The following is a 210,569-nucleotide window of genomic DNA, read 5'->3' on the forward strand; positions in this document are numbered from 1 at the left end:
CCAGTGTTCTTGGATTTATGAGCAATCTCTCCAGCCCCATGCCTGGCTTCTTGAAACTTTTTTTTTTGAGACAGGGTTTCTCTGTGTAGTTTTGGAGCCTGTCCTGGAACTCACTGGCTTCGAACTCACAGAGATCCACCTGCCTCTACCTCCCCAGTGCTGGGATTAAAAACATGAGCCAACACCATCCAGCTTTTTTTTAATTATTTACTTTTATTTTATGTGTGTTGATGTTTTGCCTATGTGCATATCTTATGAGAATGCCAGATTCCTCAAGCTATAGTTAGATAGTCGTGAGCTGCCATGTGGGTGCTGGGAATTAAACCTCTGAAAGAGCAACCAATGCTCTTAACCACTGAGCCATCGTCTCTCCAGCCCCATTTTCAAACCTATGTTTTAAGATCCTATTTATGTTTATTTCATGTGTTTGCTTGAATGCATGTCTATGCACCATGTGTGTACAATGCCATCAGAAGATGGTGTTGGATTTTCTGGGGCTGGGCTTGCAGATAGTTATGAGCCACCATGTGAGTGCTGGGAATTGAACCTGGGTCCTCTGGAAGAACAGTCTGTGCTCTTCACCACTGAGCAATCTTACTAGCCATTTCTTCAAAATGTTTGCACCAAACTGTCTAAGGACAGCTCTCTGACCTCATGCTATGGTCCCACGTGTTTGATGGTGGATGTGTGGATTTCACTTGTGCCTGTCTTTGCCGTGACAGCCTGAGTGTCTGTTCCTTGCAAGCACCAGCTTTTGAAGGGCACTTTGACATCATTAAAGGAAAATAAAAGTGAGTTTTTGCTGATCCCATATAGAGTATTACCTAATGAATCACTTAGCCTTACTTTCTCACTTTAAAAATGTTAAATAATACACAACAATTTATTAAAATATTTTAGAAGGGAGCAAAGTGTGTGTCAGGTGGGAGTAATCCCTAGGGCTCTCCTTACTGTTACCCAGAGAAGCTGGTTGCCAAATTCTTACACTCATGCATGCATATGCATGCATGCATGTATGCTTGTGTGTGCGTGTATATGTGAGTGTGTGTGTATGTGTGTATGTGTTTGTATGTGTGTATGTGAGTGTGTGCATGTTAGTGTGTGTATGTGTGTATGTGTTTGTATGTGTGTATGTAAGTGTGTGCATGTTAGTGTGTGTAGTGTGTATATGTATATGTGAGTGTGTGTATGTATGTGCCTATGTGTGTATGTGAGTGTCATCAGGTTTGTGACAAGTATCTTTACCTGATGAGTCATCTTGCTGGCCCATTACTAATTTCTTTCTTTCTTCTTTCTTTCCTTTCTTTCTTTTTTTATTAAATTCTATTTTCATTTTACATTCCAACTCTAGTTCCCCTCCCTCCCCTTACCATACCTCCTCATCTTACCCCATCCCACCCCCCATTCACTCCTCAGAGGAAATAAAGCCACCCTTGGGGAGTCACCAAAGTCTGGGATACCAAGTTGAGACAGGACCAAACCCCTTCCCTGAATCGGGCTGGGCAAGGTATCCCACTATTTGTAATGAGCTCCAGAAAGTCGGTTCATGCACCCCAGTATAAGTCCTGGTCTCACTGTCGGTCCCCACCACTCCAAACAGATCAAGTCACACAGCCACCACCCACATTCAGAGGGCCTCGTTCGGTTCCATGTAGGTTCCCCAGGTGTCAGTCATAGTCCGTGAGCTCCCACTAGCTCGGGTCCACTGTCCTGTGGTTTTCCCCATCATGACCTTGACACCCCCCTCCTTGTTCATGTGATCCCTCCTCCCTCTCTTCAGCTGAACTCCAGGAGCTCAGCCCAGTGCTTGGCTGTGGGTCACTGCATCTGCCTCCACCAGTTCCTGAATTTGCTACTAATTTCTTATATTTGATGTCTCCTTGTTCACTCCACCAACACTACTATAACAAAACAGAAAATAAATTACTCTATAAATAATATACCTATGCATCCACTGAATAATATGTAACACTTGCTGAATGGGGGAGTTCGTGGCAAAGCCCTTCTCCAGCTTTATCATTAATAGTCTTTGAGGCAGGCAGAAAGACAAGTGCTATTAGGTTCACTGATTTAATATATGGATATGAAGAAGTCTAAATCACACCCTCAGTTCTCAGGGAAACTTATTTAACAAATAGTTATAGGACACTGCCTATTGTTTTTGCTTTAAGATAATTAAAGAGATGCTCCATTAAGTCAATGTAGGAAGTTTTGTTTGTTTCTTGGTTGATTGGTTTGGTTTTTTTGTTTGTTTGTTTCTAAGTGAATGCTACATAGAAACACCATCACTGGGGAAGAGAGATGGTTCTTTAAGTACTTACCATTCAAGCACAAGGCTCTGAGTTCAGATCCCTAGAATCCATATAAACAGTCAGACAAGGCAGCAGATGATTGTAATCCTGTTGCTGGGAAACAGAGACAGGTGCATCCCTGGAAGTAGGCCTGCTAGCCAGGCTAGCCTATTGGTGAGCACTGGATTCCATGCAAGACCTTGTCTCAAAAAGTACAATGGAGAATGAAAGAGGAAGGCACTTCCTATCAAGCTTTAGCTCACACACACACACACACACACACACACACACACACACACACACACACACACACACGCATGCTCCCCAAAGTGCATACATAGAAAAGCCATGACACCACACATACACATCATTATTCCAGAGGAGTTGGAAGATAAGTTTTTTCCTGAAATGAAGGCTAGTGTGGGCTGTGGTAACCCATGCCCATAATTACAGCAGCTCAGGAGGATTATGGGTTCTGGCCAAGTCTGAGCTACAAAGCAGGCCTCTCTCAAACAAACACAATTTAAAGACTTAATCACAGTTGATTTTAGTCTTTTGTTTTGCTGTCAGAGTCCAGCCACAAGTTCAACTACAAACACTAATTTTTTTTTTTTTTGGACTGGCAGGTCCATCCTCATCTTGGCTGTGACCACCATTTATTTCACTGGAGTGTTTTTGGTTTTGTCACACTGAGGATGGAACCCGGGAGCATGTACATGCTAGGCAAGTCATTATAGCGATTTTTGTTTAATTATAAGCTGCTTTTCCTATGGCATAAGTATGCGGCAAAGAAAAATACAACTTTAAGAATAATATTTTGTTGTTAGGCAGTTTCAAATGTGTTCATGGTGCGTTCTAATTACTCTCCCCTACTATTTTTACCCCCTCCCATCTCACCAATCCCCCCTCCCCTCCCCTACCAGTTACTTTCCCAAGCTCATGAATTTTGGTTCTGTTTTGTCTACCAAGGGCCAGCTGTGGACATTGAAAGTGTCCATTGGAGTCTAGTGAGGCCACCAGCGGACACAAGCTAACAGCTCCCCATCTCTTCCCCTGTCAGTAGTGAACAGTTCAACAGTGAGGGGGGGAGCCCTTCCATCCTGGCCTGCCTGCTGAAAGGCCCATGCCATGGCAGAAGCAGTCCAAGCATCCGCTGCTGCTGAGTTCACCGTGGCAATGGCTGTGTCCTGCCCAGCAAGGTACAGCTAACACTGGGGCTCCTGACCCGACTGACAGCCAGCCAGCAGAGGCAGAACTACGACCTAAGATGTCCATGTCCTCTGTCCCATGTGAGTCAAGGGCTGAGCTTTTCTCCTTAACCCTGGAACATGTTATATCTAAGTTTTAAATACATGGCCATTTCACAGATGTCCCTGCTGAGTTTCGGGGAACGGACCTGGTGTTGTGACTCTCCAAGGCCACACAGCCTCACCTCACTTCTGGTTTTCAGAGGCGGTTTCTTCACCCCTGAGGAGCCACGGTGCAGTGAATGGGCTCTGCCATCAACACAACAGAAGCACGGCAAAGAATAGGCTGTCAAAACACAGAACACCATTTTCCTCCAAGTGGACAGCAAATGTATCTACCCTGAGTAGAAACATGGAAATAAAAAATTTGAAAAGATGAAACCCTTTGATGAGCAGAGAGATGAGTCATGTTCCAACAAAGGGTTAGTGTGAGTCCTTTTTGTTTGTTTGGAAAACTCATTTTCTTTCAGGTACGCAGGAGAATTTAAAATTTTTCTCTACTGCAAAAACACACCTAATTTATTTTGTGACGGACTATGACATTGTTTCTTATTCATCTTTTATAAGTAAAGGAAAACTACTGGGAAATGTTTTCTTTTCAATTTTAGGGAAAATAGTGTGCCGTGGGGTGGCTAATGTCGCTGACTTTCATGGGCGCCCTCTGCTGGCACCTACTGGAGATGTTTTTATTTCGTTTTATTTTATTTTTTTAAACTTCTATCGTAGGCTTCAGTATTTTTTTCACGGGATAAGATTTAGAGCATTGGGTAGAAAGAGGACATCTATGACAAAAAGTCTCATAAACCAAACATAATAACACATACCACATACCTACAACTACAGCACTTAGTAGGCGCATGAGTTAGGACGGGACACCAAGTGAAACCGTGTCTTAAACAACAAGAGTCGGGGAGAAGAGGCACATGGGTCAGTTGGCTGAGCACTTGCCTAGCAGGCAGGAAGCTGCAGTACAGCAGAAGCCTGGAGAGGTAATCCCAGCACTTGGGAGGTCGAGGCAGGGGGACCAGAAGTTCAGGGTGATCTACACAATGAGCCTGAGACCACATATTTTTAAAATTTTTGGTTTTGGTCTTCAAGACAGAGTTCCTTTATGTAGCCTTTGACTATCATGGAACTCATTCTGTAGACGAGGCTGGCCTTGAACTCACTGAGATCTGCCCTCCTCTGCCTCTGGGATTAAAGGCGTGTGCCATCACCACCCAAGTTTACTTATCAAACCTTTTTTGTTTGTTTTTTTTCAAGCCAGGCTTTCTCTGTATCTTTGGGGCCTGTCCTGGCACTTGCTCTGTAGAGCAGGCTGGCCAAAACCTCACAGAGATCCACCCACCTCCAGTGTGTGCCACTACTGCCCTGCTAAAATTTTTAAATAATTAACTTTTAAATGGGAGGGAGCAGCAACATGCATCTTGATGCCAAACTTGTTGACCTCAGTTCTATACCTGTGACCCACATTTTGTTTTGAGACAAGGTGTCATCTCACCATGTTAGTCCTGGTTAGTCTGGAACTTGTTGTGTAGACCAGGTTTGGCCTTGAATTCACGGAGATCCACCTGTCTCTTCCTCCTGAGTGCCGGGATTGAAAACGTGTGCCATCATCCATCACCAAAACCTTTCTTTTTTCAAAAGAAAATGTTACAAATTCAGATCTGGGTAAGAGGGGAAGTTGTAACAGTCGAAGCAGGACTGTGTAAAACAAGTGAAGCAGGGATATTAAATGGAGCAGCGCAACACCGTGGAGACAGGCTGACCCCGTAGGAGGTGAGCGCACGAATCTGAGCCTTGTGTGGTGGAAGACCTATCGCAAAGCCTGAGCTTACATCCCTCATGCTCATTAAGTCTTTTCAAGGAACACCGTCAGCGCATTCCCAGACCACAAGATTCATGCTCTGAGGGGCTGGGGAGCAGCTCCGAAGACTGGTACTCAACTAGGATGCCCGAGGCCCTCAGACTGACCCAGTACTGTGAAGAGGAAAAGGCTGGGTTGTTTTCAACACACAAATGTCAGCATTTGTATGTTCTATAAAATAGTTTGGTTCTGTAGGTAAGTCTCTTCTTCTTTTTCTGAAACAGGTCCTGGCTTTGCACTTGCTGTGTGGTCAAGGATGACCTTCTTCATCTGACCTCACATCACCTTAACTGCGTTTGATACTAGCGTGCTACTTCTAAGAGAAACACAGAGACTAGTAATACAATGCTTGCAGGGTGGACTTTCCTTGGGGAGGATTTATTTATGGCAAACATTTGTTTTGGAAAGTCTGTTGTGTTAAATTGGGTGTGACGACACACAACTGTAATCCCAGCACTTGGGAGGTGGATGGAGGAAGGACCAAGAAATTCAAGGTCATCCTCTGCTACACAACAAGACTGAGGCCAGCCTGGACTCATGAGACCTCTTTCAAACAGCAAAGTCTGCTATGCGTTCCGAGCATCTATGAAATAGAAACGACAGGCAAGGCCCCCGCTCACACAGAACCTACGCAGGGAAAACCGAACGCGAGCGTGCAAATGAGCAGCTTGACTTCAGACAGACAGCGAGAGAGAAAACAATAGGAAACGCAAGCCTGAAACGAAAAGGCCCGAGCTGAAGGTAGGGATGAGAGGGAACTTGGTTGAGGAGAAGGAAAAGCTTCACCCGAAGTGTTCACAGTGAGCCCCCCACTTAAAACACCCAAATAGGCCGCGGATGGCACCAGCCCTCTCTCACTGTCCAATGAGACAAAATTATGTGTTGAGCGACATGACTGAATGTGCCATGGACATTTACTAAAAATTACATTTTCAATCTTTGGAACTAGGTAGTCTGATATTAAAAGCAATAACTTAGATGTGAAGATTCAGGCATTATACTGGCCTGCCCCTGTCACCTGGCAGAATGCACTCAGGCAGTACCCTGGTTAGCTCAGGTGCAAAGGGCCCCTCTAAAAGAAAGACCTCCTCCCACCTCCTGCTCTCTTTCCCTGGAGCAGACTTTTCCTGTGTCCCTCTTCTCTTCTGCCCCCTCTCTCTGTCTCTGTGTCTCTTTACCTCTTTTTTCTTTCCTTTTCCTTCCCTCCCTATCTAATAAAACTTCTCACTTAAGCTCTGTCTGCCTGGCATGTTTGTCCCTCTGCCTCGTCGCCCGAGGTTCCAGGCGTATTATTCATAACGTTAGATGACTAAATAGTGGCTCCATCAGAAAACCTAAGGTACTGCTAAGGAGGCGGGGAGCGGTCATAAAAAAGAATGAAAACAGTATTAGGGGCCGGCAAGATGTCTCAGTGGGTAAAGGGTATCTGTCGCCGAGCCTGATGACCCAAGTTTGGGGACAGAGAGAACTGATTTCCAAAGGTCATCCTCTGATCTTCACATATGCTTCATGGCATAATGGAGACCGGAAACACACAAAATGAGTAAGATCTTAAGACGTAAAAAAGAAATAAAATTTAAAACAATAAATCAGAAGGTTTGAGAGACAGTTCAGTGGTAGAGATTCACAAAACATGTACAGGCCCAGCAATTAAAAACAAAACAAAAAACCTCACTTGTTTTTAAAAGTTTAAGATTGTATTTAACATTTACAAAGGAGGACTGGAGAGATCGCTCAGCGGTTAAGAACACTGGCTGTTCTTTCAGAGGTCCTGAGTTCAATTCTCAGAACCACATGGTGGCTCACAACCATCTATAACGAGAGCTGGTGTCCTCTTCTGGTACGTAGGGATACATGCAGGCAGAACATTGTATACATAATAAATAAGTAAGTAAAAAGTCCCAAAGGAAATTGTTTAGAACTACTGATGGATCTTAATTTTGTTGGTGTTGTGATTCTGATTCCTTTTGAGATAGGGCCTAATGTGCCTCAGGCTGGCTTCAAACTCCCTATGTATAGTTAAAGATGCTATTGAATTTCTGGTCATCCTGCCTGGATCTCCAAGTGCTGCAAACACAGGCAGATCCCACCGTGCTAGCTTCATGGCTCTATGTGGAGTGGAGCTTTGTGTGCAGTCAGACCTGCCGGCACTCTCTCAGCTCCCCAGTATCCACAGTCCCCCTCTGCTGTCTCCAAAAAGCACACCACACCAGAGGTTTTATAGGAGAGGATGAAATAGCCATTAATTAACCAGAAAGCCCAATTTGCACACTTGCCTGGACCTCTGTGTGTGTGCCAGGGTCTTCCTGCCTTACCCCTGTACAGGCATGTGTTAAGTGGAATGTGACCATATGACACCAATATGAACAATTTAGTCAGGAGAAAAGCTTTCCAAATTCCTGTATTTGTTGTTGTTTGAATAAGAATGGTCCCCATAGGCTCAGGGATTTTGTCACCAGAGAATGGCACTATTTGAAAGGATTAGAAGGATTAAGAGGTGTGACCTTGTTGGAGGAAATGTGTCACTGGGAGTGGGTCTGGAGGTTTTAAAAGCCCATGCCAAACCCAGAGTCTCTCTCTGTCTGTGGATCAAAATATACCTCTCAGCCTCTGTTCCCGTACCTGCCTACATGAAGCCATGCTTCCCATCATGACAATAATGAACTAAACTTCTGAAACTGTAAGCAAGCACCCAGTTAAAAACTTTGTTTTACAATAGTTACCTTGGTTACGGTGTCTCCTCACAACAATAGAATGGTGTCTATCACAGAAGTTGGTACCAGAAGTGGGGTATTGCTGTGACAGCCCTGACCATGCTGTTTGTTCTAGGAATAGGGACTCCTGAAGTTGGACTGAATGCATTTTCATATTAGGATACGGCTACAAGCCTATGGGGACCAAGGAGTGGAATGTGGTACTTCCTGGCATGATGATAATGCACTAAGCTCTGACACTGTAAGCACGTCCCCAGTTAAATACTTTGTCTTGTAACAGTTGCCCTGGTCATGGTGTCTCTTTACAGCAACAGAATAGTGACTAAGTCAATATTGATATGAACTAAGCTAATATTCAAGTCTGAAATGGGATAACAGAGTCGGCTTGAGAACTTGTTTTCATTACTAAGACTTCTCTGGCTGAGATGGTTCAAGCCCACACTCATCTTTTCTAATGTCAGCACTTAGGATAGACATGCGGCAGGCTTCACTTGGACAATGGAAAATACAGTGCATCAGAACAGGAAATTAGTGGCATCAAGGATGTCACAGAACCACCTGTCTGTGACACAAAGACAGCTGGAGTCGATCTAGGGGGACAGAACTTGGGGGTTGGACCTGGATACAAAGAAAGGGGTCAGTGAATCCAGTTGGAACCAGAAGTGTAGGCAGAACAAGAGACAGAGGTGTGCTTCCAGATGTACCCGGTTTATTCCCAAACAAGATGCCAAACAAACTTTCCCAGTACTATACTGGATTTTCATTCCATAAAATACAATTGTTCCTAAAACTCTTCATAAAATCAGTCTTCCCCTGTGCAGTGGGAAATCGGCACAAAGTCAAAGGTTAAAATGTCTTACACAAAACATTCCATTCACAATCATTATGTAAGTCTTCGAGTCCTCACAAATGACTGTGAAAACACAAGATGAATCTTCATGACACTTTGCAGCATCTCATTATTGTCCTTCATTTGTTAATGCTCTGATTTCAAAGATTCTAGTATTCCAAAGTGCAACCTTTTCATCAAACAGGGAAAGGAAAGCAAACTACCTTATACTGAAAAGACTATGGGGCACAGCATCCCTGTAAGAATAAAACCCCAAGTATTCTGTCAGATACAGTGTGTGGCCCCTTTGTCCCCTTCATTCCCCCTTCATCCTCGAGAGCTCTTCAGGCATCTGTGGACAACATTGTGTGATTTCTACCGACTTTGGCTCATAGTTTGGGAAGAAAGTACCATTTTAAGGAACTTTGTGAATATATTAACTTTCCTTTTTCTTAGAGGTAAAGTTGAAATATATTTCATGCCTTTAAATGTCGTAGAAGAAAACAGTAATGAGGTTCCAGATGTAGCTCAGGATCAAGCACTTGCCAAGCATGTAAGGCCCTGGGTTCCATTCCCAGCACCTTGACAAGATGGTTGGCATTCAAATAAGAACTAAAATTTCAGGTTTTAAAAATGCCCGGTGATTTCCACCCCCCCCATTACCTCAGTTGAAGATGGGCATCAATTTCTATCCTAAATATGAGCAATGGTAACCCTGTGGAGGGAGGCACTGATGTTGTGTGGCCAATTTTTAAAAATCTATTTACAAGCAAAATCAGTGCTTAGAGATGGCTATGTTGGTGTATTCAGAATTATGACCTATCAAAAATCACCATAGAAAAGACTGATGTTAGAAGCGATCTCAATTCTGCTCTCAAATTTTAGACAAGAGGGAGACCAGAGACAGTGACTGAGCAAATCAGCAAGGTCATCTATAAGACTATTTTCATACGCAACAGCACACACAAACACACACACTGCTACATTTGTTTTACATATAAAGATGCTAGTAGCTTTAACAATAAATGGAAGCCAGAGTGAAACTTTCCACTTGTTCTCGTTGCTGGAAAAAGGAAGCACCCATGCTTCAAAGAGTGGAAAAGCTCTGCTCTCCTTTCATGGCTTACTGTGTCATGACTCATTTGAATGCCCTCTGGACAGTCCCTAACTGTAGCATGGATCGTGGGCAGAAGCTGGGTGACAGGAAGGAGGGCAGGGTGTTCAACTCAAATCTGGAATCCCTTCCTATGCCCAAGATGCCCACACTGGCAGTGAAGACCATTTATGAAGGTAAGACTGGGCAGTAGGAACGTCTAGACCTACACGGAGAAACTCGGGGGAGTGGGCAGTGCTGGTGTCTACCCTTCACACACAGGGATTCCCATGAGGACTCTCCTGGCCATCATGGGCAGAGGTGAGTATATGTATCTTTAAATTACAGGTTGGGTATCCCTCGCCTGAAAAGCTTGGGGAAAGAGTGTTTCAGAGTTTGAATTTTCCTAGACTTTGGGATATTTGCATATATATAACAAAATCTTTTGAGAATGGGACCCAAGTCTAATTAAGACATACATTTGTGCTTTTTATACACCTTATTTACATAGCCTGAGGGTAACTTCACACAACAGGTTTAATAATTTTATGCATAAAATAAACTTCTATGGTCTGGAATTTTCTACTTGTGCCATCTGGGTTTTGGGATAGTTCAGATTTTGGATTAGAATGATCAGCCAGCATTATCTGGATGTCTGTACTAGTAAAAATGTTTCTAGTTACTGTAATTTACATATGCATATAAATATCAAAGTATTTGATTCTTACTGCTATAATTTATCTAGCTATTCACAAAATTACACATGGATATAACTCTATGGTAGTTTTCCTTTTAAAATGCCTTTTATCTTAAATTTTTTATAATAGATATCTTTCAGAAAAAACATGTTTAGCTATATATTAACATTAAATAACTTAAAAAATCAACAATACACTATACCAAAATTCTCTAATTTTCAGCTACATACAAGTGAAAAAGTTGGGTTTTCAAGAATGGACTAGCCCTTCTTCCAAAAATGGACTAGCCCTTTTAAAGGTACTTCTCATAATTTTAAGGTCTTATTAAGCAGGGTTTATTTCCTCACTATTACAAATATATACATACCACTCTTAGTAATTTATGCCAGGAGTGTGCCTAAGTAACAATAGGCTGTTTTGTTTGTCTATCTTGACTTATTTCATAATAAGTAACTTACTCTACAATTAAATAAATCCAAAAGATTTTCTCAGGGAAATATTCAGTACATGCAGCCTCTTGTTTTCTCAGAATAAGATTAGAAAGTAACTTCCCAGTAGCCCTTAGCCCCCACTGAATGTACAGCATCCTGCTCATAAATTAACACTCTGGGAGAAGAAAAGCTTTTGAAAAGAAGTATGGCCTGCTAGAAACCCTGTCAAAATTCCCACAGGAAACACAACCATTGTCTGAGGCAGAGGACGCACAGACCCCAGTGCTGGCCTCAGAGTGTCCCCTGGACCCTGCTCTGCACCCCACTTCAACCTGAGGAACTGAAGAAAAGCTCTCATTCTTTTTAGTTCCTCGGAAGTTATTACCTCACCCATAGCCAGAAAAAGTTCTTGTGGAAAGGACACAATAGAGGCCGGACCTGGGCTATTTCTAGCTCCTCAAATTGTGACCATTCGTACCACGTGAGCTACAATAAAAAATAGAGAAAATGGCCCAGAATCTCTTAAACTTGTCAGTGAGTCACTTTTAAAATGTAGATTATTATAAGGTCTGCAGGATGCACATTCCAGTACTCGTGAGAAACTAGGAAAAGTGCCAATGATTGAAAAGCAAACAGAGGAGGCCAAGAGCTTCGCGCTTCCAAGGCGTTTTACTCCATCACAGGTTTTGATCCAGCCATTTGATGTAACTATTCCTAGTCCGGATTCCCACAGAGAAGTTGGTCGGCCAGCTTGTGAAAATCATACAACCATGGAAGCCATCCTCAAAGTGGTCCAAGGTCACGTTCACACCTGCACTCTCCAGGCGCTTGGCGTACAGGATCCCGTCATCCCGCAGGACATCATGCTCACAGGTGAGGATGTAGGTCTTTGGGAGGTCCTGAAGCACTTCCTCGTCTGCGATGAGCGGGGAGGAAGCTGCATCCAGCAGTTGAGGGATCTCCTGGGTGATCCTGGCATCACCCGTGGTCTGCATGACAGGCTTGTAGCTCTTTTTGATGGATGGGGGCAACAGGGATGTCCAGTTGAGACGGGCCCTGAGAGCTGCGGCCTTCTCCACATCAAGGGAAGTGTGATTGTTCACAATCATGGCCTGCACGAAGTCATAGTTGCCTTGGAAGTAATCTACCCAGTACTTCACCATGACGTGGCGTGGCAGGATGGGAGTGTTCGCGTTCTGCTGATAAGAGGGCGTGTTGAAATCCAAAGCTTGGAGAACTGGGTAGATTAAAGCCTGCAGTTTGAGCTTATTTTTCAGGCTGGCAATGTAAGTAAACTAGAATAGAAGAAACGTATTATGTCATTTGCATGGATCTTTTTATAGAAAGCAGCTTACAGAATGTTTTAAATAAATGATCGGGGTGTTTTAGAACCAAAGAAAGCATTCCTTATCACCACGCCCTTCTAAGCTGCTGGGCAATTCCTAAGGAATGTCTGCTGTTTGTGACTCACGGTTTTGAGTGCATTCACTGTCACGTGACCCCTGAGGCCTCTAAACCCCCAATGACACTCCGCTTGTTTCTCTCTATCTTTTAATACTTACCTCATTACATATTATGTGTGAATAAATTGTGGGTCTTATTTAACTTTTTAATCCCTGTAAGACGACAAATGGCAATGGCTTCTGGAGTAGGAAAAAAAATCTCAAATCTTCCTCTTTTAGAGGATAGAGAGTGAATACAGACAGGGTGGTGGGACTCCGTGACAAGCTGTCAGTCTCTTCCCTGGGACAGTGAGTTCATACAGGCAAGCAATGAGCGCATGCCCAGAGTGAGCCTGAAGTGGAAGGGATATAACTTCCCTTGCCAGCAAGCTCAGCTCACCTGTGCTTCTCCACAGGGTGACCACATTGCCCCTTTTTGTAATTCCAGCATTTAAAAGTCTGCAGGCAGATGCCACGTGTCTCAAAAGAAAATGGACGGCATCAGGGTAACTGAGCAACCCTCATTTTGCTTAGAGCCCCATCTCCTAGTAAGATGTGTGTAAGCACTGTGTGTATGCGTCTCACAAAGTCCTGCAACACTCCTGCAGTTAGAGGACATTGTCTTCACACAGAACAAAGGGACCCAGGCATGGGCTTGTAGCTCTCCAAGGTGGAGCCGGAATCCTGTCTGTGTTTGAGGCCTATGAGTCAGGCATGGTGGTATGAACCCCCAACCCCAGCACTCCAGATGGCTAAGGCAACAGGAGCACAAGTTCTAGGCCAGTCTGGGCTGCATAGCAAGACACTGTCTCAAAAACATGAGTAATATAAATTGGGAGTGGTGCTACAGGCCTGTGATCTTAACATTTGGGGGGTCGTGGAGGCAAGAGAAAATACATAGAAAATTGGACACTCACTGGGCTACATAATATCCTATTCCCAAAAACAAAAACACAAAATAATAATAAAACTTTGGAAAACAGCTTAGTATTTTAATTTCTCTTAAAACTCTTAGAAAACAACTATAGCAACAGAAATTTAAGCCAAAATTTCCCATTTTGCAAGTCAGACAGTACCAGGTAGGTAGGGCTATTGGACACTCCTCAGTGCCCACTGCTCCCAGGGCAATCAACCAAATGAGGGTGCTAGCCACAGGGTGAGCAGCTTGGTTGTACATGTGAGGAAAGCGAGAGTTGCAGAGCATGCCCCTCCCCCAACCTTGCAAGCTCAAGCACCCTGCGGCAGCGCTGTTACCTGCTGTCCAAGGGCAGCTGCCAAATTCCCACCAGCGCTGTCTCCAGAGACAGCGACTCTGCCAGGGTCTACTTTGTACTTGTCTAAGACTTCTGGCTGCAGGAAGTATCTTGTGGCACGGATGACATCGTAAATTTGCTCGGGAAAGTGGACCTGTGGAACTAGCCTGTATCTGCCGAGACAAAAGTGGTGTCATTTTAGGATGGCATCACATTTTAAAGGCCACTCAACATTTATGGAGAAAAATTAGCATTTTTACAAACCAGAAATAGGTAAGAAATTAAATGTAGAACATAAAAATAAATCATTTATTTTCTCGTTAAATAGGCAGAGTTAGTAACTTGGTACTAACAAAAGTGCTTAAAAGACGTTCAAGCTGGCTCTCCTGGTTAGGTTCAGCTGTTAACGTAGCTCGGCCCAGAGTTATCTGAGGGAGTCTCAGTTGGGGGACGGCCTCCATCAGATCGGCCTGTGAGCACATGTGCGGGGCATTTCATGCTTGGTGATGCATGTGAGCAGCCCAGCACACGGTGGGTGCCGCCACTCTGGGCAGTTGTTCTGAAAGCAGGTTGAGTACCATTCAGAGGGAGTGAGACAGCCTTGTGATCTGGGACTTCTGCTTCATTTCCTCCCCAGATCTGCACCCTGACTCCCCTGGACAGGGACTGGAGCCAGGATGTGTAAGCCAAATAAGCCCCCTATCGTGTTGCTTTGGGTCATGTTTCATAACAGCAACAGAAAAGCAAACTAGGACACCAACCATGATGGGTGGACACCCATAATCCCAGGGGAGGCTGATGCAGGAGGACTCGGAGTTTGATTGGGGGAGATCGTCTCTGTGACCACAAAAGGTCAGCAGAGTGTCAAACTATGTGAGGCAAGAAAGAAGTCTCATTCAACACAACTCAAAAGCTGTTGTTGGTTCAAACGCCAAGAGTCTGACACCAGACAGGTTATTTTAGGCATAGTTAAATAAAGCAAATTTGGGAAAAAGTTTCCTGGTGATAATTAACTCAATACCATGAGCACAATAAAACTTAAGGGGTGGCTACCTCGAAACTTTATAACTCCGTAAACTACATGTGACCTCTTCCATAAAGATGGGTTCTATAGATGGAGTGCATATGACATCTTAAGATCTGATGTGGTCTCATTCATGCAGATAGAACAGAGGTCACCAAGCTATAAACTACATCCATTCTCAGACTTCTGGGAGGAAATCAGGTTATATATCTCTGTCTTTGAAGCAACAACCCTGTGTGTTTAACATTTCTGGATCCCCTACTACTCTGGGAGCACAGAACCAATCTGTGGCCCATACAGGTTGAGGCCAGCTAGGGTCACATAGCAAGAGCCTATCTCAAAAACAAGCAAAACAAAACAAAAATAGTTTTCAGACATCGAACTTATCACCTGATGTAATGTGTAGGTTCTCCTTAAGACACAATGGCTCCATAATGAATTTTGGGGGTTTATTTCTGAAAGTCTACGTACCATTCATGTCAGCTCTGGTTAAAAGCTAACTAAACACCATTAACCAATTCACTAGTCTCACGTTGACCACAAAATTCTTTAAATACAGCTGCCTCTGCTGAAAAGGTCTGTGCCAGCCCACCATTAAGCCCAAGGGATGCATGTACTTGCTAGAACACTGGTAAAACGTCATTTTTAACTGGAGGAGGAAAGCTCGGTTAGCACAGAGCCTTGTCCAGACACTCTGGGGCATTTCTGAGACTCTTCCCAGGGCACACTTTGCAATGGCTGTGTTCTTCGTAATCATAATTCTGTAAAACGTTCCAGAACTCTGATCATGACACGGCCACGCTCAAGACCATTACGGTATGTAGCTACAGTTCACAGTCTTCACACCTTCTCATTCTCTGCCCCCTCCTATGCTTGATTTTACCGAATCTCTGAGCTTTAAATGGGAAGTCTGACTGTAATTCCACTTGCTTCGGAGCCTGAGTGGGCCATTCAGACATTACTTGGGCTGGACACATTGTAATCTCAGGAGGTTGAGGTAGAATCCCAAATTCAAAAGTCCTGCTGGATTACATAGCCAGTTCAAGTAGAGCCTAGGAAACTCAGTGAGACCTTGTCATAAAACAAAAAACAGAAAAAAAAAGGCCTGGGAAATACAGCTCAGTATAGCATGCTCTACTCCTCCATTGACATGAGTGGGGTTACACCGCTCTTTCCACTAGGTGGCGACATCTCTCAAGATTGTATTTATCCCTGCTCTTCATGCTATTTCTGATCTGAAAAAAAAAAACAAGCACCAAAACCCAAAAACAAAACAACAGCAAAAAACCCAGATGCATCTCAGGAGTCAAGACACGAAAATAATGTGCTGTTTTATTTTTCATTCTATCACTACCTTAGTTACAGTTTCTATCTGTTGCTGTGCCGAGACACCATGATCAAAAAGCATGCCGGGGAGGAAAGGGTTTCTTCAGGCAGGAGCTGATGCAGAGACTGTGGAGGGGCGCTGCTTTCTGGCTTGCTAGGCCTGCTTTCTTATAGAACCAAGGACCACCAGCCCAGGGACAGCACCACTCACAAAGGGTTGGGCCCTCCCCCATGATCACTAATTAAGAAAAGGGTTTATAGCTGGATCTTATGGGGACATTTTCTCAACTAAGGGTTCCTCCTTTCAGTAGACTCTAGTTTGTGGTCAAGTTGACATCAGAGCAGTCAGCATGGCCACTATATCACAGTAAACAGCATTCCTAGTTGCACAGGCGGTCAGCACATGTTTGCAAACAGATGGTCAGCGCACGTTTGCACACAAACAGTCAGGCATATTTGCACATAGGCGATCAGCACCCGTTTGCAATAGGATCCGCACACACATTAAGCTGAAATTAACCAGACCAGAAGTAGTCAATACACACACCATCACACTGAAATTAACCAGACCAGAAGTCTGGGATTAACAGTCAATACACACACAATCACACTGAAATTAATCACCAGAATTCTGTATTAACAGTCAATACACACACCATCACACTGAAATTAACCAGACCAGAATTCTGGGATTAACAGTCAATACACACACCATCACACTGAAATTAACCAGACCAGAATTCTGGGATTAACAGTCAATACACACACCATCACACTGAAATTAACCAGACCAGAATTCTGGGATTAACAGTCAATACACACACCATCACACTGAAATTAACCAGACCAGAAGTCTGGGATTAACAGTCAATACACACACCATCACACTGAAATTAACCAGACCAGAAGTCTGGGATTAACAGTCAATACACACACCATCACACTGAAATTAACCAGACCAGAAGTCCAGACATCTAGCCATTCTGAATTCACATTTGATTTACACTGTTAGTTTTAAATACACTTTAATACACTTACCTGCAACCAAAATAAAACAATTAATGACAGAACTAGAAAAATAATTTGCCTTTATATGCTCTTTAATAACTCATATCCATTCCCTGCACCCAGTCCTTCCTGGGCCCCTTATATTTGGCCTTTCTTGATCTCTTTTCCACATGCTCTACTCTACCCACATTGTACGTTTGTTTACAAATTTACGTATGTTATTGGCTAGTTTCATGTAACCCAGGCAGACTGGTATCAAATTTGTTTAGACTGTCAGGGAACTCCTAACTCTACTGAGATTATGGGGGTACACACACTCGTATGTGTGTGTGTGTTACTGGGTATGTTGTTTATGTATGTGTGGGTTGGGTTTACCTAAAGAAGATGTGGGGTATGCTGCAGAGGTAGAACTTAAAGATGGCTTTAAAACCCATGCCCACCCCATCCTAAAATACGTCTGTTCTCTTCCAATGCCACCACACTGAGGCTTCACCTTACCTCATTTGAGCAGGAAACCCTCAAGCGAGGCTTTTGGTATCTCAGAACATTTGCCATGGTTTTGGTGGATTAGCGATTATTTCCAATACAAGATTACTACACATTAACAATATTCTTTTCCTTGTCAGGAATGGTGGCACACACCTGTGATCTTAGCACTCAGGCTATGGAGGCAGCAAGACCAGGCATTCAAGGTCAATACCTACTAACACGAGCTGCAGGTCATGAACACAAAACCTTAACCAAAGGAAAGCATATGATCTTCCACACCAGATGTAGTAATCTGCACACACATGTAACTCCCGCACTGTGGTTATCTGCACATATATGTAACTCCAGCACTGGGGCTAAATGCACATGTGTAACTCCCGCACTGTGGTTATCTGCACATGTATGTAACTCCAGCACTGTGATACTCTGCACACATATGTAAATCCAACTTTAAGGAGACTGTAGAGAGGAAATGCCAAAAGTCCAAGGCTAGCCAGAGAAAGTACAAGCCAGCCAGAGCTATATATGCAGGACAGTGCCTCAAAACACAAAAGCAAACACAAGGCAAAGCATGATAAATACATGATGCACAGACACTTTCCTTTTAAATTCTGCCTGCACTTCACTTAATGCTGTTTTTCAGGAACACTGAGCTGTGAGCCCTGCCCCAAATATTCCAATTCCACCACTGTGGGCGGAGACCCTGGACCTATCTTAGAAGAAAAATCCCCAGGAAATCCCAGTGCTGCACGAGGTCCCCATCAGAACGCCAGCACATGCTCCCCTCCTCAGGCTGCTTCCTGTTTCCATAGCAGGACACTGGCCCCCTCTCTGTCCCCAGGATCCTTGCCCCATCATTTCCTCATCAAAAGTCCCCTTCTTTTCATTTTAAATGACATTTCTTTCAATACCTTTCTGAGTCTCTCCCTTTCTTGGAGCCAAGGTCTCTGACATAAACTGTAACTCAGACACCTCAAATGTCTCTAGAAGGGGAGGAGAGTTCATTAGGATGCCAAGCAGTTCAAATGAGCACTGGCCCTGTGAGCTAATGCTTTGTTTGTTTCGCTGGGCAATGTCTCAGCCCGGACTAGCCTCAAACTATGCAGCTGCGGATGACCTTGAACCTCTGATCCTCCTGCCTGAGTGCCAGCATTACAGACATGGTTTAAGTGGTGCTGGCATGGAAACTGCATTGCAGCACTCAGGCTAATTTATTCCAGGGACCAGGGAAAGGAGGCACTGCAGAGACTGATAATCTGCACTATCAAGGTTGGAACAAACGCGGTCCCTCAAAAATAGCATAACCTGGAAGCCATGCCCACTGCTGTCTGCAGGAGGACAATGTTTGCCTCAGGTCAGGCCAGGTAGGTGAAGAGAGGCCTCACAGCCTTCCCAGCTACTCCCCACCCCTTCTCCCCTCTCCCAAGAAAAATTCAACAAATTCTTCCTGGAAAGCTTAAAACGCTTACCACCTCCCAAGTTTGGAAACCCTCTATCTTCACAAGGGGGAAATCCAAAATAAGTTAATAATTACATCCAGCTCATGCACTCTATTGGATAGAGACAATGCCAGAGGAACCATCTATGTACTCCTTTGACAAAGCTCTTTTTTATTAGTACACACAGCGAGGTATGGGGTGGAGCTTGGTTGATAGAGTGTTTGCCTACTATGTAGGGAGCCCTGGGCTCCGTCCCCACCACATAAACCCAGACATGGTGGCACATGCCTATAAAACCAGCAACTCTAGAGGTCAGGGCAGGGGCATCAAAGTACAAGATCATCCTTAACTGCATCGGAAGTTCAAAACCAACTTTGCCTAGATAAGAGTCTGCTTCAAAAAAAGGCGGGTGGAGGAAATGATCAGACAGCAGGAGGGCTGGGAAGACTAGGGATCATCAGCTGTTTAGCCTCTCCTTGAAGTGTGGTTCGTGTATGGTCGTTGGTGACAGGTCTCCCTTGCTGTTTCTGCTTTCACTTTGCCTCTTGGAAACACAAACACAAACTCCACCCTGACCACCAATCCTTCAGCAAGGGAGGGTGGAGATCAGAGCCAAGGTTTGGCTGACTGGATCAGACTAACATTCGATAAAGCGGGTGTTGAGTCGCCTATCTGTAACCCCAGCACTTTGGTGGGTGTGAGGTCAGCGTGGTCTGTGTGGTGAGCTACAGGCCAACCTTGGCTACAGAATGAGACCTGTCTCAGAGAAGTGGGGGAGGGCAGATAGCTCAGTGGGGAAAGAACTTGCTGTGAACGCACAAGGAGGGCCTGACTTTGGACCCACGTGTCAGGCCAAGCATGGCGGTGCTTCTAATCCTAGTGCAGGAAGGGCAGAGACTGGTAGGTTGCCTAGCCCAGTGACAGACCTGCTCTCAGGAGGAAAAGCGGGCAGCTCCTGAGGAAGAGCACTGAGGTTGGCCTCTGACCTTTATATGCATGTGCCCATGCGCCCACAGACACACAAACACACACATGCAGGGGGTTCAAAAGATTAGGTAGATATTGGGAGGCCCCACCAAAACCTTAGAGATGGAGCGCCTGAGCCCAGAAGTGAAGTCTTTTCAAAGCACGTGAACCTCCCAAAGCGCTGGTCCCAGCTTAAGATGTCACAGGGCTCACAGTGGCTCGGTGGTAGAACATTTGCGTAGCACTCATCAGGTCCTAAGTCTGGTCCCCAAGACTGGGGAGAAGGACATGTCTTCGTGAGACATATCTGTAAAGGCTGAGAGACTCCCTTTCCAGGTGCTTATCTCAACTGTCTCTCCCCGACCCTCAACCAAGATACTCAACCACTGGTACAGAAGGAGCATGGGCAATCCGGGAAACCACAGGCTTCTGGCGTCTTGTCTTGTGGTTCCAGAGACTAAAGAGGGATCCATGTGCTCAGTGAGAAGGAAGCAATGGGGCCAGGCTTCACCAGTTCAAGGGGAGTTTTCAATCACAGGTTGACTACGGATGCAACACAGAGCTGTGTGTGTACACGGGTGTCTCTTGGTACAAGTATGTGTGTGCACATGTATGTAGTGGCCAGAGGTCAATCTTGACAGGCATTCCTCAAGATGCCACCACTTTGCTTTTGAGACAGTCTCTCACTGGCCTGGAACTGACCAATTAGACGAGGCTGGCAGGTTGGTGAGCCCTGGGGATCCATTTTCCCAACCTCCCTCGTATGAGGATTACAAATTTGTACCACCAACAACACACGTGGCTTTTTTCATGCTTAAGTGAGCTCTGAGAGTGAACCTTAGGCCTCCATTCTTGCACACTAAACACTTTACCAAGTGAGCTCTCTCTCGCTCTGAACCACTCCCTCCCATCTAAAATTCTAAAAGACCTCACGTGCAAGAGCAAGGCCTGGGCATCTTTCCCCTTTGGGTTTTGAATTGAGAAGCGATCAGAAACAACATACATTAACTGAGCACGTTTGAAAAGGGTGATTTGTTACTTAGCGTCAGCAAAGAAAAATCAGATGATCCGTTTTCTCAAAGCAGCCATAGGGTCTTCTCTGTAGAATTAGACTTGGTGACGCTGTTAGGGCTAACGAGTAGGCATGTATTGAGCTGAGTCTCCCATTGGTGCTGTTGTTTTCTTTGGGTCTTCTGTGTGTGGAGGAAGCACTTGGAGCACTCTATCTTTTCATGGCTTCAACGAGGAAGAGAACAAAGAAAGACATACTCACCAGTGAAGTGGCCATGTGCTTTCCAGGTCATGTATCCCTAAAGCGAATTAAGACCATGGTCACCGTGAGGTGTCCCATTAAAGCACTATGCCCAACATTTTATGGACAATAAAAACAAGGGCCTGAAGTCTCCAGTGCTTATACCCTGGTGACCATCAAAATCCGAGCACATCAGCATCTTGTGTGACACATCTGCAACAGGAACCTACAACTTTGCAAAGCCTCGAGTTCTCACCTGATGTCTGGTGGAATGGGGTATGGCTTAAGGCAATTTTGTAAAATGGAGCATAAATGTAGAAAAATTACTTTATTAAAAGCAAAAACATCGAAAAAGGGTGATATTTAAAAAAAAAAAAAGGGGTGAGAACACTCCTCCACTGCTGGTGGGAGTGCCAACTCCTACAGCCACTTTGGAAATCAGTATGGAGATTCCTCAGAAAAATGGGAATCAGTTTACAACAAGACCCAGCAATTCCACTCTTAGGCATATATCCAAAAGATGCCCATTCATACAACAAGGATGTCTGTTCCACTATGTTCATAGCAGCATTATTTGTAATAGCCAGAACCGGAAGCAACTTAGATGTCCCTCAACTGAAGAGAGGATAGAGAAAATGTGGTACATTTACACAATGGAGTACTATTCAGCAGAAAAAAACAATGGAATCCTGAAATTTGCAAGCAAATGGATGGCACTAGAAGAAACCATCCTGAGTGAGGTAACCCAGTCACAAAAACACAAACATGGTATGTACTCACTCTCATATATGGATATTAGACATAGATCTGTGGAGTGCCAGCCTACAATCCCAACTGCCAGAGAGTCTGGGAAACAGAACCTTCATCCAGTGACGGATGCAGAGGCAGACATCCACAGCTAAACACTGAGCTGAACTCCTTGAACCCAATGACAGAGAGGGAGGACTGATGAGCAAAAGGGTCAAGACTGGGCTGGTTTAACCCACAGAAACAGCTGACCTGAACAAGTGGGAGCTCTTAGACCCCAGACTGATGGCTGGGAGGCCAGCATGGGACTGATCCAGACCCCCCCTGAATGTGGGTGTCAGTGCTGAGGCCTAGGCAATCTATGGGACCTTGGGTAGTAGATCAGTATTTATCCCTGGCATACAAATGGACTTTGGGTGCCCATCCCACAATGAGGGATGTTCTCTCAGCCTGAACTATTGGGGGAGGGCCTAGGCCCTGCCCTGAACAAAATGACAGACCTGGAGATCCCCCATGCAGGGCCTCACCCTCTCTGGGGAATGGAGTAGGGATTAGGTGAGGGAGGGGCTGGGGGAGCTGGGGGGGGGGATGAGGGGAGGGAAACGGAGCTGGGATTGATATGTGAAGCAAGCTTGTTTCCAATTTAAATAAAAAAATCTTTAAAGAAGGGTGGTATGATAAATCCCTTGTAGAATTTAAAATCATCCAACATCCTATGTGCATTAACAACCAATAGCAAGCAAACTATGCTTTATTATTGTGATGGCTAACTTTGGCTGAGATGGCCACCGTTGGCCTACCCAAACCACGGCCTACAAGCCACTCTAATCAATTCTTTTTACATTTATACGTACATACATACATACACACACACATACATACATACATACATACATACATACACACATGCATAATCCCGACTGACAAAATTCTGTCATACTGCTTCTTTGAAAGAAAGGTATGAACCTCTCTTGTCCCTTATATCTTTCAGTCTTCATACTATGTTTCACTAAACAAATCACAGGTTAAGAGGCAGTGTGCTGGAAATACCCTCCTTTATAAATGTAAAACAAGATGGCCCTAGGTTGTATGAATAAGAATATGACCATGTAAATTAGATAGAAGACACTTTTCCATTTACCAGATACATACTGTACAACTGATAACTGCAAAGTGCCAGGGAGGACACTAAGAAGTAGGTCCAGGCTTTACCTGCTTTTTAAAACTAAAGGCCTTTATGCAGGTTGGCCATCAGGCATGTCTCCTGACCCCTGCCGACCAGCACAGGCAGCACATGTGTAGGAATTCCAACTTTGGAGCTTATATCACACGAGGTGATTCCTGGCTGCCCAGGCCATTGACTCCCAGCTTCCAGAGACATAATCTTCACTAAATCACAGTGCACAAGAAGCAAAACCATGATGCCACCCCACTCCCACCCCAGGGGACCGACGGCTGAAGATAAGGAGCAGCTACCGAGCACAGCCTCTCTGCCGAGGAAGGGGGGCGGCTTGGGAGAACTCAGCATCCACCCCGTTCCGGGAGATCCACAGGATCCTCTGCCCTCCCGCTTGTTTTCCTTGACGGGACCAGCATCCTTAACTTGCACTTTCTCTCCAAAAGCCCTCTCCTCCTGTCCCTCTAGACTTCCACAACCATGGCACTCTGTCTAGCTAAGTCCTATTTTTCCTTCAGGGGCTCTGTTCTGACGTCACTTTTTAAAGTTTGTTTGTTTTGTTCTTTTTTCTTTTTCTTGAAGAAATGGTCTTACATAGCCTAGGTTGACATGAGACTCACTGTGTAGACAAGAATGAATTTCTGATCCTTCTACTTTCAACATTCCCGTGATAGGGTCACAGGCGTACACCACCCTGGGGTGCTGGGGCTCAAACCCTGGGCTTCATGCATGCCAGGCAAGCAGCTGAGCCCAGATACCACTTTCTTTCTTTCTTTTTCTGTATTGTTTCGGAGGCTGTCCTGGAACTCACTCTGTAGACCAGGCTGGCCTCAAACTCACAGAGATCTGCCTGCCTCTGCCTCCCGAGTGCTGGGATTAAAGGTGTGCGCCACCACCGCCCAGCTCAGATACCACTTTCATAAAGATACCTTGAGCACTGCTTCTCATCACTCATCACACTTAAATTATTGGGTCGAGGTTTCTTTTTTAGACTGTGAGGGCGGGCATTAATTCTTAACTTGCTATAGCACCAGGACTTAACACTGCAATTGGTCCAGGAAAGATGTTACACCAATATTCATGGACTAGGAGGAAAAGGAAGGGAGTGAGCCAGTAAGAACAACTAAGCTATCTTCGGGTAAAGCACAAGAGTCACGTGATGCTGGCCACCCTTCAGCTACAGCACAGGACAGAGGGATTTCTGTGGCAGGCCTGGGCCCTAACCACCTCTCACCATTTCTGTCCACAGAAAGTGTGCTTGGATTCCAGGTGTGCACTGACTCGTTTGTAAGTCGACTTTTCGTCCTGTGACGACGGCACTACTCATGCAGACTTACTTGCTCACTGCTTCAGGAGGAGGTGTCCAGCTGTTTGACACTGTGACATGATGCTGTCATGTATAAACACATTGGACTACATTCAAACTATCCTGGGCCACATGTAACCCTTGGGGCCCAGGTTGGGGCAGGCCTACTAGACCATCAGAGGCGCTTTTATCTCAGTTGTCTAAACTGGTCCCTGGACAGGTCTGTGTGGTCCCTATCCCAAGTCAGCATGGATCTACCTAGTGTTCACACTGTAGCCTTACGTAAGGCGCTGGGAGCCAGGTGAAGGGCTCTTGTTTTCTGTTCCCAGAAGGGTTCCTAACCCATTTTCCTTATGAGTTTCAGGGAGTTGCCTGCAGGTGCCCCTGCACTGCCCCCCCATCTCACCCCTCCCCCTCCCCTTCCCCCTACCCTGGGTGGCTGAACATCTGGATGCCTTTCATGTAGAGTCAGCACAGTGGGAAAGTAAGAAGGAAACCGCGTCTGGGGTTTAGCTTTCTAAAAATCTTGACTACATCTTATCTACCCTTCCGCATTCTATGATAAGCCTAGAACAAAAGCAACACCTGTGTCACTGGGGTCAAGAGGCTCCCAGGTAGACAAGGGGGTGTAGGAAGAGCTCAGGGTGTGCTGCCCATTGTTGATACTGAAGTCCCGAGGTCAAGGAAAGAAGTTCCCCAAGTGAACACAGTCCTCGAGGTGCCGAGTGAAGCAAGCCCGACTTCCTTCCTTCTCTAGGCCTTTGAGTAACTTCAGGGAGTCGAAACTACTGAAGGCCCCTCGAGCTTCTTCAAACCACACGCTAGGGTCTTGCTCTGATGGCCGGGCTCCTTCGGTGGTTTTTTATCCCCTGGCCAGTGGCTGGGGCCTGCAGACAGATTTTTGGATGATCCCTGCACTGTTGAACTTCACCAAGAGCCCTCACGGATCTGGGAGGCCTGGCTGCAGGTTCAGAAACCCCAGAGGTGTACAGAGCAACTGCAGCTAACTCTGAGCTGGCAGCCTCCTCAGCCCCACAGTGTGGTCCTGAGCTTCTGTTCACAGGGTGGGGCTGCCTGGTGCCTCAGGAGAGCAGCTCTGCACACAGACGACATCGGGAAGGATTCCCTAAGACCTCAGGTCCACAGTGGGCGAGAGGTGAGCCATGAATGGGAAGACGGCAGAGGGAAGGGAGCGATGGATGAGCCTGGGTCACAGAAGCAGATGGTGCCTTCACTGTCTGGTCATGTGGCAGCAGCAGCTTCCTCCCCACCTGGCTTGGGAGTCAGGAAGGCATGGAGTCCTCTACAGCTTCTAATCTGGAGTTAGTTCCCCACACTGTCCAGGTGCCTACTCAGCTGTCTGACCTCATGAAATGACTCAGTTTTCCTCTTCTGTAAAGAAAATAGTAAAATGCATACTGTGTGCGTGTGCATGTGTGTGTGTGTGTGTGTGTGTGTGTGTGTGTGTGTGTGTGTGTGTGTGTGTGACACGTGCGCTGGTTCAGGCTCTTGTGAATGTGTGTGGAGACCAGAGGTTAACACGGCTGTTTCCTCTATTGCTCTCTTTTTTAAAGACAAGGCCTCTCGGTGAACTTGGAGCTCAGCCATCCAGCTAGACTGGTCTACTAGGAAGCCTCCAGGATCCTCCTGTCTCCTCAGCGCTGGAATCTTAGCATGCACTATCACACCAAGGATTTGTGTTGTTATTTTTGTGGGTGCTGCGGATATGAAGACAAATCTTCATGCTTGCACAGAAAACACTTTATCTACTGAGCCAGCTTCCCTAGCCTTGTTTTTTTTGAGACAAAGAGCCTTACTCTACAGCCCAGACTGGCCTAGAAATGATTACACAGCCCAGACTGGCCTTGAATTCATAGCATCTCTCCTGCCTCTAGCCAAATGCTCCAATTACACAATAAACAACCATGCCATATTTCCTTGGGTGATTTATAGGAGAATTTAGAAATTTAGACTCTTCATACAGCCAATAACTGAATTTTCTGTTTATGTTGGGATGCTTTTGAGTACAAATGATTCAGCAGTGAAATCCCCAATATCCCCACACACATTAATTCCTATTGCAAACATGTAATAGGTCAAATGTATGGCCTGTCAAACATGGAAGATGACTTCAGAGATCTAATAAAGCAGAGAAAAGTGGTTGGAGCTTTCCATGGGAAAACTGGCAAGAAAGGGGGAAACCTGAAGGAAGATTAAATAAGGAGACACAAGGGACTGAAAGCATTGTGACAATGCTGGCATTAGACAGATAAGAGATGCGTCGTTACCACAGCAACAGCTGTCAAATTATTCAGCTATTTTCTAGTTGCTCAAGAAAACAGCTTATAAAAGAGTCAGCAGGCCAGGTGGCAATGGTGCACACACCTTTAATCCCAGCACTCAGGAGGCAGAGGCAGGTGGATCCCTGTGAGTTCAAGGCTAGCCTGGTCTACAGAGCTACACAAAGAAACCCTGTCTCAAGCTTAGAGAGAGAGAGAGAGAGAGAGAGAGAGAGAGAGAGAGAGAGAGAGAGAGAGAGAGAGAGAGAATGAGAGGGGGGAGAGAGAGAGGAAGAGAGAGAGAGAGGGAGAGAAAGAGAGAGAGAGAGAATGAGGGGGGAGAGAGAGAGAGAGAGAGGGAGAGAAAGAGAGAGAGAGGGAGAGAAAGAGAGAGAGAGGGAGAGAAAGAGAGAGAGAGAAAGAGAGAGAGAGAGAGAATGAGAGAGGGGGGAGAGAGAGCGAGAGATCACCAGCAGAGACTATTCTACCACAAGGTTTATTACTAGTTCCATGACTAAGATTTGTTGAGCAGAGCGCTAGCTTCAAGGGTTAAAGAAACCTACTTAAAAAAAATAGTGCTGGTTGTGAACAATAGTCTCTTTAAAATCCCAACTGTTTTTAGTTTTTAAAAGTTACTACCAAACTTACAGATTGAGAGTTCTTGCTAATTTCTTTTCCAAAACTTTGTAAAACTACCTAAAAAGATGACTAGGAATACAGCTCAGTAGGAAAGCACATGCCAATCGAATATGAAGTGCTGGGTGGAGTCCCTAGCACTGCAGAGACAAAAAAGCAAATGAATTAATAGTTAAAACAAAGTAATTCAATGTGAAATTCAACCCAGTTCAAAAAATATTAAGAAGATAGACAAGGTGACACTCATCTGAAATCCCAAAGTTTGACACAATATGTTATTTTTACTACAAGGTTAGTAGATGGTTAATTAGAATTTCTTCTTCTTAACTGTTATGACTGTTGGAGGGTGAGTGCTTTTCAGCAGTGAAGAGTGCTTGCTGCCCCTCAAAAGACCATATTTTGTTCCCAGCATACATACTGGGTAACCCACAAATCTGTAACTCCAACTCCAAGGGATCAGACGTCCTCTTCTGGCCTAGGTGGGCACCAGCACTCATGTGCACATACCCACACACAGACATGGACACACACGTAAATAAAGAATAGAAATCTTGCTAAGAATTGTGACTATTGGTAACTACTCACTCGATGGAAACGATGACGGCGTTCAGCTCCTCGGCCATTGATGTGCACAGCTCGTCATAGTAGCTGATCTCTGAGAGAAAGGAAGGATCACTACAAAAGTGGTTGTTCAGGTTGTCCACAACGACACGTTTCTGAGTACAGACTGTTTTTAAACTAAGATAAAGATAGCACCAAACACTGAAAACTGCATGTCAGCCAGGGGGCACCTGCTTCTAATCTCAGCACCTGAGAGGCAGAGGCAAGAGGGTCAGGAGTTCAAGGCTAGCATGGAGCTTACCCAGGGATACATGAGACTGTGTCAAACACCCAGAGGAGGAGAAAGGGAAGGGAAAGGAAGGCGGGAGGAAGGAGATGGGAAGGGACAGAGGGAGGACATGGGGGAAGATTCGAGAGTGAGGGAAGAAATGAAAGGTAAGCAAACAGAGACACATTCAAATGCAAAAATCAAATCTAGTTTCTGATAAAATGTAATTACTATAACTAACAGGAAATCAGTATTAGGCTAGTTTTGAATATGTTTTTAACTTACTAAACATTTATTTCAAAATAGGTTATATGAAATATACCAAATTAATTCTGATTTTGAAGCTCTTCAAACATACCCTTTCAAAGCAAATCACAGCAAATTGGCAGTTTCCTTCTCCAAATTATAAGACTTTGCACTTTTAACACCCTCATTTGCTGTGATTCAGGCAACTGGCAATGTGAAGAATATGGAAATTTCTTTAAGCCAACACAAAAGAAATACAATTTTAGGTGGTTTTCGCATTTCCTAGAAAGGGGACTCAAATGCCCATAAGAACAAAAGTCATTTTAATAGGTAAGAATGGATTCCTTCTAATTGTTCTTTCAGTATATTAAATCTCAGCAGACAGGGACACAGCTCAATTGGTAGAGCACTTGCCTCGCACCCATGAAGCTTTGGTTTGATCCTAACCCCACATAAGCTGGGGGGGAGGCACATACCTGTAATCCCTGCATTTAGAGGTGAGAGTCATTCTCAGCCACATAGGGGAGCTAGCCTAGAGTACATGAGACCCTGTCTCAAAACAAACAAGTAAACAACAAAAAAGACTTACTGTCTCAGCAGAGTGCCTAATATTCCTTTCTGTATGGGTTCGCAAGGCAGCCCTAGAGCCAGCAGGCTAAGGAGTGCGTGCCCGCCTGTACACACTCTCCAGCCTAGCTCCCCCTTGGGTACACCAGCCAAAGTCAAGGAGCAGTGGCCAGACTGACTCTCATGACCACACTCTTCTGCCACCCATGCTCCCTGTCTTGGACAATTGGCATCGCCCCTGACAAGTGTCCAGTGCCATAGACTCAGATGCCCTTTCTAACACAGATGCCCTATCTTACTCATTTTTGGATCTCTTCTCTAGCACACATAAGAGTGACTGTAACAGTTAACACTGGCTGTTAATTTTATGGGATATAGAATCACCTCTGGGCATGTCTGTGACAAGTTTCTAGACTTTTTAATGGGGCAAGGAAGGCACATCTTGACTGTGGGTGGCACTATTCCCTTAGCCCGGCTCCTGGACTGAAAAAAACAACTAACACTTCATGCAGTGACAGTTCACCTTATGTTCCTGCCCAGGACCTTCCTGCCACAATGGCCTCCCCCCTCCCTCCCTCCCCCTCCCTCCCTCCCTCTCCCTCCCCCTCTCCCTCTCTCCCTTCCTCCCCCTCTCCCTCCCTCCCTTCCAAATTGCTTCTTGTTCGGTACTTTTTCAAAGCAGTAAAAAGCAACTGATACAGTGATCCATGGTGCAGTCTGTCCACGGTGTATCTGCACTAAAAATCGCAACACATTTACATATACAGTGAGCATGTGCTGAAACTGGGAACAAAACAATGAGTAACAGAATAAATGATGGGTGTGGAGCAAAACGAAATGGAGTTGTGGAAGAAAGTTGTACAGTCTTTTTATTTTCTGCATTAAACATTTATACAGCACTATAATAAAGAATAGACCAAGTTTGAGTTGCTTTTCTTTCTGTTCTGTTAGAATCACATTTTCACGTGTGTGTGTCTGTGTGGGATACACATGTGCCATGATGCACACATAGAGGTCAGAGGACAACTTCCGGGAGTCACTTCTCTCCCTTCACTAGGTGGGTCCCACGGGTGGACTCAGTCACCAGGCTTAGTGCCAGCACCTGTGATGTCTGCTGGGCCAACCTGTCACTGCTTTTCAGTATAGAGAACATCCAAAGCTCTGGCCTGAGGACTAGGAAGGAGGTCACCAGAGGCATGGCGCTTGAGATTGGCTCCTTCCTGTCTTCTTCCAACCCACTCTGCTCACAAGAGATGTCCAAATCCACAGGAAATAGCCCTGACTTGAGAATGCTGCTTTCTTTTAATGGCTGCATACTTGTGGTATTTTAATCTTTGGTTTCATAACCTGATGCTGATGAATTACGGTGTATTATAAAGCAACACCTGCCCTATTTCATAAAAGGAAGCCTTCAAAATAAAAGTTGCCCAGAGTTACAGACAATTACCTCCTATTCTGACCCAATGGAAGTTTACCTTATTTTGATACAGAAAGCTAGTTATCAACGGATCACAGTATGTCTAGGATTTAGATCACAGAACTTTTATGTATTTTAGAGACAGGGTCCCTAGCCTAGGCTGGCCTCCGACTTACTACTATGTAACTGAAGAAGACTTTGAACACCAGATTCCCCTGTCTCCAACCCTTTAGTACTGAGATTACAATTTTGGTGACAGCACCTCTGGTTTATGTAGTGCTGAGGATCGAACCACGAGCTTCTGGGACGCAAACCCAAGTTTGTGCATGCTAGACAACACGCTGCCACCTAAACTATGTTCCTATCTCAGAAAATACTTACAAAGCAATCTGCCAGCACTAAAAAGGAAATCAATGATGGGGCTGCAGCTCAGTGGTAGAGCCATCAACTCACAGCATGATGCATGACTTTCAATAGCTAGTACTGCAAATATGAAGGATGGGAGGGAGGGAGGGAGGGAGGGAGGGAGGGAGGGAGGGAGGGAGGGAGGGAGGGAGGGAGGGAGGAAGGCTGGGAGGGAGGCAAGGAGGAAGGCTGGGAGGGAGGGAGGGAGGGAGGGAGGGAGGGAGGGAGGAAGGCTGGGAGGGAGGAAGGCTGGGAGGGAGGGAGGGGAGAAGAAAGATGGGAGAAGGGAAGGACCAACAAGCCAAACCTCTCTATACCACAATCATATAAATGAAAAGAGGCTCTGCTGATGTGTCCACAGTGACAGGAGAAACCAGGATGGTCCAGGAGAAGCAGTCCCATTTTTAAAAGGTAATCACACTTCCTCCCAGAGCCAAGCACCCTGACCCACCTGAAGGTGACAGGGACTTACTTGCACTTGCCAAGGCCCAGCCTCCTCCGTGGATATAGACCACGCTGCGTCGCAGTTGCTCATCGGGTTTTGGAGAGCCTTCAAACACTCGGACTTCCACCCCATCAAAGTCAGTGTCTGTCACCTTCACCTTCGGAGAAGAGCTTGCGCTTTTCTTGCCAAAAGAAACGATGATGAAATTCAGCGCTATCAGGTGGTGGCTCAACCCCAGGGTGTGTATCAGGTTACTCTGCAGGGTTGTGGGGGAAGAAAAAGGAACCGGTGTTAACTGTTGGTACCAGAGTGACCCCAACAAAACCATGCTCACCAACCCTACCTTTGGGGTTGGATTTTTTGTTGTTGTTATTGTTTTTTCTTTGTTGTTTTTTTGTTTTGTTTTGTTTTGTTTTGTTTTTGGTTTTTACGAGACAGGGTTTCTCTGTATTGTTTTGGAGGCTATCGGTCCAGCCCGGCCTTGAACTCACAGAGATCCTCCTGCCTCTGCCTCCCGAGTGCTGGGATTAAAGGCGTGTGCCACCACCGCCCGGCTGTTGTTATTGTTTTGATAGTTAAAAGTGAGGAGCAAGACGGAGCTAGAAGGAGAGGAAGAAACCATCTCACTATGCGGCCCTGGAGGCCCTGAAACTTGCTCTGTAGACCAGGGTGGCCTTGAACACACAGAGATCTGTGGGCCTTTGCCAACTGAGTGCTGAGATTAAAGGCAAGCATGCACAAACAATCTGGCTTCTTTTACATCTTGATTTACTCCATATTCTAGGCTGACTACTTGTGGACAGTTAAGTTCTTACAAACAACTGCTCCTGGACTGGAGAGGTCACTGGACACTTAGAACATGATAACAAACTGCATTCCCCTTTGGGTCTTAGAGCTAACCGCATTTTCTCCCCCTCTCCCACACCCTCCTGTCTTAAGAGTAGTATTTACACAGAACCTATACATATGCTCCCAGAGTTTAATGTTCATTTTAGCTGTGCTGGGTATCAAACCCAGGGTCTTGAGAATGCCAGACACCTGTTCTACCACCAAGTCACAGCCACAGCCCTAGCCCTGACAATACGTTTTCAGTCCCCTTTAAAACTCTTCTTTGAACCCAAAGTGCTGCCCAATCTATCAAATTGGGCGTCTGGGCGTCACCACCATAAACAATATGTGATGGAGAGGTGGGAAGGATAGAAAAACAAAAACAGAGTAGTGCATGCGCCAGTCAGAGAGGCAGAACTGGGGGCGTGATGTGGGTGACAGGTGAGAGAGAGGGCTGGTAGACATGCTGTCATTGCCCAGCATGGTTGTCCAGATGGTTGCAACAGCCTGGGGTTTATGCGGATGCAGCCCAAACCTCAGAATCTGCCGCCTGGCTATGGGATCCCCCTGGTCTGGGCAACGACAGAGGCCCAGGATGAGGAAAGGTTCACTGCCTGGAGTGGACCTCCTCGAAGGACCACGGTAGTGTGAGATACCACTGGAGGCCATGTTGGTGTCTGTGGTCCATGCTGCTGCCCCAGACTGTGTAGAAGCCTGAGATCCACGTGGACATATGCAGTCTGTGCTGCTGACTGATGACGTGGTGATGTCCTCAGTCTTTACTGCCTTGGGGGGACAGTGACCAGCATGTGTAGCCACCTGAGGTCATGCTGAGGCCCATGACGCACACAGCTCCTGAGGGTCATGAGTGGGCTGGTGACCCATATATAGCTAAGGGCCATGTGCCACATATGTCAGGTTAAAGTCCGTGGGAGAGCTGCTCCCTTTCCAGCCACAGGATGGCTTTCCTCAGCTGATGGTTTCCGGACAGATGCAGCAGAGAAAGACTTCTTCCCTGGGGACACGGTGGCCACTAGGATTCTGACCATGCTCTAATGAGTGTTTGGACAACACAAAACAGACTTGCTTTTTCCTTTTTCTTGTTTTGTGTGTGGGGATGGGGGGAGGTCATGGAAGACTGGGAGGTGAGCATGATCAGGGAGCATGACATGAGATTTCCAAATAATCCATTAAAAAAAACAACTCTTTTCTGGAGACAGGGTCTCACTAAATTGTCCAGGCTAGCCTTGAACTCATTGTGTATGTAGTCCACTCTGGAGGAGCTGGAATTCCAGACCTGCACCACCAGGCCCAACTGCTGCTTTCTAAATGACTGTAATAGGGTTATTTTCTAAAACCAGTCTAACTTTCCAAATAAACACACTGCAGTCTCAAGAAAATGCCAACAATACTTTAGTGTAAATGAAAGAGTTCAAAGTTTTATGTTACATTAAGCATTTTTAAAGTGTTCTAAAGCTTCTACATTTAGATGTGTCTGGTCTTTTTAAAAGTGGGAGAAGCCACGAACACCTGAGAAAGGAGGAACGGCATAACCAGGAAAGGTTAGAGAGTATGCAAGCTGGACACAGGGCAAGTCCCTTAGGACGTAAAAGGGTTGGTGCAAATAAGAAGCAGCCCACACTACACAGTGTTCCTGGCTAGCCTGGGCTATACAGTAAAACCTTGTCTCAAAAACAAACAAACAAAACGACATCTGTGTTGAGGCCTCATAGAAAGTACAGTTAGAGAAGAATCCTCATCACCCAACAGCAAAGACCTTTTGGAGTTTATTCTTCTCTCTCTACTCTTACAAGATCCTCAGCAAAGGGGACTGGGGAGATGGCTCATGGACCAAGAGTACAGCTACACAATCATGAACATCAGAGTTCAGACCCCAGAACTCACGGAATAAGCCTGGCATCCTGTAAATTCCCATAGCCCTCACTCTGAGGGATCAGACGCCCTCTTCTGCAATGCACCTTCCCCGTACTCACCCCCCCCATACGCACTTACACAGAAACACAAATAAATAAATACTATTTTATTTATTTATTTATTTATTTATTTATTTATTTATTTATTTATTTATTGGTTTTTCGAGACAGGGTTTTTCTCTGTGGCTTTGGAGGCTGTCCTGGAACTAGCTCTCATAGACCAGACTGGTCTCGAACTCACAAAGATCCCCCTGGCTCTGCCTCCCGAGTGCTGGGATTAAAGGTGTGCCCCACCAACGCCTGGCTATAAATACTATTTTTAAAAAAAGGTTTTTCAGCAAAGGGCACAGCTGGCCAGGACTGTGCTTTATTGTAGACTATGAAACCAGGATCTGACTCCAGCAACAAGTAAGTCACCACTGCAGGCGGGCCACACTCACCCCTGAACCACCGACCCCAGGGAGGTGTCTTTACAGATGAGATGGTTCACGTGACAAGTTAGCTTCCTCTGGAGCGTGTGCTGAGTCACAATCACTTGACTCAGTTTACTCAGTCAGCCCAGTGTTGAAAAGCACTGCATTAGAAGCTCACCAGCCAGTTTTCGTGAGAAATAAGCCAGGAGGTGACTGAGCTAACAACAAACAGCATTTGGGGAATCTCCACTTGCCAGAAGCAACAGGAAAATGAATATTGATAAGATAATTCAAATTCTACATATGATCTGACATAACTGTCCAACTTACTGCAGACTTAATGTAATTATTAATAGCTATCATGTTAAATAAATGGAAGGCCAGCAGGATGGCTCTGTGGGTAATGGCACTCGCCTCGAGCATGACACTCTGAGTGTGATCCCTGTGCCCACATGAAAAGGGGAACTGACTCCTGAAAGTTGCCCTTCGACCTACTCATGGTTGTCATGGCATACGTGCACACAAGTGCTTAATTAAATAAATCTAAATACATAAATGAGGAAACAAGTATAGGAGCACGGAGGGGTGTGTGTGTGTGTGTGTGTGTGTGCACTCACAATCCTAAATTTTAATTCTTTGGCAAATTAGAAAATGGCATTAGAAAAAAAAAAGAAAATGGCATTAGGCATTAGTGAAAACCCGTCTGGCTGGGTACACTGATCAGGGCATCACTGTACTCATGGAGATTAGAGCAGGCACAACAAGCTGTTCCAACACGTGTCTCAGTTTACCCAGGCCGTTCCAGAAGCAGTTGTGCTTCTTACTTGGCATTCAGTACATTAGCTGAGTTTCTGAAAGACGGACAGTGTGCTTTGTTTACAGCAGCGGCTGGGCGTGGGGAGTGGGGTGGCACTGAGAACAGACTGTTTGTGAAGGAAGGAAGGCAAGAGGGGAGGAAGTGGGTGGCAGAGAAAGAACCCAGAAAGCTCCTGAAGGACGGGTGATGTTAGAGACGAAAACAAAGCAGCTACCCTACCGCCGGGTGGGAGAGTGTAAGCCTTTAGTCCCCGCACCTGTGGGCAGAGGGGGCTCCTGAAGGGCTCAGTGTCACGCTCAGCTACACAGTGAGGTCAAGACCAGCCTGCGATATGGGAGTTCCTGTCTCAGCGAACTAAATCAGCTATCCTGTGGTCAGTGGAAACAGGGCCTGGGGATGCAGCTCAGTTAGGGTAGTGCTTACCCGTCATGTACAAAGCCCTGGGTTCAGTCCTCAGCACTACATAAGCCAGGTGTGGGGATGCATATCTGTAATCCAGTAGAAGTCACGGAGGCAGGAGGCTTGGCAGCTCAAGGTCATCCTTGGCTAAGTAATAGGTTTGAGGCTAGCCTTGTGCTATACAAGATCCTGACTCAAAATGTGTCTACTTCCCTGGGTCTGACGGCCAAAGAACGAACTACAGAATACAGTAAGACACTGTATTCTGCTTGTTACTATATAAATTTTGGTGGGGTATGGTTTTTTGTTTTGTTTTGTTTTTTCAAGATGGGGTTTCTCTGTGTAACAGCTCTCGCTGTCCTGGAACTCACTCTGTAGACCAGACTCACAGAGATCCGCCTGACTCTGCCTCCCAAGTGCTGGGATTAAAGGCATGCGCCACCACCGCCCTGCCCTTGTTTTTGGTTTTTAATTGGACCAATCTCTGGTGACTAATTCAATGCAGAAATCATGGGCAATTCTATGGGTATGGAGAGCTTTGAGGGGAAGGAAGAGGCAGTCTTCTGAAGTTAAGAGGAAGCCAGATGGTGGTGGCTCATGACTTTTAACCACAGCATTTGGGAGGCATAGGCAGACAGATCTCTGTAAGTTTGAGTTCCAGAATAGCCAAGGCTACACAGAGAAACCCTGACTCAAAACAAAGCAAAACAATACAAAAAGCAGTAGAGGATGCTCGATGAGACAGTACATTCCTGTATTCCTTGTACTCAGGCTGAGGCAGGAGGACCACCAAGAGTATGAGGCTACACTGGGTTAAACAATGAAGGTGGGGCCAGTCATTCGGAGATTGAGACCAGAGGATTACAATGGCTTTTAATCTAGCCTGAGCTACACAGTAAATTCCAGGCCAGCCTGAGCTACAGAGAAAGAACTAGCTTTAGAAAAATTAAAGCACCTTGTCTCAAACCCCTAACCTAAAAGAAAGAAAACCAAAACAAGAAAAGCCACAAAGCTCAACAGAGTCAAATCAACACTGGTTAGTCAGTAGCTAAGCAGTCAGAGCATACGAGAGGTCCACGTGGTACAGAACTCCACCAGGAGCTTCAAATACAGCCTAACACAGAGGGGCAAATGTACTTAAAAACTAACATTTTAACTCCATTGCAGAGTTCTCATGTGCAATCTTTATAGATGATAACATCGTGCCATGACACCCCTGGGCCCAGAAAAAGGGATCACAGCTCAGAGCGGACAGGCTTGTTTCTGCTAGGGTATCCAGCCTGAACTGAGCTGAGTCAAAGATGAAATAGGAGCAACTAGGAAAAGTGCTGAAGCCAGGTTCAAAAGGTTTGGGCAGGAGGCTTAACCAAAATCCTATCAGTAGAAAAGGCAAAGCAGCAGAGAGGAGGAAAAGGACACATGGGGGGGAGGGGATACATCCCACAATCTGGTGCTCAGCCCTAAAGGACCGTCTATACCACGCTGCTCATTCCCACCCTAAAGGACCGCCTATACCACGCTGCTCATTCCCACCCTGCACACCCCCAAACCCCAAGCAAGGCTTAAAGAGCATCACAGAAGAGAGGGCAGAAAGCATGTAAGCGGGGCTAAGGACAGGGAGGAAGGCTAGGGAAATGTTGTGTTCAGGACATGGCATGGCCACTGTACCCACAAGTTCCCTGTAGCTATGATTAGCAGCACACCATCAGCCATCATCCCAACAGGCAGAACTAACTAGACTCAGCAAGTTAAAAATAAATAAATAAAAAGGACACGAGTGGGAAGCGGGATGTGTTAGAAGTGCCTTAATGGAGTGGGAAGAGAGTTTGGGGTGGGTATGATCAAAATATATTATGTACATAGATGAAACTGTTAGTAACAAATGAATACATATTTTTACATATAGTCAATCTGAAAGAGGCAAGGACAGCATACAAAGGCCAACAGTGTCAACTCCAGTGCCACTGTGCCTGGGTCAAATCCCAGATCCCCTTTTGTCAGTCAATTACTAACTCCTCTGGGCCACACCATCCTATCTATAAAATGAGAATAGTAGCAACTATGTCAGAAGATTAGTGGTGGTGACCATGTGTAATCCCAGAACTTGGGAAGTGAGACTGGAGATCAATCCAAGGTCACCCCAGCAATCCAAGGTCATCTTTCGTTACAGTTTGAGGCCAGTCTGGGCTTCATGAGACTCTGTCTCTAAAACAAAATAAAATGCAAAACAATAGGATTGACAGCCGTGTTCTGAAACTGCTGGCTAAAAGTTATAAACAAATTACCAGAGAGTTTACATATGTGTACTGGCTAGTTTTTATGTCGACTTGATACAGACTAGAGTCATTTTAGAAGAGAGAATCTCAGTTGAGAAATTGCCCCCCACCAGATAGGCCTATGGTTCATCTTCTTGATTGATGACTCATGTGGGAGGTCCCAGATCACTCTGGGTGGTGCTATCATGAGCGGTGGTCCTGGGTGCTGTAAGAAAGTGGGTTGACCAAGCCAAGAGGAGCAAGTCAGTAAGCAGCCTCCTTCACAGCCTCTGCAAAAGCTCCTGCTGTGAGCTCCTGCCCTGATGGGATGGGCTACCAGCTGTAAGCTGAAACAAATCTTTTCCTCCCAAGTTGTTTGGTCATGGTGTTTCTTCACAGCAACAGAAAGCTTAGTGAGACCATTTGGGTCCCAGGGAGAGGAGCTTGGGAGAACCTGCTGTCTGATGCTCCAGCCACATGAGTTTCTCAGTAACCTGCAACATGAGCCCGCTGCTCTCAAGACTCCACTGCAGCTCCTGGTCTGATTGTCTGGGTTCTACATCAATGGTTCTTCAGTTTCTCTAGGGTGGTCATTTCTTTCCCTCTAGCATCTTTAAATTCCCCCTCTCCACATTCTGCTCTTCTGTACCAAGTACAGCAAAATACATCCTTGAATGAAGAACGGTTTTTCTACGTCAAAATCTGGTTCTATTTTTTTTTAAAGATTTATTTATCACATACACAGTGTTCTGCCTACATGCCAGAGGAGGGCACCAGATTGAACTGTAGATGGTTGTGAGCCACCATGTGGTTGCTGGGAATTGAACTCAGGACCCCTGGAAGAGTAGTCAGTGCTCTTAACCTCTAAGCCACGTCTCCAGCCCCCTATTTTTTTTTTAACACATTAAGTTTCAGTAGAGTTTTACTAAGGTTTTTATTAGGGGTGGGTTTGTTTTGAGGCAGTCTTCTGTCTAAGCATACTTTCAAGTGCAGATTTAGGGAGAGAGTGAGTTGACACAGGGTTTCTCTGTGTAGCCCTGGATGTCCTGGAACATGCTATGTAAAGAACAGGCTGCTCTTGAACTTACAGTGATCTCCCTGCCTCTGCCTCGAAAGATCTGGGATTAAAGACATGTACTACCATGGTCAGCTTGAAGTACAGATTAATTTTAGATTTTGCTAGCACTCAACTTCCATGACTCTACTGTAAGCTAGAGAGAGGGGAGAAAAGTAGAGTAGGAGTGTTTCTGGTTGTGGGCAGGGGTCCCACATTTCACCCCCTTGCACACTATCCTTGCCCAGCAAGGACAGAAAGAAAAATGTGAAGGCACCAAAGTCCTCTGAAAGACCCAACTCTGGTGAAAGGATGGGGAGCCATCCCCACCCCACCCCATCTGCCTGCCGCTGCCCTCAGGACAGCTGCAAGACCTCCTTGCTGGACCTGTGCCATCTAGAGTTTCAACCCAGAAAATGACACTTTCTTCTCCTTTCTGTCATCTCCCTCACCACAGCAGCTGCTGAGACTGCCAGCTTGTGGCCCTCATGTTGCCTCTCTCCTGTCCATCACTAATTCTCACCTATGTCCATTTTTGGCTCTTTTATATGCAATACTAAGAACCTGCAAAAGGGATTCTATGTTCATGGTGACACAAACATTCAGGATGCTGAGTGAGGCAGCTGGGTCAAACATGAGATAGATAGATAGATAGATAGACAGACAGACAGATTGCTGCCTGTTAGCAATCCTTTCTCTGGTTCCTTTATCGGTCGGGTAAAGCAATTCAAGATGAGATGGTTGCAATCCAAAGCCCACAGCCAAAACTTACTGAAGCAAGTCCTCACATGCTATTTTTTTATAGTGCGTAACAGGGCCAGATCCCCTTTCTTTCTTGAATTGGATGGACAAAATGCACTTTGTTGGTTTGGTCACTTTAAGTACAGCCAGAACCAGATGGGGGGTGAGCAGACTTCTGAAATACCCATGGAGAAAAAAAGCCTGTGCCCAGAGTAGGAGTAAACCCCGCCAAAAGAGGAATTCTTTCGGACAAGAACTGGGAATTAGGCCATCTTGGATTAAATGGAAAGTATTCAGAGATCAGCATGATCCAGTCCAGGGCCACTTTCCCCAGTTATCTACCTATTCAAGAATTAACTATCTCCTGACTTCCCTTGGATGGATGGATAGGTGGGTGGGTGGGTGGATAAATACATGGATGGATGGATGGATGGATGGATGGATGCATGGATGCATGGATGCATGGATGGATGGGTATATGGATGGATGGATGGATGGATGGATGGATGGATGGATGGATGGACGGATGCATGCATGGATGGGTGGATGGATGGGTGGATGGATGGATGGATGGACGGATGCATGCATGGATGAGTGGATGGATGGATGGACGGATGCATGCATGGATGGGTGGATGGATGGATGGACGGATGCATGCATGGATGGGTGGGTGGATGGATGGACGGATGCATGCATGGATGGGTGGGTGAATAAATAGATGGATGGATGGGAGGGTGGATGGATGGATGCATGGATAGATGATGGGTAGATGGATGGATGCATACATACATGCATGGATGATGGATGAATGGACAGCTGCATGGATGGACAGACGAATGGATGCACGCATGGATGGGCGGGTGGATACATGTATGCATGGATGGATGATGGGTGGGTAGATGGACAGGTGGATGAGCTACAATGGGTTGGCTTCAAAGAGGGCAGTCTGAAAGTACACTGCATTCTTTGAGATAAAGGCAGAACTTGGCTGGGCCTGGTGAATTCAAGACTATAACTCCAGTCTGTAGGAATCAAGGGCAAAAGGATCACCAGTTTCAGACCAGCATGGACTACAGAGATAGAAGGAAAGAGGCAGGGACAGGGGAACTAGGACAAAGGAGGATTAAGATTGGACTGCCCCAGTGGAAATCACATTCTCCAAGGGCTGAGGGTCACCTCCCACCTGCCTGCTATAAACTACTTGTGTGAACTCTCTGGAGACCACCCCTTCATTTGCTTTCTAGGTTCCATTTCTTTTTTCTTGTTTTAGGATCACGACTCGCACCATTTTTTCCTGTGATCTTGTCTGTCACAAGCTTTCTCGAGCTGCACAGAATGACTTGGGTTATTCTATGCTTATGTTCTGCTTTGCTTTCTCTCTCTTTTGACCACTGCCCTCGTCCCTGTGAAGTTGGCTGTCCACATTAAAAGTCCTATTTCTTTAGCTTCTCCTTACAATGCACCCTACGACATTCTGAGTTCCAGCACTGCATCTCCCAACTAACTTTATCAATGGCTATTCAGTTAAGCTCCACCAACCCACTCCTCAGTTCCCCCCTTTAACTTCTCCAGGCTGTGGTCTATTGTGCCACAAATCCCCATTTATTTACTTATCACTTGGGGGTCTTTTGAGACAGGGTCTCATGTAGCTCAGGCTGACCTCAAATTTACTATGTAGCCAAAGATAGCCTTGAACTTCTGATTCTCCTGCCTTTACCTCCCAAGTGCTAGGATTACAGGCATGTATACCACGCCTGGTTTTTAAACTGCCAGGGTTCCCATGGCCTCCTATATGCTATGTAAGATGGCTACCAACTGAGCCACATACCAAACCTTTGTTTTTTGAGACAAGGTCTAGCTATATAGACTAAACTGGCCTCAAACTCTGGATCTTTCTGTCTCAACCCTCCAAGTAGTGGGACTAAGGTGTGGCCAACATAAGTAACTCCTGCCTTTGTGTGTATGTATGTATCTTATAGATTGGTTCTTCATTCCCAGACCAAAGGGTGTTTTGGTTTGGTTTTTTTCAAGACAGAGTTTCTCTGTGTAGCCATGGCTGTCCTGGAACCCACTCCATAGACCAGGCTGTCCTGGAACTCAGAGATCCACCTGCCTCTGCCTCCCAATGCTAAGATTAAAGGTGTGTATAGCCAAACCCGTCTCAGAGTTACCTTAAATACTAGTGTCTCCAAAGCTCCTATTATTATTATTATTATTATTATTATTATTATTATTATTATTATTATTATTTTGTTGTGGTACTAGGGGTTGATCCCAGGGTTTTTCAAACACTAGGTAAGTGTTCTAGTACGGAGTAACCCCTTGAGAGACCCCCCCCTTTTAACTATTCTGTGTTGAAGCTAAGTCTCATTGTTTCCTAGAGTAGTCTTGAACTTTAAACTTTTATTTTAAATTATGTGTATACAGCAGCATGTATATGTGTTTATGGTATGTGCACATGTGAACACAGCTGCCCTGGGATTCCAGGAAAGAATAGTAGATCTTCAAGAACTGGAATTATAGGCAGTGGTAAGCTGCCTGGCTTCAATGCTGGGGACAGAACCCAGGTCCTCTGTAAGAAGAGCAAGTACTCTTAACCACTAAGTCATCTTTCTAACTCTGAACGTTTTAGTTTTAAACTCTGTGCTGAAGAGTTTTATGTCAACTTGACACAAACTAATGTCATTTGAGAGGAGGGAACCACAATTAAGAAAATGAGTCTAGGGCTAGAGAGATGGCTCATGGTTAGGAGCACTTAACTGCTCTTCCAGAGGTTCTGAGTTCAATTTCCAGCAACCACTCGGTGGCTCACAACCATCTGTAATGGGATCAGATTCCAACTTCTGGCGTGCATGAAGACAGAACACTCATATACATAAAATACATGAATAAATACATGTTTAAAAGAAAATGCCTCCACCAGATAAGGTTGTAGACAAGCCTATGGGCATTTTTCTTAGGATTTGATGAGGGAGGGCCCAGTCCATTGTGGGTGGAGTCACCCCTGGGCTTGTGGTCCTGGGTCTTTAAGAAAACAGGATGAGGGACTGGAGAGATAGCTCAGCAGTTGAGAGCACTGGCTGCTGTTTCAGAGGACCTAGTTTCAATTCCTAGCACCCACATGGCAGCTCATAATTGCCTGTAATTGCCATTTCAGTGGATCGAACACCTTCACGCATACATACATGCGGGCAAAACATGAATGTACATGAAATAAAGAAAATTAATGAAGGAAGAACAAAAGAAAAAAAACAGGAAAGTAAGTTGAGTGAGCCATGAGGAGCAAGCCAGTAAGCAGCCCCCCTCCATGGCCTCTGCATCAGCTCCTGCCTCCAGGTCCCTGACCAGCCTGAGTTCCTGTCCTCACTGGTTTCGATGATGAATTCTTATATGGGACTGTGAGCAAAATGAGCCCTTTCGTGCCCAGCTTGCTTTGGTCATGGTGTTCCACGACAGCAATAATAACCCGAAGGTCAGAGGGCAACTTTCAAGAGTCATCCTCCCCTTCCATGGGTTCCAGGAGCTGAGTTCAGGTCATCAGGCTTGCATAGAAAGTCTTTTGAACCTGCTAAGCCATCTTGCTAGCCCCAACTTGAGCTTTCAATCCTCCAGCCTCAGTCTCCTGAGTAGCTGGATTTACAAGTCCGCACTTGACACAACTCAAAGTCCAATATTTTATTTTACTCAACCTCACAATTCCTGCTCTCCTAGCAAGACAATGACCCATAACGGCACAGTGCCCGGCACACACAAAAGTCTCACCTGCTGCTCACTTAATTGAGTTGTGGTGACTCTATTCAAACACTGACTACTCCGGCACTGCCTCCAGCCCTTTATCTGTCTTTTTCAAACTCCAGATCCACACTTCCAACCATCTCCAGGATGTAGCCTGTGAGTTCCTCAAAATTACCATGGACAGGGCAGAGAATGTAGAGTGTCGTGCGTCCTAATGGTTACTCTTCACTGCCAGCCTGACTAGGTTTCCGATTACCTAGAGACCACCTCTGATGTACTGCTGAGGTGATTCCAGAGAGGCACAACAGAAGAAGAAGACCCACTCTGTATGGGCAGCAACTCCCATGGGCTGAGTTCCCAAACAGAACATAGCGAGCTGAGCTCCAGTGCTCACGTGGCTGTGCTTCCTGACTCCAGATCCAACGGGAGCAGATACCTCATGTTCTTGCCATTGTGCCCTCCCCCCAGATGACTGCATCCTCAAACCACAGAGAACAACAACTAAGCCATGGGCCAAAACAAATCCTCAGTTACATCGCTTTTCTTCAGGTATTTTTTTTGGAAGTACTGAGATAAGTAGCTAGCAAAGGTTTAATCCCAAGCACCACAAGCATTTAACACTGGTCAGGTGGTTACTGCAGCCGTTCTCAACCTGCGGTTGAATGACCTTTTCACAGGAGTCGCCCGAGAACACCAGAAAACACATGCTAACATTGCAATTCATAACAGTAGCAAAGTTACAGCTACGAAGCAGCAACAACACAATTTTATGTTTGGGGCTCACCACAGCATGAGGACCTTATTAAAGGACTGAAGCACTAGGAAGATTGAGAACCACTGTGTTAGTGGCTCACACCTTTAATCCTATCACTTGGAAGGCAGAGGCAGGGGGATCACCATAAATTCAAGACCAGACTGGTCTACACGGCAAGTTCCAGGGCAGCCAGGGCTGCATAATGAGTCCCCTGTGTCAAACAAGCAAGCAAATAAATAAATAAATGAGATTTGCTTGGTCTACTCTTCCCTTTGCCCTCTACAGCAGTAACTCACTACATTCATACATCTGGCTTCTAATCAGACACACCTTGATTTCTTTGCTTGGCTCCTTCCTTGTTTCTCCTGATTTCCAAGCAACCATCAATCCATCTCTATTCTCCTTGCCAACATGCTCTAAATGTAGCTCTCATAGGGCTCCCATTGTCATGATGGAATTATGCTGAGCCCTGGCGAGGAGATATTCCACAGAGAAACCCACGTGCTGGCTGTTCAGCTATCAGACTACTGAAACAGGGACCCTAAAACCAGGGCCCCAGAGAACGCCCTGATGTCAGAGGACAACCAGAGGAAGAGCTTGCCCAGCAGGAAATGGTCTCACACTGTTCCAACAGCTTGTCTCACGGTTAAATTGCCACACATTATTTCCAGTCTTATCTTTTCTCTAAAACGGTAACATTGCTGGTGCGATCAGGTTGTGTGCCCTGCCTACAGTCACTCTCTACCGTACAGGACAGTGGTCTGTCAGTCTGTCTTGCCCTGAGACTATGTTTACAAGCAGCATTTGAGTCTGTGTTGAGGAGAAAGGATGACTGTGCACCTTGGTGGGCATATGAACGGCACCATCTGTTTGGCATTCCCATGTGGTAGCGACTGATAAAGGACCTCTGCCTGGGAGAGGAGCGCAGATTCTCAAATGTATAAGGATGGACAGAGGGTACAGGATCGCATGGGCATATCTAAATCATGTGAGGTACCCCAGGCCTGAGGACTTCCCAGACGTTAGCTTGAGCTAAAGGGGAACACACAACAGCAATGGAGATGGCTTGCACCATTGACCAGGCAGTGTGCATATTAATGAGTCAACAAGCAGAGAGAGAACACCTGACTATCCTAGGGACTTCCACTCAGGCTCTACCCCTGATGTGGCCTACTAAGAATGTCTGTCGTCTGTCCCTGTCTGTCCCTCTGTCTGGGTCTGCTCTCCATCCATTACCACATATGTTCATCTGGATCTGGTCCTACCCTTTGCTTTTACAACGCAAATTTACAGCTCAAATCTTGACCCTGACGACTCACTATCTTACAAGTGCTCTGCACACCCTCAAACACTTTTTACATTCCTATCAGCTCCTCCACTTTGCCTCTGTTAGGCCTTTTCTGCCAAGACTGCTTTAACCCTCCGTAGCCATAGCGTGACCTAACTATACACATAAGTATATCACATATATAGATATAGACAACTTCTGTTTTCTGTATCTATATTACTGTACTTCGTGACGTGGGTTTGCCTCATGCAGCTGTCAGGGAAAGCAGGGCTACTGCAATTGCTGCTAAGGAAACCACCATACCTTGTGAGTTTATTGTTATTCAATACATTCTGACACTGATGCACTCCTGCTTCCGGCCTGGAATGCTCACTGCCTTGGGGACAGTGGAGAGAAACTAGAAATCTTTCCCCCAACCTGACCAAACTATAAATATACCTTCTGTTTACCAATTTCGGTTTCCTTTTAAACTAGTCAGTTTAAACTAGTCATGGACCTGTGCCCTGGTGACAGCATACGAACCTCAAGCAGCCTAGGTGAAGACACCCAGCACTCCAGAGCTTGCCTACTAACCTGAACTGTAGACAATGCTCTCCCTGGTAACCTGTTACCCACCGCTGTCAGGGGTCCTACCCTGAATGCTGACATCATCCTGGCTGCTAAGGATCCTGTTGAACTTCCTGCTTCCTGGGGCAGGGTTATGGATGTCTTCTAAGCATTCCAGTTTGGTCTGAGCAACAATCTCGTTTCTCTCACCCCACCCTTTGTATTCATGCATAACTTGTGTCACTTATTTTTTACCTGCCATTTTATTTCACAGTGACCTTTGGAAACAAGCAGGCTCCGCACCTAGAGACACAAAAGCAGCTGATAATTTTACGGGGACTTTATAAGTCAGTTGACAATAGTCAACAACCTGAGCCTGGCTGTAGTGTGGATGCTTTGATGATGGGACTTAGCACCCACTACAAATGGCCTGCTCGGACTCCATCTGGTTTCAACCCATCCCTCTATCTTTCCTTGCTCTGTTCTTTTGTCCAGTATAACTTTGTCAAATAAAGTCTTTTCTTCCAACACCGAGAGCATGCTGGACCCAGAGTTCTGTACGGGGCACAGGTGCATAGACTCCACAGAAAAACAACAGAGAACATTACTAAGCCACCCTGGGGTAAAGTGCTTCCCTAACAAAACTGGGTTTGACTCACAGCTACGGCAATGCATACAAAGCTGGTAGTGCCTGGCTGTCATCTGGGCATTTGGAAGGCAGAGGCAGAGGAACAGAAATTCAAGTTATCTCAACTACATAGCAAGTTCAAGGCCAGCCTGAGACACATGAGACTTTGTATCCAAAAATAAACAAACAAAGCCACCCTGCAATACCATGGCTTTATAAAAACAAGGCTCTCATGAGGCCACTCTTTTGTAGAGCCGTTCAATTGCTTCAGATTGTTAACCTGCATATTCAAGAATTCCATTACAGGCTTCAAAGCAAACCTGAGAACCTTAACTCCCCAAGAGACTCTAGGCCAAAGAAACAGGGATCCAACACACCCAAACTCTTCCCTCTAAATGCTGTCTGTTGTCTCCCTCCCAGAACACCTCTAGGGCTACAGCTTTATCTCAGGGAGAGCAACTAACCTTTTCAGGTCCTTATTTGTGATTTTTTTTTCATTGTTGTCTTTTCACTATCACCAGAAATTGATAGTTTCATATGACTAAGGTGCCAGTTAAATTCCAAAGCCTTCTAGAAGATCATCCAATGGCACACGTCATATGTGCCGTCACTGTCTGCTCGTCATCACTGCTCTGACTACGGAGACAGCTTAAGCAAAAGTGGCCACCCGTGATAGCTGGGGAACCAAATTTGTTCTCAAAAACAACAAACATATTTAAAAGTAGATCTCCATCATAAGCCATCCAGAACACTCAGCCTGTCATAGCCACTCGCAATGGAACTGGGATTGCAGAGGATATTTAAACATCTTGGAAAGGATACAGGACTCTCCCAGGTTCAGCAGTGATGGAAGAACAGCTCCAGCCTAGACTGGTCCAGCATCACCCCAGCTCCAGCCCTTATCCCTCCCTGTAACTGTATCAGCCCTGGGAATGTCTTGATCTCCCTTGCCTTCCAAGCACAGAGATGTGAAAATCAGAATAAAAAGACAAGAGTCCTGGCTGGGGATGTACTTAATGGAGGCTCAGTACCACCAAAACAAATAAACAAACAAACAAAAATTAAGCTCTTTTCTATTCATACTGTAAACATCTTGGCAGGAATGTTCTAAGGACACGCTTGTACCACTACTGAGCTATCAAACTATCAAACTGTTCAACAGTCCCCAAGGAAATGGAATTTCCTCAAGAATGTTACCATGGAAGAAGGAACCGGCTGAAACCTGACACCAGCCAGAGGAGGAACCTGTCTCAGGAAGAGATCTCACAGCCTGAGTTGTCGGATGCCTGGCAGGAGAGGGACTGCACTGTGACCACCCTGCAGAACTGTACAGACCTCTGGACCTCTTGCAAAGCTGAAAACTCCTGTCGAGCCCCTGAAGATGGACACGGAAGTCACTGGACCTCTTTATTTATCCCTCTTCCCAGTACAGCTCCACTCATTAAATCTCCTCTTTTTTTTTCACTACGGCCTCTTTGTTTAAATTGTCAACTGTGGGCAGAGGCTGAGTCAAGGATTCGAGGGTGGTCAGGGCCAGTCTCAGACCTTAACAACTCTGCTACCCACCCCAGTGCTGGGGTGATCAAGAGCACAGTAGGACAAGGCGGGGTCTGAGGCCTACTTCCTTTCCTGGGGCTAGGACTCCAGCTCAGTAGTAGCAGATAGTGGAACAGAGCCTAGTGGGGATGGGGGGTGGGGCGCACGACTAGGGGGACAACACAGATGGACAGACATGGGACACCATAGGTTCAATCCCTTGTCAATAGTCAATGTGATCAACACTTTTCATGTGGTTGTTAGCAAGTTCTACAAGTTCTTCACACATTCTGAATATAAGCCCCTTTCCAACCACAATGGAAGTCTTTCCTTCAGTTTTGTGGGCTTATATTCATTCTTTGTTTTTCTTTTAAGATTTACTTATGTATTATGTATACATCGCTCTGCTTGCATGCTTGCCTGCAGGCCGGAAGAGAGCACCAGATCTCATTATGCGATGATTGTGAGTCATTATGTGGTTGCTGGGAATTGAACTCAGGACCTCTAGAACAGCAGCCAGTGCTCTTACCTACTGAGCCATCTCTCCAGCCCCCACCTTTTTTTTTTAATACATGGTCTCTCACTTAACCTAGAGCTTACTGATTCTGCTAGGCTGGCAGCCCAATGAGCTCCACACTGCAATTATAGGAACATGCTGCCTGCCTAGCTCGTTAAACAACAAAACCAAAAACCAAATGTGGGTCTGGCAATCTAAACTCTAGTTCTCGTGCTTGCTTGACTGACAGTTAAACCACGAGCCCTCATTTTCACTTTCTGTACATCAACTATTTTTAAATATTCACTGAGGGTTTTTCTTGCCCTCCCCCCCCAAACACAAATTTTAAAAATGTTTTCTACTGCCTTGGGAACTGACCGTAAACAGAAGACCTCCCCACTGCTAAAGCGCCTCTCCAACGGCCAGGACAAGTAGCTTTGTTTTCAAACAGCCAGGACAAGTAGCTTTGTTTCATTGTTCCAAACAGCAGCTGACTCAACTCAGCTCCTTCTGGAAGACAGCAATCCAGGCTTGCCTGCTCGTGCCCTGTGCCTGGCTTCACACACAAGCTACACAGAGCACTGCATGAGCTGCATCCCCTTCTGCAGGGTGTAAAGCTCGGGAAGCAGAAAATTAGATGAGGCCTTTGACAAACGATTTTGTTTTTACGCCTAAGGCTCTCTATATTTAAAAACTAACTAGCAAACTGTAGATATGTAAGGCATGAGATTTTTACAGATATTTACCAACATCTGAGAGTCAGAGGGTGAAGACTGCCCGTTCATGTATATCCACAACGATTGTAATCAACTATTGCATTCTATATAAAATATTTTAAAAACCGCATTATAGGGGGCTGGAGAGATGGCTCAGTGGTTAAGAGCACTGACTGTTCTTCCAGAGGTCCTGAGTTCAATTCCTGGCAACCACATGGTGGCTCACAACCACCTTGAATGAGATCTGGTACCTGTAGTCAAAAGGCTGTATACACAATAAATAAATAAAATATTTTAAAAACCGCATTATATAGCCTTCTGTATAGCTTTAAGCCACTTGAACTTTCACTTTCTTGGTTCTCTGAAAGTCCTATGGAGAGGAAAGGTGAGTAGACCACTTATTCGATGCTCATTTGAGGCTAAGATGTTAATTGCCTTGCCCAGACCTTACAGCACAGATTACAGCATGGGTATCTGACTCTACAGTTCACCTGATTCTGACTCATCACTGAATATTATCGCTCATCACTGGAAGGCAGCCACTACCCAAACCTCTTCCATTACACATGCTGTGCAACATTAGAATGTGCAAAATTTTAAATCAGATGGAGACGGGAAATGGGTTGTGAAATGTCCCCCAAACTCTGTCCCCAGGGCAGCAAATTCTTTCTGCCAGCAGCTCTGCTCAGTAGTGCATGGGACCAGGGTGTCACCAACAAGGGAGCCTGATAAAATCAGCATCAGAACAAAAGCGGCTAGTTCAGATTCAAACAACTCAGCCACAACCTGGCTAGAAGCCTCTGGAGGCAGGCTGAGCTCAGGTGCAGAGGTGCCGGTCCCCACGGTACTGACAAAGTAGCTGTCCTGCTTTGCTTCCTGTTGCTGTGATGAAACGCTAACCAAAACCTACTTGTGAGGAAAGGATTTGTTTTGGCTCACAGGCTGTACAGCCCGTCACTGAGGGAAGCCCGGGCGGAGGCTCAGTGGGGAGCCTAGAGGCAGGAACTGAAGCAGAGGCCGCGGAGGAGTGCTGCCTAGATCAAGTTTCTTTCTTCTACCTCCCGGGCCACAGTGGGCTGGGCCCTCCCACACCAATCACTCATCAAGGAAAGGCCACAGATTCAGTCACAATCCCTCTTCCCTGAGAGGTTTGTCTCAGGCTGAAGAAAGCTAGCCAGCAAGTCATGACAGAAAAGCTGGAAAGTGTGGAGAAAACAAAAGGGGATGTGCTGAGGAGAAAGGAGCCAATTCCAACCGCCCCAGGCCTGTGGCTCCATGGGGGGCCACAGGAAGGCAGTCCTGGAGAAGAGAGGCTGGCAGTCTTTCCCTCGGGTCTTGGTGAGACAGGGTAGCCAGAGAAGAAACCCATCTGCACCGAGTGACTCAAAAGGCAGCGCTGGGGGGCTTGAGAGAGAGCCTACGGTTTAAAGCAGAGTGACCCTGGGGGCCTGAGAGTAGGGAGCAATTACAGATTAGTGATTTACAGTTCCAAGGTGAGAAAGCAAGCCTGGAAGCAGCGCTGGCCAGGTGACAAGTACAGGTTACAGGAAGTTCAGCTCAGGCAGGAAAGCACACATGCTTTTCCCTAACCTTTAACCCTATTGGTGGTATGGCCAACAGCAGACCTCAACTGAGAATAACCCAGGCCTGAGGTCAACAGGACGGCTGACTGGCCTTGGGAGCTAGCTATCCGAAGAGCTATGGAACTCTGAAGGCCAGTGGTCATTTGGCATCCACAGCTGTGTCCCTGAACAGGGGTGGTTAGTACTGAGGAGGGCTTGAAAGTACAGAGACAAGGACCTCTGCCTGCACAGACCTCAGGCAGCTCCCCACACTCCCAGTGTTACATCCCAGCTAGAACACCTCAGGGGATGGTGTCTGAGGAGGTGGAGGGGACCTGCCCAGCCCACGCTCTAAGTGTGGCCAGCAGAGGCCCTGGCTATGTGAAGGGAAGAGGGCAGAGTGAACACAGCTTTGACACAGGTCCCACCCAGCACAAGCCACAGGAGCCTACAGAGGTGACTGAGTCCCACCCTGCACAATACGGAGAAGACGCCCTGCTCTACAAACACCGCTGGGAAACAGGATATACACAAGTAATGGAACTACAGCTGAGTCATTCACTGTGTACAAAAATCCAGCCACACTGCACCGCAGCCCTCAATGTAAGATCTAAACTCTGAGGGCACCAGAGGAAAGGTAGGAAAGATATCCTAAGACATCGGCGCAGGCAAGGGTTTTTTGAAAACAACTAATTCTAGGGATTGACAAGTGTGTGAAATTACAAAGTTTCTGCACAGCAAAGGAAACAATCATCAGAGAACACAGCACACAAAACAGGGAGGAAAAGTGCCCACTATCCATCAGGCCAGGGACTACTATTTATAATACATCAAGAGCTTCGAAGAGGGTTGAAGAGTTGGCCTAGAATGTAAGAGCACTTGCCATGCAAGCCCGATGGCCCGACTTCAATCCAAGGGCCCATGCAAGGGTTGGTGGGGAATCTGACTCCACGACTTTGGCACAGCCATGGCATGTGTGTATTATACACTCTAACAAGTAAACTAAGTTTTTAAAAACTGCAAAACTAAACATTCAAACCCAAATCACCCATAATTAGGCTAATTAGCCAAAAAGGCAGCTTTCTTCTTTTCTTTTAATAGTTTTTCCAGTCCCTTCCTTTTCTTCCTGGTTGTTAAAATAAGCCACATTTTTGTCCTTGATGATGATGATGATGTTTTATTTTTTGAAATTGTAGTAGTGTTTTTTTTTCATAATAGCCAGTTTTCAAAGAAATAGCCATGCACAAAAACCAACAAGTAATAACAGAAAAGCTAGAAAGTGTGGAAATGCACGTTAAAACTGTGTCACAAGCCAGTCTGGTCTACAACAGCCAGTTTCAGGACAGCCTCCAAAGTCACAGAGAAACCCTGTCTCGCAAAACCAAACAAACAAAAAACCCATGAAATCGTGGGCGGAGGATAAAGCTCAGAGCTAGAGAATGTGTCTAGCTCAGGCAAGTTCCTGAGTTCAATCCTCAGCTGTGTGCGCATGCTCTGGTCTCTGTGTGAGGCTGGGCATTAGCAGAAAGGATGAGATCTCAAGGAAAACAGACTGTAATAGAATATTCGTGACATGAGAGCAGAAGAGGGAACAATTTGGGGACAGCAGGATCAGCAACAGGCAGCATGGCGGAGGAAGAAGAACAATTGTGGCATTTATGTATGAAAATGCCGTAATGAAACCTATTACTTTGTATGCTAAGTTTTAAAAATACAATAAAAAGCTGGGCATGGTGGTGCACAAATTTAATCCCTGGACTCACAAGGCAGAAGCAGGGGGAATCTCTGTGAGCTCAGGGCTAGCGTGGTCTACACAGTCAGTTCAAGAGCAGCCAGGGCTACAGAGAAAGCAAATTAATAAGTTAATTAATTTAATTTTTTAAAAAAGTTAGATGTGGTAGCCTGAACTTTGGAATCTCAGCACCCAGGAGGAAAACTAGTCATGATTTCAAGGCCAGCCTGGATTAAATATAACAAAACTTTGTTAAGTTATTAAGGATGTATGTTATTGGTAGAATGCTTACCTAGCATGTTAAAAAGGCTATGGGTTCATTCCCCATATGGCATAAATCAAGGTCTGAAAGATGAAAGAAAGGGGTAACAAGAAAAAAAAAAAAGAGGAAAAGAGACAGCCTATTGGCCAGGTAGCAGTGGCACTTACCTTTAATCCCAGCATTTGGGAGGCAGAGGCAGGCGGATCTTTGTGAGTTTGAAGCCAGCCTAATATACAGAGTGAGTGAGTTCCAGGACAGCTAGGGCTGTTACACAGAGAAACCCTGCCTTGAAAAAATAACAAGACTATCACAGGTATTCTCATAAGCAGACTCTAGATATATACACACCTATGAATAAATAAATGGAAAGGAACTGTTTAAAAGAAATGACACTGACCTATATAGAAATCCCAGGCTGCCTATGCTGTCTCCCTCAGCACCTACCTGAATCCACTAAATACTAGGAGGAAGGCTATTTATAACATGGTGTTATAATGACGATGCCCAAAACTGTGCTAAGGGTCACAGCCAATGCCTAACATTATTTCCTCTGGCCCTTCTCCTTGAGGTTGGCAAACAGTTGAAGATTATGTGATAACCCATAAGTGCCCTCCCTGGACATACAGACACAGTGGAAACTGACAGTCACCCAACCAGAAAACCAAAGCGTTCAGTTGGAACTTCCAGCTCGCTCCCACATGGTCTGAGAAGCCACATCTGTCTCTCCAAACCCCGGATTTCAGAGAATCTCCAACAAAGAATAGGGGGCAAAAAACCCAGTTCCACATTCCTGGCACGCGGCTGTTGCAGCTGCCCCCCCCAAGGTTACCAGCTGCCCACGTCCTCACATAAAGCATTCAGGTTTTGACCATACTTGGTCACAGACCCAGCTTGTGGTGGACACATCATCACCCCTCACCTACAAGTTATATAACCTCCCTGCTTTAGTTTGGGCCCATGACTTCTCTGGCCTCCATCTCTGGGACTAGGAGGGAATTTACCTGGAAGTCGCTTTGCTCAAAGAAACCTATTCTTTTACTTTTTCAGTTCAGCTTGACCTGCCTTACTGCGTGGGCAGAGAAACCTATTATCAGGCTACAGAAGACCTGTTACAAAGCAACTTCCAGAGCATGGAACGTCTCCACCCCTGCCAAAGAGGTGCAAGTTCATGTGTGATCCTGCATGGCTACCCGTGTTAATTACTTTCCTGTTGTGATAAAATTCCATGACCAAGACAACTTACAGGAGAAAGTGTTAGTTTGGGCTTATAGAGGAGAAGAGCTCCATCACATCGGGGAAGCATGGCAGAAGGCGGCAGGTATGGAAGCTAAAGTGGGAGGCTGCGAGCTCACGTATTCATGCAGGAAGCTGAGAGAGCAAACCGGAAGCGGGGTAAGGCTTCACGCTCTTAAAGCCAGTACCCAACGGTCAGCATGATCACCCCTGAAATCTCCCACACAGGGCCACCAACTGGAGACCAAGTAGCAGCGCGACCACTGGGGGCCATTTCTCATTTAAGACTCCACACTACCACTTACTAAAGTATAATTTTACAGCTCTGTGCAGAGACTTTGGTTCACTCCTTGAATACAAAGACGTGGGAGCAAAGGTTAGGGAGGTAACTCAGTCGGCAGTGTACTTGTAGAGCATGCGCAAAGCCCTGGGTTCTACCCCCAGCAATCCTACCCCTCGAGAAGTAGGAGTCAAGAATCAATTTGGATGTGGGTTAGGCCAAAGTTCTACAACAAGCTGTGATACAACTGAAGGTTTAACTTTGTTCACGAACAAGGCGAGATTTTATGAGGTTAATATTCACAGACTCACGAAATGAGTTGGAACGGACACAGCTTAGCAGCATCCTGAGAACTAGCACCCATGACCGCGTGAGCCTTAGGGCGGCACCCCTGGAGAAGGCGCCAGACAAGCCTGGCCCCTGCTTCTCACAGCACCACAAGGACAGGGAAGCTGCAGACCTGAAACAGCCCCTTTGCACTCTTAGCTGCTTATCACCTGCATGAGTCTGAGCAAGAACAGTTGTTTCCAAAGCTTTTGTTCTTGTTTGGTGGGTCAGTTGTTTTTTCCAGCACTGGGGACTGAACCCACGAACTAAACAAACTGTCACTAAGCTATATTCCCTAGATCTCTTTTTGCACTTTTTGTTTTGAGACAGGGTCTCACAAAGTTGCCCAGGCTTTCTGCAGCTCTTTCTGTAGCTCGGGCAGACCTTGAACTTGAAATCTTCTTGCCCCAGCCTTGTGAGTATCTGGGTTTGCAGGCTTGTACCACCAGGCCTACCTGAAGATGACAGTTAAATAAATGGATACGTGGTGTTACCGTTTACGTTTCTTTTCCCTGTCACCTCCAGGTTCACATTTTCTGAAGCAGTGGACAGTTTACCCCCTCCACTTCCTACGTAGGTTCTTCGTGGTAAGGAAACAGATATGCAGGGCAGAAGTAAACAGCCTGGCCAGCTGACCTGCAGGAAGCTGCCTCCAGAGAGAAAAAGGATGTATCCTCCTGTTAGTGCTGTTACCACTGTCCTCTTTGGTCACAGCTTCTGTGCACAGGTCTCATATTCTCTTGTTCATTTAGGAAATTGACAAGTCTTTTACTTTTTTAAAGCAAGGTATGTAAGGTGAGGAGCCCATAGACATGTCCCATTCCCTCTGAGATCCTTCTAGCCAGGCAGAGGAAGACAGATTTAGTTGGGGGAAACAAATTACTTAAAGGCAACTGAGCAAATCTGGGGATCAGGGCTCACACCTGTGATTCAAGCACTTGGGAGGCAGAAACCGAATGATGGCCGTAAGTTCAAAGCCAGTCAAGCTATGGAGTGAGATGCTCTCGGACCACTATCACAGAAGGATGGGGAGATGCAAAATCAACAAAGGTAGTCTTTTTGTTTGTTTGGTTGGTTTTTTGTTTTTTCGAGACAGTGTTTCTCCATATTGCCTCGGAGTCTATCCTGGAACTCGCTCTGTAGACTAGGCTGACTTCGAACTCACAGAGATCCGCCTGCCTCTGCCTCCCGAGTGCTGCAAAGGTAGTTATTGATGGTGGTGTCAATAAACTAGGTAAGAGGGAAGGGAACAGGGTAGAGGGCAAGAGAGCATGGCAGGATGAGGGATTAGACTAGTAGTTCAGATATGAGAGCCAGCGCTCTATCCACAGCCTCGTCCTTTTGATAAACACACAGAAGCTTTTGTCCCAAGTAAGACACAGGTTACTAGCAATTTTAGTGTTTATTGATACTCTAGGGGCACAACAGGACAGATGTGTTTGATTCTTGTTTTGTTTTATTGGGTTTTTTTTTGTTTGTTTGTTTGTCTGTTTTGAGACAGGGATTCTCTTTGTATCCCTGGCTGTCCTGGAAATAGCTCTGTAGACCAGGCTGGCCTCAAATTTAGACACAGATCTGTTTGCCTCTGCCTCGTGAGTGCTGGGATTAAAGGCATGCATGACCACAGCCAGGCTTTGTATGATGTTTTTGTTGAAAATAAAAATCAACTAAAACTAAACAATAGAAAAGCACATTGTTTTCTATCACATGAAACTTACATGCCATTTTACAGGTATGCAACTGCTTTTTGTTGTTTGTTTTAAAGGCCAACTATCTAACCTGGAGTCTCACACACTAGGCAAGAGCTCTACCATTTTGATTATTTGGAATATTACTTATTTGTGTGTGTGTGTGTGTGTGTGTGTGTGTGTGTGTACATGTGCATGGAGGAGAGGGTGTTAGGTATCTTCCTCTCTTGTTCTCTCTCCAGTCCTTTGAGTTTCTCCCTGAACTTGGGGCTTGCATTTTTCTCAGCCAGGCTAGAAGCCAGAAAAAGCCCAGGAAGAGATACTCTTCTCTCTGCCTCCCTCGGAGCAGAGTGTTCTCATCCTCAAGAAATAATAAATGAACCGGCACGCCTTTGATTCCACTTGGGAGGCAGAGGCAGGTAAATCTCAGTGAGTTCGAGGCCAGCAAGGTCTACAAAGCAAATACCAGGATAGGCTTCAAAGCTACACGGAGAAACCCTATCTCAAAAAAACAAAACAAAAAAAGATAAATGTCTGACGGGTAACTAAAGTATTGTAAGTATATACTATATACCCCACACATTACCTGTCAGTCAATAAATTGGTTTAGAGGGGCTAGAGAGATGGCTCAGTGATTATGAGCATTAACTGCTCTTGCAGAAGACCTGGGTTTGGTTCCCAGCACCTACATGGTAGCTCACAAGCATCTCTATCTCCAGTTTCAGGGGATCCAATGTCCTCTTCTGGCCTCCTTGAGCACATGGTATAAATGTATTTACTTTTCAAATTGTTCTTGAGACAAGGTCTCACTATGAAGCCCTGACTGGTCTGGAACTCTATATATAGACCAAGCTGGCTCAAACTCAAAGATGTTCCTGTCTCTGTTTCCCAAATACTGAGATTAAAGGTGGGAACCACCACACTCAGTTCTAAAACAATTTCAAAGGGACTCTAGATTGTAAAGAACACTTTCACACAGACTAACCGTCTAATAGCGGTTCCCATAGTTATCTAGCTCTTTGCAACGGTAGCACACTATGAAGGCAAATGAAAAGGCTATCAGCCTCAGACTGTCCCTGGAGCCAGACTTTCTGTCTTTAACAAAGCAAAACCACTTCAATATGAACAGTAAAAGGAAACTTAAGGTTACCCAATCAGAAACCACCAAGTAACCTCTAACCAAGAACTTTCCACTGACTCACCCTGTAAAGCAGAGAGAGTCCTCGCAGCTGCATGGTCTTCCCTCTCTGTAGCCTTCCTGGGTTGTTAGTTCATAACTGCCCTGTACCTCCTTCCATTTGATGGTCCTTAGTTTTGTTAAGTCACACCCTGCAATTTTTCTTTTAATTTTGATAACTCTTTGGCTTAATAATAAAAAGATGTGTGGTTTTTAATCAACTGTCTTCAGAATAATCTCTTGTTGTGCAGGGAGGACAGATCTTCCCATTCATATGGTTTTATTAGTGGCTTCCTTCCCTAACTGTAGAAGCATCTCATTTGCTTGTAACCTGAGAGCAGCTTGGCATTAGACGTGTACCTTATCCCACATGAGCAGGCTATTCAACATGAATGTAACCATGTATCTTTGTGAATGGGAGCTGGCATGTTGAATGCATCTTACAGGAAAATGGTGGAAAAATATTTTTTTTCTCCCTGCTCCCAGACAGGGTTTGTCTGTGTAGCCCTGGCTATCCTAAAACTTTAACTAACAGAGATCTGCCTGCCTCTGCCTCCTGGCTGGATTAATCTCAGTAAGTATTAGTATTGTGGGTTATTTTGTGAAAATCCTAATGTTCAAGATCTTTTTCAAAAACAAGTCCTTATTAAACCAGGAAGGAAAAAACAAACAAACAAAATAAACTGTGTACCTCTGGATGACCTGAAACTGGCTACGTAGCCCAGGCTATCCTTGAATCTTCCTGCCTCAGCCTCCAGAGCAGTGGGATGACACCAGACCGGACTTTGTAGAGCTCTGAGCCTCCAGCTGCTCTTCACTCAAACTGTTCAATTTATTTTTGTTTCAAGTTTCCGTTTTTTAACAATATTAATATCCTCCAAGACAGAATACAAGACGGTTGTTCATGTATTTAAAACTTTCCTGAAATGGTTTCATATGGCCCAGCCTGGCCTCCAGCTCATTGCATAGTGAGACTTCTGATTCTAAACGACCTATACCTCTCTAGTGCTAGGATTAGAGCATCAGGCTCCAAAGCCACAGTGTGCTCATCCATGGGTAATGCACTCACAAGGTATGAAAGAGTTTTAGGGTTGGGGTGGTAGAAGAAGTAGGGGGAAGGGTTGGAAAATCTGGACTAGAGGCTTCTGGATACAAGAGGAAGGACTATGGAGGCCAGCGGACATTGCTCACTGCTAAGCAGCCACATGCCTGTAGACAAGTCTGTGAACTTTGCACACACACACACAGCACAGGGCCAGGGACTGAACCGTGGACCCCATACAAGCCAAGCACGTGTCTGCCACCGCGTCCCACCCCTCTTTCATCTCTTGTAGAATGAGGGCATTTCTACTTTACGAAGTGGTCATATTTATAATTCACTACATAGAGCTGTTACTATGCGGACAGATAGGATCCGAATAGTATCCACACCCTAAAAACAGTACACATACAAGACGTATCAAAACAGACTGTAGACACTAAAAAGAGTCAGTAAGATGGCTTAGCAGGTAAAGGCACCTGCTGCTAAGCCTGACACCTGTGTTCCATCTCTGAGGCTGGTGCGGAAGGAGGGAACTGACTCCCACAAGTTGACCTTTAACCTCCATATGTGTGCTCAAACAGACCCATGCCCACAGGCTCACGCACGCAAAATAAATAAAAAGAAAAGAAAAAAAATTTTAATGTAAGCATTCAAAGAAAAAAACTCAAGCAGCCTGTGGTGGAACCAGCCAGAAGCTGAGGCAGAGAAGGTCAAGTTCAGGACCACTTGGGGGTATGTAGTGAGACCCTGTCTCCTTACACAGGAAAGGAAGGAGAGAGAGGAACTCAGGGCATCAACCCACAGGATGGTCACCAGCTATTGTTGGAGAAATAAGCAGAGGCACTCCCTTGTAAAGATGGAAGCCTGCCAGCCATCTTTGAAGAAGATAGCCCAGGATTGCAGCTCGTTATTTAGTTCAAAACCTGTAGTTGATTTATTCCAAAGTCAAAAACTAGCATAAATCTTTAACAAATTATGAGGAAGTTGGAAACCAAGAAAACAGCAAGACTTGAAGAGAGAGAGGGAGGGAGGGAGGGAGAGGGAAGGAGGGAGAGAGGGAGGGAGGAGGGGTAGAGGGAGGGAGAGAGGGGGGGGAAGAGGGAGGGAAAGAAAGAGGGGAGGGAACAAGGGAGGGAGGGAGGGGAGGGGCCTGCAAAGGAGACAAAAGGCCACTTTTAACTAAATTCAGAGTCAGACGCTCATGAACACTAGGGTCAGACCCTTGACTCCGTCAGGGCAACAGACTGAAGGGAACCAGAACCTGCAACTCTCTCAGCTTCTGTGTCAAGATGACTGTCAACACTAAAGACAGTCAGAAGGGAAGTATGTCTGGTAGATGATAAGGTTGGGGACCTGGGGTAGATGACTTTAAACTGATCTCAGAAGATGCGGGGGCTATTGGGTAAAGCAGAGGGTAAGAGGACAGAGGCATGGGACAAGGGGAAAGGTGTCAGGTACACAAATGTACAATACAGTTCACAGCAGGAACTCTAACAAAAGGGACGGGAAGCTGGGGGTAGGGGACTGGTGGAGGTTAAGACTGGAGCATAAGGGACATTTACAGCTGGGCCAAATGTCTAAAAGTCAAATACATGTAATGCAAGCATCTATCTAGGTGCCTCTAGGAATGATTGTGTGTAAAATGTTGTCCTTGGGGTCAACAAGAGGGTTCAGTTGGTAAAGATGCTTGCCAAGCCTGACAACCTGGGCCCGATCCCTGGGACCTACATGATGTAAGGGGAGAACCAGTTCCTACAGATTCCCTTCCTACCCCAACTTACATAAACTCAGTGGCACACACACAAAATAATAAATGCATGGTACCATTTTGTGCGTTTTAACTTGGGTCCTGGGACCTGGGGAGGGAGCTCATTGATGGCTCGTTTAGCATGCAAGAAGTACTAGGTTCAACACCCAGCACTGCCAAAAGCCAGGATGATGATGATGATGTTTGCAATCCTAGCAAGGCTGGAGGGAGTAGGATGAGCAGGAGTTCAAAGCCAAGGCCATCCTTAGCTAGTTGGCCAGTTCTAGGCATCCTCAGAGAACTTAGAAGGACAAAAAAAAGACGCAAAGACTGCCATAGTAGTGAAGTATATCCAGCACCCCAGCAGGGAGCCAGGCAGGAGCCAGGACCCCTCACTGCAGCTGAGGACCCCGTTCTCAGCTGACACAAAAAATAACAATGCCAACCAGTTAGCTGTTTTGTTTTGTTTAGATGAGGCAGTAAGTGAAATCTTACACAAATCTGAGTCCTACACAAAGTATATAAAAACTCATGTCTGTTTGCCTGGTTGGCTGTTTCTGATTTTCTGAGGCAAGATCTCTGGACATAGCCCAGGCTAGCCTCAGACTATGTAGCACAGACTAGCTCAAGCTCTCAATCCTCCTGCCTAGGCTTCATGAGTGTTGGGATGATAGGCGTGGGCCACAAGCACAGCGGAAGTCCTGGGCCTGTGTATGTATTCCAGGAATACCCTGGACAAGATTCCCCAGTTTCACCCCAACTCCATACACAACTGCCCATCTGCAGTGACCCTGAAATCCACACGTGCAGCCAGGCACATTTCAGTGAGCCTGCATACTCAGCTTTGTATCAATAGCTATCTGGACTGACCCCCAGCAATGCTCCCCAGGGTCCCAAACCCTACCTTCACCCGACAGCAGACCCTGAAAGTCAGTCACTGCCACCATCCGTGCAGCCATGAGAGCCTGTCCCAGGGCTCACCATAGCTCCTTATCTTCATCTACAGTGGCAGCCCTAGTCAGTTGCCCTCAAACCACCCCTAACCCATTTCTTCATGCTTTCTGCTAGATAACACCCCTTACCTTGGATTCTGCTTGAAATTTCAGTTTCTACACTATCAGTGGGGATACTCTTCTAGGACCTAGGGGCATAGCTCGGTTATGCAGTCCTTACCTAGTATGTATGAGACCCTGAAAACCAGTGAACCAGAAACAAACACATTTCTGAGCACTGGAGGTATACCTTACTTGGGAAAGTGCTTGCCTAGCATGGTGGAGCCCTGGGTGACAGCGCCTCATCAACAGGACAGGCTGGTACAAACATATACTCTCAGCATTTGGGGGAGAAGCAGGAGGATCGGAAGTTTGGGGTCATCAGTGGCTACATGGAGTTCTTGGTCAGCCTGGGCTATGAGAGTCTTTTTTAAAAATGCTGAGGATTAAACAGTCTAAAACACAGACTTGACCACGTGACTTCCTGCCTTCTTTCTAGACCACAGACAAACACTCCCTGCCCAGCTCATGCTTCCCTCTGACCCCACTCTTGTCTTAAACTTTGAAGGCTCTAGCTGATCTAAGACACGTCTAGGTTCCCGACTCTATCACCAGCTCCCCTCGGGCCCCTCATCCATTCACTGTTGCTCTGGCTAAAACGCCCTTTCACCCCTTTCTTGTGAGTGTCAGACTTCCCCTTTCTCAGCTGGTCCCTGGGCAAAGTTCGCATGATGGTTAAATTCCTGCACTAGGAGGGAGGCAGCCCTACCTCCTCATCTGTCATCCTGAGCGTGTTACTTGTCTTTGTTTTGGTGTGCTATGAGAGTGACCCAATGAATCCCGTGCAAAGCACAGAGCACAGGATCTGAGAGAGCGGGGGCTTACTGTGTTTACAGACGGTAAGTGCACTGTCAACACTCGGCCTTGCTAACCGGTGATATGCCAAGGGAAAGGGAACAAGCCCAGCACCCAGGGCCACTTTCTGTTGTTTGGTCTCGTATAGCCTTGACCCTGCTCCTCCTGCCTCCACCTCTCCGGTGCTAGGATGACAGGTGTACACCACCCTGCTCTGACTGCAGGTCTGTGTCTGAGGTCCTTTACAATGACATTGCGGGAGCCAATAAAAGCCCCATCTATAACTCGTGTTCTATCAATGAGTCCTGTGATGATCCCTGTTACTATCAGATCATCTATTACATCTTATTTTACTGGCAACTCATTTGTTGTGTAGCTATATCATGTTAATTTAAAGCAGGAAGGACGCTTCTAAGAACCCTGAAGGAAAGAAAATTCACAGGGCCCAGGAAGCTCATGAACGTTACAAAATTCACACACTCCCACCCCCAAGGGAATGCAAGTAAACAATTGCTGGGGACAGGTGACTTTCTCTGGTGGAGCTACAGGGCACTATCACCCATGCTGGGGTGGGCTTTTCCATGATACAGCTGCCTTTGAATTACCCACGCCTGTGTGGCATACTCATACACCCATTGGCTCACTAAGCAAGCCTCGGGTGGAATGCTTTCTTTAGATTGCCATTGATGCCTGTCTCAGGGTTCCATTCCTGTGAGGAGACACCATGCCATGGCAACTCTTATAAAGGAAAACATTTAATGGGGGCTGGCTTACAGTCTAAGAGGTTTAGTCCGTTACTGTCATGGCGGGAAGCAAGGCAGCACACAGGCAGACTCGGTGCTGGAGAGGAGCTGAGAGTTCTATATCTGGATCAGCAGGCAGCAGGAAGAGAGAGACATGGGTCTGGCTTGGGCTTCTGAAACCCCAAAGCCCACCCCCAGTGACACACTTCCTCCAACAAGGTCATATCTACTTCAACAAGGCCACACCTCCCAACAGTGCCCATGGGGGCTGTTTTCATTCAAAATACCGCAGAGCCTTATCCTAGACATTTGTTTGCACCTCACCAAGGAAAGCCACACAATGAGATCAGTTACCCGGCTGCCATTCATTCTGCCATTCCTAGCACTGGTGTTCAGTTAATATTTATTAAGGGTTGCGGAGGATGGCTCAGTGGTTTAAGCCCTTGCTGTGCAAGCAAGATGACCCGAGCTTAGATTCCCAGAACTCAAGTAAATGTTGAGGGAGGGTGGTGGTTCACCAGTGATTCCAGCCTTGGGAGGCAGGGGCAGGGAGAAGCCCTGGAAGAAGCTGGCTAGAGTGAGCAGCCTTAGCAGAGCTCTGGGTTTGATCTAGAGAGCCAGCCTCAAAGAATAAGGTGGAAGATTTGATTGCAGAATATTCTGGGCTCAAGGACAATGAGATAGCCAGTGAACTAAGACACCTGCTGTCAAGCCTGATGACCGGAATTCGATCCTCAGATCCCACACAGTGGATGGAGAGAACTGAGTCCTGAGAGTTGTCCTGTGACCTTCACATGTGTGCCATGACATGTTCATGCCTATGCATGTCACATATACATACATGAAAACTAAAAAATAAAAATACCTTTTAAAATCCCTAAGATCCCTAACATAAACCTCTAGTCTCTTCAAGTAGGCACACACCTGCACATGTGTGCCCAAACACACATGAATACATATACACACATGCACTCACCTCAGACATACACCAAAAAGAAAGAACATTTCTTTATTGACTAGGCCTAAGAGAGTGTGGCTCAATGATGGAGGACACAGTTAGCATGCATGATGTTCTGGGTTCAGTCCCTAGCACTCACATGTACATGTACATGTACATGTACACACACACACACACACACACACACACACCCTATTTATACACAAAATACATATATATATATATATATATATATATGGATGAAGTCCAGGTGGTAGGATTTTAACTTTGTTCTAGAAACACTAAAAAATATATTGCTACTATTTCATAATATGACATACCTTAGATTGTCCTGGGAGTGCTGCCAGGATTGTCACTTGGCAACCCAATGACATTTTTGTTTTTGTGATGCTGGAGAACGAACCAAGAACCTCATGCATTGTAGGCAAGTACTCTGCCACTAAACTACATTGCCAGGTCCCGAGTCTTGCTCTCTGTTTTTGAGGCAGGGTCTTACTATGTAGCCCAGGCTGATCCTGGAACTCTTAATCCTCCTGCCTCAGATTCCCAAAGTTGGGCATATAGATATGTGTCACCCCAAACCAGGCTTTTTCTTCTTTCTTTATAAGCATAAAATGGAGGAATGAATAAGCAAATATTTCAACATAGTCTCACTGGAGGTGCAACTCATTTCAGTTACTCATTTATTTATTATTGTGAAGTGCGCTTGGACCCAAGGCCATGTATTTGTTAGCTACACATTCTACCCCCATCTCTCCCTGACCACCCCTCACTTTGTATTTATTTTAAGGTGTCTTACTAAGTTGTCCAGGCTAGCCTTAAACTAACTTGTCATTCTCCAGTGTCAGGATTGCCTTTCTAGTAACTGGGATTATACAAGTACACCACCATGCCCAGCTAAAACCAGACCCTCCCTGCTTCCCTCTCTCTCTCTCTCTCTCTCTCTCTCTCTCTCTCTCTCTCTCTCTCTCTCTCTCTCTCTCTCTCTCTCTCTCTCCCTTCCTCCCCCTCTCTCTCTTCACCTCCTCTGGTATGAGACAAATAAAATCCAATCTTCCTCAAGCTAGGAAAGCACTCTACTGTTCAGCTACACCCAGCCTCATGCTCACTATTTTGAGAGGCAATGCATTAAAAGAACATTTTAGAATGAATAATTAACCACACCTCCACACTTTACAGAAATGTAGGTCAAGCCCGGGCTGCCTGGAAGACATGGGATGGGGTGTCTCACAGAAGAGCATGTGAGAAGGACTTCTCTCTGCTCGGGGCTGGGTTTGCAGAAGTAATAAAAAAAAATTAAGATGAGTCTATTAATTAGCCATTGCCTTACACATCTGGTAACTGAATCGATTTGACCTTCATATTTCCTGTCTGCAGATCATAACTCCGCCTGCTCAGCTGTCAGAACTAGTCCCTGAAGTCCTTCCGCGGCCCTGTGTTTGTAGGAAATCCAACTGAATCAGCTACGCATCACTATGGTTACTGAACCCACTACTTCCATGAAGTGGTGTTCTTTATCACAAGCCGGAAGGAAGGTGGCATACAAAACGTGTTTGCTACAAAGCATGGCGGCCTTTAAGTACAGTCCTGTGCTCCAGAGGCTGGCAGGGAGTTATCATGAGTTCAAAACAAGCCTACACTAAGGACATGGTAAGTTTCAGGGAGGCTGAGGCCACAGTGGGAGACAATGCTTCAAAAAGGGAAATCATTGAAATTAATTTGCTAATATTTTACAGTTAAAGCACGAGTGTCCATCTCTTCTTCCAGACTACACACGCAACACGAGTGGCTACCTCGGGCTCCCATCCCATCCCACAGATGAACTGTGAACAGCTGCTTGGACTCCCATCCTTCCCTGCCCCCATCGACTGTACCCCCCTGAAACTACAAGCCAAAATAAACACTTCCTATACTCAGTCAAAATTTACCTGAGATCAGCATAATTTCCAGTTCAAAACTTATGACAAAGGTCAGTACACCGGAGCTCTGCAGTTTCCACCCAGGCTGCAATTTCAGCCACAGCCACATGGGAGCATAGCATGGCTCGTAGAGAGCTCAGGTGAGGTCACATCACAGCTCTAAACGTGAGCAGACATCTAACAGCTTTGCCCAACTAGTCCAAAAGCTCGGTCATCCATATGAAAAAGGAAGACACTGCCTGGTGGTGTGGTGCCATGCTCAAAAAACGGGGAAATTGGCAGAAACACCATTTTTGTAACCTTCCTTTTACATCTTATCAGAAGATTCATAGCTGACACACTGTGGGTTTCTCTCACTGAACCTGGAACTCGCTGACTCAGCTAGAGTGGATGGCCAGAAAGTCCCAGGGATCCTCCTTTCTGCCTGTACAGTTCTAGGAATACAGGCATGTGATGATGTGAACACAGGTATATGATGATGCAAGTGCAGGCATGTGAGGGTGGGAATACAGGCATGTGAGGATGGGAACACAGGTATGTGATGATGCAAGTACAGGCATGTGAAGATGGGAATACAGGCATGTGATGATGGGACTATGATTGGAATACAGGCATGTGATGATGTGAACACAAGTATGTGATGATGTGAACACAGGCATGTGATGATGGGAATACAGGCATGTGATGATGGGAATACAGGCATGTGAGGATGGGAACACAGGCATGAGATGATGGGAATACAGGCATGAGCTGGGAATCTGGGCACATGTACTATGCACAGGTTTTGCTTGCATACTGAGGATTTGAACTCAGGTCCTCATATGTACACAGAGAGCATTTTGCTCTGTTGACTGAGCCATCTCCCCAGCACCCACCAAACATTATTTTACAATATAAACAAACATTCTAGCTGCATGGTACTCAGAAGTAGGAGTAGACTACAATTCCATTTCTCGTTGTTAGGGATCAGACTCCAGGTCTCACAAATGCTAGGCAAGCAGTCAACCACTGAGCTATACCTCACCCCACTCTTCCACTGTTCCTGAATTTTCATTAATTAAATGACTGCAGGGAGTTAGGACAAACTGGAGGACTAGTGTGTGCAAGATAAGCATTCTACCACTGTGCTCTACCTTCAACCCTCGCCTTTAACACAGAACCTCCCTTCTATGAGTAGCCTTAATTATCCTGGACCTCACTCTGTAGACCAGGCTGGCCTCGAACTCAGAAATCTGCCATCCTCTACCTCCTAAATGCTGGAATTAAAGGCCTGCAATACCACTGCCTTTCGTGTATTTGGACCAGTAGAAGGTTCTTAATCCTGTAAAATATCTGCATCTCTAGTTACAGTGTTGCCACTATCCACCATGGCAAAACAAATTCTACCCAAAGGGACTGGTGGCCAGGAATAAACATGTGCCAAAGGTTTCTGCTGGGCACTGCCAAACTGCCAGAGGAAGTGTCCTGTGTGTTCTCCCCAGCAGAGCTCACCTCTGAAAGTCCAACACAGCACCCACCTTTCCACCCAAACAACCTTCTCCTTTTCTTTTCTTTTCTTTTCCTTTTTTTTTTTTAACATGCATCCCAGGCTGGCCAAAGACATGCTTTGAAGATAAGGATATCTGTGCCTCTTGAATTCTGGGATCACAGGCTCGTTGAGCCACATCTGGTTTACGTGCTGCTAAGGATTGAACCCAAGACCTCATTCACGCTTGGTCAACTGTCTACCAACTGAACTACAACCCCAGCCCACTTACACACACTACATTTGAAAGAGGCTCTTACACATGGCCCCATTCTTGTCCTCTGGCGTCCAGCTGCACCTTCTTCAACCCCTGCTTCTCAGTCTTCCCAATTCTGTAACCCTTTCATACAGTTCCTCGTGTTATGGTGACCCTAACCATGAAATATTTCATTGCTACTTCATAACTGTAACCTTGCTACTGTTATGAATCATAATATAAATATCTGATAAGCAGGGTTTCTGATATGTGATCCCTGTGAGGGTCACACTGTAGCTTTAGACTCTTGAAGATCACCCAGCTAACTATGTGATAACATAATCATACATGCTGGATTTCCTGGATAGGTTAAACAAAATATATATCATCCACAATATATCCAAATAATATCCAAAATAAATATTATCCATAACAGTTTTGCATCTTATTTATATAATAGTACAATTTGAGAGGATTTCTTTCTTCCTTTCTTCCTTCCTTCCTTCCTTCCTTTCTATCTATCTTTCTTTCTTTTGAGACAGGGTTTCTCTGTAGCTTTGGAGTCTATCCTAGAATTCGCTCTATAGACTAGGCTGGCCTCGAACTCACAGAGATCCACCTGTCTCTGCCTCCTGAGTGCTGGGATTAAAGGCATGTGCCGCCACCACCCAACTTTTTCTTCTATATTGTGCCCTGTGTCCGATCATTGTAATTGTATTTATTGAACTTTCCTTACTTGGGGTCCTGGAAGCTGCTCAGATCTCTCCCTTTCTTTTGTTTTTTGTTGTTTGTGCTTCTTGCAGTAGGGGATAGCTTTGAACCCCTAGCAGCTCCCCAGCGTAAGGACTGCCTAGGTCATCCCCCATACCACATTTACTCAGAATTCTGAGTGGTTTTAGCAGTTATTTTCCTTGTGGTTGTAGAAACCGGGGTTTCATTCCTGCCAGGCAGGCACTGTGTATGTGTTTGAGGCCAGCCTGGTCTACAGAGCGAGTTCCAGGACAGGTTCCAAAGCTATAGAGAAATCCTGTGGAAAAACAAAACAAAACAAGGAAAATTGGAAGAAAAGTGAGGGAAATGGTTCAGGCTGATGACAACAGAACAAGGAAGCACTTATGGTAATTATTTTTAGACAGGTTCTCGCTATGTAGCACCGACAAGCTGAAGCTCACTCTGTAAACCAGGCTGGCCTTAAACTCCCCGAGACCCACCTGCCTCTGCCTCCTGAGTGCTGGAGATGAAAAGACGTGTGCACCACCACACCATGCTGCATTCAGACTTCTTGGTGTTATAAGTAGGCCCAGCTTAATCCCTTAAATAACTTCAATTTTTTTAAATCGAGCCAACCCACCTCAACCAAAATTATTTGGCAAACAAGGTTGTGCCAACTTCATGGCAGCTCTCTGGGTTTTTTGTCTCGTTGATTGGTTTTAGATTTTTCAAAACGGGCTTTCTCTGTGTGGCCTGACTATCCTGGAACTCACTCTTTAGACCAGACTCACTAAGTGAGACCTCAAACTCACAGACACACACCTCCCTAGTACTAGGACTGAAGGCATGCACGTTGCCACCACCCAACGTCGATAAATCAGCTTATCTTGTTTGAACAAAAAGGACAATCCTACAGATTTCCTCCACAATCTGTGGCAGAACTCCATAGAAGCCCAGCACAGCCTTGCCCTGGTGGTTTGGAAGGCATTCTGGGAAGCAAAGCTTCCCTTCAAACTTGGGCTTTTCCTAAATTAGTATAAGGAAAGTTCTTCAGTGACCAAAAACAATAAAAGACAAAGCACCTTCAGGCTAATACAGTGTTCTTCTTTCCTTATTCTGACTTATTAAAGATGGCCAGTCCAGCCCAGTAAACACTCTCTATTCTCAGGAATCTCTGAGAGGCGTTACTTGTACAAGACACACTCACATCAGAAGGGCTTCCTAGGAAAGACTGACTTTCTTGGTATGCCTGTAGAGAAGAGAACACCATTGCTCCAGCAGGTCAACACTCTGTTAAAGCCAAGACAGTGGACCGGGTCTGCAGTTCCAGCATTTGGGAGGTAGAGCAGGATCAAGAGTTCAAGACCAGACTAGGCTACACATTGAGTTCCCGGCCAGATGGAGCTACAAGCTGAGACCCTGTCTACAAAAAAAAAAAAAAAAAAAAAAAAAAAAGCCAGCTGAAGCTTATAGGCTAAGAGCACTGGCCCTGAACTCATTTCCAGCACCCACATGGAGGCTCACAATCCTCTATAACTACAGTCCCAAGTGACCCAACACCCTCCACTGCTTCCAGGGACACAGCATGCATACAGGCAAAACATCCATACATAAAAACAAATGATAAAAAAGTAATGCATGTTCACATCCTAAAAACAAAACAAAAACAAAAAACAGCTGGACAGTGGTGGTGTACTCCTTTAAGGCAGAGGCAAACATCTGTGAGTTCAAGGCCAGCCTGGTCTACAGAGTACCAGGACAGCGAGGATTACACTAAGAAGCCCTGTCTCAAAAAAAAAAAAAAAAAAAAACAACAACAAAAAACAAAAACAAAAAACAAAACAACCCCTACCACCCCCCCCCCAAAAAACCCAAAACAAACCAACAAAAAACCCACCAGTATTAAGGTATTAAGGCTCAGTATTGGGCAGAGATAGAGGGTGACTTGGTTGTGGAGGAGCATTGGGAGCCTGGATAAGGTAGACTACTCAAAACTACTACCCTCTCATGGGGTTCAGCTTTGACTGCAGACTGCTTCTGATACTAAAAACGATCCTCCTATCATGCAACCATGGAATAAACCAAACAGTTACACTGTCCTGCCCATGGGGGCAGCAACTACATGTGCAGGGTACAGTGGAGATAGAAATACCACCCTATCAGGTTAAAGAAGGCCAGATCGCCCTAGCTCAGGCCAAAGTTATCTCCCCACATCGAAGGACACAAAACAAACGTCGCTGGGCAAACAGAAAGCGCAGCCTGCAAACAAGAACCTTTACAGGCCTCCGGGCCTCCTTTCCTTGGGCTCAGCTCAGAGGTGCCAGGGAGCGAACCGAAGGTCAGAGCGGTTCCTCCTGGCCTGCTGTCCCCAGAACGGAGCGCCAAAGCCTGGGGACGTTAGGAAGCAGCCGGCGCCGGCTTCTGCTCTTCGGGGAATCACAATCCCTTTCGCTAAAAACATTTAACTCCTCCTCTGCCTGCGCGTGGGACGACGAAGGTGGGGGTGGGGTGGTTTATAAAATACTGAAGGCTTTGCCTCAAGACACTGCGAATCAAGAAAGCGGGGGCGCTATTTAGGACCTAGGAAAGGTTAAACAGCTGTCACCGGGACGCCAGGCAAGAACTTCACCTGTTTCCAGACGCATATCTGCCCGAGGGCGTCAAGGATGCAAACAACATCGGGCTAGCTATCTGGGGAAGCGCGCGTTCCAGGAAGCATGGGTGACACGGGTGTCCCCATCGCATTGCAAGGATACAAACATGACACCCTCAGCACCCGGGGAATCAGAAGAAGCGACAGGGAGGGGGATGCGCGTACACGGGAACACGGGAGACTTGAGGTATCCCTCTTGCAGTGCAAGGATGCAAACATGACACCGCAATGGGCCCATGGGCAACCTGGACAAGCGATGGGGGTTTCGTTTGGGGGAACAGGGGCAACACTGGGCATCCCCTTCGCTCTGCTCACCACTTGCTGTGCGCCGCGGAAAGTGGCGTCCAGCAGCATCAGTTTCCAAGGGTCGGACACCGCGCCGGGCAGTGGGATGTACACGTAGTAGGCGGCCAGCGCCAGCAGCGCGGCCAGTAGGACGCACGACGACCTCATTGTCCCCAGGCCGGGCTGTCCTAAGCTGACCGCCGTCCGGTGCGATGCTACCCGAAGACCGCCGGTAAGTTTCTGCCAGCCTCAGCTGCTGCTTCACGTGTTTGTCCTAAGGCTGCGAGCCAATCACAGGCTGCGTCAGGAGGAAGTGGGAGCGCGGACGTGCCCCCTCCGGGATGTCCTCTCGAAGAGCTGCGGGCTCGCCAGGTTGCAGGAAGCGCGGTGGTGCTGCAGCGCCGGGAGGACGCACAGCAACCCCTGGCGGGCACTGTGAGTATGACCGTCTGCGATGCCAGGCTGCCTTCTAAAGGTTCGCAAAGGGGTTCCAGGCCAGCCTGAGCTACTTGAAACAATCTCAGAAGAAAAACTAACATCAACAAACAAACAATAAGTTGGGTTTAGCACATATACCTGTCTTGAAAGGTGGGAGCATGAGGACCAAGGTCAAGATCATCCTGAACTACATGACAAGTTTCAGGCCATACTGGGCTCAATGACTGACCCTATCTCAATGAAAACAAAATATTAAACAAACAAACAAATATAAAACTCAAATAATTGCATTGTGCAACTTCCAGAGCATATAAATCATCTCATCCAAAACAGATACTACTGCAAAAGATAGCAAAAATCCTCTCTCTAGAGAAAGACTTGGAATGGAATATACGTTCAGTAAGAGGTTCAAAAAGAGAGTTGCTGTACATGGTGGTGCATGCCTTTAATCCCAGCACTTAGAGGCAGAGGCAGGCAGAGTTCTGTGAATTTGAGATCAGCCTGGTCCACATAGTGAGTTCCAGGCCAACCAGGACTACATGGTGAGACTTTATCTCAGGGAGTGGCAGGAAGGGGTGTGGGCATGATACAGACAGACAGACAGACAGACAATCTGAATTATCATAGCTCAAGTAACAAGGCCAGTATAACTAGCCTTACGTCTTAGCTCCCAAATCCCATTCTCAGCTGGGCATGGTGATGGCACTGGTAATCTCAGAACTGGGGAGATGGAAACAGGAAGACCAGACGTTTGAAGCCAGCCTGGGTGAAACCTTGCTGGGGAAAGATAATGAAAAGGGAGGGCTGGGAGTTTATTGTCCAGCATGCACAGCCGTCAGTATCAACGTAATAAGTAAAGCAAAAACTTTATTTTAAGGTATATATTTGTGGATTGTAGAGATGGCTCAGTGGTTAAGAGCACTGGCTGCTATTCCAGAGGTCCTGAGTTCAATTCCCAGTAACAACATGGTGGCTTACAACCATCTATAATGAGAACTGATGCTCTCTTCTGGCATGCAAGCATGCATGCAGACAGAACACAGCACGTATAATAAATAGATAAATCTTAAAAGCATTTATTTGTCTGTAATTATGTGTTGTATGTATCTGTGTGTGGAAGTGTACACACAAGAGTAAGTACCAGTGGAGATCAAAAGAGGATATGGGATCCCCTGGAGCTGGAGTTAGGGGTGATTGTGAGAAGCTTGACATGAGTGCTGGGAACTGAAGTCTGGTCCTTTGCAAGACTCTTGCAAAAGTGAACTCCTAACTACCATCTATCCAGCCCTAAATAGTTTGTTGTTATTTTAAGAATCTGTAATAATTCTTGGTACTTCCTTTGTAGCTTGGAAGGGGGTTTTGTTATTTTAGTCTTTTCTTTTTGATAGTTTTTTTTATGACACCAATTAAGATGAACTAAAACCCTTTCTTTCATCACTCATTTCTATTACTTCATTCACTCCACAAATAACACATAGCCCACACCAAGAGCTAGAAGAGCTGGAGAACAAGACCGCAAAAATCTCTTTGATGCGGTGCTGGTGACTGAATCTGGGGCTGTGTGTATTTCAGGCTAGTACTTTTCGGCCGAGCTGCATCCCAGCCCTTGGACAGGATCTCAGGCTGGCATAAAACTATGCCGTGGCCTCAGACTCTACAGTACTGAGTTTACTACAGGCATTTGCCACCACCTGTAGCAAGTGAGCTTTTGTGTGTGTGTGTGTGTGTGAGCTTTTATATTTATATAATTTTTGCTTCTTTGAGACAGGGTTTCATGGAACCCAGGCTAGCCCTTTCCTGTAGCTGTGAACTTCTAATCTTTTTACCTACCTGAATTTCCTAAATATGGTTACTGTCATTTGTAGCTAATAGGCTACACTTGCTCATTTTTAATTTTCTGTGTATCATTATTTGGGTGTTTGTGAGGTACAGGGAAATTACACAAGGGAAGCCAAATAATAAAATAATAATAGCTCACATACAGGTGCTTCTTGTGCCCTAAATTCTATGGCAAGCACTCCAAAGGACTGATTTGTTTAGTTTTTGTAGCAATTCTGGAAAGCACTATTGTGGCTCTGAAAACAGAGGCATTGAAAGGAGTAGACAAGCATGGTGGCACACACTTTCAATCCCAGAACTTTAGTGTTACATGACAAATAAAAGACCCACAGACTCATAGTGGGGTTCAAACGTCAAGCTGAAGAACAGAAAAGCAAAGCAGCCAGCCACTAGCTCTTACCACAACCTTGGGCTGAAAGGAGTGTTCCTGCTGCCTCTACTCATTGTGGTTGGAGTATCCTAATGTCTTCCTATATCCTCAATGTTGCTGGAGAATGAATGCCTCCTATCCTTAATGTGATTAGAGACCAAATGCCTGATACTGAGACCTTGTTCCTGTCTTATATACGTCCCTAATGCTGGGATTAAAGGCATATGATCCCAGGTGCTGAGATCATCTTTATGTGAGCTGTTTCTCTTTAGAACTGGGTCAATCTTGGGTAGCTCTGGGTGGCCTTGGACTCACAGAGATCCACCTACCTCTTAATTCTGAGTCCTAGGATTAAAGGTGTATACCACCACCTCCTAGCTTCTGGCTGCTAGGATTAAAGGTGTGTGCCTGGCTTCTATGGCTTGTGGCTGAACTTTGCTTTCAGAATCCTCAGGCAAGCTTTCATAAATAAATGTATCACTACACTTGAGATGCAGAGGCAGGAGAATTTCTATGAGTTTGAAGACAGCCTGGTCTACATAGTGAGTCCCAGACCAGCCAGGGCTACATAGTGAGATCTTGATCTTGTCAAAGAAAGGGATGAAGGAAGAAAGAAAGGAGGGAAGAGGGGAGAGTGGAAGAAAGAAAGAGAGAAATAAAGACAGAAAGAAAAAAGAGAAGGAAAGGAAGGAAGGGAGGGAGGGAGAGAGAGAGAGAGAGAGAGAGAGAGAGAGAGAGAGAGAGAGAGAGAGAGAGAGAGAAAGAGAAACTCCAGCCATCCAGCTGCTGAAAGCTGGGATTTAAGCTGACTCCTGATGTTTCACCACTCATAGCCACCACTATGAAATGGGAACACAAGCTGAGGACAAAGCTCTCTTAGTGCAATGCTTGCTCAGCGTGCAAAAAGCCATGGATTTGCTCCTCATCATTGCAAGAACAGGGTGTGCTGGCACACGCTTGTAAGCCCAGCACTCAGCAAGTAGGCAGGTCGGAATTCCAAGGTCATCCTTGGCTGTGGCAGTTCCCTTTAAAGAAAGGAGATTGACTCCCGCGTAGGTTATCCAAGTGTGAGCCTGGTCTCCCTAACAAAGGAACATCGTCTTGTATTTATTGAATGGCACATCAAAAATAGCATGGAAATGGATGCAGGAGCTTTGTCCTAATCTATTACAAGAGTTTTACTTCTTGAAGAAATTGATTTTCAGAACTTCCTGACCCAGAACAGCAAGCAAAACCACGGATATTATCAAATGGTGTCACTTTCAATATTTTCTGAGGGTCATTGCTTTCAAGTCTCTATTTTCAGGGGTGGTTCTGGGCCTAGTTGCTGCACCTTACACACAGTATGTTGCTCTGAATCAGAGGCATGGGGAAGCTATGCAGGAGAAAGAGAGAGCAAGGTTTAAGATTAAAGCTACCTGTTGAGCTTGTGCAAGCTGACTGCATGGAAAATCCCAAGGTATACTAAGATTGATTACAATTGTCTTCTTAAAGATAAGTTAAATCAAACAAGCCAGGCACATAGTCCATAGTTTGAAATGATCTCAAAGCATATGGCTACAATATTGTTTTGGGTGATCAGGAGGCTTTCTGAGAAAATGCCATTTGGTTCAAATCTTACAGACTGAAATTCCAAGGGGAGAAAAAGCCGCAAATACGCCAAAGTTTCTTTAATGATAATTAACTCAGTAGAACTTAGTGGTTGTGGGGGCCTGGAATGGTGCAGATCAGGAGCCAACTATCTTGGGCTGTCTTTAGTTCTGCCTCCCTAAACATAAGTAGAAGCCTCTGTGACACCACTGACATGGGCCACAAGAATTTAGATTCCACAACTATTCTCAAAGGCAGCTTTCTCAAGAAGAAGTCTTCCGTGTTCAGTAACAACCATTCAGTGAGATGTAAACTCAGCATCTTTAATATGTATCCTCCTCATGAACAGGAATGATTTCATAATAATATACTGCTGGATATCCTGTATCTTATTTTCAGGAATGCCTCTTCATATCCTTAACCCTTTTTCATCAGGTTGGCTGTAAGCGCTTTGGGCGAATCGGGATGGAACAGGAGTGGGTCAAGTATTCTGGCACTCAGGAGCCACAGAATACTGAGTGTTACACAGCTCAGGTGGAAAGGTATCCTGGAGCTTAGGAGCCACGGAATACTGAGTGTTTGTTACACAGCTCAGATGGAAAGGTATCCTGGAGCTCGGGAGCCAAGGACCACCACAGGTTGCAGTAAGCTTAGCTGCTTACAGCCTTGCCTCAGAGAAATGCTTCCCCAGTGTATCTGCTCTGCTCTGGCAGGACAGGGTCTTCCAGCTGGGGATGGTCACCTAGTGTAGCAGTTTTGTTCCGCAGGAGGATTCTCCCCGAAGTTGCTACAGTTCAGCTCTGCTCCTGGAGAGCACAGAGCAGAGAGCAGGGAGTGGAGTGTAACAACTCTGCTCTGCCAAGGGAAGGTTTCCCAGGCAAGTGTTACAGCCCTGCTCGCTCTGCTCTGCCCAGGGTCACCTCTGCTCCGTCGCCTCCAAAAGATCTTCACCCAAAACTCATCCAAAGGGATTTATTGGAAGGAAGCAGCTGGACCAGACAAGCTGAACATACACAGGGTTTATATAGGGATTCTTGGAGGTGGGGAAGTTTTTCCTGGGTAGGGATTGGTCTGATTTCAGTGCTGAGCTCAGATTGGCTAGAGAGGATTGGTTGGTTTTCTGCATAGGATTAAGGTCAGATTTGGCTCTGGTTTCAGGGCCAAAGTGTGTTTCTTTCTCTGGTCCTTTTTAGCCTTTTGGCTCCAATTTTAGGGCCAGGGTGCATTTCTTTCACTGACTCAGATTCCAGGGACAAAGTGTGTTCCTTTGGCACTGGTTTCAGGGTCAGGGTACATTTCTTTGGTTCTGGTTGCAGGGCCAAAGTGTGTTTCTTTGGCTCTGCTCAGGGTGTGTTTCTTTGAATGGCCCCTTTTCCCTACATTGGCTATCCTTCAACTTAGGTAAATTCTGGACATGACATTGACTTCTGGTCACATGTATGAATCTGACACATTGTTAGATTCTTTGCCTGGAGATTATTTTTCTATATGGAAGCAATCTCATTTTAATACTTTTGCTTTTTCTGTGACTTTTGGTGTATGTGACAGTATTTGTTTCCCAAACAGATGTCCTGACACTCTCACTTATGTTCTCATCAACTATATAGAGTTCAAGTTGTCATGTTTAAGTCTTTAGTCCATTTGAACTGAGTGTATATGAGTTGTAAGATGCGGATCTAATTAGACTCTATTTTTTATAAATAAACTTTATTAGAAAAAACTTGCAAATAAAAAACATGATCCTTTTTTATTCTAAAAAACAAAAAACCAAACAAAACAAGAAGCCAGCCAGAACTGGGGAGAAGGCTCAGTGGGTAAGAACACAGTGCAGTCCTAAAGACCTGGGTGTATCTCAAAAAAGCCACAGTGTGTCCCCATGAATCTGTAACCTCAGCCCTGTGGGAGGTAGAGATGACCCCGGCTTGCTGGCTGCCAGGCTAGCTCCAGGTTCATTTAGAGACTATCTCAGGGACCCAGAATAAGGCTGAGAACAATAGAGTAGGACACCAAAGTCTTCCGTGAGCTTACATGTGCACACCAATGCTGAGGCTACAGGCTTGCACCACAGTGCCTAGTGGATCATTTTCTTTGTAGATGTAGCTTTTCATAGACGGAAATTTTCATTAACTTGAGGAAGGTAACCTGGCAGATGTAAGGTTACCATTAGTTACAAGGTATTTACATGTGATGGCTATTCTTGTTTGTCAACTTAACTATATCTGGAATTAAAAGAAAAACAAACCCAGGAGCAGTAGGGAACACCAGTAAGGGAGTTTTAGTTAATTTAATCATTTGGACTCAGAAGACCCACCGACATGCTGGGCCACACATTCCCCTGTCATTTATTGTCATGCCAAGTTCCTGAGGCATTACTTCACTGGTGTTAATGTTTGCTTCTTTGGGATCGTGACATACATTGAAGAATTGTTGAGACATCTGGTCTCATGGACTGAACAACTACTGGATTCTTGGGTGTTCTGTTGGAATGAAACTATTATCATATTAGCTGGACCCCAGCCTATAAGCCACTCTAATAAACCATATATGTGACATATATGCATATGTATATGGGTATATGCACATACATAAACACACACATATATATGTATTCACTTTATCTGTCAGTTCTGTCCTCTAGAGAATCCTGACTAATACAGCATACTTAAGTTTCCTCTTTTGGAAAGCTGCTCCTTCCTGTGCTCTGATACCTCACAAAAAGCAGAGCACTTTTCCCTTTGCCACAGGAGTGAGGAGACATATAGATGGGGAGGAGAGTGTGCAGATTGAATTGTCTTGAGGGTTAGGGACTGGGTACTGCCTTCAGATTTGCATTTTACAAGATGTAACTCTCACAGTGAGTGGCTGCTAATCTGCAGGAAGAAAGGATGTTAGCCGGGACATGGGATGGGAAGTATGTAACAGATTTCATTTTGTTTTGATTTAGTTTGTTTTAGTTTTAGAGACAGTCTTGCCTTATATCCGAGGCTCACTTTGGGCTCACTTTGAACCGGAGACTCTCCTGCCTTCGCCCCTTGTTAAGGGTTTATAGGCGTGAAATACAAAAGCCTAGCTGACCTGATGGGCTTGAAATACAGGACTGCTATTAAAGCTTTAGGAAAGGGAAGAATATTGCCGGAGTCCACACCTTCCAGAATTATGGGCAACTGAGTAGAGGGTGCCCACAGGACAGGAGCTGGGTGTCATCGTACACATCTGTAATCTCAGCACTTCATGGGTGCAGGAGATGTTGAAGTTCAAGGTCATTTGCTACATAGTTTATAGCCGTCCTGGGCTATATGATACCTTGTATCAAAACAAAGAAATAACCAGAACCAAAACACAGGGGAAAGCTATGGGAGGGTGTGGTGGTTTGAATAAAAACGGCCTCCATAGGCTCATATTTTTGAATGCTTAGTCACTAGGGAGTGGCACTATTCGGAAGGATTAGGAGGCTTGGCCTTGTGGGAGGAAGTTTGTCATGGAGTTGGGGATGGGTTTTGAGGTTTCAAAGGTCCATGCAGGCCCAGATTCTCATTCTCTGCCTAAGGATGAAGATGCAGCTCTCAGCTGCTGCTGCAGCATCTGCCTGCTTGCTGCTATATAGGCTCCCCACCATGATGATTATGAATGTACCATCTGAAACTGTAAGCAAGCCCCCAATTACATGCTGGATTTCACAAGAGTTGGCTTGGTCGTGGTATACTTTCAGAGCAATAGAGCAGTGACTATGACAAAGAGGAAAGCCTATGGGAAAAAAGTAGTATAGAACTTTTTAAAACTAAAGTTTAGGGCTGGAGAGATGGTTCAGTGATTAAGAGCACTGGCTACTCTTCCAGAAGTCCTGAGTTCAATTCCCAGCCACTCACAACCACCTGTAATGAGATCTGGTGCCCCCTTCTGGCAATCAGGCATACATTCAGACAGAATACTGTATCCATAATAAATAAATCTTTAAAAAAAAAACCCTGAAGTTTAAAAACTTGTATTTTCTTTCTTCTTCTGAAAACTTGTGTTTTCAAAAGGAGATTCTGGTGGGCAGGCAGTTCAGTGTATGGATTTGCACCTCAGGAGAGATCTGAGGTGGTGATAGAGATTTGAATATATAAAACACTGGCAGACTGAAAGTGAGAAAAACACAAAGAGTAAAGGCCAAAAATAACAATGCTCAATAGGCCACAGAAGAGCAAGTCAGGAGGTCTGGCCTGTGGGTCGGTTATGAGTTTTCACGCTTTTTCGTCTATGGTAATGTGTTCCCACAGTCTAACACAGGGCTGTAGTGATTCGGAAAGGAAACAGCTCCTGGCTGTTTTGTTTGTTTCCTCTTTTTAAATGTGCCTTGGAGCTGAGGGTTGTGGATCAGTGGAAGATGACTTGACTCAAAAGCACAGGCATGGGTATCCATTCTCAGCTCCTCCAAGAAAATTTCTAATTATACTTTTTCTTTATTCTTGAGAATTACATACACAAGTACAGTAAATTATGAACATATCCATCCCCCATTTCTCTCCCCCAAATCCTTCCTAACATGTCCTCCTCCCAACTTCATATCTCCCTCTCCCTCATCCTCCCTTTCCTCCTCCTCCTCTTCTTCATAATCCACTAAGTCCAATGAGTGCTGTCCATATGTGCCTAAATGTGGGTGAGGTCATCCCCTGCAGCATGGGAAAGCTGTTAGTTGGAATGTCCTCAAATAGAACGCCCTCCTCAGGCAGTTGTCAGTCGCCACCAGAGTGGGGCCTGGAGAGCTCCTTCCCCCATCTATGCCTGAATTCTGGCAGGGTTGATCTCACACAAATCTTGTGCCAGTAACCACACGGCTGTAAGTTCGTGTGTGTGTGTGTGTGTGTGTGTGTGTGTGTGTGTGTGTGTGTGTGTGTGTGTTAACAGTGTCATGTCCAGAAGACAGTGTTTCATAGCTCCCCTCCAGACACATATTCTTTCTTCTCCTGTTCTGAGCTATTCCTGATTCTTGTCAGGGTTGGGGAGCGTGGGCAGAGTTGACAAAGGCATGTCACACTGATTAGCTAGGAGCACTTAGTCTGTCATTCCCAGTACTGTGATCAATCATGTCTCTGCATTGACTGACTGTGCATAAAGAAGTTCCTGTGACCAGAAGTATCCGTTGGGAACAGCTATGTCTTCAGGTATAAACATAAGTTTTTAGAAGGCAATTTAACAACATGATCATTGAGCCAGATAAGAATAGCGGATTTTGCTCACTATGACCTCCTCAGGCATATAGGCCAGGAATGGTGGTACATGCCTGTGAACACAGTACCCAGGAGGCAGAACAGTAGAAATCTGAGGCCAATCTGGTCTAGATGGCAAGTTCCAGGACTGCCAGGACAACATAAGACTTGTCAAACCTCACACCACAAGCCAAGCTCTAAGTCCAGAACTTTGGAGGAAGTGGAGACAGGAGAATTAGGAATTCAAGGCTGGCCTGAGCTATATGAAACCAGTCTCCAAAAACAAAAGTAAAAGCAAACATAAAAACAACAAAGGGCCGGGTGTTGGTGGCGCACGCATTTAATCCCAGCACTCGGGAGGCAGAGGCAGGCGGATCTCTGTGAGTTCGAGACCAGCCTGGACTACCAAGCGAGTTCCAGGACAGCCTCCAAAGCCACAGAGAAACCCTGTCTCGAAAAACCAAAAAAAAAAAAAAAAAAAAAAAAAAAAAACAACAAAGGACCAAATCAAGTGATGCGTGATGCACAGTTGGGCTTATAACGTCACACCCACCTTCTCGGGAGTAGTGATGTGTCAGTTCCTTCATTATCCACCTTCCTGGGAATAAGACAACAACAATAAAATCACCACCAACAAGAAAAGGATTTTAATTTGAAACAATGAAACAATGTAATTTGAAATTACTGATAATGATCTTAATTATACAATAGTGTATGTAATGACTCTGCTTAATCTTCAAGGAAGATGCATGCAAAATGTTAATGAAAAATTAAAGAAAATTATGTTTAATGAAGGAGAAAATAGCCCAATATTTTAATAGCTTCCATAAAATAAGTTCAACTGGGTGTGAGAAAGGTGAAAATAATGGCCGAGAGCATTTTCCCTTTACAACAGCAACCGTGGCAAGCACCACAACGCTCACATTAGTGTTCATTAGGGAAACATTTTTTGTTTTACGTACATTAACCAAAATTGCCTCTCTGTTACAGATAATTAGTATAGATATAAAACTTTGTGTTTTCCAGTTTACAAAATGAAAGCCGTGTGACAGGATTAGAGTTATCTGGGCTGGGGAGGGTAGAGTGTTTGCCTAGCCTGCATGAATCCTTGGGTTTAACTCCAACTCAGCATAAACTAGGTATGGTGGTGCACATCTGTAATCCCTGTGCTTGGAAGGTGGTTGTTTTGTTAGCTATACAGCAAGTCTGAAGACGCCTGGGCTTCATGGGCTCCTGTTATTAAAGGACTGTAATGTAGACACATCAATGTGTTTCACAGTTTTATCCCTAGTGCTCAGCACAGCATCTGGAAGGTAAATACCTAGTAACTGAATGGTTGTGCTCGTTTCCTTTGTAGTATTATGAAAACTGCCTGGCTACGTTAGTGTGTGTGTGTGTGTGTGTGTGTGTGTGTGTGTGTGTGTGTGTGTTAATGTTTTGAAACAGGGTCTCTCGACCTTAAATCCCGATTCCCCTGCCTCCACCTCCCAAGTGCTGAGACTGTGGGGTCCTGCTGCCACGTCCACCTGCTGCTCACGAGAATTTTAGGTTTCTGCTGATGCACTCTTGTTGTTCACAATGTGGGATTTGTTCACGTTTCCATTCCCTCTGGCACTTGGCATCTCTCACTCTGTGCTTGGTGCCTGGGACTTTGGTGCTTTTATGTGTCACACTGTGGATCTGCAACTTCTTCCAGATCCTGTTGTCACTGGACTCCAGGCTGTGCAAGTTCCTACACTGAGGCCACTCCTTTGCACATTCCCTGCCACAAGAGCTGGGCCAGTTCCTTTTTGTTTGTTTGTTTTGTTTTTTGTTTTTTGAGTCAAGGTTACACTGTTTAGCTCTGGCTGTCCTGGAACTCACTTTGTACACCAGGCTGGCCTCGAACTCACAGAGATCCAACTGCCTGTGCCTCCCGAGTGCTAGCATCAAAGGCATGCAATACAACTGTCCTGCACAGGGTCAGTTCTTGGGGAATTCATGTCAGGTACAGCCAGGCCTCGTGACACAGGCCATCCCAGTCATTCAGGAGACTGTGACAGGAAAACTGAGGTTTCTGAGTGAGTTCACACCCTGCCTGAGCAACTTAGTGAGACGCAACAGAGCAAGTGGTTTTGTACAAAGGAATAGAGCTCAGTGGGAGAGTGTTTGCCTGCCACATGAGTGGCTCTAGGTTGAACCAGAAGTATGAAAAAAAAGAAGAAAGGGGGGAAAAGAAAAGGAAAAGCCTAGTCAGGTGATAAACTTGCAGGGAATAAAAAAGAACTTGACAGTGGTCTGATTTGATCTTCCTTCCTCCCCCTCACCATCCTGCAGGCTTCCCAAGTGTCAGTCCAGAGCCCATGAGCTCCCACTAGCTCTGATGGGCTGTCTCTGTGGTTTTCCCCATCATGATCTTGACCCGCCTTGTTCATATGATCCCTCCTCCCTCTTTTCGACTGAACACCAGGAGCTCAGCCCAGTGCTTGGCTATGGGTCACTGCATCTGCCTCCATCCGTTACTGGAAGTTGATTCTATGATGGAAGTTAGAGTGGTCACTAATCTGATTACAGGGGAAGGCTGGTTCAGGCATCCTCTCCACTATCGCTAGGAGTCTTAGCTGGGGCCATCTTTGTGGATTCCTGGGAATTTCCCTAACACCAGGTATCTCTCTAACCCCATAATGGCTCCCTCTACCATGACATCTTTTTCATTGCTCTCCCTCTCAGTCCCTCCCTTGGCCATTTGGATCCCTCTTGTTCCCATCCCCCATCCCCTCCCTTCTACCTCCCTCCCAGTTTACCCAGGAGATCTTAACTATTTCCCCTACCTGGGGCCCTCCTTGTGTGTTCCTCTTAGGGTTCTCCTTGTTACCTACCTTTTCTGAGGCTGTGGATTGTAGCCTGGTTATCTTTTTTTGGGGGGGGGGTTTCGAGACAGGGTTTCTCTGTGGCTTTGGAGGCTGTCCTGGAACTCACTTTGTAGACCAGGCTGGCCTCGAACTTACAGAAATCCGCCTGTCTCTGCCTCCCAAGTGCTGGGATTAAAGGGGTGGGCCACCAACGCCCGGTAGCCTGGTTATCCTTTGCTTCATGCCTAATATCCACTTATGAGTGAGTACATACTGCGTTTGTCTTTCTGGGTCTGGATTACTTCACTTAGGATGTTTTTTTTCTAGATCCATCCATTTGCCTGTAAATTTCAAGATGTCTGTTTTTTACTGCTGAGTAGTGCTCCGTTGTGTAAATGTACTTTTTAAAAATCCATTCTTTGGTTGAGGGGCATCTAGATTGCTTCCAGGTTCTGGCTAGTATGTACAATGCTGCTAAGACATAGTTGAGCAAATGTCCTTGTGGTATGATTGTACATACTTTGGGTACATGCCCAAGAGTGGTATTGCTTCATCTTGAGGTATATTGATTCCCAATTTTCTGAGAAACTGCCAGGCTGGCCTATAATTCTTGATCCTCTTGCCTGCTGAATGATAGTTTTTGTTTATTAGAGTCAAGGCCATACTCTGTAGCCCAGGTTGGCCTGGGACTCACTATGAAGTTCAGACTAGGATTGAATTTACGGCAGTCTTCCTGTATCAGCCTCCTGAGTCTTACAATTACAGATGTAAGTCACCACACCTGTCCATTTTCTTTTTTTCTTTTCTTTTCTTTCTTTTTTTTTTTTTTTTTTTTGGTTTTTCGAGACAGGATTTCTCTGTGGCTTTGGAGACTGCCCTGGAACTAGCTCTTGTAGACCAGGCTGGTCTCGAACTCACCGAGATCCACCTGCCTCTGCCTCATGAGTGCTGGGATTAAAGGCGTGTGCCACCAACGCCCGGCCACACCTGTCCATTTTTAAGTTTTTAATTTACGTGTATGTCTGTGTGAGTATATGCCATGTGTGTGCCTGCTGCCTGCAGAAGGGAGTGACAGATCATCTCTTCATCTCTCCAGTCCCTTTAGCCCATTTTTAAAAAGGTAAAACTAAGCAGGGCAATGATAGCACATGCCTTTAATCCCAACACTCTGCAGGCAGAGACAGATGAATAGCTAAGTTCAAGACTACCCTGGTCTACAGAACGAATTCCAGGACAACCAGGGCAACATGAAGAAAACCTGTCTCCAAAAACAGAGAAACAATACCAACAACAAAAGGTAAAAAACACACACACATGTATGTATATATATATATATACACACACACATATATATATAAAATGGATAAGTATATTGGTGCCTTTGTATGAATACTTTAAGATAATAGATTAATAGAACTGAGCCTTTCGACCTTGGTTTTGCCACTTTCAAGTAAGCTAACCTTGAGTGGCCTCTATGTTGTTGGCCTTGGTAAAGGTCATCTGTAAAACCAAAAAATGAGACCAGTGAACTAAGTGAGGATCTCTTCCCTGAGCTAACATTTTGGTAATCAAATTACCCAGTTTGAAGTAATGATTTCCTTCTATGTGGGTCCCTGTTGCTCTACCAAGGGAGAGCCCAGTGAAGCAGCAGGGCTGTGCTTGCCATCCTGCAAATCTGTGTCAAGTGATTGAGAGCCTAATGATCCACATGAGGAAATCGAAGATTTTTTCCATTTTTTATTTTCCGATTTCATTTTACATTCCAACCGCAGTTCTCCATCTCACCCTTCCCACCCCTCTCCCTAAATTGAAGATTCTTATACTAATTGCTGACTATTGAAGTGTGCAAAACATCTTCTGGTTCACTCTGATTATATCTAAAGTGTGCTTTATAGGAAAGGTTAAAAGATACTATAGCATAACCAACTTGGAAGTATGACAATTTAATTGGAAAATGCTAATGTAAAAAAAAAAACATGGAAAGCCGGGTGTTGGTAGCGCACGCCTTTAATCCCAGCACTCGGGAGGCAGAGGCAGGCGGATCTCTGTGAGTTCCAGGCCTGCTTGGTCTACAAGAGCTAGTTCCAGGACAGCCTTCAAAGCCACAGAGAAACCCTGTCTCAAAAAACCAAAACATTGACAGAAATTTCCTGGGTAGTCATTAAAACAAAGCTTTAAATGAAATTCTTAGAGGATCTGACTCTGTAACTTTAGCGTGGCATTACATATGGTTGTGTGTATGAATGAGGCCAGTGTGAGTTATATGAGACTCTGTCTCAAAACAAAAACAAAACAAAACAAAACAAAAAACTAAGGTAGTACCTTGCTTCATGGTTGTGTAGTTAGATGTAGAGAAGGTGTCTATGAATAGTCAGTTTCTGTTAAAAAGAGGCAGAGGCTAGGCAGTGGTGGTGCATGCCTTTAATCCCAGCACTTGGGAGGAAGAAACAGGAGGGTCTCTGTAAATTCAAGGCCAGCCTGGTCTACAGAGTGTAGTTCCAGGGCAAGACTATACAGAGAAACCTTGTCTCTAGTGTAGGGGAAAAAAAAGAAAGAGATCAGTATTGTTGAAGGGAAATCTCCAAAGTATTTTTTAGTGATATATTATTTAAGATTTATTAAAGCTTGACTGAGGATTCAGAAAAGCAAAGTCAGTCACAAGCCTTAGAAGTCAGGTGCACACCTTTAATCCTAGCAGAGAGAAATGTGGCTGCATAAGCTCAGAAGATCACCAGTGGATCTAGATTTTGGTCACTGTTAGACTTTGGTTTTCCTGTGATCTGATTATAATTGTGGTCTGGGTTTTCCTTCTTAATTTCTGCAAATGACTAGTGTAAATGCTACAGCTCTGAGGGAAAGGTTTCCCTAATGAAGGTGTTACAGCTCTGAGGGTAAAGGCATCCTGTCAGTGGGGAGTCAAGGAATACCACAAAATCACATGTAACAACAAACCTCACTCAAGAGATTTATTGGGAGAGACACAAGAGGGTGGCTGCCTCTGCTGGGGAGAAGCAGCCATGGAGGACTGAGCCGGAGGCGGGCTTCTACAGGGATTCTTGGGGGGAGGGCTTTTCAGGATGGCCTGGGATTGGAAGGATCATGTGGCCTGATTGATCTTCCATTAAGGTGGTGTTAGTTAATACTATCTTCCAAGATAAACAATCGCCATCACATCAGCTGGGTCACCTTGCAGTTGTCATGTGTAGACCTGTTGACTGTTCATTTGTTAATGTTATTATGTCCCATACGATGGCGGGAAAGTTTAAACAAGTTACAAGGGTCTCAACAAGGCACGTTAGACAGCAAGGTTCAAAGCACTGAAGTCAGACGCAGCTTAAATCAAAGGAGGCTTTGGTCTAGTCTCCAAAATAATTACAAGGACTGGCTTAAAGGAAAAAAAAATGCATGTCTAAATGGGTAACATGCATTTTTCTCGTCAGCCACCTGGGTCCCGTTGTCGCTTTAGCCCCAAATAACACACAAGACACTATCTTAATTATGAAGCTGTTGGCCATTTGCTATTGTTTCTCATTGGTTAGCTCTGACTTAATTATCAACCCATAATTGTTAATATATTTTTATAAGTTCTGAATTCTTGGAGGCCATTGCAGCTTCCTCCTCTGAAGTTGCCAGCCACCCGAGTCTCTGCCTAAAGCGCTCATCTTTTGCTGACACTTGGGCACAAACCCAGCTTGTAGCAGACATCTCATCACCCCTCACCTACAACCTATAAAGTCTACCTGCCTTCCTTTGTGGGTGCTTCTCCAACCTTCATTTCTGGAATTGGGCAACTTGCCTGGGAGTTGCTTTGCTCAAATAAACCTGTTGCTAACACTTTTTCAATTCGGTTTGGTCTGGCTTACTTAGTAGTTGGAGAAACCTATTAGTATACACAATATATATTAGTATACACAATATATATTAGTATACACAGTATATATTAGAATATACAATATATATTAGTATATGCACATCTATGCACATTTTTCTTTGCTTTGTTTTGAGACAGGGTAGTTCTATGTAGCCTTGTCTGGCTTGGAACTTGCTTATCAAAGAACAATGCATCACGTCTTTTTAAAAAATATTTCACATTAAAAACATTTTTAGGTTTAAAAGTCTTATGTGTATGGTTTTGCTGTACATATGTATATATACTGTGTGTGCCTGATGCCCACAATAGTCAGAAGAAAGCATAAGATCCCCTAGAACTGGAGTTAGGGGTGGTTTTCAGCCACCATGTGGGTGCCCGGAATCAAACCCAAGTTCTTAACTGCTGAGCCACCTCGCTGGTCACCTGTCCTCTCCCCCAGCCCTTTCATTCTCAAACTGCAAAGATTCAATCTAGCAGGATGGCTCAGTACGTAAAAGCCCTTGCCATGCGAACCCAGTGACCTGAGTTTGATTCCTCAAACCCACCATGGAAAGTTTTCTTCTGACCTCCAACAAGTCTCTCTCCCCCCCCTCTGTCCCCCTCCCTCCCTTCCCCCCTTACACACACACACACACACACACACACACACACACGTATGATGTTTTGCTTTTTGGGGGCCTATCAACCAGTTCCCAAACAAATCACACATGGAGGTTTATTCTTAGTTATGAATGCTCATCCTTAGCTTGGCTTGTTTCTTGCCAACTTTTTTGTTTTAAACTTAAATTATCCTATCTTTGGTCTCAGAACTTTTATCCTGTATATACATTTTCTTTCCTTCTTACTCCATGTCTGGCTGGGTGACTGGCCCCTGAAGTCCTCCTCCTCCTCATTCCCAGTGTAAAGATTCAGGCGTTATATTGGCCTGTCCCTGTCACCTGGCAGGATGGTCAGCCCAGGGTACCATGGTTGCTTAGTCTGTATGCAGGTGCAAAGGACCCCTTTATTTTTATTTATTTATTTATTTATTTATTTATTTATTTATTTATTTGGTGTTACGAGACAGGGTTTCTCTGTATTGTTTTGGAGGCTGTTGGTCCAGCCTGGCCTCGAATTCACAGAGATCCGCCTGCCTCTGCTTCCCGAGTGCTGGGATCAAAGCCACCACTGCCCCACCGCCCTGCCAAAGGACCCCTTTAAAAGAAAGACACCCGCCCACTTACACTCTCTTTCCCCTCTCTCTTCCCTGTGGTTCCCCTGGGGCAGACAGGACTTTTCCTGTGTCCCTCTTCTCTTCTGTCCTCTCTCAGTCTCTGTGTCTCTTTACCTCTTTTTCTCTTTCCTTCCCCTTTCCCTCCCCTTTTAAATAAAACTTCTCACTAAGCTCTGTCTGCCTGGCATATCTGTTCCCCGCCTCAATCACCCTCACCTACCATGGAATCCACCAAGGTCACACACACACTTTATTCTTAACACCCAGATCCTCTCTCCCAGATTTCTCTTCATATTTATTCTCTTTGTATGCCAACCCTGCCTATGTCTTTCTCCTGCCTTGCTATTGGCTGTTGAGCTCTTTCTTAGACCATCAGGTGTTTTGACAGGCAAAGCAACACAGCTTCACAGAGTTAAGTGCAACATAAACAAAAGTAACACACCTTAAATTAATATTCTCCAACACACAGAGTGAAGATTCTAAGATTAAGGATTGTGTTTTATTCTACCAGGATCAAGGCACTTTGCAAGCTTTGAAAGGCTGCATAACGTTTCTGCACAGGTTGCATCCATCCTCCTCCAGCAGATAGGGAAACTTGCTTCCCTAGGGCAGTGCACAAAGGAAGCAGGACTGTTTCCAGCTTCAAGTACTGTAGTGATGAGAATGTTTGGAATGCCAGACACACCCAGGCTTAAGAATGCAAGCACAATTCAACATCTATTTTTCTTTTCTTCTCCCCTAACGGCTAGTACAGAATTCTAGTGAAAGGCAGGACATAGATATTGGTAAGCAGGAAAAACAAAACAACGACGACGACAACAACAAAAAAACCAACTATGATTATAGACTGTTTACTCATTCTGTGAATTGCACACAAACTGTTCAAGCTGCTAAAGTTGTCTGACAACACTAGAAAGAAGTGTTGTTTTAAAGCAGTAGTTTTGGGCTGGAGAGTTGGCTCAGTGGTTTGGGCACTTGGTGCTCTTACAGAGGACCAGGTCCTCCAAGGGTACCAGGCACTCACATGATGCACATACATTCGGGGAAAATATATACATGCTGGCAAAAAAAAAGTCAGACACATTAAATAAATAAATAAATATAAATAAAAGAAATTTAGTTTTCTGAGATTTGAGTCCCTAACAAAAGATTTACTCCCCTTTCATTTAAGTCAGCAATCACTTGGGTTTTTTGTTTTCTTTTTTTAAAATTAAAAAGTAATTATTTTGAGACAGGGTCTTGTCCTCCGCCTCCAGCCTCATCTTCCTCAGTGGTGCGGTCACAACTACACCCAGCTACAAGTGTATTTTTCTTAAGAGACTGTATTACAGATCATTACACCTAGAAACAATGTTCAGAATAGCAGTACTGACCCAGGAGAGGAATGGATGACTTCTTGTCTAGACTTCAAAGGACCTTCTTGCACTTGGGGTCAGGTGGGAGGCGCAGCCCTGAAGCAATTTTGCCTCCGGGGATCCTAAAACCTCCACTCACTTTTAAATTGCTCAGATACAAACTTGTCTTTACAAAGAAAATCTGGGAGGCAGTAAGAGCGGAATGATTTGGGGTGCTAGCTACTTTTTCTTGAAGTTGGAGATGGATGGCAGAGGGAGGGACTGGTCCTCAGGAAATGGGCTGTTTACAGCGTAAACAAGCGGTAACCACAGAAACACCTGCTACTCCGGAGGCCCTGCGGAGCCACCGCCCCCCCCTTGCGGCCACATCCGGGCACTCCGCCGAGGTTCACACGCGACAGCCGTTTAGCTTATTTGAAAGGCACGCACAGCCAATCAGTGGGCACCGCCTGGAGGCGGGCGTTAGGCCGGGACCAATCAGCACCCCCCTCCCAGGCTCCAGCCTATCAAAAGGAGGCTGACAGAGGGCGCCAATCAGCATGGCTCTTAGAGAGAGCCGCTGGATTTTTGAATCGGCGGCGGCAGCCTCCCTCGAGCCATGGCGGCGCCAGGGAGGGTCATGAGTGTTTGAGGACGATAACCAAGGACTGCTCCGGAGTGGTTCTTTTTTATACTTAAGCGTGGTGAGTGGGGTGAGTGGCGATGGGAGGGATACGAGTGCCGGGAACCGTGCGCGGCGGCGGCGTCCCCGCCGGGGTGGGTTGCACGGGCTCCAGCCCCGTCTGCGTCCCTCGCCGTCGCCTCCTCATGCTCCCTTCCCTCCCGCGTCCTCTATCCCCGGCCCGGTCTTTCCTTGCATTCCCAGTCCGGGACTTCTCCCTACCCTGCTGCTGCCGGGCGCCCCTGGGTGGAAGAGTGCAGTTGGGACCCAGGTTTTGGCCGCCCGCCCGCTGCAGCCCTGAGCAGCCCTGATTGCTTTGTGGTTTCCTCCTGGAATTCCTACAGAATTCCGATTTTCGATTTTTTAAAAATATAAAACCCAGGCGGCCCCGCCTCTTCCTGGCCGCAGATGTGTGTGGTTAGTGGTTAAGGAAGCGCTATCAGTGGAGTTAGACCCGGCTTGGAGTCGCCTTGGGAGCAACTTTCCCTAGCCACAAACTGGAGATGGCAGTAGTATTCTTCTGTTAGGGTGACTGCAAAGGTTAAGCGAAAAGAAGGAAAATGATTTAGGATAGTGCCTGCAAAATAGTAAGCTCTAAGTAATTGAGAATTGCTAATCACAGTTACTAATAACATATTCTCTATTGTAATTTGGTTCTTGGCCCTGGATAAGTTGAAACTTAATTTAAAAGAAAAGCTATAATGACCGTTTAAAAGGGCCCATGTGTTGTCAGGCAGGGTCTCAGGTAGTCCAGCATGGGCTTGTAGAGCCAAGGGTGACATTGAACTTCGGATGTGCTTGCCTCCACCTGAGTGCTTGGGTTACAGGTGCACTTTCACCGTGCCTGGTTTACGAGTATTTTGGGGATGACTTCATACATGCTACTACAGAGCTACATTCGAAGACAAAGATGTGTTGTTTTATGATCAACTGATTCTATTGTCTTTATTTAAAAAATCTCAATTGAATGTGAAAAATGCGATTGGTGCATTTCAGGTTGAAATCAGATTGTTGGGTGTTAGTTATGTCTTTAATTTACCATGTAGTTCTTTTGCTGTAAAATTTGAGGCTGTTTTGGAAAAAAGTGATACATGTAGTTAAGCATGTTAAGTTAAAGAGGGTGATGTAAATCAAAGTGTCACTAAAAATGCATTCTAAAAGCTGGGTGGTGGTGGTGCACGCCTTTAATCCCAGCCCTGGATCTCTGTGAGCCTGAGGCCAGCCTGGTCTAAGGAGCAAATTCCAGGACAGCCAGGGTTACACAAAGAAACCTGTTATTAAAAAAAAATCATACATATACACACATGTGTATGTTTTTTACAATGCATATGTGCATATATATATGTACTGTAAAGCCTTGAGACATGGTTGTACATAATTATGGGCTGTATTTTGACTTTTTTTTCTGGGGCTCAGAGTTGAACACAGAAACTCCCATGCTTTACCACTAAGCTACACTTCAAGCAATAATGGAGTATTTTAGTATATTTATACAATGTATAATGATCAGATCAGGGTAATGGTTATGTCATTGGAAGCATTTATCATTTCAAAATTCTTTTCTACTAATCTTTTTCTTTTTAATGAAGCACAGTTGGAGCTTGTTAGAGTAAAATTTTTAAATTAATTAATTAATTTTTTATGTATATTGGTGGTTTGCCTGAAAGTATGTCTGTGAGGGTGTCAGATCCTGGAGTTTACAGTTGTAAGCTGCCATGGGGGTGCTGGGAATTGAACCTGTGTCTTCTGTAAGAGCATTCAGTTTAATGGCCCAGCCACCTCTTCAGTACCAGGGGGAGCTTCAATATAAATTGAGCACTGTGTTCTACTAACCATTTCATTAATAACTGCTGTTGACTTTTTTTTGAGATCAGGTTTCATGTGATCTTCCTGCTTTCACTACCATGAGCAGCTCAAATGGTCTTTTTTTTTTTTTTAACTTTGTTTATTTATAGTCTTCTGCCTGCGTGTATGCCTGCCTGCTAGAAGACGGCACTAGATCCCACTATAGACTGTCATAAGCAGGAAGTGGCTGCTGGGAATTGAACTCAGGACCTCTGGAGCCATCTCTCCAGCCCCTTGAATTTCTCTTTTTTTCTTTTTTTTCATTCTTTTGCATACAATACATTCTGATCATTTCTTCTCCTAGAGCTTCCCCATCTCCCCACCTCCTTACCTGTCCAACTCCACAGCTGCTTTATCTGTCTCTTTAGAAAACAAGAAAAAACAAAACCAGCAGAATAGAAAAAAGGAAGAAAATACAAAGAAAAGTATGAGAAGCACATACACAAGCAGAGAGACACCCAAAACCCCTAAGAGCACAAAATGGCAAATCATAGTATATAAACAAAAGACCAGGAAGGTGTTTTAAAAAAAAGAGCCCAGACAAAGAATTATGAGGCAAAATATTTCCACAAAAATTCCAGGGTTGGTTTTCACTTGGCCACCTACTATTGGGGATGCAGCCTGCCCTTGGTGGTTTGTTTACCCAGCGAGGCTCAGGAGAGCACTGTATTTTTCTTTTGAGTGGTTGTCAGTTGGAGATAGCTTCTTGGTTAGGGATGGGAGATCATGTCAGCTTCCCACTCTCAGTGCTAGGACCCCATTTGGCTTGGACCTTTGCAGGCCCCCATGCATGGCGCCTCAGTCTCTGAGCTCCTATGTACCTCAATCCTATTGATTTAGAACTCCGTGTGTCCTTGGTTGTCCCCGTCCCCGCTCTTACACTCTTTCCCCCTCCTCTTCTGATGGAGACATCCCATTTAGGACTGAGTGTTACAAGGTATCTGATTCTCTTTGTAATGTCTGGCTGTGAGTTTCTATATTTTTTCTCAACTACTGCCAGTTCAAGCTTGTCTGATGGCTGAGCAAGACACTAATCTATAAGTATGTATATTAGCAGAATGTTGCTAGAAGTCATTATGTTGTGACATTCCTTTAAGTGACTTAGAACCTTGTTTTTCACTAGAAATGATTTTTAGGAGATGTAGGGAAAAGACTGGAATTTTAATTGATTCTGAATAAAGACAACTATTGGAGCACTTCTGTAGAGAACTTTCGAATGATTGTCATGGATAAGATAATAAACAATACTGTTGTGAATATTGTAAATATGAAAATTTGTCATTTCAAAGTACCTATTCAGTTTCTATCACAGCCTGGATTGAGTTTCGTATCTGTTGGCTTCCTTCATACGGAAACTGAGGCCTAATGCAGAGAGGAGCCAGGAAACAGGCAGGTGTCTGACTTTTCAGTGACTTTTACAACTGTTGTAGAGTCACTATCTAGAAATGAAGATTCGTACCTTACTGTTTTTCCAGAGCATACTTTTGCTTCTTTACTAAGCATCCAGAGCAGTCTCTATGAATCTGAGTCATGAGCGCTCATGTAAAGGTGAGACTGGATAGAGCCCAGGGCCTGCAGCATGCCTGGCAAGCATTTTACCACTGAGCTACAATCAAGCTCCGTGCTGCAATCAATTTTCTTCCCCATTTGCCTAACTTTTCAGTTCTTACTAAAGTCTTAGAAATCAAAAAGAGCTTTCTTCCACAGTCCAGGTTTACATTGGTACTAATTTATATTTGTTTGTCTTGTCAAATCTTAGGGATGTTTGGCAATTAATGTAAAATGTCAGTAATATGTAAGCTGTACAGTTACCTATGAAAGGTTCTGAGAAATCCGTAAAGGTTGAGTCGAGTGATGATTGAAGTTGAAGAGCTGATCACGACTAAATATGCACAGTTATAAAGTACATTACTATTTGAGTTTGAAAACTGCTCAGAAATTCATTGTGGTTCATAGAGTTTGACGCTGGAGTTACTAGAGTTGAGGCTGACAGGCCTTTAGGGCAGGGAGGATGAGGTGAAGAGTAAAGATGGGATTATTGTAAGTAGATGTTGTGTAGACATTTTGGAAGAGAAAGGTTGAAGACAGATGTAGAAGAAAGGTAGAAAAAATTTTGTGTGCTTATGTCAGGGAGTTTGTGTCCTTTTGATGCACTTTGTTATTTATTTGCTACTGTATTTCTATAAGCCAGTTCTGAGCAGCTGTGTTTTATAGAGGAGGAAACCTGGGATCACAGAGGTTTTGAGACAGGGTCTCTTGTACCCCAAATTGGCTTTGAATTCATGTTGCCAGGGATGACCTCCTACTCCTGATCTTTCTATGTTCACCTCCCGAGTGCTGATTCCAGGCATGATCACCCCCTAGCACCTGGGCCCGGCCGATAAATCCTCCATAACACAAGTAACCGCTTCTAATGCAGTGGGTGTTGACCTGTGGGTCAAGATCCCTTTGGTGCTCATCAGCTATCCTGCGTTTCAGATGCTTACATTATGATTCATAACAATAATTTTATGGTGGCAGTTGTGACAACACAAGGAACTGTATTAAGGGGTTTCAGCATTAGGAAGGGTGAGAAGCGCTGCTATAATGTTGTTGCTCAGGGACCAGGTTTGTTTCATGTTTCATGTTTGTTTCAGCCGCCATCAAATAGCACAAACAATGGCTGACAACAGTGTACTGACATCTACTGAGATAACCAGCTTGGCGGATTCTTCCATCCTTGATTCTAAAGTTACTGAAATGTCCAAGGAAAACTTGTGCATGGCGTCTACTTCAAATGTTGATGGTAAGCCTGTTACCTGCTTTTAAAAACACAGAATTGTTCTTTAATCCTAAAGTACCAGCTACTGATTTTGTTGTAGCTGGTGTAACAATTGTTAAGTCAGAACATGTGTACTGAGTAACTAAATCGGGTGCTGTGTCTACGTTCTCTGTCCATCATGTGGCTAATGCTTCCTCACTTTGAAACCCGAGTGCCTTAGTTGTTACCACTTTCTTTGTAGTGGGGCAGTAGAGCTAGAAAATAGTTAAGCTAGAATTTGTGGGTGGTTAAGTGAGGAGCCACTTGGATCTCGCAGCCTGGTTCCCGGCCTTTCCTAAAGGCTCCTGTGTTCTAAGGAGGATCATGCTTGATAATGTTTCTTTGGGGGAATTGTTTCTTTGTTGTTTGTATACCTTTTACTACAATGTATCTTGTTTTTTAAAAGTGATACATAGTCAAATAAATGTGTAGGGAACTCAGAATTAGGTTATTTTTAACTTGGGGGGAATGTTGTGCTCTCCTCAGATTTTCTAGCTAGGAAGGTCTAGGAAGTACTGACTGTGCTTTTGGTACCCTAACACATTGAAACATTTCACATTTTAATAGAAGAAATGCTTCAGGTTGAAACGAGACTGATACTGGTCCAGGACGCTGGGAAACAAGAAGAGCTTGTGACGGCGGTAAAGGTAAGGGGTTTGGATTTGTTGTTCATTCCTAGAGTCTTCTCCGGTCTTTGCAAATGCTTTCCTATCTTTCTTAATCTTAAACTTGAGTCTCTTTTCTACAGACTGTTAAGATAATGGAAGTCCCTGTTATAAAGATAAAAGAAAGTTGTCCTGGAAAATCGGATGAAAAGTTAATAAAAAGTGTTATTAATATGGTAGGTCAAGCATCTCATTGCATGTGGCATGCCTCACTTCCCTCGATTGAATTGCTTCACTCTGGTGACTGGAATCAGGCACGAGGTGTATTGTGCACTCTGAATTAGAAATGTAGGAAGTGGTTGGTACTTACTTTAGAAAACTATGGCATCTATTATAAATCCAAATTTTAGAGACTTTATTATCTAATTTAAATAAAGGATATAATGTGTACAAACATCTGATAAATTTCTTTACGTGTTTTAGTACTTTTCCCCATTGATTTTGTTTAGTTTAAATTCTTGTTTTTCCAAATTATTAATACCAATAAGCAGTGATTATCAATTATTTTGCCTCAGAATGTATAATATATCTAATTTAGTCCATCTCTGTAATAACCACTATTTATTTTGCCAGGTTGAACCCAGGGCCTTGTGTATGCTAGGCAAGCATTTTACTGCTGAGCTAATGCCCTGGCCTTCAGCTACATTAGTTTGCTAGGGCTGTTTAAACAAAATAACACGGACTAGATAGCTCAAACAACAGAACTGAATTTTCATAGTTTTGGGAGCTAGTCAAAAGGTGGTACCAGCATGTTTAGAGTCCCTGGAAACTTCCCTTGGCCTGTACGTGGCTTCCGTGCTCTAACCGGACCTCCTGGTTTCCATGTAGTACATTTTTGCAGTACTTTGTGTGTTCACATTTTCTATGAGCACCCCAGTCAGACTGGCTGAGGGTTACCTCTTTTTTTTTTTTTTTTTTTTTTTTTGGTTTTTATGAGACAGGGTTTCTCTGTATTGTTTTGGAGGCTGTGGGTCCAGCCTGACCTCCAACTCACAGAGATCCGCCTGCCTCTGCCTCCCGAGTGTTGGGATTAAAGGCGTGCACCACCACCGCCCGGCAAGGGTTACCTCTTTAACATCCTTACAATACCATTACATTGTGAGATAAGGCTTCACTCTTTATTTCTGGTTGGGGGTTCAGTATAAGAACTTCAGGGATAGCTGATTTGACCCATCACTTCATTCTTTCTAATAAAAGCCCAAATAATTTATTTATCAATTCAGAATTATCTATTTTCTCTAGACAAGGATTTCTGTGTGTATCTTTGATTGTCCTGGAACTCACTCTGTAGACCAGGCTGGTCTCCAACTCTGCCTCCCGAGTGCTGGGATTAAAGGTGTGAGCCACCACCTCCTAGCTCCATGCAGGATACTTTTTTCTGGTGGTCTGTTCACATAGGAATTATGTAAGCTCTGCCGTATGTTTTTTTTTTTTTGTTTGTTCGTTTGTTTGTTTGTTTTTCGAGACAGGGTTTCTCTGTATTGTCTTGGAAGCTGTCCTGGAACTCGCTTTGTAGACCAGGCTGGCCTTGAACTCACAGAGATCCACCTGCCTCTGCCTCCAGTGCTGGGATTAAAGGCGTGCGCCACCAATGCCCGGCAGCTCTGCTGTATGTTAATTCTTTTTTTTTCTTATTGTAAGATACCTTTGTATATTGTACATCTGTCCTATGCAGCCAAGTTGGCTCATGACCTCTCTCTTTACAGTATATGTATTGAAATGAGAATGTTAATTAGGAACCTTTTATTGACTGTGGTAGTTTATAACTTATGTTTTTTTCATAGTTTTTTGAAGATAGCAGTGTACGTACATTATTAGTTTTCCTGATCAGAACAAAAAATAGTGGATGAGTATACACCTAATGCAGTGTATCAAAATAGGTGTACTTAATTTTTCTTTCTTTTTTTTTTAGTAAGTGGAGCAGTCTTACTCAGCAGTCTGAGGCTAGGAAGGTTGCTGAGGGTTCAAGGCCAGCCTGGGCTATATAGAGAAGTTCAGGCTAGCCTGGGTAATGTGAATCTTTGCCTCAGAAAAAGAGTAAGAAGTCATTGGTAGAGTGTTTGCGTAGTATGCTCAGAGTTATAGGTTTAGTCCCCATTACCACCAAAAGCTAAAATTACAACAACAGAAAGGAAAATTTCTGGGGTGTTGTAGTACTCAGAACTTACTGTGCGTGCTAGTGGTTTATAGGCTGCTGAGTCACAGAGCCTGAGTTTATGTCTTTACAGTATCCACCTGTAAGGTTTTAATATGGATGGGGATTTATGGCACAGAAGTAGAGAAATATAGCTTTTCACTACTGTATGGTATATGATTGGTAATAATATGTTGTAACACTTAAACATTTTTTACAAATCTTAAAGATGTCAAGTACAGGAGTCCTTCTTAGGGAGTCATGTGTTTTATATGGCTTATGAATGATTTTTTTATTTGTAATAACTAGGAAATTAAAGTACCCTGTGTAAAGATGGACTCAATGGAAGAATTTGGAGGTTTGGATTCCCCAGAATTTGAGAATGTATTTGTAGTCACTGACTTCCAGAACTCTGTCTTCGATGACTTACGCAAGACTGACTGTCGAATTGTTGGGCCACCAGTCATACTCAACTGTGCACAAAATGGAGAGGTAAGAAACATATTTATCATGACTTTTCAAGAACACGTTTTTTATTCGTGAACTTGTGAAAATCTGTACTCAGAAAATCCTGTTATTGTTGAGTGTATGTAACACTTAGAATAAGAATAATTCATAGTTGCTGGGTATGGTTGCTCAAGCCCGTAATCCTAGCACTTGGAGGTGAAAATAGGAGGATCTGGAGTCAAGTGCATTCTTGTCCATGTGGTGAGTTCTAGGCTACACGAGGCTCGCTCTCCCCCAACAAAAAGATAATAGGGGCTATTCTTTTTTTTTCAAAGATTTATTTATTTATTACATATACAGTGTGCTGTTTGCATGTATGCCTGCAGGCACCAGATCTCATTACAGATGGTTGTGAGCCACCATGTGGTTACTGGGAATTGAACTCGGGACCTCTGGAAGAACATCTAGGGCTCTTAACCGCTGAGCCATCTCTCCAGTCCCCAATAGGGGCTATTCTTATGTAGTCTTTTTTGATTTTTTTTAGAGTCAAAACGCAAGGCCATTGAAAGTGAGACAGTACGGACTGTGTGTATGTAAAAGCACATACATATAGTCTTACTTGTTAAACCTGTAATACCTTAGAGATTTGCAGAGGCTTGGCTTCCAGAAATGTGTACAAATAAACCTTTCCTACTATATCTGTTATTATAAGATTTCAATTAGGAAAATTATTTTAGCTCCCCTCTACCCTAATTTTTAACATTGTGTGTGTGCCTGAGTGTCATATGTGTAAGAGTGTCACAACTTGGAGGACTGTTCTCTCCTTTTATTATGGTGTTTTCAGGGTTCAAACTCAGGTCTTCAGGCTTGCCAACAAGTGCTTTTTTTTTGAGACAGTCTCCCTGTGTAGCCCTGGCTCTCCTGGAACTCACTTTGTAGACTAGCTTGTACTTGAACTGAGAGAGAAATCTGCCTGCCTCTGCCTCTGAGTGCTCTGACTAAAGGCACATACCACTACACCTAGCTACATTTTAAAACTTTATTTTGAGGTAAGGTCTCCTTGTATCTTTGATGGCCTTGAATTCATGGTCCTGTCTCAACCTGAATGCTGAGATTGGTTACAGAGTTTCCTACGTTTCCTACCACACCTGGTGGGGAGATGTTTAATTGTGGAATTTAAAGTCTGACGTTTCTTTTTTTTTTTTTTTTTTTGGTTTTTAGAGATAGGTTTTCTCTGTACTGTTTTGGAGGCTGACCTGGAACTTACTCTGAAGACCAGGCTGGCCTTGAGCTCACAGATCTGCCTGCCTCTGCCTCCCAAGGGCTGGGATTAAAGGCGTGCACCACCAACGCCCGGCTGAGTCTGACTTTTGTTACTTTTCCCCCCTGCATATTGGAAAATTCAAATAAGCCTTGGGCATTGAAAAATTGTCAAGAAGAGAAATTGTTAAGCTTGAGGACATGTTTTCTAAATCCTAACTAAAAAGGAAGCTCATATGTTTACATTGTGTCCTCCACAGCCCTTGCCGTTTTCCTGCCGGCCACTGTATTGTACAAGTATGCTGAACCTCGTGCTGTGCTTCACTGGATTCAGGAAGAAGGAGGAGCTCGTAAGTACAAGGCAGCTCCAGAGACATTTTCCTAGTAATGGAGATTTAAATGTGTTTGTTTATTTTTGGTGTCATGAGTTCATTTGAAAAGTCTTGAAAGAAAAATGCTGTGACTATCAGGCTCTAAATTTTACTTTTTTGTTGTTTTTCAAGACTGTTTCTCTGTGTAGCTTTGGAGTCTATCCTGGAAGTCACTTTGTAGACCAGAGTGACTTGGTCTTGAACTCACAGAGATCCACCTGCCTCTGCCTCCTAAGTGCTGGGATTAAAGGCATGTACCACCACCGCCCGGCAGGTTCTAAATTTTAAAGAAATAAATACTTAAGAGCTTTGTTTAAAAAAAATGTTTTGCAGGTGATAACTGGCATGTAAATTAATAGAAAGTTTTACTTTCCTGCTAATTATTAGCTACATTGGCTGCTAATTGAAGTTTTTGTTATACAGAATTAATGTTACACAAGCTAACCTTTAAAATATTTTTTATCACTACAGAGAAATCACAGAAACTTTTTTTTGGTTCACAATCTTTCCTAGTAAGTTTTGTTGTAATCTTGTAGGACAAAATGTTGATATACTATAACCTGTTGCTAAAAATAAATATATTTGGAGCTGGAGAGAAGGCTCGGGTTAAAAGGATTGCTGTTCATTAGAGGACAGCTGCCTGGAATACCAGCTCTTGGTGAGCTGACACCTGCCTCTGGGGTCCTGCTTCTATGTGTGCAGACTCCTAGAATAAAGATACACTCTTGAGAAAAGAAGTCAGCATATTTGCTTGTGGGTGTATGGCCTTGGCTTCTATACCCAATTTTGTAAAAAGCAAATAAGGTGAGTAAGTGAAAATAATAAGTCCGGGTGCTTAGGCAGTACTAGAGTCGATTGTCAGTTTAAACTTAATGCTCCTTGTGTATTGTTTGTGTTTGTATAGTTTTGCCTATAGCAATAGGAAGCTACTCTTTAAAAACATTTTTTACACAAAATTTAGCATTTATAAAAGTTTGTAAAAGTTTTGTAATGTAATGCTAGATGAGATATTAATACAGATTTTTGTTCAAGTTAATTAAAATCAATTTTGTTCAATTTTTCTCTTGAGGTCAATTTGGTGACATTGGTTCATCATATGGGTGGAGTTATTCGAAAAGAATGTAATTCCAAAGTAACGCATCTGGTGGCAAATTGCACACAAGGAGAAAAATTCAGGGTATGAAAACTTTAAATTTTTTTCAGTATAGTATTACTCTGTAATAGTTCTTTTGTTTATGTTTGTTTTGAAATGATTTCATACTCTAGTCCAGGAGAGTATAGAAGTCATTTTGTAGGCCTTGCTAGCTTTGAACTCATAAATGTGTCGCCTTTTCTGTTATCTAACTCCTTCAGTTGTAGAGGTGATCCACTGTGCCTGATTTGTGTGGGTTTAATGACATCACCGTTGTTGATTCTGCCGTTTATTGAGGGTCAGGTTGAAGTGTTGCCATTGGAATGAATGTTGAGTAAAGGGTCTTTGATGTAGCTCAGTTACTGAGTGCTTGCCTAGCGTGCTTGAAGGACTGAGTCCTAGCACTGTATCCCGGTCCTAGTAGTGCCTGAGTATAATTCCAGCATGGTAAGAGTAACAGGAGGCTCAGCAGGTTAAGGTCTTTGACTGCATAGGTGGTTCAAGGTTAGCCTGTGTGTGTTATGTTAGGCCCTATTTCACAAAACAAAAGGGAAGCAAAACAGAATCTTGAGTGCAGGTTTAAATCACAGGTTTGTGGCTCATTTAGGTTTTCAGAAGGCAGTGGAACTCAAGTAGATGTTTCAAGATAAGTGGGATGATGGGAGTTGGGAGATGGGTTTTGCTAGCAAAGGTTATAACCGTACTGACAGGTCAAAAATTGTGAGAACATATTCATTACCTTTATAGGAGCATAGCCTTTTATAAAGTGATCCTGTGTCTTTGCATGTGTTAATTAGCTGTATATTAAAAAGGGACATTATCTGTTATGTATACAGTGTTCTGCCTGCATGTATGCCTGCAGGCCAGAAGAAGGCACCAGATTTATTGATGGTTGTGAGCCACCATGTGGTTGCTGGGAATTGAACTCAGGACCTCTGGAAGGGCAGTCAGTGCTCTTGATCTCTAAGCCTTCTCTCCAGACCCCAGGAGAAAGTATTTTTTTCCCAAGACAGGGTTTTTTTTTTTTTTTTTGTATGTTTTGTTTTGTTTGATTGAGACAGGATCTCTATTATGTAACCATGACTGTCTTGGAATTCAATGTATAGGCTAGACTGGTCTAAAACTCACAGTGATCCCCTTGCTTCTGCCTCCGAGGTGCTGGGATTAAAAATGAGGGCCATCATTCCTACCCACATATCCCTGTCGAGCCTCCCAAATGCTGGGATTACTGGACTATGCCATAGTGCCAGCTGCAAACAACTTAGTAGGATTGAAATCTATTCTAAGTTGTAGTTGAAGTTTACATTCTCTTTTGTGTTTGTGACATGGCCCATGTGTGGAGGTCAGAAGACAACTTGCAGGCATAGGTGGAGACTCATGGGTCCTGGGGCTTGCATGGCAAGTGGTGTTAACCACTGACTCATGTCACTTCTCCTAGGTGAATCATCTTAACTGGAGTTGTCATTCATTCCCACCTTCTCAGTGTATTTATGTAGGAAGTAGTAATTGGCTTGAATTTCCCCTACACTTGTTTTCATTTGTGTGTGCATGTGTTGTGTGTGTATGCCATGTTGTACATGTGGCAACCAGAAGAAAACTTATAGATCAGCAACTTTCAGCCTTATTGCTGTGGTGTGTGAGTGTTGTATGTTTTGTCAGTATGCATGTTTGTGTACCATGTGCCTGTCCAGTGCCTCTAGAGCAGTGGCTGTCACCCTTCCCAGTGCCGTGACCCTTTAATACAGTTCTTCATGCTAATGGTGACCCCAACCATAGAATTATTTTTGCTGCTACTTCTTAACTGTAATTTTGCTGCTGTTATGGATCCTAATGTAAATATATGAAGAATACCTTGTGATACGTGACCCCCGCGGGGGTGGCGACCATGGGAGGAGATTTGCTGTTCTAGGGATAGATAAGGAGAGCTAGCAATGGTGTATACCCGATAAGGAGGAAGTGTCTCCATGTCATAGGTGTGCTTGAAAATTAAATGTACTTACCTAATTGATTCCTATATACTAAGGAAGTAATATTGTTCTCCATTACTAGTAGGCTTACAGATCCCTATTGTGGTAAAATATACCTAAAATCTACTACAACTTCAGTCATTTTAAGTTTTGCACTTCAGTGTAATTATTGCTATAATCCATCTATTAATCCTTGTTTTAACTCTTGAGGGCTTCTCCTTCCCAGATAAACACTTACTTTCTGTCTTTGTGAATGCCAGTATTCTAAGTAACTTATTAAGATGAATCTTGTTTTTTGTTTGTAACCAGCCCCCCAAACAATGACAAACATTTATAGCCTACCGAATGAGCAAAAAATCAGCCATCCTACCTTTTAGGAATATGGGCATTGTATTCTCTGGGCTGCTTTTTGTTGTCTGGGGGTGCTGAAATCTTTGGGGTACCCTGAGAAAATTTGGATAATGGTCAAGTCATGTCTAGAATAGTCTGTGAGGTTGGACCATCTCAGCTAGCATCCTTGAAGTTGTTCTGGATTCAAAATTTTGAGGAAACTGCAGCAGAGGTACCTTAAGAGGATGGATTACCTGGACCACCCATTTTCAATGGTGTCTGGTCCCTTTGCTCTGTCTTGTAGTATTTCTAGGTTTATTTATGTCTATAGCCAGGATTTTCAGGGAGTATTCCCCAATAAAATCTGATATCTGTCAACAAAAAAAAGATAAATCTTGTTTTTTTAGTTTATTGTAAACAGTCTAGTAGCATCACACTTAGTAATGACAACTTACCCTCCAAACAGTATCAAAATCTTTATATAGATTCAGAAAAGTGGGCTGGTAAAGGATATTCATTTTAGGTCAGTTTTATGGTATACATGGTAAGCTTTTCAGTTGTCTATTCAGGACTTTATACGTAAAAAGTAACACTATTCATAAAACTCAGGTAATATATATTACCTTTGTTTTAAGATTATAATATCCTAAAAAAAGAAATATGAAAATACACATTGCTTTTATTTTTATAATACTGTACCATTCTACATTAAGTTAGACAACAAGATTATTATTATTATTGTTATTTTTTTGGCTTTTTTTGAGACAGGGTTTCTCTGTGTAGATTTGGAGCCTGTCTTGGAACTCACTACTCTGTAGACCAAGCTGGCCTTGAACCCAAAAGAGATCCACTTGCCTCTGTCTCCTGAGTTCTGGGATTAAAGGCATGGGCCACCACCACCTGGCTAAGATTATTCTGATAATTACAAGATCACATACTGTGTCCTCATATTTGTCTTAATAGTATCAAGGTCAGTGTCAGTTTCTGGTGCTGGCTATACTGCCATAGCAGGGTCTCTCCCACACACCACCCCACCCCTACCCCCACCACTCATACACTTGAGAACCGCTGTTTCAGAAGTTTGGTTCTGTTTTTCCACCATGTGGATTTTGGTGTTTGAGCTCAGGTCATCAGGCTTGACAACAGGCACTGAGCCATCTTACTAGACCTCCTCTAATAATAAAGCTTACATTCTAAGAATTTAGTGACTTAGTCATGTTTTCTTTTGTAGTCCTATGTTGGCCAATACTTCCAAGGTGTAAAACAGGAAAAAAAAGGAGAAATCAAAGTTTTAAGGATGAATTTAAGAGTTATATCTATGGAAAATGGAATAAAAGACTTGGGTACTTCTCCTGGGCAGCACAGTATAGCTGACCCTATTGACAGGGGTGTGGGTGAAGCAGAACTTGGGAGATCTGACTCTGTCTGTCATTTGCCATATGGTGGTATAGGCCTGGGTGAGATCCTACAGGTAGGAGGGTGGGTGGGAGAGCTGCCTCTGCCCCTTATCAGCTGCAGCACTCAGGAGAGTGTCCCCTGCACCTTGCCTGGGCATCACAGTAGAGCTGGTGGTCCTCATGGTCCTCATTGGTCCAGGTGTGGGAGAGCTGGCCCTGAGGGCCTGAAAGCAGGAGGGCTGGCCCCACCCCTGCTCACCACTGCAAGGGGTGAAGTAGCCAGGCAGTGCTAGAGAGCGCACCCTGGTGGTGAGGACAGGAGAGAGCTAGAGGGCTGACCAGGCTGAGAACCAGGGTTATGAGTTGGCCATCCCAAAATCTACCCCATCTGTGATCTATTGGAGCATGTGAAGGGATTGGTCCTGCAGACCCAAAGCTGCAGGATCTCCACAACACACGGCAACAGTAGGATAACCAAGAGGAGTCCCAGTGAGGGCCCAGCATCAATAGTGGAGCAGAAACAGAGGCCTTGATCCAGACCAATGACTTTGCAATGAACACGTGCAAGTACAGATATGCAGACAAAGGGATTCACTGAGTGTTTCACTGTGTCACACTATAGCTTCCATGATGGGATTTTTTTTCATTTTTCCTTTTCTCTCTTAAATTTTATTGTATTTTGGGGGGAAGGTTGCAAGGGCAAAGGGCAGATACTTAGGGACAGGGAAGTGAATGGGATTGAGATGCATGATGGGAAAGAGACAAAGAATAAATGGAAAGTTTAAGGAATTGGGTACTAAAGAGCTTACTTTAAAGTTATCTTAATTTTAACAAAGTGTAATGTAAAATTGTGTTACAAGTTTTGTATAAAATTCTTTAGAAGCACTTCCTTGAATGCACTTATTTAAAGTGAAAACTCAATTGATGTTAATATTTCCTAGGTTGCTGTGAGCCTGGGTACTCCAATTATGAAGCCAGAGTGGATTTATAAAGCATGGGAAAGACGGAATGAGCAGTAAGTGCTTAGGAAGTGCATTGTGTGATTTCAACATGTTATGTATTTATTTAAAAATGGATTTTCTGTGTGTGTACTTGAATGTATGTTTTTTTGTGCCATGTGTGTGCAGTACCTGAGGAAGCCAAAAGTTGGCATCAGAACCTCAGGAACTAGAGTTACCATGTGGGTTCTAGGAATCAAACCTGGGTCCTGTGGAATAACAGCCAGGGTTCTTAACTACTGAGCCATCTCTCCAGCCCATCATGTTATTTTTTAAAATTTGTGCTTTTAACCTTTGTTTTAAAGATAAAGCTACATGCCAACAAAAACTAAATTTGTAGATCATACAGAAAAAAATAAATTCAGTCTTTGATGAATAGCTTAGGAAGCAATTAAAATGTTTGTCATTGGGTTTTACTTTGTAAACTACCTTGTGTGTGTGTGTGGGCACGCATGCTGCAGCACAAATGTGGAGATCATGCTCACTATGGAGTTAGTCTCTCCCGTTTACTTTTATATGAGTTCTGGGGATTGACCTTAGGCTTCACCTGCTGAGCGATCATCTCATGGGACTGATTTTTTGCGAAGTAATTTTGTCTGGGCAGTCGAGATGCTTTGTGGGTAGAGGTGCTTGCTACCCAGCCTGCTGACCTGTGTTTGATTCCCAGGGATCACATCAGGGAGAGATTGGACTTCTAGGGGTTGTTTGCTGACTGTCACATGTGCACTGTGGCTCCCATGTGCACACATACAAACCCATTTTTGATTATCATTAACATTCTAAAATTTACTAGACAATAGCTTAATGCTTTCAGGTATTTGGATATGCTACAGTTTTTTCTACTTTATGTTTAGATATGTTTGAATCGGTACTTAAAATTTATTATCTTGTTTTTCTGACTTTCCAATTACTCATTCTCCGCTGTGGCCTTTCATTATCTAAAATTTCATGAAATTGGAGAATATCTGTATTACAGAATTCCAAAAACACAGACATGATTTGGATGATGTGAAGGTTGTCTGTGGTTACATTTTGTCTGATATAATAGACCCCTGGACCTATACATGTTACTAAGCAACATCCCAGACAACCCCCTCTCTTTTAAGAAAACAAAACCAAACCAAAAGCGAACTACAGTTGTGAACAGTTCAGGATCTTATGTAAAATATTTTCAATGAATGCATTAGTCTAAGCCTGTTAGAATGCTGAGATGTTGTAAATGGATGTGCTTAACTTATGGAGTTTAAGCTGCCTTTACAAAGTGCACATTTGTTTTTAGATGTTTCTGCGCAGCAGTTGATGACTTTAGAAATGAATTTAAAGTTCCTCCATTTCAAGATTGCATTTTAAGTTTCCTGGGATTTTCGGATGAAGAGAAAAACAGTATGGAAGAAATGACTGAGATGCAAGGTACCATAGCATGATGTATGTGTGGTTAATATTGGCAGAGGCTGTGTCTGAACACACTGAGGGGGTGTCTGAACCTGGAGGTGGGAGATCATCCTGTGAGTGTGCCGTCCGTGCATACAATGAGAAAGTGAGCTGGGCACCTGCGTCCTCGTTTATTTCTCTGCTTCCTGAAATGTGACCACCCACTTCATGCTTTTGCTGCCATGGCTTACCTGCCATGAATGGACCCTTGAACTGAGCCAAAATAAACCGTTGGAGCCCTTATTAGAAACAGCTAATATCACAAAAATACATTTTATTTCTCAGGCTTGTTTAACTACTTCCTAATTCATAGCTGTTTTAGAGACAGATTTGGAGAACAGTTCTTTGGCTGATTTATGCTTATCTGTGTTCCTGCTCTCTTTAGGAGGCAGCTGGTTACCAGTTGGAGATGAAAGGTGCACTCACCTTATTGTTGAAGAGAATACAGTGAAGGAACTTCCATTTGAACCCTCAAAGAAACTTTTTGTTGTCAAGCAAGAGGCAAGTAACTCCAGAATGAAGTTAGTCAGCTTTAACAATACTATACCTTCTCTGTTAAGGTAGATTTAAAATTTCATCTAAATATTTTTTTCTCCTCTAGTGGTTCTGGGGAAGCATTCAGATGGATGCTCGTGCTGGAGAAACTATGTATTTGTATGAAAAGGTATGTTTTTGCTCTTGAGCTATTGGTTCTGTGAATTTTTTTTTTATAAAATTGATGCTTGTGTATCCAGAACATTTAGAAAGCATAGTATAATTAGTATACATGTCATATACCTCGCTGTTTAGAAGAAATAGTTGAGCTGGGCAGTGGTGGCTCATGCCTTTAGTCCCAGCACTTGGGAGGCAGAGGCAGGTGGATCTCTGTGATTTCAAGGATGGCCTGATTTACAGAGTGAGTTCTAGGACAGGTTCCAAAGCTACACAGAGAGATCCTGTCTCGAAAAACCAAACCAAACAAAAAGAAGAAATAGTTGAATACCCAGTTTCTTAGTTTATATAAATTTAAGTGAAACTGAAATGTAATGAGCCTTCTTTTAATGCCCCGACTAGCTTGCTTTATTTATTTATTTATTTAATTTAGGTTTTTGGAGACAGGGTTTATCTGCAGCTTTGGAGGCTGTCCTGGAACTTCCTCAGTAGACCAGGCTGTCCTTGAACTCACAGAGACCCACCTGTTTCTGCCTCCCAAGTGCTGGGATCAAAGGAATCCTCCACCACCACCACCACCACCACCACCACCACCACCACCACCACCACCACCACCACCACCACCACCACCACCACCACCACCACCACCACCGGGCTGCCCTGATTAGTTTTATGTCAGCTTGACACAGCTAGCGTCACTTGGGAAGAAGGAGCCTCAACTAAGAAAATATTCCCACCAGACTGGCTTGTGGGCAAGCCTGTGGTGGTGTATATTTAAATGTGAGAGGACCCTTGTCACTGTGGACTGTGTTCTTTTTGGCCTGGTGGTCCTGGGAACTATAAGAAAACAGGCTGAGCAACCCATGAAGACCATGGCCTCTGCTTCAGTCCCTGTCGCCAGGTGCCTAAGCTGCCTTCCCTGGATGACGGATGGACTGTAAGTTGTTTTTGGTCATGGTGTTTTATCGCAGACATTTAATCTAGCGCAAGTTATTCCCTGCTGATTATTGATACTAGCATAAACAGTAACACCCTTGTCTTTAGAAACTTCTAAGGCTACTAGATTAAGGTGCCTTATAACTGAATATTATGTTCTAGAGATTCTCATTCTGAGAGACTCTGGTAGGACAAGTTAATGTTGAATCGGTATCCTAGGTAAGGACATTAGGTAGAACAGGGGAGAGGTAGGAAAGCTTGGGACCACATTAAAATAGTAAGCAGTTGAGAATCACTTTAAACAACATGGGAAAGAAAACTAGCAGGTGTAAGCTCAATAGATAGGCAGACTCAAATGTTCTTAATATTCTGAAGAGCCAAGTATTTACCTTTCAGAATTGTTATTGTTAATTTAAAAAATGGTTTTCTTAGTAAAATGTAAGCAAGAAAGATCTCATTTCTTCATACTGGATATCAGCAAAGAGGAGTAGTAAACAAATTGTAGAAAGATTTATAAGGAGATTTACTTCGGTTTGAGATTTAGTCATTTTGAGTGGAGAAGCCAGGTGTGATGTATGTGACCATAATCCCATTACCTAGGAGGCTTCAGAAGGCGGCTTTCAGTGAGTTTGAGGCCAGCTTGACAACGTAGTAAGGTACCAGGTGAGCCCAGGCTACCCAGCAAGACACTGCCTCAGTAAGAGGAAAATAAGTTTTGAATGCTGTATTGAATATAAGGCTTTAGACTTAGTGTCCCCTCTGTAAACCTTACATAGTTATCTCACTGCTGCTTTATTGATGTCAAGTGCTCAAATAAAGTTAAAATGCGCTTTAGATGTAGTGAGAACTCTGTTTTCAGGAAATGCTGGTATATACTCTGTTCCCTCACTGCTGTATTCTTGAGACACGAGAAAAAGACTGTGGTTCATCCTCTCCCTTCATATGCTAACAGGAGTAGCGAGCAGATAAGCTAAAGGACCGTTATTCCGGGAGAAGCCGATGTGGAAAAGGAGTAGCTAAGCTAGCTACCAATTGCACTGGTGCTGACCATTGTGTTTTAGGAAGCTTCTAGTAGACTGTGAGATTCTAAGAATTACTGTGCAGAATTTGGAGCTGTGTCCGTTGAGGTGTGTCTTTTCATGTTTCTGTCTCAGCCATCATACTAAAAGTGGGTTTTTGTGCTCTTGATTTCAGACTAATACTCCTGAGCTCAAGAAGTCAGTGTCCCTGCTTTCTCTGAGCACTCCAAACAGCAACCGCAAAAGACGCAGACTCAGAGAAACACTGGCTCAACTCTCCAGAGAGACTGACCTCTCCCCTTTCCCACCTCGAAAGCGGCCCTCGGCCGAGCATTCCCTTTCTATTGGTTCACTGCTTGACATCTCCAACACACCTGAGTCCAGCATTCACTATGGAGGTAATAATCCCCATCTCATAAAATTAATCTTTAAAGTGGGGTAGATTGCACTGACTAGTAGAATAGATCCCCACTGCGCTGAATGAATAGAAATGGCATTTCTGTTAATTACCTTTATTCTAGCTGAAACAAGACACAACATGGTAAGCTAAGCATAGCTGGGTAAGTGATACACCGCTGCAATTCCAGAACTAGGCAGGTGGAGACCAGACGATGAGTTCAAGGCAGTCTGGCCCATGGGAGACTCTTGTCAACCAAAACAAAAACCAAATCCCATAAATGGTTCAATCTTGCATAGTAATGCTTTTGTTGAATGATTGTTTACTATATTATGCTTTTGTGTGTTTGTAATAGGTAGTGTCTGATTTATAGGACACTGAACTGAGGTACTGGGAAGTTATGACTTGGCCAGGACTAGAGACAGCTATTTTTAAAGTTTTTTTTTTCCTTTTTTAAGACAAAATCTCACTCTGATCACCCTGCTTTCTCAATGTTTCTCAAGTACTGGGATTATAGGAATGCACCACCACACCACTAAACAGAAGTCAGAAATGTTCTATTAATTATGGGGAAAATAAGGTGCATGGATAGGTGGGGTGAAATCAGAAGAGGGTGATGTCACTTTGTGTTGAACTGACAGGAAACCGTAACCCTGTTTGGATCACCGGTGTTTTTTTCTTTAGTCTGTAAATATGTAGTGTTTTCTAGATTCGAGACATACCCACAAACAAAGCTTTTGACTCCATGGCATTCTCTACTAATTGCCCCCATTTTCTTGTCCCTTTACATTAATGTGCTTCAGAGAATTTCTGGCATTGATCCATGAACTCATTTCCTGTTTCTGTTGTCCTTTCAACTCATTCCAATTAAGTAGCAGTCCATACTACATGCAATTTCTCTTCCTGGGAGACAGTTTTTGTGTAATTCATAGTTCTCCCCATTTGAACAGCTAACTACTTCATGGGCACATTCTCCCAACCTTCTCAGGTTTTGTACTAGAATTTACTTCTTTCTCCTTTGCTTAATTTTTCCTTCTGGCTCTAACTCCAAATGTTTCATGTTTTTTTTTTTTTTCTTTTTTTTTCTGAGTGTCTTCATTGTACTTTTCTGATGCCCTCATTTAATTCCATAGCTTTAATTTTCTCTGCTGATGTCCCCTGGATATGTCTTCTCCGTTTAGTTGCTATATCAGACATTCTGTCCTGATGCAGGGGGAGTCTTAAGTTTAACCAAACGGGAACTTGTGAACCTTTGCACTGCTTTCAACTGCCGTGTCTTTTCAGTTTTTCCTGTATAAGGTGCTTTTTTTTTTTTATTGTAGTGATCTATATTACATCCTCATTTTAAGTTTTGGCTTTGTGCATGTCAGCTTTATGAAAATCTTTAAAAAATGGAGAAATTAAAACATCAGACCTCTGATTTAGAAATCATTTAGTACCTTTGTACTGTTGTAGCTCTTTTTCCCATTTCTTTGAGAGCGCCTCATAGCTCATCTTGGCTTTGAATTTCCTGTGAAGCCAAGACTGACATTGAACTGATCTTGTCCTCATCTCCTAAGTCAGTATTACAGGTGTGTTACCATGTGTGGCTTCAGTATTAGCTTCAATGAAACAGATTGCCTTGTCCTAAATGATAGATACTATGTTAGAAGACGTAGTTCAGTTTTAGTCAGGTAGAAAGTGAGTAGGTTTTAAATTTGGAATCTTCCTGCTTCAACCTTTCAAGTAACTGGGCTCACAGGCCTACATGACCAGATTTGGCTTGGTTCTGTAGCTGTAATGAACTAGAAAGGAGCCTATTTTAATGTCAGGGTTTGAATGCATAGTTTTAGGAGATAGAAGAAAATTAACCATTACTGCAGACACATTATGCATGCAGTATTATGTGAGGTCTCCAGTTGGCAGACCCCAGTTAGACATAGCGTAGTTTTTATTTTTGTTTTTCAAGACAGGGTTTCACTGTGACTTTGGATGCTGTCCTACAACTAGTTCTTGTAGACCAGGCTGATCTCAAACTCAGTGATTTGCCTGCCTCTGCCTCTACTGCCCAGCGACACAGCCTAATTTAACATCACTGTATCTCAGAATTTTCCTCATTCAATATCCTGAGGCTTATGGCACTGTGGAATGTAGCCTGAAATAATGTAGGAAATATTTTGCATTCTTTTATTTTTTTTGAGACAGGGTTTCTCTGTATTGTTTTGGAGGGTGTCCTGGAACTTTCTTTGTAGGCCAGGCTGGCCTCGAACTCACAGAGATCTGCCTGCCTCTGCCTCCCGAGTGCTGGGATTAAAGGCGTGAGACACCACCGCCTGGCTCTGGGTGGTCTTGAAGTCACAGCTTTCTTTCAGTATCCTGAATGATGAGCGAGCATATAGACATGCACCACTGTAGCTGATTTGGAGACATTTCTTGAATAACCCCATAACATTTATCACCTTAATAGCATTAACCATTCTATTATTTTAGATTTTTCTAGTTTTCTTACTTAATCATGTCATGATTTCTAGTCCCCACCCAACCAACAACAACAAAGTTTTATATTTTAGTTTAGAATACAATTCAGGATACTCCTATTTTCATCATTTAGTTTCTTCTCATTTAGGAAACTTCCTTTTCATGATTTTGGCAGATTTAAAGACTATTGACTATTTATTATTGACCATTTATTAGTAAAACGTTTGTCAGTTTTTTAGTGGTTTTGAGATTGAACATAGAGCCTCACATATGGCAGGTAAGCTTCCTATCATTGATTGAGCTATATTCTCAGCTCAAAATTAACAAACAATCTTTTTGGTCACTGTATTTTTCTGAGCTTATCCCATGAGGAAATTTTGCTTAAGCAGAAGCCTCCGGCGGTGGCCTAAGTCTGTATGATGCTTAGATCTGTCTTCCCATTAAGCCTCTCTTTCTTTCAGAAACACCTAAGTCTTGTTCAAAGTCTTCTAGAAGTTCTACTCCAGTTCCTCCAAAGCAGTCAGCCCGGTGGCAAGTGGCAAAAGAGCTCTACCAGACAGAGAGTAATTACGTCAATATACTGGCGACAATTATTCAAGTGAGTACGAGTTAGATTCTAACTAACTTTCTAAAAGACTGTCTCCCTCTTGTTTCCCTTCTGGGATTTTGGGTTTATTCTTTGGGTTTTCTTTTGAGTGGTATTGGTAAGTATGGGGTTGAAAAATCTTGCTGTGGAATTCTGGCTGGACTGGTCCGTAACAGGCTGACCTCATACTTGTAGAGATCTCACTTTGTCTGTCTCCTGAGTACTCAGATAGCAGATGTGTGTACTACCCAGGCAGATGATGACTTAAAAGACCAAACCAAGTAGCATCAACCTTTTTGAAACTTAATTCTTAACTCCAGCATTGACTAGTCTTACCAGTTAGAAGCTGCTCTGCAGTTGGTCTTCTAGAAGTGCCTTTGCTACAATGCTGTAGTTTTCGTGTAACCTGGTAGCTTTGGCAGTGCCAAAATTAATTACAACCAGGCTGTTGTACCTGAAAACCCTTAAAATGTTCCAGTTTTCTTTTTTTCCCTTTAGGTTGACAATGACTGACTACATTTGGGTTCTTACAGCTTCACGTTGTTAAGATACTGCCTTCAATTTAGAATCCATAGAATTTTCTGAAATTTGTGTCATAGAGAAATGCTCTGTTTAGTATTGTATATATGTGAAAAATACTGTCTAAATAATAGCTGAGAAGCTGAATAGTACTGATGCCAGTAATTTTTCTCAGTCCTTTCATATAATCCATCAAATGGGAAGTAGTTACTTATAATAAATATCTAACTCTTTGCTTACTTATATTTAAATGTTTTTTGAGCTGGTCATAATAGTGCACACTTGGAATGTCAATAATGGCAGTGCTCTGGAGGTAGAGGCATAGAGGTCAAAATCAAGAGACTGTAGTGAAACCCTGTCTCAGAAACCAGGCACAAGCACCAGAACAAAACAGGCTTCCACATTCACATGCACACGCATGTACCACACAATGCAGATGTGCATACACATTCATGAAAATGGGAAAAAAAAGAAGTACACGAAGATTAAAAATTGTCATCATTGCAGGGACGGGGCAGTGCCTCTGGGGTAGAGGGCATGTACAACATACATGAGGCATAGAGTTCCGTCTTCACACCATTAACCCAGCCAACCCAAAGCTTCTGAGTTATATAACAGTCAGTGTATACGTTCCAAAACAGTCTTCTTTAATGCCTGTTTTTGTAAGTGGTAAAATCTATCTGCTCAAAAACGAATAAAAATAATTAAAGAAAACCACAGCTGGGTACAGTAGTACTTACTGAAACCCCAATACTTGGACAGCTGAGGTAGAGAGAGACAAATTCTAGGCTAGCATGGACTGCATAGCAAAAGCCTGTCCTTTTCAAAAGAGAGAAGCAAATTCTAGGTGTTTGTTTAATCTGGGTAGATAAATTAAAATTAAGTAATTTTGAAATTGGTTCCAATAAAGAAGCATGAGCCCCCAAACCTATCTTAAGAGAACGGGTCTGGGGTTAGCTCACTGGGATAGCTGTGGTCTAACACACACAAGCCTTTATGCAATCCTCAACACTAGCACAGCCTGTAGAGGAAAGGAAAAGAAGACACTGTCAGGGATGCAAGTCTCAGTCCTCTCCATGCTAAGCAAAGTGGCATTTAATGTGCCTCCAACGTAATAATTTCACATGTGTATTTAAAAAGAGTTTTACTTAGCTGGGCATCATGACCCCTGGAGGCTAACGTTGGATGATTGCTGTGAGTGCAAGTGTGCAAATATGTATGTCAGAAGACAGCTTTCAAGAGTTCGCTGTCTCCATCCAGCATGTATGTGGATTCTGTAGCTTGGGGCTGTCAGACTTGGCGGCAAGCATCTTCACCTGCTCAGCTGTCTGCTAGCCCTCCTCACTTTTATTCACCCCTTCTATCTTTTGTGCTATTGTATATGAAGCTAAGAACTGGACAATCTGCATTTATTATTATTTTTACTGTTTTTTTTTGGGGGGGCGGCTGGAGTTTCCTAGATAGGGTTTTCTCTGTGGCTCTGGAGGCTGTCCTGAAACTAGCCCTTGTAGACCAGGATGGTCTCGAACTCACAGAGATCCACCTGCCTCTGCTTCCTGAGTGCTGGGATTAAAGGTGTGTAGTACCACCGCCAGGTTCTATTTTCTTGTTCTTGGAGGGTATAGAACTCTGTGACTTTAACATGTCGAGATATGTGTGACTGCAGCAGGGAATCAGAACTGTTCTGTTTTCAAACATCTTCCTGCTGCTTGTCTTTTGTGAGATATCACATATATGCAGTCACAGTGTGCACCCAAGGCCTGGCTTCCTTCAGAATCATATAACCAGACTGTGTCTATCGCTTCCCTGCCTGCCTTGTGTGTCCCTCCTCTCCTTTTCCCCCATTTCTGAAACATTTGCTGTCTCGACCCCCTGAGCTCCAACATCTGATTCTTTGACTTCTTCCTTCCCTTGTTAAAACACCTATAGTTAATGAATGTCAGTATTTATTTTATTTTATTTTATTTTATTTTTTTTTCTTTTTGGTTTTACGAGACAGGGTTTCTCTGTTGGAGGCTGTCGGTCCAGCCTGGCCTCGAACTCAGAGATCCGCCTGCCTCTGACTCCCGAGAGATGGGATTAAAGGCGTGCTCCACCAACGCCCGGCTGAATGTCAGTATTTTTACTTTTGTCATTCCTTCCTGAGTTTTGAGAGTTCTTTGCATGTAATTTTGTATATTAGTCCTTTGTTAAGTGTGTGATTTTTAATTTTTTATTAGTGTTTTGAGAGTTCTTTGCATGTAATTTTGTATATTAGTCCTTTGTTAAGTGTGTGATATTCAATTTTTTATTAGTGTATAAGCAAATTGCTACATATCTTAGGAAAATTTTTATTAAATACCTGTTTCTTTTTATTCTAGTTGGTCTTTAAATTTTACCTAAAACTAACTCATGAGTAATTTCTTCCACAAATTTCATGAATTTAGGTTTTATTTTTAGGCCTATGATCTATTTTGAATTATTTATGGCCATAGCAAATGGTAGTCTAATATCATTTGTTGGAAGACCATTCTTTGAATGGCTAATAATTACTTAGCTCTGTTTTTTTTCTTTTTGCCTCTTTGGTTTTGTCAGACAGGGTCTCATATAACCCATGCTGGCCTCAAACTTGGTGTGTGGTGGAGGATGACCTTGACCTCCAGCTCTTCCTGCTTCCATTTCCTGTATGTTGGGATTGCTAGTGTGTGCCACCACAACACCTGGCTTTATATTTGCATTAGTTTTCATTTCTTGAATTTCAATTCTACTGTAACACACACCATCTTAAATATTGTTGTTTTTTTGTATGAAATAATCTTGTATATCTACATATATTTTTAGAATCAGATTTCCTTTATCTATCAAAAGTCCTAGAATTTTGATTGGTACTGTCTTGAAAAATACCTACATGAGTTCTGGCTATGTTGAGTTTGAGTTTGTGACTGTGTGACTTTGGTTTTACTTTTAACCATAGCTCTGGTTTTTGAGCATGTGTGTGTGTATCTTAAACACAAGTATTTACGTTGTTTTGTATTAGATGGCACTGATTTTTACATTCTTTAATTTTCTTTAACTTTTGAGACAGAGTCTCACTATACTCAGCCCTGGCTGCCCTCAGGTTTGGTATGCTGACCTGGCTGGCAGCCCTGGAACTAGGTATATAGACCAGGCTGGCTTTGATGTCACAGAATCCTCCTACCTCTGCTTCCCAAATGCTGGGACTAAAGTTGTGTGCTGCCATGCTCATTTTTTTTTTTTTTTTGTTGTTGTTGTTAGATTTATTTTTGGGTCATCTAAATAAGATGTGCATGCCTATTGTGTTTGTGTTTGTATTAGTTACTTGAGTTCTGTTCCATTCATTCATTCATTCATTCACTCACTCACAATTGGTAGAGCAGGACCAGTGAGATGGCTCAATGAGTACAAAATGTTCTTGCCTTGATTCCAGCATTTCATGGTAGAAGGGGAAATTGACTTCTACAAGTTTTTTCTCTGATATCTTCTGTGCACTGATTGCACCCATGTTTTTTCTTTTTCTTTTTTTTTTTTTTTGGGTTTTTCGAGACAGGGTTTCTCTGGCTTTGGAGGTTGTCCTGGAACTAGCTCTTGTAGACCAGGCTGGCCTCGAACTCACAGAGATCCGCCTGCCTCTGCCTCCCAAGTGCTGGGATTAAAGGCGTGCGCCACCAACGCCCGGCCGCACCCATGTTTTTTCTGTCTCCTCCCTACCTTCAGTCTCTCCCTCTCCCCCTTCTCTCGTTCACACATAGACAAATATACTACTACTACTAATAATATAAAAGAGCTACAGCAATAAGTGGGCAGAGTTCAGGGTTTCTCACATGAGATTTAAAATCTAGTTTCTTTGCTACTGAATTCCTACTGTTGTGTGTCTAGAAAGTTTATTGGTTTCTTCCTTATAAATTAAAGAAGTAGGAATTACTCTTCTAGTAATTGTAATAATTTGTTAGGTTTCTTTTGTAAAAAGACAAACAGGATTTATTTTATGTGTATGGGTGTTTTGCCACTGTGCCAGTGGAAACGAGTATATTGGATTCCCTGGGGTCGGAGTTCCAGAAGGTTGTAAAGTACCATATGGTAGCGGGGAACTGAACCTGGGTCCCCTGGAAGAGCAGCCAGTGCACTTAACACCCCCATGTGCATGCCTGTACAGGGTATATCAATATATGAAGGAAAAATAAAATGTTATAAGAAAAGATTCTTTAGGAGAGGTTTTCCCTCGACTTTTTCTGATGTTGACATCACTGTTTGTCACACTTTTTAGTTTAGCTTTCTTTTACTCACAGTTTGCCTAAGCTAGATCCCCTGATTTAGTTATTTCAGGTACCATTAGAAGAAGAAGGGCAACGTGGCGGACCTATTCTTGCACCAGAGGAGATCAAGACTATTTTTGGGAGTATCCCAGATATCTTTGATGTACATATGAAGATAAAGGTAAATGTGCACTAAAGGTTGACATTCTTTCCGGGGGGGGGGGTGGTACTTCATTTTGGTAATTTCTACCTAGCTAAGTAAGCTTTGTGTGTGAAATGTATTTCTCACCATGTAGATGGCTTAGAGCTAGCTCATAGGGATGCTCCTTGCTCAGGTGGGGATTGCAGGGTTAGGACATTGCTCTTGGCTTATATTTTGTAAAGCTCTTCAATAAAGACTTTTACGACTTATGTTATTGTATGTTGTCAAATATTTTGCCTACAATGTTTGTATGCACACCACACATATGCTTGGTACTCACAGAGGTCAGAAGTTGGCATTGGATCCCCTGGAGTCTGGAGTTACAGATGTGGGTGCTGCAGATTGAATCTGGGTTCTCTGAAAAATTGAAAAGTGATGTAGACTCCTGGGCCATTTCCCCATTCAAATGTTTTGAACATTGTATGTTTTAGGATGACTGAGGAATTTTATGCATCAGGGATTAGCAAACTATGGTTCATAGGCTTTGTCTAGCCCTCTGTGTTGGTAAAGAGTCTTGAAGTAGATCCCATTCATTTTCATATTTTTTTAATACAATATATTTTGGTCATATTTTTCCCCTTTCCCACCTCTTAAGTATTTCCCATCTCCCTACCCAGCTAGCTTCCTGTTCCTTATCTCAGAAATAGGAAAAAAAAAAACAAAGCAAACAAACAAAAAGCCCGAAGGACAAAAAATAAATCAAAACACAAAAAGAAGCTGTCAACAAAAAGAAAAAGAAAACATTGAGTCTGTTTGGTGTTGAGCATCTGTTTCAGGTCATGAGACCTGTCTTGATTTGTGGTTGATATACCCAGTGACAGTCATTACAGAAAACTAATTTTCCATTTCCCAGAAGGTATCAGTTCCAAATAACTTGCTGGTTAGGGGTAGGACTTGAGTCTGTACACCGTCTCAGTGCTGGGACTTTGTCTGGCTTGAATATGTGCTGGTATTGTATATACTGCTGCAGTGTCTGAGTTCATTTGTGTTCCTTTCTGTTGTGTCTAGAAGACACTATGGAGTCACTCACTCCTCTGGCTCCTGCAGGGTTTCTGCCTCCTCTCTGCCTCTTCTGTGTAGATCGCTGAGGCCTGAGGGGAGAGTTTTGATGAAAGCATCTAGGACACCCTGTTCCAGGCGCTCCACTCCCGTTTGCATACTTGCTGTGCTTGCCTCCATTCTGCAGAATCGAGGACTTGTAACAGGAGCCATATGGCCTTGGAACATTTACCACCTGTCACTTTTAGTACAGTTTGCTTGACCGTGTTACAGGTTATCATTTTTTAATGACTTGTGTTAAATTAGTTGCTATAGCAGCAGGATTAAAAGTAGTAGCTTTTTCATGATTGTTAAGGCCAATCAGCTTTATAGTTAGTAAGACAAAGCATTAAGCTGTTAATCATATTGGAGAATTAGTATTGGTCTGCCTGACAGTGCTATTTATATTGTCTTAATTCATCCAAAGGTCATTTTCTTTGTAAACAAAATTTAACTCTTTGTTGAGAAAAGGAGTTTACATATAACATTAACTTACTTCATAAAGTGATTTTATTTTTTAACCTGCAAAAGATCTCATAAACGTTACAGGCGGGATATGTAAGGAGCTGCTGAGATTAAATGTTTATATTTGTTCTATTTCAGGATGATCTTGAAGACCTTATTGTTAATTGGGATGAGAGTAAAAGCATTGGTGACATCTTTCTTAAATATGTAAGTGTTTGTTTTACAGTTTCATGCACTTTAAAGGTTTCATACTTAAGGACTGACAGGGAAGGGAATTTGAAAGTGCCATTTAACGATTTCATGTGGTTGTTATAGAATATTCTAGAATTGTTCTTGACATTTGAAACATGTTTTCTATATGTTCAGCTTAATAAAAAAATCATCATTAGAATACTAGTTATCTCACAGTTGTATAGTAACACTTATGTAAAATTATTTGCTATCCCCAAATGATTATATATTCATGATTTTTTTTTTGCATGTGCTGGGCAGTGGTGGCATACACCTTTAAACCCAGCACCTGGGAGGCAGAGGCAGGCGAATATCTTGAGTTTGAGGCCAGCCTGGTCTACAGAGCCGGTTCCAGTACTACTGGGGATACATAGTGAGACCCTGTCTCAAAAAGCAAAAACAAATAATAATAATAAAAATGCACGCACGCTCACGCGCACACACAGGCACACTGTTTATCTCTGGCCTTCACATCTGCTTCTGTTGAATTTGCTTCCTCAATTAGGATTAAAATCACAAAGAACCACATATCTGAGGGTGGCGCTCAGGCTAAGGGGACTTGCTGAGTGATCATCACACATTGTAGAAGGGAAGAAAGAAACAAACCACTGAAGACTAGGGTTTGGGTAGGTCAGTGTGAAGAGTTTACCTACAGATGGGAGGATGAGAGAGAGAGTTAAGGGAAGAAGATTGAGTCAGAGACCCACCTGGACTACATAAAGAGATTCTGTTCAAACAAACACAAAAAACCATGTAGCTTGAATTTAGGAAATAATCCATTTTGGAATATGTTTTTCCGAGTTGTTTGATGGGTCTAAACATGGAAATCATAAATGTATTTACTTGATGACTATCAACATGCTTCATTAGCCAAGACACGTACTTCCTTTTACAGATTTTAGGGTTTAGGTTTAATGGTATTTCTAATTGTGCGTATGTGCACATGAGTGCAGGCAGGTTTTCACAGAGGCCAAAATGTGTATTAGTAATATTCCCTGGGATTGGAGTTAGGGTGCTGTGAGTACTCAGTGTTTCATGAGAGTACTGGGTACTGGACTTGGGCCTGCTGCAAGAGCAATAAACTCTTGAACAGCTGTGCCATCTTTTCAGACCAGTGCTTTTTCTTTTTTTGAATTGCATGTCTTGGGATTGTTATTTTAATAGTGTTTGGATTCTTCAACAAACAATAACATGGATTGTTAGGTTCCCATAGATAGGTCAGCTTTAACTTAATTTAAAATATTCTGAAAAAAGAAAGGTTTTGAATGCCTAGTTTGTAGGTATGTTTCACCATGCCTAGTTTAAATGTTGCTGGGGCTCAAACCGTAGGTTTTATTTATACTAGGCAAGTGCTCTATTGAGATATATTCCCAGTCTGATATTCAAATATTTGTCATGTTCTAAAGTGTGTGTCGTTTGTGTGTGTCTTTAATTGTTTTAAGGGTGCCATTCATAACAAATTGTTTTTACTTTTTTGTATTTTTAGTCAAAAGATTTGGTAAAAACCTACCCTCCCTTTGTAAACTTCTTTGAAATGAGCAAGGAAACAATTATTAAATGTGAAAAACAGAAGCCCAGATTTCATGCTTTTCTCAAGGTAAATTTCTTTTATACAAAATCTGATAATTCCTTATGAAAGAATTCATTAAAATAATTTTTAGAAGAGCAATTTATGTTAGTGAAATTCTACTTCTGTAACAACAACTTAATACTGGTCTTGATTTCAGTTGAGCCTGTGGATGGCCATGATTTTAGACTTATAAGATTTGGTGTTTTACACAGCAAGGGCCGAGAGGCAGTTGAGTGAGTGGGGATGTTGTATGATTTCTTTTGGCTTTTTTATAACAATAGGGATTGAACCCAGGGCCTTGCATATGGTGGTTCATGTGCTTATTTTAAAAGGAAATAATGTTATCTGTGATTAATTCTTGAAACACCTGTGGGCAATGATACTGCTTGCCTTTACTTTTTTCTTCTCCCATTGGCACTTTAACAGTGGTGTCAGTGCAATTGATGGGCTAAAACTTTTTCAGGAATGGTATATGTGGTCATTATAAAAACCTAAGAACGCCTGTAGGTATACACGTGTGTAGAGGAATACACTCTCTTTATAACGTGTTATCCTTTACTGACCAAGGCAGAATTTTAGCCCTTGGAAAATTATTGAATCGTGGTGATCTGCCAAAGAGTAGCTGCCATCCTACATTTTCCCCTCGAATTCTTAATCCATTTATTGATTTATTTTGTGCTCGAATCTATGTGCACGCCTGCATGTGCATGTGCATGTGCATGTGCAAGTCAGAAGTTCTTGGCCTTCGACCCTGTAGATTCTGGGGCTTGAAATTGGGTGTCTGATGTGGCAGGCAGCAAGTGCCTTTACCTTCAGAGTTTGTTGCCTCTTCTGTGTTATTTCTTGACAAGGATATTTGTGATAGAATGTTTGAAGTTTTGCACAAAACAAACTATTTTTGTGTGTAATTCCTTGCTTCTTTTTAGATAAATCAAGCTAAGCCAGAGTGTGGACGGCAGAGCCTTGTGGAACTTCTCATTCGGCCAGTGCAGAGGCTACCCAGCGTTGCTTTACTTCTAAATGGTATTTGGTTTACTGTGCTTTTGTTTGCTTGATTTTTTTTAAATTTCAGATATTTTTATGCAATAGTGTCCTCTCCTCTTCCTCCTTCCTTCCCTCCTTTCCTGTAGGATGACCTTGGACATCTGCCTCTCCAATCTTCTGAATGCATTGATTAGTATCTGGTTTATATACTGTTGGAGTTTTAACCCACATCTTCATTGTACATGTTCCATCCTCAGTCTGAAATGCTTTTTTCTCGAAGAGTCTGTATTTTTTCATTTCAGAGTTTATTAGGTCTTAGCATTAAAGGTTGTTTTTTATATGAAATTATGGTAATTTTGAAACCAGTCTCTAAAACTTTAATACTCAGTTTTACCTGATAGTCTTTGTTGTAACAGTGATTTCTTTCTGCTTAAAAGTTCCTTATATTTTGTGGTGTCATGGTTTCTAAATCTGTTTATTCAAGTAACAGCATTCCCTCCCAGAAACATCACAGGAGGAGGACTCATATCCCAAGTTCCTAGTCCTCTTAAGTTTTTTTATATTTGATTTTATATTTACTCTTTTAAAAACATCTTTGATTGGAGCTGGGGAAGTACTTCAGTTGGCAGAGTGCTGGCCGAGTATGTACAGTCCCTAAGTTTGATTCCCAGCTCCTTGAGAAACCAGCCCTGTGCTGCACTCCCAATCACAGCACGGGGGAGATGGAAACTGAGGTCAGAAGTACACATGCCCGTCATAGAACGTTTGAGATCAGGCTGGGATACAGCAGACCCTATCTCAAATGATTCGATCTCAGATTGGTTAGTCTACTTTGAGTCCTACATCTGTTTATTTTAGTACTTAAAACTGCAAGCATCGCCGGGCATTGGTGGCGCACGCCTTTAATCCTAGCACTCGGGAGGCAGAGGCAGGTGGATCTCTGTGAGTTCCAGGCCAGCCTGGTCTACAGAGCAAGTTCCAGGGTAGCCCCAAAACAATATAAACCCTGTCTCAAAAATTAAAAAAAAAAACTGCAAGCATCAATAGGATTTTCTAGCACAGCTTCTATGATTAAATTTTACTTCTGGTTAAAAAGTGTATGTTTCTGCATTGGTGCTCAGTTGACTAAAACAGTATGTTTTAGGATAGTCAGTTATGAAACTCAGGAGTTTAATTTATTGATTATTTAATCTATTTTTTGTTTGTTTATTTACGAGACAGGGTTTCTCTGTGTAGTTTTGGAGGCTGTCAGTCCAGCCTGGCCTCGAACTCACAGAGATCTGCCTGCCTCTGCCTCCCGAGTGCTGGGTGCGCCACCACCGCCCGGCTGTTTGTTTGTTTTTAGAAACAGGGTTTCTATGTAGCATTGGAGCCTGTCCCGGAACTCACTCTGTAGACCAGGTTGGCCTCAAACTCACAGAGATCGGCCTGCCTCTGCCTCCAGAGTGCTGGTATTAAAGGCGTGCACCACCATGTTCCAGCCGCTAATCTATTTTTTTAAATGACAGTGCTAACAAAAAAGAGAAAATTTTTTTCTCTTCCAGATTACCTCTGGAGTTGAAATTACTGCTGTATGAATAGTTTCCCTGGTCTCTAGCCCTATCCTATTGTGTCGATTATGTTGAATGTTTTAACTATCCAACCTTTAGGTTTTCTAAACTGATTTTTTTAATTTATATTTATTTATTAGCGCAGGCCAGCCTTAACTCAAGGCATCCTCCAGTCAGCCTGCTGAGTGCTGGGATTATAGGTGGGAGCCAGTGGCTGGCTCTTAGGAAGATTTTCTGTTAAATAGACGTTTATCAGATGCTTTTTGAATTAAAATGAATGTCTAAGTTTTCGGGTTATTCCACATATTACGCCACAATATGTTGACATGGTGTTAGCTTGGGTACGATTGTCAAGTGTAGCATAGGGAACATAGTAAAAAAAACTAAGAAGAGTCAGGTGTAGTGATGCCTTCTTTACTCCCAGCACTTGGGAGGCAAGTAGTTTGAGTTTGAGACCAGCCTGGTGTACTTAGAGTGACCCTGTATAAAATTAACAAAAAAACCTGGAGAAGCAGAGTTAGCATGTTGAATACAATAGCACAAAGATCTTAAGGTCATCAAATGCTCTCTGTGATGGGGCTTGGTGTCCCCATGTGAAGTTTAAAAGAAATGTGGTGTATGAGGTAACAGGATGATCGTTGAGCACTGTAGAGAAAGCCTGTGGAATCTAGGAGTCTCCAAGTGTGATTGGAAGACAAAGCAATGTTTAAAAAAAAAAAAAGAATCAGTGCTACCTATTCTGAACATTTAAATTAGTAAAATAGCCTGGACACGTGTATTCATGGAAGAAGACAGTGTTTTAGAGAATTTTAGTTAAAACTGTTGATTGTTTTTTAAAAAGATGTTCTTAATTATGTACCTTGTGTGTAGTTGTTGTACACATGGGAGTTTGTGTGCCCACAGAGGCCAGAAGGAGGGCTTCAGATCCTATGTAGCAGTAGGAGTGAACGGCCCAATCTGGGTGCTGGGCACTGAACTCAGGCCGTCTTCAAAAGCAGTGTGTGCTCATACCCACTGAGCCACTGCTGCGGCCCTCATTGTTTTATTAAATAGCCCTGGCTATTCTGGAACTCACAATGAATTTTCACTTAGAAGTTAATTTAATTAATTTATTTAAATTATATCTTGAACACAATTTATGCTGAGTAGTAATCTTACTGAGTAGTTGGTGGTTTGTTAGATATTAATATAAATGTGGCACCTCTAATTAGGTGTATTAGTAGGTGGCCTGCAGTAATACTTTTCCATCTCTGCCTCTCAAGTATAGGGTTTCTAGGCATGTGCCATCGTGCTAAGGAGTGAACCCAGGACCCTACACAATTAAACCTGTGTTCCACCTCTGAACTGTATATCTAGCTGTTGGTTGTTTTGAGACAGGCATTACTGTGTAGTCAAGTTTTGTTCCAAACTTGTAATCCTTCCATCTCCAACTCCTAAGGTAATATAGGTATTATAGCTCTGCTCTGCCATTACTGGCCAAAAGCTTCTCTTCAATATAAAGGCTAGATTTTACCTTTAAAAAATAGTTAACCTCTATCAAGATTAATGTATTTTTTGTTTGTTTGTTTTTCCAGACGGGGTTTCTCTGTATAGCTTTGTAGCCCAGGCTGGCCTCGAACTCAAAGAGATCCACCTGCCTCTGCCTCCTAAGTGCTGTGATAGATTGATATATTTTTAAGGTGTAGGTGGAAAACCACTCTACTCATTTTAGTCATGGAAAGCATACGTTATTATTACAGATCTTAAGAAGCATACAGCCGATGAAAATCCTGACAAAAGCACTTTAGAAAAAGCTATTGGATCACTCAAAGAAGTAATGACGTAAGGAATTTATATTTACTTTAAAATAGTATGTGTGTGTGAGAGAGAGGGAAAGAGAGAGAGGGAGGGAGAGTGAGAGAGAGGGAGGGAGAGAGGAGAGAGGTGGCGGTCAAAGCTGGTTTACATCTTCCACTTTTACATGGGCCCTGGGGATTGAGCTCAAGGTTTCCAGGCTTGTATGTTGTAAGTGCTTTTAGATCCATCATGCTGGACTGCTCCTATGTTTTTAAAATAGAAGAGTATCAAGAACAAACTTTTATGAAATACCTAATTATTTCTCAAGTAGTATGGTTATAGTTAAAATGATAAGCATCGTAAGAGTATATTGATCAGTTTATTTCTGACATTAATTGTATGTACACAGACCATAATGGGATAGAAATTCAAAAATAGCCATTCATGCACAAATAGACCTTTTCTTCTTGTGCCCTAGAGAAAGACTTTTTTGTGTCATTTGCATGCTTATGGTCTTGTTCATGGGGATTTTCTTATTTCAATTAAATTCTGATTTACAAAGATCTGTTTCTGTAAACCTGCATTCATAGGTCCTTTCACCCGCATGAATTTTCTTTTTCCTATTACTGCTTTGTGTGTTTCTTTACTTGAATGAATTTTGTCATTTAACGGAAAGTGTACTTCAAACTTGAGAGTTTTGTTATCATCAAATATTATGTGGGCTAACTAACTGTATCTTAGGAAGTGTTTGTTGACTAAATGAGTAAAATAGTCAAAGTGAAGCAACATTTCTAGAAGATCTATGGATTATTTTTAATTTTTCTTTTTAAAGATTTATTTATTACATATACAGTGTTCTGCCAGAAGAGGGCACCAGATTGAATTGTAGATGGTTGTGAGCCACCATGTGTTTGCTGGGAATTGAACTCAGGACCTCTGGAAGCGCATTCAGGGCTCTTACAACCTCTGAGCCACCTCTCCAGCCCTAATCTTTATTTTTTATGTGCATTGGCGCTTTGGCCATGGGTGCTGGACCCATGGAACTGGTATTACAGACAGTTGTGAGCTGCCATGTGGGTGCTGGGAATTGAACCTGGGTCCTCTGGAAGAACAGTCAGTTCTGAGCCATCTCTCCAGCCCCTGGATTATTTTTTAATATCAGGATGTTTTGAAGAAATGTTTATCAGATTCATGTATCAAAATTAAGGACCACATGAAAGTCAAGAGTTGTGACCTGAGATATTTGTGTGCTGATTTCATCTCTGTATTAAAAGAAGTTTTGCAAAATAAACATTATTTTTCAGACATATCAATGAGGATAAGAGAAAAACAGAAGCACAGAAGCAGATTTTTGATGTTGTCTATGAAGTAGATGGATGTCCAGTAAGTACTTTTTATAATGATTGCCATCTAATTTACTGCTTTAATTTGCTTTCTATAGTTTCATTATAAATGGTCTCAGGCTGAGAGATGTTTCAGGGGTGGAGAGCACTTGCTGTTCTTAGAAAGGAAGGATCTGAGTTCAGTTCTAAATACCGTATCAGGTGACTCACAACCTATAATCCAGCTACAGTGGATTTAATGCCCTCTTCTGGGTTCTGGGGGTTCCTTTACACATATGGCATATACGCAAAGAGACACGTACACATAAATAAGAATAGAAACGGATCTTTAAAGATATATTAATAATCTTAGCACCACCTTTGAATGATAACATGTAAAAAGTTACTTGATAACAGTTGATGACTTTTACCCATGTTCACAGGCTAACCTGTTGTCTTCTCATCGAAGCCTCGTACAAAGAGTGGAAACAGTTTCTCTAGGCGAGCACCCCTGTGACCGAGGAGAGCAGGTCACTCTCTTCCTCTTCAATGACTGCCTCGAGGTAAATTTGTACTCGGTGTAGTTTAACACTGCGGTATTTGTGAGTTCCCTAAATATTTAAAACTAAGCTTTGAGGGGGTACAATATAGAAATTTGAGGTATATTCAGTTGTTTTTCAGAGAATTAAGACTAGTTGCTGATTTCATACAGCGGAATGCTTTTGGGAGAAAGTCTAATATTAAGTTTGGTAAATTTCCAGACATTGAATCTCAAGTCAATATTTCTTACATGAGTTTTGGAGACCTTTTGTTTTTATGTATATTGATTTGAAATCTGCAAATTAATTGAGTTTTTTAAAAATTAAATGTAAGTAGCCCTTTGCAGCCAAGATGAAATTGGTTAAAGAGCTAGCTTGATAACCTAGTACTGTGAATCCTTGATTTCTTCTTTTTCTACTTTGGTAGCATCTAACTCTGTAGCCCAAGCTGGCCTAGAACTTTGGACAGTCCTTCCATTCCAGCATCTTGCGTGCTGGGATGACAGGCACGAGCCACCATGCCAAATTGGATTCTTTGAAATTAGAAGTTTTTATTGATGAGATGTAATAATTTTAATTCTAAAACTCTAACCTTTGGTCAATATTTTTCCCTTAGCACCCTCCAAGCAAATTATTGAGATTATCTACTTTTAAAGCTTCTTTCCCTTTATTTGAGGGGTGGGTTCAATACAGGGTTTCTCTGGAGACTGACCAGGCTGGCTTTGAACTCACAGAGATCCACCTGCCTCTGCCTCCCGAGTGCTGGGTTTTAAGGCGTGCGCCACCACCACCTGTTTTTTTTCCCTTCTTTTAACATGTATCTTACTTGTTTTAATGAAATATCATGATCAAAGCATCTGGGGAGGAAAGGATTTATTTGGCTCCTACTTGCATGGATAACTGTTCATTGTCAAAGAAGTCAGAACAGGAACTCAAACATCAAGCAGTGCAGGAACCTGAATGCAGGAGGTGATGCAGAGGCCATGGAGGGAACTGCTTACTGACTTGATTATCATGGCTTGCACAGCCCGCTTTCTTAATTGAACCCAGGGCCACCAGCCCACGGATGGCCACACCCACATTGAGAAAATGTCCTACATGCTTGCCTATGACCCAGTATTATGGATGCATTTTCTTAATTCGGATTCCTTTCTCTCAGATGGCTTTAGTTTGTGTCAAGGTGATATGAAACTGTCCAGCACAGGTAGAAAGGAATTCAGCTTCCTTTATTTCAAAAACCAAGAAGATTTTCATTCGGTTAAAAAAAGCACAAGAAAATTCATTTGACATGTTTGTAACTGGGTAACTCTCTGTTGCCCTCCTCAAAATGACTGCTAACTTTCCTTTTTCCATTCCTCTATTCCTTTCCTGTGTTGCTTGTCTTAAAAAGCTGCCCTCTTATTTCATGTATGTTATTTAAGGTATAAAACACAGGCCAGTCTAAGAGACCAAGGTATGCACAGAGCAGCCATAAGAGCAGTGAAGTCTCAGAGATCTTCCTCTGCTAAAGGGTCCTCTACCTAGAGGTTAGGAAGCGATACTTCTGTTTGACTAGTAGTATTACAAAAAGCACAAAGTTGTGATAATATGAGTCACAATCAACCATATCCTGGATTGAAGAAAGTCGAAAAAAGTTGTGCAGTGGGTGATCGGGAACTGCCTGAGTCTCCTGCAGTAAGAACCCAGCCTGCTCTGCTTTCAAGAACAAGGCCAGGAGTCACCTTTAATTTTGTATTACCAGTGTTTGCATTGCCAGGGGACTGCCCGTATATATATAGTTGGACTGTTTTTCATTTTGGTTGTTTCTGTTAAGATTTTTTAAGTTTTTTTTTTTTTTTTCTATTGAAATCTGTAGGTCTGCTGACCCTATTCTGTTAGGTTAAGCTATTTGGATTTCCTTGACAATTTGTTGTGGAGTTTATCTTTGTTTTTAGTACAACAGTGATTTATTTTGATTATTGTTTTTTAAATTTTATGTCCCCTTCATATTTTACCATAATCGGGTCACTTTCTTACGTTAATTCTTACTAAGAGCAGTCCCTGCTCTTTCAATTCACCCTCATGAGTTCAGAGACTTTTTGTCCTTCTCCACTGTTTGAGTCAGGGTTAATATTGCTGTGATGAAACACCATGAACAAAAGCAATTCAGAGGAAAGGGTTTATTTTGCTTACACTTAAACATCACTGTTCATCTTCGAAGCTGAGTCAGGGCAGGAACTCAAACTGGCCAGGTTCCTGGAGGCAGGAGCTGCTGCAGAGGCTGTGGAGCATGCTGCTTACTGACTTGCTCAGCCTGCTTTCTTACATCACCCAGGGCCACCAACTAGAGATGGCACCACCCACAATGGGCGGGGACCTTCCACATCATTCATAAATTAAGAAAATGCTCTACAGGCTTGCCTACAGCCAGATCTTAAGGAAGTATATTTATTCTGTTGAGGTTTCCTCCTCTCTGATGACTCTAGCTTGTTTCCAGTTGGCATAAAATTAGCCAGTACATCCCTTAGACTCTGTCTCATTGTTTGAATAGAAACTTGTGTTTCTTTTTGTTGTCTGTTTTACTTTGAGTCTAGTAAGCACTAGCCTTGTAATCCTTTTGCCTCTTCCTCTTGAGATCATTCGTTTCTGGTATGTATATTCATAGCCCAGCTGCTTTAGTTTTAAGGCAGGGCCTTCCTATGTCTCTCGGGCTAGTTTGAACTGCCTAAGCTTCTCAAGTGCTGGGTTACAGGCATGTGTCACTATGCCTGTTCAGCTGCCATATTTCCCATATTAAATTTGGACATCATGATTCAAACTACTAGGTAGACCGTTTTATTTATTTATTTTTTTGGTTTGGTTTTTGAGCCTTTGCCTCTAATGTGCTGGGATTAAAGGTGTACACAACCACTGCCTGGATAGAGCCTTATTCTTTAACTCACTTAAGAAAAAAAGAACTCAGCTGAACAGTGGTGGCACATGACTTTAATCTCAACTCTCAGGAGGCAGAGACAGGCAGTTCTCTGTGAGTTTGAGGCCAGCCTGGTCTACAGAGCTAATTCCAATACAACTAGGACAAAGAAACCCTGCTTTGAAAAACGAGAGAGAGAGGAGAGAGAGAGAGAGAGAGAGAGAGAGAGAGAGAGAGAGAATATGAAACAAAAGTTATTTTTAATATTCTGGTCGTATATAATATAAGTAACTAGCGACATCACTATACTTCTACATTAGGAACAGTTAAATGCCAGTAAAACCTATACTGTTTTTAATATGACAGATGACTAATGTTAAACTAAATCTACATTTGAATATTTTATCTTGTGTTTTGGGTTTTTTTTTAATCCTAGACTTATTATTGTTTGTGTCATCAATATCTTTTTATAATAGTATATTGTGTTTACCCAAATAAGAAACATATCCATTTGTTGCAGAGGAATTAGAGTATCTGCTGCATACTTTCAGTTTGCTTATGGAAGTGGCTGTTAATATTTGGCATAGTTATGTAATATGTAGAATAGAAATTTCCATATCTGCTTTAGTGGGGATATAATGCACTGAGTAGCTCATTTTATCCATTAGCCCAATACCACGTAATATATTTCTAACCATATTTGTCTTATTCATGATGACCAGTCTCAATTCAAGTAAATATTTACACTCATTTTATGTTAATGCCTTTCAGCAAAATCTGTTTTTCTGCAAAGGAGATTTTTTTAAAAGTATTTTCTTTTGGCAAAATCTCAATATATCACGAATCATAAGATCTTTCTGATTTTGCTCTTCTCCAGTTACCTATCTCTTCCTTTTGCATGGGTATCCAGTTAAGGTAAAGTTATAGCCTCATACAGCACTTTAACTTTCTACTTCTGTTGTGTGTGTGTGTGTTGTTGTTTACTTTATGAGACAGTCTCATTGTGTAGGTAGCCTCGACCTGAAGGTCTTCTGCATTAGCCTCCCTAGAGCTGGTATTTCAGGTTTTGAATGTATGTTTAATTTAGGCTTCCCTTTGTCAGTATTATATAAACAATCAAAGACTAGGAACTGTGTGATAATTCCTGCATTATTCTGTCACTAGAAGATATTTCAAATACTCCTCTTAAACTACAGTTAACTCATTTGAACCCAGGACAGTTGTCTCAGAGCAAGTATTACCCAGGTGAAGTTCCGGGCTTTTATTCTGGAGTTCTCTTGTTCTTGCAGTACTTCTAATCCTTCCATGCCTTTGGGACTTTTCACACCCACTATCCCTAGGCCTGGTTTTCTCTGATTGTGAACTTTCCTAATATGGACATGAGCATCTGGCTACATACACAATTATATGTGTGCTTTCTGTCACGGTCTCTCGCTTTTATCGCATAGTAACTGGAATGGCTAATCATCAGATTAGTTGCATATAGATTTATGTGATTAGTGCTGTTTTTAAATGTGTGAAATTTTGGTTTTATCACAATAATGATTACGACTTTCCCCTTGCAAATCAGATAGCAAGAAAACGGCATAAGGTTATCGGAACTTTTAGAAGTCCTCATGACCGCACCCGACCGCCGGCTTCTCTTAAGCATATTCATCTAATGCCTCTGTCTCAGATTAAGAAGGTGCTGGACATTAGAGAGACGGAAGGTAAGCTCATGGGGCAGGTACCCACCAGATAAGAATAGCTTGTCCTCACAGAGGCTTTACATTATCTTTACATGTGACTCACCTGTAATGTGTCTTAAAGTAATTGTTTTCATATCTGTGTTAACTCGCATCTCTGGGTACAGACTTGCTGTTTCAATCTGCAGATATCCTTTCTCTAAGACTCAAAGGACTTTTCAATGGTTGTACGTTACATTAACACCTTAGTTTGTCTTACTCCCACATCAAAACTCACTTGTCATTCTTCTGAATCCAAAGTAAACCACCATATATCTTAGTATCTTTTATTCTTGCCAATGGTACATTCAGACATATCTTTTCACATTAGGGGGTGTCTTTAAAATGCAGGCTGGGAGGTAGAGAGGCTAGTGAGGTGGTTCAGCAGGTGAAGGCACTTGCCCTGGAGTTCTGAGTTTGGTCCCAGGGACCCATGTGATGGAGACAACTGTCTTCTCGCAGTTGTCCTTTGACTCCCACATGTTCATGGGTAGCAATTTAGTGTTTGCTTGTTTATCTGTGAGTTCGAGGTCAGCCTGATCTACAGAGCGAGTTCCAGGACAGGCTCCAAAACAATGCAGAAAAACCCTGTCTGGAAAAACAAAACAAACAACAACAAGAAGATTATTTTAGCATTTCAATTATAAAGCAATTACTCTTCAATATTTGTATACTTCTTTGTATGTAATTTATGTAAGTTACTAGTGATTCATGCTGCCATTTTAATTTTGAAATTTATCTGTTAGAATTCTAAGATTATATCTATCTTTTTATTAGATTATCATTGAAAAATTTAAATGCCACAAAGAATACTTTTAGAGTTTTCAGGTTATTGTTGGCTCCTTATATAGTGTATATGATTATAATCCCTCTTCCCAGTGCTTCAATTTATGCAGTGATGGTTCCTTTTTAGTTGAAAGAAGCAAGGCATGGGAAGAGAAAGCTGATTTTGGTAGTGTGTGGAAATGAAATTCCTAAACATCCAAGGAGTAACGGTTCACGGTTATTCTAACCCTAGATTGTCATAATGCTTTTGCCTTGCTGGTGAGGCCACCAACGGAGCAGGCCAACGTACTGCTCAGCTTCCAGATGACGTCAGAGGAGCTTCCAAAAGAAAACTGGCTGAAGATGCTGTGCCGACATGTTGCCAACACCATTTGTAAAGCAGATGCTGTAAGTTCTTAAACCTGTGTCAAATGCAGCTGTAAACGTGCACAGTGCAGTCAGACTAACTTCATTTCCAGAGACCAGTTAATCATAGATGGAAGAGAGCCTTTTATTCATAGGCAGAAAAATGAGGCTGTTTGGGGAAAGTTTCTAAAAATTTTAAGCACATGAAATAATCTTTGAGTCCCTGACTCACAGATGGTTCGTTTAACTTTCTAGCTCTTTTGGCCACCGTTTAGTGAAGCCTTGGGGGCTTGTAATGTATCATGTGATTTTTGCAGAGACTTTTTCTTTTAATAGAAGAATTTAAATTATTGACGTTAAGGTAATTTTGTATATATAAAATCTTAATGTAACTGTTTTGCAAGTTGTTTTCTAACTATATTTAAATTTTTAAAATTACTAGTTTATGTTTATGGGTGTTTTGTCTGCATGTATGTTTGTGGCCTGATGCCCAGAGGAAGCTAACGGATCCCCTGGACCTGGAGTTGGTTGTCAGCCGTCATGTTGGGAATCAAGCTGAGGTCCTTTGAAAGAGCAGCTAATGATTATAACCCTAAGCCATCTCCCCAGCCCCTACAAATCAAATCCTTCTTGAACTCCAGCATTGGAAGTCTTTGCTCAATACTGTCCTAAAGTGTCTGCAAGCTCACTTCAATTCTATTTTCTTCTGGGTTCCTTTGACTGTGCTGCCTTTGAACTCAATGTTTCAGTTTTAGAGTTTGACCTAGCCCGACACTGATGCTTTGTATGTTTTTTAAACATGGTGCATGTTTTCTGCCCCTCAGTTTTTAAGTGTCTCTGCTGAGTGTTGAATCTTCTCTATTCTTGAAACCTGAGTTTCCTTAAACCAATTGTTTTCAAGTTCCAGGGTATAGTGCGTCATGGTGGGGAGGTCAAGGCAGTGGTAGCTTGAAGTGGCCGGCTCCATTGCTTCCACAGTGAAGAGGCAGAGAATTAGGAGTGGTGTGCTTGGTTTACTGTCTGTTCTTATATAGTTGTGGATCCCAGAGTGGTGCAGCACAGTGCCACCCACATGCCAGTTATCCTAGTCCCTGTAACCAGACGACTGTCTCCCAGATATCTCTAGATTCAGCTTAACCATCCTGGTAGTGGAGGCAGTCTTCTTGTTGCTGTCGACGTGGTTCTAATTTAGTCTCTGGTTTGGGGATTTTGCTCAGCATTGGTTTCACCATAGTGTGTCTGCTGGTGACTTTCAAGTCCAAGGCTTGACTTTCACTTTGCTTCAAGTTGAGGAAAGAAGAATCATCCTGCTGTCTTTAGTGCATCTTTGCCTGTACTAAGTTAGAAGCAGATACAGTGTGTTCCCTCATCTGGCTGTTGTTAGCACTGAGGAAGAGGTTGTTTCCTGTCACTGCCATCTTGCTCCGCCATCTCAGCCCTGTCTTTTTGCTTTCTACCTTGCGATTTCCATTGGTGTTTTTAGGAATGTTTAGTACGGGCAGATGTGTCTCACACTTGGCACATTTTTCCGATTGTGGTGGCAATCTTTTGTTCAGATATATCTAATCTGAAATTCTGAGATCATTTGCCCCCGAACTCAGCACTGAGTGAACATTATTTTAGGCAGCATTTTGGATTTCAGATGGTTGGATTAGGGTTACTTGTTGGTAGTAAAAGAGACATTTTGTTTCTGTCTTATTGAGAGCAATGGAATGTCGTAGCATGTTACTTTTTGTATCAGGACAAGTTGCCAGCCCAGTTTTCTCACAGCAACTCTTAAATTAGTTAGCATCATGAAGACAAAATTACCTTTATAGCAGACAGACTACAATGAAGAGCTGGGTGTGATGACTGGAAGTAAATGAATTGCTAGAAATCTGAGAACCTTCAGTAGATGTTGGATGTATTCAGGATCCTGGAATATCTTCATAGAGCAGCCGGTTGCTAGGTAGAGCCCTTACTCTGCAAAAATGATACACAAATAGGATCTGTTGCTGGGATAGATAGACCCTGCTTAGTCGTAGTACTAAGTTGTTTTGGACCTTTTCATGGAATAACATTTACCGTAGTTACACTTGCCTTATAGTGAGTCCTTTCTAGGTGTGTAACTACAATACTGAAATGCAAAGCTAATGAGTTTTTTTCTTAAGATGTTATCATTTACTTACTGGATGGAAGCAGCGAATGCAGAAAATTTCAGAAAGTGTTAGTATCCACAAGGTGGCAGCAAACAGTTACCTATTCTCTGATTTATACTTACATAAAGAATTATTCCAGTCTGCTGAAAGTTTTCTTTAGAACTGTGCTTATAATTCAAAGATTCAGTGGCACCAGTTAAGCTCTTTCCTGTGTTTAAGATTTCACACATAGTAAAAGTCTTAAAGCCCCTAGTTAATGTCTTATTTGAGAATGTTTTCTGTATTGAAGAAAGTATGTTTCTAAATATGTATGCACAAAAGATATAAATATACATGTAACTGACACTTTTTAAAAAGGCAGTTCTAATCATTTGAGTTACCAGTTTTTTTTTTTTTTAATTTCCTGGTTCCCCAAATAACTGAAGTTTGCTCACTCTGTTATTGTTGAAGTGCCTCTTTTTTATTTTGGTTTGTAATCCAGGGAGTCCTTCAATTTGCAGCAGTCCCCTGTCTTAGCCTTCCATGTGCCAGGATCACCACACCCAGCTTGTTGATGATGATGATGATTTTATTGTATATACTGTTTATTATGACCATTTATAAATGACTTAATTAAAGCTTTCGGGGAGCAATGACTGATTGTAGGGCTAACCCTAGGGTTCAGGCGTCTTTGTTCTTAGTTAAACCTTGCTGCCTGGTGGTGGTGGCACACACCTTTAGTCCTAGCACTTTGAAGGCAGAGGCAGGCAGATCTCTGTGAGGCTATCCTGGTCTACAGAGTGAGTTCTAGGACAGCCAGGGCTCCACAGAGAAACCCTATCTCGAAAAAACAAAACAAAACAAAAAAACAAAACAAAAATAAAACAAACAAAAACCAACTGAACAACAACAACAACAAAAAACCCAAGAAACCTTGTTGTCTTTCCTACCTCTCGATACGTTGTCCCACATTTTGTTGTTTCAGATCGTGAAGTGTAAAGTTCAGTCTGTTTCAAGTGTTAACTCAGAATTTCCAGTCTCCTGCCATCATGTTCCTTTAGTTATTCCTGGTCAGATGGTTGTTTTGTTATCCATATACAACATATACACACATATATTTATGTATGCAAGTATGTATGTAATTTTTGACCTATAATGCCAACAGTATTGTTTTACTAATAACGAACTTACACATTTTCACCTTTTGTCTGGAAGTAACTTGACAACTAAATTGCCCTATGCCACAATTTTGAATTTTTGCCACTAACTCAACATTTATAATAAGAATGAAAAACATAATCTGTATCTCAGGGCTGGGGAGATGGCTCAGTGGTTAAAAGCACTTACTGTACTTGCATAGGGCTCAAGTTCTGTTCCCAGTATTCATTTGGTGGCTCAAACCCCTCTGTATCTCCAGTTCCAAGGGATCTTGATACCCACATCTGGTACCAGTGCGCACCAGAGATGCATGCAGTGCACATACATACATACATACATACATACATACATACATACATATTACCCATATACATAAATGAAAATTAGTCTTTTTTAAAACCCAAAAGCAATGCTTTATGTCTTGATTTTAGTTATTGCTACTGTCTGCTTATGAATAGAAATATTTTTGTTTCTCTGAACTTGTAAGCAGAATTAAAACTACTTGGGGAATAGACACAGGACATCTAGGAAGAGATTTGTGCTTGTGAGCTAGTATTGTTTATAACAAAGTTAATATGTGTATTTATAAATATTCTGTAAGTTATTGGGATGGATATTTAGTATTCAAAATTCTTAAATCCTAAATGTTAGAATCCCAAGTATTTCAGATTTCAGACTTTTTCCCTATTATTCTGAAATATTTGTATATGCATAATGTAAGTTGGGTATTACTTGAGTTTAACCCTGCACTTTGTTTCTTATACTCACAGTCGAAATGTAATTTTTTGTGCCTGTGGGAGCTTGAAGTGTAACTAGTCATGGAGGTGAGCTTAAGGAAGGAAAGGAAAAGCAAAGGGTCTGATGACTCACATCTCAATGAGATGCTTTTGTTGGTTTAAGATACAGGAAATGCGAGGTAATGTGTGTGTGTGTGTGTGTGTGTGTGTGTGTGTGTGTGTGTGTGTGTGATCTAACATTCATGAATAAACTTGTAAACTCTAACTACAGCTCTCTTTCATTTACGGTTGATACTGTATACCTACATAGGAATGGCCAGAGTCTGCTTCCCAATCTTAGATTCAGCACTTCTGTCTCTATAAATGAACAACTGCCTGTCTATGACTTCTTTTACATTTGACATACTTTGACTAAGCTCTCAGTGTTTTCAAAGTATGTTAGGAAATAGGAAATGGAGCTATGTTTTAAATCTTGTTTATATATAATTTGAGAAAGTCAGAAAAAGATTGAAAAATAAAGGGTATTTTTGATAGAGTTGTAATTACTAGTGAGAACTAGCAATCCTAGGACTACTCAGATGCTGCACTTCCATTTTCCCATTCTGCTTATTCGCCCTGTTTCCTCCAGGCATAGAGAACGGGAGGGGTGGGCGCAACCAACGTCGCCACTCTTTGTCTGTATCTTAGCCAACAGGCAGCTTGGCTGTTCTTTTGCCCTCTAATGGAATATCTTAGTACGTCCCATTAGTTGTAAAAGCCCCTTTATTTGTCTTCTCCCCAAATTGGAAGGAATTTATTTGTTCTTTCAGAAAATAAGTGTGAAACTACTTTTCCCCTTCTTGGTTCTTAGGTAGTTATTATATGCTCAGTAATAGTTACAGCAATAGGAAAATGGATCATGAACTTGCTAATACAGCCTTTTTCTTATAGCACTTGCTAGAGTTTTATGTTCTGTGTGTAAATGTTTTGCCTGCATGTATGTATGTGTACTATGTGTGTACAGTGCCTGTGGAGGCCAGAAGAGGCTATCAGATCCCCCATTGGTAGAGTTAACAGATGGTTAGTTGTAAGTTGCTGTGTGGGTGCTGGGAATAATGCTGGGTCCTCTGCAAGTACAGCAAATGTTCTTTGCTGGTGACCATCTCTCCAGACCCTAGAGTCTTAAATTATAAAAACCTTCATTGTAGAGGACAGTTTACAAAACTCAGCAAAGGTGGAGTTTAGCTTCATAGTCTAAATTGATACTTTTTTCATTCTTGAATGTTTTATTTAGGGAATACATTTTAGTTGTAATATATTTATACTATGGTTTTTACTCTTGAATTGAAAAATACTATTTGCAGATGAGAGTTAAAACAAATAAACTAAAGATAGGTATGCTGTACTAATACTCATCTCATTTCCCTATCCCATCGGTCTTTCTCTTCATGGGTGTAGTTTTGTTATGCTTCTTGCTTGTCTTTCCAGAAATAAAAGAACAGATATAAAGCTTTCTTTGAAAATGTACATTTATTAGAGTCCTGCCGGCAATTTTGTCTATAATTTCGTAAATTTGTATTTAGGTTGCTTATTCATTTCCTCCCTCCCTACCTCCCTCCTGCTTCCCTGCCTCCCTGCCTCTCTCCCTCCTTTCTTTTAAATAGTTGAATCTTTGATACATAAAGTTTTTAGCCAGCCATTTTGCATAGTCCTGATTCAAATAATTTTCCAGTATACTCCATTGCAATTTTCAGCTTTCTGTTTTTAAAACCGTGTCTGTCACAAGTTGAACAAGTCAAATGAACATTGACAGATTGCTTGTAGTTAAAAAGTAAAACATACTGAACAGAAAATAGATTTAAATGTTTGAACTCGGAAATAATAGTGGGGTTTCTCAGGATGTGTCTTTGATGGATGTCGGAGTCATCCCTGGCATCTTCTTAGCCAACAGCAGGCCACACACTGATGGCCCGTCCTATGAGATTCTTGTGTAGAGTGGCATTGTGGTTTATGTGGATGTATATCATGTTGTTGCACAACCATGAGAGTGTGTTCCTGTTGGGAAACAGCACATCGCTAAGCTGTGCACTCAATCTGTGGTGCTGTGTGTAGAGCAAGGCAGGAATCAGAACCTAGCTATTGACTGTAGAAAGGCAGCAGGTAAGTGAGGTATGTGTGCTCCTCGGGTGGCAGGTGATTGTGGAGGTGGTGATGAGGGCCTCTGACTACTGCTACACTTTGACCTGCTTAGTAAAGTAGTGAAGTCATGCACATACGTTGCAGATAAACACTTTACACACATGTGCCAGTAGTTTTCTTTAATGCTGGCAGTTATCAATTAGAAAGTATACAAAATGACTTCTCCCAATAAAATTTGTTACGAAATATCTAGGAATAGTTTGTGTTTGGCTACGATTATAGTTCAGTGGTAGAGTGCTCCCCTTGTATTTCCAAGACCTGCTTTCAATATCCAGCACAAAACCAATGAAACAGAAATCTGCAATATTGAGCCCTTGATAGGATATTCCTGAGTGATAACATTGACACACAGGTGTTGATTGATCTTTAATTAGTTTACAGATTCTGCTGTCTCTGAAATCCTATAGAACGTTTGGAATTTGACAGAATGATCCATAGTATGTATCCCCCCCACACCCCCGACAAGGTTTCTCTCTATTGTTTTGGAGCCTGTCCTGGAACTCGCCCTGTAGACCAGGCTGGCCTCGAATTCACAGAGATCCGCCTGCCTCTACCTCCTGAGTGCTGGGATTAAAGGCGTGCGCCACCAATGCCCGGCCCCGTAGTATGTTTTTAAAGAAGAAACAGTGATACCTAGAAAATTTAGTAGCTCTATTACCATGAGCTACTAAATTATACTTAGGCTTTTAAAATGACATTCGTTAATTTGAGAGAGTGGGATGTGTGTGCCACTAGGCTCTTGTGAAGGAAGCCCAGAGGATAGCATGTGGGAGTCGGCTCTCGCTCCACCACAGTGCTCCTGGGGATTGAATTAAGACATGAGGCTGGCAGACAAATGCCTTTGCCCACTGATTTATCTTGCTGGCTTTAAATTGTATTTCTAAAAAAAGTGATAGTGATCAAAACACTATTGCACTGTTTCAGAAGTTTATATATGAACCTGTAGGAAGAGTAAATAAAAAAAGTGTTCCACAGAAGTCTGATTTGCCTGCGTGTGTGTCTGTGCACCGCATGCATGCAGTGCACAAGAAGACCAGGGAGGCTCCTCCGGAACTGTAGTTGCACATGGCTGTGAGATGGTAGCTGGTTCTTTGGAATCGTACTTGGGTCCTCTGGAAAAGCAGCCAGTACTCTTAATTGCTGGGCCATTTCTTCAGCTCTAGAGTAGATGTTTTTGAAATAAGGCTATCATACTAGTTTCAAACCTTAGCTATAGTTATTACCCCGTGGTAGTATGAAAGTTAGTTAAGTATTTGGAAATTAGATGTATATCCTTCCTTCCACATACATTATAAATATGAGTTAGGTGTAAAAAAAAAACAAAGGAGAAACAATTTCAAAAACAAGAAATATATGTGGCATGAATTACCCTTTTAAATGGGAAGTACTTGATAAGCAGAAGGGATAGAAAGGAAAGAAGTTATAGAGTTTGACACATGAGGTGTATGTGTGTTAATAAGGAATGTAAAATAGAAATTGGAAATACAAAAACAAATGATACAAATAAACTATCTTTTTATTATATTAGAGATATAGACATCTACGAGTACTGTTATCTATTGGGGATTGTATTAGTCAGTCATTTATCTGATGTGTCAAATGGAAAAAGTGGGTCTGGAGCAGGTGGAATGACTATGTTTTTTTTGTTTTTTACATTATGTGTATGTTTGTGGGGATATGTGCATGTGAATACACCATCCATTGATGACAGAAGAGGGCGCTGAACCTTTTGGAGTTGGAGTTGCAGGCCGACACGAACCTCCTTACATGGGTGCTGAGGGCTGCACTCTGGTACTCTGCTCCAACATTATATGGTTTAACAGCTGAAAGACATCTCCAGCCCCAAATCTTATTACTTTAATGAGGAACTAAAATAGCTTAAGCAAAATAAGGCCATTTGGCTGCTAATGGTGGAGGGTAACATAGGCATTTATATTTAGGTTTTTGTTCATTTTAAATAGTCATTTGTAATTGTAGGGTGTGCAGTTTAATACTTTGTGTTTGTAGCCTGGTGTTTCAGTCTGTTCTCTGAGCACTGTCAGGTTTTCTCTTTGTAAGTGCTGTGGGCTGGACGTGCTGGGTATTTTCTCAACTTTTATGTCAGGAAACTTTCAGGAAAAGTACTTTCACAAGATGGTGTTCAGTTCTCTTCAGTTGCAGACTGATGGTGTTAATAGGTGGCTTCACAATGCTTGAGAAATGAGGTTATTTGCCTTCGTCTGGATTTATGAGTTTAAAGTGAAATCGTTCATAGGAGTAATGTGTAAACTTGCCTTTGAAAGTCCAAACATTATTTGGATAGTAATATTTGTAATTAGTTGGAGAAGTGCTATCAACTACTCTAGAGGCAGTGGGACCTGGGAGAATGGAGCAAATGAATGAGTCAGACTGAGTCTCTCATACAATAGCGATTTATTCAGAGTATCAGACAGTTTATACTCTGAGATAAACTGCACAATCATGTGGCATATACACAAAGAACAAATAGCCAGTTGTAGTGAGTTAATATAAAGAAAACACTCGTATCCACCATACCTGGGAGGAGCATGAAGACATATTCCAAAAACAGCTCTGTGTTTTGAACAAACCGTGCTCACGAAACCCTTGTCCTGTTTTCCTGGAGAGTTCTCATAAGCACTCAGAATTCTCCTCACAAGATTCCGTTCTTGGACCATCTTCTTACACAGGATTTTCTTGTTTTAAAGTTAATTTTGGTCCATGGTTCTTAGCTTACTTTCAGAGGGCTTTTGTTCCTTGGGGAATGTACTCTATAATCTAGGAACCCTCTTCTTAGAAAAGAGCACTTTGTTGATATTTACACAGAATATTTGCAGTTTCAAGAGTATTAAACACACTGTGCTTCTTAGCTGCTATTACTGTAGGACTCAGATGACCAGAGCTCTAACTTAGGTTTCTTCCATATACAAATGGAGAGAAAAAGTCAGGGGCAAAAATCTTTTAAGGAAAGTGTAAGTGTCATTGGTTTTGTGGCAGACTATATTTAAGCATTCATTCTCTTAAGTTATTTTAGTTTTAGGTTGCTTAGTAAGGTTTTATGTGATGCATATCCTGTTGATTTGAGTTATGTGGTCCACAATAAACTGTTCATTTCCTCAATTATTTTCCGTTATCTTTAAGTTAGTGTATCAAGGCAGAAATTGTGTTAAGCACATTATGTAGTTTTGGAGGTAGTGGGATGGGGTGGTCCCATGGATTGCATCCAGGCCCTAATACCACTGCCAGGTCCCAGCCCACGTCACAAGTCTTAAGTAGTTTCCTTTAAAAATGTTACCATGCATATGCAAGTACTTAATGGTTTGAGCTTTAGAAACAGTTGGTTTTTGAACTATATTTTTCAACAGGAGAATCTTATGTATGTGGCTGATCCAGAATCTTTTGAAGTAAATACAAAAGATATGGATAGTACATTGAGTCGAGCATCTAGAGCAATAAAAAAGACTTCAAAAAAGGTGAGTTTGGGTGAAATTCTGGGCATATCTCTAAAATGTGCTTTTCAAATTAAACGAATATTGACTTAAACACCAACAAAAGAATAGTCTAGATCTGTTGTAGGGACTTGAGTCTATCTCTAGAACCCAAAGGGTTAGGCATTGAGACTTTTATACTCCTATTGCTGGGGTGGCAGTCAGGAGTATCCTGGGGTTTGATGATCAGCTAGTGTAGCTTACTTTGTGATTTCTAAACTAGTAGAGTTCCCATCTTAAAAGAAAGTAAAGGTCAAGAAAGTACTTGATTACATATCAGGGATTGCCCTGCAGCAAGTCTTGTTATGGGTCACCAACCAGTTCCCAAATAAAAACAGAGACTTGTTGTCAATTGTGAGTGCTTGGCTTAAGCTTATGCTTGTACCCCTAGCTCTTATAACTTAACTTGTTTCTTCTAATCTATGTTTTGCCTCGGGGTTTTTCAACCTTTATTTCATTTTGTATGTCCTACTCCGTGTCTAACTGGTTGGTGGCTGCCTGGCAGTCCCGGGCGCTTCCCTCTCTTTCTCCCTTATTTTCTCCTCTCTTCTCTTCCCTCAAGCCTTGGAATCCTCCTCCATATTCTTTCTGCCCACCAACCCTGCCTATCCCTCTACTGCCTCACTATTGGCAGGCAATAGAGATGCCTTAGGCAAGCAGCACATCTTAAGAGATGCAGCATAAACAAATGCAACATACCTTTACATATTTTAAGTAATATTCCAAAACATATACAAATGTAACACATCTTTACATGGTTAAAGTAATATTCCACATTGCCCTGTGACCAGCTTGTATACACATGCAGGTTTACACATATGCACATACTCAATAGTCTATAGCAAAACTGTTCCCCAGTACTTGAAATGACTTACAGATTGACAAAGTGGCATCTTTGTCATAGTACTTACAACTTGATGCAGGTATTCTTGTTGTAATGACTCTTGTATGACTCAGACTTGAGCTGACATGTACTGTTGGTATTTTAGATAGAGATATTTGTTCATTCATCTTAAATAATGTCCAAACTAGTTTTCAGCAAGAGCATATGACCCAGTCAGGAAACAGTATCTAATTTTTATCTTACATTGGTAATGGGGCTTTAGCTGAGCGTGCTTGTGCATGCCGTTAATTGCAACACCTGGGAGGCAGAGGCAGATGGGTTTCTGAATTCCCGGACTGCTTGGGTTATGAAGAGAGACCCTGTCTCAAAAAAAAAAAAAAAAAGGAAAAAAGAAAAATTATAAGTAGGGTTTCAGAGAGCCAAGGGACATTTGCAACCTGTTAGGTTTTCTATCGCTGTGAAGAGACACCTTGACCACAACTCTTATAAAGGAAAACATTGAATTAGCCTTGCTTACAATTTCAGAAGGTTAGTCCATTGTCATCATGCTGGGAAACAAGACAGCATGCAGGAAGACATGGTGCTGGAGAAGGAGCTCTGCATCTTGATCTACAGACAGTAGGAAGTGAACTGTATCCCACACTGGGCATAGCTTGAGCATCTGAGACTTCAAAGCCCGCCTCTGCAGTGACACACTTCTCCTACAAGGCCACACATCCCAATAGTGCCACTTTCTGTGGGCCAAGCATTCAAACACTTAGTCTGTGGGGGCCATGCTATTTATAAACCACATAGCCTTATAGATGGTTTGCTGCTTTATTTACAAGCTTTTTTTGTTTCCCTTTGAAAGGGAACACATGTAACATATAGTAAGTAAGCTAATTAGATCATGATTCAGAGGAAGTCCTTCCCTATCAGTAAAGAAACTGGCTTCAAGTAGCTTTGGAATACACGGCTACACTGTGACAGAATTTTAAAAAAATCATGCGTTTTAGCTGAGGATGTAGCTTAGTGATGAGCTGGGTCCAATCCCAGCACTATAAAAAGAAAATAGAAAACAAACAACACAACAAAGCCCTCAGGCTAGCTATTCCTTCTGTTTGTCTCTTCATTGTGCTTCTGTACTCCCAAGTGCAAGAGGGAATGGACTAGAGCATATTTCATTTTCTCACTGCTTATGCCAAAGGAATTCTATTTGTAGAAATGACGTATTTGGATCCTTTGTGTAGAGAAACTTTTATGGACCATCTTAAGTTTGTCTGTCTAACTAGTACTCTTTTTAAATTTCAGGTTACAAGAGCATTCTCATTTTCCAAAACTCCCAAGAGAGCCCTGCGGATGGCTCTTTCATCATCCCATAGCTCAGAGGGAAGGAGTCCTCCCAGTAGTGGCAAACTTGCCGTGAGCCGTCTCTCCAGCACCTCATCCTTAGCAGTAAGTATTGCTCTATACGCTAAAGGGCACACTCAGACGTGGAGAGGCCGTGAACTTGTTTTCACTTACCAAAACCACAGAAAAGGCTGTTTTTCCTTTCTTCTTTCCTCCAGTAGCGTCTGTATAGCCTTAACTATTATGGAGCTACTGTGTAGACCAGGCTGGCCTCAAACTCAGAGATGAACCTGCCTCTGCCTACCAAGTACTGGGCATGTGTCACTCCGCCCAGCTAAGATCCTACTTTTAGTGAGTTAAATGCATTCCTACAGTATAGTTTATTGGACATGGAGTTTTACTGGACTAAACATTCTCATTTCCATAAGAAAAGCATGCTTTGGTCTGGCTTGTCACTTTATTAATCTTAATTTATGTTTTTATTTGATAAATGCCAGTAATTTTGGACTAAAGGTTGTTTCTTTTCAATTGGTTGATGACTAGGATGTAATCTCGACAACTAAACTTTATAAGATCTATGGATTCTAAAATCATGTGCAAATACTTACGTGTTCCTAAGCAATCTGCATTCACAGTGTTAGAGTGATTAGTGAAGACATTTGTAACCATGTCACATCACCAAAGCATATAAGTGTTCTCATTAAATGATTATTAACCCAAGCTACTAAGGTTAAGGAAATCGAGTGGCTGTCAGTTCTTAGCTATATATCACTTTGCAAGCTTCTGAGTTTTTATGAGTAAGAGGTCAGTAATACTTACATCAAAGAACTGAATTATATATAAAACCATACATGTATGTCATGTGTGTCATGTATGTCAGTTTGGGTAATAGTTAAGCATGTGAACTCTGAAAACTTGTTTTGCTGTTTGCTAGTGTATAACTTTTGGTAAGTTTTACTTTGACTGTAAAATGAAGTAATGGTGTGGGTGAAATTAGCATGTACTAAATACTTAGTATCTGGCACACTGGGTGCCCTAGTATAAATGAGATGTTAGTTTTGTGTCTTATAAAACTAGTGTAGGTAAGGATCATAATAGTAAAGTTATTTTTTTAGTTTTTAATACTTTACAGAGTTATAGCCAAAAAATGAGTGTAATTATAAGTACATGCAGATTTGGTAAAGTGTTTGTCTCATATGCACAAAGCTATGGGTTCAGTCCCCATCACCACGTTAACCAGATATATACCTGTAATCCCAGCATGCAGTAATCCCAGCATGTAGTGGAGTGGAGGTAGGGTCAGAAGTTCAAGGTCAGCCTTGGCTATTTAGCTCTGTTAACAAGTTTCAAGCCAGCTTACTCTACATGAGGCCCCGTCTTTATGAAATACAAAAAAGGGAAAAGAAACGAAAAAAAGGTTTGCAAAATTATATAAGCATTTGATTGTTAGGTTACACATTTTCATAAAACTAAAGTTTCATCTCTTGTTTTCTTCATTGTAGCCAATGTAAACATCGTTGCCTTTACTGGTGAATTGGTTTTTATTTTTTAGAATTGTAGAAAATTGGTCATGTTTGCATATTTTTATGTAGACAGTATACATAAGAACTGCCTAAGATACCTTAAGAAGTCCATGCTCCTCAGATGTTCTCTGTGTGTGTTTCCCATTGTGTTCCACAAGCAATGTAATTGGCTTACACATGTTCAGATCCCACTGGTGGGCACTCTGCACTCCTGGTTTCCATCATGCAGCGTTCTGCCTGTTCCAGTGTTTTCAAAATTACTAGAAGGAAATAACTGATTTGTTTTTTGCCTTTTTCAAATTTCAAGAAATGTTCTTCCCAAGTCACCTTTGGCATTTGTGAAGAATTAGGAGCTGTACCAAGCAGTAATGGAAACAAGCCTTGTGAAGTTTAATGTGAGCGTATTGGCTATTTGAGATTTATACTTTTGGAAAAAAAGAAACCATTCTCCATTGAATCACTTTATGTGGGTTGGGACTTTGGAATTCACAACTTTATTGTTGTTTTGGATTTATAGTAAATAATGTTGCCAAATAAAAATGTTTTTACAAAAGAATTTATTAAGCTCATAATAAACATGTTCCATAAAAATTTTCTTTCTTAGGAAAATGATGATCTAAAGGAGAGTGTTATAATATGTAGACTTTAAATTAATATGTAGATTTTAAATAAAAGTTCTAGCAGAAGTCACAGAGTGCTGTTGAAGTCATTAGGTGTAATCACTTGAGTGGTACCACCTTATTAATATTGGTTTCTAAACCGTTTTGCTTCCCTTTGGATGAACACGTAGAGCCAGCTGTCTTATAGGCCCTGGAGAGTAGACAGTCATTCGTATGCAGGTTTTAGAAAACAGACTCTTAGTTTATTCTGGTTATACACACTTGGGTGTTATAACTTTCTGTACATTTTTCTGGTTTTAGGTTAAGATTCTGATGATGATTAACTGTAACCTTTGAAAGAATAACTTTATATTCCTTAGCAACTGATAATTACTGTTACTCAGAAGTGCTGCTATCCTGTTCAGTTTCATGTTAAGTAAAACATACACATGAAATACACACAGTTGTTATGCATATAATATAGAAATCTTTGGGAATAGATGACTTCATTTTAATAATTTCCATGATGTAATTTTTGTTCTTCCTAATTTTACTTTAAGAATTAGGAGGGGCCTGGAGAGAGAGCTCAGCATTTAAGAACATTTCCTACTCTTTCAGAGTACCCAAGTTTGGTTCCCAGGGCCCACATCAGGTCATTCACCACAAGCGTTCTATGTGCTCTCTGTCCCTCCCTCCCTCCCTCCCTCCCTCCCTCCCTCCCTCCCTCCCTCCCTCCCTCCCTCCCTCCCTCCCTCCCTCCCTCTCTCCCTCCCTACCTCCCTCCTTTCCAGAGGAAAGATGCCAGTGCTACTAGTTACTAAGCAGCATCTTCTAGTTGAGTTAACATTGGGTAAATTAGTCAGTCATCTAGCTTTTGTTTCAGAATGTAAACTAGTTTTATTCTTACACCATTCCTCGATCTTAAGTTTTATATGTAAAGAGTTTGGGGCTGTGAGTGTCTTGTCATGGTAATTACTAGAAGTGAGAATGGTAGCACTGAGCTCTGCTGTAATTTTTGAGAAGAAAAGTTTGAAGTGTATTCATCTTGTCTTTCTTTCACAGGGTATTCCATCTCCCTCTCTCGTCAGCCTCCCTTCTTTCTTTGAGCGGAGAAGTCATACATTAAGTAGATCTACTACTCACTTGATATGAAACTTAACCCACCGACCTCACACTTCAACAAGATGCTGACGTAAATGGTACTTCAAATTTGCACTTGGTCAAAGTCCTAAAGAAGATAGTAACACTAACCAATGCTGTTGCATGTTCTTGAAAAACTACATTTGCTTCTTAACATTTTTCAAGATAATCCATGTAAAAAATATGTTGATTTTGGTGTAATTTATCTGTTTGATTCTCACATCTGAAGGCCAGTACCTTAAGTTATTCATGATAATCAGTAGCTTTGTAACCTGATACAGTAAGCTTATTGCTGGGTGTAAAATACTGTTGTCTATTTGTATAGTATCTTGAATGAATTTTTGGAATTACATATTTGTGTATCTCAATTTGTGCAGAGACTAAATGGCGATGCAATACTTAATAAAAACCTCTGGTTAAATTCTAGGGGCTAATTCACATGTATTTGATGTGCTTAACTGCTCTTTTGCAGTTTATTTTCTTTTAAAGTAAAAGATGTAGCACATGGATTTTAAAAGATACACAAGTATTCCCCGTATAATTAAGATTGTTTGAAAGTATTTTTGAAAATGGAGATAAGGACAGAAAGATTACAAAACATTGTATATGCTGCAAAGACAGATATTAGTATGTACTTTTAGTTGTTTCAGAGACTTTATTCTTATTTTATTTTATTTTTGTTGTAGTCATTATCAAATCTTGCTTTAGTTTTGACTGCTGTATTGAATTTTATTTTAAAGGAGAAGGCCATGGGAAAGCTGTTAAGAATTGCTTCTGTTCTCTATATAGTTGGTCTGAATTTGCCTTCAGTTTTTCTAATCTGTGAAATGCATAGTTATTTTTTGTTGTGGTTATGTCATTAAATATAAGATTGGAAATTTATTGTCAAGTATGTAAATCTGCTATTATCTTCTACTGTAGCATTTTTTAGAGTCAGTAATGCAGAATGGTCAGGTTCCTATGCCCAGTGTATTATTTGCTACATGTTCAAGGGGGTGTCGTAAGTCTCCTTGTTACTTAATTTTCGATAATCTGCTTTAATGGTTTAATTGGCTTTGTATTTTTTCTGTTTGATGTGTGCCACCTCACAGATTAGTATGCTACATTATTTTGCTATATTTTAAAAGCAGTCATTAGCAAGAACTTTGTAAATAAATAGCTTAAAAACACAAGCATCTTTTATGTGTTCTGTTATAATTCAGAGAAATTTTCATAGACAAATGAGAAGGCCTCCCTAGTCTCTGAACTATTTTGTATTTAGCTTATTCTCATGTTTTACTCATGTTTTTCAGTATTTGTACACTGGGCTATCTGTAGGATGGTGGAGGTGTTTGAACTCTGTATATAGAAGGGAGTATAAATCCTGTAATTATGTAAAATTTTGTGTTCATGTATGTATGCACATTTTCTGGGAGAAAACACATAATTTTTATTATTCTTTTGGAAGTAGAGGTATTGCCCTGCTCCCAAATCCTGAATTTTCCAGAGAGAAGAAATAGCAGAAGTTATAAACTTGGAAAACTCTTGGGTGCACTGTCAATAAAACAGCACACAAATAGTTAATTTTAACTTAAAAAGCACTACCATAAACTGTCTGCTGTAGAGCTTTGGTATATTCCCATTATCAGTCAAAGGCAGTTTGTTAGTGTACTTAATAATGCATTAAGATTCTGTATCATGCAGAATTCTCAGTGATTTTTTTTTCCTCTATTGAGAAAGTAACACATGTTTTATCTGTTGTAAAAGAAACCTTTACAATTGTTTTAAAGCTTTTAGAGTATCAGTTGTTTCAAGAATGCAAGGGTGGTTTAATATCAGGATATTTTGTTTTGTTTTGTTTTTGTTTTTGTTTTGTTTTTGTTTTTGTTTTTTCGAGACAGGGTTTCTCTGTGGCTTTGGAGGCTGTCCTGGAACTAGCTCTTGTAGACCAGGCTGGCCTCGAACTCACAGAGATCCGCCTGTCTGCCTCCCAAGTGCTGGGATTAAAAGCGTGAGCCACCAATGCCCAGCTCAGGATATTTGTTGATAGGATTTATATTGACAATTTAAAGGTGAGAGATGTATTCATCACCAAGTTTCAAAGGTTTATTATTCAGATTCTCCCACTGTTAAGAAAAGTTCTAAGGACCACTTGTCAGCATAACCAAAGCAACTGGATTCGGAGTGAATGGATGCCTTAACGGGAACAGTAAACATGTTTGTTTTTGTTGCTGGAGATTAGACTCACATCTTCTTGTTAAGTAGGCTAACTCTACTGTTGCTATCTATGTCTCTAGCTCCAACACCAAACAGTTCTCACAAAATATAACAAAGAATAATGCTAATATATAAGCAAGAGGAAAATAACAATGTGGAAGGTCTAATGGCTTTAGGGAATTGGTCACTGACTCTTTTATGGCAGGAGTAGGAACTGGTGCCAGGAGCTGTGGATTGTCTTGGAGGTGGTACTGTAAGCTTCTTGCTTATGGACCTATAATGGTGGCCACACCCCTTTGGGTGTGGCTTCAGGCAGAAGGAAAGAGGAGCTTGAGGGGCAGCTTTCCTTTGAGCTCTTTCTGGTGGGTCAGCGGATCTGATAGGAAGAGCAGGGAAATGCTCCAGCGGTTCTTTGTATTTTTCTGTGTAATCATCCCCAATAAACACCCATTTATCATTTATCTTGGGCCTAGTGATATAATTACATCCTTGCCTTCAATTGGCGTGGGTGGATTCTCATGACCCAAACTGGCCCACTCGCCTGGACTACTGTGGTGTAGTGCCACCACCATCTAGACGGCTGGATTTTCATGGCCCAGGGTCAACCACAACTGCATTCCGGTGGCCCAGGCTTTTTGTATTCTGGTCCAGTTGCTGAGTTTACAGTTTCTATGGCCTGTCCCTTGAAAAGCCAGTACTTTGCTGTACTCTTAGTGTACTGTGGACTTGTGGGCGTGCACCTGTGGAAAGTAGCCCAAAGCTTCGAGTCACGTTTTTTTCTTTCTGCTCGATTTGCCCGCCCAGCTGCAAAGTTCCCTACGAGCCAACAATCACCCAGATCTCCACGTTTTGGGAATCTACTTAAGGTAAATTGACTACCCCATAGCAGTATCAGATAAATATTATCACTGTACAGGAAGTGAAAACCCTTTTTGTTTCTTATATGGATGGGATTTTAGAAGAGGCTTAAGATCTGCCTAGAATATATTTATTAACCATGGTGGCTATTAGCTTCATAATCCATAAATATCCTTAAAGAAATGGTTTGATAATAGGAGCTGTGGGTGGTTGTGTGTGTGTGTGTGTGTGTGTGTGTGTGTGTGTGTGTGTATATATATATATCTACCTCACATAACTTGTAAATACCTTACATAAATTCTAAAATGTCTCTGCTATCAAAAATAGCTTTGGGCAGATCACACATTTTAAACCAACAGAAAAAGCCTTAGTTGAAGTTAAGCGTGCAATTAAAATAGGAGCTGAACTGTGAAAGAGTAATAGATAAAGCAAGTAGAATCTCTTGGCCAAGAAAATAATAAATCAATACAGAAATACATCCATACATATGTATGCTCAGGGCCACGAGAGATGGCTCGGTGAGTGAGAGTGCTTGTTCTGTAAGCATGAGGACCTGAGTTTGGATCCTCAGAACCCATGTAAAAATCCTGTGCCTATAACCTCAGCCCTGGAAGGCAGAGACTAAGCAGCCTAGCCTAAGAGCAAGCTTCAGGTTCAGTGATAGTCCCATCTAAATGCAGTAATATCCATAGAGAATAAAAAAAGTCAAAGACACCCAGTGTCCTGTTCTGGCTTCTATGTTTGCAGGTGTATGTACCGCACACAAAACACAAGCATATGCACGCAAAATAACAATAAACAGTTCATAGTTTTTATAGACCAGCATGATTGTTTTTAATAAAAAAAATTAAGCGAGGAGCTGGAATGATGACTTGGCAGTTAAAGAACAGTGGCTTCCATCTTTGCTCAGCAGTTAAAAGCAAATGGTAGCTTGCAACTGGTAACTCCAGTTGCCCTGAATGCATATGATCCATGGATATATATATGTAGGAGAAACATAAAATAATGGTAAATATTTAAAATATTATGGAAAGTGACCCTTAGAAGTGGAAGTTGACCACCTTTACAAGAAAAAATTTCAAAAGTCCAACATAACCCTTCAGTTGGTCACAAATGTGTGAGTGTACATGTCTTGGGTTCTTGCCTAAGCAGAAGCTAGGAAGACGTGATGGTGACCGGGTATGTAGCACATACCCAGTGGACCCCATGGTATGAACTATGCTGTCCTAATTTATGAAACAGGACAATCTTTACAAATGCTTGGTTCAGTACCCAAGAATTCTCCCATCCATAATTGTTTGTGCTCTAATGAGGGCTAGCATAAGTTTGTATCACAGTGGTTGTACTGCTGTGTCTACTGCTAGTGACATTGGAGTTGTAATTGTCCTTTCATTTGGTTTTGTCCTCATAATCAGTGTAAGCTGTATTTCTGGCAGAGTGATATCCTCTTAGTCTCTGTGAGCTCATACATGTGTCTTACAACTCATAGTACTTAGACAAGAGACTGTCCCTCAGTGGGCTTCTTGGTGGTCCCATCTTTATTCCTAGCTTCTGCTGAGATGGGCAAGCACATACTTAGTCTCTTCACGCAGAAGACTTTAGTAGAGCCCTTTCTGTGACTCCTGATTATATTAGAATTTTCTAGAAATACAATGACATTATCCAGCTCTGAGTCAGAGGGCCTGAATCAGGGAGCTGACAGGAAAATGAAAACATTGCTTCTAAAAACCCCAGCAGGCTACTAGGCATGGTGCCTTTAAAAATGTGTTTGTTTTTTAAATTGATCTCAAGTTCAGGCTCACCCTGAACGTACTAGGTAGCTTAGGCTGACCTGCCTCTGCTTCCGCAGCACTAAGATTACGCTTGTGTCCCAAAACACCTGGCTTATGTGGCGCTGGGGATGAGCTACAGGGCTTTGAGTATGCCAGGTGTATACTGTGTACCTCATCTTTCCGGCTCTGGGAGTACTTGAACCTAGTTACAAGTCAAGGCTGAGGAGACTCAAAACTTTCTCAGGGTTCAGGCCACTGGCTTGGCGAAGGCCATTACCATTTATTTAGATAACTCAGGATTAATTCTGGAAGAGGATAGAAAGGTTGTGGCTGACAGAGTGGAGATGAGGGAAGCATTTACTAGCCAAGAAGAATCAGAATTTAGGAATCCGTGTCCCCTGCCCCATCAGTCCTCATTCCAGCTTCCAAGTGTCTGTTCTTGAGTCAGTCACCTCCCCTTGCTAGTGTCCACCCTATGTGCTTAAGCCTGCATGCCAGTCCAGCCGCTCAGGGAAGGATCTGGTTTTGAATTGCTTAGCTTTCTCTTCGGAGCACACCTAGGTTCTTTGAGGTCATTTATACAGCGTATGAGTTAGAGCTTGGTCATTTCTCTTGTCACTTTATTCAGTGACATTCATCATTCATTAATTTTCTAAGCGTTCAACAAGCTCCTTTACTGAGTTGCTTAGCTCCTTGCTTCTTTCTGGAAGTGATTTGGAGTATCCAAGGCTGATATAGGGAGCACATTGCAGTACACACTATCAAAGCCATGAGACAGCGAGTCACTGATATCTCTAAATCCAATCAGCTTAGAGAGCCTGCTCCAGAAATCCTAGCTCCAGTTCACAAAGCTCACCCTCACAGTTGTGTTTCTTTGGAAACACTGGGAGCACTAAACCTGTGGACTGGAGCTCTTCCGAAGCAGAGGCGGTGTTGTGTAGAGTTCAGATACATAAAATGCCCCTACAGGAATTGGCTCCCTTGATTTTGGAGGCTGGTGGTGTAATTCAGGCCAAGCCTGAAGCTCGCAGAACCAGGGGAGCCAGTGATTAAGTTAAGAATTGAGTCTAGATGTATGAGAATAAAATACCTATGTCTAGGGGCAAAGGAAGATGAATGCCCCAGACTAAACAAGGCACATTGGTGTTCCTCTGGTTTTCTCTAGTTAGGCTTTCAGTGGGTTGGTTGATGTCCTACCACACTGATGAGGGCAAGTCTTTATTAATTCTGCTGCTAATATCTTCCAGAAATATCCTTATAGACACACCCCAAAATAATGCTTAACCAGCTATCTGCGTATCCCTTTATCCACTCAAGTTGACCCATAAAATTAGCCACTACACTGACTTGGTAAAAGGTGGTTCAGCCTCCTCTTCAGAGCATACATTGGTTGACAGCAAATCTCCTAAAGGCGCTGCTTCCTTTACTACCTGGTAAGGTAAAGTAGTGTCCCCTTACTACCTGGATAGGTAGAGAACTTTCTGTGTCATTAAGTTCTTGTTCCTCGATCTGTGTCTTCCCATTCACAGTGTAGTAAAAGCAGCAGGGGACACCAGACTACACCTCCGGAATCTCAGTAAAGTATCCAAGTTGCTCATGTCCACACTCACTTTGCACACCAGCGAGACCATTCAACTCAGTTTTCTTCCACTGTACAGAAGGACCCCTTTCTGCCTTGTTTCCAGCGACTCTCCTCATTTCTTTCCAGAGACTTCTCAACACAGAACGTGTATTTCTTCCAGCCATTTCTCTAGAGGATACAGCCCTTTCTGATATGATCCTTACTTCTGGGTTCCTGCTGCTAGCATCACTATCATCCACGTGTCCTTTTGTTGGTTTGTTTCTTTTGTTAGACAGGGTCTCATGTAGCCCAGGATGACCTTGAATACACTATTCGGTCAAGTCTGGCCTTGAACTCATCTTCCTGGTCCTGCCTCTAATTACTAGGTAGGATTCAGGAATACATCACTATTCCAGAAAGCATCTACATTTCTAACAGGCTTTTTTCCTACTAGCACAATGTTGAGTCCCTTTCAGTATACTTTGTTTCATTTTCTTTTAATTTAATTTTTAATGTATTGGCGTTTTGCCTACATGTATGTCTGTACACCAACATAATTGCCTGGTGTACATGGAGGCCAAAGGAGGGCATCTGATCCCCTGGAACTGGACTTATAGATAGTTGTGAGCTGCCATGTGGGTGCTGGGAGTTGAACCGCATCATCTGTGAGAGCAGCCAGTGCTCTCAACCATTGAACCATCGTCTTTCGACCCTCTTATTTAGTTTTCGTTTCTTCTGTATTTAGTTTTTTTTTTTCAGACAAGTCTGTATTGTATATTGAGCAATTTCCCCTCAAACATTCTTTCATACATTCTTACTCTCCCCCTTCTCATTTATTTTAAACTGATAAAAAATTTCTATATTATGGTATACAAAATGGTACTTTGAAATATGTTTTATAGAATGAATTAAGCAGTTAGCTTGTATATTACCTCACATAACCAACAATATTAACTTTTGCATATTTCATGTATCTTCTCACTAGCCAATTCCCTAGCTATTTCTGCTTTTTGTTGTTAGTCTTTTGAAACAAGATCTCATATTTATAGCTCAGTATAGCCTCAAACTTCTGATTCTCCTACCACCTCTACCCAAGTGCTGGGGTTGCAAGCATGTGCTCATGCTCTATTTTTTAAACTATTTGTTACAGAACCATAGGTAATACCAAAATCAGTATTTGTTTCCTGTTGGTGACACATTAAGATGAAGTGGCTTAATTAAACACAAGTCCATGGTGGCTTGTGAGTCTGTATATCTAGGCCTTTTATCTAGCCACCCCTCCCCCTCCATAAATTCTCTTAGTTCAGAGATGAGAAGTGCAGTGTGAGTCTGATTCCAGTCAGTGGGGCGGGCTTCTCCAGGCTCTATGAGAGAACCCATTCCTCCTCTCTTCCATCCCAGGTTTCCTGTTTCCTGGCCATGACTGTCACTCCAGTCTCTACTCCTGTCATCACATCACTCCCTCCAATAAGAACACCTGTGACTGCATTAGGATATTCCTGGAACCTCTCATCTCAAGATCCACAACTCTGTCATTTTTCCACAGTCTGGTTTACCATCCAACACAGATTCCTGGGCTGAGACTGGCATTTTGGTTAGGTTGACAGGTGATGGGGTCTGTGTCATCTTCGTTCACATAGTAGTAATTGTGAGGTTCCAAAAGCAGCAAATAATTTTAAAATATTGTTAATTTTGCTATTTCTTAATTGGCTAAAACAAATTATATATCCAAACCTAAAGCCATTGTGGGAAGGCATTACCACACAGAGGTCCAGGTTCTAGATGATGAGAGCAAACTGGAACTCCTTACTAAGGTGGTAACTCCTAACTTTCATAGGTGTGGTTTTAGGAAACTAATTTGCTAGCATTAGAGACGGAAGCCACACAAACACTAAGGAAGTAAAATCCTTGTGTAAGAGGAGTCGCCAGGCCCAGTGGATTTGGTGGTGGATTCAGTTTAATATTTTATGACAGATTAAAGCCAGTCTTGTCTGGTGTGTGAAATCCCGAGGTTCAATTCATGACACACACAACTCTTACACAAATTCTTAGAGACTAAAAAATGAAATTTATGAATTCTGGACAGTTTGAGCATCTAAAAGCTAACCTTATGTAATACTTCATGCAGAATTTCAAGATAAAATATTAGCAAATGAAATTTTGTGTTATATGAGAGAATTACATATCAGAACCAAGCTGGGTTTCTCTATTGTATGCAAGGTTACTTAATTTTAGTTCACTAACACTCTTTCACAAAGGAAGCTTACATTATCTAAATAGAAAAAATATTTGGTATGTGCAGTATATATCAGTGCCTCAAACTAGGAGAAAAAAATTAATCACAGTTAATTGATTTTGAAAGCTTTTAACACACTCATAGTTATTAGTAAAAAGGAACAGATGGCACTGAGAAAATGGCAAAGTGCTTGTCCCCAAGCCAGCGGTCTGAGTTTGGATACCTAGCACACGTAAGAACCTATGTGTGGCAGTGCACACCTCTAATTCTGGGGAGGAGGCAGGCACACCATTGGAGATTGGAGCTCACAGTCTAGCCAGCCTACCCAAATTGGTGAGGTCCCGAAATGAAGAAACTTGTATCAAAGGTTAAGTTAGAGAGTGGCTGAGGAAGATCCCCATTGACAACCTCTGCCTTCACACATTCACACATGTACACGCACATGCTAAACAAAGCCAAAAGGTGAACAGACTGAAACGGTCCATCAGTGATAGCAGCTTAATGTTTTTAATCCAGAAAGGCATTGTAGTGTCAAGATGCGATTATCAAGATCAACGGACAAGTCATTCCCAGGCAATTCAGCATGAATGATCAGTGAATGTGTGAAATGTTAGTCAATGTTATTAGCAAATGAGGTTACAAAAATGAAGTAATGCTGCTTTAAAAATCAAGTATTCAGATATTTCAAGGTATGAGACACTACTGGCAAGGATGTGCTCTGTACCACAGCTTTTCAACACAATTCAATTCTCAATTGAACACAGAGACCTACTGTAAGTGAGTGTGAGTGTTACAGCTCTGGAGTTGCAAAGGTGTCCTGACTTATGGAGAAGCCAGGCTACCTAGAGCTATACAATAGGTCAGCTCTGGAGGCTGGAGCCACATTGGGACATCTCAGCCCTGAGAGAAAGGTGTCCTGGCTTGTCTGGTAGCCAGGCTACCTGAGGCTGGGGTGCAGTGGGGGATGGTCTCCCCACAGGATATAGCAATCCTGTTCTAGAAATGGCCAGCACAGCTGAGCTCTTATTGTTTCCCTCAGAGATGGTCCTTGCAGAGCTAAGTGCTTCTTTGGCCCTTGTCCTGCAGTTTGCTGAAGGGGAAGCCCCTGCAGAAATGTCCTCCGGCTCCCTCGAAACATTGTTATTTTTTTTCTGTTCAGCCTTGCTGAGCCCCACTAAGGGAATGTCTCAGCAAGTGAAAATCTTCACCCAAGACCCCTGTGAGAAAGAGATTTATTTAGGGAAGGAAGAATCCGGGAAGAGTGGGCTGCCTCTTCCAGGACGGGAAAGCATAACCAGAAACTCAATAGGCGGAGGGGCTTATACAGAGCTTCTTAGGGGCAGAGTTTTCCCTGGGGGTTGGTTAGTTTTTCCTGCCCGTTAGTGTAGTTGGTCAGGGACAGAGATGGCTCTGATTTGGGGGAAACTGTTTCTATCACTGGTCCTTTTTTAGCCTTTTGACTCTAATTTTAGAACCAGGGTGTATGTCTTTAACTGACTCTGATTCTAGAGACAAAGTGTGTTTCTTTTGCTCTGGTTTCAATGTCAGGATCTTTTTCTTTGGTTCTGGGGTCAGGGATAAAGTGCTTCCTTCACTGGCTCGTATTTCAGAGCCTAGGTGTGTTTCTTTCACTGGCTCTGGGTTCAGAGTCAAGGTGCCCAGGGATTGGTTGGTTTCCTGCTCAGGGTGCTCAGAGATTGGTTGGTTTCATGTTTCAGTTGGTCAGGGGCATAGTTGGCTCTGTTTTCAGGGCCAAAGTAGGTTTCTTTGGCTGGCCCTTTTACCCTACACGTCCATTACATAGACAACTCTCAGTTGTATAGAGGCCCAGACACCATGCAGAGTGAGAGACCTTGGAACATTCAACCCTAAATGGGATGTGTCTATTGAATCCCTCTCCTCAGAACTCAGGGAACCCCACCGAAGAGGAGGTGCAAAGGGTGTAAGAGCCAGAGGGAATGGAGGACACCAGGAGAGCAAGGCCCTCAGAATAACCTGAACAAGGCTCCCATGAGCACACAGAGGCCGTAGCAGCACACACAGTGCCTGCAGGGTCTGCACCAGGTCCTCTGTGGATGTGTTATGGCTTCCAGCTTAGGGATTTTATGGGGCTCCTGGCTGTGCAAATGGATGGGTGTCTGATTCTTGTGCCTTTTCCTAGGCTCTTTGTCTTCTGTTGGTTTATCTTGTCCAACATCGATGATAATTTTTGTCTTATCTTACTATATTTTCTGTAGGGAGAGATCCAGCTACCCGTGCCACTGACCGTGCCTGCTTTGGGCATGGCTACAGGTGCATACGGGCGTGTGGAATAAAGGGCTGAGAGGAGATTCACTCGCTCTCTTTTTCGGGTTCTGGTTGTAGGGAAAAGGGGCCAGTCAAAGTAACACACCCTGAGCAGAGCCAAAAAACACACTTTGGCCCTGCAACCAGAACCAAAGAAATGTACCCTTGACCCTGAAACCAGTACCAAAGGAATACACTTTGTCCCTGGAATCAGAGTCAGTGAAAGAAATGCACCCTGGCCCTAAAATTGGCTAAAAAGGACCAGAGAAAGAAACACACTTTGGCCCTGAAACCTTAATTCTGTGCAGAAAACTAACCAATCCTTGTACAGAGCTCTAGCCAATCTGAGCTCAGCACTGAAATCAGACCAATCCCTACTCTGGAAAAACTTCCCTGCCCCCAAGAATCCCTATATAAACCCTGTGTATGTTCAGCTTGTCTGGTCCAGCTGCTTCCTTCCAATAAACCCCTTCAGATGAGCTTTGGGTGAAGATCTTCTTTTGGGGTGGTAACCCTGGGCAGAGCGAGCAGGGCTGTAACACTTGCCCAGGAAACCTTCCTCGGCAGAGCAGAGTTGTTACACTCCGTTCCCTGCTGTCTGCTCTCTGCTCTCCAGGAGCAGAGCTGAATTGTAGTAACTTCGCCCAAGAAACTTCCAGCCCAACAAAACTGCTACACTAGGTGACCATCCCCAGCTGGAAGACCCTGTCCTGCCGCAGGGGAGCCGATACACTGGGAAGCCTTTCCCTGAGGCTGGGCTGTAAGCAGCTAAGCTTACTGCAACCTGTGGTAGTCCTTGACTCCCGAGCTCCAGGATACCTTTCTACCTGAGCTGTGTAACACTCAGTATTCTGTGGCTCCCAAGTGCCAGAATACCTGACCCACTCCTGTTCCATCCCGATCCACCCGAAACGCTTACACCGGTCAGGACGTGAAAGGCTGCAGAGACTAACCTGGGCTTTCAGTTTCTCATGTAAGTAATTTCTCACAATAAATAACCAACAATATCCTTATCCCGTGTACTGCTACATTTTCCTCAACAATTTTATTTTGTTATATTTTTAATATATCTCTTAGAAACCTTTTTTTTTTTTCTCTAAGAAACAGAAGGGGAGTGGGTCCCAGTGGGAGAAGGAGGAGAGGAGTTGGGAGGGTAGAGGAAGGGGTAACAGAAATTGGGGTATATTCTGTGAGAAAAGGATTTATTTTCAAGAAAAGTAAAAAAAAAAAAAAAATCCCAAATACCTCAAATTGGGACTCCTTCCAGAACAGCACTGAAGTACTAAGGTCCACCATCAGATTCTTTTTCAACATTTATTTGTTTTTTACTGAAGGGCATGAGCTACCACAGCACACATGCCGAGGTCAGAGAACAACTTTAAGGTGTAGATTCTCACCCTCCACCATCTAGAACCTGCATATTAACCTCAGATTGTCCAGCTTAGCAGCAAGTTCCTTTACCTCATCAGCCATCTTGCCGGCTCCCACCTGACCTCCCCAGGAAAACTGAAAGTGCTGTATTAAATTACCTTCACACTCAGTGAATGAAGTGTACGTGGTACTTTATCTTTCATGGTCCTTTGCATTAAGTCACGCCCCGATGTACCTCATGTGTACACGCACACATTCCTAAATATGAAGCCAATCAAGAGTTTGTTTCCAATAGGGATGCTCAGTCAGAATAGCCCCCAGGTGTACTTCGTTGCATATATGGAGTTTCTTGTTTCTCTCCATTCTACTTAGCTTACTAGTTGCAAACACTTAAAAACTGAAAGGCATCATGGAAAGATCTTAGCTTATTGTTCACAAGTTATTCCAGGAGTGGCGTCCCATTATAACTCCCTAAGGCACACGCTGTTGGTCTGTTGGTTAAAGGCATACTTGGCCCAGCTGCTACAGACAGTGTGTGTGTCTGTTTCTGTCTGTAGCACCCTCTAGACTGTCGCCACCGTAGTGTTACAGAATGTTATTTTAACTAGGTGAAGACGTGTTACACTTGTTTATGCTGCAGAATATTATTTTAACTGTGTAAAGGTATGTTACTTTATTTACACTGCATTTGTTTAATGATGTCAGCATGTGTGTTTAATTATGTATGATATGTTGCATCTGTTTAACCTTGCCTGCCTAAGGCACCTGATTGGTCTAATAAAAAGCTGGACATCCAATAGCTAAGCAGGAGAAAGGATAAATGAGGCAGGTGGGCAGAGAGAATAAGTAGGAGGAGAAAGACAGGCTCGAGAGAGAAAGAAGACCGAGGGAGAAGAGAAGAGAAAATGATGGAGATGCCTGGGGCAAGAAGCCGCACAGATGCCAGCCAGCCAGACATAGAGACTCAGTGAAAGTAAGATGCACAGAAGAAAGGTAACAAGCCCCAAGGCAAAAGGTTTAGGCTAAGTTATAAGAGCTAGCCAGAAACATACCTAAGCTAGACCGAGCATTTAAAAGGAACAATAAGTCTGTGTCATGATTTGGGAGCTGGTTGGTGGTCTCAAAGAAAAAGCCTGTGACACAGAATTTATTTCCTCTCTGCATGTAAATGCGCTGTATTTGGTGTTAACACCAATATCCTTTATAAAGTGTTGGCAAAGGATTTCTAAGCTTTTATTCTTCCAAAAAATAAAATTGTTCATTAAAGATTTCTTTTTAAAAGGTTTTTTTTTGTACAATCCCATAACACAGCTATGTACATTGCCCATTCTCTTATCATCAGCCTGCAGACGGCGACTCGCCGTGTTACTGGGAATGTCTGTCTTAAGGTTGCGCAGGAACTGTTCCCGGGGAAGCACACACTGCACACACTTCTGAAGGCACTCCCAAAAGCACAAAGAGGCTCTCTTAACGAGTAAGTGACATCAAGTTTATTGAAGCTTCGACTTGAACACATCACACATCTTATTTCTTTGGCCTCATTTCTTTGCATTTTATGTACACTATGTATATGTATGTTTATACATGTGAAATTGTCTGCAGGATATAAGCCTTTGAGTGATTTAACACTTCATACACCTAATGCTCCAAGATCCTCACAGTCTGTATTTTGTATCTAGAATATAGTAAATGGCAAGTAAGACTGACATTCCCTGATCCTTCCCATGTCATCTTATATGGCTTACCACCTCATCGGGAAACCCTGGGCTCCTCCCAGCATGCTCATCTCTCTTCATCATTCCTTCTCCCAGCACATTGATCTTACATTCTTAACATGGATTTGATAAGTGAATGTGTCCCTCATCTGTAGTCCATTGCTGGGCTTTAGTTAAGGCATGCCCAACTCTCTCCTGAGTCTGCATGGTGGCCTGCAGTTCTGACCTGAGACCCACAAAAGCAGAACCCGGAACAGTCTTCTGTTTAGGTTTATCTAGTTCATCCTGAGGGGAGACAGGAGGGAAAACCAACACAGTTAGCTTTATTGGGCAGGCCGCCGTTACAATGCACTGCTGCCCAGCCCTGTGGGAACACTTCCAGAGATGAGAAAAGGAGAGAGGCAGAGCTCTCTCAGCCTTCAAACCCCCAGTTCAAGAGCGTGATTTCAGTCCTTTGTGATCCCAGGTTGTACTTGCATGAAGACTCAGCAGCTCTGACGCCTCAAAGGCTTGGAAGTCCCCGAGGCACGTCCTCCGTCCTGACTCTGGCAAAAACGATGACATCTGAAAGGCTCAGAAGTGCCCAGTGCAATGACTCTGCCCCTTTCCAGGTCTTCCTGTTCATCTTTGATAGCCAGAGTCTTTGTAAAAGAAAACAACATCGCTATTTTCCTGCTTAAAATCTTCCAGTCTCTCCTAAAGCTTTCTGGGGGTGGGGCAAGGGTGGGGGAGGCTCCTTGGCCCATCCCAAGGCCCTTCCTACCTCCCTGGAACCATCATCACTGATGCCTCCTGCAATGTGCTCTGCTTGAGTCCTGCCTCTCCTCTGCTCGCTCTTCCCTCTCCCAGGGATGCCTGCCGTATTCTCTGCTTTTTCCTTCAAAAAGTCTTCCATGACTCTGCTCTTTTCCTCAGGCTGGGTTAGTTTCTTTTTAATGTCTTCCCACATCATTTATTGTTTCCTTTTAGCACAGAGTTTATGCCGGTACACATGGAAGCAAGGGCTCTACTACTGAGTAACATTCCGGGTTCCAGCTTCATCTAATTTCCTTATCAAACAAACACAGCTAGCTTCTAGCACAGATCCTGACAGACCATAGGTGTTCAGGCACAGTTCAATTGCTGCAGCATCAGTGGGAAAGCCCTGCAGAGGGGAAAGTGGACCAGTTCCACTGCTAAAATGAAGATCAACTCCATCTGATACAGGGTGGTCATTCTTCTCAGAAGTGTAAATCTGATGTGTCTCCACAAATGTGCCTTGGGAGGAATAGGGATTGAGCTTTTGAAATTCACATGTATTTATTTGTGCGTGTGCCATGGCACATGTGCAAGTTAAGAGACAACTTGTGGGTATCAGCTCTCTCTTTCCACAATGTGGGTCCTGTGCATTGAAGGCAGGTCATTAGGCTTGGTGACAAGTGCATTTACCCTCAGCCATCCCATAAGTCCCAGAAGTAAGGATTTTAAGTGTTAAGTTAGGGAAAGCTATGGGACAAGGACTCCAAGTCAGCACAGCATGGAGACACTTGCACATTAATACTTAACTGTGGAACCAGTCACAACAGCTAAGTTATGGAACTCGGTGCCCAGCAAACAGGTAAAGAAAATGTGATGTATACACAGTGGAGTTTCTACCCATAGGGAACAAAGTTATGACGCTTGCAGGAAAATGGGCACACCTAGGGACCATCATAGTAAGCAAGTTAAGCCTGTCTTAGAAAGACAGATGCTTTTCTCACTCCTCATACATTTTATATAGACACAAAATCATGTGTGGCTGTTGATGGACTAGAAGTGAAATGGTCTAAGGGGACAAGAGGGACGAGTGGGAATAGTGAGGGCTGAGAAAAGGGCAGCAACACAGACAGGAGACCGTACAATAAAAATGTGTGGGAAATGTCCGTATATAACTAGCCTGTATGACAAACACACATAATGCAAACGAAGGGGAGAGGCAGAAGCAAGTGGCTGCCTGGCAGTCTTGGAATGGACCACTGTGGTCATGTGCCTACAGCAAGTGTGACTGGCAGGTGTGTGGCAGCCTCTGGCAGAGCCTCATCCTGCCACACTAGTCTCCCTTTGTTGAGGCCACAAGCAGCCCCTCGTGCTCAGATGGAATTGGGCCATGGACCAGTGTCACTTATGTCGGGTTGAAAATGTGACAGAAGACATTAGCACTCTTCCTCCCCAAAGCTGCCAAGAGGTGTGGTATTTCTATCACGCAGGGAAGTGTGGGATAGACTTGGGGAAATCTTGTAGGCTCAGAGATGACTTTCTTGACTTCCAAATCTGCCAGGCAGAATTCATTTGCAGAAGAAGGGATTTAGTTAGATATGCTTGGCTTTGACAGTTTCAGCTTTCATGGCCTTAATTTTTGCCAACTTGATTGTAATTTCGGCTTTAAAAGAATAGTATGATTCTTAATTTTTTAAGGAAAATGACAAGAATGCTTGTAAATATTTTTGGTTTCTTTCTTCCTTTCTTTATTTTCGTGACAACGTCTAAGGTATCCGAGGCTGGTCTCAAAACCTCCATGTAGCCCTTGTTATCAAGAATGACTCTGAACTTACCCCACCCGCCCGCTTCCCGAGTGGCTGGTGTGTACCGTCACACCCAGTTTATGCTGTTCAGGGCTTCTAACCTTGTCCATGCCAGAAGCATTCTACCACTTGAGCTACATCTGCAGCCCCCGACTTCAGTGCTTCTGATGGTTCCAGTTCTGATTGTGAATAGGAACAAGCGTTGCTACTTCTATAATTGTCAATGTTAGGCGTTATTAACTGAAATTAAACCTTAAGTATTTTAAGTAGTGTACTCAGGTAGAAAGAATATTTATTCCCTTGCAGCCAGATGACAGACAGAAATAAACATCAACTTAGAAATACTTAAAAACGAAAAGTGGTGGTTTCCAAACACCTCCCTCCCCACCCCACCCTGGGCTAGTGACAAAGTGAGTGCTTTATCCGAGTCACCATTCATTAGGCTCCTCTCTGGGCTGAATCACACTTAAAGCTCAATAATATCCGATGTTCATCTTGATGTCCTTAAGCAATGCAAGACCCCGGGACCTGCATAATCATGAAACACAGCTAAATGATGTTCAAGATTAATTTTAATTTGGCTTATTTTAAGCTAGGTCTGTAGGCATTTGTGATAGATAAATTTGTTTTCTCACCATATTTCATTAAAAATGCTTGGAGTGATTTCCATAAATGTGTACTACAAAAAGATGGGTAAGAACCTGGGGGTGGGGGCTGCTGGCAAGATGGCTCAGTGGGTAAAGACTGACGACCTGAATTCAAGCTCCAGAACCCACATGATGGGAGGAGAGAAGTGACTCTTACAAGTCATCTTCTGAACTCTACATGTATGTTGATATACTCCCACTCCCAAATGAATAAAAATTAGGATGGTAAGATGGAGCTAAGGATGAATTTGGTACTCACAGTGACTGTAGAGGGATTCATTTGTTAACAATGAACCATGTGGCTCCACACTAGGGCCCACAGCCCCAGCAGCTTTACCAGAGGCCAGAATGGTCTTAGGGACTCCAAGGAAGACACTGTTCACTGCCTGTTAAACTCCTTTAAGCCTGCTGCTCAACAACCACTGCCTGTACCCCCAACCCTGGGTACCATATCTAGGCCTTGGAAGAAGTCTTTGGCTTTACCAGAAGCCAGGCAGAATAGAATCCAGGAAGAAAACCAGAAAGGAAAGAGGAACCAAGGAAAAAACTGCTGTACAATGAAGACAAATTCAGGAATCAACAGGAAGACCTATAATTATCCCAAATCCAGATGTCTAAATGCCAGTGTAAGAACATAAACAATAACTGAAAGGGCCACATGGCATCACCAGTGCCCAGCTGCTGTCCTACAACAGTAAGACCTGAACAATCCAACACAGCTGAAACCCAAGAAACTGACCTTAAAATGAGTTTATGAAGATGATAGAGGTCCTTAAAGAGGAAAGTTACATCAAGACCAGATGAACAATTTTAGTCAACCATTAACCCCTAAGGAAATAGAAGCAGTCAGCAAAAGTCTCCCAACCAACCAATAAATAAATAAACAAATAAATCAGGATCAGACAGTTTCAGCACAGAATTCTACCCGACTCTCAAAGGAGACTTACTACCTATACTCAAACCATTTCACAAAATAGAAACAGGAGGAACATTGCCAAATTCATTTTATGAGACTCTAGTCACCTCGATACCCAAACCACACAAAGAATCAACAAAGAAAGAATTGCAGACCAATTTTACTCAGCAACATTAATGCTACATTGAATACTCACTAGAATACTGGCAAATCCAAGAAGACATCAAGAAGACCAACCACCATGACCATTTAGGCTTCATCCCAGAGGTGCAGGGATGGTTCAACATATAAAAATCTATCAATGTTATCCACCATATAAACAAAGAAAAAAAAACCCCACATGATCATCTTGTTAGATACTGAAAAGCTTTTGACAAAATCCAACATCCCTTCATGATAAAAGTCTTGGGGAGACCATGGAGGGCCTCACCCTCCCTGGAGAAATGAGGGGATAACGGGGGGGGGCACGGGAGGAAGGGAGGGAATGGGAGAGGGACCTGGAACTGACTTGTGAAGCAACCTTGTTTCTTATCTAAATTTAAACTGGAAAATAAAATTTAAAAAAAAGCCTTGGGGAGATCAGGGATACAAGGAACCATACCTAAACAATAAAAGCAATATACAACAGGTCAATTGCTAATATCAACTTAAATGGAGAGAAACTCAAAGTGATTCTAATAAAATCAGGAACAAGACAAGGTTGTCTACTCTCTCCATATCTATTTAACAAAGTGCTTGAAGTTCTAGCTAGAGGAATACAATAACAAAATGAGATTAAGGGGATACAAATTGGAAAAGAAGAAGTATTATTTGCATATGATATGTTAGAATATATGAGCAACCCCCCAAATTCTACTAGGGAACTCCTACAGCTGATAAAACACCTTTAGTCAAGTGGCTGTTTACAAGATTAACCCAAAGAAATCAGTAACCTTCCTATTTACAAATGATAAATGGGCCAAGAAAGAAATCAGAGAACACCCTTTACAATATCCTCAAATGATATAAAATATCTAGGGGGTAACTCTAACCAAGTAAGTGAAAGACTGATATGGGATATCCTTCTGCATGCTGTGAACATGTGTTGCTTTATACAGCTGTTTTGACCAGTGGCCAGCCATAGTAGAGTCAGGTGGGAAATCCAAACAAAGATGCAGAAAGAAAGAAGGCGGAGTTGGGAAGATTCCATGTAGATGCCATAGAAGAAACTAGAACGTTACTGGTAAGCCACAGCCATGTGGTGGTACACAGAGTTAATTTATAAGAGAGAGCTAGTTAGTAATAATAAGCCTGAGCCACTGGGCACATAGTTGTGATTAATATTAGCCTATGAGTGATTATTTCATAAGTGGCTGCGGGGATTCAGAGAGAAACCAGTCCAGGGGGACCAGTGTGACAGAGAAAATCATTCAACTACAAAAGACCTGTATGACAAGAGCTTTAAGTCTTTAAAGAAGGTATCAGAAGATGGAAATATATCCCATGTTCTACGGATTCAATGCAATTTCCATTAAATCCAACACAATACTTTACAGATCTTTGAAAACATAATACTCAACTTCATATGGAAAAGTAAAAAATCCAGCATAGCTAAAACAAATCCTGTACAATAAAACAATGTTCAGAAATATCACCATCCCTAACGTCAAGGTTTACTGTAGAACTATAATAATACAAACTCTACAGTATTGTGTGGTGATATTTTGTTTGTGTTCTAACAAATAAAGCTAGCCTGAAGATCAGAGGGTGGAGCTAGCCATTAGTTAACCATAGAGGTCCGGATGTCTGTGTAGAAAGGAGACAAATGACATGACTTGTTGGACAGAGGAATATAAGGAGAGTGGAGACAGGAGTTCAGCCCTTTTCTAGTGGCTGGCTGCTCTGCTTCTCTCATCTTTCAGCTTTCTCCCTCTAATATCTGACTCTGGATTTTTATTAAAACCAATTAGAATTTGAGCTTCAGTATTGGCATAAAAACAGACAGGTATATCAATGGGATCAAATCAAAGGCTCAGACATAAATCCACATACCTGTGAACACCTGATTTTTGACAAAGAAGCCAAAATTATACAATGGGAAAAAGAAAGCATCTTTACAAATAGTGTTGGCATACCTGGATGTCAACATGTAGAAGAATGCTAATATGTCTATATTTATCACACTGTACAAGTGGATCAAAGACCTCAGCATAAATCCAGATACACTGAACCTAATAGAAGAGAAAGTGAGAAGTAATCTCTAACACATTGACATAGGTGACAACTTCCTGAACACAACACCAATAATGCAGGCACTAAGATATACATGAAATTGAAAAGTTTCTGTAAGGCAAAGGACACTATCAATTGAACAAAATGGTAGCATACAGAATAGGAAAGTATCTTCACAAACCCCACATCTGACAGAGGCCGATTTCGAAAATATATAAAGAACTCAAGAAAGTAGATATCAACAAACCAAGTAATCCAATTAAAAAATGGGGTACAGATCTAAATGGAATTTGCAACAGAAGAATCTCAAATGACCAAGAAACCTTTAAGGAGATGTTCAACATCTGTAGCCATCAGGGAAATGCAAATCAAAAGGACTCTGAGATGCCATCTTACACCTGTCAGAATGGCTAAGATCAAAAATACAAGTGACAGCTCATGCTGGTGAGAATGTAGAACAAGGAGAACAGTTTTCCATTGTTGGTGGGAGTGCAAATTTGTAAAGTCACTTTGGGAATTAGCATGGCAGTTCCTCAGAAAACTAGGAATCAGTCTACCACAAGGCACAGCTATACCACTCTTGGGCATATATTAAAGGATGCTCTACTATCCACAAGGACATTTACTCAGTTATATTCATAGCAGCTTTATTTATAATACCCAGAATCTGCAAACAACCTAGATGTCTCTTAACTGAGGAATAGATAAAGAAAATGTGGTACATTAACTCAGCTGTTAAAAACAAAGATACCAGGAAATTTGAAGGCAAATGGATGGAACTAGAAAAAAACATCCTGAGTGAGGTCACCCAGACCCAGAAAGACAAATATGGTATGTACTCACTTAAAGTGGATATTAGCTGTAAAATAAGGGATACAATATACAGACTCATAGAGACTAGGTAACAAGGAAGATTCATGGTGGAGGGATGGCTGGATTTCCCTGGATAGGGGAAATGGAAGAGATATTATGAGTGGACTGAGGATAGATAGGAACATGAGCAGTCAGGATGTGGGGGCAGAAGAGGAAAGTCCTGAGAGAGACCATGGAAATGGGGGAGCATTTCCGTGTCTGGTAAAAATCTGGCATGATGGAATCTCGCAGGAATCTACAAGGATGAGTCCAGCTAAGACTTCTAGCAATAATGGTTAAGTAGCCTGAACTGGTCATCTCCTGCGACTAGATTGGTGCCCAGCTCAACTAAATTCAGAGAGGTTTCATCCACCAACTGGTGGAGCAGATGCAGACCCACAACCAGACTTTAGATGGAGTTCAGGGGATCCTGCAGAAAAAGGGAAGGAAGAATTATAGGAGCCAGAGGGATCAAGGACATCACAAGAAACCTCACAGAATCATCTAACCTGGGCTCACAGGGGCTTACAGAGACACTTGAACTATATTTTTTTTCCTTCTCATCCCTACGTCACAGACATTTCACCCCTATTGACTTCTCACTCCTTTGAGAGATTTTACAGCTTTCATAAAATCGTGTAGCACAAGTGGTTGGACCATGCTGAATTGCTCACATGCTCAAGGGTGGACACTGTTAGTCCAGGTAGACAGCATTTTGTTGTATTGATCCTATTTTACCCATTTACTCCATCATATTGATGCCTATTTGTTTGAGACAGATTAGAATCATTGATGACGGCCCCTCCCCCCAAATTTTGTGTCAATTTTGAGGGTAATTGTTGCTAACCTTGATTCCTGTTGTGTTGTATCTTTTTGTTCTCTCCTTTTTTGTAACTGTCACACCTTGCCATCTGAATCTACTGTGCAAATATTTGCTTTAAAAGGCATTGCATGACTTTTGCCCCATATTCACGCTGCACAAGGGAATCCCTAAGGAAAAGGTCTGCACTATCCCTAGTGGAACCGTTGACTTGTGCACATATTAGGGGAGAAAATTGAGAATGTGTTGCGGGAAGTCTCAGCTTTTCTCCCAATCATCCAGAGTCTTGTGCAAACACAGCCTCAACATGTTCCACGTTATCTTGTCAGTTTCTGCAAGTTATTATACACAAATGTCTCCTAAGAGTGCTGAAAGGCCCGTGAAGAAAGTACACGAACCAACAAAGAAAACTATTGACAAAGGTGGCAGAACGGCACGGCACAGTTATTTTTTAACATTGACAAAATTGCTCTCTCGTGTGCTCATTTCAAGAAGGAGACATAGGAACCACGCAGGACAGACTAGCATGGCTTCCAAGTGAGTGTGGAGCTCAGCTGGTGTGTACGGCTTCAAAGACCCCTATGCTTTTTAGGGACTGTGGAAGAGGGAATTGCCTGTTAGGTGATATTTGGGTTATAGAAGATTGGGTGAGCAAGGCAGTGATCAGTGTTTATCTGAAGAGCTGGTGCTCCACTGTCATCAAAACAATACACAGGAAAAAAAAAGCCTTGCAAAAAAGGGACCTTTGGTAATAGCCCAATCCTCCAAACGTCCTTCTGCGTTGATGGGTATGGAGATACCAGCACAGCATTTTTTTTTTACCTTCCAGCTTTGGATCATGACTGTATTCTCTGCACTTAGGAGAGGCTGCAGCCTTCAAGGCATCCTGTCTGTAGATGGGGAAGTCAAGCATGGTGCTTATCGGCTGATATATAGGATGATGATGCAGGTAACAATGCTTCAGAAAAGGATTTATGGGATGGTCTGGACATTCGGAAGGTCTTCCCATTTGTCAAGTGGATTTGGCATGTAGCATAACAAACAATGAGTGGATGAAGGGGAAACTAGTTCTGCCAGCTGTTGCTGACTTCCAAGGTTTCAGGGAAGTGATTAACGCAAAGCAAAAATGCTAAATCTTGTGAGGAAGTTAGTGAAGGGCATGACACAAAGAATTTATGAACAAGGAACTTCTTTCATTGGATGCTTATCCTAGGTCCCCAGAAAAGGAGGAGGACTCATAAACAGCTACCATCAGGCCTTAAATAATTATGCTTATAAAAATTACTGTCGCTGGGTGTTGGTGGCTCATGCCTTTGCTCTCAGCACTCAGGAGGCAGAGGCAGGTGGATCTCTGTGAGGTCTAGGCCAGCCTGGTCTACAGAGTGAGATCCAGGACAGTCAATGCTACACAGAGAAACCCTGTCTCCAACCGCCCCCGCCCACCCAAAATTTACTGTCACTTTGGTTTAGTTTTTTTTTTTTATTCATAGGCTTGACATTCTGTTTGTTTGTTTGTGAGACAAAGTCTGTTGTTAAAATTCATTCCCTGGGAACATGTGAACAATATCGGCCTCCTCCCGCTAAGGTCCCAAAGATAAACCAAAATGTAATTCTATCACAGTTCACCCGAAGGTGCCAATGACTTTTAACACAGAACATTGGTGAGGGGTTACTGATAGTAGTATGTGTGACCTCAAAGCGTCCTTACTGGAATGTCTTCAATTAGCACGGATGATGGCACTCTTATAGCTGCATGGACAGTGGCACTCCCATAGGTGCATGGACGATGGCGTTCCCACAGGTGCACGGACGATGGAGTTCCCACAGGTGCACAGACGATGGCGTTCCCACAGGTGCACGGACGATGGTGCTCCCACAGCTGCATGGACGATGGCGTTCCCACAGCTGCATGGACGATGGTGCTCCCACAGGTGCATGGACGATGGTGCTCCCATAGCTGCACGGATGATGGTGCTCCCATAGCTGCACGGATGCCCCCATAGGTGCATGGATGATGGTGCTCCCACAGGTGCACGGACGATGGTGCTCCCACAGGTGCACGGACGATGGTGCTCCCACAGGTGCACGGACGATGGTGCTCCCACAGCTGCATGGACGATGGCGTTCCCACAGGTGCATGGACGATGGTGCTCCCATAGCTGCACGGATGCCCCCATAGGTGCATGGATGATGGTGCTCCCATAGCTGCACAGATGATGGTGCTCTCATAGCTGCACGGATGAGGGTGCTCCCATAGCTGCACGGATGATGGTGCTCTCATAGCTGCACGGATGAGGGTGCTCCCATAGCTGCACGGATGATGGTGCTCCCATAGCTGCACGGATGAGGGCGCTCCCATAGCTGCATGGATGATGGCGCTTCTATAGGTGCACGGATGATGGTGTTCCCATAACTGCATGGAGGAAGGCCTCCTTTCCCAAGTCTTTCTTAGATTGAATATTTTAGCTCTCCCCAAGATCCTGAGGATAAAAAGACTATGTATACATTATTCTTCCACTTCCTAAATTTGTTTTTATTTCCTAATTAGATTAGATTCAAATAGCAGGCAATGTCTGGATATAAATTTATTTTCTATAAGAATATGATATAACCTCTTGATTTATATGATACATATTGATATTTATAAAAAAATGCACTTGCTCAGGACTGGAGAGATGGCTTGGTGGTTAAGAGCACTGGCTGCTCTTCCAGAGGTTCTTAGTTCAATTCCCAGCAACCACACAGTGACTCTGTGTGAGATCTGGTGCCCTCTTCTGACTTATAAGAATACATGCAATCAGAACACTGTATACGTAATAAATAAATCCTTTTTTAAAATGCAGTTACTCTGTCAGTGTAATGGATTGGTTGTACCCTGGCATGCCTGCAGTACCTATAACTTTCCTGCTGAAGGCTCCTGTCCAGGGTTCCTTGATGATGGAGCCGGGTGGTACTGTCTGTAACAGACACCTGGCTCCTTGATTCTGGCCACAGATGATTGGAGTAAAGGAAGAACTTAATTCCGAGTTTGCAAACTTAGGAGCCAATAGGGGCTATGTAAGCAGGAGGCAGCAGATGTAAGAAAAAACAGGATTCTCCTTGGAGATGGCAGATCGGAGACAGCGTGCTTCATTGTAAAGAGGCCATAGTTAGCTTTGCCAAGTGCTGAAATATCTTTACAGTTTTCATAAGGCTTCAGAATCTTACTATGATTTTAAAAGGTTTGTTTTGTTTTTATTTGCATGTATGTGTCTTTGTGAGTGTATGCCAACATGTGGGCCCAGCGAATATGCCAGTGTATACGTGGGTCCCTGTGGAGGACAGAAGAGGGCATCAGATCCTGAGGAACTGGAGTTACAGGTGGTTATGAGGTGCCCAGTGTGGTTGCTGCGAATTGGTAGCTAGTGCGTTTAACTGATGAGTCATTTCTCTAGCTCTGAAAATTCTTATTTTTAAATGAAATGCTGTGCTTTCCCTATTGTGTGGACCAAACTAATCATGACAATGGGCCAGATTTGGTTCACCTGTGGCTTGCCTTTTACTTACGACTTTTTCAAGAGTGCTGTGTGGAAATTCAAATAAATGACCTGTGTGTGACAAATGACCTGTCCACAGCTGCTTGACAAGTCAGGGAGGATGGCAACTAACACTAATCCTAACCACTAACAATCTCTTCAGAATAGAAATACACATACACATACACCACACAATCTTTGTTGTTGTTATTTTGTTTTTTGGTGCTAAATAGTAACACACCAGGAGGTGAGTACTTGGTTAGCAGGAATACCAGAAACCATTAGGTGGTAATGAGAGTCAAACGCAGGTCTTATATTGTGCTATGCCTTTTCAATCCTTTGGATTCCATTCCAGTCTTCTGAAGTTTCTCTCCCTCTTCACCTCCCCAACACAACCCCGCTGCAAACAGTCCTTCTGCACAGTGGTTTGAATGTGTTTCTTGTTACAGAAATTAGCAGTGTGAGGAGGTGGCCTTGGGTGGCCTCCTCGAGCCTGGTGTTGTAACAGCAGATACCTTTCCCTCCCCTGTCTCTTCCAGCGTGCAAGAGCAGTGTTCTTCATCCAGATGATGGAGCAGCAAGGCACTGGCTTTGTTTTTCTAAACAAGGTCTTGAGGCTGGTGAAATGTCCCAGCAGATAAGGGAGCTTGCAGCCAAGCCAGATCCACTGATTTGACCTCCTGACCTTCCATGGTGGAAGAAGAGAGCTGACACAAAGTTGTCCTCTGACCTCTACATGCATGGAATGGCATGTGCTCCCTGCCAATAAAGACATTAATCTAAAAACTAAAACAGGCTCGTATGTAGCCTGCTGGCCTCTAACTTACTATGTAACTGAGAATGACCCTTTAATTTCTGATCCTTCTGCCCTACTTCCGGAGAGGTGGGATTACCAGGCATATGCCACCAAGCCTGGTTTATGCAGTGCTAAGAATCGATCCCAGAATTTTGTGTTCTCTAGACAAATAACTGAGCTATACCCCAGCCCAAGGCACCATGTTAGAAGTGGAGAGGGGTCGGCACCCAACACCACCCTACTGAAGCCTTGATCCTAGATTCCCAGTACCTGTGATTGTCTGTCTCCCTCCCTCCCTCCCTCCCTCCTCCTCCCTCCCTCCCTCCCTCCCTCCCTCCCTCCCTCTGTCCCTCTCTCCCTTTCTCTCTCTAAGACTCATGTAGCCCATACTGTCCTTCAACTCACTATGTAGCCAAGGATGGTGTTGAATTTCTCAATGTTCTGTGGTCATCTTCTTAGTGCTTATATTACACACATGTGCTACCATTCTGGGTTCCTGCAGTGCTAAAAAGATTAAACTTGGCTTCAGACACGCTCTACAAGCATTTTATATATATGGGTGTTTTGCCTGGAAGTATGTCTGAATATCATGTTTGTGTCTGGTGTCCATGGAGGCCAGGATAGGTTGTTAGATCCCTTGGGGCTGGAGTTACGGATGGTTGTAATCAGCCAAGTGGGTGCTGGGACTCAAACCTGGATCCTCTGGAAGAGCAGCCATTTCTCCAGCCCCAAAGTCTGTTTGTTTTTGTTTTTGTTGCATCTCAACCAGTAGCTCAGGCTAATTTAGAACTTATAACTCTCCTCTCCTGCCTCATCCTCTTGAGTGCTATGACTACAGGTGTGTGCCACCATACCTTGCAATTTCTCTTTATAAATCATTCTAATGTGTTTTCTCACAGCAGCCCGAATGGACTAGTACACAGAAGTGTTTCACATGGTTAAAGAGCGGGTAATGTGATTGCTACCTAGGTTTATCTAATCTGGGTCAGACAGGGTCACTGCCCAAGGCTGTAGAGATACTCTCTGAAGGGGAGAATGTGGCATACAGTACAGCCTGGAATAAAGTGGTTGTAACTGTTACATTACCCTGCACCAGGTGGGCAGATGAGAAGCTTGTTTGGAATTTCTTAATCTACATGGTTCATAATTTTCACGAAGTTTGCTTTAGTGAGGAAGTACTAGGGCCCATTGGTGACTGGTTTAATTTAGTAGCTAACATACAGCCTTCCATCACTACTTCTCACACCACAACCAACTTACCTAACCAAGGGTCTCCTGTTAACTCCTAACTAGCCCATCTTCTGAGATTTAGATTGCTTTGGAATTGTCATAGCAAAAGAATCAACCCTGTCATAGGAAGATGGGGATGTAGCTCAGTGGCACAGTATTTGGCTGGAGTGCACGCTCCTTGGGCTCAATCACCATTTCTGCAAAAAGTGAAATCCACTGTTCCTGATATAAGTGTGTTGCATCTTTTAGAAAGCAAAATTGAAAGCTCATGCCATTGAGTGATGATAGTAACAATTTTAACCTGTTGGTTATTAAGAAAATAGTCAGGATAGCATTTTTCTTAGGCCCAAGGCCATGAGTTCTCCTGCCATGTCAGCTACCCCAGAATTGCCTTTCCTGGGCAGCAGAACTGTCTTTCCTCTTCCATGTGGGTCTCTTGAGCTCCAGCAGTGTCCTGAAGCAGCAGCATTTCCCCCAAACAGTGCACAATCAACAGGTGCGGACTCATGCCAGTTTCAGAATTCCAAGATTGCAATGCTGAGATTCACTGGAATTAAGAAGAAACATGTCATTGCTGGTGGATATTCCATTCGTGGAGAGAAAATGGATTTAAAAATTTAAAACACCTGTAGCTGAGACAATAGTTCAGTGGTAATGTGTTGGCCTATGGGAAGACCTGAGTTCCAGCCTCAGATTCACATAATAAAAAAACAAAACAAAACCAAAAAGGCCATGTAGTAGTAAGCATATATATTTCCAGCTCTGGGGAGGCAGAGATGAATGGATCTCTGGGGCTCATTGGTCAGCTAGCCTAGCCTACTTGGTAGGTTCTAGACCTATAAGAGTCCCCTTTGCAAAATAAGCAGACAAACCAGGAAAATGCCACTCAAAAAGCAACACTTGAGGTTACCCTCTGGACTTGATACACACACACACACACACACACACACACACACACACACACACACACACAAAGCCTCGTACACTGACTTCAAATCTCACTCTGCAATCTATTGGGTGTAATGTCCTTGGTACACTTCTAGTTCTTTCTTCTTATGTTCTTCTTATGATTTCTAGTAGGATTAAGTAAAATTTGTATGAAAAGGTAGTAGCCCACGTGCCAATTAATTTTATGTTTGTGTGTGCAGACTGAGCATGACAACATGCTTAAGGATGGGACAGCCTATGGCAGCCTCATTGATTGGAATTCTAACAAGGATCCACCAGAAACACGTATCTGGAGTCGCTGTGGCAGTCGGCTCCTACACAGCATAATTTAGTTTTTATTAAGATTCTCATGGCAGCATATTTCTAATAGTTTGCTTGACTAGGTACACGCAATTACTTTTTCCTAAGGAGTGAAGAACCTCTCAAATCTCTCATCATTGCCAAGTACTGAGGGCAAAAGGCGTGGACTAAGTCAGAGGACTCATTTTACAGACAAGGAAATTATTTTTTCCTCTCACAGTCTGTGTATTTCCTCCTGGGAGTCAGAGAGCTGATAGAATGCATGTTTCCCCATTTTCCTTTCTCTAAGGGAATAGCTGGGTGATTAATGAGATAATGAATGTGAGGAGAACTCCCTGGGGAAAAAGCGTTTCATAAACACGAGTGAAGACTCTGGCTGACTCAGATCCCAATAGCTAACATAATCTTTAGGTAGGAATCCTAGCTACTTAATCTACATACCTGTGCACACCTGAAAAGCTGGATTCTGGAGCCATCCCTTAATGTCAAACTGATTCTACTTATAGCAGGGCTCATCATTTAGTGTGTAATTAACACCAAGTATTTATGAAATCGAACAATTCATTCCTCAACGTTTTAGCTGGTGGAGGAGGAGAAACACACAGGACTAACTTGGAATCGAGTGACTTATGGAATGCAGCCTGGAACTACTTTTGCTGGATTTGCATAATTGTTCAGGTTAAAAAAAATGTTCTGTCTCAGAATTTTTCCCTAGAAAACAAATTGCTGTTTTCAGTGTCTGAACTTTTTCTGGAAGAATGGAAATGAGTTGGTAAAAATGTAAGAAGCCCAAAGCAAGGGATCAAAAGTCACAGCTGGAAGACTCAGTACTCTATCTAGTTGTTTTCCTAAGACCCGAAAATGTGTCAGGATAGCCCCATGTTGCTGTGAATGCAGCCTGAAGCTTTGGATTCTGCCTCTGGCTCTGTGGGATGAAATGCAAAACAACCCCCCAAAAAATAAACAAATAATTTTCTAAACCAACTCCTTTGTCAGGTGAGAATTATGACAGTTTCATTACATTAGAAAACCACCCAAAGGGTATGGCAGTTGGCACATATTTAAGAGTGTCATGTCTCCTTGATAAATTGGGTCTCTAAGAATCACTGTGGTTGTGGGTGGAGCTCAGTGGTAGAGATCTTACCTGGTATGCACAAGGCTTTGATGCTCAGCACTGTGGAAAAGCCCCTGTGAAATGACCCGTATCTGCACATATTCCAGAACATGGCTTTCTTTGTTCAGCTTCATCTGTTTACTTTTTGGAAGGCATTTATTTTTTAAATTATTTTGTCTGTTAGTGGTTCTCATAATATCTTCATTTTTACAGATTTACAAATTAGTTTATTAAATAGCATCTTGTCTGTGATCCCTGAGCAGTTTCATAAATGTTAGATAACAGGGTGGCCATTGGGAAGGAGATTAAATCAGGCCCATGCCATCTCACTCTATACACACACAAGAGTAAATCCCCCAAAGGTTAGGGGTTTAAATTCAAAACGTAAGAGCAATGCAAACATGAGAGAAAACACAGGAAAACTCTCCTTTCACCTGAATAAAAGTATAAGGAGGGCTTCGTTAGCTCTGAGTTGGAACTCAGGCTCAACAAAAGTGCAGGATGAGAAATGTAAGTACAGAAAAATATTTCACAAGGCTTTCCTAACTAAATAAAAATACAAGGAACCAACCAGGAGAGAATATTTGTCATAGACCTGTTTTCTAAAGAGATATCTACAGGGTTTGCGGAAATAGAGAGACAAAGGACCAAGACTTCATGGTCAAGTGTGGGTGGGTGAAGTCTGTGAGCAGGCACAAAACACACAGCTAGCCCTCCACATAGGAAAATTGTTCAAATCCACTCACAGTCTTTCATCAGAAGCAGGAGTTAGGAAGCATGTCAGTGCGTTCTGTTATGCTGTGAGAACAGCACTTCCTCCCACGTTCCTGGTAGGAGGGAGTAACACTGTGTTAGTGTCTCCTTTTGGTGCTGTGAGAAAATACCTGAAAAAGATGTAGGGAGGGAGGAAGGGAGGGAGAAGGGAGGGGGAAGGGAGAGGGATAAAGAAGGAAGAGAAGAAGGAAGGAAAAAAGGTGGTGTTTTGTCTCACAGTTTTAAGAGACACAGTCCAACCTTTATAGTGGGTTTTTTTTTGTGGTTTGAAAGAAAATAGCCCCCATAGGCTCATAGGGAGTCACACTATTAGGAGGTGTGGCCTTATTGGAGTAGGTGTGCCTTTGTTGGAGGAAGTGCATCACTACAGGGTGGGCTTTGAAGTCTCAGAAGCTCAAGCCAGGCCTAGTGTCTCATTGTTTCTTCCTGCTGTCTGTGGATGAAGATCTAGAACTCTCAGCTACCTCTCCAGCACCATGTCTGCCTGCATGCTGCCGTGCTTCCCACCATGATGATAATGGACTAACGAAATGTTTTCCTTTATAAAAGTTGTCATGGTCACCTGCGCTGCCACCTGGGTCCATGATGAATGTCTGGGCCTGAGTTGCTGCCTAGGTCCATTTCTGCGTCTGTGGTTCTGCTGCAGCCAGGGCCTATGTTGATGTTTGAGGCTCATTTTACATCATCAAAGGCTGTGCCAATGCCAGGGGTCTGGGCTAGCACCTAGGGTCTGAGAGCCATCTGGGTGGGTGATCTGTTCTGCCACTGGGGCCGTGGTGATGTCTTGGTTTGAACCTGCTGCCAAGTGTGATGTCTGGGTTCATGGTCCTGCTGCAGCTGGGGGTCTATGTTGATGTTCACGGTCCATGTTATCACAAGGAGCCATAAGAACCATGCATTTTGAAATCTAAGGGCCCTGCTGAACTGGTCCCACCCTTCACTGCCCCTGGGATAGCTGGCCCTGCCCCTAGATGGACACTGCAGCAGATCTGGTTTTGCTACTCATAGGAGAGCTGGCCCTAGCTCTAAGGAGAGATGGCCCTTCCCTTCACCATGGGTATGGATGAGCTGGCCCTGATGACATGGATGTAGGAGAACTAGCTTTGCTGCTAATCTGAGGGGGCGTGGTCCAAGCATCCCAGAATGACCAGCTCAGTTACCACCCAAGCCCACATCCTGGGCCTTGAGTTGGCCCACCCTAACATCTACACCATCTATGACCTGCTAGAATCTGTGAAGGGATTGGTTCTGCAGAATGGTAGTCACAGGGTCTTCATGACTTGGGGCAGCAACACGATATTCAAGAGGAGTTTCCATGAGAGTCCAGTGATGGTGGTGTGCCATAGGGCAGAGGTCTTGAAGCAGACTGATGATTCATTGCAATGAACATTTGTGAGTGGGACTGATTGGACCAAGAGCTATAATGCATGACTCACTGCAACACTTCTAATGCCACTAGGAGGAATGAATGGGTGTTGGATAGGTAGGGAAAACAGAGAATTGAAGTGGCTTCTTTTGTTTGTTTTTAGTTTTGATTTTTGGGAGACTTCTTTTAGGGGAATGCTGCAGGGGTGAGGGGTGGATATGGAGGGACTAGGAAGTGAGTAGGATTGAGATGTGTAATGTGAAATTCCCAAAGAATCAATAAACAAATATTTCTTTATAAAGAGTTGCCATGGTCATGATGTCTCTTCACAGTAATAGAACACTAAGACAAGAGGCATAGCTGATGGAGCATAAAACAGTTGACCATGTTGCGTCAGGGAGCAGAGAGAGAAAAACATTGGTGCTCAGCTTGCTTTTCTTCTTTGTATTCATGTTAGCACCCTAACCTAAGGCATGGTGTTGTCCATTTTCAGGGTCATATTCCATCCGTATCCAGTCAAACTTTCTTGGAAACACACTGTAGATACACCCAGAGGTGTGTTTTCACATGACTCTAAGTTCAATCAAGTTGACAGTGGAGATGATTAGCCATCACACCAGTGGAACGCAAGTTCACCTGCATGCCACTGGTCAGACTGATCATGGAGCATATTCACCTACATACTATTTTTAGGGATCTACTCTGAAGATTTCCTCAAAATACAAGATGGTTATGGTGAAGTTGTATGTTACAGTGTTATTTGTAATTGTATGACATCAAGAGCAACTTAAATTTCCACTCAAAAAGTATATCTAGCATGTGACCCTTCTTGTGAGAAAGATGGGTCCAAAAATGTAAGAAGTACACATTTGTGCAAGAGAAATAAAATTAAAGATAAACAAGAAAGTAGGTGCTAATTACTCACAGAGGCTGGTTGGAAAGGCTTGGGAAGGGATGAATGGGCCAGGTCAGTAGAGGTCACATGGGAGAAATACTTCTCTGAGTTCTTTTTTAAGTATAGACATAAGGCACTAGAGGCACAAGGGTGGCAGTCAGGCCTCTCCCCTGAGGACCTCCAACTGCCAGGTTCCATCTATAGAACACTATCTGCCCTAACAACTGGACTCTGCCCCCACCCAACAGAGTAAAAAGCCCAAGCTCTGGACTTGACATCCCACCAAACCCGAACCTGGAAAGATCTGTCCCCTACCCCAAGAAAAGCTACATAAACCCTGTCTTTGGCTCAGTTTTCTGGTGTTTCTTGCACGAGCAGAGGTAGCCACCCTCCTGGTTATTCCCTTCCAATGAATGTCTTGTGTGAGTTTGTTGTGCAGTATGACTTTGTGGAAATTCTTGGCTGCCAACTGCCAGGATACCTTTCCATCTGAGCTATAAAGTTTACAATAGGCAGATTAGAACTGCGATGGTGTTACACATCCATGCTCTTCACTCAGCATACAGTTACAGTCAAATAGAGAAACACTGGATGGAATGTAATCAGTAAGACATTAACCTGACTGTTGGAATCTGAAACATCCCTCAGGCTAATGTTTTGAGGTCCCAGCTCCTTGATTGTGCTGCTATTTTGATAGCAAGGGGGAACAGGGAATGTGGGGTCTGGCTATTGGGAGTAGGTGAGTGGGGTGGATCTTTGAAGGTTAAAACCTGAGCTCTGTATCCTGCCATGCGTCTGCATATGCTCCCCACTTCCGTGTCTTCCCTGCCATGATGGACCGAATATGCACGTGTGTCAGTTACTATTCTGACCACAGTGACACAAGTTAAAAACTGGCTGCTTTACGAATGGGTGTCACAGTCACACTGAAAGAACAGAACAAAAGGATTCACTCATATAACTTGGAAAACAACATTTTGCCTGGATAATGTGAGATACAAGATGGAAAGAGCTGTATACAAATACTGTCAGCCAGAAAGTGAGTTTGTTTCTTATGGTATAGCCTGGTAATTATGCACTTATTTTTATGGTATTTAATATAGCATTGTTGATGAGAGAAGAGTCTCCAACTGTAGAAGAAAGAAATCACAGATAAAGAGGAAGAAGAGAAGGACCTCGTTGTGTTGGCTTGGAATCAGAAGAATCACTGTGTACTACACACACACACACACACACACACACACACACACACACACACACACACACACACTTTCTACCTTTGTCCACTGAGAAGCCCTACAAGAAACAATATCCTAGCATTTATGAGCACACTTGGTGATATAATATTTGTTTCTGAACACTATTTTCCAATAAAAGAAACCAGAGCCCCTTGAAAAAGTGGTTGACTTGAGAGCTGAGGAAGAAGAAAATAAAATATGAGACTAGAACAGCTGTGGTATCAGAAAAGAAGGAAAGGCTAGGAGAGTATGCTATAGGACAGGGGGTTCGTGGTAACCTGAAATGGAAAGGCTTAAATAATAAAATGTACAAGTGTAATATTGAATTCTAACCAGTAAAATATATCCTGGAATCCACATAGATCTGAATGAAATAATCAAATAAATGAATAAATGGGGGAAAGGTCAGGTCTTCCCATAGAAAATAACCACTAAACAAAGGCAGAAGGTATTCTGAAAAATGCAGTCCTGACTAGGCAAACACAGCAATGAGAATCACTAAAGTCAGGAAGGCTGAAGTCACAGGGCAACTAGGTGTGGGCAAATCTCAATTTACAGCCATTAATGATGTAGGAGATCCCTGGCAGGTATGGCTCAGCCAATGGTCAAGGTTAACACTACCATGGTTATGGATTCACTTCATTTACCCTTTGATGTGCCCTGAGGAAAGTAAACAGGGTTTATGCCAGTATTCTTGTCCCCAAGGCTCAAAGTCATAAGCCACAGAAACCTAAAGTCCATGTTAAAGAATGTTCCCCAAAATAACTGATCAGGGTTCCACCAAGGGTGTGAAAGACAAGGAAAATGTGAGGAAGTGCTCCAGATGTGTGGAGAAGAGTAAGAAGCTGGCTTGTGATGCCTGGTAGAACCCTGGAAAAGAGAAGGGTGTTGGGTAGAAAATGAATAGAGTTCAAATGAGGCTTCCTAAATGATATTGTTACTACATTAAAGTCTTGGTTTTGCTAATTACCCAAGGTATTATCTACTAACACCATGGGAAGTAGAGCAATTGGTATACATGAACACGAACTCTGAACTATTTTTAAACGTTTTTGTAAATCTAAAACTACTTTAAAGTAAAAAGACCGGGTGCCCTATATTTTAGGCTGGTCTGGAAATCACTGTGTAGTGAGGATGACCTTGAGCCTCTGATTCTCTTGCTTCCATACAAACACGTGCCACCACACCCAGTCCTATTCAGTGTTGGGGACAGAACACAGGGTGCCATGCATGGTAGACTCTATCAACTAGACCATACCTCAGGCTTAGAGCAATTTAATTAAAAACTGCATGGAAGACACTTTATGTAGTTAAAAATATTGTACAAAGTGTCAGTCATGTGTCAGACAGTTTCTCATGAATATGTAGCGTTTTTAATTAACAATATGCTTTTATATTAGTTAATTTATTGTGGTGATATGAATCAAATGCAAGGCCTTATGATGTGTACTAGGAAAGCAGTCTACCATGGAGCTGCACCTCCAACCTTCACATAGTCTCTTTCTTTCTCTCTTTTTGAACGATGTACGTGTGTGTGTGTGTGTGTGTGTGTGTGTGTGTGTGTGTGTGTGTGTGTGTGTGTACCCACAGTGGTCAGAAAAGGGTGCTGGTGTCTCCTGGGGTTGGAGTTACAGGTGACTATGAGCTTCCTGACATAGGTGCTAGGAACAAAGCTCCTGCCCTCCGAAAGAGCAATGAGCTCTCTGAACTACAGAGCCCTTGACATTGTCTTCTGATGCAATCAAGAGATTCAGACTGCGCATTGGTGCTCCCTGCCTTTGATCCCAGCACTCAGGAGGCAGAGGCAGGCGGATGTCTGTGAGTTCAAGACCAGGCTGGTCTACAAGAGCTAGTTCCAGGACAGCCTCCAAAGCCATAGAGAAACTCTGTCTCAAAAAACCAACAGACAAACAAATAAAAAGACCCAGTAAATCAGAAATACATGGGACTGCTCCCAGTAAAATATGAGATAATAACCATAAACTTGTAAGAAAAAACTAGCAATCTACTTTAAAATAATGATAAAAGTATAGCATTATAAATATACTACCCACTGTTGGGTCTAGGGTCCTGCAATGATGGGGGACAGACCACCAAATTCTATTAAGCCAGAAGCAAGCTTTATTTCAGAAAAAGAAAAAAATCTCCATGGGGCCACAAAAGCTCGTCAGCTATAGCCGTGACTACAGCCAGAGTTCAGGCATCTGACACTGTGGCAGTGGGGGCTGGTTTCTTCTTCTAGTAAAATCAAGCACCAGGTGTGGGTCAAAGAGCTTCTACAACCATGAGGTCAGGCTTAAAGTCACATTACATTAAGTTTTACAACTTTTGGTTATAGGATGTTAGGATGTTAACTTAGGATGTTTGTGAAAGCCTGTGGCTGACAGCCACTTTTTGCTGTCCCTGAAAGAATGCAAGGCAGAGAGTAGAGTCATGTAGGGGAACCATTTAAAAATTAAGGGAACACAACACAGAGGTCCCATAGAGGCAGTAGTTAGAAGCCAACCTTTGTCTGCTGTACCTGTCCAGCTGGGAAGCTGGGAGGCAGGAGACAACCGCTGAAAGTTTTCCTCTGTACACAGTGGCTGCCGGGATGTCTGGTCTTAAGGCAGAAAGCAGTTGTTAAAGGTGAACAATGGCTGCTAGATTTATTTATTTTTTCCAAAATGTGCTTGGGCTTACAATTTGATATTTCTATATTCCTGGACCCTTCATCCACAAATATTGTCATCTCTTATCATCTAACATAACTATGATTGCCATCTCTTGTCATCTAATGCAATTTTATGTTACACTTCCATGTGATGGATAGTAGGGTAGAGATGTTCACAGTGCATTGTACAGACATGGGGGGAGGGACACATGCTGTGAGCCTGTAATGACTATGACACCACTAGAGGCATTTTCCACTTCCGTACAGTCCTCTGAGTGTCTGTCATGAACTGAAGCATCCCGTGTGGCATGGCTACGGAGCAGTGTGGAGAATATGGGGACCGGTGTGAAACAGCTGTCTCATTCGGCAGCAGTGAAATCCTGGTAAAGACTGACTCCCCTTTGACTCTGCTGGTCTGAGAAAGAAAGGCCCTTATAGACCCTTAGATCTGAATGCTTGGTCACCCGGGAGTGGTACTATTGACAGGATTAGGAGGTGTGGCCTTGTAGGAATAGACATGGACTTGCTGGAGTAAGTGTGTCACTGGGAGTGGATTTCGAGGTTTCAAGGGCCCAAGCCAAGCCAAGCCAGTGGCTCTTTCTTCCTGATGCCTGTGGATCCAGATGTAGAATTCTCAACTACTTCTTCAGCATTGTCTATGTCTGAATGCTGTCCTGCTCCCAGCCGTGATGACAATGAACTAAACTTCTGAAACTGTAAACCGGCCACAGTTAAATGCTTTCCTTTATAAGAATTGCCGTGTTCATGGTCTCTTCACAGCAATAGAAAACTGACTAATACAGGCCCCTTCTTCTAGCTCCTGCTAAACACCATGTCTTAGTTTCTTTTCCTGTTGCCTTGATAAAATGCTAATGAAGCTCAAGGGTCTCATCGTGGGTCACAGACCAAGGACATAGAAGCCATGATGGATGTCAAGGTGGCAGGGCTTGAGGCATCCGGTCACGTGACATCGACAACGAGCAAGGCGAGCACACGTGGCTGCTCAGTTTCAGACCCCACTTTCATTTCTCTGGGCTATAAACACAGAAGCCAGTTTGATGTATCATAAGCTACACACTTACTTTTTATTTCAAAATGCATTATATATTCAAAATGTATACTATAGACAGCTATTTGTATATGTAGCTATATACAGATACACAACTATAAACATGATAGTTTAACTTTATATACTGAATGGACCATAAGACACACAGATATTTGGCTAAATATTTTGGGGGGCAATTTGGTCTGAGAAGAGGTTAGTATTTAGACTTGGAGGGTAAACAAAACACATTGCTTTCCCCAGTGTGAGTGGGCATCATTCAGCCCAAATACCAAAAAGATGGGAGGATTCAGTTGCCTCTGCCTGACTGGCTGAGTCACTAGTCTCCTGTCCTTAGACAAGTTTTATATCATTGGCCACTTTGGTTCTTTCTGGATCTAAATTGGAGCTGTTAGCTCTTTTGTATTCTAATTTGCAGACAGTTGATCATGGGGTTCAGATTTCACAACTCCATGAACAAATCCTCTTTATTTCTCTACAGGCATGTAGTCAATATCGCTTGCTATTTAATCTCTATATAAAACAATAAGTTTTCACATTATATACCAAAGCCTATTGACCTTCCAGTTGCAATGACTTAAAAGGAGGAGGCTGTGAAAAATTTGACAATAGTAAAAAAATTCTGAGCATGCTACAACCAAAAATTAATTTGAAACTGAACTTATAATGAATCATTTCTGGCAGTTCCTGCTGGTGCTGCATTGCCTGAATTCACTGCTGCCTTGCTTCTGGACACATAATGCACACTTGACATTATGCATGCCATCAGGCCACATCGTGTCCATGGATGCTGCCCAAAACACATTGGTTCAGATTCAAGACTGCTGTTATTTTATAGTATGTATTTACGTGAAGTGGCATTTACTATTATACAATCAAAGTATACACCGACTGTGAAGAGCCAGGAAGACACTGCATGTCCTGCAGTAGCAGACACTCAATGAACTTTTCCATGTCATGCTGTATGTCCTGTATGTCCTGCAGTAGCAAACACTCAACAAGCATGTCTATGTCATGCTGTGTGTCCTGTAGTAGCAAACACTCAATGAACATGTCCATGCCATTAGAATACACGTTTACTATCATACTAAACATTTTTAGAAAGTTATTGTATTTGATGTGTATGAGTGTTTTGCCTGCATGTATGTGCATGTACCATTTGCATTCAATAGTCCTTGGAGATCAGAAGAGGGTAACCGGAGTTACCCTGCGGCACCATGTGGGTGCTAAGAAACAAATCTGGGTCCTCTGCAAGAGCAACAAGAGTGATCTTAACTGTTAAGCCAGATCTATCCAGTCCTGCCTTTATCTTTAATAGATGATAAAATTATGTTCGTCAAACAATTGTCTTAAAGTTTGGGCTGGCGCATTGGCTCAGCAGCCAAGAGCATGTACCGTTTGAATGCTTTGATTCCCAGCATCCCAGTCAGGTGACTCACAACTGCCTGTAACTCCAGACCAGAGGGGTGAGGCCTCTGTTTTTGAGCACCCACACTCGTATTCTTAATTTTTTTTAATCTTCTTGTCTGGGGGTCACGTAAATTGTTCTCAAGTGGAAAGGTATCATTTGTGGAAAACTCTATTATTAGAAACTCTATCATACATAGTGTAATTTCACACTGTATATTGTGACGTACAACTTTAATCCAAACAATTAGAGGCTGAAGGATCAGAAATTCAAGGTCATCCTCTGCTGCATAGTGAGTTCAAGGTTAGTCTGAACCACAGGAGACTGCATTTAAAAAACACTCAAAAAACCAAAACAACAAAAGAACCAAACATAATATATTCTCAATATATACTCTTAAAAAATCCTTTTCTTAGAGTCACCTATCACCATGTTCTAGTTGTTAGAAGTAAGTTACTAGGTCCAGCTCACAGCTGAGGTTAGAACTCTCAAGGACATGACCATCACAAAGTTATTAGAGATAATCTACAAAGCCCATTAACTTCCAACCAGCCCATAACCGGGAGGATACTAGGAAGAGTTGGGGTGAGGCTAGGGGACAGCCATTTGTTCTTGGGACACATGGTGTAAGAAGTGTTGGTGAACATTATGCTTAACTAGAAAATAAAGCCTCTTTCATGTCCTTGATGGGTAAAAATAAGAGAAGTATCCAAGAAAGTGTGCAGGCCGAGGTGTGAAATGATAGTATTTAAGACACATGCCAACAAAGCAAAGTTTGGAAAAAGAGGACTGGAGTCACTGCAGGATGATTAAGAGGGAGGACCATGGAAACAGAAAGGAGTGGGTTTCAATGACAGATGTCACCATGGCCAGCAGGCACGAGGAGGTCTGGGAAGCTGTGTAGAGGAGGTATGCATGGGCTTAGAAGTCCCAAGGCTCATTGGTGGGGTAGGTGGGACTGGGTTCTCTGGAATGCTTGAAGCAAAGGATGAAGACTGTCAGAAGTCTGGAATGAGGTTTTGTACTACCTCTTCTCCGAGTCTGATGTGACCTTGCAAGCTGTATTGGCCTGAGACTGACAATGAAGTCCCGTTCTTCCGACTGCTATTGAACAAAAGGCTAAATCGTGAACCGTTTGCATGGGGCTTCTTATAGCTACAAGCGGTCTCCATTTCCTGAGCATGTACTTGCTCCTATGGGGGAAAAAAACGGAATTCTATTTTCACAGTTGCAGATCACAAGAAATGCATTACCCATCATCAGTCTCATAAATATTCAGCCATTGTACCTTTCCCCAAACAGTCAGAGATTTATTCATAGTATTGAATTGCAGTCTCACCCTTCCTTCCAGCTCCTTTGTGAGGAGAACGATAATATTTAGGCAGTTTTTGCAACACCCCAGCCTTAAGGGAATGTAAACACAAGCATAATTGATTTTCTGAACTTGCCTTGCCCCGCCCTATGTCCCAGGGTTGTATGCATCATGGGTAGAATGACTGACAAATCAGCACTGATTGCCAATTAGGAAGCAGAATATATTAAAAGCGTAACACATCCAGCTGACTCGCTCACAGTGCAAACCCTGGAAGCTCGAAGCCTCTCGATGCTCTATTGCTTGTTCAGTTATCTACTTATTTTCCCTTTGACCCAACCATTCAGGAATCACTCGAGCTGAGTCTGACAGGTCAAGGATGGTTGCTGATTAAATGGTGGATTCACCTTGCTCTACCTTGACTCATCTTTCCTTCCCTTCCTCCCCCGGAAGTGGCATTCTTTCTCAGAAAGCATTTCTTCCCACCATGGAGTGGCTGAATAATGAAGACTGCTGCTCTTATCCCTGTTTGAAGTCCAAATGGGCGAGGTAATTTTACTTCTCGGATTGGTGAAATAGGAATTCCATCCTCGGTTTCTTTCTGACTCCAGAATAAAGAGGCCTTTTTGTATCAGAGCCCCTAATGGCGAGGCAAGACCCCTGGGGTTCCCATTCTTCCAGGCAGCACCTCGGCAATCAGCCTCTGGCCCCAAGGGTGAGGCCATCTTTGCCTTTGTGTCTGAAATGAGAGTTCACCACTCACCCCAGGAAAGAGGTGGGCACCTGCAGGCTGAAAGTGAAAATTGATTTCCTTTCACCTTGTCACAGATCTGAATGTCACCTCAGAAACTCTCAGGATTTAATTGATCTATGACAAGTTCATGGCAACCACAGCCCCCTCTTGAATAATCAAGAATATTAATGAGGTTGAAGGCAACTGGCAACCCTGAGAGGGGGATCTGCTTCTCCTGTGGAGATCTTGTCATGAAGCCTTTGAGTAGAACTCAAGTCTTGCAAGTGTTTTCAATTTGCTTCACTTTGTCTTTTGGAGGTGGCTTGGAAGTTTCCAAGAAAGCTACTACAATGTTTGTGTGTTTTTGTACTGCAGAGCAGGTGCTAATGGTAGCTACTGTGGAAGAAATGGAAGAAGCTTGGATAGAGGAAATGAGTTCTGAGTTCCACCAAGAGTCTTTGTCCTTATAACAAATAGAGAAGTAAAGCCCTCATTTGTGCACTGATGGGGCATTTGTTACATATTCATTCTGCACTGCTTAATTACCCAGTAGACAAATTAGGCATGCTTGTGGGGCCTTGAAAAATAGGGCATTATATTGCCTGCAACTTAGATTAAAATCATTCAGCATGGAAGTATGATCCATATGTGTGTGTTTCGTTAGCCTAACTTACCTCCAGGGGCAGCTTGCTAATATTTAAAGTGCCCTAATCAGAAACATATCCTCCAGGGGAGGCTAGTTAGCATTTGAAAGACTCTAAATCAGGTACCTACTATCAATATAGATCACTCACTCATCTCAATTAGCACTAGAGGGTTTACTAAACAGCCTGAGGGATGCCAGCAACAATTTTAAATTAGTCAAATAAGCTATATATTGGCTTTAAACCTAGCAACAGTGGCCCTGGATGGTGAGTGTCTAAAAATCTAGGGTGCTCTTGACCTGGAATTCTGTTATTAAGATATCATTGTGTTTCTCTCGAGTCTGCTGCAGTACTCATAAGGACAAGGAAAGCGTGATTTATGGAACCCATGAATTAAGGTAGTAACAATGTGAAAGGACGGAAAATTGAAAACAGGAGATGATGTGATGAGTAGTAACCGTGGGAAGAAAGCATTTGAGTGAAGAGTTATGGAAACCTCTTTCCATAGTGTTCTTTATTAGGACCATTGAGCAGGAGAAGTTTCCATGTGGAAGATTTGAGATTTCTGTGGCTTCTTCTGCAAAACTGAGAAATTATCCAGAACCTGGAAGCAACCTAGATGCCCCTCAACTGAAGAGTGGATAGAGAAAATGTGGTACATTTACACAATGGAGTATTACTCAGCAGAAAAAAACAATGGAATCTTGAAATTCGCAGGGAAATGGATAGCACTGGAAGAAACCATCCTGAGTGAGGTAACCCAGTCGCCAAAAGACAAACATGGTATGTACTCACTCATATATGGATTCTAGATATGGATCAGGATAGTGCCAGTCTGCACTTCCACAGATAGAGAGTCTGGGAAACAGGAAAGAACCTAAAAGATATGCATATATGCATAGTACCCAAGAGAAGAGGATGGAGACAAGATCCTCTGAATGGATGGGGAACACGGCGAGGGGTGGGGGGGAGTGGGTCCTGGGAAGAATAGAGGGGGTAAAGAGGAAGGGAGTTGGTCATGGGGGAACAGGAAGTTGAGGGGGTGGGGGTAGAATAGGGGGAAGAGGGAATCATAGGATAGAAGACAGATCAGGCACCAGAATGACCTCGAGTGATCTAAAGGTATAACATCAATTGGCAAGCTAAGCAATAGTGGAGGGACCACCTCGAATGCCCATTCCTGATAATGAACTTGATGTCTATAACCATCCGGGAGCCTTCATCCTGTGACTGATGGAAGCAGAGGCAAACACACAACTAAGCACTGAACTGAACCCAAGGAACCCAGTGACAGAGAGAGAGGAGTGATGAGCAAATTGGCAAAGAATGGGCTGGCAAAACCAGCAGAGACAGCTGATCTGAACAGGGGAGTGCTCTTGGACCCCAGACCGACAGTGGGGAGGCCAGCATGGGACTGATCTGGACTCCCTAAATGTGAGTGTCAGTGAGAAGGCCTGGGCAACCTATGGGGCCCTGAGCTGTGGATCAGTGTCTATCCCTGGTATACAAACTGTCATCATGTGCCTATAGCACAAAGAGAGATGCTCTCTCAGCCTGGACTCTTAGGGGAGTGCCTTGACCCTACCAAGAGTAAAATGACAGACTCTAGATATCCCCTATGTGGAAGGATTTGGCAATAGGGTGGGAGGGAGGGGGAAGGGGAGTGCGGGAGGAGGGGAGGGAGAGGGAACTGGGATTGACATGTAAAACAAGCTATTTAATATTAAAATAAAATATGATAAAAAAATGACCTGAAGACTGGAAAGATGGCTTAGTGGTTAGGAACAGCAGTTGCTCCTCTAGGGGAACCAGGTTTGATTCCTACATGGTAGCTCAAAACTGTCTGTAACTCTAGTCCTAGGGGATACAATGCCCACTTCTGGCCTCCACGGCAGGCATGTGATATGCATATATCCACACAGACAGAATACCCATACTCAGTTAACAAAAATAAAGGCTAAAAAATTTAAAAGTAATATGCTGGGCAGTGGTGGTGCACACTTTTAATCCCATTCCTGGAGAGGCAGAGGCAGGCAGACCTCTCTGAGTTGAGGCCAGCCTGGTCTACAGAGCGCGTTTCAGGATAGCCAGGGCTACATAGAAAAATCCTGTCTAAAAAACAAAGCAAAAAATTAAAAGTGAAGTAAGATGACTTGTTTTTACATTGTGGTGGTTTGAAAGAGAGCTTTCTTCTTTTCTCGGGCATCTGAATACTTGATACCCAATTGCTGACACTGTTTGGGTTGGTTTAGGAGGTGTCACCTTGCTGGAGGAAGTGTATCACTAGGGCTGGGTTGGAGGTTTCACAAGCCACATGCCCCTTCCGCTGTGTTGCTTTTGCTTGGTGCTTGTAGTTAGGGAGGCTGTGATCAGAGGTCCCTGGTCAGCTGACATGCCTGGTGCTTGCTCCAGTGCATGCCTCTGTGAAGATGGCTGACTCTTATCCCTCCAGAAGGATAAGCCCCAAATAAACCCTTCCTTCTAGAAGTTGCCTTGGTCATGGTGTTTTGTCACAACAGTACAAATGGAAGTGACAAGTACATATACAATGCATAAGCATGCACATGTCTATTTGCTGTCTGGGGCTAAAGAAGAAATCCTAGCCATGTACACTTAACGCATTCAACAAACATGCCAGTCATTTTCTAGACTCCAAATCAAAATTAGTGTAAATCTTGCCTTCCGTGTGATTTCAGTGTTTGGCAAATACAGATGAATGGAAACATTAGTGAGGAGGGAGTCACTTGTGCAGGTTGTAGAATTCCATGTTTGGAAGCAGGATCTTGTGGATAACTAACATCTTGGATGCAGGACGAAGAAGCATGAATGAAACTAATAGATGAAAATGGGGAGGACTAAGAAAATGAAACTGGAGAATTGTGGCGGGATAGAAAAGCAGGGAACTGTGGGGGACATGAGAGGGGAAAGGAGCCCCCTCCTTCTGGGGTTTGTTTGAAGCCTTTCACCAAAAGAGAGGTAGGAATTCTAGCACAATTATAATGGCTTCAGGTCTCTCTCCTTTCCCAGCTGGAAGCCTGCAGTGTTCTTGGGATATCCCCAAAAACACATCTATAGGGAAAGGGCATGTATCAAAACCCTTGTACCATCCACATGACTCCTGGTTCTACTTTATCAGAGTATGATTCTACTCAAGGCATCCTCAGAGTCACCTTATAGCCTCACTCATCAAAAGGGAGAGAAAAAGGGATTGGGGAGATGACTCAGTGGTCAAGAGCATTTACTGTTCTTGCAGACCTGGATTTGGTTCCTAGAATCCACACAGTGAATCACAACTGCTAACCCTAACCCTAACCCTAACCCTAACTATAACTTAGCACCTAACCCCTAACCCTAACCCAACCTTTAACCCTAACCTATCCCCTAACCCTAACCATAACCTAACCTTTAACCCTAACCTAACCCCTAACCCTAACCATAACCTAACCTTTAACCCTAACCTAACCCCTAACCCTAACCATAACCATAACCTAACCTTTAACCCTAACCTAACCCCTAACCCTAACCATAACCCTAACCATAACCTAACCCCTAATGCCTAACCCTAATCCTAACTCCAGTCATAGTGTTTCAATGTCCTCTTTTGTCCTTCAAAGGGTTCTGCATGTACATGGTGCATATACATGCACTCAGGCAATACAGATTAAATAAATAAATATTGAGACAGAAAGATGCACACAGAGACAGACAGACATGTGTATGTGCACATAAACACACATACACACACACTATATATATACACACACACACACACACACACAAGAAAAAATGGTTTAAAATATAACTTGAGCCAGCAAGAAGGCATTTATACAGAAGTGAAAAAATGTTGTAGCTCAAGAACCACTAAGATGGTTTATAGTGTTAATACTAGAACAATTAATTTTGTCTCTCTTGAGGAGAACATACCTTATGGTCATTTGAAAGAAAATTGCCCCCAAAGGTACTATTGGGAGGTGTGGCTTTGTTGTAGAGAGTGTGTCACTATAGAGGTATGCTTTGAGGTCTCATATATGCTCAAGCTATGTCCAGTATCTCAGACCACTTCCTATTGTCTGTGGATCAAAATGTAGGACTCTCAGCTCCTTCTCCAGCACCCTGTCTGCTTGCACGCTGCCATGCTTCCCACCATGATGATAATGGACTGAACCTCTAAAATGCAAGTTGCCACCCCAACTAAATGTTTTCCTTTATAAAAATTGTTGTGGTCATGGTGTCTCTTCACAGCAATAAAATCCTAACTCAGACATACTTACATTTGGAAAAGTGTCCTATTCTTTGTAATTCTCACCTACAACCACAGTCTCACTTCCTCAACTTTCCATTTTTGGAATGGTACTTGTACACTGATAAGACATACTCTGCACAACTCAAAGTGTGCTCTTCTGGAGACTTCTCTTTCTTCCAATGTCCTAATAAAATAAAATTCTCTGGTATTCTCCAAAGGATCTGGGAAAGAAATTATTTCTTGTGCCAAAGCAATAGCCTGCATATGGCTTGAGTTGAGGCCTCTAAAAGATTAGGGGAACACCTTAGGTTGTCAAAGGTGACAGTATGGAGCTATGTTGCTGTCTCTTTACTGCTGACAGAATGATAATGAGGAAGTTGGTGTATATAGATGTTTCAAGGAGGGGATGGTGAATGGTGTCAAATATTGCACAGATCAAATAAAACAAGAATTTAAACACCTATTTAAAGAGACTCATTGGTATATGCAGGAGACTTTTGAGTGAATAAATTGAGTATGAAAGATGAGTGAGGAGGGGAAAAGAAAGAACAAAGTAGAAATGAAAGAATAGAATAGAGTAGAAAGGAAAAAACATAAATAGAGTGGTAGCATAGATTATTGGACATAGAACTTTGGAGAAAGAGTTGGCTACACTCTTCTTTATTTGGTAAAGGAGTAAAATATGAAACTGACTTTCATGGGCTGGGGGGATGGCTCATTTGTTAAGTGTTTGTCTTGCAAACATGAGGACATGACCTTGATCTCAGAACTCCTCTAAAACCAGGTTTGTCCTTACAGTCACAGTGCTGGGAAGGCAGAGATGCGTAGGTCCGGGGTGGCTTCTTACCTCCACTGGACAGCCTGCCCTGCATGTAGGACAAATATCAAGTCAAAAACAAGTTGAACGGTTCCCAAGGAATGACATTCCAGGTTGAGCTGTGCCTTCTACACTTAGGAGCACACACATGAATGTGCACATATGTGTGTGTCTTTACACACATACACATATACACACACAGGGACAGGGGAGACTTTCTGAGAAATGAAGCAAGGTAAACAATCCAAAAGAAATAGTAAAGGAGACATTGTTAAAGTTGATTAATTTCAAACTTTGTGTGTTGAAAGGAAAACAAGTACCTAGTTACTGTATCAAGGTGCAGTAGGATATGAACTGTAGGATGTTGATTTTTTTAGTACAGAGCAATTGTGGAGCACCAGGCAGACAGAAGGTGTTCTGTGAACTCTCTGAAGGGAAGCCAGAGGAGAGGCGCCACAACCAGAGAGGCTACTGTCTCTGCTGGAGTTCTGACAGGCCACTTTATATAGGACATGGTTCCAGGAATGACACTCCACTTGGAGTGAGTCAGCATCTCTGGAACTGTCACAGTTTTACTGGAAGTGCCACCTTATCTTCATTGCTTTCAGGAAATATGATAGGAAAAATTTCAAAGCTCTGACTTCTCTACATTTACTCTTGAGTTTTTCAATTTCTTTTTCAGGGTCATTCATCGCTAAGCATTGTTTTCATTAGAGGAGTACATGTGGCGTCTGTGGGCAATTAGAAGCTGCCAAATCCCATCCCAGACCAAAGGTGAGGCACGAGCTAGTCTGGAGCCAAAATGATGGCTTTTAAGGTCAGATGGGCTTGGGCATGAGTTCCAAATAGTGTTCATTATTTGTGTGGCCTTGGGCAAGTTATTTAGCCTTTCTGATATTCAGTTTCTACAGTTGCATAAGCAGGAATAGCTTTACAGGAATGCTGTGAAATAGTTTGATTATATCTGTGTCTGTGTGTTTACACACATAAGCATACACTTTTTACACTAAGTTAGTGTCATAGTTTGAATAAAAATGGGCCCCATAGGCTCATAGGGATGGGCACTACTAGGAAGTAAGTGTGGCATTGTTGTAGTAGGTGTGACTTTGTTGGAGGAAGTATGTCACTGGGGCAGGCTTTGAGGTCTCAGATGCACAAGTCATGCCCAGTGTGGCATTATCTTCCTACTGCCTGTGGATCAAAATGTAGAAATCTCAGCACCTTCTCCAGAACCATGTCTGCCTTAATACTACCGTGCTTCCCACCATGATGATAATGGACTTAATCTTTGCACTGTAAGCCAGCCCCAATTAAATGTTTTCCTTCATAAGAGTTGCTATGATTATTGTGTCTCCTCACAGCAATAAAACCCTAACTAAGACTGAAGTTGGTACCAGGGACTGGGGTATTGTGATAAGACTCTCTCTCATGGTTATTAGTGTTAACTCTAATGAAAACTAATCGTGAAAATGAGAAAGCTGGACAAGGAAAAATATAAAATGTACAATTCGAGGAGAAAAGGAGCACCAGGAAGTGGGATGGAGCTAAATTCTGTATTCAAGGAGATGAACAGATTAAGATATAGAATAAAGGGAGTGGTGACTTCAGGGAAAGATCCCATCCAGTTAAGCTTCCAACTTGTGAAAAGGAATTAAAGAAAAGATCCGATCTGAATGTGGTGATTAATATACATGCCTTTAACCCCAGAACTCTAGAAGCAGAGGTGAACGGATCTCTAAGTTTCAGGCAGCGTTGTCTACAGAATAAGTTCCAGGATAGCCAAGCCTAGGCAGTAAAGGGAACCACGAAAAACAGAAAGCTGGTGAAGATGTAATTGAGAGAGAGGGCCGTGTTCCATCTCCAGCAAGCAGCAGAACTTGGCATCTTTGGCCATGTGGTTCTAGCTTTAGAGGCAAGGATAGAAGAAAGGGGTTATGGAATCTTCCTCCATGACTAAGAAAAACTTCTGAGGCCAGACCTGTGTCAGGGATGTCCCTGAATGGAGGCCTAGAGAGGCCATTGCATGAAGCTGTGATGTTGAAGCCTGGATTGCCTTGGAGAACCCAAGATGTTGGAGATGCCAGAACTGTGGAATACCTGCTGAGGAGAGCTGCTAATAGGGAGTGGAACCAGTTCAAGAGAGAGAAGTGTGTTGCAGTGAACAAAGATAAACAGATTTGGAGATCTGAAGAGTGTTTTGACTTCATACATGGAGATGAGAGTTTGGAGTTTGCCCATCTGGTTTTTGGTCTTGCTTTGGTCCAGTATTTCCTTACTATGCTCCCTTCCCTATGTTTTGGAATGGTAATGTATATCCTGTGACACTATATGTTGGAAGTATGTGATTTTTTAAAAAAATTTATTTTAGAGGGGATTAAAGTTAAGAGATTGTATGAATCTCAGAAAAGACTTTGAACTTTGAACTTCAAAACAATGTTGAGATGGTGATAGAGACTATGGGGCCTTTTGAAATTTAACTAAATGTATTTTGCATTTATTACAAACCTATTGGGGCCAGGGAATAGAATGTTGTGGTTAGGGACAGCTAGAGTAGTTCCCAATATCAGTAGAGGCATAGATAAAGGAAATGCAGTATATATATGAAATGGAATTTTTATCAGTCCCAAAGAACAACGCTATGTGCTAGAAGGAAAATGGATGCTACTGGAGACAATCATATTAAGCAAATTAAGCTAGTCTCAGAAAGACAACATTGTAGGTTTCCTCCCATTTGTAAAACCATCATGTTTATGTAGCAAACAAGTAGAAGTGAAACTGTCTAGACCCTAGACTCAAGGGCAGCCATTCTCAGTCTGTGGGTCATGACTCCATTGGTGGTTGAACAGCCCTTTCACAGGGGTCACCTAAGGCCATCAGAACACACAGATGCTTACATTACAATTCATAACAGTAGCAAAATTACAGTTACGAGGCAGCAGCAAAGATATTTTATGTTTGGGGTCACCACAAGATGAGGAACTATATTAAAAGTTGCAGCATTAGGAAGGTTGGGAACCACTGCTCCTGGGGATCAATGGGAGGGGAGAAGGTGGAGAAAAGGAAGGGGTATACTCAATGTAAGTCTATTATTGTGTGAAAATAAAATAAATACATTTAAATAAACACTAATCAAGAAAACAGAGATGAAACTGGGCTTGCAATCTTAGAATTTAGGAGCTTCAGGCTGGGATCTCAAATTCAAGGTCAGCCTGTGCTGGATGTTGAACTCTAGGTCAACATGTGTTACCTGCATGGAGATAGCACCTAGAATGAGACTTAAGTTGAACCCTTTTGATGGTTTTCCTAATTCAACCTTTGTCTTGGTTACTTTCTTTTTGTTGCTGGGATAAAATACCTACACAAAGGCAACTTAAGGGAAAAGGGGGTTATTTTGGATTACAGTTCTAGTAGGGTGCATTCATCATGGTTGGGGAGACACATTGGTAGTAATAGGAGGCTGGCTGGTCAGTGTTTCCACACTCAGGAATCAGGGTAAACAGGAAGTGGGATAAGGCTAGAAGGCCTCAAGGTCTTCCAGAGATGCCATGGAGGTTCCACCTCTTAAAAGTGCACTGCTTTCCCAAAGCACACCATCAGCTGGGATCAAGTGTTCAACCACATGAACCTATAAGGGAACTTTTCACTTTTAAGCTGCAACAGTCATGAACAAGGGTCACAATATGTAAGTATCAACAGTTAAAAATATACAGTTAATTCCAAGATACCAGAAACTTGGTGGTTTTCTTCATTTTCCAGTTATTTATTTAACTAACCAACTACTGGAGACCAAATCTGGAGCCTCATGCATACTGGTCCTGTGCATGATGCAGTCATGTGATACCAGTCCTGTGATGCTGTCCTGTGATGTTGGTCCTGTGATGCTGTCCTGTGATGCTGGTTCTGTGATGCTGTCCTGTAATGCTGGTCCCATGATACAGTCATATGATGCTGGTCCCGTGATGGTGTCCTGTGATGCTGGTCCCATGCTGTCCTGTGATGCTGGTTTGGTATCCTATTACCCAGCTAAGCCATGGAAAATGTTCCTATAAAGCTGTGAAGGTTTCTGAATACAAGGAAGGAAAGGCAGCAAATTCAACCAGGGAAAAATTAAAAAATGTGTGCAAAAATCACCAGTGAACAAATGAACAAATTTCCTGCCCTCTGTATGCCCACAGGCAAACCATGCTCTTTTCTAACCCCCTTCTGTTGGCATGGAACTGCTTCTATGGGAAGTCACAGAGTCAACGTGAAAATCAGGTGACCACGCAACTGAAAACACTATGGGAGTGCACAGACTCCACACATGGCTGTGTTAGGCAGGCTCATGGAGCAGGGTGATGTAGATGCACAGAGATGGAGTTCTTGCCACTCAATAAGATTTTGGTATGAATCTGCTTAAATATCTCTGTTATATTTGTGTGATGTTTACTTAGTAACTGTGATGAGAAAAGATCTCTACCTACCTTGTAAAAAGATAAGGAATAGGCAGGATAAGTGACAGTATGTAATTTTAATTCTGATTAATTTTGTTGTCCTTGGGCTTGAATGTAGGACCCACATGCATGGTGGACAGACACTCTACAGATGGCTACATTTCCTCCCTCCTCCCCTCTTCCCTCCTCATTCTACCCTCTCATCCTTCTTAGTTATAGCAATATGTTTATAAGGATGGCATGATAGTAGTATAGGAAGGAGATATTAAAAGTACGACGGAATGCAATTTCAAAAGTAACTAAGAAATGTTTAGTTTGAGCTGGAGAAATGAGCTGGAGAAATGGCTCATCAGTTAGGGGTACTTACTGTACTTCCAGAGAATGTGGGCTTGGTTCCCAGCACTCACATGGTGGCTCTCAATGGCTTCAGTTCCGATAGTTCTGAAAACTCCTGGCCTCTGAGGGTGTGGACATTGATGTGACACACAGACATACATGCAGGCAAAAACCCCATACACTTAAAATAAAAAATGTTATTTTAAGAAGTAAATAGCATAGATTTGAAAAAATAATATTAATTACTTTGTTGAGATTATTTAAGTACAAGAAAGTGATAACATTTACACTGTTTCATATTATTATCTTTACAATTTTATCCTCTTAGGGCCATTTCCACATTTTAACACCAATAAGCTTATAAAGCGATAAATGATAGGATTAAAATGTAATTTTAATTTACCATAAATTGGTGAAGATTTTAAAGAAAATGTTATGAAGCCTAGAAAAACAAGTAGCTAATATGTCATGATATCCAGGTTGGAGCTGTGGTGTTAATAGAAATGGGTGTTAATCTTGCTATGCTGGTCGCCATTGCCTTTGTTCATAGATGTTACAACTGGGTGGCATTGTTAGTTATTTCTCTCCCTTGGCAGTTTGTGTAGTACTCTCTGGAACCCCAGAAGGTAGATTGTGGGGAACAGGCCAGACCCAGCTCAAACCAAAGAGTCCTGTATCCCAAGTGTGTGTTGTCTTCATCAGTAGGGGCCACGTCAACCCCTGAGAGGCAACTAGGAACTACATTGATAGTCTCTATTGTTTTGGGAGTCACCGGGACTGCCCTGACGAACCTTCAAAAGGAGGTTCCCGGAGGCTTTTGTTGGTGTGCAGTTCTTGTGGACAAATTTGTCAGCCCAGATGGCTTTACTTTTGCTCCTATAAGCAGAATGAACATACACTTACATGTATTGTGTACAGTTTTAGGGGACTATAATCTGATTTCTTGAGACTTTATCAAACCTTGGTGTCATTCGTCTCTGTCCCCACTTTCGGATGTGTTGACCTCCCTCCCCTTTTCCCAGTTGTAGCTTTTTGCCCATTTTCCTGTTTCACATTTCATATCATCTGAATCCCCATATCACCTATTCCCTTCTCAAACCTGTCCCTCACCCCACCCCCACCCCCAACTCCTCACCCCACCTCCCCACTTCCACTCCCCACCCCACCTATGGTCCCTTTTCTGGCTTCTTCGGTTACCTCACATTATATAATCACAGAGAGGAACCACAAATCAGAGAGAGCATGTGGCATTTGTCTTTCTGTGGGTCTCCCAAAATATAATCTTTTCAGAGCCCATCAATTTACCTGAACATTTTATGATTTTTCTCTTTCTTTTTTTAAAATTAAAAACTATTTATATTTTTTATGCATGAGTGCTCTGCATGCATATTTGCATGCTAGAAGAAGGCATTAGATCCTATTATGAATGGTTGTGAGCTACCATGTGGTTGCTGGGAATTGAACTCAAGACCTCTAGAAGAGTAGCCTGTGCTCTAACTTCTGAGCCATTTCTCCAGCACCGATTTTATTTTTATTTACAGCTGAATAGTAGTCCATTGTGTATATGTACCATACTTTAATTATTCATTTATCTGTTAAGGGACATTTATGTTGCTTCTATTTCCTAGCTATTGTGAACAGGATGTAAATGAACAATAAGGCATACTCACATGATGGTAACTAACAGCTTTCAATTGGACTTAAAGGCCCACACAACAGGAAGAAAATTATATCTGGTATTGAAGACCTAGCCGGCTCTCTAGGACCAATGAAGTCATGGAAGTTTTCAGTAAAGAATCTACTACTGCGACTTTGCTATACCAGTATTTCTTAGTACATTCTAAATCTTATCTCTATTCTCACAGATAAATGAAGTTGCTATCCTTCATCAAAGATGCAAAAGGGATCATCACAGAAAATCACAAGTGGGCACAGTGCAGAGATCAATGGATTGTAGGGAGCCCATCCCCCAGTGGCTACATCTGTACCACAGTTCTTGTATCTATGGTTCAGGGAACATGGGTGAAGAGGAGGCAGAAAGACTGTAAAACACAGAATACCAGGAAGTTTGCTGTGAAGCAGTCTCTCCTACAAATTATTGTATAAATAAGATTGGAATAGTGGCAATATCAGTGAACATGTTAACACAGAAGGGGGAAATTTTGTGGGGTCCTACCCATGAGAACTATAGACAACTAATGGCCACTGGGAGAAAGAGAATTAGCCCCTTGCTGGGATGAACCTTCTTATGGGTTGTCCAACATGGAGTTGTCAGCCCTGAAATCACACACATGCAAACAACAAAAAACGAGCTCAGCATGTTGTACTTACATATCTTGTATATACATACTTCAATATGTATGTCCATATCAATAATATCTAAAGAAAAAGAGGCTTGAGTGTTGGGGGCATGGGAAGGATTGGGAGGAGAGTACCTAGGAGAGAGATTGGAAGGAGGACATGGAAGGAGAAAAGTGACACAATTCTATTTCAATTAAAAACCAATGATGTCTCCCACTACTGCACCCTTAGGGTTATCACGATGTGCTGGTCATTGATGTTGGTCATAGGTGTCGTATGTCATATTCCCTGTCTGGGGCACAACAATAGCCGGGTTCTGCCTGGATTATTCATCTATGCTTGGAGGGAAGCATGAGGATTAAGAAATGGTAGGTAGAAAAATTATTGATAGTAAAGAAAAAAACAGAGACACAGGGTAGAGTTAGGAGGGCATCCAGAGACTCCTGGGCAAAAGCCCCAAGTTCACTACACACAGTCCTTATATTCCCCAACAAAAAGTGGGGGAAGACAAAAAGACTTCCTTGCCAAGATACAAAACACAAGCAAGCACAAGCATAATTACCTTCTCAATACCTAAAACATCAAGTAACTACACCCTAAATGAAATATTTTGTTGTCAAGAAAAGATACACAATAGTCACACCTTAGACCAAATATCCTGTTGTTAAGTAAGACATCCATTAGTTATTTCTTAGGCTAAATATCCTGTCATCAAGGTGAAATACACAATAGCCACAACTTAGTCCATACAGTCTGTGGTTTGACCTTGAAAGAGCAATAGTGGATTTGAACTCTCTGATCTTAAGTCAAGATGAAGCAAAGCCATTTTTATGGGCCCTGACAGTCACAGATGGGTAAGACTGCTTGTTGCTTCTCTCCTTTGGGAGTTTGCCTGATGCCTGCTGGTATCATGAAAGACAGTCCTCAGTGAGGAGGCCTTCAGGTCAGTTCTAGCTCAGGTGTCTCTGAAGTGTATGGTGTAAAGAGATTTAGCTTTCACCTTTGGGGGTCAACTAAGAGCAGTAGCAATAGTCTGTAATGTTTTGTGAGTCTCTCAGACAACTCTGACCAGCAACTCAAGAGAGGTCATCTCATGTTTGGTGTTAGATGATCTTTGGCTCTTGGAGGAGCATTGTCAGCCCAGCCAAGAAAGTTTCTTTTAAACTATAATGCATTGTGGTTTTTTTTAAAAAGGTAGCTAGTTATTAATATGATTCCTTATGGTTTCTTCAGAATATGAGAGGATCTGGAGGGAGAAAAGGGAAGGAGGAAATGATGTAATTGTATTACAATCTTAAAAAATGAAAAAGTAATAAAACATTTAGAGAAGAAATGTGTATTTTAGAATATGTATTTCTCTGTTGATATAAGATCAATAAATTCCTTCAACATAAGAATACAGAGTGATAAATAATTCCAAGTCAGCGTATCACAGTGATCCCTGCATATCCATGCATAGCTGCACTATTCACAATACCTAAGATATGGAATTAGCACAGATGTCCATTAATGAATGGATGGATAAAGAAAATGTGAATACATATCATATACAAGCGAATTTTATTCAACTGTAAAGAATGAAGCTATGACACTTACAGGAGATGAGTGGGATTGGAGATCATGATGTTTAAAAGAAATAAGCCAGACTCAGAATATAAATATTACATGCTCTCTTATACGCAAAATATGGATTTAAATTTATGTATACATGTGGCCCTATGAGGTGGCTCAGAGGAGACAGGTGATGGACGGAATTTGATTCTGGGGACACATGGTGGAGGGACACACACACACACACACACACACACACACACACACACACACACACACACACGATGTGATATGAACACAGAAATGAGATCAGGAGAGGGCAAGAAGAAGCAAACGGGGTAGGGAGGAACAAGAGAAGATAATAGCTGGGAGCTGAAAGTGGAAAGAGGGACTATTTAGGCCGAGAGATGAAGCTGCAAGGGAGGAATGAGAGGACACAGAGAGCAGGAGGTTGAAGAGAAGCATAACAGCATATGCTCATTGAAATGACCCAAGGACACACATTTCCCAGAGTGCTAACTAACGATATTAATAAAAATTCCAGAGTAATATAAATAAGCTTTTCCCAAGATGTTGCAAGACCTATAAAATGTATTTCAGCACGGTATACTTTGGACACCATGAAGAGCAACTGTGAATCCTGTACACCATCCCTGGGAAGATGTCACAGGCCTGCATAGGGTCTAGGCCAGTGGGCTTCTTGTCTTCCATTCTTGGCGACGGACTCCAGCTGCTCCGTGGAAGCTGTGATCCACAGCACAGGGCACTCAGGAGACTCCAACCCATGCACCAACTTGACTGCAACTGCTGCTTTGGAAGCTGGCATCGGAGCCTCACAACTGGTGTCCTTCAGGGTTAGCAGCGGTTGGCAGTTGCATTAGAAAAGGAAAGGAACCCCGCCCGTCTCGCCCTTCTGGCACCCTCTAAATGGGTGGCTGCACTGAGGGTCAGGACAGAGCTGAAGGGAAAGCAGAGATGCTGAGAGACATTGACAAGGAATTCCTCAGGCTGTACTTTTGGTTAAGGATTTGGGGATTTCATAAAGCAGGAGACACAGCACCATCCTGGTGGTGCACTAATGGTAGTCCGTTCCAGCCACGTTCCTAATTTCTCCAGAAATGTGGAGACACTCATCCATTTTTAACTGCAAGGCTTCTTACTAACCTCTAAGCCCAGTTTCCAGTGACAAATCAGGGGTCACAGAAGCAGAGGCACAGCCACCATCTTTGGACCGCAGGTGCCCAGGATAGACCATGCTCACCCCGATGCTGACTCTTCTGACGGACCTCCTTCCTCATGTCAGGGTAATTCACTACTGACAGAGAGAAAGCAGGGTAAGGCATTTAAATCCTCCTTCAATTGATGCAGCTTAGCAGGCTCAGCTTTGAAGCCCTCTGAGTCCCGAGGGCCTGGTTTTCCCATTCGAGATAGAATAGTGCTCTGTTCATCCCCCAAAGTAGGTAATTAATTCTTGGTAGTGTGCTGGAAGGCGGGCTGCTTTCATTTTGAGTCTCTGAAAGGCTTTGGTTTCTACCTGTGGGATCTTTGAATAGACTAGTGCATACGAGGTAAGAATGGAAATAGCAATAGTAATAATAATAATAATAATATCAGTAAATCTTGAATTTAGAAGTCATCAATCTAAAATCCTGGGGATGTTTTTAAAGCATGGGTAACCTGTCCATCAACCTCTCTACTGGTGAATAAGTTAACAGATTGACTCTACCAAGGAAAGTCAATGGAACAAACAACTGGATGTCTACTATGTGCTTGACTTTCTGTCAGGCATTTTGGATGGAAAAATAAAATGATTCTAATTGTAGGCTTTGTTTTTGAGCTCAGAATGCAAGTGCAGATGCAGGCATGTGTCTACGCAAAGGATCTCAGAGGTCTTCTGAGCCAGAGCCCTGATGATTGACTTAGCTTTCAGGTTGGTGGAAGCCAGGCGGCGGTTCATTCATTCCAATGGACTTGTGTAATAGCCACAGGATTTATGTCACACACAGAGGTAGACGATGATAAGCTTCATTGATAAGGATTCATAACTTAACCTCCCTCGCTCCCTCCCTTTCTCCCTCCCTCCTTTATTTCTTTTTTTTCTTCCTTCCTTTCTTCCTCTTTTTGAGACAGGGTCTCATGTAGTCCATGCTGGCCTTGAGTATTTGAATTTTCCATTTTTATGGTGAATCTCACTTTACTCCTGAAATTAATTCACATCTTATAGTGCTTTTTTATATCAATTTCACTCAGCCTCCCCAGAGCTACCTCCAACCTTCTTTGCAGACTGTGTATATATCTATATTTCTTGTTAGCTTTCCATTTAATAGGATCCGCTTGCATTTTCCAGTGGCTTGCTCAATGTTTTGCTTGACCTTGATTTCTGTTCTCTAGGTTCCTCTCTACCACTCACCAAGCTAACCTCTTTTTTCCAAAATGTACCATTAAAAGGAGCTAGTATCTGTCCACCCCTCATTGAACACTAGGCACTGTATTTAAAATTTTTCTCTTAGTCGGGCAGTGGTGGCACATGCCTTTAATCCCAGTACTCAGGAGGCAAAGGCAGGTGGATCTCTGTGAGTTCGAGACCAGCCTGGTCTACAAGAGCTAGTTCCAAGACAGCCTCCAAAGCCACAGAGAAACCTTGTCTCGAAAAACCAAAAAAAAATTCTCTTGTAAGCAAGCCCATATAAGCTGCCTCCAGTCCTTTACAGGTTGGTCCCTCCATAGCAAGACTCTGTAGGAGAGTAAAAGCACCATGAAGACAGAATAGTGTGTGCATTTGTAATCCGAGTATGCCTTCTCTCCTGCTGCTGTGATAACACACGGACTAAAAGCAACTTGGCAAGGAAAGGGTTTATATTATCCTATACTTTACAAGACAGGAACCCGAGTCAGGGACTGAAGCAGAGACCACAGAGGAGTGCCTCTTACAGGCTTGCCTTGTTCTACCTTTCTTAAACATCCCAGGCCCACCTGCCTGTGGAGGGGTTTGTCCACAGTGGGTAGGTACCTCCTCTATCAGTAATGTAAAGTATGTTCCACCTAAGTCCACAGGACAATCTGATGGAGACAATTCTTCAATTGAGGCTCCCTCTTCCCAAGAATGTTTAGATTTGTGTCAAGATGACAGCTGAAGCTAACTATGACAGTCTTGTCTAAGTGTTTCTTGAATATTTATCAGCCATTTCTGAGTTTTTATGTATGTCATTTATTCTTTTAGTTTAAAATTTTAATTGTACTTATTTATTCGCACCTGCATGTGAATTTGTGGAGGTCAGAGGACAACTCGCTAGAGTTGCTTTGCACCTTCAAACATGGTGGGTCTCAGTGATTGAACCCAGATCACCTGACTTGGCAAAGTGTGTCAGAAGACACAGTTGCCCAAGCTGATTTTCCCCTTTCACCATGTGGGTCCTGGGAATTGAATGTAGGTTGTTAAGCTTGGCAGCAAACATCTTTACCTGCTGTGTCAACTTGCCATTCCAGTGTATGTTATTTCAGTTACTTAGTGGCATGTGGGGAAGATGTCATCATCTTCCTTGCAAAGATAATAAACTTAATTAAGTAGACTAGGTAACTTTCTCTCTTTTAATCCATCCCAGTGCAAGTGTTTCTCTTCTCTGTGATATCAGTAGTTGTGTTGAGTGAGAAAACTCACTACATACTTCATATATGATTATTTTCGTCATTCTGAGAATTCACACTCTAAAGTCTGCTCTATGAATGGGCATTTTGTTGAATCATTAAATCTAGTTTTATCTAGACCATCTGTGGTAAAGGTATAAATACCTATGTATGCATGACGAAATGCAGATGAGAAGAAATAACTTAAAATAATTTGAAAAGCAATATTCTTAAATTTGAATAGAAATATGAAATCTAGAAATAGAAAAAGGGATCCAGTCTTAAGTATCCAAGGGGGGACAGACTCTACTGGCTGTCCTTTTGAGGCAAGGAGAGAAACTGTAAGTGGAGGGATGATTGCTGATACTGTGTGGGTAGGCTTGGCATTCTCACACTGGAACAGACATGAAATGTCTACAGAGAAAGCATTGAAGCATGAGAGGTTTTTATTTTGTTTTATTTTAAAATTATTTTTCTTTATTTCCTTTGTATGCCCACATGCTCACTTGTGTTGCAGCAGGTGTTTGGAGGTCAGAGGACACACCTGTGGGAGTCACTTCTCCCCATGGCTCCCAGGGACTGAACTCAGATTGTCAAGCTATAAGCAAGCACCCTTATTGCCTTGGACCATTTCACATGGCCATGTGATAGATGTGAAGATGTGTGTATTTTCTGGCCTCAGAAAATGGATCTGGAAGAGGCAATGCTTGGCTTCATAAGCCACCTCCATGATCAGAAGCTCAAAGGGCTATGTGTTGGGACTGGAAATCCAAAAAAAGAGGTATCTACTACATGTCTATTTGGAGAATCATTTGACTCTCCTGAATCTATTTCATATGTGGAAATTTGTTAGATACCTAAGAATAAAGGGGGCAGACACACTCTATGGGTAGCCATACTGTCTGTGAAACAGAAAAACAGTTCCTAGGGCTGGAGAGATGGCTCAGCTGTTAAAGACTAGGCTCACAACCAAAAATATAAGAAAAACATTTCCTGTCCTTGATACACTTTCTTTTTGCCTGGAAATTTTCATAAAGAATGACCATATCTAAGGTCATTAAGAAGCAGTGTGCCTTCTCTAGAGTGGGCCAGTGCTCCATGTACACAGCTATTGGCCAGGGTCCTATAGGATTGACCCAGGTGTGTGAAACATATAGTGCTGTGGAAGGATGAAGAGTGAACAGGTGGGTTGTATATTTAGTTGAATTAAAAAGGGATTCTTATCCAGAATCTAAAATAAGACATAGCATTTATGTAATCTCCATCATATTCTGTGAGTGGCATGAAATGTTAAAATCTAATTAACATTTAATGTACTTACCTGAAGATTATCATGTCAATTTTCAGTAGAGCAAAGTGAAGGAGGGGGGCACAGGTGAGATATTTATGTAGCTTTTCTAGTTCTTTACTTTATTGTCTCTTCTGGCCTTTCCCTAGTTACACAGGTGAGATTTCAGCAAAGCTGAAGACACAAGTAGAGTGGTAAAGGCTGAGAATGCCAATAGATCCGAAGATTTAGAGAAATCCTTAGGCGATAGAGTGACTCATGACGGTAAGCATGGGAAGGAAGGATGCTGAGAAGCCTAAGCAGCTGTTGCCCATAGTGACAGCACCAAGGACAGCTCTGGAGGAAGTTGCGGGACGCTTAGGAAACTAGATCTGGCGGGTGGGTGCGTGCGTGCATGAGTATGTGTGCATTAGTGTATGTGTGTGTGCATGTGTGCGTGCGCGCGCTATCACTCTGGACCACTCTAAAATGATTTTCTCTTTTTAAAAGTTGTCCCTTTCCTCCCTCGACCCATGCCCATACACTTCCCCTACACACACCTTATTCTCTCTCAAATTTGTGGCCTCTGGCTTTCATATATTATTCATTATTATTTAATACATATATATCTGATGGCTGCTTCAGTCTCTGTATTCCCCATCACTAGGAATCCTCACTAGGGCCACCTTTGTAGATCCCAGGGAGTTTTCATTGCACTTTGTCTCTACTTTGTCCCCAAATGCCCCCCAACTCCAGTCATTTCTTCAAGTATTCTTTCCCTCCACCTTCATCCTTCCCATTCCCATTCCCACCTGTGAAATTTATTTTATGCCCTCTTCCCAGAGAGACTCATGTGCCATGTCTGGTCTGTCCCCCCACACCTTGACTCCTCCTTGTGATTTAGTTTCTCTGGGTTTGTGGATTGTAGCGTGGTTATCTTTTACAACAAATACCCACCTATAAGTAAGCAGATGACATGTTTGTCCTTCTGGGCCTGGGTTGCCTCACTCAGGATGATTTTTGCTGATTCCATCCATTTGACTGCAAATTTCATTACATCATTTTTAAACTGCCGAGTAATACTCCATTG

The 210,569-nt window shown here is 42.9% G+C and overlaps 2 protein-coding genes and 2 long non-coding RNA genes across 8 annotated transcripts; 2 read left to right on the plus strand and 2 right to left on the minus strand.

Annotated features, from left to right (window-relative positions):
• Nucleotides 1-8,806: 8,806 nt before the first annotated feature.
• On the minus strand, nt 8,807-71,812 carry Nceh1 (neutral cholesterol ester hydrolase 1). Its single transcript, XM_005069758.4, has 5 exons — nt 71,481-71,812; nt 31,451-31,679; nt 28,100-28,169; nt 13,867-14,038; nt 8,807-12,465 (listed from the first exon to the last, which is right to left on the minus strand). The coding sequence occupies exons 1-5, from the start codon at nt 71,616-71,618 to the stop codon at nt 11,848-11,850; spliced, it is 1,227 nt and encodes a 408-aa protein (XP_005069815.1). The 5' UTR covers nt 71,619-71,812; the 3' UTR covers nt 8,807-11,847.
• A 14,836-nt stretch (nt 71,813-86,648) lies between these two features.
• LOC121143234 lies at nt 86,649-90,514 on the minus strand. Its single transcript, XR_005880426.1, has 2 exons — nt 90,165-90,514; nt 86,649-86,922 (listed from the first exon to the last, which is right to left on the minus strand). It is a non-coding gene; the product is annotated as an uncharacterized LOC121143234 (long non-coding RNA).
• A 169-nt stretch (nt 90,515-90,683) lies between these two features.
• Nucleotides 90,684-150,106, plus strand: Ect2 (epithelial cell transforming 2). Of its 5 annotated transcripts, XM_021226948.2 has the most exons (26): nt 90,684-90,829; nt 95,289-95,437; nt 96,020-96,099; nt 96,201-96,293; nt 98,561-98,743; nt 100,219-100,308; nt 101,399-101,506; nt 106,097-106,170; nt 107,433-107,563; nt 107,970-108,085; nt 108,186-108,248; nt 110,366-110,588; nt 113,506-113,642; nt 118,464-118,583; nt 120,246-120,314; nt 121,825-121,935; nt 122,835-122,931; nt 126,182-126,263; nt 127,523-127,601; nt 127,984-128,103; nt 132,540-132,678; nt 133,712-133,866; nt 143,377-143,484; nt 145,634-145,777; nt 147,503-147,590; nt 148,857-150,106. In XM_021226948.2, the coding sequence occupies exons 2-25, from the start codon at nt 95,311-95,313 to the stop codon at nt 147,587-147,589; spliced, it is 2,736 nt and encodes a 911-aa protein (XP_021082607.1). In that variant the 5' UTR covers nt 90,684-90,829; nt 95,289-95,310; the 3' UTR covers nt 147,590; nt 148,857-150,106. The 5 variants fall into 5 exon arrangements, with proteins under 5 accessions (XP_021082607.1, XP_005069816.1, XP_021082608.1 ...); XM_005069759.4 differs by lacking the exon at nt 147,503-147,590; XM_021226949.2 differs by lacking the exon at nt 147,503-147,590 and having other exon boundaries at nt 96,023-96,099.
• Nucleotides 150,107-160,659: 10,553 nt separating this feature from the next.
• Nucleotides 160,660-175,222, plus strand: LOC121143067. Its single transcript, XR_005880201.1, has 2 exons — nt 160,660-160,816; nt 174,970-175,222. It is a non-coding gene; the product is annotated as an uncharacterized LOC121143067 (long non-coding RNA).
• The last annotated feature ends 35,347 nt before the right edge of the window (nt 175,223-210,569 follow it).

This window comes from Mesocricetus auratus, unplaced genomic scaffold, assembly GCF_017639785.1.
Source record: "Mesocricetus auratus isolate SY011 unplaced genomic scaffold, BCM_Maur_2.0 Super-Scaffold_100011, whole genome shotgun sequence".
In the NCBI taxonomy this organism is placed as follows: Eukaryota; Metazoa; Chordata; class Mammalia; order Rodentia; family Cricetidae; genus Mesocricetus; species Mesocricetus auratus.

Coding starts and splice junctions, on each gene's coding strand:
- Nceh1 (XM_005069758.4), bottom strand. CDS start 71,618: ATGAGGTCGTCGTGCGTCCTACTGGCCGCGCTGCTGGCGCTGGCCGCC. Junction 14,039..28,099: donor GCCGTCATCGTTTCCATCGA/GTGAGTAGTTAC, acceptor TTGTCTCGGCAG/ATACAGGCTAGTTCCACAGG. Junction 12,466..13,866: donor CAGCTGCCCTTGGACAGCAG/GTAACAGCGCTG, acceptor CTTCTATTCTAG/TTTACTTACATTGCCAGCCT.
- Ect2 (XM_005069759.4), top strand. CDS start 95,311: ATGGCTGACAACAGTGTACTGACATCTACTGAGATAACCAGCTTGGCG. Junction 110,589..113,505: donor GTCCAGCATTCACTATGGAG/GTAATAATCCCC, acceptor TCTTTCTTTCAG/AAACACCTAAGTCTTGTTCA. Junction 127,602..127,983: donor ATGAAGTAGATGGATGTCCA/GTAAGTACTTTT, acceptor CCATGTTCACAG/GCTAACCTGTTGTCTTCTCA.